The 284922-nt window shown below is 45.1% G+C and overlaps 4 protein-coding genes across 9 annotated transcripts; 2 read left to right on the forward strand and 2 right to left on the reverse strand.

Moving 5' to 3' along the window:
- Positions 1-27538: 27538 nt before the first annotated feature.
- On the reverse strand, positions 27539-34641 carry CCDC177 (coiled-coil domain containing 177). Its single transcript, XM_014602099.3, has one exon. The coding sequence runs from the start codon at positions 34634-34636 to the stop codon at positions 32645-32647; it is 1992 nt and encodes a 663-aa protein (XP_014457585.2). The 5' UTR covers positions 34637-34641; the 3' UTR covers positions 27539-32644.
- Positions 34642-69853: 35212 nt separating this feature from the next.
- SUSD6 (sushi domain containing 6) lies at positions 69854-193375 on the forward strand. 5 transcript variants are annotated; one of them, XM_059722903.1, is made up of 7 exons: positions 69854-70065; positions 128578-128759; positions 172065-172139; positions 178611-178808; positions 181573-181711; positions 183382-183818; positions 185316-193375. In XM_059722903.1, the coding sequence occupies exons 2-7, from the start codon at positions 128639-128641 to the stop codon at positions 185339-185341; spliced, it is 996 nt and encodes a 331-aa protein (XP_059578886.1). In that variant the 5' UTR covers positions 69854-70065; positions 128578-128638; the 3' UTR covers positions 185342-193375. The 5 variants fall into 5 exon arrangements, with proteins under 5 accessions (XP_059578886.1, XP_006277647.1, XP_059578887.1 ...); XM_059722904.1 differs by lacking the exon at positions 69854-70065 and adding an exon at positions 70137-70213; XM_006277585.4 differs by lacking the exon at positions 172065-172139 and having other exon boundaries at positions 69859-70065.
- A 47329-nt stretch (positions 193376-240704) lies between these two features.
- SRSF5 (serine and arginine rich splicing factor 5) lies at positions 240705-245321 on the forward strand. Of its 2 annotated transcripts, XM_006271604.4 has the most exons (8): positions 240708-240833; positions 241443-241588; positions 241985-242055; positions 242258-242353; positions 242648-242717; positions 243987-244060; positions 244319-244429; positions 244534-245321. In XM_006271604.4, the coding sequence occupies exons 2-8, from the start codon at positions 241463-241465 to the stop codon at positions 244778-244780; spliced, it is 795 nt and encodes a 264-aa protein (XP_006271666.1). In that variant the 5' UTR covers positions 240708-240833; positions 241443-241462; the 3' UTR covers positions 244781-245321. The 2 variants fall into 2 exon arrangements, with proteins under 2 accessions (XP_059578889.1, XP_006271666.1); XM_059722906.1 differs by lacking the exons at positions 244319-244429; positions 244534-245321 and having other exon boundaries at positions 240705-240833; positions 243001-244041.
- A 3707-nt stretch (positions 245322-249028) lies between these two features.
- Positions 249029-260636, reverse strand: SLC10A1 (solute carrier family 10 member 1). Its single transcript, XM_006271606.1, has 5 exons — positions 260236-260636; positions 258984-259194; positions 256462-256640; positions 254118-254314; positions 249029-249198 (listed from the first exon to the last, which is right to left on the reverse strand). The coding sequence occupies exons 1-5, from the start codon at positions 260634-260636 to the stop codon at positions 249029-249031; spliced, it is 1158 nt and encodes a 385-aa protein (XP_006271668.1).
- Positions 260637-284922: the final 24286 nt, after the last annotated feature.

Genomic DNA, 284922 nt, shown 5'->3' on the forward strand with positions numbered 1-284922 from the left:
TTTTTCATTTGCAGTTCCTTGTGTGCTGCGTCCAGGGCTTTACAGGTAGTATTGTGTTCTGCACTGGTTGTCCATTTCCCTGCCAGGATTGTGGCTGGATGTTCAGACTCTGTTCAGGGAGCTTCTGCACTTAGAGCTGTGCTGCTGCTACTCTCAGCATGTGTGAGTGGGTGCTATTGTTAGCTCCTCATTTGGCACATGCTGTTTAATTTTTAAACTGTATTACACAGTTAAACATAAAAACATTTTACATTAAAATGGAAAAACATGACCGTTTCTACTGCGAAACTGCCCAAGGAAGCAAAGACATGTAGGAAATTTGTTTAGGCAGCTCTGTGGTACTAAAGCAGTGGTTTTCAACCTTTTTTTCCATTTGCAGACCCCTAAAAATGTTGAATGGAGGTGAATTTGATGACTGTAATCACATGTCATCACATACTTGTGATTAATCATATTCATCTTTTGCGGACCTCTTAGACATAGTCTGTGGACCCCCAGTGATCTGCAGACCACAGGCTGAAAACCACTGTAATAGCCAGAGGAAGCAAAAAGGTGCAGTGACAAGGCCAGCACGAGGCAAAGGAGGAACAGGTAAATGTTAGTGAAGGTAGAAAGGGCAGGTGACCTTTCTGCCTGGACCTGCATGGGAAATGCCAGAAGCCAGAGGGAGTGAATGGAGACAGACCCTTGCAGTAGGTATTTCTGCTCTTTTCCCATATTAGCCCAATGGACAGCAAAGGACTCAGGGCTGCATGGGGCTCTGCTCAACCCTGCCCCTGTTTGTTCCAGGTACACAGAGCATCAAGCTGATGAGGAAAACTATTTTAAAGCCACAAACAAAACAGAACTATCTAGTTAAAACAAAACCAAAAGAACCCAAAGGGACTGGGGAAAACCAGAAATGCTTTTGCTATATGTGAGTAAACCTGACTAATTTTAAGCTGTTGATTTCCCTTTTAGAAAATTATGCTTCGTTTTGTAAGCACCAATATAAATGATACCCTGAGGGAGCTTGTGCTGAAGCTCTCTCCCTTGGAAAGATACAGCCACCTGCAGGCCAACATCTGTATTAACACATGCCAGAATGGATTAAGCAGAATTTTAACCAACATTCTCTGATGATGACAAGGTTTCCAGCTCCTTTGCTGAGTCCCATTAAATAGGTAAGGCTCCCTGATACTCTGTTTGTTATCATACCCAACCTTTTGGAAGCAATGCAAGGGGGTGAGGAGGATGGGAAAGCTACCATGAGGAAGGTGCCAACATCCAAAAGCCCAAGCCCATATGCAGTAAAGTTTTAGAGCAGGTGTATTTGAAGATGATATGCTGTATTTCCAATGTCAAATGAAAGTATCCAGTTCAAGAAAGCCATCAATCTCATTTGGCCGACAAATGCTACAGGAACAAAAGACACCTACTGATAAGTGGGAAGAAAACCCAATGAATGATTTCACTAGGAAAGCTAATGCAAAGTAGGAACAAATCAGAATTCAGTGACAGCCAAAGCACTCTTGATTGTGGGTCAGGAGGTGTACAAAAGGATTCTGTCTCCTCCCCTCAATCCCCATACACACAACATCCCATAGAATCATAGAGAAGAAAGGCTGGAAGGTACCTCGAGAGGTCATCTAGTCCAGCCTCTTGCCTGAGGCAGGATCATCCCTATCCAAACCATCTTATGCAAATCTATTGTCTAACTTGTTAACAAAACCACAGTCGACCCTAATACAATACAGAACAAGGTCTGCCACAGGTGAAACAGAAGAATAGGATCACCATGCACTGCTGCAAAGGTTATTAAAATACCCTCTAGAGATCCCAGGAAGAACACCACACCTCCGTTGCAGAGGAAGGCAAACCCTGCCACAAGCCATACTAATCTGACCATAGGATACAATTCCTTTCTGCTCTTGCTGCCAGCAGGTGAGTGTGATTCTTTGGCTGGCATTGTCTGAGTGTGCTAAGTTTCTCCGCTGTGAAACAAGAACATATCAGTTAACATCCCAGAGATCCTCTCACCCCTGATACCTTACAAAAGGCTGTGAAATTTTGCTACTTGTTCTCTCTCCTGCACCTTCTCTTGCTATTCAATAGCAGGCAGAGAAAGCATTTCCCAACTCCAACTAGTTCAAGCCCCGACATGTGAGGATAGGTTGAGGAATGCTGCTGCTGCACTCCCCTCCAGCCTAGCCAGCGTTTCTGTAGTGACTGAAATAACTGCTAAAAAGGGAGAATGCAAATTATGAGGTATTATATATTATATTCAGAGGATGATCATCTGTAACTCCCAAGAAAATGGTAATCAGAGCTTGTAGAAAAATACGACAACAGCTTGAAAAGTACTGCTAGTTCTTCCAGTTGACTTCTACTGCAGTCTCAGTGTTATACTTGCCCAGTCCCTGGAGTTGGAGCCTGGCTCTGGGTGGCTTCAAAGCCTGTGGATTCTAGCTGTTCTGTGGATACAGAATTCAGAGCCCTTGGGGATCCACAGACTGTCTGTTGTTACTCAGAGGGGCTATGGGAAAGGAGTGTTAAAGAGCAATAACAACAACCAGGGTTTTAAAAAAATGTTTTAAAAGCTATTCCCAAACATTTTTAGATCACCTTCAACCATCTATGTTTCTCACAGACCATCGTGCCCCACTTCTCACAGACTTTGAAGTGAAAAGCGTGGGGCCCAGTATTCTGCTGCAACCACTTACCCTGGATTTGTAGACCATGCAATGGTGTGTAGACCATAGGATAGGAGCCATTGGTTTAAAATTTTCTACCAAACAGTTTGACTTCAAAGCAAGGTGAGAGCACACGAAGCCATGTGGTTGTATGGAACATGCTGATTTTTCTCTCAAGCGGTTGGAAGCGCTAGGGCCTTTGACCTTTTTCCATGCTTTCAGCCAGGGCCTGGGATTGACTCAGCTCCATAGCTTCTCTAGGAGCACACATGAAGATGATTCTGTGCCAATTGCTTGAGTTATTCCCTATACCACAGCCCTAACACTGCCAAGTGACAGAGGCACTGCGCACCTTGGAACTATCATGCAGCTGAGGGGTTGAGTCAGGAGCCTAAGCAACCCTTTAGAAAGGGCCTAGGTAAGTAAGGAACAAAAATAATTGCCAGTGGATAGACAAGCATCCGTGTCATACAATCACTTATCACAGCTGAGTACTTCATTAGCCATCTCAGGGGAAGAGTCTGAGAGAGGCATGACCAAACTGAGTAGACTGAAGGCAAGAATGAGCAAATGGCAGCATGGGAAGGACTTGTCTCATTCAGCTTTTATGCAGGTCAAGTAATCCTTCCTGTGCTATGCACTGGAGTGAGTGGAAACTCAACTCCTCCCTCTGTCATTCACCCTGCTCAACTCTTGGATACAGAGAAGAAACATAACATAGTGAGCATAGCACCCTCAGTAAGCTTGCCTCTGGGCTATTGTTCTCATGCTCAGGCCAGGGCATGGGAAAAGGAGGAGAGAAAACTTCTGGTTTGTCTTGCTTCCATGCTGGCAGGAGGAAGGGAAATTAAAACAGACCAGCTAGTTTCTTCTCTTACTGCCATAATGCATGGAGGAAGGCACCAGGGCGCATGGAAAAGTGATCAGGGGAGTCGGGATGCATGGGAAGCTTGTCTAGAGTTCCTAAGTAGGTCCTCAGGGATTGTGGCCAGTACACATTCAAAAGGGGTGGCTGTAGGGAAGGAACAGAAACCAGGTAGCAGAAGAAAGACTCATGTCAGTGTGGTCAGGACCAGAATTCCAGAGCACAATGTGAACAGGCTCATCCCTCAAACCAGGGCTGTCCAACTGGTTGCCCACAGGCCACATCCAGCCTGCAAGAGGTTAATGCGTAGCCTCTGGGCTCCTTCCTGGCAGCTGCAGTCCCATTGCTCTAATTGTTCTACTGTGGTAGCGGCTAGGGTCTCTGGGGCAGAACAGCAAGGCAGGAGACCAAGTGAGCTTGCATCCTGCACAACAGTGCCAGCAGGAGGGCTTACATGGGGGGCGGGGGGGAGTGCACTGCTCCCACAGTGGCAGCAAGGAGAGAAGGGGGATTTACCTGCATGGTGTCAGTGAGGAAACTTGTGCTGTTTGCATGTTGGGAATCCCTTTCCACCCCCACAGCATGTAGCCTGCACACACAGTATGCAGCCTGGGGCCTACAACCTGTGTGGAATGAGGCTCCTGGTTGCTCTGAACTTGGGCAGCCTTCCAAAAAACCATCAGGAAGTTCCTACAAAGGAGAGGGAGGGGAAGTGACTATCATTCAGACTGGTTAAAACTCTTTCGTTTAGTTTTTTGGCAACACCTACTTACCTAGAGCAATTGGGAAAGAGGCTATTTGCTAAGGGCCCTCCATCCACACGCCATCCAGTAAGAGCTGCCAAGAATATTCAGGATGCCTATGAATCACCCAGCCAGACCTCCTGGACTGCTCAGTGCACCACTTTCTTATATCTGTGCCTACAGTACTGTGAGTCGTGACCCAGAACCATCCCTTGGTGCTTATTTGAGAAGCCCAAAAGCACTGCTCCAGTGTATAGAGATGTTCAATGAATGCCTGTGGCACCTAGTGATTTTCATACACTGTCTGCATTATCTGCCTGTCTGGTTTTCTCATTTTCAGTGATGCACAATTGGCTTGCTGTGGTATTCATGGAAGTTCCACAAACCTAGAAGAATCCAGTGCCCAGTCTTGAAAAGAGACGCAAAAACTCTGCTGGTGTGTTTCATTTGCACATTTCTGATTGTGAGGCAGCAGAGGTATTTCTGAAAGCTAGATCAAGAAAGAAACTATGGGACAGAAGAAAAGAATTGAGAGAATTGTAAATAGCAGCAGCCGGTAGTGTAGCAAGGTGGGTGGGGAAATGGGGCGAACACCCCAGGTGACAAAGCAAAGGGACACAACAGGTGCTGCCCAGCTGGGCAGGGCACAGGATGGAGCTGCAAGCCACTCGTTTGGCAGGGTACTGGGATGGGGGGAGGGTGGCTTCTGCCACTGCATGCACTCCCAGGCAAGCATGGGGGGTTTGTGCCCCCCAGATCTGTGCACGGGGTGAGGGCAGGCTGCTGCTGCAGGCTTGTCCCAGGCACCAAACTTCCTTGCTACAGTACTGACAGTAGCACAAAAGGAAAGGACAGCAAGATGGAATGGAGGGAAGTGGACCTAAAGCTCCTAGGATTCTCTGACAGTCATTCTCATATCCCGCAATACATTTTAGAAAAGGTCCTACAAGGTAGTGAGCTAAGTGGCACAGGAGACATTGGGCTATATCCTGACCATTCAGTGCAGGTGTTGCCAATACAGCTTCTGACTTTGAGGGAGTGATTCCCTTGTGTGATTCTGTAGGAGCAAGTGCAACGTCAGCAGTTGTATCCACACAACTTCTATCAGTAACTTTCTAGTATAGACATGGTAAGCAGTTGATTTTTTTTTTTTTAGTTCTTAAATGGTTAAAGTAATTCAGCCTTTAGTGTGGATGTCTTACACAATATAGTTTGTTCTCCTATACATATAGTAATAGTGGTCCTGGTGTAAGCAGCTTGCCACGTGAAGGGGGTTGTGCTGCTTTAACAGTAGTGGCATCATTGAACTGGCACAGCTTTTCTTTTTAGATGAGCCCTACATAATGAAGGCAGGACTTGACAGTGCTGGGATTTATGAAACAAGACACCAAGAAACAGATTTTAAACACAAAGACTTGCAGGAGAGAAAAACTGGCACAAGCTCATTTTTCCCTTCCTATAAGAAGTTTAACTCCAGTTTCTAAAACAGCAAAGGAACCAGTAGGCGTTTGTCTACTGGTGAAAGCTAACTGCGTTCAGTACTCATACATGTGTCCAGTTACTGGTATTTAAGTTAGTTTTCTAGAGTCTGCAGTAGTCTGTACAAATGAGGAGCTTGCCATGGTTTCTTCGAGGCATCATCCTGGTGAACACACTGTTGATTTGCTCAAGAGAATAGCAGCTGAGAAGTTAGGAATGATCTTGTGCATAAGTGAACACACCAATGTGAAAACGGATAAATCGTTTCATTGTTATGGCTATAGATGAATCATAGCAGCCCACACCTATTGTGCTCATTGCTGGATATGTCTTTGCTGCAGGTGAATGAGGACAGCTGCTGCAAAATAAAGATGTTCACTGGTGAATGTCAGGCACAAAAAGTTCCTTGTTTAACAGCTCCTTGAGAGCCCATGATTATTCTTTTACTTACTCTGGTGCCCACATTTCTAGATGAAAAGGAGAAGGGAGCTTTAATTTCTAGCTGGGAGCATGGGTGGAAAATGAAGGAATTACCAGTATTGTGCTAAGAAATACAGCTTTCTTTTTCCCCCAGTGAACTGAAATATTGATGAGTAACATATTGATTGTTCCAGCTGAACCCACACAGCATAGGAATTATCTATACACACCATTCTTTGCACTTCAGCATTTATCTATGATGCCTCTTGCCATTTGAGTTCTGGTCCTCTACTGCCCTATGTCAGACCTGTAGCATTCCCTTCTATTCCAGTTTTGACTTGCTCCCTCCATACAGTTTGGCCAAGGCTCATAAGTGTGTCTGTCCTCTAGCACTCTGTGCTATGCCAGTTGTTTGATCCCATGGGGCGTGTCTACAGGTGCACTTTAATGCACATTAGCCTATTTTAATGCTCATTAAAGCATCACTAAAAAAACCATGCTATTTAATGTAAATTAAAATAGGCAAATGCATATTTAGCATCACTTAAAAACTGTGCTTTTTAGTTAATGTGCATTAAGACAGGCTAATGTGTGTTTTCCTAGTACCTCACAATGGAGGTACTAGATTTAGTGCACTTTAACTAAGCATATTAATGCACAAGTAGATGCACTGATACAGTTTTACCTCACCTGACCTCTAGTACCACTTGCTGTTCCAATCCACACATTGTCAAGGCCAGAGGGTATGATAGGTCAGCCTCAAATGTCTCCAAGCCTCTTGTTTAGCTTTTTGCCTTTCTTCGCCTCAAGCATTCTCTTTGTCTGAAAGGTTATTTCTATTATTTTAAAGGGAGGTGTGTGATATTCAGTGTGAAGAGGAAAAAAGCATCAAGGGGGAGCCAATCCACAACAGAAAACTGGATACTCTAATCACATCATTTCAGATCCTTTTTCCTGGGAATTTGTTTAAATTGCCTTAAACTCATCCCATTTTTAATTTAGCTGATGGTGCTTTGCAAATCATTTAGCATAATACCCTGAGTATGCAAGCACATGGCAATCCCTGGGGAGGCCAGTTACATCAAAGGACTAGTCATAATTTACTTATTGCACTCTACAGACAATTTTCTTTCCCAGCCTGTTTCAAGCCCTGGTGGGATCCTGCTCCAGAGGACTGGTATAAAGATTTCACTTACATAGCAACCCCAGGTCTATAGGCAGGGGTAGGTTCCCTTCTGCAGATGCCTGCCCAAATATGATTGTTCCTTTCCTTTCTTATGTGCTCTGATTAGATTATTGTATCATCACTGAGCATCTGAGAAACCACTACATTGGGGCAGTTCACTTATCTCAGAAGTATTGCTTCAAGCTGTCCACAGACTCAGGCATACTCATACTTGGGTCAAATTTGAAAGATGTTCTTCTTGTTAGTAAGGGCTAGGGACCCTTTTATTGTAATGAAATCTTAGCTTCTGGACAAGAAAATGGCAACCAGTACATGGGACCCTAATTGCAGTCTGATACCTTTTGGTTAATCCGGTCCTGTTTTACAGGGTATGTTTGCCTAGCAAGCTCAGAGTAGAAAATACTGGAAGTCACTGCATCTGTACATACGGGGGCATAGAAATACAGCTCATACGGTATTGCATTGTTTATAAAATGTTATGTGCTTCTGATAGTCCCCTGGCTTTTTATAGTGCTTAAGCACAAGGAGGAAAAGATAAGGCACATATTCTACTTAATTTGTTTTTGTTTGTTTTGACTTTTGAACACTCATTTGTGTAACATTAATGCTCTTGAAGTGTAGCATTTTTTTAAAAGAATTTCATAGCTTTCTTTGAAAAAATAAATAGAGAAGAATGAAGTCATAATATGGCAAATACTTGGCTGGGCACTGAAGTATATTTAGCAACATATCTGAAAGATAATTTGTTGTCTGTGTATCAAACTAATAGAGAAATGGCTTTCAATCCAAAGTATTTAAAAATCATGAGTCAAGCCACCAAATTAAGAGGCTTTAAAAATGTTTTGGATTCTTTATATTTGGGTCATGTTTTCAAGCTGCCTTTTGCACCCACAAAGGCTAGATTTTTTTTTAATGAGCTTTTCCCCCTTCTTAATCGTGTGCTGTTTTATGTTTCAGCTTCAGAGATCAATCTAATGGAAAGGGCCAGGGGATGCAGCTGTGTCTGGAGTATGCTGTGCCTTTCAGGTTCTCTTTCCTGGTTGGCTGGTGTGGTGGGAGTTGCTCCTGTTTTCAATTTGTTCTCACCTTAGCTGCCTATATAGATTTTTATACAACATCCAATGTATTTCAGCCATAGGCTGCAGTAGAGTGAGTTGTTTCTCCTTCTCCCTCAGCTTTACACTTGTTCTTTGCCTCAATGTTAGTGTTTTCCTTAGGCTGGGGTAAATACCACTTTACCATGCTTTGCTTTTATTGCTGTGTATCTGAAAATATAACAGGCACAAGGTGAATGTCCTGTCCCTAGGTGTGAGGGGTGAGACTCTCCTGTGGATCATGGAAAGCTTCACATCTTCTATGAGAGTGGTTCCCAACCTTTTTTAGACTCAAGGCACCCCGCATTGGATTCAAGGCACCTGTCATAACTTTTGTGAATTGAGCAGTACCCCATTTCAAAAACTAATTTATTAATTACAGTGCATACCTCCTTGCAATGGGGCAGGGCAGTAGTCAGACAAGGATGAGCCTGAGCCTGTGCTTACTCCCCCATGCATTGTGGCACCCTTCACAAGATCTCGAGTCACCCCAGGGTGCCCTGGCACCCAGGTTGAGAATCACTGCTCTAAGATATAAAGGGAAAGGGCCTGAAGAAAACTGTATACAGCTGCTCATGCATTTTAATAGGTCATATTTCTGCTTAAAAGATGTTACACACTTGATGCACAAAGCTTTCAAAATTAAACAGTATTTTATTATCCCCTTCCCATGGGACAGTTTGCTGAGCACCTTAACTAATACATCCACCAACCATCCCACATTTGGGAACAATCCTGTGAGATGCTGAGCAATGCCTGGAGCTGATGTGGCCTGCACCTTCACAGGTTGTTCAGTACTTTACAGAACTAGGACTTTTATGAGCTCAGTGAGAAAATTCAGGGCAGATTATAATGCATGTGTGTGGAAAGTGAATTTTTAAACCTTCATTACTCTGTCAAATCAACCCCAATTTCCACTACAGTGCTCTAAGGGACTGTACTTCAGTGAGTCATCTTAACCTCATCTGGGTCAGGTTGAATACAAGCATTACTTAAAAAAATCACACAAATTATTTCTTCGCTAGGAAAATGCATATTTTTGTTCTTATTTTTAAAAACGGCCAGACCATTTTCAATCTTTCTGAATGAATTTCCTTCAGCCAGAGACCAGACTTGGAGTATTTTATTGTGAAAAATGGGAATGATTTAGAATGGAAATCATGGAGTTGTAACTGCAATAGTTACTCCTGTTCCCTGCCTATTAAAGAAAAGATCAATGTCAGTGAAAAGGCAAGATTTAAGGAAACAGCCCTCTAAAAGCAACAGTTAATTCTGTATTCATGGTAACTCCTGTTCTTCATCCCAATGAGTGACTTCTGGTTGGCAGCGGCTTAAAGTTATCACTGTTTTTTCAACGGCCCTTGTGAAATGCATCAACATTTATCACTTCAACAGCTGACACTGTATAGTAGTGATCAGGTTTTTGTATGCGTGCTTTTTGTGTAGGGATAGATTGGTGCGGGGTTTGATTTAGGGAAGGCTGCAATAGCTGGTGTTAGTAAAGGCTGAAAGAAAAGAAAACAGCTGTTTAGGCTGTGGGAGTGGTAGTAGAGGGCAGGGTCTTAGTATGCAATAGGCCTCCTTACAGGGTGATCCACCCATCTGTATCTTCAAATGGAACTCATTAACAAGGTAGCTCCTGAACCTCATATGTATGCTCCAAGCCTGTTGGCATTTTGCCTGAATCTGTTTGGTGAGATCTTCTTCAGGAGGCTGGCGTTTACCAGAGGTGTTCATAAAATCCAAAGACAAAACATTCTTTTCTTCCAGTAAAGCTGAGAAATATACTAGGACAGGCTTGTTTTTCTAGGATATGTGGTCACCCTACTTGTGGTAGCCTTGGCACTAGAAGGCATGGGTTATGATGACTTACTGACTCATACACATGTAGACCTCAATGCTGTAGTTCAGAGTTAAGACATGTTGGTGGGCCACAGGCCAGCATAGAAGTTGGAATTCTGTGGATAAATGAAACTTGAAACTCAAGGGCTGTCAAGCCAACACCTTTTTATAGCAGAAAAGTTATGTCAATGAACCAAATCAGGTAGACTTTAGTAGCAGAATTTCCCCTTCCTGAAACCAATTACTTTTTCATATGTACATGGGGTTAAAAAACAAACAAACAAGCAAAAAACCTTCTTCATACTGAGAACAATGAAAGAATATCCTCATATGTCTATCTAGAGTATTTTGACATTTCTGAATGTTATTTCAACCAAAACACAAAATGTTGGGTTCCCCTCAGAGTGTGTGCACGTAAGGGACAAAAGATCATATGTGTACGTGTACACAATGTGGGGAAACTTTTTGGTTTCTATTGTGACAGTGCCTAGGCAAAAAATGTTGGATTATGAAAGGATGATTTTGAGATGCTGAATAGGCTGAGGTTGTTTTGCAAAAGCATTTGGTTTTGACCTGTTTTGGTTGCAGTGTATCACCCAATGAAGCAGAAACAATGGCTTTGTTATGTGACTGTGCTAAATATTGAGGGGAGAAGGGGCCAGGAGAGGAGAGGATCTGTAGGACCATATACTAGTTTTTGCAACCTGCCCCCAAAATATTTGCAAGTAGCAAATCAGTTCCATTCCCAATCAGCCATGGGCCCCCAGGGAATAATAAAATGAATCCTGTCTCTTTTCTACAGGAAAGTGGGTCAGTGTTTGCCATCCTTATAGTCCTGTTTCATTGCCCTTCACTGTGATAGACACTAAACACAGAGGCAGAGCTGATATCTTGGCCTCACTTCTCCAGAATATAGTGTACAATTCATATCTTTATGCAGGAGCTCTTCCTTTAGTTGTAGGATCCAAGTAGGAACCACAGAAAGAAAGTAGGAAGTGAGTTGTCTTTTAGTGGAATGCTAGATCTGAAGGCAACTCAGATTCAGCTTTTGTTTCTGGACATCTATCTTTCATCTTCATAGGTTGTTCATAGAATTGAAGGCTAGTGTCACAGAATGTTAGTGCTTAGGTGTGCGAACATGATTCAGAAGATAAACCCATAGATTTCAAATATGGAACCATAGTGTTAAAAAACATTCTGACCTGAGTTCTTTGCAACATAAAAATTGCTCTATTACCAGTATTTTTCCATAGTTAAAAATGAGAGAAAACTAAGAGCTGGCATTTTCTGAGGGGTGCCTTGAGCCTAAAAAGGTTGACAATCACTGGTCTAGACTGATCTCCTGTCTACCACTGCCATGAGATTTCACTCAGTTACCCTTGTATTGAAGGGGTGTGGGGATTAACGTGTCTTGCTATGAATCCAGTAGTACAAATCTGAGCCTTACTCCAGATGTGTGCCAAAGACAGTCTCTAGTTGACTCATCTGTAAATAGGTACTTAGTTGTTTGGGTTGAAAATGTGGCTAGTCACAATGCCAGTCAAATCACTTCCTTGTGTGCTACTGGCTAAAGAAACTGGTATCCTTTAACCATACTAGAATTCAAAAAGCCTGAGCCTGAATTGATTCAACCTTTGCAGGTTAATCTAACCTGGCTAGGCTGAACTGGTTTCCAACCATACAGACAATCCCTCTGGACTGAGGAAATTCAGGCACATGCCTGCAGTAGCGCAGGCTGGAAGCTGGAGGGCACTAGAGCAGCCCTCCCTTTTCTTGCAGAGCTGAGCTGAGGGGGGTGTAACCAGGCCCCAGCAAGAGGCTCTGATTAGGGAGGGGTTGTAAACCCTCAGCCTGCCTGCAGTCCCAGGCTTTTTCCAACTGGCTGCTCAAGGGGTGGGAGTGTTGCCAGTCCCCAGCCAGCACTGACGCAAAGGGGGTTCATGCAGTACACATATCTGTTGATGATACAGAGCTTTTCAATTTCTCTCCCTGCTTCTGTACTGTATGCTGTCTGCAGCAAACTAACAGGCCACCAAGCAGGGGTGGGAGGGCTGATAAGTATAAATTGGTCTAATAAAAGATATCAGAGTCACCCAAAGAACCTTGTCTGCCTATGTCCTTAGACCAACATAGCTATAACCTACACTCTTATCTCAGTGTTTATCACCCCATTAAGAAAACAGAGGGACATTACCAGCTACCTGTTGATTCCACCTGTTGATTCAGCATGGACCCAGCATGTGGGCTGCTTGCTAATACACAGATACCTTCTCTGAAAGGCAGAGGGGAATTCCTGCTTAGCAGGGAGTGGTGAGGGGGAGGGAAGGAGCAAACAGCTCTTAAACAGCTTTTCCAAGGAAGGACATTAACTACTTGTTGAATAGCGGGGCTGTGTGGGACTCCTTCCAGGGGTGCAGGCCCCCAGATCTGTGCTGGATGACAGGAAACTGCCACTGCCACCTGGGACTGGTGCTGGGTGCAGCCTTTGCACAGCACCAGGGAAAACTGATGCTGCCACTGGACCCAGGCAGCAGTGGCAGCCTCTTGTTGTCTGGCCTACTGGTAGGAGCCAGGGGAGAGCCAGGGCGATGCTCTGAGCGGTTCCACAGCCCCATGGAGCTCAGCCTGGCAGTGGGAGGCAGGGAGAGCCAGGACTACGCTCTGCCTCCCACCGCTGGACTGAGCTCCATGGGCCTGCGGAGTTGCGTGGAGAGCAGCCCTGACTCCCCCCCGCCTCCCACCACCAGGCTGCTTCAAAATTCTAAACGTTTTGAAACTTTCGAAATGTTTCAAGTGCCCTCATTTCGTTTCAAAGCTGTTTCAGAACTTTTTGTTTCATTTCGATTTTGTTGTTTTGAGCTCGAAATGCATTGAAACATATTTGAAATGAAATACTCAGCGAAATTTCGCACAGCCCTACTAGCTAATGCTGAGGTTTCTATGAGGGATGGGGGAATACCTACTTAGCACAGGGTAGGGAGCTGAGCAGAAGCCAGGCAGATGCCTGCAGAGACTGCTGAGCTCCAGCAAGGCAGCAGAGGGGAGGGGCCAGCCCTGCTGTAGAGCAGACAGCCCTGCCCAGTCAGAGAGCGTGCCAGGATGCTGCGGGACTGATTTATCTTAAGCCAGTAAGGGGTCTGTGACAGACATTGCATAAACCAGTTTGAGCCAAATCAGTTAAGCCTCATACTACATTCAACCAGGTTTATCTCAAACCAGTTTCAGCCATTTTCAAACTGGTTTATGTGCACTGAACAAGTGAACATCTGTTCTGTTACAGGTTTAAACCAGTTTCTGATCACTTACACCACTTTATGTGTAATGTCTGTCCCTAGCCTATAAGGTAGAGAGAGACTAATTGTTAATTAGACTTGGGCTAATCTATTGGAGAGATGGGTCTTGAGATAGGAAAGCTGCCCAGAGAAATATTGGCTGGATTCCTCCTTAGGAGAAGCAGGACAGGATCATACAAAGTTTTGCATAAATAAGCATAGCTGAAATAGATGAGATCTGCTGGAAGGGGTGGAGCCACAAAGGGGCAAACCAAAGCTGTTCGCAAGGGGAGGACCTACACTGGGCACTACCCAGGCTTCACAGAGAAGAGAAGCTAACTGGGGTGGCTTAACCCCTGTGTGGAGGAGCGACTGGCAGGGTAACTGAGTTATGTAGGCAAACCCAATCAGATACCTTTTGTCAAAGGGGAAGGGGAAATGGATTATGCAGAGTGTAAAGTAGCTTGAGTGTAAAGTAGCATTGGAGGCTTGACCTCTCTTTCATTTCTATCCTTAATGCCACAGGTGTGCCTCAAAGATGACAGCCGTTTAATGCTAATGATTTCACATGGCTTCTGCAGTAGGTGTTGTGAATATACTCATGTTTTGCTGGAAGTCACTTGGGATGGAGTCTGGGAGTGGTTTTGGAGTAAGTGTTACTGCATATAGTGAGAGAGTGCCTAGGTCTTGAGGTCAGGATTGTTTTATTGTGTAAGCATGTGCATAATAGAGTTACTGTGTGTATACACTGGTCAGACCATGTTTTGGCTCAAAGCATCCTTAACTCATCCACTAGCCCAAGACAGCACTTCAAGCTGGGGCTATGCCCTAAGCAGGTTGCCCCTGTTTGTTTTAAGTGGAGACTGCTGGAATTTGCTCCTCTGTATACACCATGCAAAATTTTAATCACTAACTAGTCCTGGGTTCAGTGAAGTGTAGGCAGTCATCTACAGGAAATCTTCAGCATCTTTTTGGAAAGGGGACTAAATATGAACTGCAGAGTAGTGTATGATTTCACTATGCTGCACACAATAATTTGGATATTTCTTTTCCCTTGGGCTTTAGGCCTGATCATCATGTTTCTGCAAGTTTTATTAAGCCCTCTGGCTGAGAACACAGTCTTGGGATTTTGGACTGTACAGTGGCTGGAGGTGATACAGATGCTGTGGCCATAGGTGCAGTAACTGTGAAGGTGACATTGAATGGGACAGTCATAAAAAAAACAAACCCCAGGCAGGTTATGAGGAATCGAATTCTTGAAGATGAGGTTTCCCCATCTCCCCTATCCAGTTTCACTTAGAGATTTTTTTTCTTAATTAAGACCACTATTGAAATTTATTTGATGTCACTTTTCCCCAGAGTACAGAGAGAAACGCAGGTGGGGAAGGGAGAGGGAGCCAGGTGATGAGTAACCAAGTGGAAAATCTGAAGTGTTCAATCTTCCATGCAGGGAGCTTTAGCTCTTCATCGTCCCCATAAGAAATCAGGCACAAGAGAAAAGACCTTTGTTTGCGGCTAGCACCTTCATCTCATTCAGAGCTCCTGCAGCCCGGCAGTACATCCTCTTATTCTGTGTAAATACCTCAGTCATATTCCTGTCACCTACACTGGGCTGTCAGCCTGCCAGCTTTTCTCAGGCCAAAGAGGACCAACACTACCTGCTCCCTCCCCACAGTCTCTTCAGGCCCTAGGTTTCAGGGGGTATTTTTTTCTTAAGGCATGATAAAGCGGTTTAATAAATACCCTATACATCCCACCCTTTTCTCAGCTTCTTCAGGAGCCCAGAGACCTTCTCCTGTGCATTTACCTCCCCTGCTCTAGAACTTGCCATTGGATCCTACTGGGCTCCCAGCCCCTTGATTGGACCCACCTAGCCTATTTTGACTTGGGGTTAATCATTCATGACACACAGCTGGCTGACCTGCTTTATCATACCTCATGCCTTTTTGCTCTGAGAGCATCCAAGCTTATTATTACAGCAGCCTAAACTTCCTTATCTCATACAAAGTACCCCAATATGCCAGCCAAAGGACCAGCCTTAGCTTTCCATTTGCAATCCTGCCTTCTATAGACAAGACTAAATTACTCAACTGTCTTCCAGTTGAAGATGTTTGTCTTGGAAAGCTGTGCTTTGAGTCTTCTTCATGGAGGCCTGGAAAATGTGGGCATGTGTGTTTTTGTGTGTGGAAAGGAAAGGGGAGAGATGGTGGCATCAACAGCAGCTGCTGAAACATGGGGTGAAAAAGGAGAGTAGTTGCATTCAGGAGGTGTTTGGAGGGAGATGTCTTGAGTAAGAAGCAATAGGGAAGGGATACATATTTCATATATATTCCCACATTAGCAACTGGCTCTGAAAAGCACAGGAACAGGATGAAATTAAAGAACAGTAGAAGGGAGATATACGTAACAGTGTTTATGATTAAACCTCTGCCCAGGGGAAACCTGAAGAGAACAGCTGAAACATCTATTTAAAAAGATAAGTGTAGCTCCTCTTGTATCTCAGTTATTTGGTATTACTTAGTGGAGTTGTATCAGGAGACTGGAGGGGATACCTCTGGTGGTAGCTCCTTTGCTACAGCTGAACTGACTTTGCACCTAACCCAGGGACTAGACATCTTCTCATGTATGAATGATGCTGTACACATTACTCAGAATTGCAGCACTTACTCTTTGTGAGCAACAGGACTCTTCTGAGAATTTGAAAATGCATCTGTGACTTGAAACTAATTTTAAAAAGGCCCTTTGAGAAATAGTTCTATGATTCTAGCATCAGCTTGTGTGAGATGTTGCAGGCATGTTGGAATGGGAGTGAAGGAGACTGCACTTTCTCTGCAAGGTTGGTTGCCTTACAAGTAGCATGTCTGATATAACTTAGTTCTGATTCTTGGTTACATTTGGGTTGGGGGCTGTTGTCCCAGAACAGCCATAATTATTGCAGGTCTAGGGTGTGATGTTCAGTTGATGTAGCTGACTTTAGTTAGTACACCAGCTGGGAATTTGGCCCTCTGTGTGGCCGAGTTGAATACATTAAAACCTTTATATTACTATTTAAAGCATATCACAGAAGCGGAATTTGCTGTACAGGCACTTTGCACATCTCAGGCTTTTAAATAAATGCTGCTTCTCTTGTGTTGCATCTCTCCGTCTCATTTGCCTGACTTTTTTTTGCTGGGCAGCATTAAACCAGTGATGGCTCTCCCTGCATGGCAATTTCTGGCATTCATGGTTAGGGGAACGGTGAAGCAGAGTCGGGTCCTTTTGAAATGTTGGTTTTGAATATTGGTTATTAACATTGATATTCTTCGGGGGAAGAAAAGCTAAACTGTATCCTGCCTGCCAAGTTGTGTGGAAACACTGTTTCTGACTTCAGCTGATTTCAATGGAAGTTGCATAGAGGCTTCAGTAGTAGTTAACACTGCATAACTGTAGACATAATTTGGACTGCAGAGACATGGGAGATTATGACAGGGTGGTTGTCTGCCTAGCACAGGGGAGATGGAGAAGTAGAATGATCTGGGTTCTGGTCCCAGCTCTGCTGTTGCTTGTGTGTGTTGTGACCTTCAGGAAGGTCATTTACTAGCTCCATGCCTCAATTTTCATCGTCTGTAAAATGGGGTGAAGGATACAACGCCACTGTTTCACTGGGAGGATGTGACGACTTCATGGAGGTTTCAAAAATGGTGTCAGCTGGAAGATGTACTGTGTTATTGTTATTTAAGAAGTGCTCAGATTTTTAATAAGAGTCTGGAATGCTCAGTCTTCTCTGGGTAGCAACTGCAGAGCTCAGTTCTATGTATTTAAAACTCTGAGGAACAGTATTGTCACTATTCACTGTACAGTCTCTTTAAGAATCCAGTTCTACTTTCCAGGTGAGCCCTACACTCTAATTGATGTCAAGGAATATAACATTAAGGCCTAATAGCTAGCTGATGTGTGACCATGAGCTTCTCCTGCCTATAGAAGATACACACCAGACCTTTGCCTTCTAAAATCTTGTTTCTAGACTTGTGTTTCCTTTGTCTTTTAATATTCTCTTCTCTGGTTACAGTTTGGTGCATGGTTAATTCCTCACTGCCTATTAAAAGCTTTATCTGTATAATGTTACCCCTTAGAACACATTGCCAATGCCAAATATGCTTGGATGCCAAAGCCTGGTACTCCCTGGGGGGAGGGGGAGGAAGGAGAAGAGAGAGAGACATTCATTTTCTATTTGAGGAAGCTGAGGGTAGTGAGGGCAGGTGAGGAAAGCCAAACTGAATTTTTAATGGCAAATTGCTATGCATTGTGCTTCCAGAGACAGTGATAAGCCTATAGATTGGTGGATGACACTGACAGCCTTACCCTTTCATGTACATTCCAAACCCTGGCTGCTTGATCTGGCAGGAAGATAAATTCTTGACCTCTAGGTCGAGGGATGAGCGCTTTGCTGAGTGATTAAGCCCCTGCCCTGGATAACCACATCCCTCTGGTATGTGATTTCCAGGGGCTGCTGAAACCAGAGGATCAGATTCTATATTCACCCTTTGGAAGCTGTTATTGTATATGCCCATCCGCCTAAGTTAATTTAGTGGCTGCCTGGAAAAATATCCAGGGCATAAGTTGGGTATGCTTTTATTGAGTGGAGGCAACCATATGGTCTAACAGCCACAGTTATTTTGAAGGTTTTAAGATACCAGGAATCAAATAGTCCCTCTGCACACTTATCCTCCATGCTAGCTAGCATACATAAAGACCATATTATGGTTCTATTTCCACCCTTCCCCTTTTTACCTGTGAATGTATTGTTCTTGAAAGTCAACGGGAGATTGTGTTGACTTGAGCAAGGGATAATGAAGGCAGTTGCAGGACGAACTTTCAAGATTGCTGTTGGTCCACATTGGTCTTGACTTGGTTCTTTTGTTACCCTAGGTTGTCAACACAGCTCTCTTAGGTTCCAGGAATCACCTGAGCTCTCTGACTTGGCCTATCCCTAAGACTTTGTCCTGTGTGCCAGACGGTGTTCATGCATGCAGATGTGTTCTGTTCTTTGAGTCCTTCTACTCGGATGTAGAGATGAAGAGGCTTGAATTTGGTCTTGATGCCTTCTAACTAGAGGCTAACCTCTTGGCCAGACAGAAGGGGGAATATATTGGGCATAAAATATGCTCCTTAATTTTCATTCCAAGAGGGAGTGGGGGGAAACAGTGGTATTGGAACAGGGCAGCCTTCTGACTCTTGAACCCAAGACCTCCACCTTGGCAGGCTGACACTCTTGCCACTGAACAGCTGTGCAGTGTCTGCTTGTCCCGTGCTCTGCCCTTTGGGCCAGAACAGTTCCCAGGGAAGTAGATCAGGGCCCAGCTCTGGTTAGGGTGTCCTTGAAGAACTCGGTTTCACCTGCCAGCCCAGTCTGTGGACCCGTGGGTACTTGGCTGCTAATGGCCTGGGACTTGAGTCTCCTTTTTACTCCTTTACTTTTTACTTTTCGAGCAGACATGGGAAGTTGGGTATCCCTCAGTCCTCTCCCAAGAGTAGAGGACAAGCAACTATGCTCAAGACCTGCTCTTTTTGCAAGACCCTGCTATAGAGAGGGATTTTGTAGTTTGCCAAACTAGTGCCAAGCAGAGCTTCTCCTGGGATTGTAGGTCTGCTGTCCACTGAAGCTGGAAGCTTGAAGGGAAAATGGAGGATGTAAAGTCAGGCCTTGGCCCCTAGTGTAAAGTCAGGCCTTGGCCCATGGTGATTCAGACCAACATGCTCTAGTGTCCTTCCTGCCAAAAGAAGGAAGAGCTACAATTCCTGTCAAACAGGCTCTTGTACCATAGAGCAAGATATGAACCCTGATCTTTTCAAGACTGATGATCTGTTTGAATTGTTGTGCACTTTGTAGTAAGGAACCAGTATCACTAGATAAGTCAAGCCAATTCAGGCTTCCTCTTCTCCTTTCATTAACCACTCAGTCCTCACCAATTGCTACTGCAGTCCTACCCTTCTATACAACTCTGCCCATGTCCCACCACCCCGACCTCAGAATCACAGAGTTGGAAGGGACCCCTTCATTCGAGCCTACCATGCTCCAGGTATTTCAGAGCTGTGGTCAATACAGAGATGTTAATCATACATAGTGGCTAGTGATTATTTTGTGACCAATATGAACTATTAAACACTGGGGTGGTGTATAAGGAACTCACTTTGTTTGTAACTAGAATGTAGATTCAGATCTAGATTTCTCTAGGAAAAGGCATAAAGAGCCCAAGCCCATACCCAGCCTTCATGTATTTCCAGTTGAGTGACCACTATACCCAGTAGCTCAAATGATGGACCAAACACCTGAACATGTACACAAAAGTTCAACATGAAATTTAATTAGAAAGGGTTTTTATATATATATATATATATATATATATATATATATATATATATATATATATATATATAAAAACAATTTAATTTCATGTTGAACTTTAAGGCATAATATAATTGCTGTGTGTGTGTGTGTGTGTGTGTGTGTGTATATATATATATATATATATATATATATATATATATATAGGGTTATATATATATACAGCAATTACATTATGCCTTTATGTACAGCATAAGGATCTTATTACAGATTTGATATGATCAGACTGGATGTAACCTTAGGCTGGTGAGATGCTAGAGATGTTGGTTCTATAACAGTTGTCCTTTCAAAATGTTACCGGTGTACTAAAATTTGTTGACATCTCTGCAAAATGGTAAGGTAAAGGTGCTATGGATGGTTCTTTCTTTCCTAAAAATGGTTTCCATGAACACTAATCTTATCAGCTGTTATATAATGGAGGTATCTTGAATGTATGACCACTTCACGGGGCTTTCACTTTGGGACCACAAAGCATATCTGTCACTAGTGATGCTTACTCATCGGGTGATCGTGTTTTTGAGTGGTTTGTTTCCTACTTATCTGGATTTAAAATACCAGTATTTATTAGTATTACCCTCCTCTCCTTCCCTGCCCCCTGAATCTTTTCCTATTTAGCTCCCTGGTATTCATGGAAATAATGACAGCTGCAGGGTCCTGTATAGCTGTGGCACCACTTCAGGTTTTGAAGAGCAACATGGCAGTTGTCACCCTGCTTACCTGAAGCATCTCTGCGTGTGGCCATAGCTAAACTTACACCTAGCTAAATGACCTGGTCACTGAATCTGAGTTATGCTATAGACTTGTTTGGGCCTGAGAGACTCCCATATCTCACACCAAAGTAATAAGAATAAATTAATTGGACATTTGACTAGGATGATTAGTCAGGTATGATCCTGGCTTGAGTAGGGGGCCGGAGTAGATGACCACATGAGGTCTCTTCCTGCCCTGCTTTCCTGAGATCTTGTGTGCAAGTCATGGGTTTCCAACCCCAGTGCAAAATCAGTAGCAGCAGGAGAAAGACCAGTAAGACAAATCCCAAAATATGTATTCCTTTTCACCATCTCACTAAAATTAGCCTTCTCAATAAATATGGATAAGATGGCCCTGTGATTACCTATTATAATCAGCTTCCACATGCCTTATACAGCACATATATCAATGAGATTAGCAATCTTATTTCTAAGGTGCCTGAGTGAGCACCAGGACAGCAGGGTCATATGCCTTGTATGCTCTCAGGCAGGAGTTTGCTCACTTGCAGAGACTGGAGGCAGTGCAGGGCCTTAATGCACACCATCCCTACTGGAGATGGAAGGACTGCAGACAACCAGTGTGACTCCCATTACCTCTTCTGGCTGACATTGGCTATTTTAAGGTGTCTGGAAAGTGGCTCCTGTTAGGAAGCTTGGAAAGTCTGGCAGAGGCATGGAAATGAGAAGTGCAAAAGAAGTTCCAAGGAAGACTGAAAAGGATAGGTTTCACCTGGAAGAGCCAAAGCCTTTACTCTGGGCCAGGTTTGACTTTGCTCATTCATCCCATAAGAGTCTATGCAGTTTCCATCTAACCTCTAGCCTGGTCTTCATAAAAGATGCAAGGTTAGAACAGGGCCTTTGGCCTCAGCAGGCATGTGGCTTGTACAAAAGTAGCACACTGCTTGTGCAGAACAGTATTGCACATGCAGATCAGTGGTCCTGAAGGCCCCTTTCTAAATTCCTTAGGCATTTTACTTTTCTGAAAATTAATTAAAAATTACAGATCATCATTTTGCTCAAGACCTGAGAGATGCTTATAGATGGCCTCCTTTTGGGGTGCAGAGGCTTTTATAGGGTGACTTGTAACTAGAAATGGGCCCAACCCAAAGTTCCAGATTACTTCAAATTACTAGTCAGTTGCAGACTCTGGATTTGATTTCTGTAATAGGTCTAGATGCAAATTCCATTGAAACTTAGGAAATTCAGGTCCAAAGTCTTACAGGCTGGAGTGAACCCACTGTCTTCATAGCCACCTGCAGTTGTCTTAAGGAAAGGCTCATATAGAGTTTTCTCTCCTCATCTGTCAGTGGCAAATGAACAAGAGCGTTGCGCTGGTATTTCACATTTTAGAGGTAAACAACAAAAGGCTTGTGAAGAGGAGTTGAAAGGAAGCAGATTAATGGGAGTTAAAACTTGGTTTAAAACAGACTTGAATAAGGAGGAGCAGGAGGGCGAGTCTGTCATGGGGTGCTATACATCTGAGAGGTCTTACACTGGGAAGGGAACAGGAAGGGTGGTAGAAATGCTCTGGTTATGAAGCTGAGAGGTCCCCAGGGCAGTCTGCTAACACCGCAAGGCTGGGAATGAAACATAACCCCTCACTTCAAAAAGAATATATCAACCAGTCACCTAAACCCCCAAGGGAGCAACTGCAATCCTGTGCTGCTTAACTAGCATTCCAGTCTTGTGCAGACCCGGTAGCAAGTTTTACTTAAAGTTCAAAATCACCCTAAGTCCTCCACGGGCTTGTTCCAACCTGCCTAATGGATCTTGCCTCTACCTATCCCTTCCTGCTCTCACCACTTATCTAGAGCAAGGGTGGCCAATCTGCAGCATGCATGGGCAGCCTTTGTGTGGGACATGTGGCAGATAGGACAGAAAGCAGAGCAGGCAGGAATCCATAGGTCAGGGAGCAAAAAGCATAATAGCTGAAAGGCAGAGCAGCAAGCTGGGTAGGGGAAGGAGATCCAAGTGGCACTTGCGGGTGGTGAGGCACTTATTTGTGGCACATCCACCAAAAAGATTGCCCCCCTGCCCTCCCCTCATTGTTCTGGAGCATTGTTCTTCTCAATGTTGGTATAAGATGCTTGGCACTCTTGTCTCTCTCCACCTAATCAGCTCTCCATCAATGATGTCACAGATCCCTTGAGAAAATAGTTCTCCTTTCTCAGTTGTGATTCTTAAAATCTCCTTAACTCTTCATTAATTTTGTGATATGTTATGGAATGGAACTATGTGTAAGATAATGTGAAGGAGCTTCTGTGTACAGTATGTTTCTGGTCCTTGGCTAAAAACTGCAACATGCATCCAGTGTAATTTAAATCCCTCACTTTGGCTTATTTTTCTCTCTATCATGAAGTAATCCTTTTTATTTCTGTTGGAATGCACTTCACCACTTTCTACTACAGCTCTCTAGTGAAAAGAGTTAGGCTATTAAATATGCCCTTACATCCAATGTACTGCTTTTCCAACAAGGCTTCTTTGCATGCAGCAGGCAGCAAAATGCCTTATACTTGGAACATCACAATGTGTTGTCATGGAGAGGATTCAGAGAAGTACTGATAGGTCACAGGATACCTTATATAACAGGTACTGAGAAAACATGGAAAGCTGCTATCTAAATAAGGGGAGGTGGAGGAGCCTAAAGATTCAGTGAGATCCTGTAGGAGTGTCTTAGTCTCTACATTAAAGTCCAGTTTCTCTAAAGACAAGAACCTGCAGATTTTTGTCAGATCCTGGATGAATTGCATGGCACTTCCATTATGTCTTTACAGAGAGAGACTTGCCAATTTAATAAGACCATGCAGTGATTGCAAGAAATCTGTAGTTCAGCACAATGTTTCTTTAAGAGACAGGTTTGCAGATTCCATCAGGTCCTGAAAGATGTTTCCCTGCACAGGAGTGGCTTCAGAGTCCAGGAAACTGTGGCAGAACCTCAGGGAACCTGCTATGCTCTTCTGAGGGGTGAAGCATGTGCAGGTTCTGTGCAGACCACAGAAAGCCTAAGTAACAAGATATTGCCTCATTTGCCCAGAACCCATCCTAGAATTTGCAGCATCCAAGAAGCAACGTGACCCACAGAGTGGCACTTCCTGCACATAGTCATGCAGAACGCAGACTTTACTTGACAGCAAACACAGGTAAATATCAGCCACTCAAGCAAGTGCTGCATAAAGCATTGAATTTAATACCAGGACTTAATCATATCATAGCATGTGTCCATCCCCTTTAGGGTTGGAAAGGTCATTTCTCCAAGTCTACTGCAGGATTCTTTGTGGGCTTGAATCCTACATGTGCAGCACTAGACATCCATGTGCTGTAAAGCCATTCTTTTCCATAATAAAGCATACAGACTCTGCTGGCCTGGACACAAATCAGGCCACAGGAATTTTTTGTCCCTGAACTGAAGCTCTCAGGTCTGCCATTCCCATAGTTTCCCACTGACTTCAGAGAGCTTTTATCAGGCCTCCTTTTAGGGCCAAGTTATCCTAAAGAGTTAACATTGTAGGAGTTGTGTTCCTCCCTTGCTTAGCACCACAGACAAGTTCTTATCATTTGTACTCTTGAGGGAATAAAATTACGCATCTCCTGGTGTGATGGCTGGAACACATCCATTATATACTTCCTGGGAATGCGGGTAAATGCTAGGTAATAATGCCAACACATTGTGCTGCTATTTTAAAAAACAAACCCAAACAACAATGTTGCTTCAGTACCCTACCAGGCTCTAATTCATCTGTAGACTTTTAACCTGCTTCAGTCAAAGGACTAAAGTGCTGACTTGATCATAGTTGTGATGGATTTTTCACAGTGAATTGTGCATTAAGCATTCATGAAGATGAAGACAAAGTGGCTGTCACAGGGGAAGCAGTGATTGGGGATCAAGTGCACAGTGTTCAGTTTGGCCCACCTCTCCAGGTGCAAGAAATGAGTCCTGGGGTCAGACACTAAAAGTTTGATTCTGAATCAGGTGTGCTGGGACATAAAAGCAGCCTGGGCTCAGGGAGCATTAAAGAGGAGTAGAAAGGCTCTTGCAGTGGGTGCCTGGGAAAAGGATGTAGTTTATAGAGTGAACCGATTTAATCTGGAGAAACAAAATTTGCTCCTGATTAAAAGGGAGAGGAATGCTGATACTGTTGGGAATGGGTTTTGGGTACATTGGCCATACCACTGGCTCATCCATTAATACTGAGCTTCCTGTCAAATGGCAGACTTGGTTTGAGAACAGGAATCTTTAAGGGACTTTTTTTTTTAGTTCAAATCCCCCCCCAAAAAGCTCTAATCAACAGTAGTTTTTGTTATGAGTGATCTTGTTTGTCACATCATTAATCTCACTTTGAGGAAATGGTTGGTTTTTGCAGTGTAATTATGCAAGAATTCAAATTGAGAAGCTGCATTCATTCAGAATGGGTGTTTCTGAGCAGAAAGCCTGTAAATCATAGTGATAGTTTCAAATAAAGCGGATTGAGGAAAGTTAAGCACAGGGAATGGCACACTAGGGAAAATGTAGACTTTCCTTCTCCAGGGTCGGGTTTAAGAACAGGCAAGGCAAATACTGGTGAGGATGGCCTGGGCACATTTATCCTGACTCGGGGCAGAGGGTTGGACGAGAGTTGGTTTCACAAGGATGTCCAGCCCTATGGTTCTATGGTCCCTGCTGAAGCTGACATCAGAAATTCAAGCGCCTCCTCTCCTTCCCAAATACATAATTTAAGCCCATTCTAACAAGTGAGGCCTCCCTTGGTATTGATTAAGGATGAAGAGAAACAAACCCCCATCCCAGCCCTCTCTTCCTCTCATCTCCAAAAAAGGATATAATGTTCCCACCTTTTCCACTAGCATCAAATGTCTTCACTCCCCCGCTAGCTCCTCCTGCCCCTCTTTGCATTTTGGCTCAATGCTATAGAAAGCAGCTATATGGTGCTCTCCCCTCCCCATCTCAGATGAGCTGAAACTGTTCAAGCAGAAGCACTTTTCTTTTGTTTTTCTTTTGTAAACATTCAGGGAAATTGTGCACAGCACACAATATTGACAAACCCATGGCCGTGGCTGTACCTAAAAATACAAGCAATTACGTGATCCCCCCATCCCACTGTATGGATAGGTCTCCAGGATTAGAAAATGAGGCATCCTAAGGCTCCTGGGGATTTTGTCCATCAGATAAGAGATCTAAGTCAGTGATTCAAAAGGATTATCAGGAACACAGCAGAGGTTAGACAGTGTAAACTAGTGACACCTAAACTTCCAATCCTTCAGGCTAAATGAGTGACCAGATTTCACACAGGATCAGCACATGGGGTTGTTCCATAGGTACAATCCTGCATGGCAGCCTGATCCCATGCATTGGATCTGGCTGTATACCAGTCAATCCCATGCGCCTGGATCCAGCCTCACACACTGGACCAACCCCATGCACCCACATCCAGCTATATACTGGCCCAACTGCATGCACCTGGATCCAGCTGCATGCCAGATTGATCCCACTGGATCTGGCATGGAGCAAGCCTATGCATTGGGGCAGGGCCATCATATCCAGCCTGCCAAGCTCTGCATGCATCTGGAAATCTGGTAGCAAGGGAATGGTAATTAATGTTGCTACTGCTCCCCCACTACCCAGCAGACTGGATGACACAGCTCCATGGACCACATTTGACCGATGGGCAGGAGGTTGTGCACTACTGGTGTAAACCACATTAATTCCTGGTTTAACTCCAGTGACTTCTGTACAGTTACTTCTAGGATGAATTGAACCCTATTTTTGTTATTTTGGTTCATAGCTCCCCAATGATTTTGCCAATGTATTTCACTCCTGACAGGCAGCTACCCATAAAGGCAGCTGCCCATGGAGCCTTGCCAGTGCAACTGCATCTTAAGGTCCTCTACACAACAAAGGTGAAAATTTACAGGCCCAAAGGTCCTGAGCATAGTGCAGGAGAGTGAATGGTGGCGTTTTGCTCTAAACATGTGATTCTCCACATCAGAACCCCCTGGAAAGCAAAGCTTAGAACTGCTGCTGAAATGACCTCCTTTACAATTAAGAGGCATGAGTCAGAGTATGCCCAACTGGTGATCTCAGCTCTACCACTGATTCCTGACATAACCTTGGGCAAGTCATTTAATTTCTCTCTGCTTCAGTTTCCACATCTTAAAATGGGGAAAATAATGCTCCCCTACCATACAGATAGGTTGTGAGACTTATTGTGGGCAGATTTGTGAAGCACTGTAAGACTAGAATGGCATTGTTAGTATTATTCTCTCAGACACTGATGATTGCTACAGAGTATATAAATAGAGCGGAGGCAGGAGATGTATGCAAAATTACGTGACAATTGGTAGCTCCTTCTGGCCTAGAATTTGCCATAAACCCATTCACATTTTGCAGAACAGCAGCTGTTAGGAATGGACTCAAGATGCCAAACTCTAACCCAGACCTGGAGTTATCCCAGAGTTACAGAGCAGTTAGGACTTGAGGTTTATTGTATTACTAATGATCAAACTGGAAGTCCTTCCCCAGGCAAAATGCCACAGAAGTCAGTAAGTCAGAAATGAGTGATTGTAGTGGCTTGATACAAAGGAGACAACTGTGAGATTCACTTCTAGATTTGGATTTTGAACACATTCATAACTGAGGCATGTTTGGGCCTGAGGTTTAGTTTCAGAGCCTTACTACATAAAGCTGGGTGAACTGGTCCAAATAAAATATGGGGTTGGTTTTTCAGAGGGTAAACAGGAACTGGGGCATCTCACTGCCCTTTGTATTTATGATAATCTTCCCCGATCTAAGCTTTTTTCCAGCAAACTAGCTCCCAAAGGACCCACTTCAGCAAATCCTTAAAACACTTAGCAGTTTTATTATAGTAAACTTGAGCCACAGCTGATAACAGCATGCAGAGGTGAACCTGAGCACTTCTGCACCCTGGGTGGTGGCAGTGGCACATGGGGCCACATCAGTGGCTAGGCCACTGGTGGCAGCAGCTGGGCCGGTAGTACAGTAGCTGCTTTTTTTGCATCACTGTCCTGCAACTTAATGCCTGGGACTGATGCCCTGGTTGCCCCCCCTTAACTACATTACTCATGGCACGCAGTCCTTTTCAGAGCCCATCCATGTGGCTTCTAGGAACAAGGGCTGTGGAGCCAGCTGAGGTGCTCCTGCTGTCTGCAAACAATTCTGGCCTGTATTAACTACTGAAATGAGAGTAAAAGTGTGTGGGGGACTCTGATGCTCATCTTGTTATTTAGGCATATTCTCTCCCCATCATAGATTGGCATCTTTTTTTTTTAAGTAAAACTATTGCATGCACCACCATAAAATCCTAGTATGACAATTCTGTTCTTATTCAGCAACAATTAATTAACAGGCAAGCAGAACCTCTGGAAATCAAATTAATGTTCTGATGTGATCAGGGGGTCAGGAAGAAAGGTCTTCCCCTATGTACAGCACTGCTCAGCCACCTGGGCTCATTAGTATGTCTGTATGGTCAAATACAATGCTGTGCAGAGATACTTCAGCTAGCTCAGGTGTCGGATCAACAGGGGAGATGACATATTATTTCTCTTAAGCGTTACATAAAGACTGCTATCATAGGTGTGTAGACAGGACTTAACAAACCTGTGCCCAGATCCTGGAAAGCAAGCTATGTATTTCCCTAAATTCCCCAATCCAGTCCAGACCTTGAAGCATACCCAATGAACAATTCCTCCTCTTGGATCTGTCACGCAGATATCTTTGTTGCAGACTCTGCTTTCATTCTATGGTATAATCTCCAAGTTGTCCCATAAGGAATAACTTCCCGTGGAGTAAATGCAGAGGTGAACTGTGGAATAAAAGAACTGTACTACAGAACCAAACAGAGAATTCTGGCTAACAATATGGCTTGTTCTAATAGCCTTGCAATAGAAAAGCATGTAAGTGTGTGAACCTTAATTTTTATAATGTCTTTTTTATCTCATACACAATGTGGGCGGGGAAGGGCAGGGGCAGGGGCGGAATCTCTTCTTCCATTGTTATGGTCTTGATCAGAGCTGCTCAGTGTTTTGGCCCTATGGGCCAGGTGAACGGATCAGACTCTACATGCCGAGACCAGGGCTGCAAGGCGTTATGTCACATCTGCTTGGCCTCATGTTCCAGGATCAGGGCCATGCACTGCCACCCAGTCTAGCATGCAGGGCCACGGCTTATGGAGTTCCCCGCATACCCATAGGGAGTCCCGTGGGCTGGATGACCTGGTACAGGGAGGCCAGATCCAGTACACAGGCCAGGGTTTGAGCGCTCTTAGTCTTGATCATTTTGTCTTAATCAAGCAAAACTCCAGCTTAGATCAATGAGAGTTTTACCTGAGAAAGACCAGTAGGATAGGGTCGTAGAATTCTGCTTTGTACATCCAAAGGATACCGTAGTCTTTTATCATAGTATTGACATCTAATGTTCAGATAACTTTTCAGGCAGTCACAGTTGGCAAATTCTAACCAGATCAAGCAAGAATAGTAACCATCAATGAAGTGGTCATCAGCTGAAGTCTCGAAGATTGAATCTGGATTTGAACCTTAGCATAGTTGAAGGGTATTTAGATCTGGGTGTAGAGTTGGCCCAACAGATACAGAGGTCAATATGAAGCGTAGATCTGACTACAGACCTGGACAGATACATCCTGATGGTGTTTTAAGTGCAACTTTTTAAATTCTGCAGTGGTCCTTACACAGCATATAAGTGTTAGTCTAATGACAAAATATTTGGATTAATGAAAATAATGAATAGCTCAAGATGCAGTTATGCTTAACTGTCCTTCTGAAGAACCAGCAGAGATTACCTTCTTTCTTGGTATGGCTAAAGTGTTATCTGCATTTTGCTTCGTAAGAAGGAAAAATGTGTGCTCTATTAAAAAATAAAAAATTACAGCTCCTGGTTTTCAGGTTTTCAAACTTATTCTGAGCAGCCAGATGGAGCGTTGCATTTGGGGGCTTTTGGTTCTCTGATAACTGCACTTCAGTACTGAAAATACAATAACAAATATAAATATATGTTACACACATTCAGGAGTCTAATTCTAGTCCCAATTAAGTCAGCTGTAAAATTCTCATCGAAATCAACAGAAGCGGGAGCAGACCTGAGGAGTAGCTCTCAGGCCTCTGCCCAAATTGTCAATGTGTCTTTTAGTGTCATCAGCATGTCTTAACATTTGCTTTTCTGGGCTTGATGTAAAGCATATGAAATCAATTAAAAGATTCCACAGATTCCCCCATATAGACTCTGGTCAGACCCACTACATTTACAATATTATATGGTCTATGTTTGATATATATTGTATGTGATATATGGTATGTGTGTGTACTTACATATACATATAGTAAATGTAGTGTGTATATGTACAGAGAGAGAGAGAAATATCATTTGGAAAACATTTTTTACATTGTATGTTTAGTTTAAAAAATGAGAAAGCAGTTCCCTATATAGTAAAGCAAGTGGTGCTGAATATAACAATTAAGTGGACAAATGGCAGAAAGGGGAATTATTCCATGAAAGTGGCCTTAAATTAAAGCCCATTAGCCATTCAGATCATTGGGAATATTCAAAGGCAAATGGATTCTATCTGAGGGCAGGGATCCAGCACTGTTCCTCCTCCCATCCCCCAACAATGGTTTTGAATATTCTTGCCATTTGATGTAACCTGGTGTACTTTCTAAAAGTGAACACAGTCCCTAAAAGGTATGTTTTCCTGTACTGCCTAACTAAATACAGACAAAATAAATAGGCTCATAAATAATATTTAATACTCTGCACTTCTTTAGCACCTTTTGTCTGAAGATCTCAGCGGCCTTTAAAAAGTGTGGTATCATTAGCCTCCATTTACCCCAGAGGGTAAATGAGGCATAGCAAGGCTATGAACCCAATTCTGCTTCTCTTGGGAGTTTTGCTACTCATTTCAGTGGGAGAAGGATCAGCTCAAAATGACCTGCTCAGTGTCAAGTCACTGGCAGAGCTGGGAACAAAATCCAAGCCTTCTGACTCTTAGTCCCCTGCTGTTCACACTAGCCCAAACTCGTTTATTAGTCACCAAGCTAAATAAATTAAATCAAAGTCGGGAAAACTGACTTTTTTTGCTTCCAGCACTGGTTGTATCCTGTTTCCAGGGTCTGAATGCTTTTGAGCTACTGCTAGTGTTGCTATGAACATTACATCCTCCTTCAAAAACGTTTTAAGATTGCCTGCCACCTCAAGCAAAATGTTGAAAAGTATTCCATATAGAATCTCTCACATACTATTTCCCATCTTTCTTCCCCTGGCTTTGTGTATAGTCATTTGCATGAACACAGGATCTTTGTTGCTCCCACTGCCTCACCTCATCTGAGCTGAGCATGTTCTATTTGTGACCTTTCTATCAGCACCTTTTCCACAGCAGCCCAGCATGATGTCACAGGTGGTGAAGTGTAGGGAAGAAGCAGCTAGTTATACCATAAACTTAGAAGAAACCTAGCAAAGATTTCTGTTTTCATACAGATGTGTTCTGATAACAATAATCCAGGAGAAAAATACATACGGCAAAGCTCAGCAGAATGTTCTCTAGATTGAATGTTTTCCATGAGTTTGGGGCAGGCTTTTAATAGTCCTCCTTCATTAATAACAGAAGGATTAATTCCATGCTATCCAGTAACTGGTTAGAGCTGTAAGAATGCCATGGTCCCCTCCTGAGTAAATTAATAACAAGTCTTAATTTGTTCCAAAATGTACATCTATTGTCTTATGTGCCATAAAGAACATAGTAGTCATTAGCACCAATGTCCTGTGTAGCAGGCCATGATTAGAGCTCAGTAAGTATTCACTGCAAATAATTTACTTGTTAATTTTTTTGTTAGAAATGATCTGTGAGCAGGCAGTGTTTCAAAAGCTGGGTCCCGATCTGAAATTGTTCAACAAATGATCTGCACAAAGGTAACTCAAATGTGTGAATTACTTCAGAACATTTCACCAATTTACTTCTAGTAGTTGTTCATAATCTGCTCTTAAAACTGTGTGATTGGGCACCTGTCACATGGTGCTATTTCTGATCCGTGATTGGTTAGGTGCACAACACAGACAGACCTCTCCAGAAATCCAGACAATCACTTCCAGTGCAAATACTCCTGGGAATACAACTGTATATATGACATTCCCTTTTCTGTAACAACGGTTTTGTCTGAATGTCTGTGCAAGGTGAATGAAAGGGGTTGTCAAGACGATAAAAGCAAAGTTTAGTGTTATAGTTAGTGGTTGTGAATTGTAGTTTGCAGTATCTGCCCAGCTCTGATCATGGCATCTACTTGCATGGTGTTAAAAAAAATCTTATTATAGGCACCTTCTTTCTGCATTTTATATCAGAAGTGGATAAAGTGCAACCCAGGAACCAGATGCACCCCATGGAGTTCTATAAAGGAGCCATTCTCATCATTAGTGTGGAGGAGACAACAGATTCAAGCAAGCAGGACTTGTTTCAAGTTGAAAAGCCACTCAAATCAAAATGAGGTGCCTTACGCTTAGCCCTATAATCTTGACTCTGTGCATTTCCATATTAAAGATGAGGATGACTGCAATCAGTTCTATTTTTAGGCAAATTAGAAGAAACCTACAGGTTTCTGGCAAGTTGCCACTGCAGCCCTCATTCAGTAAATGTGTGCGCTCTTGCTTTAATTTGTGTACATGGCTTTGTGTCAGGTGGAGATGGGATAGTTTCTCTTCTGGTAGAGAGAACTGAGGTCCGTCTCCTAGAACAACCCCCAAAATAAAATTGTATTTATAAAGGTATGTGAAATAGCTGCCATGGTTTTTGTGCGGTACCCTGGTTCCCACAAACAGTAACTCAGGATTTAAAAAAAAATGAAATCGTGTTCCCACATGAAAGAGCTTTCTACTGCGTTATGGTGGGTGCCAGGTGATGCATTTCCCATCATCCACAGAAAGACCTCTCATTTTTTATCCAGGCTGGCATGCAACTCTGCCTCAAAGGCCATCTTGTCAAAGGTACGTGTGTTCGTCTCCTCCCGTACCTTTTCCCGGACGTGGAAGGATGCCCGGGCAATAGACCTGGCATTTTCCAGGACAGTTTTTTTATCCCTGAAGAACTGTTCACTCCTTTCCAGCTTCTTCTCAATGGAAAGGAGGATCTCCCTGCGCCGCAAGTCCTCGCACTGCTCCACTTTCTGCTTGTTCATCTTCTGCACCTTTTCCTTCTCCAGTCGGCTCTGGACTACCTTGCGGGCTTTCTGCTGGACTACCTCCTCAGCCACCTGGGCAGCATGCTGGAGCTTCCTCTCTGTGGCTCTGGCCAGGGCCTCTAAGTGCTCTTTCTGCTCCTTTTCTTTCCTCTCTGCTGATAATTTGGCTCTCTGGAACTGCATCTCCCCTCGCTTGGCCTTCTCCTTCATGTCCTGGTTCCTCTTCTCTACCAGCTGCTCATAGTTTTCCTGGGCTTTGTTCAGGTTCATCTCCAGGGAGGCCTTTAGCATCTCCTTTTCCTCTGCCTCATGCCAGGACAACTCCTTGAGCAAGGCGTCATGCTTCAGCTTCTCTGCTTGATGGAGCAGCTTCTTCTCCTTCTGCAGCTGCAGCTCCTTCCTCAGCTTCTTTTGTGCAGCACTGGACAGCTTCTCCTGCAGGAGCTGTTCCTCACGCTCCAGGTGCTCTTTCTTGTCCTCCTCCTTAGACTTGAGGTTGTGCTCCTGATGGAACTTCTTCTGCTTGTCTTCTCGGCTGGCCCTCTCCAGCTTCTCCCTCTTCATCTTCTCCTGCTTCTCCGCCTGCTCTTTCCACCTCTCTTCATATATCAGGCACTGCCGCTGCTTCAGTAGGGTTGCCTCCTGCTGCTCTTGGTTCAGCTTCCCCCGGCGCTTCTCCACCCGGGACTCCCACATCTTGTGGCACTGCAGCAGCGCCCTCTGCTTCTCCTTCTCTTCCTCCTCCTTGCGTTGCTCCGCCTGCCGCCGCTGGCTGTCCCACTGGAGATGTGCCGTGTACCTCTGCTCGTTCAGGAGACTGGCTTCCTGGTGCCTGGCAATCATCAGAGCCGCAATCTTCCTGTCCCTCTCTGACACCTCCTTGAGACCCTTCTTCCTCTTCACCTCCTTGACGATCTTCTCCACCTTCTTGGTGGTCTGCGGGGAGTGGCTCAGATCCCCCAGGCTGAAGCTCCGGCCCACGAGGGAGTTCATGGCAGCCACCGTCCTAGTCCTGGGGATGCTTTTGGCCCATTTGTCCCGAGGGCTCTCCCCGCTGTAGGAGGAGGATGCCCCTGAATCGGAGGAAGTTTTGGCTGAGAAACCCTCTCTCCTCTTTTGCAGGGAATCCAGGGAGTGGCTCTTGGTCTTGGTCCCTGTAGGGGTGGTCCCGGCGCTGGCCCCCGCCTCTACCCCTGCCCCTGCCTGTGCGGCTGGTGAGCAGGTGCCATCCGAGGCAGCTTTGAAGGCCAGGCGGGAGGCAGGGGAGGAGGGCAGGCTGCCGCTGGCCAGGGGGGTGAAAATTCTGCGCTTCTCCTCGCGGATAATCCTTTCTCTTTCCTCCCGGCACTGCCGCAGCTTCCTCTGCCGCTCCAGCTCGTAGGCCTCGTACAGGCCGGCGGCCACCCGCATGGAGCGACCCGGGGCCTCCCGCACCAGCTCGCCCAGGGGCCGGAGCAGGAGCTCCACGGGCTTGACGGCGCAGCGGGCGCAGGCCTCCAGCGAGCGCGGGCTGGTCAGCACGTAGCGGCTGCCCTCCGCCGCCGGGCAGTCGAAGTTGTACAGGTCCAGGTGCAGCAGTGGCGACTGCTCGCGGGGCCGGCCCGGCTCCCCCGGCCCCGGCGGCTGTGGCTGTGGCTGTGGCTGCGGTGCGGCTCCCGCGGCGGCGCCGGCCGCCCCATCTCCCGCCGCGCCGCCCGGCGCCGCGCGCTGCTCCTCGCCCGGCTCCGCCACCGGGTCCACCATGGCCGCTGGCCTGCAAGGACACGGGCCGGTCAGCGGGGCGGGGGGCAACGCCCGGGGGGGGGGGTCCTGGGGAATAGTGTGTGTGTGTGACAGAGAGATCCCGCGAGTAACACGTGTGTGTATTAGGAGGGGGGTAGCAACAGGCAAACACCCCCTTGGTTTTCTCAGTGCAGAACTGTGGGGTGTGCGCGTGTAACATGTCTGTGTATGGGGGCAGTGAGGAGTGTGTGTGTGATCCTGGGGAATAATGTGCGTGAGAGATCCCGGGAATAACACGTGTGGGGGAGGGGAAGGGTGTGTGTGTGTGTGTGTGTGTGAGAGAGAGAGAGAGAGAGAGAGAGAGAGAGAGAGCGAGATCCCGGGAACAACACGTGTGTCTGTGCGTGGCAAAGGGGCTGTCAGGCGCTCCGGGCTGGGCTGCAAAGTGTGTGTGTGTGTGTGTGTGTGTGTGTATGTGTGTGTGTGTGTGTGTGTGTGTGTGTGTAAAGAGGGAGGACTGTGTGTGTTTGTGTGTGTGTTGGGAGGAAGCGGGGTAGGAACAGGCAAACACCCTCTGGTGTGCTGTGTGTGTGCTCGCCGCAGCGCAGTGGCCCCTGCTTCCCCCCACATCCACACGCCCTGCCCCCCCCACCCCGTCCCTTTGCCCCCGGCAGTGGCCGCTTCCCCTCCGTCTGCCCCTGAGCCGGACTCGCGCCCCCCGGGCTCCCCCCTCCCCACCCGCGGGCTTTGTCCCTCGGCTGCCGCCTGCTCGGCCCCTCCAGGGCTCCCCGCACACCTCACCTGGCGGCTGTAGCCGGCTCTGCGCTACTTCCCCCGAGCCCCGAGCATCGCCTTGCCCCTCCCGGCCTCGCATCCCTCTCCCCTGCAGCGCTCGCAACTTACCACCGCCTCCCACCAGAGCTGCTCCTGGGAGGCTGGGATTTGATGAGCAACCGGGTTTCTCTAGGAAGCCGGGGGGGGGGGGGGGGCTCCAGTTTGCGCGACAGAAGGAGAGGCAGGAAGGAGGGAGCTATGAATAAATGATGAGCTTCTCTCCAAGGAGCAGGCTGGGGTTGGGAGGCTTGCAGCCCTGTCTGGCAGCTTGAGGAGGGGCTGGTGCATGGGGGAGAGAAAGGACTCATTCCCCCCGCAGCCTATCTTTCTTTTCTCTCCCCCCGCCCCCTTTAAAAAGAAAGAAAGATGCTCCAGAATAACAGAGCCAGGTGCACCTTCCTGGAGAGGAGCCACTGCTGTGGAAAGCAACAGCTGCTGCAGCTACAGGGCCTGTGTGGGCTGGTGTGAAGGCTGGCACCTAGGACTGGTAGGACATACCCTAGGGCAGTGGCCTTCAACCTTTTTTGTACCAGGACTCATTTGTAAACAATGACCTGTCCAGTGCCCCTCATTCCCAATCCACTGCCCCCCACTCCTCAGTGTTTGGGGCAGGAACTGGGTGTTTGGGTCGGGGGGGGGGGGTGCTAGCAGTCTGGATCTCTGCCAGCCTGCAAGGGAAAAGCCACAGTTTCCCACATTTTTCTGCTTTAGGGGAGTATCCATTTTTAAAGTTTGTTCACAACTCTTTCATATATTCTTGCAGCCTACTTTTGGGTCACAAACCCCGGGTTGAGAAACACTGACCTAAGGGAGGTGTAGGATCTCCTTCATTGCAGGCTCTCAAGCTGAGCTTGCATAGGCATCAGTGGAACTCCTTGCCACCAGGTGTGGTGGAAGCTGGAGGCTTAGCCAGATTCAAAAAGGGATGGCACATGTTCTTGGAGGAAAGGAGCATCAGTAGATACTGAGCGTGGGAGTTAGGGCCATAGCCTCTGAATCAGAGCTTCCTGGACTTTAAATGCTGGAGGCTGCAAGTGGAAGAGGAACAATGGAGGAAAACAGGGTCATACCCAGTTCACTTTCCCTTGCAGCATCCACTCTGCCACTGTGGGACACAGGCCTATTTGATATGCCATTTGGTCATGGGACTGGCCCCATCACAGGGAACTGTAAGCCTCCCTTAAGAGAGGCCAGTGAAGATGTATCAACTAAATGTGTGGGACAACAAAAAAGAAAACAGGAACGAGAGTGAGGTCGTAGGCTAATAACTAGGGTATCAGAAGTAGACACCGAACTGTGTGACACAGGAAACTGGGCAAGATGAACCGATGGTCTGCCCCATTCAATGGCAAGTCTTATGTTCTTAGTCTAGGATACTTTAGGAAAGGGATGGCCAACCTGTGGCACAGGTACTGTAAGTGGCATGGGCAGCCTCTGTGGGTGACATGTGGGAGATCAGGGAGGAACAAGAAGCACAGACAGAGGAGGGAGCAGAAAGCAAAGCAGTAGATTGGGCAGGGAGCACAGGGCTGGGAGCAAAGCAGAGCAGGCAGAGAGCAAAGGGCTGGTAGCAGAGAGCAGAGCAACAGATCAGGCTGGGGAAAGGGAGCAGGGTAGCACTTGCAGAGTATACAGGGGTAAATTTTGGTGTATCTGTCAAAAAGGTTGGCCCCCACTGCTCTAGGAATAACAATGGGATTGGATTTGATGACCCTTCTGACCCTATTTTTCCATTTTAGCAGTGCCTAGAAACCCCAAGGGTGATCACGGCTCCATTGTGATATGTACTGTACATCTGTGTGAAAGGAGAGAGTCTACTTTGCAAGAGTTTACAGTCTGTATAGACAAGACAGAAGTAGTTGGGGGAGGAGGGGGGAGAATTATAACCCCATTTCCCAGATGGAGATTTGAGGCACAGAGAGATTAAGCAATTTGTTCAAATCCATGTAAGAAATCTATGGCAGAGCTGGAAACTAAAGCCCAATCTCCTGAATTCTAATTCAGAACCTGAACACAAGCCTTCTGCTGCCAGTAGCTGATCTATTATCACTCTTGTGTTTTCTGCTTGCTGAGTAGAACATAGAAGACAGAAGAATACATGCATATGCAAATATATTGTAATAAATTAACAGCCCCCTGGAGTTTAACAATCAGCACCATTATCCTTCCCTGGGCATTCCACACTTTACAGCCTTTACCTCCAGAATAAAGTGCTCCTTGCTGCAGAAGTTCTTTGGGTAGATGTAATATCTTTTATTAGGCCAACTAAATAGTTGGAAAAATTGTTCTTTGCAAGCTTTCGGGCACAAACACCCTTCCACTGTTGATTTTAAGGGAAATTTCTGCTACTTTTCTGCAATATCATTTCTAGATAACAAACCTAAGCAGTTTTTTTTTTCCAGTAGCCAGTTCAAGGCAACATTCCTGGTGTTAATACACTTCATTGATACAGTTGCAGTTTAATCCATCTGATTTGAATACAATCACATGGCCAGTCAAATGATGGCTTCAGCTCTTGGGTACAGCACAGTCTGGGGCACAGACGTGGTTCAAAAAAGCCTAAAATGGGGCCTGAGAAGGCTAAGCCGGTGAATAGGCTGCTGTGCTTCAGTGACAATGGACTGAGCTAACAGAACTTTTATCCCTGTCTGATCTGTTTCCTTGCATACTTCTAATGCATCCATGCCAATCCACCAAGTATTTACATGGCACTCTTCCAACACAGTATTTATTTAGCCAGTCTAGTAGATTCCCACAACATATAGATGACAATTATTAAAGATCAGTAAATTAGATCAGTGTTTCCCAAACTGGGGTGAACTATTTTTCTGGATTAAAATTGGTGGCACACTGTACTGTTACACCCAAAAAGGGTTGGGGGTGTGTGTGAGTATATACCCATACACAGGTGTGTGTGCATTACTCAGTGATGCCCAATCTTTTGTCTCCATGGCCAGATAAGCAGTGCTGGGTTGGTCTGCAGACCAGCTCCTGTCTATGATCCCAGTCCTGCTGTATGGGGCTGGAGCAACCAGCATCTGATCCCACCACTTGGGGTTTGGAAATTTGGTGGTGGGGGAGGGGTGGCAATATTAATTGCCACTGCTCCCCCACCACTGGATTTCCAAACCCATGGGGAGCGCCACAGGCAAGATAATATGTCTCTATGGGCCAGATCTGATACCAATAGATAATATATTATTTTTCATGGCACACTTCTGCCACTTCCACAGAACACTAGTGTACTACAGCACACCCTTTGGCAATCACTGGGTTTAGATGCATGTAAAATCTTCAGAAGAGGGAATGTCTTTCCCACACCCCAACAATGACAGACTGCAGCTTCCAAGCCACAAGCACCTTTTCAATTTACCATCATCAGCTCTTTGCAGAAAATGTGATTGAAGTATTTTGTTTCAGCTGCATGCATGGAGTGTGTCCTCGCTACAGTCCTGAGTAATGCAACATACTATGCAAATTGCTAGTTTTTGCTTCTGAACTGGCATGTGTTTGTCCCAGTTCACCTGGGGGGAGTCCACATTGTTGTGGTTCTGTCAGAAAGATTGACAGTTCAAGTGGCTTCTGAGTCAGTCACGACTGAGATTCACTGCTCTGGGTGCTATGGTTGCACCATAATGCAACAACAAATGCACATAATAGAAGCATCACTGATAACTGGAAAAATGGTCTCTCCTCACAGGAAAGTAATGCCAGAGTTGTGTTATTTCATTTCTTGATATACAATTATGTAAATGTGTATGTGAAATGAAGCTTCTCTTGCAACCCTGTGTTGCCAAGCTTGAATCTTCTTCCTTCTGGTTTATTTATGGGCCTTTACTAGGCTCGTTGGGGGGAGGGGAAGATGAGGGCAGGGAAAGCGGGGAAAGCTGTGGACCACCAAACCATGTGGCACCCACAAGGACAGCCCAGCCTGAAGAAAGAGAGCATTGGGAACATGAAAGCCATGGGGAGGCCAGCACTACGGCACAGGTAAGAAACGAGAAGGTAAGAAACAAAGGGCCCCTTGGGACTCGGAGCGGGGGGGGCAGCAAAGGCACCAGTCGCAGGGCTCAAGTGCCTATATACTAATGCTAGGAGAATGGAAAAAAACAAGCAGGATGAACTAGTGCTCCTGCTTGCACTAAACACCTATGACTTAGTGGGGCTAACAGAAACCTGGTGGGATTCGTCCCACGACTGGGCAGTACATATTGAGGGCTATAGATTGTACAGAAAGGACAGGGTGAGGAAGAAAGGGGGAAGGATTGCGCTCTATGTCAATGAGCAATATACACCAACCCTCATCAAGATGGAATCCAAGGATGAGAAAGTAGAAGGATTGTGGGTTAGGCTACATGGGGGGCAAGGAGAAAGGGATTTGGTGGTAGGGGTCTGCTACAGACCCCCACATCAAGGGGAAGAAAGAGATTCGGGGCTCCTGAGGCAACTCTCAGAGACCATAAAAGCTAAAGAGGCGGTAGTCATGGGGGACCTAAACTACCTGGACATCTGCTGGGAGTCACAGACGGCAAAGTCCCACCGCTCACGTAGGTTTCTAACCTGTGTGCAGGACCTCCACCTGACACAGGAGGTACATGGTCCCACTAGGGGGAATGCCATACTGGATCTGATATTGGCAACGGGGGATGACATGATAGGGGACCTCCAGATCGGTAGCCATCTGGGGGACAGTGATCACCTAATAATAGAATTCACCATAAGACGTCGAGTGGGTAAGGTAACTAGTAGGGTGAAAGTGCTAGACTTTAGGAAAGCTGATCTCAATGAACTCAGGCGATTAGTCAAGGACGCACTGCAGAGTAGGAATTTTGAAGTGATGGGAGCCCAAGAAGGGTGGCTGTGCCTTAAGGAAACGATCCTTCGGGCACAAAGCAAGACGATCCCCGAGCGAGGCAAAAGAGGGAAAGGGGCCAGGAGACTTCCCTGGCTGACCACAGAAATCCAGGGCAGCCTAAGGGCCAAAAGGGGAGCACATAAAAAGTGGAAACAGGGAGAGATCACCAAAGACGAATATACCTCCTCTGCTCGTGCTTGTACGGAGGCAGTTAGACGGGCCAAAGCTACCATGGGGCTGAGGATGGCAACCCAAGTAAAGGACAACAAGAAATTGTTTTTTAGATATATAGGGAGTAAAAGGAAGGCCCAGGGAGGAATAGGACCCCTGCTAAATGGGCAGAAACAATTGGTGACAGACAGGGGGGACAAGGCTGAACTCCTCAACGAGTTCTTTGCCTCAGTGTTCCTAAGTGAGGGGCACGACAAGTTTCTCACTGGGGTTGTAGAGAGGCAGCAGCAAGGCGTCAGACTACCATGCGTAGACCCTGAGATGGTGCAGAGTAACTTGGAAGAACTGGATGCCTTTGAGTCGGCAGGCCCGGATGAACTCCATCCGAGGGTGCTGAAGGCACTGGCTGACATCATTGCAGAGCCACTGGTGGGAATATTTGAAAGCTCGTGGTGCACAGGCCAAGTCCCGGAGGACTGGAAAAGGGCCAATGTGGTCCCCATTTTCAAAAAGGGGAGGAAGGAGGACCCGGGCAACTATAGGCCAGATCGTGCCTGACCAATCTAGTCTCTTTTTATGACCAGGTTACGAAACGCCTGGACACAGGAGGAGGGGTGGATGTCATATACTTAGACTTCAGGAAGGCCTTCGATACGGTATCCTCCCCCATACTGGTGAACAAGTTAAGAGGCTGTGACTTGGATGACTACACAGTCCGGTGGGTGGCGAATTGGCTGGAGGGTCGCACCCAGAGAGTCATGGTGGATGGGTCGGTTTCGACCTGGAAGGGTGTGAGCAGTGGGTTCCCGCAGGGCTCGGTCCTTGGACCGATACTCTTTAATGTCTTCATCAGTGACTTGGACGAGGGAGTGAAATGTACTCTGTCCAAGTGTGCAGATGACACAAAGCTATGGGGAGATGTGGACACGACGGAGGGCAGGGAACAGCTGCAAGCAGACCTGGACAGGTTGGACAAGTGGGCAGAAAACAACAGAATGCAGTTCAACAAGGAGAAACGCAAAGTGCTGCACCTAGGGAGGAAAAATGTCCAGCACACCTACAGCCTAGAGAATGACCTGCTGGGTGGCACGGAAGTGGAAAAGGATCTTGGAGTCCTAGTAGACTCCAAGATGAACACGAGTCGGCAGTGTGACAAAGCCATCAAAAAAGCCAATGGCACTTTATCGTGCATCAGCAGATGCATGACAAATAGGTCAATGGAGGTGATACTTCCCCTCTATTGGGCGCTGGTCAGACCGCAGTTGGAGTACTGCGTGCAATTCTGGGCGCCACACTTCAAGAAGGATGTGGATAACCTGGAGAGGGTCCAGAGAAGGGCCACTCATAGGGCAGACAAAGCCCTACGAGGAGAGACTAGAGAAACTGGACCTTTTCAGCCTCCGCAAGAGAAGGTTGAGAGGCGACCTTGTGGCTGCCTATAAGTTCATCACGGGGGCACAGAAGGGAATTGGCGAGTATTTATTCACCAAGGCGCCCCCGGGGGTTACAAGAAATAATGGCCACAAGCTAGCAGAGAGCAGATTTAGATTGGACATTAGGAGGAACTTCTACACAGTTAGAGTGGCCAAGGTCTGGAACGGGCTCCCAAGGGAGGTGGTGCTCTCCCCTACCCTGGGGGTCTTCAAGAGGAGGTTAGATGAGTATCTAGCTGGGGTCATCTAGACCCAGCACTCTTTCCTGCTTATGCAGGGGGTCAGACTCGATGATCTATTGAGGTCCCTTCCGACCCTAACATCTATGAATCTATGAATCTTTACTAAGTCAGATGTGAATTCTCCAATGCAACAGCAAGAATATTTACATCCAGAGTTTTAAAAACAGTTTCTTATGTTTTTAGGAGCCATTGGTGTGCAGTCAGGGAGATGCTTACATCTCTGCAAGGGGCAAGAAAAACAGTCCAGATGCTCAACGTACAAAGATACTGCGGAAGGGTTAAATGAGCATATTTCTGGTAGTGATCCTTTCCCCCATGGAATCTTTGGACTCATATCTGTTGCCCTGCACCTTGTGCTGCAATTCAAACACTCGAGCAAAGTGATATGTTACTACTAGTCTGCTTTGGTAGAATTATACACACCATTTACACTGGTGCAAATGACAGCTCATATGCAGGGCAATAGAGCATCAGGCCTATAGACTTTAGAGGTGCAAAAAGATGTATTAACCCAACCATTCTGTCTCCTTTCTCTTTATTGCACCTTTATTAGCACTTTATCTAATCCAGTTTAAAACTTCCCAATTTTACTTTCACTATTTCCCTCAGGAGACAATTTTATCGCCTGATGGATCTCTTCTGTCAGGAAGTTTATATTATATTCAGTTTATGTTTTCCCTTTCCTAATTCCTCTTGGATAAGGCACTTCTACTTTTTTCTTATGCTAAAGCATTCACCTTTCAAAAGTTTGCAAGCTGTTTTCACAATCCCTCTTAGTAGCCCCTTAGCCATCCTCCTGACCTAAGTCAATCTCTCGTCTCCAACCATGATCAGTTTTCCTCTAAACATTTTCCAAATTGTCAATATCTTTCTAATAATGAAGTACCTAGAACTGAACACAGGACTCCATATGCTATGGTACCAGAGCTCAGTGGAGGAGGCCAATTACCTCTGCCCTGTATCAGGATGCCTTTCTGTGGCATTGACATTTGTCAGTTTTGTATCTTGTTGCAAGCCACATCTTACTGGCTATTGTTCCTAAATTTTCATCAATATGAATCTGCCTAGGTGCCTCCTTCCCAGTGAATATTTGGCTGCTGGGTTATTTCCCCCTTAGTACAGCAGCTTGTGTTTTACAGGCTGAATCTCCTTTCACTCTGTGTTTTCTTCCTTGGGGCTGTGCTCACACAGAGATTCATAGATTCATAGATGTTAGGGTCAGAAGGGACCTCAGTAGGTCATTGAATCTGACCCCATGCCCTGGGGAGGAAAGAGCGCTGAGGTCAGACAACCCCAGCTAAGTGTTTGTCCAGTCTCCTCTTTAAGACTCCCAAGGTAGGGGAGAGCACCACCTCCCTTTGGAAGCCCATTCCAGATTCTGGCTAATGCACGATAAAGTGCGGTTAGTCTTGTCGATCATTTTGTGACGTTGATGATTCATGTTCATCTTGGAGTCCACTATGACTCCAAGATCCCTTTCCGCTGCTGTGCTGCTGAGAAGGTCACCCCCCAGCCTGTACGTGTGTTGGTGGTTCTTTTTGCCCAGGTGCAGCACTTTGCACTTGTCTTTGTTGAACTTCACAAGTTTCAATCACAAGCTGGCTTTAATTTACCGGTAGCTTGCTCATGCACCAAGAGTAGTGAAGCCAATGTGACAGCTCTCCAACTTTTCAAGTAAGTAGCAGCCTGAACAGTCCATGCTATAGTGGTTTAATTGTTACTATTGCCTAAATTCACTGGAGGAAAGCAAGCTCAGGTATATCAGCTTGTGCTGCAGTCACACCTCCTACTCAGTGCAGGCACACACTGGGTCTCTTTATACCAGCTTGTGTTCACCAGGCTTCTCTACCTTTGAGCCAGACTAGAATTTTCCCAATGAGTGATGCTGCTCCAGACCACTCTCAAGATTGTCAAGCACAATGGGGTCCTGTGTCTCAGCTGGAAGTCTGATGACAACACTGCTCATTCTCTTTCCTAAACCTTTAATGAAGATATTAAATACAGCAAGACCCTACACCTAGCCTTGGGCACCTCTTTCCAGCTTAGTCCTTTGCTGCAAGTTATCATCCATTGGTCACAGACCCTTCCCCAAATTTTGGTCTGTGGGTCTCATTTTAGTCAAGTTGCTTTGAGCAATAGTGAGTGCCAGGTTCTCAGGGCACTGTGCACTGTGACCCAAGTCCCAGCTGGAGGGGAATCTGGGCATTGTCTCCTTTTACCTACTTCTTTGGTGGAAATGAGCAGATCCTGTCTATCTTCTTCCCTTCCATCCCTTGGTTCTTTCCCCTTAGTCCTTTCACCAGATCCCCATGCCACTTTCCTCCCATTTAGTTTCTTTCATAAGAGCTGTTCTACACTGTTGTGTCTGCAGCCCTGGAGTCATTTACAGTGAAGCTGATCAGCAATAGAGACTGCTGTGCTCCTATACACGGCCAGCAGAGAAGCTCAGCATAGAGGTCAATTTAATGTTAAAGTCTGTGGCTGTGCTTCAAACACAGCACATCAGTCTACTGGAATGGATCTGGTCCATTAGGAATGAGAGCAAAGGACAGATAAGCAGGGAGTAGAACAGCTAGCAGAGGGCATCAGAAGCAAGCAGAAGATAATAAAAGGCTTACAGGGAGTAGGAGAAAATGTAAGCAACAACCACTGGAAGCTGGATATTTGAAAGCAAAATCTGGCCTGACACCCATCATTTGAAAAGACATTTTAAGAGTTTAGGCCCTGTCTACATAAAGGAAATTTGCCACTAATGTAATTGTATTGATGTTTGCTTTGATTACTGCTGTCCTTTGGCTATAAGATGGACTTTTAAAAATGAAATTTCTTCTAAAAATAGCCAGCATCTTATATTTGAGAAAGGAGAAAAAAAAGGCAAAATGGTTTTATATGCATCTTTATTTACAGCTTGTTTGTTTTCTTAAATTGACTCACAAAATTGGGGTATGTCTTAAATTCAAGAGTGTCACATATTTGAAGGACTATGATATGCTGAACTAACACAAGCCCTGCCTTGCACTGAGGAAGTGTACCAATGCTAGGGATTTGTACATAAGTAAAATTACAAGAGCTGGCTGAAAAGTAGGGGGGAACAGTTTTCTCAAAGGAAAACAAATTATGGAAATCAGGTGCACCGGTAAAGATTTTCTTGGCCGATACGAATAGCCAGTTATTCACCAGGCATATCGGTCAATACCCATCCAATAACCAATATACAGGAGAACAGCCGGGCAGTGTGGAGAGCAGCTCCCTGCAGGTAAGTCTGCGGAGAGGAAGGGGCATGGGGGAGGAAAGGGGTATGGGGGTTGCAGATTGAAGCCCCCATGGTGACAGAGGGAGTAGGCCAGGAACTGGGGCTGGGCACATTACCCAGCCAGGGCAGCCTTAAAAATGGCGGTGCAGGTGCTTGAACTAAAGTTTGTCACATGAGCTTAGTTCAAGCACTGCCAGCACCATTTTTAAGCATGGGGGATACTTTTAACCAGAACTGAGCTGAGCGAGGCAAGGCTGGATGTGGGCTGCCCACTGTGGGCTCAGGGCTCTCCACCCTGCTGCATTTGCCCCAGGAGCCACATGCTGGGTGCATGTCCCCTGCCTGCACCACAGTGGGAGGCACAACTCACCACCACCACTGCTGCTGGACAGGCAGGGCGTGTGTGGCCAGTGCACGGCTCCCAGGGAAAAGACAACAGGGCAGAGACCCCTGAGCCCACAGCGGGCAGCCTGCATCTGCCCCACACACAAATCCAGGAGAGCACATGCGTCCCCATGCCTCCCCTGTGGGTGCATGCAGCAGCCCACCCTACCTACCACCCTCCACACTCCCTGGATGAGCCACCCAAGGCTCTGTCCTGCTCCCCACCCCAGCCCTAGGTCCCATTCACTGCCCTGGCTGGGCAGCGCCCGCCCACTCCTGCCTCTGCCCCACTCCCTCATTGTGGGGGCCTCGTTCTGCACCCCCTACACCCCTTCCCTGGCCCACACCCCTTTCCCTCCGTAGACTTACCTGCAGGGCACTGCTCTCCACACTGCCTGGCTGTGATCTTGGCCGCATGCATACTGTGGCTGCATACATGCACTTGGTGTCTGGGGGCACCAGCCAGAATGCATATTATATTTATTGGTACATATTAGCCACACCAACCAAAAAAAGCTGATAGCCAATAATGTTATTTTTCCTTTAAGTGGTGCTAATCCCATATGGCACCAATATATTGGTGCACCTCTAATGAAAAAGGAAAAATAGTTTCTATTTCAATGTTCTATGAGAAAAGTTTACTTTTTTCAGCAGAAATCCAAATAGTGAAATATTTTGGTAAAAACCTGAAATATGTCAACCTGGAAACACTTCTGCAGTGCTTCATGCTCCTATTCTTTTCCACAGACAAGTCACTCTGGTGGGAATTTACTTCTAGCTCTTGGAGACGGGCAATGGGGAATGGTAACAGGAATTGCTAATCATGCTACATTATGGAACAGAGTTGGGCTGGAGAGCTGGAACTGTAGAGTAGGGTAAAGCCATGAGAAAGCCACATGCTCTGATTCTAACAGGAATTAATTCTAGCAAGTCCTATGTTCTGTGTCAGGGGTAGGCAACCTACAACCCCCATGAGCTGGATCCAGCTGGAAAAAAGGTCCAGTCCAGGGGTCCAGTCCAGCATAAGGGACTGGTGGCACAGAGCTGCTCCCCTCTACTGTGGAGCCTGCTCCTTCACAACACCTGAGCTTACTTTTTTTGCAGAGGGGTTGGGGGTCAGTGGTAAGGGTAGCCACAGGCAGCTGAGCCCTGGATGGAGGAGGGTGTCAACCCTCACCAAGAAATGAGGGGGGTCACAAGTGGCAGCCTGCACCAGCAAAAGGCTGCTAACCCGTGGTCTGTGTTATGAAGGACATAGGATTATCCCAATGGTCCTTTCTGGCCTTATAGTCTGTGAATGAAACTACAGCACACAGGAGGTACTCAAGCGGCCTATCTAGATAGGGATATTTTGTGGGGAGGTTGTGCCAAAACAGTTTGGTTTTGGGGAATTCCTTTTGTCAACAAAAAATTAAAAATTTCCACAGCAAGTAATAGAGACACTTTTTCTTAAAAACATGTTTAACTGAAAACCCAACTTTGTATTGAAAAAACATTTTGACAAGGTTTTTAGCCAAACTTAGTAATCACATGAGTGCCAGTTTCCTTGATGTAGCCAGGGCCTCATGTCCATGTTCTGGTCCTAACACAGCTGGGCCCCAATGCTTAATTGGGCCATTAACCACTATCACTGTACCATTCTGGTTGTTAAATAAGTGGCCTAACTCAATTATTTGCATAAACAAGTGCCAATAGCTAATAAAACCAATGGAAATCCATTATATCGTCTAACAGGAGTAGAAATGTTAAAATCCACTGAAAACTTGTTTCTCAACAAATGACTGTGCTTCCATAGCAATCACTATTCTAGAACTGCAGTACTGTATTATTGCATGAGCACCAGAAAAACAACAGAGAAAATGATAGGTTTGGTTGTCCTGCCCAAGGTGAATGATCAGCAAAATGTAACCATGCAGAATAATTGATAAAATGGAAGTAGATAGGTAACATTATTTTTGCTTTCAATAATCTAAGGGGTTATTTGTAAGATGGGAAAGGAATTATTTCTTCTTTCTGTGTAATTTTTAACCTGATTGCACCATGGATTTTTTTGTACTAAGGACACTGTGACATTGTAGTTTTTTTCAGATTTTCAGGGGAATTGTTTAAATCTTTCTGCCCTTCTCTGTTCTATACATATGAAAAATAACTCTAAAGCTATGCTTTCCAGGAATATAATCCAATGTTCCAGTGTAACTTAGTGTTCCTCTTGCATGCATGGCTTTTAATTGTTCTATCCCACTTATGACATCTCATGGGGCTCACAACCATGAGGAAGGGGTGAGATATATAGCTCTGTTCTTTTCTTTGGGTAAAGCATAGCACAGGGGACTAAGTGGCAGCAAGGGGTCACATTCTTCACTATTTTATTCCTTGTGTAGTCACTTGTACTGAGTACAATACATTAGAAATCATAAAAAATAATAGAAATAATAGAAATTAAGGTCTGGAAGGGACCTCAAAAGATCAAGTCCAACCCCTCTGGTCGGGGCAGGAATACTGCTGAGATCAAAGGATCCCAGCAAAGTGTCTGTCTAGTGTCCTCTTGAAGACTACCAAGGTCAGGGACTGCACCACCTTCTTGGGAAAGCTATTCCAGATTCTGGACACCCTTACCATAAAGAAATTCTTTCTTACATCCAACCTGAAATCATCCTCTAACTGTTTATGGCCATTGCTCCTTGTCCTCCCCTGGGGCACCCTAGTGAACAGTTTTTCTCTCAGCTCCTGATAGTCACCCTTTACATACTTATAGACAGCCACCAAGTCTCCCCTCAGTCTTCTCTTCCCCAGGCTGATAGTCCCAGATCCCTTAGTCTTTCCTCATAAGGTTTGTCATCCAAGCCCTTAGTCATTCTTGTCCCCCTTCTCTGGACCCTTTCAAGAATCTCCACAACTTTTTTGAAATGCGGCACCCAGAACTGGACATAGTACTCTAGCTGGGTCTCACCAGTGATAAGTAGAGAGGAAGTATCACTTCCTTAGCCCTGCTCGCGTTGCATCAGCTAATGCATCCCAGTATGCTGTTAGCTCTGGTGACTACAGCATTGCACTGGCGGCTCATGTTCATCCTGTGATCAACCGTAACACTGAGGTCCCTTTCAGCCATCATGGTGGCCAAGACATCTTGCCAGCCCCCCTGCTTTGGTCTCCGGGGGATGGAGACCAAAGCCCTGAGATAGGTGGGGAAGTGGGAGACCTGAAGGAAGAGCAAGCAGGAGCGGGCAACAGGGGAGTTGCTCTCATGCTTTCTGAGAAATCAGGGCAATCAGCTAGTTACTTCAGGTACCTATACACAAATGCATGGAGCCTGGGAAACAAGCAGGAAGAATTGAAAGTCCTTGCACAGTAACAGAACTATGACGTGACTGGAATAACAGGGACTTGGTGGGAGCTCGCATGAATGGAGCATGGTCATGGATGGCTATAAACTGTTCAGGAAGGACAGGCAGGGGAGAAGAGGAGGAGGGGGAGTCGCACTTTATGTAAAAGATCCATATGATTGCTCAGAGCTACAGTACGAAGCTGGAGATAGGTCTGTTAAGAGTCTCTGGGTTAGGGCCAGAGGGGAAAGCAACAAGGGTGATGTTTTGGTGGGGGTCTGCTATAGACCAGACCAGGAGGAAGTGGTGGATGAGGCTTTCTTCAAACAGCTAGCAGAAGTTTCCCAATTACAGCCCTCGTACTCATGGGGGACTTCAATCTCCCTGACACCTGCTGCGGGGGCAATACAGTGGCAATCTAGGAAGTTTTTGGAGAGTGTTGGGGACAACTTTATGGTGCAAGTTCTGGAGTGGCCAAGTAGGGATCATGTTCTTCTTGACCTGGTGCTCACAAACAGGGATGAATTGATGGGGAATGTAGTAATGGATGGCAACTTGGGCAGCAGTGACCACGAGATGAGCCCACCTGCTGGGCTCACTTCCTGCCCCAGGGCGATCTAGTGTGGGGGATGATAAGTCAACCCAGCTGGGCTGACTTTCCACCCCCGGCCCGATCTAGCTCAGGTGATGGGAAGTCAGCCCAGTTGGGTTGAATTCCTGCCCCCAGACCGATCTAGTGCAGGGGATGGGGAGTCAGTCCAGCTGGGCTGACTCCCTGCTGATCGTGCCAGGGATGGGAAGTCATCCTGGAGTGATCTAGTGTGGGGGATGGGGAGTCAACCCGTCTCCTGCCAATCTAGCAAAACACCAAAACATAGTCGAAACAGCCTTACTGTTTTGATGAAGCAAAATGGAACAGCTGTTTCAAATTGAAATTAAATTCGATATGAAACACTGTTCCGTCCAAACCTCAAAACTCAAGGCGAAATGGAACGGTGCTGTTTCGCACAGCCCTATTGGCTACCTGCCCACAGTATGCCGGTAACTGCTAGTCCATGGCTTGCCATTCCATGGTCACTTCTGGTCCACAGTTTACCAGTCCTCAGCCTAAAAAGATTGGGAACCCCTACATTAAAGAGTTTAGCTTTCTCCTGAATGTCTGTTATCAGCTGTCCTGTCCCATTCTTCAAGGGCCCCACATTTCCCTTGGTCTTCCTCCTGCTCCCTATATATCTAAAGAAGGACTTATCACTATCCTTGATTTTGGTCACCAACCTGATCTCAGTCACCACCCTTGCCTTCCTTATCCTCTCCCTACAAATTTGCGCTATAGTTATGTATTCCTTCTTCGTGAGTACCCCTTGTTTCCACTGTCCATAAGTCTCCTGTTTCTTTTTTAAGTGCTCCTTGACTCCCCTGGTAAGCCAAGAGGTCTTCCTGGCCCCTTTACCACCTTTCCTGCATATAGGAATGGACCTTTTCTGCGCTCTGAGGATTGCTCCTTTGAGGAACAACCACCCTTCCTAAATTCCCTTTCCCTCCTGTCCCTCTTCCCATAGGATCTCTCCCACTATTTTCCTAAGCTCGTTGAAGTCAGCCTTCCTGAAGTCAAGCACCTCTCCCCTACCATCTGACTTCCCTGCCCTATAGCAGATAGTAAATTCTATCATCTCATGGTCGCTATCTCCCAGATTACCTTCAATCCTCAGATCTCCAGCCAGGTCATCCCTTTTGGCTAGAACCAAATCAAACAAAGCCTTCCCCCTGGTCAGCCCATTCAACTCTTGTACTAAATAAAGTTCTTCCACGCAGATCAAAAACCTATGTGACCGATCAGATCTGGCTGAGTGCTCCTCCCAACAGATGTCATGGTAACTGAGGTCACCCATGACAACCATGTCCTTTGAACATGCAGCCTCCATCAGTTCTCTGGAAAATCCCATATCCAGCTCCTCCTGGTGTGGCAATCTGTAGTAGACCTCTACCATCAAGTCCCTTTCTCCTCGTCCTCCCATATCTTGACTCAAAGGATGTCAAGTCATCCTTCTCTCAAACCAATTTGGGTCTCCAAGGAGGCATACCACTCCTTTACATATGTCTCCTCCCTTCTTCCCTACCTGATCCCTTCTGTGCAGCTTGTAGCCCTCTATGCATACAGCCCAGTCACGCGTGGTATCCCACCAGGTCTCTGTTATTCCAATGAGAGCATATTCCCTATTTGCTAGAAAGAGTGCCAATTTTTCCTGCTTATTCCCCATACTCCTAGCATTTGTATATAGACACTTAGGTACTAGGGGCTTCGGACCATGCTTCAGATCTGGAGAAGTTTTGGATGGTTCGGTGTCCAAAGCAGCATGTCCAGATTGAAGCACTGGCTTTGTTAGGCTTTCCAAAGTGTTTCAGAGCTTCTGAAGAGCTTCGGAAAAGCTTTGGAGCCGCTTCAGAGATCCGGCCACAGTGTATAATGGGGAATCAATGAAAGATCTATAACTTTTTGGGTTTTTGTCTGATTTGGATGAAATTTGCAGGGGTGGTAGCCTCTGCTGAGGGCATGAACCCTGCCAAGTTTCAAGGAGGTGGTGCAGGGGTTCAGGGGGAACTGCACCCCAAATTCTTGAAAGGAAACTCATGTCACGTCTATGTGTTACAACACAGGGGCGAAAACTACAGGGATGGTGGCCACTGCTGAGGCCACAAAGCCTGTCAAGTTTCAAGGAGATAGGTGCAGGGGTTTGGGGGAACTGCACCTCAAGCTGCAGACAAACAAAACTCGTGACATGAGTGACACTGTATGTGTTAAGGCACAGCAGGGTGAAGGCTGCAGGTATGGTAGCCCCTGCTGCGGCCATGAAGCCTGCCAGCTGTCAAGAAGATAGGTGCAGGGCTTCTGAGGCCCTGCACCTCTAGCTGCTGACAGACAAAACTCATGACATGGGTGACATGGTGTGTGTTAAGGTGCAGCAGGGTGAAAGCTGCAGGGATGGTAGACCCTGCTACGGCCACAAAGCCTGCCAGGTGTCAAGGAGATAGGTGCAAGGGGGGGGGGGGGGGGCTCTGGGCCCTGCACCTCTGGCTGCTGACAGGCAAAACTCATGACATGGGTGCTTGTGCAACTGTGTCTGTCTTGGGGCAGAGGGGGTGGAGGGGCAACTACTGCAGGCCTGGCTGCTAAGCTACTGTGTTACCAATTACCAATCAATCATGATTCACTCAGGGACCAGCTCAATACACAGTTGCTAGCGAATGTAACCAATTAATTAGCAACAATTAACACCTACAAAACCAGAGACTAAGGAGAGGAAAGAATCAATACAGATAATCAACTACCTGAGGACAGACACAGTCAGTTGCATAAGCACCCATGTCACAAGTTTTGCCCGTCAGCAGCTAGAGTTGCAGGGCCCCAGAACCCAGAACCCCTACACCTATCTCCTTTGTATTTAATACAAAGTGATAAATTCTGTGCTTTGTCAGTTGTCAACTTGTCCTAACCAGGGAGGTTCTCCCAGCACGAACATCGTGTGGGTGCTATTCTCCCATTTTCCCCCAACTGCTTCAAGAAGAGGGAAGCAATTCTGAGTGATGAAACACTATGGCTGCAGGAGGTGCCAAACTAATGTTACTTTTCCTTTACATTGACAGCTGGGAATACTGCCAGGTCAAAGATTGCTGTGGGGAAAATCTTCCTAATTCTGATAATGTTTGGAATAAGCTTCTATGCCAGCTGTTGCCCCAGAAAGCATGAAAGCCTCTGGACAGGAGTTGTTATATGCTGCACTTGCAATTTGCTTGTTCTGAGGTTCTATTGGAGAAAAAAAAAAGTAACTCCATAAGGTTACCAGTGTCATTGTATGTAGCAATTTTATACCAAATAATCCAACTTCATGTGTACAGAACAAACTGGGTATCAAAAGGTTAATTGATATAACTTACAGGAAAACTGCTGCGTAATATAGAAGATTCTATAGTCATATGTAATTACAATGAAGAGTAAGTCTATAGGTAAGTGCCTTTCACATATAGAATTTCAGAATAGGAAGCTGATAGCTTATCATTGACAGTATAAAGGAGTACACAGGGCATGTAGCTCTCTTTTGGGAGAGAAGGTGGTTTATCTGTTAGGGCCCTTAACCTGAGACCTGGGAGTCTTGGATTCAGTTTTCAGCTCTACCCAGCCTTTCTGTATGATTGAGGGCAAGTAGCTTAGGCCCAGGGCCTCAAAAGTATTTCATCTCTCTCTTCCCCCTCTGTATATTATACACAGAGGAGAGTAGCATTTCCCTGTGAAGTGTTGGAGGCCATATGTAAGTACTTCAGCTAAATTTGAATGCATGAGAAAGCAGGAGACAGCAGCTCCCAAATCAGGGATTGCAACCCAACTTGGGGTCACAGCACTTGTGGGGTTTTGGTCCACAGGGAACTTCACTTATTGCAGATTGAGCTGAACCAGAAGTGAAGTTGCAGCCCAAGAAAAATTGGAAACTGCTGGCTTTGATTCAGCAGGTAACTTCTGCTGTTTATAGTTATTCAAACAAAAATAGAACTTGGCTTCCGAAAACTCTGATGCTCCTTTCATGCAAGCAAGAACTGTATTTATTATGCACCTTCATCCTAGAGGCCATGCCTGTCCATTGAAGGGCAGCCTTTATTGCAGGAGACACCAGCACTACTTATTGCCATAAATAGCGAAAAAGTGACAGGTGTTTCTAAAAACAGCTCTGCAGAATTCCTTTTTAAAATATAAAAGCATATATCAAGCCCAATTCTGCAGCCTTTACATTCTTACCTTGGACTCAGTAGCCACGAGTCTCAGTTTTGTTGCAGCTCCTTTCAGTAGTCCTGTCTGTTGAAATGCAGAAACAAAATGAGGTTATGACCTCAGGTGAAAGAATATTTAGAACATAGAAGGATGGACAGAAAGTAAGTACAGTACTAAGACTGATGAAAACAGTAGCTAGGTAGGTGATAGTTGGTGAAAGGACTGTAAGTAGGCTTCCTAGAAAACTGGGTGTGTTCACTAAAGAACAACTGTAATGTTTGTATTCTAACGCAAGAAGTCTAGGCAACAGAATAGAAGAACTAGAACTACCCGTGCAGGTATAGGGATAACATAAACACAGTGAAATAGCAATCATGACTGGAAATCATTATTGAAGGCTATGTGCTGTTCAGGAAAGAAAAATAAAGGAAAAGCTGGTGGGGTAGGTGATCCAATAGAGTTTAAAGAATAAGGAAGAGTATGGATAAAAATCAGTTTGGAAAACTGAAAAAGGTTCTACTAGGGTAGTGCTAAGATCCTGCAGAAGACCTTCAGGATTGGATTTGGATATGGATAGAGATCTTTGTAATGTTATTAGAGAGATAAACAATACTCTCTAATAACATTATGGAAAGCTTTACTTTCCTAGATATATACTAAAAGAACAAATGCCACTAATAACAGTGGGTCCAAGTTGTTCCTGGATGTGTTAGCTAAGTGATTTATTCACTAAATAAATATTAACCCAGAAAGAAAATAATACTATTTTTTATTTGTTTTTTCAGAAACTGAGGGTGTTAGAGATGGTCATAGAAAATATATGGTCATCAAGCATAATCTTGGAATCGGTGATCGGGAGTTTATCCACTTTAAATTAAATTGAAGGATAGAAAATAGATCTATAAGTGTTTTAATTCAAAAAGGCAAACTTTGCTGAACTTGAAAAATAATTAATGAAGTCATCTGGACTGACAGACCCAGGGACTTGAATGTGGAGGAGGCCTGTTATTGTATTAAGTCAAATTTCCTAAACTATTTGCAACTTGTACCCAAGCAAGGAGACAAAACTTGTAGGGAAAGGTTCTTGACTTAACTAGATAAATAAATATAGGCTGGAAATTAAAGAAGATTGTGAACTGTGAGAGCAGAAAGGTGCAGTAAGAGTTTTCCCATTAAATTAGCGTAGCTTAAAGACCTAAATAATTTTAAGTTAGAGATATATCAGCCTATGAAAGGGATTCTGGGACATTTTGCCTGCGATATAGCAGGGAATTGGACTCCGTGACTTAGCCAGTCCCTTCCATTACATTTCTCAATCCTTTTTATTGGAGATTATTGATTCTGTTGATCATCCCAATCAGTGTAACTGAGATGAGAGAGCGGCCACTGTGAATTTCTTTGTTGCTATCCTTGGATTCAAGCCTTGATCCTGCATGCTGAGAAGCATGTCACGATTTGCTTAGCATGTTGCATGACTGAGCCTGTGATCAGTGAGCTAAGTCATGATACCTCTATGTCCTAGTTTTTGCTGTAAAATGTTACTTAAATTGTAAGCTTTCTGAGGTAGGGGCCATCCTTTTGTCTAGTATTTATACAGCATAAACACAGTAGGGTCTTGGTTCTAGACTGTGGCTTCTGGGTGCTATTACCATTATCAGGTAGTGCTTGTAGAGGATTGGAACCTGGAGAAGGAGCTCCCTCAGAAATGCTAGAGGTAGGCAGCTGAAGCAGCTGGACCCAAGTGGGAGAAGATGAAGGAATAATGTAGGCAGAAAGGGCACAAGCAGAAGTTACATTTGTCACATGATCAGCCCCCTGAAAGTCTTCTACAGCCATACCATGATACACATGCACAACTGCAGAGTGCTGTTAAAGTGACTGTTCATGCAACAAATTAAACCTCATCTAACAAGGGATCAGATGAAGGCACTCCACTTTGGAGCACCTTAGGGAACTTGTGTTCACTAGGCTTAATATGTCATGCAATCGAGGCTGGGCTGATGCAGCCCAGACCCACCCCTGGGACTGTCCACAGGAAGTGGGGGGGGATGAGGGAAGGAGAGTGAGCTGTGGCTGGGATTTGTCCAGACTGAACTGTGGGGGGAGGGGTGGAGCCCATCTGCCTTGCACACTTCCTCCCCCAGCTCAGGCCAGGGGAGTGAGCTGCAGCTGGGGTTTGCACATTCTGACCTGCAGGGGAAGGCAAGTGGACTAGAGCACCCCTCCTTCATCCCCTCCCCACTCTAGATCAGGTTAGGTAAACTGCAGGTGGCAGCTTGCTCCCCCTTCCCTATCTGCCTTCCTTTCCTGCAGACAGTCATAGAGCTGCAGTGGGGGCCAGGGCTAGGAAAGAGAGGCTGCAGACAGGCTTAATCCTCCTCCTCTCTTCCCTGACCCAACAGGTGAATGACTGCTGGTTCAGGGCAGAGGGGGGCACTCTAACTCATGGCACTTTATAGATTTCATAGACGTTAGGGCTAGAAGGGACCTTGGAAGATCATTGAGTCCAGCCCCCTGCCCCAGGGGCAGGAAGTCAGCTGAGGTCACAGGATCCCAGCAAGATAAACGTCAAATTGACTCTTAAGGGAATCTAGAGTAAGTTGCATCATTACAGTTAAATGAAAGCTGTTTCACCAGGGCTTTATAATCATGTTGCTAAAAAATCTTCTCTGGGTCCCAAATTAGTATACAAGGTCTAAGTCCAGAAAAGCTCTCTGAAAGTTTTAGAACGGGTTCATTCATTCAAGTTGTAGAGATGCTACGTCACCTCCTGCTATTATCACCATCCTTTTGTATATTTAAGCAGAGGAATCTAAAACTTAAGTTTGTTCTGTTTTCTAGTAGTCAGTCTCAACATCAATACAGAAAATTATGGAAGCCAGCTTAGTATGTGAAGCATGAGCTACATTTTCAAAAAGCACATGCAACAACTAACATCTGACAATTCCAACCCCGTAAGGGCCATTCAAATAGAAACACATACCCTATTGAGACATAGATACCCCAAGATATCTTGATCCTGGCAAGTAGAGCACTAGGTGCAAATACAATGTAAAGCACCATGAGTTAGAGAGTGAGGGCCTGCACACCTGTCAGCACCCAAAGTGGCTGCTACTCCATTGTGAAATAATTCTGCTCCTCCCCTCTGGGTAGGTTTCAGTCTATCTGCATGTTTTTTCATGAGGGTTGTTCTTTTTTTTTTTCGTGTTGTGAGTCCAGTCTTCTGAATAAGCAGCACAGAAAGGTGAGGATGGCTTTTTTTTTTTTTGTAAAGATATTTACTGGGTATTGGCTCTCTGAGACTAAATGGAAATTTTCCCAGTGATTTTTTTTGGTGAGGCTCTGAAATTGGGTCCTACTGCAGAAACCCATGCTGCCTGTAAAGTTTAGTGCCAATGAAGTCTTTGGAAATGGACAGCCTGTAAGCAACAATCTTTCTTTTCCATGGAGAAACAATAGATAGGTCAAGAAGAAGTAGGAAAGAGCTCTAGGCCAATCTTGAAGCTTCCAAGTAATTATCTCCTTATGTAGGAGGGGTCCAAAGCACAGTGGCAATTACATACTATAATCCAGTAGAAGCAAAGATCTCTAAGTGGATGGTGAGCCCTCCATGTTCACCTTTTTTTTGTGGCAAGGATCATTTAGGGGCTATGTCACTGTTGTCTGAACCCTCATGGTGAAGTAGCTGTGAAAGTGTCACTCCCAGTTCAGTTTCTACCTGGACTGTTGAGGGCCCAGTAAGGAGCAATTCTAGTTGCCTCTGATGGCATCATCACTGTATTATCTAAGTGCCTTGAAGTCACTAGCATAACTGAAAGGTGCACTGCCTAAGTTACAGGTATGTGCTATCATATAGGATATGTTTAATTCTTCTTTGGTGGCTGCCTAAGAAACTTGTTAGGAAACTTCCTATAAATTTTGCCTGATTTTGCTGTATTAACACGTTAACAGATATGCTGCATCATGCATACATTTTATACATACAGGATGCATCCAACATGCATGCACCTTTGGTTCCCTGGGGCCAACTAGCAGCGGTGCACCTTACGCCACAGCTATTTGTCCCCAGGGAATGCCCATGTCATGTGTGCTTTGGCATGCGGCAAGTTACCCCAGGGGTAGCATGGGAGGCTGGGGCCAGCACTGTGCTGGCCCCAGCAGCCTTACTTGGGGGCCTGGGGGCCTCCTGGGGCTGCAGCCATGGCGATCCTGCTGGGCAGAACTTGGCCAGCAGCCACAGCACAGCTCTTGGTGGCCCAGCTCTGTTTTTCAGCAGTGCATGCTGCTGAGCATGACCAGGTTTTTTTTCTGGGTTCTTTTTCCTTTTGACCCCTGGATATTCAGGGGTCGAAAAAACCTGCAGAAAAAAAAATGATGCAGTGCACAATCAGGCAGTGCTCCCTCGCAGGGCGGGGAACACCTCAGTGTGCAGCATGTGGCGCTGCAAACATGTTGCACGACTGCTCATCTAGACATACCCATTGGCAATGCATAGGGGTACACACAGGCGCACATGCACCCCCTGAGTGTGGCGATGCACTGCCTGCGAAAAGGCGCCGCTGACATTGTTGGTGATGCCTGTGGGCATTTGCCGCTCGCCACCCCCCCTGCCACCAACACCGCCAGTGGCATCTGCGGGTAGTCTGTGATTGCCACTGGCCACTTCCAGCAGCATCTACAGGTGGTCGCCAACCACTGGTCAGCACTCGCCACCCCCATCCCCGACAGCACTGTGGCTGCCTGCAGCAGTTCCCCACTTGCCTCTGCCACACTCCTACTGTTGACAGTGCCACTGCTGCCTACAGGATCTCACCATGCCCCCCCCAGACTCCAGGGACATGTGGCATTCATGGACTTGCCTACAAACTCTAATGAAGTTGCTGCCATTGAAGTCAATGGTAATTTTGTTATTGACTTCAAAAGGAGCTGGATATAAGTATTCGACTCTGTTTTCAACTCTGACCATTGTACAGTTTGGCCTTAAATTGAGGTCCAACTCATGCTGGTTAGGATTGAAAAATCTATTGACAAAAACTTTGTAGCCACTTGACTGCTTCTCTGTACAAGTAGGAAGGTATCACCTTCTTTATGGTTAGATGTTCCTGGGGCTATGTCCTGCCATAATGTGGAGATGAGACCAGTGTCCTTCCCTGAGGAAGGACCATAGGATCAGGCCACTTCCCTGTTGAAGTGCTGACTAGAATGAACCACTGGGAAGAGTCAAGGGAACTGGCTCTCTTAACTGAGGGGAATTAATTGTGAGGGGAGCCCTGGGAATCTCTCTGGTCAGTTCTGAGTTTTTGTCATCTTTATTGGGGAGGTAGTAAATGGAGCAGTGGCGTGTAAAAGAACCGCGTCAGACTAGAACAACCATCAGCATCAATAAACTAAACCAATGGGCCTGGAGAGGGAAATGATGTAACACTATACGGTGACATTGTTGGAGAATCAAGGGCAGGGACTGAGTTTTTTCCTCTCACTCAGTGGTTAGACTGCTGTGAGACCCCTCCCTGCTGAGCTTTCCAACCAGCATTCATGCATTATCTATTTGTCCTCTCTCAGGAAAAAGATTAACTTGAAATTAGTGTCATGATAGACACCAGGAGCTCAGACAGACATCCATAATTTGCACAGCTCATCTTGGGAAAGAAGAGGCAAGGATATGTCTTTACTGAGTCACTTGTTATTCCAAGGATGCAAAAGGATCTCACCACTTTGAAAAGGAAGAGAAGGTTCTTGTTACTGGTAATAAGGGTTGGAAAGGCTTCTTTCCCCCTAGTATAGCTTGTAGCAGATCTGGGGCTGGAAGGTGGCAGCTGCCTCTGTGGAGCTTATCAGACTACAGAATATTAGGCTTTAGCTCAGGGGCAGGCAATTATTTTGGGCAGAGGGCTGCTTACTGAATTTTGGCAAGCCATCAAGGGCCACATGACAGGCAGCCCAGGGCAGATTAATATTAATTTTCAAAATTTTTTAGGGGCCCCGCGGGCTGGATAGAACGTCCTGGCAGGCCGCATCCGGGCCCCAGGTCACATTTTGCCCACCCCTGCATCTAGCTGTATTGTGTTGTCAGAGCGGGGTCCTCGCGGAGGGCCGTGATCTCCTTGAGGCCCTCTCACCGCGCTACTCCGGCCTGAGGGCACCCTCCATTCTCGCCCACCACGTCTTGATGGAATATATAATAGGGAGGCTGCCTTGTGTTTCCTCGGGCCTGTCAGCTCCTGGACCCCTCGTGGGTCTCCCCGTACAATGGGTGCTACCCAAGTGCCCTAGCCTTATGGGCTATGCGTGGCTCCTACCAGCCCCTAGTACCATGCCCCAAGCCTCGCAGATGTAAAGGACATTGTCCGGTCTGTCTCTCTACTGTGGCCCACCCTGGGCTCCCTCTCTCATGCCCAGCCCCTTGCTGGGACTCTTGTCTGGCCCACTCTGGGCCTCCCCTGCCGGTGTGGTTCCGCTCCTTGACTCTCTAGCGGGCCTCCGGTCCTATGGACCAACCGCACGGATACCCTCCCTGACTGTGGCTCCCCGCGCTGCTACTCCCTGTCTTCTCAGGGGCAACCGCAGCGCCCTGCCTTGGTCTGGGGGGGATTGCCGCACTAGCCTGCGGCCGGGCTCGCTATGCCCGTGCGCCCACACTGGGCTACTCAACAAAGCACAATGGCGTTCCCCCTCTCTGGGGCTCGCCGCGCCCACGCTGGGCTACTCAATAATACCCAATGGCGTTCCCCCCTCTCTGGGGCTCGCCATGCCCGCATTGGGCTACTCAGTAATATCGCCCCTTTCCTGGGGCTGGGGGCTATGTTCCCCCACACGCAATCTGGGGTCTCGGTCCCCGTCCGCAACCTACGGGCTGCGCCCGCGACCTACTGGCCGCGCTCCTTGCCGCCAGCTGCTCGCACAGTGGCGTGCGAGCTGCGCCTTCCCTGACGCTATGACAATAATGCGCCCTCGTGGCGCTAGGGCACCCCACACTCTCTGGGGTCCCTGTAATTGAGGCCTCCTTCAACCCCTACAGCCTCGCCCAAACCTCCGGGTGTAATATACAAACACAAAGCAAAACCACAAGCCCCTAGGCTGTAACACAAATGCAAGCCACCTGGCCATAACTCCTCATCATAGCTCAAGCCTCCAGGGCTATCATGAGCTGTACTTGCAACTTAGGCTCCTTCCCATATCTCGGCCGAAGGAGCTTCTACCTCTCCAACTGCTGGCAGAGAGCTACCAGCCTGGCCTCAGCCCTGAGCTTTATAAGGGCCAGGCCCTGCCCCCTACAGGCAGCTGGCTCCGCTTAGTTGCTCTGGCAACCCACAGCTGTGTTCACTTGGTTCTGCCAGAGCTCTCTCCCTGGCAGTTTCTCCTCTCTTAGGAGCAGGCACTAAGGTGCTCTGCGACATGTGTATTTTGCGCTTAGTTGGACCAGGGTAGATACCCTGCACCATTGGGAGCCCAATGGTAGGTAAGGCTCTGGCTTCTAGCATTCTGCCAGTTGGTTTAACTGATGTGGTAGCAAAGCTATTGTCATTTCTGGTGTGTACCTGGGCTCCTACTGCTGCAACTAATGTAACTAGTCACAATTCTCCTTAAAATTCCCCCCTGAAATGAATACAAGGCTTCCCTGTTAAGAGTTTAACAAGCAGGTAAAGAGTGGGCAGGGAAAAGCCCAGAAAGCCAGTATTTTGAATGGATATTATGTTAGATTTTCAGGCGGTGACTTACTGAAAGGAAAGGGGAATTGCAGTTAGTGGAGCCAGTGGGAAACAGCCTCTGCCATGTGATAGCGTATTCAATATTGTAATCCTGGTAGAACTCAGTAACTGAAAGTAGGAAACAAAGCTGAGTGTCAGGAAGAAACTTTTGTGTGAGTGACACCTTTATTTCATGCTGCGGCACACTGGCAGCTTTCAGGTCTCCTTCCATGGAAATGTAAAAACATTAAGACAGAGGCCTGAGCCAAACCTTTTATACTGAAAGCCCTGCAATGTTAGCAGTGTTCGACTCCAAGTGGGTCCAAGCCACAAAATTCCTAACCCGAACAAAGACAAACAAGAATTAGTTACATGTATAGGACAACTTTTATTTTGCACGTGTTGGCAACACCCAGATGTGGATTTTATATACCTGCTTAGGTCCTTACATCCCTTCTGCATGCATACAAAATGGAGGGGAGTTGTTTTGCCTTTATCAAGCCAAGTCACTGATCTTGATATGATTTTTGGTTTTTTCCACCAGAGGGCACTCGCTGTTCAGCTAATGTAACTCAAAGGGTGCCTCTGTGGTAAAAAGCCCAGATCTCTGTCTCAGTCCTAGGGTGTAGGTAATTGGGGAAAAGGGGGTGTGTTAAGTAAGAAAAAGGCTTGGAGTTATGTAGCTAAAACCAAGTTGGAAGCTGTCCAGTTCTGTTAAATAAAGTAGCAGTTCAGTCTCTGCCTCTCACTCACTGAGCACAGGGAAGCCTCTTATCTGCTGCTTTCCATCTTGGCCTCCCTTTTTCTGAGCTTGTGGTCCTCACTCAGGCAGAAGTCTTAACGATTTCAAGGAGCCCACTGATCATATTCCCTGAATGAAAGAGCCAAAGCTTTGTTCCTCAGGGTAGGTGGGAAGTAAGAGCTGGACTCGATCCATTCCCGTGCTTCAGAATGCAAATATAGTATAGATCCCCAGAGAAAGTTGGTTTGATTCTAGTTTCTAATGGACTTTTGTTTCTCTTACTTGCAGGTACATGTGAACACCCATACCCACAACCTACTACCAAACTAATTAGTACAATTGGCAGCCTCTTCTCAGGAGAGAATTGTGTGCCAGGAGAAAAGTGGTTCTCCAAAACACTGCCTGAACTCCATGTGCCATGTAGCATGAGTCCCTCATGCCTAGAGGTTGTACCAAGAAGTTGACAATGTGGAAAGAAAGAGTATGTACCTGAAAGTACAAAGGTTTTTGGTTTTGACACTGATAAGGCAACTGTGACTGTGAGGCGCCGGAGGTGTTCAGCCCTGTGCTGGTGGTTTGGCTTCCCTTTTTGAAAAAGGGTGTATTAAGCTCTTAAATGGGTTTATAGGAAGATAACTCCCTGAAGTGCACTTGTGTCAGACCCCTTGTGACATGACAGCTCACTCCTTTCTAGCTGTGCTTCTGCATCTCTGATTCAGTTAATGAACAAAGTGCATCTCTACCCCACCTTCTAACTGTGTTTCTGAGATTTTTAGGGCGTGCAGCAGATTCAGGAAAGCAGTACTTCCCTCCCTAGTGTGTCTTATGCCAACTGGCTACAGTATAAGATGCCCATAAAAGTCATTGCCAAGCCATAATTCATTGACAAAGTGGAACTGGTGTGATACAGTACCACGCCTGCTGAGTAAAAGCAAAATCTACAACCACTGGATTAGGAATTAATTTATGAATCAAATGGAACTGCAACAATAAGCATGCTTTGACCTTTGTGTGACATTTGATTGACAACCAGATCAGGATGGTAATCCCAATCCCCATTCAAATGCAATGCACAATTTGCCAGTGGTCTTGTGGGGAAGGTCTGTGGTACAGCAATCCTACGTAAAAGCATTCATTGATGTCTGTACTGTACCTGGAACGTGGCAAGTTTTATATAAATGCCAACTATCATTACTCCACAAAAAATAAAACACAGGAGTAGTTAAATGTTAGTATCTAAGGAAAACCTTAAGGGAAAACTGCTGTGTTTTTATTACTGTCTTTGATGACTATAGAACAAAAACAGAAACAAAATCCTGTAATCAGAACACATAGGTTAAAGGACGGAAAGTGCAATGCAGCAATTAAAGAATTCCTCCAAAATACTTTAGAATCTGATGTGATTGAATTGGGGCCTTTACCTGCAGAGAGATGCCATTTTAATGAGGATTACAACAGACAAAGAACATCTTTAAGGTCATGACAATCAACAATCAAAGCAGTGGTCAAAGATACCAGAAACAGTAGGAGACTTTTCAGAGCTCCCTTCAGATGTCTGGAGGTTTTTTTCCCCTCCCTGACCTTTTTCTTTCTGTTTGAGCACAGATAGAATCATTAAACCAAGAAGAAAAAGTTGATGGTAGAGGAGCCAAAGTAAAAATAATATAAAATAGAGAATTTATCAAACAGCAGCTGTGGAAACTCCTGGAGCCTTCTGTTTCTGGTTCTAGCTTCTGTCTTCCTCTCTTGGTTCATGTTTTTCAGCTGACATGTGGCTTCTTTCTGCATCTTTATTTCAGTGTGTTTACACAGAGGGCATTATTAATAAAGAGTTATTTGTCACATAAACTAATCATGTCTTCCATTGGATCAAACCAAATGATTGAAAATTGTTGCTACAGCTTATCATGGTTTTCCTGTAGTTTGTGATCCTTTTACTGCTATTATCAGAAGCAAAAATGAAGCTAGATGAGGCTGTTTTGCTTGAATAGTCTCTGCCCTCCCATATCTTAATTGTGGCTAATGATCTCTTATTTTGCATATGGGGAAGAACCCAATAGGAACATATGAAATAGGAGATCTACAGTTATATGTTAATTTGAGGAAGAACAAAAGAATATAAAAGAACTCCAGTGGTCCATAGTCAATAGTGGCATAGGCAATAACAGATCTATATGTTAAGTGTTAATTTGAGGAAGGAGAGAGAACCCCCCCCCCCCAAAAAAAAAAAAAAAAAAAAAAGCCCTTCTTAATTCCATGCTGGAATTGATGGGTAATTGATGTTATGCATATGTGATTCTGTCGTTGTACAATTTCGCCCCAGGATGAAGTAGGATTAAAGTTGGGGCATGAGCCTATAGTACAGTTTTGCTGTACTATAGGCTCATGCACACCTAACAATTACAGCATAACAGCTGCTGCATCTGGAGCAGCAGCTCCTCCTCCTTCCCTTTAGAAGCTATTATAAGTGCATGTTTATCCATGTCCTCAGTTGGGCCAGTTTGGTAAGTATGTCTATTACATCCACAGTGGCATACAGTCAGTAGCCTAAGACAGCTCATACTGCTCTGAACAAGTTAATCTACTAAGTGCCACAGTCACAGTGCAATAAATACTACCTAAAATATAGACAAGCTGGATACTATTTCTGACATGATAAACAATGTTGGCATTTAAGCTGTTGCCATAAAGCTATGGTAAGCATTTTATTAAGATGAAAGCACAGTTCACACCTACCTACAAGTCATTACTTTGAGGTTTTGAGTTTTATACCAGCAGAAGTTTACTGGTATAAATATGGCTGTCGGGGTGTAAAGAGGTGTAATCCTCAATTAACACAGTTGTGCTACCAGAAGCCCCAAGCATGTTCACTGGAATAGCTTGTTTTACTTGTATGGGCACAGGAAAATAAACCTTGCAAAGTGCAGCTATGCCATTCTATCTGATGTGGCATGGCAATATTGCTCTAGTAGTCTTAATATAGATATGACCCTGGGAACATGGGCAAAAGTCTTCCAAACAATACCAGCTGCAGCCTCTTGGAAGTTCTGCACTAGATCCTCAGCAGCTGGCATAAATCATAGAATATAATGAGCTGAACCAGTTTATATGGAGTGAGGATCTGCATCTTTAAAAACAAAAAAAGGAAAAACAGGTATTAATTTATCCAGAAATGGATGGGTCACCAGCAAAGTGCTGCCATGACATTCCACTGTTCGCCATATTGATCTTCTCCTTGTCTAAAATGCTGTTTTTATCATTGGATGAAAAAAAAATTTATGATTTTTGAAGTAGTGGATCATTATTTATAATACCAGACCGAGTATGGACTTTTGCTCTAGTAGAGAGCAAAAAAGCATGCCTGTGGGTATGGGATTTGACTCCACCCAGCATACAGGCAAGAGCTCCTGCCTATATTCATGAAAATAATGCGTATTTAAAAGAAAAACAAACTTGGGGGTAGATGTGTGCAGTGCTGATAGGCTCACAGCTGAAGACACCCTTTTGTTTCTAAACTTCTTTTTTTACTTGTGCATATTTAAGGTTTTGAACTCCTGAGTATCAGAACAATTAAGGTGTGTAAATTTATGACCTATTGCTGCCATCTGACTAATTCAGTCCATTTTTGGTAGAATCTTACATTAACTTTCTTTTCCTGCTCTTTGATTACAGGCATTTTATTTTAATGCCACGACATACACCAACAGTGGTCACTTCAAATTCACCACCATTTAATTTGTTCAGAAAGGCACAATCTTTTGTGGGCGACATCCTATTTCATCAGATGCTTAAAAGTTAATCTCTAAGCCTGCAGACTGGATTGGGCCTGCAGTGTACCATTTCCCAGCAGCCCCTGCCCGTGTTGCTGTGGCTGTTTTCCATGGAGACCCCAGTAGAGGTGGTGCCATGACAGCATGGAAGCAAAGATGCGCTGCTGGGTGGGGAACCAGGGACACGTGGGCAAAGGATTGCAGCTCTGCCCCAGCTCCAGACCACACTGTCACTTCTGCAGGATCCCAATCCCAGCCCTGGAACAGCTCCTTGCCCAGCCACGAGCCCCGCCAGTGTTGCTGGGGCTGGTTTCCACTGAAACCCTGGCCTCCTGCTGTCACAGTGCCACCGCTACTGGGGTCTCCATGGAAACCAGCCGCAGAGACGCTGAGCAAAGGCTGCTGGGAAATAGAGTCGGGCTGCTGGCTGGATCTGCCATTTTGCCCACCCCTGCTGTACGGTGTGACTCTGCCCTACCTCCAGCCTGACATTAAACTAACAGGGTAATGACCTCTCTCATCTTTTCTGTGTTTCTGTTCATCTCCCTGTTTTCTTACCTTGCCCAGTTCTTTTCTCTTCTGCACCCTTTGTGCATCTCCAGATGAGTATGCACATGCAGTTTGTGGCACCACAAAGCAGTCTGAGATGCCAGAAACTGCATGTGGTACATACTCACCCATTCACATAGTGTCAAAAAAAACCAAACCACCCACTAAAAAAGTAGTGTGGTGCACACGGCAGTAGCATACGTCACCAGAAAGGGAGCCTGGTCAGGCAGAGCCATGCTCTTGCTGCCAGCCAGGCTCCAAGCAGCTGGTTCAGCACTGCTGCTGCCCTGGGAGGTCCCCAGGTAAGGCTGCTGGGGCCAGCACAGGTGCTGGTCCTAGCCTCCCCTACCCCACCCAGGTCACTTTGCCGTGCACTGGAGCACAAGTGCAGAGGCATGCCTGGAGACAAATAGCACTGGCACAGATGTGTGTCACTATTTGTCCCATGGGAAACGCATGCCCCTGCACATGTGTGCTCATTGAGATATGCCCTTTGGGTCTTCAGGTTTTTAGTTCCTAACCATCCTCCACTTCCCTGTCTGACATCCCTCCTAAGTTACCGTATCACCGTTTTACTATCTCGACCTTTTCTTCAGCATTATATTTTGACAAAAACACCAAAATGAAATAGAACCATGACGTTTTCTTCTAAAAATCAACTTATTATTAAGAGACATGAACAAATGAAAACCCTAAAACCAATAAAATTAATAGTAGTGTTGATGCTGTTACCAGGATGGCCAAGGAAATATGTGAGAGGCAAGAATTCTTGTGGGGGAATCTTTTATTGGACCAACTGAACCACTGGGATATACACAGGCAGGGTATCAGACATCACAAGCTTGTCTGTGTCTATCCCAACCATGGAGGTGGTTCACCTGTGACAATTCTTGCTTCTTGCAAAAAAGTTGATGACATGATTACAGATTATGACCTTTCACTGACCTCCCACTTCCATTTCCTGCTACCTCTTCTTGTATAATGCTGAACTGTTTGTTAAGTTTTTTGAGAGACTGACTCTGTTTTTATATGGCTTGAAAGGAGTCATAATTTTGATATGAGTGCCAACCCTCTAGAGGTGCAAGATGTAGGTAGTCCTCTACATAGGATGAGAGAACGGAAGGGCCTGTTTCCTGCCTTTGTCTGTCAGGGGAAATAAACTCTCTGTAATGAGGTCCTTATCAGTTGATGGGACTAGGTCTCTAAGTCAAATGTTCCTTGTAGAGAGGGGTAGTTAGCCTTACTAGTCTGTAGTAGGGCAGAGGGCAGGGTAGAGTGGCACCTTATAGACTAACTAAATACCTAAAAGGCAATTAGAGAGAGCATGGAGATGAGTTTATTTCTATGACCATGGAGGAAAGGAGCAATGGACTCAAACTTCTTAAAGATGAATTGTGGATTCTCCATCCCTGGAAATGTTTAAGAACAGGTTGGACAGACACTTGGCTGGGGTGATTTAGTCAGGGTTGATCCTGCCTTGAGCAGGGGGCTGGCCTAGGTAGCATCGTGAGGTCCCTTCCGGCCCAATGTTCCTACCATCCTAATGCACAGAGGCATGAGCCTTGATAAGGAACAACTTGCTTTGCCATACTAGCTGGTATCTGATGAAATAAGCTACTATGAATGAAAACTTATGCTTCTCTAAGTTAGTGCCCCTCTACCCCCCCCCCCCCCCCCGCGCCTTCTGCCAGTGTTCAGGGGTACTGGGAGTCTGAAGATGGAAACAGTGTTTGGAGAAGCAAGGATAGAGATACATTGTAGACCAGCAGTTCTCAGCTTTTTTAGACAAGGCACCTCTCAGAAAATGCCAGGTGTTAGTTTTCACTTCCTTTTTGACTTCTGTTTCAATTCTTCTGTTTCAAAGAACTCAGAAAGACTGCATCAGCACAAAGAGTTGCTAACAACTGGATTCCCATTTGAAATCTCCGGGTTTATCTTGTTGATCACATTTGCACACCTGTCAGTGCTAACACCCCAGGGAATGGATCTCAAGGTGCTGCAGAGTGCTGGGCCTTGTGGTTGTAATCACTGTTACAGACCAACAAATCGGAGATTTGGGGCTTTCTCCTGTTCATTTCCTTCTCTCCCCACCATGTATCATAGAATCATAGAGAAGTCGGGCTGGAAAGGACCTCCAGAGTCATCAAGACCAACCCCCTGCCTGAGGCCAGATCATCCCTATCCAAACCATAGGGATCAGGATTGTATTGGTTGCTTGGTTGACTAAGTGTGTTGGCTGCAACCAAGGCTGGGGATTGCAACTGGGCTCCTGCCAGGATCTAAACCAAGTGGTTCCTGGCTAGAGGTCTTGCCCCTCCACTTGTGGTCAACCGATCACTATACTTGGGGTCAGGAAGGAATTTTACCCCATGACCAGATAGATGTGGATCAGGGTGTTTGCCTTCCTCTGCAGTGGGGAACACAGCCCTCCTCGTGGCGTCTCTTTGCTGGTTGCTCCTGCCTCCTCCCCCCCTCCCCTTTTTGTGCTATATGTGTCAGGGTATTTTTAAGCCTCCCCAGAGGGCTCGCACGTTGGCTGCGGATAAGGCTGGGGACTTCAACTGGCCTGTGCCAATGTTTCTGCCTGGAGCCAAGCCAGAGGTCTCTGGCCAGAGGGTCTTGCCCTCTCCCCCGAGTGCCGTATTTGAGGTCAGGAGGGAATTGCATCCTCTGGTCAGCCGGGTCCAGACTGGGGGGGTTTGTCTGCCTCTGTGGCAGGGTGCGTGGCCTCCACCCCAGACCTCTGGAGCACGTAGACAGCAGTGTTGCCAACTCTGGATTTTTGGCATTGTTCTTAAAGATTTTTCCCCGAAGCTTTGCAGTGCCAGGGTGGGGGGCAGTCAGGTAGAGCGGGCTCGGGCTGGGGGTGAGTGGGACCAGAGCGGCCCGCGGGGCCCTGCACTGTGCCCTCTGGGGCGCCTTTGCAGCCCCACGTCTCTGCTGCTCTCGGCCCATCTGTGGTACGCAGACAACCTGCCAGTGGTAGGCACCAACAGGTTAATTATAATAACTTTGTATGACAGAAGTGTGCCCGTGGGACTCGAGGTGGCACGCTTTTAAGTGGGTGACGCGCAACGTGTCCGAGCTCGGCCACCGCCGCTGCCGCATCACCCGCGCCAGGCTGCCTCCGCCAAGGGGCGGGGCCACCCGCGCGGGCCCCGCCCCTGGGGGCAAGCCCCGCCCCCGCCGCGTGTCAGTGCCGCTGGCCCCGCCCCCGCGCCGCGGGCAGGGCTGGGAGCGCGCCGGGCGCGGTCCCTTTAAGGCTGAGCCCCGCCCCCCACCCCGCTGTCCGCTGCTCCCCGGCCGGGCGAGGTGAGGGGAGGTAGCGCGAGAGCGGCCGGGGCCGGGGCGGGGAAGGGGCCGGAGCCGGAGCCTGGCGCGCGCCACCTCGCGCGGAAGGAGAGACGTCCTGCCGCCCGCGCCCGCTCCCGGGCCTCGCGCCGCCGGGTGAGTCCCCTCGGGGCGGGGCGGGGCGGGGCGGGGGCCTGGCGCGGCTGTCACGGCCCTGGGGCGGGGGGAGGGGGCCAGCTTCGCGGAGCCAGAAGCGTCTGGTGCTCGCAGCCTGCAAGCGCCCCTGCCCGGCGCCGCCCGCTCGGTAGGTGCTGGCAGGCTCCGTCCTTTGTGTCTCCTGCGGGGGCGGGGGGCTTCTCGGGGAAAGTTGCCGTGTGTGCGCGCGCGCGCGTGTCCCGGCCGGCATGCTCCTGCTTGCTTCTCTCCTCTTCCTCACGCGTGTTGCCTTACGTGGGGCACTCAGCAACGGGCGACTGCCTCGGAGAGACGGGCTCATCAGTGCCGGGGTGCGCAACCATCCCGGCCCGTGAGCCGCTTCCGGCCCCCGAGCCTCGTCGTCCGGCCTGTGGGGCTCCCCATGGGTCCTGAAATTGGGGAGAAGGGTCGTGGTGGTACCTTCCCCCGAGCAACCTGGACTCTGGGGAGGAGCCCCACAGGCCAGGTGCCTGGCTCTGAGCGGGGTCAGACAGGACAGGGCTCCAGGGTCTGCTCCTGGTGCACAGGGGCTCAGACCAGCCTGAGCCCCACTCACTTGCCCCATAGGGCCAAAACATATCACCACTGATCTGCGCTTATTTATTTTTTTTAATTGATGCCTGGTGTTTTTACGCCCTTCTGCCTACTGCTTCTTATGGAGCTGCATTAAAAAAAAAAATGGCTTGCAAATTGAATAAAGCGGGGGGGGGCAAGCGAGATCTGAAGCTCCTTAGTGGAGGAGAGAACTTCAAGAAGCACCTTCTTCCAGGAGACTTTGACATATGAAGAGTTAATCATGCGATGTTAGCAGTCAAGAGCAACAGGGTTATATGCACAAGTTGGCTTGCTAGAGGCCAGAGTGTATGTTCTATAACTAACAGGCAAAAAAACCCAAAAAGGGGGTGGGGGTGGGAAGCCACACTTCTTGTGCCTGATGTGAGAAATACAGTTTGTTCTGTTTCCACTAAAATACGTATGAACACATTTTAAATGAAAATCTCCTCTTCATCAAGTAGTAAGTAATAAAGAAGAAAATAACATGGCAGTTGATGTAATGGAATTTGTTTACAAGTCATCAAGTCTTCTATATGTTAGAATAGATACAAGCTGAGCAGCATAGTTTCTTAGTATGCAGTATACATGCTCAGTAACTGGCAGCTGAATTTTCTTATCTTCTGTCTCTAAAATTACCTTAAGTCATTTGGAGTCCTCTTTTCTGCAGCAGAGGCTTCCACACCATGGATCGTAGCAGATGTACGTGTGTACACTAATTTAGATTGGATTATTTTAAGCTGGCTCTTGCTCTCCTCTCTCAAATTCATGCAGGTGTGTAGGGAAGAGGCATCTTTCAGGAGCAGATGTTAGGTGAGGTGGTGTACCAGGTGATTTTAGCATGTGACATTTTTATTTGTTGAGGGTGTGGTGTCATTGCTCTTCTCTCTGTGCAGTGTGGTAGAGTGTATGTTAGGGCCTTTGCTTGTAAAGTGCCTAACACAGCAAACACACTGTCACCCAAGGAACCTTGTCTGCCTGTCACACTTGAGGCATTTATAACCTATGCATCAAAACAAGTTCTTGTTAGATATCCCCAAATATTTGTAATGCAAATATTGTAACATGGGGCTTGAGTTTATAGCAGGGAGGTGAAAATGGCTGTAAGCAAAAGTGAAACTATCTGTAAATTGTCAATAAGCACACGGAAATGGAGAAAAATACAATATATATAAAAACCGCAGTTTACTTGCTATTATGCACACCACAAATAAGAACTTTCCTTTTTAAAGTTCCTTTTTAATCTGGTAGTGGTCCTTGAAAAAGGCTGCTGCAAGCATATTGTTTTGAATGGGTTTATTCTTTGATAAAACCCATCCGCTCCCAGTAATTTAAACTTATTTGGTGGAGGGAGGAGGCAAAAACATAAAATAAAAGGTTGTGAAGTGTTTGGGATTGCGGAGAGCTGACAAAACTGTGAGGATTTAGCACTTGGCTTGTTGTCTGTCCTGGTGGCTTTTTGTGTGTGTTCCCATAAATGCCATTATGTAATAGAGCTTCTCTTGGCAGGAGTCTGTCACAGTAATTCCTGAGGTTTCTTGAGATGCAGTTTGTTTAGGAGAGTAACAGGAAGAACAATAGGGGAAAGTTCTTTATAACTAATTAAGAAGGGGTTTTAACCTTTATTTCTCATGCTGTAGGGATAAGCTCTACATTTCTGGATCTCTTCCAAAGTATCTTTACTGTCCTCTGTTGTTCAGCCTGTTTCTTTTTTTCTTTTGCTTTTTCTTCCCCCTTGCTGGCTGCACTCAAGACATGAGCTACCGGCTTGCTGCCTGCAGCCTGCGTCAGTATTGGGAAGCTGATTGCTTTGTCTCCTCTTCCTTTGAATGGTTTACTACTAATCACTTCCCTGTTTCCAGTATTAAAGCAGAAGTGAAATGGTCTGTTTTCAGACACCTGAAGCATAGTTCAGGCCACATGCAGACTGAAAGCAGAAGCCCTCTCTCCTGTCTGCATCTGTTACTGGAATTTGTGCATTAAAGGATGCAAAATGCCAATGTAGAGGGCGATTTGTATATTAAACTTGCAAGCCCTGGTGATTACTGAACAGTATAATTGTGGTAGCAATTTATGGCTGATATTTCTATCAGGTGCTTAGTAGAGAGACAGTTGCAAAGAGGCCTTTGCCTGTCTTTTTTTCTTCCTTCTTCTATGCAGTGGTAATAATTATTTGTGGCATCATAATCTCTAGCTATTTATGAGATTAAAGGAACACTGGGAGAGAATAGCATATTTTTAAAAATGGAAAAACACAATTTGTAAAACCACAAAAAATTGGCAGAGGTACTCTATAGAAAGTGTGCCTGTAACCTCTTTAAAAATAGGTTAAAATTGGCTATAATTCAAGGTAACTGTTTAATTCTAGTATTTCTTCTGAGTGAAGAGTGAGCAACTGGTCAGGACCAGGAAAATGAGATTTCTAGCTGAAAGGCCATTTAACCTACCTTAGAAGTAGTCTTTTTAGATAGGAATATATTAGTGAATCCAGTACTGGTAAAAGGTACTGGACAGGAGCCTGAAGTAGTTGTAACTGCTGTGTGGTTAAGGGTGAATTTCCATTGCAGCTCTTTACCCTGTTGATCTGTTGGAGTCCTGACTTGGAGTGACTTTCTCTAGGGGACTTAGAAGAGTTCAGTCTCGGAAGCTGTTTGCTGCTTTACCTTCTTGCACAGACCGAGACACAATAATCGTTAATGCCAATAATGGGCTGAGACTGCTGCTTTATTTCACACAGGCTGTTGAAGAACCAGCCAGGACTAATTATTTTGGGTGCAAGCAGCTTGTCCCAGATTCAGTGTGGCGACCCAGAAGTGAAAGAGACTGTGTCTCAGGAGTAGGCTAGTCCCAATGCTTAACTCTTTCCTTAATACAGAGAGGCTCTTTCAAGCTCTGTGAAATGTGAGCTGCAAAGCCATTAATAATCTGTTTCTTGGCTGTGCAGCCTGCCAGCAACATGCGTCAAGGTTCTGCGTTTGTAGTTGGTTGTGTTGCGTCATTTCTTTTATCTGTCTTTTCCTTTTCACCACATCTATCACTGCAGCATCTCAGCACCTGTGTAGCATGCCTTAGTTCTGTGAGGGAGGAAATGTAGGCTGCTCACTTTTCCTTGCTAGCTTCGGAAGCAGTGATGCTGTATCTACAGCCTAGTGAACCCCTTTTTGGAGGATTCCAGCTTTAATTCTTCTGTTAAAGTGGTGCAGTCATCTCTTCCTCTTAACTTCATGTTTTCTGCAGGGGTCTGCCTGATCCCTACAGATTCTTCCCCTCAACTGGGTGCTTGATGGAGACTTTTCTCCTGCCCCAGGAACTAACCTGTTTCTTGCATCTTTCTCTGTGATGGGCCACTTAGAGGCTTTTCTAGGTAGCTGATCTTTGACTGATAATGGTAGATGAAGCTGGACTCAATTCTCCTTGAAGGGTCAGCCGCTCTGAGCTAGCAGGGTATCTAACTTTTTTCCAGGAGTAGATTCACAGAAACATGTGCATGCGTTTTTCAGTGTACAGACCAGAGAAGACTAAAAACAAGCAGAGAACAATCATGAAAAAGCCATATGTAATTTTCCTCCCCCAAATCTCTAGTATACTGCTATCAGTAAATTATTTAGTGCATTTCCAGAGAGCGCTTCTGCACTTTGAAATTTTGTGGGAAAAAAACCTCCATTTTTCATTTGTTCACTTAGCCTTGACTAAGGACCTTTAAACATGCAACTAAATTCTAGTTTTGCTTATACAGGCATAAATTGGAATTAATTCCAGCTAAACCCCAAATTAATGTGGATTCAAACTGATGATACATGTAGCTGTATTGGAAGGTCTTGTGGTACATGAGTAACTTAAATAGTGCCATGTATTTTTGTTTTTTTAGTGTGTTTGTTTAGCAGGCCTGCAGTATGGTTCTAATTCTAGAAGTGGAATTTCTTTTGATTTCAGTGGGGTTCTTGTGGGTAAGAACAGCTGCAAAATCAGTCTTGAGTTTAGAATGGTGGGAACAGGTTTACAGAGTTTACTTATGCAAGAAGCAGACTTGCATCTACAACAAGAAAGGGAACCTGATATTTGGTTTCTGTTGGTTGCAATATGGAAAAAGTGTGCAAAAACAGGAAGTGACTAGTATTTTCATTTAGCTAGCTTCCCCTAGGACACAGACAGCTGGGTAGTTTTCAGAATTAATCTAATAATAACAATGTGCTTTGCAATAACGTGTCTAATAGGCTTTTTTCTGCTCGGTTTTGGTTCCTCACTCCATACCAATCAATGGCCGTGTTGTCTGACACCCCTTCCCCCAACTACCACCTTTCCTTCCCCCCCCCCCCAAAAAAAACAAACAAACAAAAAACCTTTCCTTTCCTTTCTGATAACAGTGGAAGACCATCCTGTAATCTATAGGTTTTGTTGTGGCAGTGTGATTATTTGTGAAGGGGAGATTTCTCTGGTGACAAATTAGAGAAGTGAAGTGACCCCACTCAGTTGCCCCCAGACCTTTCTGAACCCAAATGTAAAAGGTGGTCAGGTTCTGGAAGCTGAGCCTGCACTGAGAACATTTTTTCACAGTGAAAAGGATCAGGGCATCTCATGTAATTTGGCTAATTTCCAACGGGGATTTCTCTCCTGGAAACCAGCCCACCCAGCAGTAAATCTGCTTCCCTGATGTAAATGTGCATACACGGAATGTGATGGTATTAGTTAGCCATCACCTCTTTGACCATAACCTTGTCTACCAGGCAAAGTCAGAATTTCATAGTTGACAAGGCATAGTGAAGTGCATTTGATTCTGAAAGAACCTGTACGTAGATAGCAAATGCTGTTTGCTCTGCTATGCAGTCTATTCCTGTTCAGGCTCTCTTAAACTAACTGGGTATGTGAAAGACTACACTTTTGTTTTTTTGTTTTTAAAGAGACAGTTGGATATATTAAATACTCGCTTTGCATGAATGTTTAAAGGAATGAGAGACTAACTAGCATTAACTACTGTTCTTGACCTTCTTAGACTTTATAAAATCTTACTGTGACTTTTTTTTGAGCTTCTAAATGTTTTAATTATTATTTTTAAGTGAGATTTAAACTTCTCCAGCTTTTCTTGTTGGACTTCTGTGATCTGTGCACCTTAAACCAATGAAGGAGCATGAAGAAATGAACAATATGAACAGAAAGTAACAGTGACCAGACTAATTTCACTGTTTGCATCTCATCTCAGAAACAAGGAAGATCATATTTTAGTTTAGCATTTTTCTGCAGGGCGTGAAGATAGTATTGAGTCCTCTTAATTTGTTAAAGAGGTAGGTTTCCCCATATGTGAGGGCTTACATCTCTTTCAACAGAATAAATGGTGCTTTGTGACTTGACTTAGAAGGGTTCTGGGCAGTATGTTTCTTGCTGGCTTGCCATGAAAGCATATACACTGTTTTAAATGCATGGATGAATGAAGTGCCTGAACATCTCTGACTTGAAAAAGCAGAGTTTCTGAAATGTGGTTCTTCTCCTCTAGTTTAGTAACTTGCACTATTGAATAGCAGATATTAAAACAACTTGTTACTAATGCAGTGATACTGAGGGGTCTATCAGCATTTCCATTGTACAGCAGAACCCACTTACACAAAATGTCTATTAAGAGTCATTGCTTTGTCATGCTACAAAACACAGCAATAATCTGCAGGTCATTAAAATGGAAGACCTGGATAAAGATGCACACAGAACTACAGTGCTAAAAAGCACTAACAAATTGACCTGCAGTGAGAGCTGCTGAATAAATGGCAAAATGATCAGGATCTACTGTCGGGGCCTCTTGACCGAACAAGAAAAAAACTGCCCCACATGTTACTTGTGCAAATTTTCCTTCAATGTTGTTATATTACTTCAGCAGTTAACCTAAGTAAAGTATGTTGTCTCTGCTTTTAAAAGCAAAAATGCCAAAGAAATACTAAAGCAGGGCTTTGATAGATGGAACACTGCAGAGCTTAGACACCACTGCTTTGTAGGTCAGGGTTGAAAAAAATGGTGCTTTTTTAATTGGGGGTTTTAGTTTTGATTAACTTGTTTTTTAAAAATAAAAACACTTGTTATAATTTGAAGTTGAAATTATGATTTTAATACAAAATATGTTAACATATACATTTACAACCTCTTATCCTGGATACTGTTGCAATCTGGGAACCTCTAGCTAAATTTTTTTAGTTTCAACCATTCGTATTTCTATGTGAAAAAGGAATTGAGAGAAAAAGATATCTAACTTTTGAGGTCAGCCTATATAAAGATGACACAACTGGCTGTGTATCATTAAAAGCTTGACCTTGTGGGGGACCCAGGGACTGTGTTACTGGGTGCAAGAAACTGGTAATATCACAGGTCTTGGGACTTGGCCACCATCCAGTACCTTATTATCAGGACCATCCATTGAGTAGCCTGGAGCAAAAACGATAGACCAAATCTAGTGTAAAAACTCTTCAGTTGTCAAATCTACATATTTTACAGCCAATAAGAGCATACTTTTCTTTAGATGTGAACTGAAGTATAAATGGATAAAAATCACTTTTCTAAATCACCTTGATATAACATTTCTCATTTGTGTTAAATTTAATCAGGGGAAACAATCTGCTGTATATAGTACCTTCATAAAAAGACTGAAACCAAATGCTCCTCTTGGAGTTCTTTCTTTCAGTAAAGAATGGTACAGGGCAAACTGCAGGGGACAAAAGCAAAGCTAAGTATTTTATACGAAACTGTAGCACTGTCTTTCACCACAGCTGCATTGCTGAAAATCTGTGCATTTCCACCTTGCCAACATTTAGTTCTTAAGTAAAGTGCAAAATAGCTATACTGGAAACTTCACGGGTATTGTAGTAGTTTTTGTTGGTCAATTGAAGATGAAGGGTCATGAATTCATTGATGCCAACTGGGCATCCCTACATCCAAGTAACAATTTTGGTTTTGATAGCAAAACCAATGCCATAGATATGTTTAGGCTTTTCCTTTCCAAAAATAGGTATAGCCGCCAGTAGGTCCTGTGAGCTGCCTGTCCTGTGTGTCGGGTCTCACTAAATGCAGCAGTGTCAATATTAAATTGTGCAAGTTTTTGGCCACTAGTGCTGTCCTTTGTTCTGGCCATAATTAGTTTTCCCTCAGGGTGTGGATGTTCCATGTCACAAACTTCATTACTTGATTTGAACTGCAGATAGTCATCCCACTAGACATGGTTTTCCAGTTGGGTGAAATAAGGCAGATTGTGTGGTGCACCTTTTCTAGCCCCGTTCCCATACAAGGTGAGGAGAATGGATCTTAAATAGGCCTGCCCAGTTTTCATTACAGCTGCCAAACTGCACATCTGTCTTGATTCCAAGAACAAAACAAACATCATACAATTGTTGCTGCCATATGGGTCTATGACTAAGGGCTTCTGCTAATTGTGAGCACCTGCCCCTGTGGCCACTTGTCCATCACTGTAGGACTTTTTATTGAAATAAGACACTTGCGCATGTTTTTTATATGTGGATGCTGTTGCACTTCAGCAACCACACAATACGATACTTCACTGGAAGGAAACCGACTACTGGAAGTTTTTATTTTGCTGCAGCCTTTGTTTGCCTTTGCAGACATCCTGAAGTATGCTTTCTTCATCTACCTGCCCTGCTGTTGAGGACTTAGTGGTTTGTTGTGTTTTTGGATTGTTACTTGTCTAGAAACCTAACTCTTGACCTTGCCACTGTGGGTGACCCTGTCAGAGGCACAAAACTCCAGATGGAAATGCTCTTGAGGTCACTGGTAGTGCACAAGCCTTCCCACTACGTCAAGGTTGCAATCCTTGGGATGTAGTTGTGTTCTGGCTCAAGCAAACACCACCAACATCCAAGCCATGTTTTTGCAGCACCATCCTTGCTGGACAGGACATGTCATAAAGATGCCTGGCAACCAGCTCCCAAAACAGATCCTATACTTCCGACTCCCTGGTCTCCAGTCTAGAGGTGGGCAAAAGAAGAGATTCAAGGGTACCTTGAAGGCCAGTCGGAAGAAATGTGATATTGACATCAATACCTGGGAGGCTCATGGCACCATTATCTACAATAAGGCATTGATCGTTGTGAGGAAACTCACTTCTCTATGGAGCTGGAAGACTAGAGAGAAAAAGGAAAAGAGCTGTGACATGACATTGCCAGGAACTACTCCTTCCTACCACCGTTTGCCACATCTGCAGTCAAACATGAGAATCTTAGATTCGCCTCCTCAGTCATCTGTGGGCTCACAAATGACTTCTTTACTTGCTGGAAGGCTGTTCTCCTTGTATCAAGGGGCTGATGACAACTAGCTTCATTTTAGCAGAGTGCATGTAAAAAAAACAAAACAAAACAAACCCCCCCCCCCCTCCCCCAAAAACCAAAAAAACCCCCACACAACCTTCTAACCATGATCTGCAAGAACCTTTCAGGGATGGGGAAGAGAAGGGCCTTCTCTGCTTTTGTTGTTGCTTAGGTTGAACAAAGGAGACCAAGGAAGGACTTATTCTTTTCTTTAGCTTTAGAAATCTCAGGCATGCTTAGTTCTAGCATTCACTAATTTTGCTAGGGACTAGCTCCCAGCCACTCCAAAGTCACTGGAGTTGTATGTTAACAAAATAAGCATTTATTTGAGCAGCATTGGTAAAAATTCCTTCTTTCAGTTGCTCAACTACCAGTGTTTCTTTTTATGGCAACATATTGCTAGTATCTCTGTTTGTTATGATATCCTTCAAAGTAGAGAAGAGAGACATTTTGAATGTGCAGATTTTGTTTTTAGCCTCCTTTTATTACACAGAATCAAAAAAAAAAAATATGCACCCAGTTTTATTTGTGTTTCACCTTCGTCCAAATACTTTGTCTCTTGCACTTGTTTTTAAATGATTTCTGACAGGTTGTTTTTAAATGGCTGGAATTACTGCCAGTATAGTCCAGCAGATTCAAGGTGATATTTTTCAGTAGGGCTGAATCTACATTGAAATTTCCATGGGATTTAAATGCTCTTGAAAATTGTAACTTGTCTGCGCTCTGGAGGAAGATGGCAGCAGTATGAGAGTCTGGGGGACGCTTTGCAAATGGTTAACCTATAATCTTTTCTGTTTGCTGTTTCTAATTCGCTCAAATACCTTGCGCCTCTGCATCTACCCTTGCCCCTTCAGTGAAAGTTCTGGGATTATCTGGAACCAGTCTGTATCCTGTGGAGTGGCCTGTATCTGAAACACCTCTTGTGTGTGTCTCAGTGGCTTTTAAAGAGCAACCTCTACTACTTATTCAGCTTCATGGTTCTATTCTATGCATATGTGCTCTGTACCTTATGTATTTATTCATAGTTGACCTTGCTTTTCTTCACACATCTCCCAGGCATACAGATCTGTCACCCCTGAATCATCACTTCCATTGCGCTGTCCTGATTGCTGCTGTGTCCAAAATTATTAATGTCAGTGGCAGAGAAGATAAGGAATGTTGTAATTAACCTGTTTTCTTTGTACCCTAGCTCTTAAGCTTAATTTTGTCCAAATGCAGTGGCTTTTTCTTGCTTGTTTGCTTCTTTGCTTTTCTCTTTTGTTGTTGTTGCTTGGGATGACAAATCTGTCTTCCTTATTCTTCTGGACCCTTGACTGATCATCTGGCAGTTTTCATGTTTTGCCTGACTAGGAAACCAGTATTAAAATGTTTCTCTTGGTCTCCGAGGTTCTCTCTCGATTTCATTGCCTCATCCAGTTCTGCAACTCACTCCTAGTTCTGTTCGAATACTAGGCTTCGCTCTTGCTCTCCAACTCCCGTGACCCACCAGAGCTGAGCCAGCGATACAAAGTGCCTCTCCTAGCTCGTGCGCTCTCTCTCCTTCCCTCTAGGACTCTTTCTTGTCTCATTCCCACATTCTTCATCTGAAAACATTTTATAGAAGTGTCTCCCTTTATGGAGACATGGGTGCTTCCTGTATATTAAAGAACTAAAAACTGTGAGCTGCCCCAGGACATTTCTTCTTTTGTATTTACAGCATAGTGTTTATCCAACAAACATCCTAGGATGCTTCCATGGTTTTGGCCACATCACTGTAGCACAGCTGGGAGCCCTACTGTAGACAAAGCTGGCATTAAATAGTTGGTTTTTCTCTTCAAGTTCTACTAACGCTGACTCAGGCCTCTGAGTTTCTTACAGCCACCTACCTGAATTGTGTCACAACCCAAGGGTGTGATTTTTTTTTTTTTGTTTGTGCGCGCTTCGGCACTGCTGAATTATTTCCCGCCACTCGTAGCTTTCATTGCAGGGTGCATTTCTTCGTTGCAACACAGAAATGCACGGTGCAAGGAGTTCCCGCCATTTGTATTCAGATATGTGCCCCACTATTGGTCAGGTCTAAATTATTCCTACGTGGCGGCTAGCGATTGGCTTGCTAGCCATATAAGAGGCTTGAGTGGTTTACGCCCAAGTTGGAGGACTCCACGAACATCAGGAGGAGGAGACTTCACGTCTCGTGAAGATCTCTGAGTGCTGTGGAGCCTATTGGACCCAGCGTGTATATCAAGAAGGCTACAGGGGTCTGATCAGCCTCTCGCCTCTCCCCGTCGCCGAACGATCCCTCGACGTACCCTTCCCTGCGCGCAAAAGTTCCACGGAGCCTAGCAAACTTCGTGTGAGTGAATCCAGAGCTCTGTCCGAGTCCTTAAACTGGGACTTAAGTGAAGTTTTCCTGGAAGTTTTCCAGCCTGCACTGCAACCATCTACGGTGTAAGTAAATAATTTTAAATCAACCACTAAGCGTCCGTGCCTAATTCTAGCGTGCTGCCTGCCTTCCCCGACCCGGCGTGTCCGGGCTGCTGGCTGCAGCCCACCGCACGAAAAAAGGGCCTCGGACTGCTCCCGGCCCGCACAAATTGCAGTGCCTCAGAACTTACTTGCTTAACATGCAGCCTGGTCCATTGTTAACTTTCAGGCCTGCCTTCAAGTCTTTGCCCCATGTCCTTTGAGCTCTTCAGAAGCTCCTGTGTGACTTGTAAGAACTTTTCTTTCCATGGGATTTGTGCTCTTAGATGCTCGGGAACTTCTTTTGTAGTTCTGAAAATATTTTGGAGACCACTGGCTCTGGGAAAAAAAATGTATCAGGCTTAAATCAGTTTTGTTGCCTCTCTTGCAACATGTCAGAATGTGTGCCTAAAAAATGCAGATATGCAAATAGATGAAACCTTGAACAAAAATAGCTTCACTCCTCTGCTTCCTGCCTGTACACTTTTCTTTAGCTTGAGTGAACAACAAATGTGGTGGCTCTGAACTGTAAGTGTCCTAAAACTATGCCTGACGAAGGGTGTTTGTGTCCAAAAGCTTGCAAAGAACTAGAGGTGCACCCATAATATTGGTCCAAAGGAATATTGAAATTATTGGCAATTGGCTTTTTTTGGTTTGTGACTGATAATTAGGGCTGTGCAAAATTTCTCTGGCAGTTTCGTTTTGACTCATTTTGAGCTCGAAACAGCAAAATCAAAATAAAACCGAGAGCTTCGAAACAGCCTCGAAACAAAATGAGGCAAGTCAAAACGTTTCGAAGCTCAAGCTGGGCTTGCCTGCAGGGAAACGGAAACAAAAGTAAGGAGAGGGAGGGCGAAGAGGAGAGGGAAGGGGTGTGGGGAAGGAGTGCTCTCACTGTTGACTGTGTAGCTGGCCAGGGACTGTCACCCTTCCCTGAGGTCCCTTCCAATCCCAGTGCTCTGGGGGAGGGATGGAAAAACTGCATAAAAGGCAGCATTGTTTGAACTGGCCTGCTTTCTGCCTTGGTGTCAGTTTAATGAGGGTGCACCTTATCATGAACACTTAGTGTCACCCACCCCTGTCATGAGTTTTGCCTGTCAGCACCAGCTAGAGGTGCAGGACCCCAGAACCCAGACTCCCCCTGCACCTATCGCCTTGACAGCTGGCAGGCTTTGTGGCCTCAGCAGGGGCTAGCAGGCCTGCAGCTTTCACCCTGCTGCACCTTAACACCCACAGTGTCACCCATGTCACAAGTTTTGCTTGTCTGCAGCTTGTGGTGCAGTTTCCCCCAAACCCCTGCACCTGTCTCCTTGAAACTTGGCAGGCTTTGTTGCCTCAGTAGGGGCTAGGATGCCTACAGTTTTGACCCTGCTGTGGCTTAACACATACAGGTGAAATTAGGTTTTTTTTTGCTTTCAAGACTCTTGAGATGTAGTTTCCCTGAAACCCCTGCACCTATCTCCTTGAAACTTGGCAGGCTTCATGTCCTATGAAGGGGCATTCCTGCATGTTTCATCCAAATCAGGCCAGAAACGATAGTTATTGGCTGTTCCAAGCTTCCCCATTATGGCCGGTGGGTGAAACAGCAAAACCGTTTCGATTCGAAACAAAACGCTGTTCTGTCAAAACGCAAGTCGAAATGGAACGATGCTGTTTTGCACAGCCCTACTGATAATGTCACTGATAAATGCCAGGTGAATGCACACAGTCGCAGAATGCATGCAGCAAGGAATGCAACCCAGCAGCTTTGAGAGCAGCTGGGTTGCATTTCTTGCTGCATGCATGCTGTGGGGGAGGGGAGGGGGCTGGGGGGGTTGCAGATCAGGGGCCCTACAGTGGGTGAGGCAGTGGGGCAGGGATAGGTGCTTCGCAGCCAGGGTGGATCGTGGGATGGGGGGGAGCGGGGGACAGACTGCAGCTCCCCGCTGTGTGCATGCCCTTGCAGGGTGGCATAGGGGGAACTGTGCTCCACAGATTTTGTGCCATGGGGGTAGGGCGAGCTGCCCACCTGCCTGCCAGGGGCTTACCAGGCCTCTTCAAGCAGTTGGGGGCGGCCAGCTGGGATGGGGCGGCATGTATATTCGGACCCCTCCCCAATGCTGCTGCCTGCCCCAAGCACAGCCCTGGCTCAGCCCTCCCACCATGAAGAAGCTGGTACAGCCCCTGGCTCCAGGCCCAGAGTGGGCAGCCTGCCCTCACCATGTGCACAAATCTGTGGAGCACAGTTCCCCTATGCCTCCTGCAAGGGTGCACACAGTGGTGGGAGCTGCACTGTCTGTCCCCCGCTCCCCCCTCCCCCCCGTTCCCTGGATGAGCTGCAACGGTTCTGTCCTGTGCCCCATCCCAGCTGGGCAGCCCCTGCCCCAGCCCCACTCCCTCCCTCACCAAGGGTACCTCTATTTGCCTCCTTTCCCCCCACAGACTTACCAGCCGGATGCTGTTCTCCAAGCCGCTGAGCTGCATATCAGCAATTGGATCAGGATCGGCTGATATGGCTGACTTATTAATCAGCCATCAGTATCGGCTAAAAAAGTCTTTATTGATGCACCCCTGCAAAAACATTTTTTTTTCCAACTGTTTAGTTGGTCTAATAAAAGAGATCTCATCTACTCAAAGAACCTTGCCTGCCTAAAAAGGTCAGGAGGCCTGAGAACACTCTGAAAGTTCTTGGTAGTAGTTCTTGATTTTGCAGGATGAATATCCAGAAATGTGATAGGACATGAGTATCTTTTAATTTCTTGCTGTGCTCATTGCTCCCTTCCCCAGACTTCCAAGAAGAAATGTGTTGCAGTGAGGAGGAGAACCCAGGGCATTAAGCATGCAATGAGGAGCAACTTTGAACAGAGATGAAGAATTAAGATGAATCACTTGCTAAACCATTCCTGTCCTTAAGCCACATTTCTGGTTGGGGAGGAAGAGAGAAGGCAGAAAGGCATATTTATAAATCTGAGATCAATTGAAATGTATTAAGTTATAAAGTAGAAAAAATATTTTCTTCCAAGCAAAACTGCAGAAGGCATTGATTCTGCAGATGAGCCCATCAGGAAAGAGTGTGGGTTGTATTCTCCTGCTTCATGGCTGTCCTAGTGATGTGGTAGCCACCAGAGAGGTGACAAGAATCTCACCCCTACCCTGCTTCTAAAGGCAGGTAGCTCTGTGTTTGATCTGTTTCTCTGGGACTGAGTTGGTGTCCTCAAATGGATAAGCCATCCTGAGCCAGAAAGAGCTGTTCTACTAATACATTTGTAGGGTAGACTTCTGTTTACCACTAGGTGAATGTATTCCCCGGAGGGTCCTTTTCAAGGAGTTTAAACAAAGGACAGAGATCCTTTGATGCCCTGGAGGGATCCAGACCTTGTTAAAATCTTTAGAAAATAGTGAGATTCTAATAGTAACCAGATTATGACAAGGGAAAGCCGGATACAGTACATCCTCAGCTGTGGCTGTTAAATCTCAGCTGGCTTCCAACTGCACAATGTTATGCCCTCTAATAGTGCGCCTTTTAGATGGATAGTATATCTTTCTAAAATGAGACTGTGAAGACCAAGCACTTGGTGGGGGGCCGGGGGGACGCTATGGAAAACTGATGTTCTTTTGTAGTCCATGCAGTTCTATCTATTCAAAGCCTGGTGAATTTGATCAGCTCAGGTAAGTATGAAAGAAACAAACAAGTACACTTTAGCTGGCTATTTAAAGAGAGTTCTGGATTTCTCATTATCCTGATTTTAAATGTTCCTTAGAGAAGGCAAAGTCTAGGATTTCTATCTTGTTGCTTCTGATTGAATACAATTATGGGAGTATTTTTTGCTTTTATGTATTACAGTGAGTGAGTGTGTAAATTCAGGTGCACTGTGGCATGGCTTTGTGGTATAGAAGTGACAAGGACAGGACTGAGCTGATAATGGGATATTTGGGAGCAGCTCTGAACTGAAGGAGTCACTTTTTGGTGCATTTGATTTGACTGACATTTTGTAGAAAACTTTTGGAAAGCACTGCTAATAATTGAGGAGCACAGCACTTAGCATGGATAAAATTAGGGGCTGGGGATAACCGCTTTCATCTCCTGCCATTTATCCAGCAGTCATTAAACCCCAGAAAATGTTCTTCTACAAGGTGATCATTATTTTGAGAACCTTGAAAATAGAAAACAGTAGGCGTCGATGTGTGGCGCGTATGTGCGGGTCTTTTCTAGAGCATGAATACTCTGTATTTCAGCTATTCGTATTTTGTCATTCCTCAGCTTTCCATTCGTCATGTATAATTAAAAACAATTATTCTAAAAGGCTACTGCCTTTTACCTGTTTCACTTCCTGTCGTGTGTGCTAATTATGAGAGACTGGAATTGAGGACAAACTTTTTGTGTGGAAGAGCACACCTCTCAGTTGCCCTACCTGACATTATAGTCTTTGATTGAAGAGATTATATACATTTGACCTCTCAAAGGGAGGCCCATGATTTTAAGTGGTGGGAGCAGTGGAATTCTTAAGAAGTGAAATATCCTTTGGGTAATAAGGAGCAAGAGAGATGGGAGGGGTATAGGAAAATACAGTATGTATGCAGATGCGTTTCTGAGAATGTTCTGTTTAAAGTTTCCTGTAAGGCCTCGCATGCTCTCTAAAATCCAGCTTGCATCAGTAAATGTTTGGCTGTTTCCCAGCAATCAGCTGTAATTATCAGTTTAAATTGGGAAACTAAGCCTTGGCCCCAGCATCCATGACAAACTGTATTTTTGAGGTATTTCTTAAAAAAAAACCAAAAAAACAACAAACCCAAACCAGCCCAGTTCTTATTACTTTCAGCTAACCTGTTACCAAGTGCACATTTCTCTGAATTTTTACATTTATATTGCCAGTTTAACTGAGTCCAAGTTTTACTAACATCTTAACCCCATTACAAATGTTTATATAACCATTTTACCATTTTTAACAATAAAATGGCTTATAAACTTTTTAAAGGGTACTGGACCTCCTTTATCATGACAGAAAACTGGATAATAGACATTATGTTCCAGGACCTTTTGTGTCTGTGTCTGTGAGATACAAATGACCAGATTCAGTTATACTCTCTAAATCTTCTGACCTGGAATTGTTCTGGGGAAGGGATTGACCAAGGCAGTGGGACTAATGGAATATAATGTTTAATCTTTAGATTCTACCCTGTAACCTGTCTTTAATAGTAACAAAGCTGTTGCTGTCTGATTTTTTGGCAAGATGCTTGGATTTGTGGTGGAAAGTTGGAATTCATTTTCCTTTTTGCAGATTCATCAGCGTTGGTACATGTGTCCCTGCATTGCCCATGCTCTCTCTGTTGATTTTACAAAGCTGGTATAATACTGCCAATCCAACACTTTTGTAGTTGGTGACTAAATTCACTCGGGTCTCCCCAGTTGTGCTCTGTAGAAAGACTGTTCCTATAATTATGGGAAACCAGATAGAGGATTGTCATATCTTCTGTTCTCCACTTAAGCAATGTTAGCTTTTAGCAACTCCAGAAACTAAAACTGTTTACATTAATCCAGGGGCATTATGGGCATTTGTACACGTTTGCACTGCATCAAAGGTGTTTTAGTTCAAAAGCTCACTGCTGCCATTTTCTCAGTGTTGATGTGCATTTCGCTGTTTATACAAATGCTTGCTGCACAGCGCTGGGTGCATCAGCTTGCATGCAGAGCAGACTCGATTAATTGAGTCTGCTGTGACGCGCTGGATTTCTGGTGCATCTGAGCAGACAGATGTATGTGTATAAATGCCATATGGCCAGGGCCACCCCTGGGGAAGGGGAGCAAATCGGGGCGATTGCCTGGGGCCCTATGGACAGTGCCATACAGGCTGCACCACGGCTGCCGGCTCTGCTCTGTCCGCTCACCACCAGCCCCCAGTCGTACACAGGCTGATATGCCCCTAGCCCTGCACACCCCTAGGACAGCGCTGTCGATGGCTGCTGCTACTTGCTATAACTATATAAAAATGGTAAATTCTTTGGGGCAGAAGCTGTTTCTTGTGTGTTGGTAGAATGGGGCTATGATAACAGTATAAATATTTAACGGTACCATTAGCAATGTTTTCTTTTAAATTGAGCCTTCAAATCTACCTCAGCAATTGCCAAGTTTGCTAGAATGTGCTATAGAGGTAAACTTAAGATGCTTGTGTGTTGTTGCTGAGGAATATGAGAGGAAACTGCTGACTCCCCAAAACAAGAGAGCTTGTTTCTTGAAAACAGACTGCCTTACTTGTGCTGCGTAGTGAGAAGATGCAGCATGCTTTGTATTACCAACACTTCTGAGTAAAACCAAAGGCTCCAGTGCCTAATAGAAACTGGAGCATGAACTGAGAGTGGGTGCAGTTACTTCTGGTGTTTTTCATATCGTTTTGCAAAGGCATTACCAACAAGGTCAGCACCGCCAAGTACTGTGCCATGGCACTGATTATCTGAAGAATGTGTATCCTCATCTTGAATCATAAGCTTGCTACAGTGCATGTGTCCATGAGGTAAAATTTCCATCCACAGCAGCAGCCTAGCTCAGCATTTTTTTTTTTTATCTTGAGATTTGTGATTGTCATAGGCCTAGTCTTCACTACATGGTTTTCCAAGTACATGAGAATATAGCATCCCTTAACCAATGTTAAAGCAAGCTGATGTTTTATGATCCTCATGTATTCCTGTAACCAAATAGACAAGGTAGACATAAGCAGTCTAAAGCATTCTTGTTAACAGTCAGTGTCTCGTTAACGAGGACCACCCAATGGACTTCCTAGCAGTCCATCTGGTTAAAGTGGAAATCTACATGGTTTCAGAGGTTGGATGTGAGGCTTAGATGTTCAGCTTGTATAGTAGCAAGATCACCTGCATGCTTACTCATGTTGCAATACTGAATTTTGGACAGCATTGCTGGCCACTTGTCTAGATATCCAAAGCAACTGTGTGCTTGAAGCACCAACACTTGATTTTTTTCATTTATTATTGGGAACTCAGTTCTTGTGTGTTCTTTTTTTTCAGAAGCCGGGGGGGGGGAGGGTTGAAGCTGTCAGCATGGAGATTGTAAGGAAATAAGAATGTTTTCCCCGCAGACGTGAAGCTTAAAGTTAGTAACCACTGAAGTCTGTGCATCTATTCTCTTAAGCTCGTGACATCAATATGCTGCTTTAGCTCTAAGCTCCTTGCTCCTTCATCCAGTGACTCTTATACTTTGAGTGAGTTCCTGGCTCTGTTTTTCCTAGTCTCTTTAAGCAGTGAGCCAAAGGTGTTGCATTGAATAACCATGAATTAATTATAACTGTGGCAAGGCAGGTGCATTTCCAAAATGAAGTGGCTTTTTTATGGTGATGAGAGGTTAACATTAAAATTTTAAACAGGCCCAGGTTCTTAGATCAACTTCTAAATTGTAGTGGTGGGAGCTTACTGACTTCAGCGGAGTCCACATTTGCATGTGAAACTAACCTAAATTTAGCCCTGTGTCTAGCCTGTGGAGAATTGGTGCTGTGCTGCCTTTAGAAAGGAGAAGAATGTCCTGTGGAGTAGCTTAGAACAGGGCAGCCGTGACCAAGTCCTGCTCCCACAAGAATTTCTTACTAATGAAGGCATTTTAGATTGTGAATTTTAGTGCTCAAGATGTTGCCATACAAGTGAGTTTTGCACAAATAGGAGCTTGATTCAGGAATAAATATCATAGTCATAGAAAATTATGGTAGGAGGGGACCTCAGGAGGTTATCCAGTCTAACCCTTTGCTCAAAGCAGGACCATCCCCAGCTAGATCATCCCAGCCAAAACTTTTTCTAGCTGGGTTTTAAAAATCTCCAAGGATGGAGATTCCACCACCTCTCTGGGTAACCTGTTCCAGTGTTTTACTGCTCTCCCTAGTGAGGAAAGTTTTTCCTAATACCTAACCTAAACTTCCCTCACTGCAACTGGAAACGGTTGCTCCTTGTTCTGTCATCTGCCACTACTTCAGAACAGTCTAGCTCCATCCTCTTTTGAACTCCCCTTCAAGTAGTGGAAGGCTGCTATTAAATCCCCCATCAGTCTTCTCTTCTGTAGACTAAATAAGCCCAGTTCCCTCAGCCTTTCCTCATCAGTCATTTGCCCCAGCTCCCTCACCATTTTTGTTGCCCTCCCTGGACTCTATCCAGCTAATATGTTTTAAATAACTGCTTTATGCGGCATTTCTTGCACTTTCCTGAAGCACCCACTGTCTTATTGAAGAGATGAGACACTGGACTAGATAGATCTTTGGCCTGATCAGATGCTGTAATTCCTGTGTTTTGAGCACATAACTGCACATGCTCAAACGGTAGTTCTGTTTCTGTGGCATTCTGCTGTTGATTGTTACAGTATTGCTTATTGTCAGGTTGACAGCCTGATGGGTGGTAAGGTTGTTAATGTTTCAATTTGTTAGAAATTGAGACCATGTATTTCTGCTAGGTCTGTTTATTCCTGGAGTATTGAGGTAAACAGCACCAAGAAACCAAAAATCAACCAGTTTATGAAAAGAAGTGGCATTTAGTTGTGAAATTCAGTCACAGTTTAAGCAGGTATTTTAGCAAGGCTCACCTGGGTGCGAAAGAGCAGTCAAAGTCTTGCAGAATTCCTATAGATTCATAGTAGGTAGGGTCGGAAGGGACCTGAGCAGATCATCAAGTCCAACCCCCTGCTATGGGCAAGAAAGAGTACTGGGGTCAGATGACCCCAGCTAGGTGATTATCTAGCTTCCTTTTGATGAAGACCCCCAGGGTAGGAGCAAGTACCACTGCCCTTGGAAATTGGTTCCAGATCCTAGCTGCCCTGGCTGTGAAACGGTGCTTCCTGAGGTCCAGCCTGAATCTAATCCATGATCCATGTTGGTATCTAGAGTAGATTTAAATGTAGGCCTCCTTAAGGATTCAGATCAGCCAGCTGGGAACTGAGTTTGCAAACTAGTTTTACTTACCTTGAGTTATGTTGGAAGGCAGTGGGAGGCTCAGAGAATCAATGCTCTTGTTTCTTTTACTGTGTTGGATTCAAATCTTAGGAGGCTTTTTTTAAAGATATCCAAATGCATCCACATCACAACAGATACTAGCCTCACAAGTATTCATGGCTCAGATCTGATTCTAGGTCCCTTCTGTAGGAGCTGGAGGAGGCAGACTCACCCCTTGAGGTAAAAGAAAAACGCATGTGGTTAATAGTAGGAATTGAATATTTTGTCAGTTAGAGATCTTTTCAAGATGTTTCTGCCCTTCTCTGTAGCTGACTATTGCTCCCTTCAGCCATACAGATGAAAGCAAATCTTCCAGGACTCAAATATCCTACAGTAGATAAACATTTTCCATTCACATGAACGTGATGTTCTCAAATGCTGCTTCTAGGTCCGTCTTTCCATTGCAAACGCTGGAGTAACTGGGGTTATTACTGTGTGGGCCGGGGGCGATCCGGGCCCGTCTTTGCACACGCGGGCTGTGGCCAGCAGCCCGGGCACGTGGGGTCGGAGAAGACCGGGGGGCGAGCTAGAATTAGTCACGGATGCGTAGTGGTTGATTTAAAGATTGTTTACTTACACCAAAGATGGTCGTGGTGTAGGCTGGACAGTTTCCATGTACAGCTCCGCTTAAATCTTTGTTAGAGGACTACGACAAATTCGTTCTTTTCCCCGGAGTTGTTGAAGCTCTGTGGGTTCGGTTCTTTTCCCCCGAGTTGTTGAAGCTCCGTGGGTTCGGTAGTTTCTCGTACAGGAAGGGATATGTCTAGGAATCTATCGGCGACGGGGCTGTTCAGGCCTCTGTTGCCTATGTGAAATGCGTTGGGTCCGTAAGGATCCACAGCGCTTGGAGATCTTCACGCAAGGTGAAGGTTTTCTTTCTCTCTCTCACTCCGACTTGCTTGGAAACCACCCAAGCTCTTTATACGGCTAGCAAGCCAATCGCTAGCCGCCACGTGTGCATATTTTAGAACTGGCCAGCAATGTGGCACGAATTCTCACACAAATGGCGGGAACTCCTTGCACCATGCATTTCTTAGGTGCAAAAGAAATGCACCATACAAAGAAAGCTTCAAATTGGCGGGAAATTCTCCGTTGCACCGGGGTTCTCTTCTGCAGCAGAAAACTCCACCGTGCAAGGAAGCTGCAATTTAGCGGGAAAATAATTTAGCAGTGCCGAAGCGCACACAAACAAAAAATCACAACTTTGGGTTGTGACAATTACATGACCATAAATTTCACCTCTGGGCTGTAACTTGGCATACAGAATTCTAAGTGGGGTCAGTTCTGTTTAGTTTTTGCTAGGGTTGGAAGAGAAACTGCTTTAGTTTTCCCTCCCTTCTCCCCTCATTTCCCTATCATGTTTATAAGAAGCAGAAATTGCTGGTTTAAGATCCTGTACTCTGATAACTCTCTTTCTTTAAGAGATGAATGGGATGTCTCTAGTATTTTCCAAAATTAAATTTCCTAAACTAAGGAAACTAAAATTTATCTGGATTTTATGTGGATTAACTTCTCTCACTTCTAGTGCCCCTATCCAGCATAATGCTCAACTAACCAGCCAAGTGGCATGTCAAACCATGTTTCACTTTTTGGATCATGTAACTCCACTTTGGGTTGGCAAGTATCAGCTGTAGAGGTAGGACAGAAAATTGTCCTGTGTACCAGTCCCTCATGTCTAGCAATCTCAAATATGTGGCACAAGCATGGCTCAGGTGAGACTGAGGACTCAGATCAAAGGTTGTTGCTTTGTAGTGGGGCCAGAGAAAGTCACTGGGAGGACAGGGGTTTGTGTACCATATGTGAAATGTTGCTTTGTTTTTGTCACAGGTGGACTACACTGTAGCTAGATGCAGAATACTTTATGCTTTGTTGTTCAAATATCTGTCCAAAAATGCTAGGAAAGGAGTGCAGTGCTGATGTCTGGCTCTTTTTTTTTTTTAACTTTAATCCCATGCTGTTTTTGCCTTCAGTTTGGGAGACATCAGGGTTAAGGAGAAATGCCTCTTTATCTGTCTGCCCACGTTTAATTAGCAGATCTGCTCTGTCAGTGAAGGCTTCTGGGATGCAGTATTTCACTTTGTGATGTCCCAGGTTGCTCAGGTACACACTTATGCCTATGCCAAACATAATATAAACAGTTTGCATTACCCAAGTGAACAAGCAGGATACAAAGACTTCCCCAGAGCAAAACTTGCAGGAAGAAAGGCCTTTTGTTAGACATGGGTTCCTTTATATTCAGGTCAGAGAAACAAAGATGTGAGATGCTGAATAACTAACTTCAGATTCAAGGGTAGATCTCTGTTTTCCTGATAGCCAGATTTAAATGCCTATTGTTTTGAAATTAGTGAACTAACCACATCTAAGCCAGAGGTGGACAATCTATGGTACATGTGCCAGAAGTGTTATGAGTATCCTGTGAGTGTGGGATGCAGTGGATTAGGGAGGGGGCAGGCAGCACAGTGGCAGATAGGGCAGGAAGCAGAAACCAAAGCAGCAGACTGAGCAGGGAACATGAGGCAAAAAGTGGGGCAAGGGCAGGCTGAACTTTGTGAGGGTGTGGGGCTAATTTGTGACACACTTGCTAGAAAAGTTGCCCCCCACTGCTCCAAGGTCTTGAGTACACCAAGCAGAATGGCTTCCTCGCAGATAAATATAATTAAAGGTTAACCCTATGCTAATAGAGTACCTGTCATCCTAAAAATTCAGCCTGCTTTAGAAGCACAAACTACTTAAAGGACCTTAGTCAGTTTAACCATTCCACTTCTGTCTGAAACCTTTTTATCTCCTATTGTAATGAAAGAGTACGGGATAAACTACATTTTCTCTGGTTTCAGTGTTGTTGTACTATCTGATGGTTAGGGCCTAGTTTAAATCACATTTTTGCATTTTTTTGTGAAAATCATGAAATTAAGTGATTTTCCTGAAAAATGTGATTTGCCATAACATGCCAAATATGATCATTTGCTGGGGAGTTCCCCAGCAAGTGACTATATCATGGCATTTTGTTGCAACAAGATAGTTGCTGCAGGCTGGGGAAAGCCTTCCCCAGCCAGCAGCAAAAGTCTAGTAGCCCAAGGGAGGGAGGAAGGGTTGCAAAAGGGATAGGGGGAGGAGAGAGCTTGGAGATGGGTAGGGAGGAGTTACAAAGCTCTGGGTCTTTGGTCTGTGTAAATTGTGATTAGGCAAAAAAGTGACAGTGCGGGTGCATATTCTGGTATTCCATATTTAGTTTTCCTTAGCGGCTTTCAGCTCGAAGGTTTTCAATTAAAGTCAAGCTATGACCTTTCTGACTGCCAGTACTATAAACTCTTCTCCCAGGGATCTGAAAATACAACTCATTTTGACTCCACCACCAGTAATAAATACTTACTTACCTTGCATGTGAGAAATCTGTATTTCCTGAGACTTGTGCTCTAGAGAGTAAATCTTAACTTTTTTTGTGTGTGCATCATGAAAGCTTCTGTATAAGAATGACTGACAGCTGTGTGTGAATAAGAGCTGAAGTAGGCAGAAGGACTTTGTATGTGAGCTCTGAACCAATTTTCAGCCTACATATTAGACTGCTTAGTTTAGGTACCGTGTACAAAAGTCCACCCTCTGCTTTTTGTTTGGCCGGGGGTGGGGTTGGGTCAGGTTTTCTCTCTCTCTCTCTCTCTCTCTCTCTCTCTCTCTCTCTCTCTCTTTGCACCTCTCTGGATTAGTTTGTCTGATTTAGCAAGGTTTGTATAGGTTGGAAGTAGTGATAGGTAGTGTTAAAAACAAAATGGACATCTGGAAGAAAACCAGCATTTTTTTTTCTGCCTTCAGGCAATAAATCATAAACCTAGTTTGTCATCAAAAGCTGGTTTCTGTAAAACCTGTTGATGAAGTTTCTGGTTTTAAAATGAATACACTGACCCCACCTTCCTCAGTAATTACTTTGGCAGGCATTGAAGTTCTCATGTAAAATCTCCTTGTTTTTCATTAGAAGTTTTTGACTGTGATGCTCCTTAGCCCTACACAATTGTTGTCAACAATCTTCTCTGGTACCATCTTCCCTTGACTTGCTTATAAGCACAGAAGCAGGAATAATTTTGGCTGTGTGACAGAACTGAGCTTTCATATGGTAGATCTGAGGTGGTTTGGATTAAAGTTTTACTCATGGTATCTTCTAAATCCTTGCTTCATTCCTTCTCTAAGCATATGCCAGGTACTGATAAGCCAGGCATACTTTGTATAGGAGTAGAGAGGGTGATGGATCTGTGGACTGTGAAGCCTTTAGGCTTCTCACCTGAGATCTATTCCTCTGGAAAAGATGGCATGTGTAAAGGAAGAGAATTACAGGTACTTTGTACCTGTCTTGTCTTGAAAGAAAACAGTCTATTTGTTCATTTGACTATTTGTTAGTTAGTGTAGACTAGAGCAGTGTTTCTCAACCTTTTAAGTAGCAAGTACCCCCTAACTTCTGAAGATTCTAATAAGTACCCCAACACTCAATTTTCCAGGGGATTTTATATTTACATACTGTGTGCCATATGTTGGAAGAAGGCCTGTGTATATAAGGCTGTGATATGACAGATGTCTGATCTGGTGTGGGTACGGTTGCCACCTTTTTACACCAGGGTGCTCAACTCAAGTATGTACCTGGGCTAGAGGTGATATTGGCCAAAGCTAGGAGGGCTAAACACAGCACTCCAAATTATTACTGGGGGATTTAAAGCGCACCAATTTTTTTGCCATAGTTTTGAGAGGAGGAAGGGGTGAGAGAAAAAGGAAGAGCGGGCAAGAGGGAGTGTAGTGTGTTGGGGTACCCGCATACCCCCTGCCTGTGTCTCGCGTAGCACAGGTTGAGAAACTGTGGACTAGAGGTTCCCAAACTTTTTTTTATTCCGTGCCCCCTTCCAGATTTACCAGCTGCCTGCATACCCCTACCAGCATACGGCTTATATTTTAATCCCTTAAATGCCTATTATAATGAAAATAAATCTGGCATTACAAAATTTCTCCCATATACTCCTCAGAGATGTCTTGTGTATCCCCAGGGTTGTGTGTACCAGAACCCCTGGTGTAGACTTCGACTGACTGAAAGAATGATTCCAATTTTTTTACTAGAGCTATATTTTAAAGAGGCTGTGGTATGGGAGCAAATTGGGGGTTACAATGCTGATGCCAGTTCATTGGATCAGTTCTCTTCTATTTATTCTGTAAATTCAGATAGTATAGCTGCTTCTGAACAGAAATCTCCCTCTCCCCTGAGCTTGCACTGCTCAGTGCCACTGTATAATTCTCCTGGTTTCTTTTTGCTTTCAGTCCCCTGTCATGGAAACGATATTCAGAAATAAGAGCAATTAATTTCACACAGTGGATAGGATTTAATTTCACACAGTGGATAGGATTTAGGTTGGCAAAATGAAAAAAATTGACAAATGTTGCAGGAAATGATTGAGTTGAATGCATTTGTTGTGCCTCATGAGTCTGAGGAGGCCACAGTTAGTGGTTGGTGACATTTTCCCCCACTCTCTGAGCAAGCTGGATCCATTGTACATCTGTTTTTAAGTGCATGTCAAACTTCAAGGCAACAGGAAGGTGGGACCACTGAGATTATCCAGCCTGACCAGTCCAGAGAGTGTTCCCTGCATCAAGCCCCTGCCAAGTAGGGCTTCAGAAATGGATTCATGATCTAAAACTGTACTAGGGTTCAAGGTTTTGATAAGTCATTGGGATTGATGCTTCTGGCTTCTGTTTAATTGTATAAAGCCTGTATGTACTTGAACAGCTTTCATGTCTGAACCTGCTGCATTCTTCCAAATTCTGTGGTGGGGATTTTTTTTTTCTTTTTCTTAAAGGATTTGAAGGCTAGTAGGGTGGGAGGTAACAGCTTGGGACTTGCTGTACCTGCCATGCAGCTTGTGCCAAACTCCTTCTTAGTTGTTGAATGGTTCCACTGCATTGCTGTAATCGGCTAGTGACAAAACTGGTCTTCTGGCCCAATGCCACTGAATGTACTGTGGGTAAAACAGCCTTGAGTTAGAGCTAAAGAAAACTCCAGAAAGAGTATTCTAATCCGCCTTATTCTGGCATCATCTCATGAAAAGGCCTCTTGGCCTCACTGTGCCCAGTCTAGAGTGCTGGCAAGTTGGGTCCTTCATCAAGCCAAATACTAATTTGAATTGGTGGGGTGCTGGGGTCGGAAGAAAGAAGATTGATGTTTTCTCTTAGCTTTGGAGAAATGACCTAGTACTCTAGCTTTAAATATGAATTAAGTCATTCTCTGTCAGATACAGACCATATGGCGTTTCTGGTAAAAGTAGCAGATGTTTGTCACACTGTGTGGCTTTTTTTTGTTTTTGTTGAGTCATTTTTGTTCTTTGTTTCCCTACATCCTGTCTGTAGAGAGCTGCTGGCAGCAATGGCTCTGGTATTGTGGGTTATTGGCATGAATTTCTGAATGTATGTTAAAATTCATAACCAACTGGACAAAAGAGCTATTTGGGATGCGGCTGTGAGACCTTCTTTTCAGGGTGCAGTAACCTGATTCCGGATTCTGAGTCTATGCTCTGTGGAATTGTTTCTCCTTGTGTGTCACTTCTGCTCTTGCCCTCTTTCATCGTCTTTTCTTTTATATAAAACTAAATCTTCCGTCCCTGCTCCTACCCTTTTATGGTGAACCTAGCCTCTTTACAAATCTGTGTCAATTTATATCCCAAAGTGGTGGTGGTGTTTGTGGAGGAGGTAGGGAGAGTATTGTACATAATCATTATTTTTCTTTTTTGTATTCACTCTGTTAGTCCTAATTGTTTGTTCTCACATACCCATGAGCTGCTGTTCTAGTTTAACATGGAATAGCAGGCATATGGTGATAGACTGCTTCAGACAGGCTTTCTCCCCAAGTGCCAGATACAGGCTGCAGCATCACCCAGCCGTCTGGTGTGCAGGAGACAAATGACTGCACCCAGAAAGAATACAAAAAAGAAAGTTGGTGCAGTATGTAGGACTGAGGATAGGTTTGCTGGTATGAATGACTTGACTTCATCTTTCTGAGGTACATAAACTGAATTCTTGGTTTTCTTAGAAAAGCTAGTGCTCAATGATTTATTTTTCTTTAAGTGTTTGCCTGAGTTGCAGATATGCAACCCTAATGCATTTTTAAATTGGGGATTCTTTGAGCATGCTTCACACCAGTAACTTGTGGATTGGGTATGCTATGCATGCCAGTCGGACATCTACACTTCATAAAATAGTGTGGGTCTGAGCGCTCATTGGCTGTGCGCAAATACTCAGGAACCTTAGCTCTTCTTACAAGTACCAGCCTTTGGCTGGCATCCTGAGACAAAACTTCCCTGCTTTCTGTGCAGTTATGCTGCTTACTAGTTGCAGCCTTATTCCACAACACAGTAGTGGGATTTCAGTGGTGTATCTGTAGGGGAAAATGTGCTTTTTCAGTACTTCATATCCACCAACTTCAGTGAAGCTGCTCTGGTTTAACAGCAAAACTTGGCATGTAATTTTGCAAAGTGAAGCATATTGAGGTTCTCTGAGAAGAAATATTAAGGTGGGTACTGGCTTGATCCTGTCCAAGAATGCAGATAATACTTTATTATATGAATGATACCGGAGGAATACAGGAATTGCCCTGAGCTCTTGCTAAAACAGCATGACCTTTTTTTTAAGGGAAGGCTTATAGGGAGGATTGATTTGATGGTAAATTTTCTTGGTAAATACTGTTGTAAGGAGGTGTCCAGTAACCTGCTTAGTTGAGAATTGTTTTTATTTGGCTGGCAGCTGATGACAGAAATAACCTTATTCATAAGCCAGGATTTCCTGTTCCTGAGTTGGAAACTGAGTTTCAGGCATTTTGCTAGCTTCTGGGTTGCTAGGAAGGAAAGGCGTTTATGAATCCTAACTGGTGGGGTCGCACAATACAGTACTGTGATGACCTACAGCCTTAATGGAGGAGCACAGCTCAGACTATTCGCTGTCATTCTATCTGTGCATGGCTTTTTCTCATTGTCTAAATTAGGGTTGTCAGTCCTTATGGAATGAGCTAACATTTAATCCTAAATATTTTAAATCTTGTTTTGGGATACTGTGATCTGTACCTCCTTAAGCAGAAACTCTGCCTTTGTTCTGTGGAAGAGGTGTAGAAGACTTAGTAAAGAAGAAAATTTGGAAAAATTTGTACAACGGAGTCTTCAAACTACAGGATTCCATCCAAAACTGATGCCAGGGCATTTCTAATAGTGAAATCTTCTAGTGTCTTACTTCCCTACAGACTCTTTACCCTTCTCTCAAAGTGTTTTGATATCCATTCTAGAAAAAAAATGATGTATAGCATGACCTATTTGGAACAGTGTCTGGGAATCTGATCTGAAGTTCTAGATCAGTTTATTTTGTCTGGACTGAAGATGATATTAGATGCAAGCCTCAAAGGCTTACTTCACTGGGTAATTAAGCTTCCACTGTGGAAATAGAAAGAGACATTCCCCCTCCCCAGTGGATTATTGCAGTGGTGCTCATGGTTTTGGCCCCATGGGCCAGATGAATGGTGCAGGCTGGAACAAGCCCCACGGTGGGATCTGGCTCTGGGGACCATTGTGCCCAATCTAGTGCCAAGGCCTCAGCCAGAGGTTGAGCACCTCTGGATTATTTTATTGTGTCCTCCTCCCCCTTCCCCCTGCTTTACCATTTTTGTTTTTCCTTTTTTACCTAATTATGTTTTCACTACATCCTCTCACACTTTTTGAGCTGCTCTCATTCCTGTTTTCCTGATCTCCAACTATTTCCTTTTTCACTGATGGCCTCTCTTCTACCTTGTATTCTATCACTGTAATGTCTCCCTTTAGCTCTCCCCCGACCTGTTTTATGCCTGAAGAAGGGTGACTGTGCCTGAAAGCTTGCTAAGAACTTTTTTCTAACTACTCTGTTGGTCTCACATCTACCCAAAGAACCTTGCCTGTTTGTTCTTAAGCCAACATGGCTACAACCAGAAACCCACCTATATTGCCCTACATCATTTTAGCATAGCACTCATCTCCTTATACACTTCTGAATCAGTACTTCAGCATTTATAGAAATTTTAAGGCTAATCAGTTCAGTGTCTTAATTTTTTATCTTTCATCTGTTTAGATCAGGCGTGGGCAAAATGCAGCCCGTGGGCCAGATGCAGCCTGCCAGGCTATTCTATCCGGCCCACGGGGCCCCTAAAAACTTAGAAAAGTAATATTTATCTGCCCTTGGCTGCCTGTCATGTGGCCCCCGATGGCTTGCCAAAACTCAGTAATCAGCTGTCTGCCTGAAATAATTCATAGTTTCATAGTAGCTAGGGTCAGGAGGGACCTGAACAGATCATCTAGCCTGACCCCCTGCCACAGGCAGGAATGAATGACATGATAGGGGACCTCCAAATCGGTAGCTATCTGGGAGACAGTGATCACCTTATGATAAAATTCAACATAAGACGGCGAGTGGGTAAGGTAACTAGTAGGGTGAAAGTGCTAGACTTTAGGAAAGCTGATCTCATTGCACTCAGGCGATTAGTCAAGGAAGCACTGCAGAGTAGGAGTTTTGATGGGATGGGTGCCCAAGAAGGGTGGCTGTGCCTAAAGGAAACGATCCTTTGGGCACAAAGCAAGACGATCCCCGAGCGAGGCAAAAGAGGGAAAGGGGCCAGGAGGCTTCCGTGGCTGACCAGAGAAATCCAGGGCAGCCTAAGGGCCAAAAGGGGAGCACATAAAAAGTGGAAACAGGGTGAGATCACTAAAGATGAATATACCTCCTCTGCTCGTGCTTGTAGGGAGGCAGTTAGGCGGGCCAAAGCTACCATGGAGCTGAGGATGGCAACCCAAGTAAAGGACAAAAAGAAATTGTTTTTTAGATACATAGGGAGTAAAAGGAAGGCCCAGGGAGGAATAGGACCCCTGCTAAATGGGCAGAAGCAATTGGTGACAGATAGAGGGGACAAGGCTGAACTCCTCAACGAGTTCTTTGCCTCAGTGTTCCTAAGCGAGGGGCACGACAAGTCTCTCACTGGGGTTGTAGAGAGGCAGCAGCAAGGCGCCAGACTTCCATGCGTAGATCCTGAGGTGGTGCAGAGTCACTTGGAAGAACTGGATGCCTTTAAGTCGGCAGGCCCGGATGGGCTCCATCCCAGGGTGCTGAAGGCACTGGCCGACGTCATTGCAGAGCCACTGGCAGGAATATTCGAATGCTCGTGGCGCACGGGCCAAGTCCCGGAGGACTGGAAAAGGGCTAACGTGGTCCCCATTTTCAAAAAGGGGAGGAAGGAGGACCCGGGCAACTATAGGCCGGTCAGTCTCGCCTCCATCCTTGGTAAAGTATTTGAAAAAATTATCAAGGCTCACATTTGTGAGAGCCCGGCAGGACAAATTATGCTGAGGGGAAACCAGCATGGGTTTGTGGCGGGCAGATCGTGTCTGACCAACCTAGTCTCTTTCTATGACCAGGTTACGAAACGCCCGGACACAGGAGGAGGGGTGGATGTCGTATACCTGGACTTCAGGAAGGCCTTCGATACGGTATCCCACCCCATACTGGTGAACAAATTAAGAGGCTGTGATGTGGATGACTGCACAGTCCGGTGGGTGGCGAATTGGCTAGAGGGTCGCACCCAAAGAGTCATGGTAGATGGGTCGGTCTCGACCTGGAAGGGTGTGGGCAGTGGGGTCCCGCAGGGTTCGGTCCTTGGACCGATACTCTTTAATGTCTTCATCAGCGACTTGGACGTGGGAGTGAAATGTACTCTGTCCAAGTTTGCAGATGACACAAAGCTATGGGGAGAAGTGGACACGCCGGAGGGCAGGGAACAGCTATAAGCAGACCTGGATAGGCTGGACAAGTGGGCAGAAAACAACAGGATGCAGTTCAACAAGGAGAAATGCAAAGTGCTGCACCTAGGGAGGAAAAATGTCCAGCACACCTACAGCCTAGGGAATGACCTGCTGGGTGGCACGGAGGTGGAAAGGGATCTTGGAGTCCTAGTGGACTCCAAGTTGAACATGAGCCGGCAGTGTGACGAAGCCATCAGAAAAGCCAATGGCACTTTATCGTGCATCAGCAGATGCATGACAAATAGGTCCAGGGAGGTGATACTTCCCCTCTATAGGGCGTTGGTCAGACCGCAGTTGGAGTACTGCGTGCAATTCTGGGCGCCACACTTCAAGAAGGATGCGGGTAACCTGGAGAGGGTACAGCGAAGGGCAACTCGTATGGTCAAGGGCCTGCAGACCGAGCCCTACGAGGAGAGACTAGAGAAACTGGACCTTTTCAGCCTCCGCAAGAGAAGGTTGAGAGGTGACCTTGTGGCTGCCTATAAGTTCATCACGGGGGCACAGAAGGGAATTGGTGAGGATTTATTCACCAAGGCGCCCCCGGGGGTTACAAGAAACAATGGCCACAAGCTAGCAGAGAGCAGATTTAGACTGGACATTAGGAAGAACTTCTTCACAGTTCGAGTGGTCAAGGTCTGGAACGGGCTCCCAAGGGAGGTGGTGCTCTCCCCTACCCTGGGGGTCTTCAAGAGGAGGTTAGACGAGTATCTAGCTGGGGTCATTTAGACCCAGCACTCTTTCCTGCTTATGCAGGGTGTCGGACTTGATGATCTATTGAGATCCCTTCCGACCCTAACATCTATGAATCTATGAATGCTGGGTTTGCAAGACCCCAGACAGGTGATCATCCAACTTCCTCTTGAATTTGCCCAAGGTAGGGGCAAGGACCACTTCCCTAGGAAGTTGGTTCCTGATTCTGGCCACCCTAACGGTAAAATATTGCCTTCTGATCTCTAACCTAAACCTGTCCTCCATCAGTTTATTACCATTGTTCCTCGTCACCCCAGGTGGTGCTGGGGAGAAAAGGGCTCTGCCTGTTTGCTGTTGATCTCCCCTGATGAGCTTGTAGGCAGCCACTAGGTCTCCCCTCAGCCTCCTCTTGCTGAGGCTGAACAGGCCCAGGTCCCTCAGTCTCTCCTTGTAGGGCCTGTCCTGCTGCTCTCTCACCAAGCAGGTGGCCCTCATCTGAACCCTTTCCAGGCTGGCCACATCCCTTTTGAAGTACCCGCCCCGGTTTAGATTGTGTCCAGGATCATCCTTCTCCAGCTTGTACAGTCTGTAGGGCTTCTAGATACTGCCATAATAAAAGTAATAATCTTGAGTGCTACCTCTTGTGGATGTTTAATCAAACTTGTGTTATTTGCAGACTATTTCCAACTTGGGTAGACGAGACGGACATTTTTGTCTGATTATGCCATTTTATATGGTGGTTTAAACAAGCAAATGAGGACCCACAGGAGTTTGCAAAAAATGAGAGGATGTGTCTGGATTAACATCACAGGGGAGATTCAGTTGAAGACGGAGCTAAAATTAAATATTGTCCTCTGGAGAAGAGGCAAAACCACACAACTGAAAAATGCAAACAACAGTGGTTAAGTACAGGAGCACTCAGCTCTCAGGTTTCCCCTGGGACCAGCTATTAAAATGCAGGGAAGTGGCAATCTCATCCTTGTATTGTCTTAACAAACAAGGGAAAAGCCCTACATAGGAGTGTTTGGACATGAGGAACCTCCAGGCCAGTATTGCAAGTTTAAGATATTATATAATCGCCCTCTACAGTTGTTTATTTTGTAGAATTTCCGATGATGTACTAAGTGCTTTCCAAAGATACGTGGAGCAGAAACACTTTTCTCACTGCAAACTTTTGCTTGCCTGTTCTATGGCTTGTAGGTGACTTCAGGTACTTGGAGAATGCTACTTACCTCTCATCCTGTATCCTCCTGCCCCCCAGCTGTTTGATTTTTATCATTGCTGTTCCAGTGTTCCCATCTACCCTGACTGGTGGATGGCAGACTTGGACATGGAATGACATCTTGAGAAATGTCTCCAGCAGCCCTGGCCAAGATTCTACCCGGTGAGGGGTTCTGTGGCAATAATCCAGTCAACCCCCTCTTCCTCACACCTGAGATTTGGTGGATGTTCCTGGTGTTTTTCTAGAACTAGTTTTCAAATGTATTCTAAATGCTGCAGGCATAGGCTAAGTTCTCTGCATGGCCAGCTGCTATTGCTGGGTCATAGTCCTGCCTTAAGCATACCTCCTACGCTGGGCCAAGGAGTTCCCATGTGGTCACGTGTCTTGTTTTAGAAAACACAGTAAAATGCTACTTTATAAATAACATGAAATGGGGAATGCCGCTGCATTTAGGTCATTTTTTGATGCTCTAAGCTAAGGACCAGTTGGTCCAAATTAAATCTGTTAAGAATTCTCAGTATAAAAATTAAGTGGATGGTGCCTGTGAGAGAGAATAACTATGTATATTTTTTGGTGCTGTATATGGGCAGAATCATGTAAAATGCACAAGGTAGTTGTCCTCAAAACCATATTAAGTCCAACGTGTCTGAGCCTTGGGACAATTTTTCGGCTTTGGGAAGCACAGAAGACTTTGTTAAGCTTAGTTCAGGAAATGTCTCAAAGTGTGGGTCTTTGTTAAAGGAATCGAGGGGGAAATGGAAGCCTTTTTCTCACATCCTAGATGGGAGCATGCAGAGATGGAATATTAAGGAACTAAGATAAGGAGGGGTATCAGTAGTTCAGGAGACGGCTGAACCAGGGTGAGACAAATCTGTAGAATCTTGGGAAGAAGGACAAACACCTGAAAACTAAAGGTGAGGTGAAGACAGCAAAACAGTTCAAAGAGTAAAGTAATAGGGACATGGTCTCTTTTTGTTGTCTTTATACATATAACTAATACTCATTCAATGATGGTCACAGATTCTAGTTTAAAAAATGAAAACCGAGTCAAAGGATGCATCTACACATGCATTTGAGCATGACTGAATTTAATGCACATTAAGCAATTTTGGCAGGTGTCTACCTGTGCAGGGACTTTGGTACTAAAGATAATTCCAAGTTCCTGCAGCCCTGCCTTGTGCCCCTGTGGCCATTGTGGGGAGCTCCAACCTCCGGCCATATGGCTGCCAACACTTGGCAGCTATGTTAAAGCCAGAGTGAGCCACCAGCACTTGGCAGCCATCTGGAAAATTCTGATCCCTGGCCAGCCCCTTCCCTGCCCAGGAGCCATGTGCCCAACACAGGGGCAGTACGCAACAGCTCCCTCCTTGGCCCCCCTGCCTCTCCGCATGATGGGTGCCCCTGCCAGTAATGCCCAGTACTCTGCTGTTCCAATCCAGCCTCTGCCAGTGACAACCAGCTCCCTATGCTTCTGCTGGCCCCAGCAGGCCTCTCTCTTCCCCCTGTCTGTCCAGGCCCCAGAACAACCACATACCTGCCAGCAGGGGCCAGGGCAAAGGCTACAGGAGGTGTGCTGTGCACCCCCCCCCCCCCCCCCCCCCCCCAGCACACTCCCTGCTCCAGCCTACCCCCAGCACCATTCTCAGGACATGCACACAGATGAAACAGAAAAACTTCACCCTCACAACACCTATCACCACCCTCCTCCTCCCCCTTCAACCAATAGAACCCTTCCAGCACCCTCCCCACCCACCAACAATAAATAACTCGCTTACAAATGGAAAGCTATATACAGGAGGAAAACTATATATTATAGTTTGGGTCTTCAAGCCTGGGGGGGGGATGGCAGCACTAGGGAACAGGGCCTTGGGGCAGGTGCCCAGCACAACAGCCCCTGAATGTTCCCTGGGGCTGGACTCAGGCTGGCCCCCTAGTGGTGGACAGACCTGGCACTAAAGTTAGTGCCAGGTCAAATATATATGTGTATTAACTAATCACACCTAAATTTGATACCTGCATTTGCAGGTATAAAGTGTAGGCACCATCCTAAGTTAATACACACTAAAAGCATGCATGTGTAGATGTGCACCCATAATGCGCATTAACTTAGGCTAATGTGCATTAATGCGTCTCATGTAGATGTGCCTAAAGTCTGCATTCTATAACTTGTTTCCAAACAATTTTGTTCAATAATTACCTTCATGCCAAATTCTGTGTATGCTTTACAGCAGGATCTGAGCCCTCTTTCATTTTTATTCATCAGTTTTCTGAATCCACATATCTAAAACACAATATGCAGCTTTTTGTCCTACTTCCCAGATTGTATTGCATACTAGTTTTCCATTGACCTGAACAGTTCCCAGCCTGAGAGCGCACTCAACGGCAAGAACCTGATGGAAGTAGTATCAGAGGACTGCTGGTTAGTTATAAATCAGCTTACTCACTGCTTGCTTACTTGTATTCAGTCTGTTTGTCTCCTTTCTCTTGTCAGCTTGGATTGCAGGCTCTCCAAGGCAGGAGCCATCTTTTTGGTTTCTGTACAGCACCGAACACAGTTGTGGCATTGTCCATGCCTAGAGCTCCCATATACTATGGTTATACAAATATGCCCAAGAAAAAGGTTGTTTTTATTTATTTTCTTTAGTGCTCTCACGTCTGCAGCAAGAATTCATCATCTGGCACAAACCCAGGGTTTTCCATATGCATCTCTTCCATTGCACAGATTTGCCTAGTGAGTCAGAACAACTAGTCATAGATGCATTGACAAGAATATTATAATACGTGTGCCAGGCATAGAAAATGTGATAAAAAGTGACATTTTAATTGAGTGGCTTTCATTGGGGTGTGTGTGTGTGTGTGTGTGTGTGTGTGTGGAGGAGGAGGAGGAGGAGGAGGAGAAGGCAGCATGTGAAATCTGTAGGGGTTTTATTACACAGCATGAAAAAGGTTCTGCAGCTAAAATGCCATCTAATCCTCCCCCCTCTTCCCCTGCCCCCCGCCACTTACATTTGATAGCATGTCTTGCATTCAGCTTCTTCCATCAAATGCAGACAGGGAGATCTTGCATTTAAAGCGGTGTAGGACTTTCATTCCTTCTGGTTTTGCTCATAAGCTAATCAAGGTATGATCACTTCCACCTTTTTCCCACCAATATTCTACTTTCAATAAACAAATAGTCTAAAACCTGATAACAGTGAAAGTGCCGATTTAACTAAATCCTGTTCAGCATTTATGGGGAAGGATGGAAAAAGTGGAATCTTTGTAAACTGTAGTGCCTTCAGCTTAAAGAAAATAATTAAACTTCTTTAAAGGCTGCTACTCTGGAAATCTGTAGTGACCTGTGTAGCAAGTACTACACACTTTGTTTTTACATGACATAGCACCCTGTGTTAATAAAGTACTTTTCAAACTACATCTTAATTATATCAATAACTCTTCCTTTTGAAATTAGTAATTTGTTGGATTAGATCAGTGGCTCTCAACATGAGTGTGGGGTGCAAAGAGATGAGCCAACCCCCCCCCCCCCCCCCCCCCCCCCCCCCCCCCGCCTAGCTCCTGGGCAAAGAAGTAAGTGCACCTTTGTCTCTGCCTGACTCCAATGCAAGAGGAGGTAAGCTCATGGAGTTAAGTTCTTGCTCTGCTCCTTCTCTCCCCCTTCCCTGTGTGAGGAGCTAAACACAGACAGGCTCATCTGTGCATCCAGTGCAACAAGGTATGTATTTTCAGTGGTTGCCTCCTGCAAAGCAGTAGAGCTGCAGCAAAGGGATCACTTCTCTCTCCTGCCAGGAGTTAAGAGCTGCAATAAATAAATTACTGAATTGGGGTGCCATTCAACTGGCAATAATTATGGAAGGCTGCTGGAGCCTAAAGAAGTTGAGAACCCCTGGACCAGATCAGTGGCACCCAGTCTTGTGACCTTGTGGGCTGGATGAGTGGCTCAGTGTTGGTCCACAGGCTGGATCTTATGTGGGGTTGAAGGGCGGGGTTGGACCATGGGCCCGACCCTGTGTGCCTGGATCTAGCTGTGTCCCAGTCCAAGAAATTTGGCAGCAGTTAACAATGTCTCCACTCCCCCACCATCATGTTTCTGGACCCTAGGGAACCCCCAAGCTGGATGATGTGGCTCTGCCAGCTAGAGTTGTCTTGTGGGCTTCAGGTTGAGCACCACTGGGCTACATATACCTATCTGTGCAAGAAAGGTATTGGATCAGAATGTTATTTATTTAGACTAGGGGTTGGCAACATCTGTCCTTTGGAGCCACTGGATTCAGCCCATAAAATTGCAGGGCTTTGTCTGTACCTGAAACCTACCTGTGCCCTTGCTGGGGTTAGGCAGCAAAGACCTGTGCCTGTGCTGCTGCCACCACTTCACCCAGATCCCCTGCTCCCTGGCTGCAGCTGGGAGATGGGATGGGGAGTGGTGTGAAGAAGTCAGGAGCAAGGATACAGCTTCCAGTTGCCTGACTTTAGTACAGCTGTGCTGCAGCCAAAGAGTAGGGTTGGGGGTGGAGGGGAGAAGGGTGGCTGGGGGGAAGCAGTGGTGGCATAGGCACAGCTCTGAGTTCCCTAGCCCTGATGTAGTCCCAGGCAAAACCCCCTGCTGCTGATGCTACGTGGCCTGCATTGAACCAGATTTAGACTTGATTTAGAGTGACTATCAGGCCCATTTTGAAAAGGAGCCCATTCCAAACTGTTCCTATTTTGTGCATCTTAATCAGTTATTTCTTCCTTTTGAGGCTTCAGGCTGCTTTGTCCAGCAGAATTGTTGTCATTCCCTAAGAGTGCAGCCTGTGATCTTGAGAACACATCCTTGATTCCTGCGGTGGTGTCCTGTGTTTTGCGTCACTGGCATGAATCTGGAAGCAGGGGGATTACCTTTTTCCTTTTAGAAAATGATTCTTATTTTGCAGTGCTGCAGACAGCAGCCTGTTCTTTACTGCTTCTATCAGTATGAAGAAGCTGTAGGTCTCATTTTTAATCTCTTCATTAGTATCTGGGAATAATGCCATCTCTTAACACTGACTGTCTTCAGATGCCATGAACTTCATGATGATGATGATGTCCACAGACTGTGCTTTCTGTTTCAGTGGCAGCCTCAGCACTGAAATGTTAGCATGCACCTCATTCTCTGCCATCTTGACCTTGGGAACATCTGAGTTTTATTGAATATTCTCTACAGTCTTTGTTCCTCTCCTTTCTTCATCTCTTGGAACAGAGCTTGTTTTGGGAGCTTTGACCTTTTGTGCAATTCCATTCATTCTTTTCTCTAGCTTCTTTATTTTGGGTGAAGTCCTGAATGAATGCGTTTTTTCAGAGCGGAGTTGGGACTATCCTGCTTTGTCAGCTGTAACATTCAAGGTACAGATGAGCTTAATGTGAGCTAGCTGCAGTGTGCTATGGTTAAGAAGGACACGCAGAGCTCTCTGCAGGTGGAAAGATAGACATTATTGATAAAATACATAGAAAGCCTTGAGCTTTGGGGATGGTTGGGCAACTGATTCCCATGTTGCTGTGGACCTCCATCCTCTTCTTTCAGCCTGGAATACAGGTACTCCTCACTTAACGACCTACCTGTCTAACGACCGCGCGGACTTACGACCAGCTCTCCGAGCAGTCGGTATTGTACGAAACGTATTGTGGAAATGGCAGCGTGGTGTCTCAAGCCAAGGCACACAGTATCAAGGGGCGGCTCCTCGCTTATCGACCAATTCGCTTAACAACCTAGTCGCAGGAACGGAACTCGGTCGTTAAGTGAGGAGTGCCTGTATCTGCTCAGTGAAGCGTGCGCTCTCTTATTGCTGCTGGAATTAAAAGCACATCCTCTTATTTCAGAGGCCTGCATCTTGATAGTTTTGGCTTTGTTAAAGGGAAGTCAGATCCCTTTAGAACGATACAGGATGCTACCTTAGTTTATTTTTGAGATTTGACAGACTTAATTTTGCTCTTTATTAAGCAACACAAGCCAAGCTTTTTGCAGCTCTGCTAGTCGATTGTGTTACAACCTACACTACAGTATCACTACTTCACTGTAGGTAAATGTGTAGGAGTGCTTTTTGTTGAATTACTGGCCTCTGATACTGGCAGTGTTGTTAAACTGTACCTTACCATACCAATCAAAAAGACTAGCCATAGCGTGTATATCTGATTATAACAGTTTGTTTCCATCCACACAGGTATGATGAACTTGCTTTTTGATGGGGCAAAGTAGTTCCCGAAAGGGTTTAAACGTAATCAGTTTCTTGGAGTGCATCTTCACTACACACAGTACCTAGAGACCCTGTTTAAAAAAAAAAAAAAAAATCCTGTTGGCCCTTGACATAGTTAGAGCATGGTTCTGTATTACTGTATTATAGCTGAAATTTTAAATTGCCCAAATGTATTTCTAAGCACCCATCTTCATTGCCAGGTGTACCTCTGCAAGCATAGGAGCTACAACATGCAAGAGTCCAAAGTTAGAGGGTTAACTGACTATAGTGTAGAGAATATTGAATCTAATGCATTGAGAGTTTTCTTTAGACACTTACTGAACTTGCAAACTTCCCAGCAAAAAGTTGTTCAGTATATCCAATTCTTCTTGAATTCTAGACTCTGGACTTCTGTATGATTTTTCCTATGCTGGTAGCTGGGGAGGTTTTTGAGACAAGGGTTGTAGAATTGTGTTATTAAAGGCCATGCAAAAGAAGTGGGTGTTTGAGACGGTCTGTATTAGCAGCTATTTTTAAAAGAATAATGTTGAAAGCGCTACTGAACATCCTTTTGTTCATATGCGTTATATTTAACTAGTGGCATGAGCTGCTGTTCTGTGATGTCAGAAATGTGGGGGGGTTGTTTTGTTTTGGGGGGTCTTTGGGGTTTTTTTTTGTTGTCTGTCTGTGTTCCTCCTTTCCCCCTCCCATCCTTCCATAAGGCAGTCCTACAAGCCAAATGTGGAATGAATACTTTGGAAGAAAAGTAGGCCTTAAGAGTGGGAGAAAAGGAATAAGGAAAACATCTTATCTGAAAATTTGTACTGGGTACACAGGTTAAACAGTAATGTGTTGTCACGGATAAGCAGTTTTAGGTGTCATAAAGGAGGCTAAAGTTCATATGTAAGTGTTGGCTGTGCAGTGAAATGAAACGTGTTGAAAATCCTGGGCAACTTTTAAAGGACTTATTCATTCTTAAAATGTAGGTAGTGGCAAACGGGCAGCTCTCACTCTTCTACATATTATAGTTGTGTTGACTGCTTTGAATAGGATCTTTCCAGATGTTGCCTAATTTCTCTATATTTAGAGTTACAGATGACAGGGATTCTTCTTTGGTGTCTGGGGGCAGGGTGCGGGTGTTAACTCTTAAGCAAATGTAACAAGCCAGTAATGTCTTGAAAAAGGAGTTGTATGGTATTCTTTTGTAAGAGTTCTGCATAATATTGCCTTCACATGGGAAGGGTGAGAGGCCAAGTTAGTTCTGCATGTAAGAAAAGCCTGTTTGTAACTATTCCTTTCCACAACAAGAGAAACTGTTTTTTTGCTTTGTCTAAGAAAAAGCATCAATTGAGTGGCTGTCATTTCTGTTAAGCACTTGATCAAATATTGCTTTAGTGCCATTACTTTAATATTGGGTAAGTAACTTAGAAGCTGCTTTTTCTTTCTTCCCATCCCAAACATCTGTTACACTGGGTTTATTTTAGGACTTAAGGCTTGAGAGGTTAGCCTTGTGAATGTGTTTAACATATTAGTTCCAGGTCAGTGGTATTTTTCAGTGTATGTAGGAAATAAAGACTTCTATTTGATTCATTTTAAGTGTGTGGCCTTGGATGAAATGCAAATATGAGATGGTGGAGAATTGAAGGGAGTTTAACAAATGGATTTAACCTGTTGTTTTCTTGTACCCAGCTTAGAGTTCAAATGCTTTGGCTGCTCTGGGGAAAGATGGAAGATTCCTTCCTTTCTGTTTTGAAAAAATAGTTGCATGTCAAATTCATAAAACAGAGAAAGCAAATATACACTTATGGTTCTGCTGTCATAAAGGGATTGGGGAAGCCTCTTTGAGGAACAGAAGTGGGTGTGGATGAATATTCTTTTGTCTTTTGGACAGAGTATTTCACAAAGCACTCCTCACATTGTTCTGATTGCAAGCCAATCTTGCATAAAAGTTGATTCCATATTTTCAGGACTAATTTTAGGAGCGCCCTCCACCTTCCCTGATGTAAATGTTGATGTAACTCTGAGGGTTGGTCAAATTTAGGTGTTGGAGTATGATTATAGCCTGATTTTCTTTCTTTTTTTTTTTTTTTTTTAGGGGTCTGAATATAGTTCTGTCCTGTGTATGTTGCATATACTGTGCATTCTTTAATGGCCCTTGCTTGAGGGAGGAAGAAAAGTTGTCTCCATAGCCTGTTATTACATGTTGTGTATTTCATGTTTCACCATGTATACCTTTTAAAGCAAGCATAAGCTTCACTAGAAGGTTCCCCTCTTATTTTATGGTGGTCTTTCACAGTTCATCAGGACAAAAATTTGGACAGTGTGTTGCCAATATAATTCCCTGTTTTTGAAAAAGTGTTTTTCATGAGTGTAAACTTTTTACATGGTGTCACCAGCCAGTTTATGTACAAATTCTAATCCTCTGATCTGAATAGCGTTAGCAGTGGTCTTCAGCCCTTTTAGACTCAAGTCACCCCTTGTTATACTCAGGGTACCTACCGCTTAGAAAATGCTAGCTCTTAGCTTTCACTCTTTCGACTACAAAAAAATAGAGCAATTCTTTTGTTGCAAAGAACTCCTATGACAACAAGTTAAAATATTTCTGACACTATAGTTTCCTCCTTGAAATCTCTGGGTGCATCTAGGCAAGTGGGTGTGTGTGGGGTTTTTTGTTTGTTTTTGTTCTTTGTTTTTTTCCCCTGGGGACAAGTAGCAGCAGCACACCTCCCCTTGTGTTACTGATGCTTGTCCCCAGGGAATGCCCGTATCATGTGCTCTGTGACGTGCAGCAGGTTACCCTGGGTGGGGTAGGGGAGGTTGGGGCCAGCAACTGTGCTGGCCCCAGCAGCCTTACCTGGAGTAATAGGGGTCTCCAGGAGATCCAGCCATGGCACTTCAGCAGAAAGCCTGGCTAGCAGCTGGAGTGTGGCTCTGACCAGCCTGCATGTATGGTGCTGGAAACAGGTCTGCAGTGCCACGTACTGCACATCCACACTTGTCTGAATGCACCCTCTGAGTTTTATCTTGTGAATCACATGTCTATGTTGTTATCCCTAACAGTGCCAATATTATGGGGCACTTGTAAAAGGATCTTACAGGGGTGCTGTGGCACCCTTTTTGAGAATCACTACTATATCAAAGTGGTCATTGCATGGTGACAAACCCCAATTCTGGATGTACAGGATTAGTGGCAGGATGCACAGATTTCATTAGTTCTTTCTGTCTCTATGTGAAGTTGAAGGCATTACTTTCTTCCTATTATATTAAAAATAGCAGGTTGGGATTTTTTTGCTGAACCATTGGAAAATAGATATGCTGTACAAAAACTTCTCAACAGGCATGTGCCAGCTTCAGCAGAAGTCTGATAGTGTCTCCAGGTCAGAACCAGACAGGGAGCAAGAGCCACTCCCATCCCAGAACAACCAGCTGCCTGGTAAACAGGGCAGTCATTGGGGATGTGTACGGTCCAGGTTTGAGTCCCTTGCCTGAAATGAGGCCAAGCTGGGATTTGAACCTATCCCACATTCCAGGTGAGTGCTGTAACTGCCAAGATATTTGGGGGATGGGAAAATTGTTTCCTGTCCAGCTCAACTAAGATGCATCAGACTTGTGCTGCTGCTGCTCTTTGTTTTGCGCACGTGCACACACGTGCATGTGGTATCATCTTTTGTATGCACATACATTTGGTTTATACAGAAAATATGGGTAAGAGCTAAGGAGATAACGAAAATATTCAATGAGTTCCTTCATCACCAGCCACATGAAGTGCATACACTGAATGAGGCCACACTGTTCACCCTGTTTGCCAGTACATGTACTGTATATGTGGAGAGTGCTCTGAGTGCCTACCAGCCATCACATTAAGGGAGCAAGACCGTACTGAAGAAATGCATGCTTTCTATTCATATTTGGGGCTTACCCACAGTTACAGGAATGCTGCCATGCTTTGTTGCTGTCAAAGGCAGCACTAGAGAAACGTGGGGAGTACCAGATGCATTGGGAAGTACAAGGGGCAAGTTTTGTCCAAGTATCATAGCAAAATGAAGCAGTTAAATTAGCTGTCCACATGAGCAGCATGGTCTGCTGAAAGACAATGGACAATAACCTCTTTGCTGCTGAGCCAGATGCCTAGTGTCTGAGGGTGGCGGGAAGCCCCACTTTGAGCTGCTGGTCACAGCATTCAAGAGGCTTTGCCTTCTATGTTTTCTTATATATTGTGTGTCTGTGTGCTTTGGCATTGAAAGGGGATTTAATCTTGTGTAATGTTTCCCTGGAGAATCGAGATGGTCTGCACCAACCTGGCAATCCTCTTGTGTGCTCCTAAGCGCTCTAATGAGATGGCAGAGGAGAGAAGTAAAGTATGAGCTTAAAAAACCTTTGCTTTCTGAACTTCACTGTCTCTTCCTGACCAAGAACTGGATAGCTCCAAATTCTTGGCCTACATGCAAAGTAGCCTCTTATGCCCTGTTTCATATAACCTCAATATACCCTGGGGGACTTTACATAGCTCTTGGTAACCCACTCCTGAGAGATGGCAATTTAAAAATATTCCTGTTTTGTGTTGCTTTATTACTACTTTTGATTTATCCTGGTTTGTAGCTACTATGCAAATCTTTGCCTTTGCTGGCTAGCCTGGGGCATACAGGAATAAAAATAAATAAATAAATACTACATGCATCTCATTCAGCAGTCTCACCATTCACATGCATGGGGAATGAATGGGCAGCTCTAATGCCTGGCTTCCTCACAACAGTGTTTACATTGGATTGGGCATGGGGTGGCTCCTGTGGCATATACTGTGCTCATCATTGGTTGTGGGCAGCAGTCATGTGTCAGGCTTAAGACAGAGGCTCATCCATTAAGGTAGAGAGTACCAGTCACCAGTGCCTGAAGTACCAGTACTGCTATGCGAACAGGAGGCTGAGAACCACCAGAGTAACAAACATTACTAGCTAGTGCACTGCTAGACTTCTGGTGACTCAATCTTTTTTTTTAATTGTAGTTTTTAGTTTCCTCAAAAGCCTGACAGCTGGGAGTTCGAGAACAATTTCCCCGTGACTCTCCCTTTATTGCTGCTGTGTAGCACACAACTTTTGCTTCCCCTCTTAAGTTGGGTATCTTTTTTTTTTTTTTTAATCACTGAGCCACTTGATGCTGTAACTCAGTCTCCTAAATTCATTCTTATGCCCTTTCCACCTACCTGAATAATAGTTACATTGCCAACAGAACGCTGTCTATACTGGGATTTTCTTTTGTGTGTTAAGGAAGAGGGGATGATGAGCTCTACATTCAGATGCAAGTTGAATGTTTATTATGTGTGTTTACCTTTGCTACTCTGCTATTGATCACAGTTCTGTGTCCAGTGAAGATGATTTGGGACTGTATTAAAAATGGCTTCATGGTGGATGATCTGCTTTTAACACTGGCCTTAAACGGAGAGTGGCAGGTTGTGACAGTGGCACATAGCAGTAATTGTTGGATATGAAGTGTCTTGCTTTGCCACAGTTCTTGAAGTTTTGTCCTAACCTATTCAGAATGCAATACCAACAGAATTGCAAATCATCACCTCTTAAATTTCTAACTAGTAAAGCCTAGTGGGGCAGCTACCACAGGGATTATAAAATATAGTGCATAACTAATACGGGTACAACATTGGTAACTACAAAACAATGGGAAGGCATAGACGGATATTAGCTGGGAAGGGGAGGGGAAGAAGAAATTCCAAGCCCTGTCGCAATTAAACTGAGATTGCTTAGTGATCCGAGATTAAACGAGGCGAGTTGATTCTTTCGGTTCAAGTCTAGTGGAGGACACTAACTCAGGAGTTTTATTTTCTTCAGGTGTGAAATCCATGCCTGTCTCAGCTTGGGTCAGCAGGATACTATTGATTGAAGATCTATGGGTTTTTGGAGTTCTCTTAAACTTTTTATGGTCTTGATTACAAATGCTTTGAATAACGGTGAAGAATTACATTTTCTCTTCTAAATATTGCACTGACAAATGAGAAAATTGGTTAGGACCTACAAAGGAAGACACAACAGATGCTGCTATATAAACACTTTTACTGCTGTGTATAGTTTACTAATCCAGTATCCTGGGTCTACATAATATTACATAGATCCTAAAACTAAAATTAAGTTGTTGAACAAGAATAGGTTTTAGCAGCACCAAAGGTACTGCAAAAAGGCATTGCCAGGTATAGACATTGCCAGTTGCAAAGTATAGGGTTCATATTAAATTCTGTGGTTGTGAGTTTTTACTTTTAATAGTTCTTTAGTGTTAGAATCCTGAAATAAGATAAATTAATATAATGTTAAGTATCTGAAACTGAAATTCCTTTTAAATTGTTTAGTTTTTGTCAGTAAAGCTAGATGGTAAAAAATAATTTAGAAATTTGAAAGCATCCTGTGCTGTGTTGCAGGGGTTTAGGTTGTAGCTGTGTTGGTCTAAGGACATGGGCAGACAAGGTTCCTTGGAACAAGATTACAACTCAGAATACAGGCCCAAAGATATTACTGACCTTATACACTTCATCCTCACACATAACAATTTCACTTTTAATAATCAACACTTCCTCCAGATGATGGGAACAGCTATGGGCACTAAAATGGCCCCACAGTATGCCAAGCTTTTTATGAGCCACCTGCAAGAAGACTTCCTCAAGAACTGCACCATCAAACCCTGCTGTACTTAAGATACATCAATGACATCTTCATCATTTGGAGTGAGAACCTGCAATCTCTGATGGAGTTCCATCAGAAATTCAACAATCACCATCCCTCCATCCAACTTTCTTTAGAATACTCCAGCACCAACATCTCCTTTTTAGACGCAATGATCAGTATCCAGAAGGGTAAAATACAGACCACAGTATACAAGAAACCCAGAGACCAACATACATATCTGCACAGAACCAGCAATCACCCTAAACACACCAAAACAGCTACGATATACAGCCAAGCCCTCAGATACCACCATATTTGTACTGAAGAGAACACCTGGGATTGCCACCTCACCAATCTTAAAAAGGCTTTCACCCAACAAGGACACTCCAGAGAGGTAGATCGCATGTTTGAAAGAGCCACCTGGATACCACGTGAAGAACTGCTGCAGTACAGAAGAAAAACCCCCACAAATCGCACACCGCTGGTTATGATGCATCACCCCTCCCTTGAACCTGTACGGAAAATCCTCCAAAAATTGTAACCCATGCTAGGCAGAGACCCTGTTCTTAAAAAGATCTTCCCAGAGCCACCCATCCTAGCCTTTAAACAAGCACCGAACCTCGCCAACCTCATCACCAGAAGCAAACTTCCTCAAGCCCAGAACACACCAAAAGGATCCAGACCGTGCCATGACAAGAAGTGCAAAACCTGCCCCCACATCTCCACCACCCCCACTATTACTACACCCCACAACAGAGCCATCAGCATCCCAGGATCTTACAGCTGCACCTCCAGAAATGTAATATACCTCATCCAATGCACCAAATGCCCTGATGGAGAATACGTAGGAGAGACCAAACAACAACTGTGCACCAGAATAAATGCACACCGGAAATCCATCAGACAGAAATACCCAATTACCGGCGGGGGCACATTTCTCACAGGAGGGCCACTCTCTCTCCAATCTCTCAGTCCTGATCCTCAAGGGAAATTTACACAACACTTCCCATAGACGAGCCTATGAGCTCCATTTCATCAACCTCCTGGAAACTAGAGATCATGGACTAAACATAGACATTGGATTTTTGATACATTATAATCTGCCTGACAACTGACTGCCCAGCCCAGCCCAGCCCCTGGCTTCTTTACTTTTCATTCCATCCAGGAAGAGCACACATCAACTGCTGAAACTTCCTCAGCCTGACGAAGGGTTTTTGAACCCGAAAGCTTGCTTAAAAACTATTCTCCAACTATTTGGGTTGGTCTAATAAAAGATATCAAATTCACCCAAGGAACCTTGTCTTCCTGTGCTGTGTAGCATTCTTTAAAAAAAAATAAAATCAAGTAAAGTGACGTGCTGAAAATTCTCCTTTTTATTTGGGTTTGAAAATACCAGGTACAGAGGTTTTGTTAACCTTGGAAATGCCTGATTATTAAAACACAAATGATATGGAAGGCTCTTGCATACTATGAATTATTTGAAAATATTTTCTTGCCCTTGTAATGGTGAGAGCATTGTTTTCATAAGTAGAAGTTGAAACGGCAGTCCTTAAATCACTTGATCTAAAGTGGATATCAATAGTTTTATTTCCTATATGTTGTAGTAAAGAAGACAGGAGTGCCATATTTCTTCTAGGTATAACTCCTTAGTGAAATGGCAGACAATTTTTTGTGGGGAATAATATAGGAAACATTTTTGATAGCGAAAGGAATTCTTGATTGGATAATCTCTTGTAGAGGTTGGTACATTATTGGGCAACCATGCATAGGAAGTTGATGCTTTTATCCATTATTGTTGAAAGGGGAGTACAACAACTGTTTAGGCTGTGGGGAAGAGCATTTTTTAATGGTGAGCTCTGTAAAGCCAGCCTTCATTACTTAGGAAACCTTGTGGTTTCTTTCTTGAAACAGATCAACGCAGCTGTATAAACTGGAAGGGAGGTCTTGTTAGGTGTATGCAAATGAATTTGCCAATCCAACATTGCTTTGAGAATCCCTTTCTTGTTATGGGTACCATCTTAAACCTGTCTGTGAATTGGCTTCTTTTTCCTTCCCTGTAGCCCTCCCAGTTATTCTGCTTTTTGTTTCAAGTCTTATTATTTTTGGAAAGTTCTCTGGAACATTTTGTGCATGTGGCTCTCTACACATGCTGTTGGATTCAGTTAAAGTTGAAATATAAAACTTAGCTTCTGTGATGCAGCATGATGGGGAGGGAGGAGGAAGTGTTGATACAATACTTTCCAAAAGAAATCTTTCAAATAACAGTATGTTTTAAAACAGGTCTGCGGGAGCATTAGTGAATATTATTCTCCTCTTAGTTTCCTAGCTAATGCTCCATGGGATTATATAACTTATTTGCTGCCAAAGTATAAAAGAGGTAAATTTTGGAATGTTTTTATTGGGCTCTGGAGCAGTGTCCTGCCCTGCATACTGGATACTAGCATACAGGGCCACAGTCCATGGGGCTCCCTGCAGAGCGTCGGGGAGCCCCACAGGCTGGATGACATGTTGCTACTGGCCAGATCTGGCCTGGGGGCTGAGCACTCTGGTTTAGATGACTTCATAGATGCGTGTAGTGTTCTTTCTAAAAAAGGAAATGCACAGAGTGAACATTATTTGTGGTCTGTCAAAAAATGGAATTTTGTGGCATTGACAAATGTCACTACTTTTGGCCAGTACTATTCAGTCGTTTGGGAGACGAGAGCTTGGTGGGGACAGCCACCTGAATGAAGCAGCATTGTAATTGCTGTCAGGAGATCATTTCTTGAGTTAGCTTTGGGACTGCAAATGTCCTAAGAATCTTTTACTATCTAGTGAGAAACTCAGCTATTTGAAAGCTGTCTGAAGGTAATTGCTGTTTTAACTTTTGTCAGTGGTTGCGTGAACAATTTAAACCTACTGCTAAATGATCCAAAAACTTCTTCTTTAAAATGTAATTTTATTTCTGAAAGCTTTTAGCTAAATTGGTGTAAGTTAGTTTACTTTTTTTAAGTTAACTTATCTTAGAGCAGCTTTGAAATATGGTGGGGATTTTTCTGCTGACTTTGTGAGACTTGAATTTTCTTTCAGTCCTCATTTACCTCCATTGATGCTAAGGAACCTTTCCTGTTCAAACTCTTTTTTCAGGACTATGCAAAGAGGATTCAGGATATCTTTTTTTTAGGGTACCCTAGGTATAATGGCACTTAATTCTCTTGAACTGTGTTTGCAGTTTACCTTAGGCTCCACCTGCAGTGTGGCCATAAAACCAGAAGAGCCTTTGTTCTGCCTTTGGTCAGGAATGTAGAGCACACCCGGATTCCAGACTTCAGCAACAAGGGCCACTGTGTGCCTTCAAGAGCTAATAAATAATACTCGGGGGCCAAGTGGCTAAAAAGAAAAATAGATGTGCGTGAAGACCTTGTTCATTTTATCCAGGAAGTCTTGTGTGATATTTAAAGGCAAACCATTGGGCACTGCAAGCATACCAGCTGTTTCTGAAACAATTGCTAAAAAAAACAAGGTTAAGGGCTCAACTTGTTTTCCACTAATATGTGCCTGTTAGGACAGCCAAAACAATTGGGAAATGTCCAGCAACCTTTCCTGTTACATCCTTGGAGCATCAGAACTGCTGTGATCTTTTCTAACTCTTGTTTTCATGCCAAAATACAGGAGCAGCCAACCTTCACCATAAGTATTGGAAGTGGCATGGGCAGCCTCTGTCCTGTGGCAGATTAGGGAATGGATGGTCAGCACAGCAGCAGAAGGCAGAGCAGGGGATAAGGCAGGGAGCATAGGGCAGAAAGCAGAGCAGCAGATTGAACAAAGGAAGAGAATCCGAGTGGTACTTGGAGAGGGTGTGTGGTTTAGTAGTGACATGCTTGCTAAAAAGGTTGTTCTCCTCTCCTTCCCACTGCTTTTAAGATTGTAGGTAATTCAGAGACCACTGCTCCAAAACACCTGGGGCCAGGGGTTGGCAATATTTTTTTTGGCAGACTGCCAAGATTACCTGCAGTCTCCACTTGTAAGATGTTGGCATGCCAGGAGTGGACAACCAGGGGAGCCATAAGAGGCCTGATCCTTGTTGTGGCAACACAGCCCCACAAATTGAAATTTTAGGCTCATTGTATATTTATACAATGGAAAAGAACAAGTAGCAACTTGTCGGGAGCTCTGGTTAACCAGGAAGTGGTAAAAGGCAGGTATTGTTAATAAGTCTTGAGGAAGAGTTACCTTATTATACATTTCAAATGTGCAAATTAGAGGTGCAGTGATGCATTGTTCTGATATCACATCAGCACTGATGTAAAGAAAATTGACTATATCAGAAATCGGCTTTTTTTGCCTGATGTGGCCGATGCATGCCGCATGCATACATGCAGTCACACCATGCCCGAGGCCAGCAGCGGAGCCTGGCAGCTTGGAGAGCTGTGTCCAGCTGGTAAGTCTGTTGTGGTAGAAGGGAAGAGGGGAGGGAATTTGCCTTAGCACCCCCTGACCCCTCCTCCCAGCGCCACCCCCACCTGCCCTGAGCACAGCCTGGGGCAGCCCTAGTTGGCAGTGGCAGCCCACCCCACCCTATGCAGATCTGGGGGAACACGCCCCCACCATCCCTCCCAGAGTACACAGTGGCAGTATCTGCCTCCCTCTCTTTGTGCCTCCTGGATGAGCTGCGTCTCTGTCCCATGGCCTGCCCTGCACCGGCTGGGCAGGGCCTGCCCCACTCCCTCCCTCACCACAGGGGCCTTGGTATACCCCCTCGCACTCCTTCCCTTCCCCCTCACCTTCCACAACAACAGACTTACCAGCCAGATGTTGCTCTCCAAGCTGCTGGGCTGCGAATTGGAAATTGAATCCGTATCGGCTGATATGCCTCCTTTAAAAATCGGCCTGAAAATCTCTTATCGGTGCAGCCCTAGTACATATCTTTCAGAAGAGTCCAGTTCAGTGCAAGTATGTCTTATGCTTACTGTTTTTCCATGAAGTGTGCTCTGTACTGTGTGACATTTGCAAACATATGTTTTAAATTTCATCTTCCTATAACTCTCTAACCTGCCATTGTGTGCATCTTGGTTGGCCCAGCACACCACTCAGTTCTCTATGTGGGTAGCTGTGGCTAGAACCAAGTGTCCTTTGCAGGATCTCCTAACTACAGCAAGTTTATGATGTGTGGCAGCTGTTAAAAGAGATGCCAGATTGCATTTTGGGTTCTACAAAAATGTGGAAGAGAGCTGGATATGGAGGAAGCATACAAGAAGCATCTGGGAGACCTGGTGAATGTTGTCATTGCCACCGTGTATTCCCAGGCATACACCTGTCTTTCTGGAGCAGGAGAGCTAGTATAGTATGATGCTCATGCTTTGGACTTGTCCCAGTGCCACCAGAAGCTGAGGGCTTGATGGTCCATATTAGGAATGAGAGCAGAAGTAGCCTCAAGGTGAATTTCCAGTTCTGGAATGTATTTGCAGACGTGGGTTGGTGGACATTAGAGCTGAGCACAGCCTGCCTATTCTTCCCGAGACTCTCTGCAGATGGAATATAGAGTATAATCCTTTTGCACATGTAGGCTGATTGACAGACTCAGACTCCACAACTAAGGACCCAAGGTTAAAGGAGGCTAGGGAAATTGGGGGCTCCACAGGTAGTCACCTTCATGCTACGTGTGGCAACTCAATGAGTAACTTATTGCTTATGCATGTGTTGTTTTGCAGTGAAATATGCTGGGACATGTGATCCTTGTACATACCAGGGATTTGAAGCATTTGTTGTACTGATTTCTTAAGTTTTTGTTGCAAGTGTGCTGCATGAATTTGAGGGTGGGGGGGATCTATTTTTCTGGATTGTTTTGGGTAAAGGTTGATCCTCTTCGTACCCATTTTAATGACATCTTGGTTTGCTAGTCTGGGAATAATGTGGTGTCACTTGATTGGCTTGTGTAGATTGCTTTTTGGGGTGTTCTTTTTTTTTGTATGCTTCAGTAAAAGTTTTTGACACAGTGACAGTTTTTCATCTTGACTTACAGTGGAATAGACAACAAATGCTGAACTTGATTAATCTTGTATGCATGGACTGGCAGAAACCTCAGAACAGTGCAATCAGACCTGCTGACCATTTACATTAAGCCAATCCATGTGTGAACTTTCAAACAGCGTGCTGCCTGGAGAACCAAAATGTAAACTCAACTGTAACCAAAGTGCAAAATAGACGTGCGGCCGTTTCAGTGGTAGCGTCATCTGCTGCCTGCAGTGCCCTTCTTGGTTTTCCTTTTCCTTCCTGTCTCTTTATCAAGTGTGTGCATGTTTCTTTGTTTCCTCAACATATAAGCTTCCAGAGTTTCAGGGAACAATAATCAGTTCTGCCTCCTGAACAGTCTGCAGGTGATGGTGATGCTCTGGGAGGGAAAGAGCAAAGACCTGTAAAGCTGTGTTGCAAGAGAGACCAGCATTTGTGCTTGCATTGGAGACTGCATGGAAGCTTGGCCTTGATTTGGGATCATAACGGGTACCAGACACTTCATGGAAAGTTGCAGGTGCTTGGACTGATTCATTACTGATCTGAGCAGACACTCCTTGAGTTCCCAGTCCCATTCTGTACTCTTGGTTCTTCTGTGACAGTGCAATTCCTTGCCTCCTTTGCACTTCCAAAGCAGACTCATCCTTAATCTCCTTGCATCAGAATCTGCATGCTTGGGTTTTGTGGGCTGACTGGGTCTTTGGATCCGAGTGCTTGTATATAGGATGGATATATGACTGCACATGGTGAGAACATTTCCACTGGTGGACTTGGTGGTTTTTATCACAATGGAAATAGTAGATTTTCAGTAGATCATTCAGGGATGGGAGTAGAGGGGGATCACACGGGACACCCTCAGTCTCCCGCCTCCCTATCCCACCTATCCTGTACATGGGACAGTCTTCATGGAAACAGACTTGTGAGGACAGAGCTGACTTTTAGTGACTTAACACTGCTACACTTCCTCCACTGAAGAGACTGAATAGTTTGCAGGCAAAGACAAAGATCAGCTTTGAGTTTTTCCTTCAAATAGTAATCCATGAGCAATGCTTTTATACAACCTGTAACAATGTATTAGGAAAAACATCTTTAATCTGGCATAATAGCTGCAATTAATAAGATAGTGCTAGTGGGCATTTAGTGTCTGGCTTATATTTCAAATTTTGCCCTGTTTTGGCGCCTCTTTTTGGGCACAGGATGTTTTAAAAAATGAGATCAAGCCACTGTGTAAACTTCTACATAACTTCCTCCCTTGATTTAAAGCCACTTGCTCCCTGGGGAACCCCAGATCCTCCCTACCTGTAAAATCATTGGCCAACTACCATGAAATCATTCCTTTTTTTTAAACTAGAATTTTTCTCAGAATAGGAACAAAGATGGCAGGCAGCTCTTACCGGGTTGCATATCTAATGTGTCTACATACACCTCTGTGAGGAAGAGCTGGGGGAACATTCCTGACCTCCAGTTGGCATTTTTTGGTCTCTTGGATACAGCTGCTTCACATGCTTCTGGCAACTGTGGTGCTGTCCCATGAATGCCTGGCTGAGCAAGCTGCCTCACAATGCAGTGGTCGTGCTGAATGTTCCTGCTGCTGTTGCTGAAATTGAGGTGCATGTCTGTGCATTCAAGCTTCTCCCAGGATCCTTGGCTTGGTAGAGAAGGGGTTAATTGGCAACTTGGAGCCTGCACAGGGCCCAGGGTAATACTTGGGAGTGGTCTGCAAGAAAAACGGGAGGTTACATTCCAGACAGAAACTGGATGACACTTTATAAAATTGTACTGGGGAAGAAAGTATGGCATGAGGAAGGTGGGGAATGCCAGGAGATGGTTGACTGTCTGAATGCTGTAAGTGTGCTGCAAATTGGCTGAGTAAAGGGGTAAGTAGTGGCTAAGGCAGGTACCAGCTAAGGACAGAACTTTTATGGGGCAGGGAGAGAGACTGTGAGGAGTGTTCAGACATTAGATGGAGGGGGGAGAGTGAGGGCACCACACTATGAATTAAGGTAAAGGAAAATGCAATAGCCTCCAAAGCAGACAATGAGGCAACATACATTCTGGTTTGTCTATTTGAGATTGGAATTTGGACCTAAACTCCCACAAATCTGCAGCGAGTAGCTTAAACTTAAAAAAAAAAAAAAAAAAAAAAAAAAAATACAGGAACCAGTCTGACTTGTTTTCTTGAAATCTGATGGAATTGTAACCTAATAGCATGCCACATGATTTCTAGGTTTTTGCTGCCTCATGACTTTTGAGCGTGAGATTGGCAATATTGCTCTTGCTCTCTCAATGCCCTGTCATGTGAAATTGGATTTTCCTCACCTTAACAGTAGCATTTACAGGTATTCACAGTTGCTCACAGTCATCCAGTCCCATAAAGGAAAAAACCTTGTAAATGTGTCCTGCAGAACTGCCTCTGTAATATGATTGCCTACTGCATGACTTTCTCAATGCGATATATTATACGGCGTTTGGTCCTTAAAGTCCTATCAGTAGCACTTTTGGCAGGATGCTGCATAGTGAAGAAATACTGAGTTGATAGAAGAGTAGTTTAACATCTGGCAAATACAGTGATCTCTTTAGCTGTACACCTTTTTAAAATGGCAGCCTGGCAAATAGCTGAGAGACTGGGAACACTCTTCTGATTAGGCACGTTTCCCAAACCCTCTTAAAGTAGAAGATGTATGATTAACATGTTCCAACATCATGGACTATAAATGTCAGGACTTCCTAGGGTGTGGCTTTCTGGGCGGGTGTGGAAAATCCTGTTGACCTCAGAGGGTGCCTAGACTTCAGTCGGCGCTAGACTGTGGTTTGCAAAGTTCGCCATAGCAGGAGACCAGCGAATTGCACTTGCCCTTTTCTCTGTGTGAGACGTGTTATGTGGACTCAACAGGTCCTGAACCCTGCAAGCTGAACTGCTGTAGATCTCTGCATGCAGCTGTCATGACAAGACTTACCCCAGTGAACTGTGCAGAAAACTAAGGCAGGCTCTTGCCAAATAGAGGGGGGGATAATGAGTGCTTTACATCCCGAGATGAGCTTGCTTTGCAGTTAGTGTAATGAGAGAGATTTGAGAGACTGACTTTGAGAATGTCCAAAGAACAAGAGATCCTTTAAAGGGCAAAGAGGTCAGATATAATGCTGTCCCTGGTTTTCTTGCCTGTACCTCCTCACATATAGCAGGCCTTGTGCTATTTCCTTTTCGTGGGTGGGTGCAGTTCTCCCGCTGTGGTTGGGTTGAGCCCTGACCTACAGTACTATGATCAACTATGCTTACCCAGCAGGTTTGACTAGGCCGGGGGCTGACAGTTATTTTGGGCGGAAGGCCACTTACTGAGTTTTGTCAAGCTGTGGAGGGTCACATGACAAGCAACCAGGGGCAGATAAATATTAAGTTTCTTAGTTTTTTTAGGGGCTCCACAGGCCAGATAGAATGGCCTAGTGGGCCACATTTTGCCTACCCCTGGACTAGGCTCAACATCTATGGTCTCCTCCATTTGATAGTCTGATGAGTAGTAAATACAGTGATTGGGAGGCTTTCTTAAACGAAAATAGGAACAAAATATTTGGAATATAGGATTTTAAGTCTGAGCAGGCCTGACAGTTTGTTACCCCAGTGGGTTTCTATGTCAATCTAAATAGCTCCCTGGGTTTTCCTCTGGGAAGAGAGTATCCCTTTTCTTATCCTTTGATCATCTAGCTTTGCCACCAAGAGCCAAAGCTGGAAACACATCTTGTAACTTGATTGAATACAGATGTTGAATCTTCATAAGTCATTCAGACGCTCATAGCCCTGAAATGTTTATTGTAGAAGGGGGGTGGGGGGATGCTATCCTGAGTCATTGCCGGGCTTCCTGCTTGTCTTGCCTTTTAGATCTCTGTCAAGTTAAAGGGGCTAATTTGGATGTTTACTGTGAGTTGGGGTCAGCATTCAGCATGCAAAAACTAGTACCAAGCGTTGTAGATAAAGCTTTCAATTTTCAGGGATCGTAAGAGACTTCTTTATCAAAAAACGACGAGGAAACACTGCCTGATCTTGGGAGAAGAGAGACAATTTTGTGCTATGTAGCAGCTCATCATCAGATCAGAAACCAGGCTGTTGTCAGTGCCCAAGATTTGATTCTCCTGTGTTCTGTATTGTAGAGAATAGTTTTCTGGCAGGTCCCTGAAGGGCATATGGGGGAGTGTCTATACTTTTGTGACACTTGGGTGTAATTTGTTATGCCAAGAAGGTTTCATTTGAAACAGGGGGGGGGGGGATTTGCAATGCCTGATATTGATACAAGCAGAAAGGACGCCCAAAATAAAATGAAGTAGTGTGTGCTGGCATGAGTTCCACGAGTTTAGTCATTGTTCTGACTCATGGAAGGATGAGGTTGACCATGTAGTAGAGTAGTTTGCATTTATGCCCCTGCATTTTAAAACAAAACTAAAGTCCTGTGCAATAGATATGACTGTTCTGGGGGTGAGTGCATTTGCTGGCTGTTTGGGGTCTCACACTCTCTGCTTATTGAGTATCTTGGCTTTCTCCCCAAGTTAAGGATTTTTTTTTCGTTCTAAATACAGTATAATCTTCCCTGAAAGAATTTAAACAGGTAACTGGCAGCAGCCCTCTTAATCCTTTTGGCACTGTGGAAGGAGAGAGCAGAGTGAAAAACATCAAGCTCTGATCCCTGAAACATGTCATAAATCCATTCTCACGCCACATCTGTGACATGGTGGCTTCACACCCTCCCTCCCCCGGCTTATTGTCATGAGTTCTGGGGGTGCAGACAAAGAAGTGTCATGCTAGCAGCCTGCACTCGTGGGACGATTCAGGCCTTTTAATGTGGTGGCTTAAATCTTGTCTTAAACCTGTACTTTGAGATACCTTTGCCTGCCTTAAAACCTCAACTGCTGTTCTTACAGATTTATCAAGCATTGTGTAATTTTCTTAGCCCCTTATTTAATTTTCAGTCATTAAGCTGTCTCCAAGATTAAACCAGCCTGTTCAGTTTCTGGCGATTACTCATTTGCTTCGATTTTAACAGGGCACCCTAGTTAATAAGCTTTGCTGTCTTTCACATCTGTTACCAAATGTGCTTAAAACCAGTTTCACAATCTTATTATTCACTTGCTTCCCGTTTCCTTCACTGTCAGTTGCATGGAAAGGACTGTTACTCAACTAATCAACATGAAAAATCCAAATGAATCACTCAGAAAAGAACCAAAGCGAAAAGAAACCCATTCTGGTACAGTGACCACATTCACTAAAATGAACTCCTAGCTAAAAGCATTTTTCTTAAACTTAAATATTGTTTAAATAAATATAAATCTAAAAAATATAATAGATCAAATAAATATAATATCCTCTGGACTGAGAAACGGGCATGGAAGAAGATCTTGTTCCCTAAAGAGAATCATTCTCTGAAAAATTTCAGTATGTGTGGGAGAACGTGTTGGAAAGGGCATGGAAGCAGGGAAGTCATTGTCTGCATAACCTTGCCTATTGTACCAGTTAAACTGTAAAAGATACATTTTAGTGAGCAGGGGGTGCTGAGGACTACAGTTCTGAATTTCTCAAGGGTTTTTGGAGACTCTTTGAGCAGTGTAGCAGTATCTTTGGATTTACACAAAATATGGCAAATGTTGTGATATGAAGCCCTTGCGTATAGAGTGGAGTCATACTGTATGTAGCCTTTTTCCTTTACATAAAATGGGGCTTCAACTTTGTATTTTCCTTGATTTCCTAACAGCTCTTTGGCATTACAGCAGACTTTTGCATGCTTATCTGGTTTAAGTGTTGCAACAGGTGGCAGGCTATTGGCTGCATCTCCCAATTCACAAGCACAAGTGATGTCATATCCTTGAATTTAATTGGCTGGGCTCTGTAACATGAAAACATTGCATCCAAGCATTGCAATCTACTTTACATTCACTCCTTAGGAGCATGTGAGTATGTTCATGTTTGTTGGGCTTGCCTTGTCTCCTCCAGAGGTTAAAGTTTTTACTTACCAGAGCTGAAAGTGTTTGAATGTATTTATCGTAGGCATATAGTCAAGTTTCACTGCTGTTTTTCTGAGACTTCTAAAAGCAGTGGTTGTCTAGCAAAACTTGTGTATTTGAAATCCTATTTTGGGAAAGATCTCCAGATGGAGTCTTTGGGATTGCCTTAAAACAGGGGTAAGGAGTAGGGTGCATATAATTTTAAATGTAAGCCATACTTCTCTGTTACTTGTAGCTGAAAAATATTAGTAGATTTGAACCAGAGGAAAGATCTAGACTTTAATATTCCAGTTCCCATTCAGGTCTCTTTGCAAACTCCCCTTGTGTAAAATATGGGTGCACTCATTTAGTTGAGCTCTTGTACATGAGACACAGTTAGGCGTAGTAGTCTGAATTCAAGTCAAGACTTTCTGTGTGTCATTTCGCAGCATCTGATAAAATGAACCTCAGCTCACAAAATTTGTGCCATGTGTATATATAGGTGCGCATGCACGCTTTGGTTAGTCCGTAATGTGCAAATCTACCTTGCTCTTGCATGAGAACAAGCATTACCTTTTTTTTTTTTTTTCCTTATTCCTCTTGCGTCCTCCCTGCACTCCCCAGCTTCAGGTGCATAAGTCTTCCACAGCTAAGTAATGGTTCCATATTTTTTTGTTTGTTTGTTTTGTAGACTGAATCGCTCCCAACCAAAAAGAACTCCTGAATTTTTCTAAGTCTTTGGAGGATAAAAGATGTGCCATGGAATGATAGCACCAAAGAGCAGCCCAGGAGTGCCGCTTGCTTTGACCAGTCATGGATTATTTCTTCCACTAGTTATCTTCAGTACATTCATCTTAGAGAGCCAGGCCTCAGGTAAGCAAAACTTTTACACTGCCTTTTTATTTTACACTACCTTCCTCTGTGCAGGAAGGGGCAGAGAGAAATCATGTGTTCACACGCGTACTCTATGAGAATGGCAAATGGTAAGCAAAACACCTTATATGAACTTAGCCCTCTTTTGTGTGTATTTGGTCACAACAGCACATATCTTCCTATTTCTGTCCTGCCTCTTTTAACCTTCCTCTTGCCCTTTCACTTGTATCAAGGGCAGCCAGGTATTTTAATAGTGTGGAGTACAACCTTTGTAGATAAGTCCTACGTAAGAATCTATCTTCATTCATCGTGTCAGCTAAAGCAATTGCTTGTGTAGAAAAGTAGTAGTAGAAGTATTTAATGTATTCTGAGCACTTAGCCTGCTTGGCTGTCGGGTCCAATATCCTGCTCCCAGGTCTCATTGAATGTCTCTGTAGTCCAGCACCAGCTCCTTATATATTTAGTCACCTCTCCTGTTTTTCTCCACCAGGTAAGGAACTGGTGCTGGACTACAGGGACATTCAATGAGATCGATAGATGTGAGGACAGACTGCAGTTGTTCAAAATATTTTATATTTATATTTTATATTATATTATTTTATATTATATTTTATAGGGAGAGGGATATTATTTTTTTTTTTGTTTTTGTTTTTGAACAACTGCAGTCTGTCCCTGTCTCTCGCCTTGCTACCCTCAGTGAAAATGTAACACTGTCCATAGCCTCAAGCTGTCCAATGTTCCCTGTTATTTGGATCTGAAAGATACCATCCTTGAAACTGCAATTAGATATTGAAAAATCTTAATTTGAGAGAGTAATTTGTTTGCAAATAACCAACAGACCTATACAGAGCTGTTGAACAGGAATAGTAGTAATCTGTGCCACTGTTTACATTTTTTCGGTGCTATTGTTCAGCAACATCCAGTTTCCTTATAAGAAGGAGCACTACTAAGCATTCAGTCTGCCATGGCAGAAAGCTCTGGAGCTGCACTGAACTGTTTCTTTTCCTTTGCATCTTTTACTGTAAGGCTTGAAACCAATTGCTGTAGACCAGGATATGATCTGCAAGCTGTATACGGCTCATGGGGCTGCATCATCTGGTCTGGATGCTGCAGCATTTAACAATGCCACTGCTCATCTTTCCACCAGATTTCTGGTTTGTGGAGAGCCCTATGGCCATCTCCGTTTTCTGGATCAGGCCTGTGGGCCTGGACGAGTTGGGCACCACTAATGTAGACCTATTGATCTAACATGATCATGAGGTTGGAAGTATTTTTGCCCAGGTATGAAGGGTTTTTTTCCTTCTAGGGAGGAGGGAGAGAATAGGAGTAGAGCAGGGGCAGGCAATGATTTTGGGCAGAGGACCGCTTACTGAGTTTTGGCAAGCCATCGAGGGCCGCATCATAGGGAGCCGGGGCAGATAAATATTAATTTTCCAATTTTTTAGGGGCCCCGTGGGCTGGATAGAATGGCCTGGTGGGCCACATCCAGCCCCCAGGCTGCGTTTTGCTCACCCCTGGAGTAGAGCCTTGGTCGGCATTGGAACCTATAGAAAAAAAATGTTGTTTTGGGGGGAGTGTGGGTAGTTAGGGGTGTGTGTGTTGAGATCCTGGTGTAGGAATTAAGAGAATTGCGGAGAAGAAAAGGAGGAGACAGTAGGCTTTGTGGTGCATAAGCAAGGAGGTGCACCTGCATCAGCCTGTCAGTCACAAGTAACACGAATGAGCAAGTGTGTCAAGGAGCTGAGATCCAGATGAATAAACAAGGAATACAGGCAACTCACTTGGAAAAATGGTAGTCTTCTCTCCCCTCCTCCCGCCTCAGCATCCTCATTTTGTTTGCTTTGTTTAATGTTTGGGGAAGGAGCTTGGGGACCAGGGGTATTAAGATACAAGCTCTGTCTTCATAAAGACACTAATAACACTGCCTTGAAAGCTAGGGCAACTATAACATGATTGGTAATTGCCACAAATGTGAAATGAATAGTTTTGTTTTCATTGATAGAAACCTAGATGCAACAGGCTCTCTTCCACACACAAAGAGCTAAGGCAGAGGCTGTGGCTACTAGAGCAATGCATGCAATGTGTATATAATAGGCCATCATAAGTTGCCTAGTAGCATGGTCATTTCCTGTTTATCATCTATAAACTCTTGCTTTAGTCCTTGGTAGCTAAGAATCTAGGTCTAGACAAGAACACGTTCTTCCTGCTATGTGGGTGTATGCAGAGGAGAGAGATTTGTTTCCACTCATCTAGTGTCTGGTCCCTGCTTTGGTTTTAAATGGATTATATTCACACATGGATTTAAAATTTTATATAAAAAGATATAGGAAATGTACAAAATCTTAAATCCATGTATATAGAATATGCTGTTTGTCTTGGGCATTTCTCCAAATCCCAATGGGATAAATTGCTTAGTCAAAGCAGGCTGTGGAGTGTGGAAAAGGGGGCTTTGAACTTGCAGGGCTCTCATTCAAGCAAACTTTACCTACTGTGGTATCTTGAAAATATCAGACAAATTACAGCTGTGATGGGCAGAGGATCCTTCCTTTTTGTGTCTTTGACAAAGCATATAGCAGAATTTGCAGATTTGTTGGAATCTGATAGGGCTGCGCCATGAGTGCATCTGCTGTGGGCTAGGGATGAACTTGGAGAAGCATTCTTGTCCAGCCTGTTGCAAGGGGGATGTGTGGTTTGTTTTCTAATCTTTTGGACCTATTCTACGTCCCCTAGGTGGTTGGGTAGAAGGTGTTTTTAGAGCTAAACTGTGGACTCTTAAAGGTACTCTTAGGACTTACCATGGAAGAATTTTCTTTCTCCTCTCCTGTGTCCCTCCACATAATTTTTGGGGTTGGGGAATTGGGCAAAGGTTAGAGAATTTTTTATATATGGACCAAAAATACGATTGTTTAGATTTTGTTCTGCCTATTCCATTTCCTGGTAGGGCTCATCTAGTTTGTGGCCAGAGTATGGACCACGGACTGGAGGAGGAGGAAGACTACCTTTTAGTCTTCTCAGCAGGAGGAGAGACTTGCTCTTTTTATGAAGTGTTTCTTCACCCTTTTTTAAAGGCCCTTGCTTTGGGAATAGCATCCAAATTGGAGGGCCTTGTGTTCATATCCCATTCACAGCAATCTTTTGTCTGACCGTTTTTTATTTTTGGAAAGGCAACAATGGGTTTGTTAAATTAAGGTGTAGTTCCTGAAACGTTCTGAAAGCTTCATATTCGAATGTGATTTGAATGGTGCAGTCTCTAAGATTGTCTCTCCAAAAACCTAGGGAATTTTGATGGAAGGAGGTAGTTAGCTCTGTTAGTCTGAAGTCAAGCAAAGGTAAAAACAGGCCAAGATTTCCCCAGACAATTTTTTGTTCTGGGATCCCACGTTCTCCTGTTCATGAACTACTGAGAACTTGAACTAATTTGGTGGTGGGGGAATGAAGAGGAGGGAGAAAGTTAACTGCCATTCAAAGGGCAAGTGTAAAGGACTGCCCTCCCTCCTTTTTTGATGCCAGCTAATAATAAGGGTGCAGATAAACATGACAATTTTTGCCTGATCCGGCCACAGCAAGCAGTTCATAGCTGTAACTAAACAAGTGCACAGCTGGCAGCTTCAAAAATGGCTGATTGGGTGAAAATCTGACCCCTCATTGCATGTGGTATCAGGATAAAGAGGTTTCAAAATGTGTCTTTTGTAACTAGTCTGCAGAGCTTCCAAGTCTGTCCTTGTTTTCAGAATGGGAGGGGAGGGGGAAAGGGAGTGAAGGGAGTTCAGTCTGGGTGCTTTTCAGCCCACCCCAGAGGATGGGGCAGGTGTATTGGTGTCCTCCCCAAGGTAGGAGGGCTCCAAATCACCCACACCCCACCCTTCAGCACCAACTGGGGAGCCCTAAGAACAAGCTCCCTGTGCCGCCCCCCCCCCCCCCCCCCTGAAAACAGCTGGCACTGGCAGAGAGCCTAGCCTTGGCTGTGGGAACCTGACTGCAGGCTCTGGCCCGGCCTCCATTCCTCTCTTCCCTGGAACCAACAGTGAACTTCTGTTTGGTCTGAGGTAACTTGGTAACTCTGAACACTTACCAGAAAGTTCTGAGTTACACCTGTCTGCACCCCAATAAACTTGTTGTTTGCTTTTAGCTTAAGGTGCAAATCTACCCTGGCTTCTGCCTGGTTTTTTTTTTTGTTTTTTTTGTTTTTTTTTTGATGGGTTACTCCTTGTGGGTGATGCCACTTGCTTTTCTCAGAAAACATGTTGAAGGGTTCTAGGGCAATTGAATTGCTGTTTCAAAAGTTCTCCATTGAGTAAATGTCAGTATCCATAAAGCAAGGAGCTTATTGCTCAGGCTTAAAGATGCATTAAGAGAGGAAGTCCAAATGCATTTTTCATTTCATTTAAAGCCACTTTACTTTGATCGCAAGTGAAATATTGTGCAACTGGCTACCTATTCTTTTTTTTTTTTAAATTAGGATCATCATTTAAGATGATAAACTGAGCCTGAATAAACTGAGGCAGTTCCACACCTGTGTATTGTCCCTGATGCAGATGCAGCAAATGTGGTGCTGTTCCAAGCTCAGTTCAATGCCAAGGTTATATAATGCACCAAAGGTCTTAGATACTGTTGAGTGATGTTTGCATCCCACTGAACAGCCAGTACACTATTCCTGCTTTGTCTTGTAAGCACAAATCCAGGGCATGAAGGGTTTCTGTTGCCTTAATGTTCTTTTGGAATATATACAAAGCAGAGATTGGCCTTGCCTTTATAATGATGAAAATGAAGTTGAAGGTGAATGTAGTGGATATGGAAACAAGGACATGATAATACTGGCTAGACGGGTAGAAAAATATGGGCCTGTTCAACATATAAGTAAATCCCCCTATTCCTAACTTGCATGTGTTATCTCAAGGCTAGAGATTGGAGAGTGTACAGATTGGTGACGTGCAACAGGTGTAACTTATTCTAAGAGAGGTAGTTAGCTGTGTTAGTCTGAAGTCGGGCAGAAGGCAGGGTAGAGATTCAAATAACTAGATAGCCTGCTTTGTGTGTGTCCCTTCATAGCATCTAATGGAGTGAACTCTGGCTTACAAAAGCTTATGCATCTCTGATTTAATTAGTCTCCAAGGTGCACCTTCACCTTGTATTCCAGGAGATCACTGATCAAATGCATGAATGCAAAAGATGCTAGTACTTGTGGTAGTTGCTTTCATGTGGGAACAGGTCCAAAAGACCCAAATTAGATTGCTCAGACATGCTCTTGCTGATGCTCCTAGCAAGATAGAAAATCATTTAATAAAGTTCTGTTAATCAGTTTGCATGGTTCTAGGGGAAAAGTTAATGCTTTGATAGCAGTCCTGGATTTATATCCTTGTACCCACTTGAAGTGGAGGGAATATGTGTGAACTGAATTATCATATTGCTGCATTCTGATGAGAAATGGGGAATTATTAGTAGTTGTAGAGTCTGGCTCCTGGACACCTAATTGTGGTTCAACCTTGGGCTACCTTTTGTCTGTCATCATGTAAAACAGGGAAACAAATTCCTGTGGCTCCTTAATGGAGGGGAGTAAGACCAGCTTCATTTGTTCTGAGGCATGTGCAGAGTTTTTTGTTTGTTTGTTTTGTTTTTTAAATATTTTTGTAGTGCTGTAGTATTTAATTCAGAAAGATTCAAAGTAAACCGAAGAAAGCTCACAGAGGAAGACATGATCCTGTTTATTTTGCACCCAGTGTTCTCAGTAGACCTCTGGTAGATCACAACTCAAACTGGACCAGCAACTTGAATTCCTCCCTTTTTTTTTTTTTTTCTAGCAGGGTTGTCCCTCATTCCTCACTTTTAAAGTTCACTGAAGAGACTAGGTGATGGTGCCTTCTGGAGGCTTTCAGTCTTGGCTTTCTGAAAATACCACCTCTAGCAGTAAAGTTCTCCATTTGTATAAAAAAAAAACAAAAAAAAAAACACCCCCCAAAACCAAAAAACCTGTATTGGGTTTTTTCCTTTTTTAGGGAAAAAGAGAACTCTTGAAGAAGCAGGCAAGAAATTTAAAGTTGTAAAACCTGAACTGCATGGCATCCAAAGTGTGACATGACCATGTCAATTAGGAAACCTAGCTTAGATGTAAAGAGAATTGAAGGATGATAAACCATAACTAAAAATTAGCCTTTAGGGCTAATTATACAGTTCTGACTCTTGGAGGACCTGCTGTCTCAAGGGGAGTCTTCCTCTTGTCTCATCACGCTTGAGTTTTACTGCCTGGTAATTGTTAGCCTATTACAAACGAAAATCCTAAATGCAGAGGAAACAGTTGGACAAGGTTCTTTGGGTAGACCTGATATCTTTTATTAGACCAACTAAATAGTTGGAAAAATTGTTCTTTGCAAGCTTTTGGGCACCAGCAACCTTCTTCAGGCATGGGAGAGTTTGCTGATGTTTTGTGTGCTCTCCTGTGTGCTTGTATGTATTAGCTTCTATTCTATTCAATGTGTTGGTCTATGTCCTTAGACCAACACGGCTACAACCAACAACCCTTGAGGAAACTCTTAAGTAATTTCAATGGCAGTAAGTACGCTTTGTATTGTGAGCCATGTTCACCCAGCACAGGAGGAGGTGATCTGCATTGACTTGTGTAGCTACTCCTTAAAGAATGTATTCAGTTTCTTCCATTTGAGAAAAGAGGCAAAACATTCAGGGAGGATTCTCATAAGGGACACATGGCTGGTGGGGACAAACTAAGGCAAAAAAAAATCCCCTTTCATTTCCTCTTACCAAAGCAAGAGGGTGTGGGGATTTGTTGCATGATTGCGGGTTTATAATATTTGCTGCTCTTCATTTCCTGTGTTCAGAACCGGTATTTCTTCTTGAACCCTTTTCTCATGCAAATAACATAAGGTTTGCATGGGAAGTTGAGAGATGTGGCTGTTTCCTCTGTACTGGTAGGGAACAGATTTTTTTTTGTTGTTTTTTTTAAATGGAGTCTCTTTCCTTACCAAACTTGACTAAAACATGAGCCATTCTACTTGTCCTTTCATCAGAGATATGCCATATTTTATCACATGATACAAACTTCTCCTCAGAATTGGGGTGCTTCTATTATGCAGGGAAGTTTGTTTTCACTGAAAAAAGAAGCATACTTGGGTACACTGAGCATGCCATGCAGCTGCCAAGGTAGCTGCTGCTTGTCTGGCTCAGCAAGCTAAAGGGCAGAGTCCTGTGCTAACCCTTGCACAGTCATAGCTATTGAATAAGCACTGTGGCTTGTGCCTAAAGCAGCTCGTAGTATCCTGATGAGACTTATGATGTGGAGCTTCATGGAGCTTATATATAAAGAGCTACTTACAGCAGAGCTGTCCAGCTGGTGGCCTGTGGGGATCACACTCACACAGGAAGTTTCTGCTGCCTGCTGCCTCACCCATACTGTCTCCTGGGATGCCATGCTTCCTGGACTCTTGGTTTCCAGGTGGGCTTACCCTGTTGTTGGCTATGACTGGGGGAAATATCATCCTCCCCCCCCCCCCCCAACCTCTACATTCTGCCTTCCAAAAACAAGATGCATATTTTATTTGGGGGTATGTGGTATATAAGAAAACACGGCGTTCTGTGTGTATGGGGGGGGAGCTATGGGTATATAGCTATGACTGTAGATATTACTGTAAATATAACATGTCCCCAAAAAAGGGGATCTTACTGATTTTTCCTTCTTGTGGTCCATAGGGAATAGGAGTGAGAGGGAAGAGAGGCGATGAACACTTTAGACCCTTCATTTTAACTTCTAAATCGTGTCTGCAGTTGTGCTTGAGCCATTGGCATACTGAATGTGAACAGAGTTTAACTTCCGGTAACACTGTGCTGGCTGGCCTAGGAACCTGTCTTTTTAGACTCTAACTCAAGGAATGATCAGGACCACCTGGATTAGCTTGTTGGGAAGTTAGGGAGTTTTTAGTCTCCAAGGGATCCCAAACCTTTTGGACCAACAGGTAACTATTGTCCCTTAATTCTTTGTAGACAGACCTGCATTTCTGTTGTCAAACTTCTGTGGAAGAAGGCAGCATGGTAATATGTAATATGAACTGTGGGCTGCTTGACATGGCCTGCTGGGCCCCCTGTCAATCCACTGATCATTGTTGTAGAGGAAGGTATGTAAGCACTGAGTACTGTGGCTCGCACCTCTTTCAAAGAGTGCAAGGGCACCTCTGTTGGCTACAAATGTCCAACTCAGGATCCTTAAAATTCTGGTTTATTAGGCGGATTGAAACACTGTAATGAAGTTAAATCATAAACCTTGGGGCTGGTCCCCACACATGTACGCACAGTAGCAAGCTACAAGAGTCAGGTATACCTATCCCACAGGTGTTGGAGTCTGTTGTCAAGGCTTCTTTCAGCATGGTGTTATCTTCCAGAAGGGGGTCACTGGCTGGTCCTTCTGGCTGGATAGGTCAGTTGCTGGTCAAGTTGGAGATCAAGAGGGTGCTCTTGAGGGTCACTTTTCACTGCTTTTTATCTGTCCTTGGCAGACTTTGGTGACTCCCCAGTTTTCAGGTTTGCCCAATCCAGGGGTTGTTGACCCTTGTGGGACTTCCCCCTCAGTGGCTACTGGATGGCATCTGTCAGCCCCAGGGGTCGTCCGCATGTATGTGCAGGTTTGGGAGTCCGTTGATGAATTTTGAATAGGGCTCTGGGAGTGGTCGATCTGGAGATATTCAGCCCAGAAGTTGGTCCCTGGCGTTGATTAACTCAGGCCAGGGCTTCTACCCCTTGATCAGTGACGTTTAGAGATGTTCGGGTTGGTACATTGTCTTCTATTGAGCTCTTCTGTTGATTGATCTGCAGTTTCCTTAGGTGTTAATTGCTGTCTGCTGCTACTGTGTTACACATTCAATCACTGATTCACTTGCTCTTTCAGGGGCCAGCCTGATACAGGGAAGCAGCAGTTTGACTCCTGCCCTTGTTAACATTGTTACTAAACACATTTATAGTTGAAAGGTGAGGAATATAAAATATAAGCTACAAATGTAATGCCATGGCGCACAAATAAATAAAAATACCAAAATACAAGGGGAGATACAAAATGCACACATACAAATTTTAAAACACAATTCCTTATCTTAAAGTGAAAGAAAGAGGAAGGAAGAAAAGGTAGAAGAAGAAAAACATATCCAAGGAGGGGAGAGGAACTGCAGGCAAGAGGAAAAGGGGGCTTTCTGCTACACCTCCAGTCCTGGTTCTCTCTGCGAGGGCACCAGAACAAGCGCACTGGTGCTTTCTTTGTCCGCTGAAAGCCAGGCTGGCAAAGCAAACTTGTGTCACTAGTAAACTTTTTTGCACATTCTAATCCTGGTACTTGCTCTTTTGTTTGAAAATCTTCCCAAGTTCAGGCTTGTTTCTGAAACTCATGAAAACACATTCTGGCAGTGAAACTTGAGAAAAGCTGCCTTAGCTGGGTAACCCTGTTACCTGTCTTTGGATGCTGTCTCATGATTTTGGCTGCCTAGATCGCTTATCTAGGCAGCTGAGTCATTCCTGTTAGGTAGTGGTAGATAGGATCATTTCACCCACTATCACTTTTTTTGGCTTTCTATCTTCTCTGCCTCTCCCTCTCACCCTCCCCCCCCCCACCCTTTCCATAGGCAGCTTGTGGGGGGGGCATAGCTTACTGCTGCCACCAGCTTCTGCGGGTGGTAGCCGCTCGCCGCTTGCAAACCCCCCACCCCCTTGCGCTGACGTTAACATCAACTTCTGCGGGTGGTCACCGCTCACCACCCCACCACTGACACTGCCCCCCCCAGTCTTGGGAGGCACCAGTTGTTCATGCCCCTTTTCCCCACTGATTCTTTCTCCTCCCAACTTCCCATTCACAAGTCAGCCTTAGTCTCTCTGAGGCCAAGTTTAACACAGAGGCGAGGAGCAATTTTAGTGTCAAAGTTACAGGTGCTACAGGTGACCCCCTCCCTGCCCCATTTAAATAGTGTGCACTTGGCTGCCCTGAGGTGGTAGGCTGTGGAGGTGAGGGGGAGACATTTGGGTGACCAGATTGGGACTGTACTTACAGACTGTCTACAGGAAAAATAGAACCCAGTGATGGAGACTGGATAACAGAGTCTCATGGTACAAACATTTTTGCCATGTCAGTCTCTAAAAAACCAGCAAAACCCCTAGAGTCCTTTTTGGACTTATTTTTAACTTTGTAACCAGCTTTTCCCCTCAGGCCCATGAGCTTCTGATTCTACAGGGAGCTGGGTTGGATCAGGAGAATAAGCAAATTATATACTTCCAGCCTTGAAAGGAGTGGTGTGGAAGCTTTTGAAAGGAGAATGAGTCATCCCTGTAGGTGGAGTGCTGGGTTAGATTTAATTGCAGGCTAGATCACATGAAAATCTGTTGTTTCTGAGCCGAGGGGGAATAAATGAGCTATGCAGCCCCCATTTATTAAAATGATTCTCTGTGAGAGAGGAGAGAGTGCCAGAGGCGCACAGGCTGAGGAAAAGGGCAAGGAAAAGAGACTGCTTAGTCACAGAGGTAATTCCACATATGTTGTAAGCTTCATTTGCATCCTCATGTGTTTTTCTGTGTATGGAAGCTACTAAAAAGAAGTGCCTTGGTGCATGACTTCCTTCTCTGCAGTCCTAGTGTTTGTAATTCTGTGTCCATTTGTTTATACGAGAGGAGCGTAGGGCAGAAGATCTCCAGTGGGAGCAGATGCCAGAGTTAAGCAGGGTGGTTACAAAAGAGGCTGCTTAAGTCTTTTATGCTCTGTTTACTCCCTATTTAAGAGCAGAATGGAGAATTGATCTCTGCAGTATATCTGTTACTTCTGGAAGATAGTGTGTTTTGGGGTTTTTGTCCTCTCTTTTCAGCATCTGACATTCCCCTTTTTGTTTAGCTTTTAATGAAGAAAGCAGTTGTCAGCCTAGTTTAGGCCTGAGCACTCTTGCCTTGTTAGAAGTACCTATAAATGCCACTGCTGGAAGATGCCTTTTTGCCTCTTCAGCAACCAAACAAACAGGCAGGGAGCGTGGTAGTACTGTTATGTGTAAGAGAAGCTAGCAATGAGAAAACTGAGGTGCTTGCTGTCTCAATATGAAGCTGCGTTGGCAGTATCCTCTAAAAGGATGTCTTGTTCTCATTGGGGCTACTCATCTCTTTTTGATGAGCACTGCTTTCACTCTACCCTGTCCCACTTAAGCACCTTTTGCTACTACCCATGTGCCAGAAACAAAGATTATAGAAGGTGCCTGTTGCTTTAGCTATAGGGTCAAGGTTGTCTGCTTTTAGAAAAAAGAATATTGTTTATAAAGGAATCAACGGCAGGATCAAGAATATGGAGCTTTTTGCAGTTAGCAGAGGTACAGCAATGTGATAAAACAGGACTTGACCAATTTGGAGTTATAGGAAGGAGATGGAATGGAAGTCGAAAGAAAGAAACTGGAAAGATGAGCTACTGGGATGGGTGAAGGAGGGGGCTTGTTTTTGAGAGTGTTTGGGTGGGGGGGGAGGGAGGATAGAAGAAGAGAGTGAATGATTGGGTTCACGCATGGAGATGCAAAAAAGATCCCAGTAGCTTAAAAAGCCAATTAGTGGCTCAAACTGTAAGCAGTTATACAGAAATACAGGAGATGTTTAATTTTAGTTATTCAAGTAGAGAATTAGAGTAGAAGGGATGAGAATTATTCATCCTAAGGGCATACAATTCTAACATTTAGTTTTTTAATGATTAGTTAAGGTTGCATTAATACAGAAGGATGCATGATTATTCCTTTATAACAGTGATGCTTAGCTCTGGCCCTGTGTGCCAGATGCATGTGGCACAGGGCTGGTCCACAGGCCAGATTGGGTCCTGCATGGCTTTGGCTGGCTCCTGCATGCCAGGATTGGGCCCCAGGCCGCCTCTGCCCTGCCCAGCCTTGCATACCGGGATTGGGCTCTGGGGTCCCATGCTGCCTCCCAGTCTTGCACTCCAGGATCAGGCTATAGGGTCCCAAATAACAAGACCAGGAATTGGATCTAGCCCACAGACTGGGGGTTGAATACTCCTGCTTTATAGCCACCTTCTTGGGAGACTCCCTGTTCTATGACTGTGCTAGCAGAGATTTGCAGGGATTGTAAAACTGAATTTGATGCATCCAGTTCCAAAGTTCAAAGCATGTGCTGGGAAATTAAGGGGGACTCATGAAAGGCTGAAGCCTTTTTATTGGGGTTAGAAACAAGGGCAGGGTATGGCAAGGCAACCAATAACTGGAGATCTGCCATCTGCTATCTTAAGTGCCCAGAAATCATTACCATAGATAAGTCAGGGAGTGAGTTTGAATGGCATTATGATGACAGCTGAATGTGAAATGAGGAGTGAGAAGCAACTGGAAGGAGAAGCTGGGGCTCTGTTTAAATGGATGTCTTGTGCTTTTTCAAAAGGTTCTGCTAACTTTGTTTGCTTCCCATAAAACTCATTGTGGCATGTTTTTTACATGGTCTCTTGTCCATTTTCCATTGGCCACCTTAGTCACTTTTTCTACACTAGGGTTTTTTCCCCTGAAACTACAAAAATCCCAGGCATCTAGACGGGGCCCTATTGTAGATATGTTAACAGATTTAATGCAATTAAAAAGCCCCTGGAACTTGTCATCGCAAACAAAATCCTAGAATAGAAAATAACTTGTCTGTAGGGTGAAGGAAGTTACTTCCTATTGGCGTAGGAGATTTAAAAAAACTGCAGCTGACTGTCTTCGTGTATCAGCACAAGTAAGGGGTCCAGCCAAGAGAATTTTTATATACTGTTGAAGAATCAACAGACAAATTCCTGCTTAGGACTGGCTCTGCTATTGTGCATCACAAAGATGGATACTACTTTTTCCTTCAGAGCAGGTCATCTTAAAAACTGGAGTTCTGGGGTTACTACCCACTAGCTCATGTATTTCAAATGGTTCATATTTTAGGCCCAGCACAGACTGAGAAGGGAGCTGTTTTCTTAAAAATTGCTGACGCTGTTCAGTCATGTCTTCTGTTGAATTGCGGGCTTGATGTCCTTGCAACGCAGCTCGTTATTTAGAGTGAGTAAGAGGACATGGGCCTGACATTTGGCAGTATCACAATGAATAGTTTAATATTTCCTTCTCTTTCTGTTGTTGTTTTGACTTCCCTACAGAAAGTACCTACACACTTCTCGCTAAGCTATAAAATATACTTTTAATGTCAGTCAGTCTGGTTTCAGGAGGCTGGCCTGGGCCATAGATGAGCTGTTTTAGAGCAAGTTTCATGTTTCAGGATTGGCAATTCGAAACATTTAAAAAAAAAAAAAATTGGCATAAATCATAGGACTCAAATAATTTTTTAAGTCTTTTTCTTAATAGCCTGTTGTTGTTGGAGTCTCTTTCACACTGTCAAGTTTTATGCCATGTGATTTTTACCAATGTCTGGAAATGTCAGGGGGAAAAAATTAAACTGAAAGCTGAGACTCACGTGATAATAACATTCTACGGGCTTGGACTGTAAGAACACCAGATACTCGATGAGAACTGGCAATGTTGAGGTTCTCTTCATGTTCCCCCTGTCCTCTTCCATCTTCTGGGTGGAGGTTTAATCACATGGCAGATGCAGCTTACGTGTTCTCTGGGATAATGGCAACTCTGTGCTGTAGAAAATCAGTATGAGCATGCTAGCTAAATCCAAAATTGTCCATTAATCTTCAGCCAGGCTTGCATGCTTTTGATCTCCTTTTTCTTGCATGTGGCCCACTGACAGATGTTCAGTTAGAGCTGTGATGGGATATGATCTGCAGTCCCAACAGTTGTGCTTCCTGTCATGCCATATGTGCACAGCAGGAGGCACAATTGTGTGATCAGGTCAAATCCCAATCATGCCTTATTTCTGGTGCAGGGGGAGCCTGGGGTCATGATTTTGTAAGCAGCAAGCCTGGTGCCTGGTGCTCCCATGGTTGGGAGTGCCGATTGGCTGACTGGCGCGCTCAGCTGTGAGTGTTCATGGGAGCCCTTCAAGACTCCAGTACCTTCCCATGACTGGGAAGGCTGTCAGCTGGTCAGTACTGGCTACGTATTCAATTTAAGGCACAATGGGAACCAGCCACAAAGTTATCAAGTATTTTGTGTAATAATTGTATGGCTTAATCCCTGTTTTATCACACCATGAATTGGATGAACATTTGGCTGGGTTACAATTTAAAACATGATTAATTGGTTAATTGTATTTTAAGTAGAATGTCTGCCAAGGACCAAGGTTACTTCTCTGGTGCTTACTCATACTTCTTGCCTTGAAGTCAAGGGATGCTTCTTAGGGCTGTGCAAAGCTTAGGTTGCTGATTCGACTTGAAGGAGATTCGGCAGCCGAATCTCCGAATGCAAATTGAATCGGGAGACCCATTAATCTCTCCAAATTGAATCGGAAGCCTCTGATTCAGTTTGGAGAGATTTGACGCTTTGGCCATAGACACAGCTTTATATACTTTTTTTCTACATGTCTCAAGGTACCAGGCGCGACTCATGAATGCTGAGATAGTGGGACAGATGCAGTGTCACACTGGAGTGCAGGGAGATCCTCTGTGCACTTGGTGGCGGATCTGGAAGTGGATCAGAAGTACTTCCAGGTCTGCCATGGAGCGTGCTGGGGACCCCCTTGCCCCCCAGCTCAGTGACTAGTGCCTCCTGGGTCTGGGCGGGGGGGACCCAGGGTCCCCCTGCAGCTGATCGCAGAGCCAGGGAGGGTGGGGGGCTTCCTGTGCGCTCAGTGGCAGACCCAAAAGTGGACCGGAAGCACGTCCAGGTCCACTGCTGAGCACACCCCATGGGATGTTCCATCCACCCCAGCATTGCAGTGTTCACGAGCTGTGCCTGGTACCTTGAGGTACGTAGAAAAAATATAAAACTGTGTCTATGACCAACTCACTGATTCTCTGAATTGGCATCAAATCTTCAGATTTGGATTCGGCTGAATCGAGTCAGGACAGTGATCTAAATCAGCTAATTGAATCACTGTCCCCCAAATCTGGCTGAATCCAAATCAAATATGGCTCTCTTTGCACACCCCTAATGCTTCTATACTTTGAAACTGCAACAGAGAAGTGGACCCATCCTCCTTTTATCCAGCAGCAAGGAGAGCCCAAGTTCTCTGTAAGGTGGCTAAGCTCTTGGACCAGACCATTAAGTTTTGCACCACTATAATGCTGTTGGAGTGAACCGTCAGCATGGCTGATCTGAGGCTAAGCAATACCACCTGAATAAATTAATTTCTATTGCAGCGGTTCCCAAACTCTGACACATTGCGCGCCACCAATTTAAAACAATACACCCTTATCACCAGCAAATTTTTGTCATATAAAGTAATTATAATAAATCTGTTAATGCATACCACTGACCAGTTGTCTGTGTACCACTGGTGGTACCTGTACCACAGATTGGCAGCTGCTGCTCAAGAGTTGGCTACTAAACAGTATTGCTGTTCTTAACATGTACAGTTTCTTGCCCCTTATCCTTGTAAAAAAGGTGCACTTCCCTGGAGGTTTACCTGCTGGTCCTTTTGGATGTGCTCTTACCTCACTGGTTTAATTCTTTTTAAGAAGTTTTGACTTATTTTTTTTCCAAATGGCTTTTGTCTTTCGAGGACAAATGAATATACCTACGAGTACCTGTACAGAATTTACAATCCATTTGCTGTAAGTTTCCAACCATGTTTATCACCAAGGTAGTAGTGCATTACATGGAAAATGTTAGTATTGCATTCTTTATGATTCTTTAAAGGCAGATTGAAGAAGCATCCTTTGTGCTTGGAGTGGCAGGTAATGAGGTTTGGGAAGGTCCCTAGTTCTGTGGTCTCACACTGCCCCCCCATGCTTGTAGTTGTCTGCACTGCTGAGGAGGTAATCTGCTGCATTCTTCACTAATTAGAGTTTCCCAAGGGCTGAAGGCTTTGTTCCTGTGCAGCTGTATTGTCCAAATGGAAGGTGACAGTTGTGCAGTACTGTGGTCCAGTCATTGTCTGGTGTTCCCTAGCAACTGAGAGATGCTGGAGTGTGCTACTCGGGCTTCTCCTGTACAACCTTAATGTGGGAAAGAAAACCAGAAACTCCTGAGTTAGATTGACCTGACTGCATCCAGGTGTGCACCTACAGCCAGAGAAGATAGCCTTGTGTTTGCAACTCTCAGCATAACTTGCATTTTGCTAGGGTTCACTTTTAATTGGCTCTTGCTCAACCTCATCTCATCCAAGTGCTGGGCTTACTGAGCAGTGTTTTTGTTTGGGGGGGATTGTACACCCAGATCTGATGAAGGATGAGTAGAGTTGCATGTCATCAGCAGGTTGATGGCATTTGAGTCTGTTAGCTGACCCACTTGCCTTGGTTGCTTGTTGATGGTCAGCAGGATAAAAAGATCCTTGTAGACCCTGTTGATGGAGGTACAACATCCTTGTCATACTTTGAGTGAGCAAAGACTTAGAAATTTTGCTGCCTTCTAGCAAAGACTCAACATTCAATGTATACCTCTGACCACCTGCCACCTCTTATCAGGCAGCTCATCATTATTTCATGGTTGACTTGGATATTGCAGAGAGGTCTGAGAAGAAGAGAATATAGGTCTGCTATGTATCTATTAACAGCTTGCAATCATCCATCAGAGCCATTAATTATTTCTGTCCTCTGAACTCCTAGCTTCTTAATTAGCTGTTCTTATAGGTAGAAGGGGTTTTTTTTGTTAACTTTTTTTTTTTTTAGTGAATAGTGTTAATGAAAGGTGCCTGGAGAGTGTAGGTCTGCTGCTTTGTTAAAATAGAGTAAATGACAGCAGTTCTAAGTTCCTCACCAGCATTGGTCTCACTTATGTCCAGACTGCAGTTCTGTTCTCTCTGGGGCAATGACAGATTTAAATCAGTGATCAAACAACCTCCTTAAAGTACTTTTATTTAGAACAATAAGTATTTCGGAGAAAACAGAGCTACGTGTATTTTGACTTCTTCCCTGAGACGACGTCATTCCTGGGATGCGGGACAGCCCAGTTCCTTCAGACTCTTCCTCAGTTTCCTTTCAAACATCAGGCTCCTAGGTCTGGCAAATCAAGGCTTGCAGCCTGCTAGAGAGAGAATTTATTAAACCAAAAGCCTGCCCACTCATTCTATCTAGTAAGTGCCTGCAAGTCATTGTATTAGTTCTCTGCACTGACACCCTTCCCCCCACACCCCCACCGCTGCAGCACTCAGTCACATCAAGATTTTTGCAAGATTCTCTTTATTCCCTGCATAAAGAAACAAGGTAAAACCTTAGGGCCTTGTTACACCTTGCACTGTGAGCTGCACGAATGCCAATTGTTGTTAGTGGGGTGTAGGTTGGTGTTAGTACTAGCTCAGAGTTTGGAGCAGTCATGCCCTTAATTGAGAAACCTTCCCCCACCTGCACAGCTGTAACTTGCCACTAGTGGCCTGGTGAGCAGGGACAGGGCTAAGAGCTCCAGCTGTGAGTTACTACTAGAGGGCTGGTGAGCCAGGACAGGCTTCTATCACTGCTCTACAGGCAGTGGTATGAGAGATCCTGGGATACTGGAGGACTTCAACTTGGGTGGCACATCTGTGAGGAGTGGCCACACCTTAATGAGGAGCGAGGTAGCAGGGATCAGAGATGATCCTTTCCTGGAGTAGTGTAACTTTGAGCTGCATAGCAGGTGCTTAAAACAATTTTAATGTTCAGATAACTCAGGGGTTAAGAGCTCTAGGAGCCACCCAAACTTACTGTGCAACAAGGAACTCAGTTGCTTACAAAGAGTTAGACCTACAGGCATACCTTGACCTAAGTTGTTTTTGGGGGGGGGGGATTTTTTTTTTTAACTAGGATTTCCCCTCATTGCTTCCTTCAATTCAGATCCTGCTTTGGGTTTCAGGCAGTCACCAGCCATTTACAGGCCAGGCCAAATACAGAGGACAGGGTAGTCAGGAGTCCAACAGTGATTTTAGAACCCTCTTTGCCCGAGATCTACAAATTGTGAAGCTGGAGTGACTGTAGCAACAGTGGGAAATTTTGGACACACCAGGTATTCACAAGGCTCCAGTGTAAGGCAGGGTTAAGGAAATCAGAAATGGAAAATAAATTACTTTATTTCCTCATCACAGTCATTGGTAAGATATGGACCAGAGTAATGGGAGATGATTGGATCATTATAGAACCAAAAGGTGCACTACCTTTTTAAAGGAAGATTTTTACTGGGCCTTGTATAAAGACAGAAATATTCCTAATAATTTCTTGTGAAAACAATACCCTTGGATGCAAACAGCTTTTTGCTAGTGCACAGCAACTAGGAAGACGGACCCTAAAACAGAGCTACAAGGCCAGTGAAAAGCACAAGAAACTAATATAAATCATTCACCTGAAATTAGCTCTAGAGTTCATTTGCATGATTTTGAGGAGGCATCCCCAGAATGTGATTATTTATTTATTTATTTTTTGTCTTGACATCATCCTTTTACTTGAATTTTTCCAGAAAGAAATTCTTAACCACTTTAAAATTAGTGCAATAAAAGTGGAGTCCTCTGTGCCTTTTTGACAGCTTTAATCCTATAAATAACTTTCTTTAAAAACAAAACAAAAGGACACACTCTTAACACACTGTGGCCTCCTCCATCAACCCTTCAGAACAGCTAGGTATGTAAATCAGCAATACTGATAGCCACAAAGCAGCTTTTCAATTAGCAGCCAAAGTATCTACCTCTAAGAACTTGGGGGCCTTGGTAATCCCCCTTTTGAAATGCTAATGTCATTACAACCATAGCACCAGAAGACAAGTGGCCAGGCCTGGATGACAGAAGCTCTGGCTGCCCTTACACAGATGATTTACGCAGGGGCTTTTGTAGCTGTCTTTTCCCTAGGCTGTCATGCTTGACAGGATCTGCAGCTACTGCCCCATTCTCCTGATAAATAAGGAAGGAGGGGGGTGGGGTTTCCCATGTGATGAATATGTGTATGTGGTGAGGGTCTGGGGAAAGGCAGGGTTGTACATGGGAATTGTTCTAAAAATACACTTGGACAACACTTGAAGACAAAGCAAATTTCCCTGGACTCCTCTAAGATCATGCCCAAGTCTCATACCACAATAGTAGTGGTGGCTGAAGTCCAGATAAGAGAAGGCCAGATTGAGATTAGCTGAGCGTAATTTGAAGAAGTGGAATGCTCTGGAAGAGAAGCCAAACTTCAACTTGGTGATTTTTCAACCAGGGTGCCACAGCCCCTGGCAGTGCCATGAAATCCTTTCAAGGGTGTCACAGGGTGCTATGCTGTGTTAGTGCTGTTGGGAGTGCAGACATGATAGACTTAAAGATTTCACAAGATAAACTTGAAGATTTCCAATAGGAATCCAGTGTTTAAAATAATTCTGAGCTATCGTAGCTTTTCTGAGTTCTTTGCGACAGAAAAATTTTTCTGTTACTTTTCTGTTGTCAAAAAAACAAGTGAAAACTAAGAGCTGGCATTTTCTGAGGAGTGTCTCAAAACAGTTGAGAAACACTGCCCTAATTGATAGGGCTTAGGAAGAATCTCATCCACAGAGAAAGTTATTTCATAACTAATGGGTCTTGATGCTTTCTAATGAGCAGCTGACACCTGGTCACTGTGGAGTCAGGACACTGGCTTATATGAACCACTGGTCTGTTCTACCATGTCAGTCCTGTCCCTGCATAGTATTTACAGATAGCAGAAAGGAGCCATAAGTGGTGGTGATAGAGGTGGTTTGTCTTTAGTTTTTCAGTACAAAAAGAAATTGGCTTCTCCATAGCACCATCATTCAGAGTTTGACTAGTATTAACGTTGTGTTCTCAGCCACTTACCACTTTTTAATTATTTTGAGAACTTGCCTATGAATAAACATTTACGGAATGAAATGAGACTGCACATGATGGCTCAGTTAGTTCAGGCCTCATGCAGATGTAAACCAGGCTAAGGTTCTTAATCATCATTTAAGCAGGTGGAAAAAACCAGATTAATCCGTGAAGTACATGCCAAGTCAAGCTGCTACTGTATCTAGTACACAAATGCTGCTTTATTGAAGGTAGTCTCCAATTCACTGTTACAATTGGTTTAAGTATTACAGGGATTTTTTTGTTTGTTTTTAAAATATTTTGATACAGTTGAAGTTATTCACACAGAGGATTCACAAAACAGGGACATTTAACATTAACATTTGGCTGCCACAACTGCTCCATCTCCTACTTGCAAGGTGCATACAATGATAAATTAGGCACATCTTCATTCCCACTGAAAAGAGAGGAGGCTTTCAGCTCTTACAAAGCCAAGTGTATTGCACTTCAGGGCTTGTTCTAAGCCTGGGAGTATTGCTGGATAGTACCTTGAAGGGGTGGGACTAGAGTTACAGGTTTGAGATCCACAAGGGCCTTGCCTGGGGAGACCATGAAGAGTGAGAGAGGCAGTTTGCCCTGTAGCTGTGACACCTAGGGCTTGGATTGCAAAGGCAGGGAGGTGGCTTTTAAATTTTCCACTGTGTGAATGTATGAATGAAGTGGAAGGTGATATGGTTTCAGGAAGCGTGGTGTTTCATAGATATTTGTGCTTATCCAGCTGGTAATATCAGACCTTGGTAGAAAGAAGTTGTGAGAGGCCTTTACTTAAAACAAACACAACAACAAAAGAAAACCTCACTTGCTTAAAGCAGGAATCTAATGCTGTGACTAGTTAATGTTGGTGACCTGTAAAATATGGTAACAGGGTCAGGGATAGTCTCAGCCTCATAGATGTACACACCCTTGCACATGTCCATCTACATCAAAGACAAGGAAAAAACAAGCACTTCTGAATTTCCTGAACCTCTGATTTCTACAGAGCAGGAATGGATGAGGGAATACAACATGCAAAACCTGCAGTCTCTGCTTCCCCCCCCCCCCCTGCTTCCCCTCCTCATCATGCACACACATGCCTACAACCATCTTTCAGCAGCACCTACAATGCAGATTTAGCTGCTGAAGGCTGAAATAGTCAGTCAGTGTGCCTTTTAGCCTTCTGAAAACCAAATGCAGATCAGAGTCATCCTTTTTTTTTCCCACCCCACCACGACAGATAGACACACGCAAGCACTTTACTGTGTTGGGTAACACAGGTTGAATGGGAAAAAATGTTATGATTTGCTATTGTGGAAGGCAGCTAGGGAAAGGTCAAAACTATAGAGAGCAACAGGTTACAATTCCAGAAAGTGAAAAATGCCAGAAATGTGAAGAAACCAGTGTAGCTTCTTGGCGATTTTGTTCATGTTTTGAGGTTTAAAAAAAATTGTTAGGTTGCTTCTGTTACTATGTTGAGGGCAATAATGAGCATTTAAGGTGGGTAGATTAAAGATACTGGCAGCAAAAAATGGAATGAATCATCCATTTATCAATCATTATTCAAATCATGAATTTATCCTGGTCAGAAGGACCAGGGGAATTTAAAGGCTTCTATAAATATGTTGGGATGAGAGGGAAGAAAAACTAGTGAGAGAGTCTGTGCATCTGTCTATGCAAATGAGCTAATGTAATTACATAAAAATAGGTGATAAAGATTTTTCACTTCTAAGACAAAGATGTTTATACATGTAGGAAATAAGTGAATTGTTTTAAAAAAAATTTGAAAATGGTTAAGGGTAAGCACTTGGTTCCGTATAAGGTAGCTGCATCAAAGTATATTAAGGGAATTGAATTATGATACTGCTAATGTTTGGGGAGGGGGAGAACATGGCAAGCAGCTGCTGACTAAATCATCAGGAAACTTGTTTCCTGGTGATTTTTAGTAATTGTGGGACTAACTTTCAGACATAAGTAATTTTTTATTTCATGGATCATTTTCTCTAGCTTTTTTCTTCATGGCACAATAAGAAGATAAAAAGTTAAGGTGGCAGTAGAGATGTGCAATAAGTAGCAAGTGTGGTTTTTTTAGAAAATAAATCTTCAAAACTAAAGTAAAACTTGTCAGTTGACAGACTCCTCATTTTGGTATTGTGCTTAGTTCCATAAAGCATTTGTTTTGTCAAGTTAAATTGGCTCAGATATAATGATCTGGACTGAAAGCTATGTGGACTGAAAGCTATCCAACTAAACCTATACCATGCCATTTATCGTTACTTTCTTATTTTAAGGCAGGAAAAATGTCTAGTTGAGATAGCTGCAATGTCTGGACACCAGTTGTGTTGAAAGTCACTGGGGCATAAGGTTCTATGTCATTTAAGGGCTTTTGAAAACCATCATCTCTAATGATCTGAGAGGCATAAATAAGCATCATGTCAGTGACATTTGCAAGGGGATACAGGATTAGAATGAGTTTCAAATGCCAGCCAGGACAGAGCAATATAAAGTGATCTACAGAGTTTTGAAAAATGATCCAAAAAATCAAATGAAATTCAATTTGGTAAACAGATGTGATAATGTTAGAGGAAAAATTAATCCACAAAAACAGCAGGTACCTCATAAGAAGAAAGCCATAGTATGGAAAGAGTCTTGAGGGCTGTAATGGGCTGCAAATGAATGCAGTGCACTAAAGCAGTAGAAAAAACAGCTGTGGTTTTGACCCATGTTTAGGCACATCCTATCATAAGAAACACCAAAGTGATCAATAATTCCTCTCATTGTGGCTTTAATTTATAGAGTTAGCTCTTCACATAAGAATTAATTTTCATGAGAAGAATCTAGGTGCCCTTAAATTACTGTATATAGCTATTGTGCCCTTAATTCAGAAAACTTCCTACCTTTCTCCTTTGCAAAAGCACAATAAAATAGAAGTGGATGATTTGTTTAAGTGGCTGACTGGGAATGGCCAGGAGAAGTGGTGGCTGGTCCAGGTTGCTGGCAACTCAAGGAGTGCAGCAATTTCTTTTCTTCTGACTGGAATCCTGCCTGGAGAAGCAAGTGTCCCTGCTCCTAAGCATGCAGCTGTCCAGAATTATTCACACAGACCCAGTTCTGAAAGTACTTGGCTACTCTTGGAGCAGACTTACAAGACATGCTATGGAAGCCTGCAGGATTCCCAAGCTGCTGACAAAAGGCTCAGCCTGATCGTTAAACATTGTCAAGGGGTTCATTCTGTTTACTATTCACAAAAGGAAAGGAATGAGGAAAAGCCTATTTCTGTCTGCTTTAGTCCTGGAGCTTACAGTTCAGAGACAGTAACATGACTGCCATATTTCCAAACAGTGGAATAGGGCAGAACTCCATGATCGTGGTACAGGTGTCTTTCATTCTCTATTATCTAATTAAGTAACTGTTGGAAGGAGATAGAAGCAGGATTTTTTTTGAAGGGTTATGCATAAAATAAGTGTCACATGCCTTTGTGCTAGTAACATGATTAAGGTCCTGAGGGGCACTTCCATTATTGAACCTTTGTTTATCTCCTAATCAAGATAACCAGTATGAGGTTGACTGTTCTTTCCCAATGCTCAGCAGTGGGATGGCTCTCACCTAGTTAAAACAACTCTAGGTAGGGGCATTAATAATGTTTCTTATGAAACTTGTTGCATGGCAGCTGTTAATTCTTGTCTATGCCACCCCTTTGGTATGACAAGGTTCTCTGGGTAAATGTGGAATCTTTTATTAGACCAACTAAATAGTTGGAAAATTGTTCTTTGCAGGCTTTTGGGTGCAAACACCCTTCTTCAGGCATAGAGAGAGAGTCTGCTGTTTTTTTGTGCTCTCCTGGATGGGATAGAAGTCAGTATGTTTAGGAACTAAGTATGTCTGACTTCTGCCCAATCCAGGAGAGCACAGAACAACAGCAGACTCTCTTCTTATGCCTGAAGAAGGGTGTTTGCACCCAAAAGCTTGCAAAGAACAATTTTCCAACTATTTAGTTGGTCTAATAATAGATTCCACATTTACCCAAATACTTTTTGTCTGCCTATGTCCTTAGACCAACATGGCTACAACCAACACCTCTTTGGTATGTTATTTTCTGTTTCTTTGGAAATCTGGGCTGCTGGAAGTCATTTTTCACTACCCCAGAGCTTTGTCTGTGCAGATATTTGGCACTGAAGCTCACTCTGCACTAATTTCTAGACAGGAACTTAGCTGGATCTAGCCTTTATTACTCATGAGAATTTCCAGTTAACGTTTCTCTTGCTACAAGGCCTTGCTGGTAGACTGTCTTTATTCTCCTTGGCAGCTAGACTGTAGCAAGGATTAATATGTCCCTGTTCCCCTGCTATATGTTTGGGATTGTCCCTCAAAATGGATCACTATGGAAAACAGCTTTCCTGTTTTTCTTCAGTGTCTAGAGCAGGGTCAGGCAAATATTTTGGGCAGAGGGCTGCTTACTGAATTTTGGCAAGCCAGTGAGGGCCACATGACAAGCAGCCCAGGGCAAATAAATATTAATTTTCTAATTTTTTTTAGGGGCCCCATGGGCCAAATAGAATGGCCTGTTGGGCCGCATCCGGCCCACCCTGGTCTACAGTGTAAATTTTCATTGGTGACTTGTTGGCAGCATGTTAGGATTATAGCTATACTGCATAGGTTCGCAGCTAGTGGTCTGGTTTTCTTGGATTTAAAACTCCCCCAATTTTCAGTTTAAAAAAAAAAAAAAAAAAGTACCCCAAATCCACATTTTTTCCATGATTAAAATGAAACGCACGCATGTATTACAGATGGCAAAGGAGAATTGGCTTGTGTTCTTGAAAGGGCATGTGATCCATGCACCGCCTTTTGAAGCGAGTGGAACCTTCAGGTATTCCAAACGCCAGTAAATCAGCCCTATGACATTTGGAAGTCTTGGCCAGGGGTAAAAAATAAAATAAAATAAATTTAAACTTCCAAGGGAGTGACCACAAAAGGATTGAATTTGTGACTTGGAATGTGCTGTGTAGGGCAGTGTTTCTCACATTGATATGCATGTAACCTTTCAGGACATGGGAATTCAGGACTGTTCTAGAGTAGGTGAAAGGAGAGGGCATGTGAAAGGAAGGAGTGGGAAAGCAGGAGGGGAAATAGAGAAGGAAGGAAAAAAATAAATTAAGAACATCTCTACAATATCTCTTTGGATTTGTTGGAGGGGTTACATTGTGGTAGTAGTAACAAAGTGTTAGTTATCTATAAAACAGAATCAGTAGGGATGCACCACAGCATAACAATCATGAAAAGGAGTATTCAAACCCCCCCCGCCCCCCAAATTGTGAGAACTATTGCAATAGGTGGTGGAGTTATTTGAGGTCCTTGGTCCTAGTGGCTGCCGCAGCACTCTGCTGTTGGATGGGGAGTCTAAAACTTGCTGTTCATCAGCCATGCCTGCAACATCTTCCTGAACTGGTCTGAGGGACATAGTAAAGGATGAAGAGTTGTGAACTGTATCTACTTTAGTGAAATTGATCAATTGCTCTTTTTCAGTCCAAGCACAAGAATTTCAGTGGCAGCTTTGTGATGGTGAGTAGTTGGAGTGACCATTGGTTAAGACTTTAGGGATGGTAGGAAAGCAGCTCATCTATTTTATAGACGTTTATATAGAACAAACTTACCCCCCAGCCCTAGAAAAAGATCCCTTTGGATGTACTGACTTTAACTGTGGACACATCCAGTATCCTAAACCTAGTGGTCTTTTCCACTTCTCTAGAGGCCTTTGTCTTCTGTTTTCAAGAAAAATGGCAACAAAAGGGCCAGGAGGAGAGTGATACAGTAGCTGTCAGTCCGTTATGTTAAAAAACAGAAGGGTCTGTTGTCCAAATACTCTTTTGTTTAAATGCTTAAATAAAGCCCATCTCTGAGAGTAAGCAGCCTTTTTATTTGGTGGTAGATAGGAAGGGCTTGCCTGAGTCAACTGCTCACTGCTTTCAATATCACTTGTACACAAGAATGAAAGCTTTTTTTTTTTTTGGGGGGGGGGGTGGAGTCACCCTAAACCTCTTTTGAACTAGAGATCTTCTAGCACAAGGTTATTAGATAGTGTGGCACAGATGGTGGTAGTTGCACTGTACTGTTGTAGGGGGCATGGGATGTTAGAGAAGCCAAACACTCACTCTCCACTTCAGATTTCTATGGCTCAGCCTTAAAAGGGAATTCCTGAGGACACAGTATAAGAAGTGTATTAATTTTGACTGTCAGCTAGGCTTTTTTTTACCTCTTCCTATACGAATACTGATGTTTGTTTGAATTTCCCCTCATGGGGGTAAAAATGTATACTTTAAAGTTATTTAAATAGAAATTTAATTTGTGCTTCCTTTTTAAACATCGTGTTGAGGATGTCCATATTATTTTCAGACGAAGGGGGTGGAGCTGCACGTTATGATGCTGTGTATAATCAAAGAAAAGGTGTTCTTGTGGGTAAAACAGGTTTTGGAATTGAAAATCTGGTTTAAAGTCTGACAGATTCTGACAACAGGCAAGACCCCTCAATAAAAGGGGGATAATCTCCTTTACAGTGGTAGTAAGACCTTAAAAACCTTTAAAAATAAATAAATAGACCCTGAATAGGGGGTGAAAAGACTTTTACACTGAGGTGTCCAGGGAGCAGTTTTTTGCACATGGATTTCTGAGATGAAGATCAGAATATTAGAGGCTGAGATCCTGTGTTTTTCTTATATTGGGAATGCTATCTTAGGCTGTGGGATGAATTTCACTGTCATGCTCCAGTCAGTGGACAGTGTTGGAGGATAAGCGTGTTGAGTTAGATCAAGCCCCTGGCATTCCACTGATGCTCTTATCTTTTTCTCTCTCATCAGAGGTCCTCAATTTGCTCTGGAGGCAGACTTTTAGTATGCTTCCCTTCTTCCTTCCACCTCCTTACGCACTCTGAACTGGGAAGCAGGTTAAGTGACATGCCTCAAGTTGTTCTTCTGGGAATAGCCCCCAAGAATCCTGATACCTTATTTTATGCATCAACTACAGGAATACAGCTTTATCTTTTAAACATGGAGCTGGAATTGGTGCTAAGCTAAGTTCATGTCCTGTTTTACAAGAGTGTTTGCTATTACAGAGCCTGGATGCAGTCACTTTTTCTGTGAGTGCCTGGGAACTGCAGGAAAGGGACAGAGTAAAAGATGGCCAAAGGATTTCTTATGATCTACGCTGTAAAATGGACCATAGTATTCTTTTAATGCTGACACTGACTGGATACTTTCTGGTAATGACCTAGCCAGGTGTTGTGGGGCGGGGATCTGAACTATTTCAGAAGTTACATTTTCTCATGAGCCAGCAGCAGTAAAGAAACTGTTGCCAAAAGCTGCAAGGAAAGGGCTGAGGCATAATTACCACTCTTTTTTTTTCTTTTTATGTTTGCCTAAGAAAGTTCTGCACATTCTGTTGTTGCTTCTCGGAAAGCCTGCTTAAGTACCTGTTACTACTGCTTCCCATAAAGACCTTCAAGTCAGACTCTTACCAGACAGGAACTATAGGGACAAGAGGTTGAGAGAAGCCACGGGAATGGCTTACTGGCAAAAAGACGCTGCACATTGCAGTGACTTTGTGACCAGTTGAATTATCTGCCACTGATCTGCAAGTTTTCTAGAAATTGCTAATTTTTGAGAAGCATGACACTCTTGGTACAAATGGCCTTTTGTTACAAATGAAGTAGCTGTTAACCTTTGGGTAGGGTGACCATACGGTTTGGTTGGGACAGTCATGGATTCTGTAGGCCGTCCCGGCTGGTTAGTGAAAATGGAAACAAAAGTCCCGAATTGGCACCACCCCACCTGTGCTGCCCAGCCTGGCTCCTCCTAAGCAGTGGCTGGAGAGGGGGGCTGGGCTGGGCACTGCTCCTCTTGCCCGGGGTGACGAGTGGCAGGGGAGGGGAGGGACAGTATCCCAGATTTCCTTAAAAATATGGTCACCCTACCTTTGGGTCTTTTGAGTTTTCTGTCTCTGCATAGCCATTCCAGTAAAAAAAAAAAACTTTTGCTCTATTTGTGTATACATTTATTGTTCTGGGGCTGGGTTTTTTGGCATGGAAAATGAATCGGTTGCATAGAGTGGTGTGAATAGGCTTAATAAATGTTCTTTTGAGTTTTCTCTGAACATGTATTGTTTTCATAATGTCGGGAGGTTAACTTCACTGGGGAGAGTTCATGACACTATCCCTCTTTCCAATATTTTTCTCTGTTTTCCAACATAAGAGCTCTTTATCACACTTAAATGCTAGTCCCAACCTCTCCCTCTCTGGAAAAAATAAACTGGATAAACATTCTCTGATATTCCCAAGTGAATTTTCTCGGAGAGCAGCCACTCCACTATTTTTTTTATCCTGATTCCCTTGGGGCTTGCACTTTTTGTGTGAGAAGTTGTAACTGGAATGAGCTTCTGAAATGTGCAGCAGGGCTAATGGGTGTGGAAAGCTCTAATGAAACCTTCATTCTGTTGCCAGAAGAGGGACTTAAGGCAAGTCATGGTGGTGGTGCTGAATCTGTTTAGTGGGCATTGCTCAAACAGGAGATAGAGCCTGAAGAAATATCACAGTTTAACCAGGCATGTGTGGCACCTCTGGTTCTAGGCAACTGTACCAATTTAGGGATCTGTCCATGTACAGCTCATGATATTTGTTTCCTGCTGGGGTCCCTGTCATATTCCCAATGGAGTTTGCAATTGAGGCTTGGCTGGTGTTTTAGCTGTCTTTTGCTTCTCTATTGAGCTAATAACCCCAAGAGGTGATGTGAGAATTTCTTGCAGATAGCACAGACTAGGTATGGAAGTTCATTGTTTTTCTGTCATCCATTTAAATAACATAGCTTTGGACAAGGGTGCTGCCCAAGGTGCATCTGTTTCATAGATTCATAAATGTTAGGGTCGGAAGGGACCTCAATAGATCGAGTCCGACCCCCTGCATAAGCAGGAAAGAGTGCTGGGTCTAGATGACCCCAGCTAGATACTCATCTAACCTCCTCTTGAAGACCCCCAGGGTAGGGGAGAGCACCACCTCCCTTGGGAGCCCGTTCCAGACCTTGACCACTCGAACTGTGAAGAAGTTCTTCCTAATGTCCAGTCTAAATCTGCTCTCTGCTAGCTTGTGGCCATTGTTTCTTGTAACCCCCGGGGGCGCCTTGGTGAATAAATACTCACCAATTCCCTTCTGTGCCCCCGTGATGAACTTATAGGCAGCCACAAAGTCGCCTCTCAACCTTCTCTTGCGGAGGCTGAAAAGGTCCAGTTTCTCTAGTCTCTCCTCGTAGGGCTTGGTCTGCAGGCCCTTGACCATACGAGTTGCCCTTCTCTGGACCCTCTCCAGGTTATCCGCATCCTTCTTGAAGTGTGGCGCCCAGAATTGCATGCAGTACTCCAACTGCGGTCTGACCAGCGCCCGATAGAGGGGAAGTATCACCTCCCTGGACCTATTCGTCATGCATCTGCTGATGCACGATAAAGTGCCATTGGCTTTTCTGATGGCTTCGTCACACTGCCGGCTCATGTTCATCTTGGAGTCCACTAGGACTCCAAGATCCCTTTCCACCTCCGTGCCACCCAGCAGGTCATTCCCTAGGCTGTAGGTGTGCTGGACATTCTTCCTCCCTAGGTGCAGCACTTTGCATTTCTCCTTGTTGAACTGCATCCTGTTGTTTTCTGCCCACTTGTCCAACCTATCCAGGTCTGCCTGCAGCTGTTCCCTGCCCTCCGGCGTGTCCACTTCTCCCCATAGCTTTGTGTCATCTGCAAACTTGGACAGAGTACATTTGACTCCCTCGTCCAAGTCACTGATGAAGACATTAAAGAGTATTGGTCCAAGGACCGAGCCCTGCGGGACCCCACTGCCCACACCCTTCCAGGTCGAGACCGACCCATCCACCACGACTCTCTGGGTGCGACCCTCTAGCCAATTTGCCACCCACCGGACTGTGTAGTCATCCACATCACAGCCTCTTAACTTGTTCACCAGTATGGGGTGGGATACCGTATCGAAGGCCTTCCTGAAGTCTAAGTATACGACATCCACCCTTCCTCCTGTGTCCAGGTGTTTCGTAACCTGGTCATAGAAAGAGACTAGATTGGTCAGGCACGATCTGCCTGCCACAAACCCGTGCTGTTTTCCCCTCAGCATAATTTGCCCTGCCGGGCTCTCACAAATGTGAGCCTTGATAATTTTTTCAAAGACTTTACCAAGGATGGAGGTGAGAAGGGAAAGGAGTATGGAAGGGAGAAAACATTAGCTGTGTGTCAACTTGTGGGGGACTCTGATCAACCAAGAAGATTAATTAAGGAGACCCCTGACAGAGTGGGCTCGGAATTTTAAGGAAAAGTGTCTCAGCGGGCATTTTCTTAAAAGAAGGCTTAGACGAGGGAGAAATACATGCTTTATTAACAGGGAGGTCCTGTTTAGCTATAGGAGTAGGTGAGGAAAAAGAAAACATACACTTAGACAAAGTGAAGATTGACTGTTTCTTGGAATCGTTACGTATTTTCTGTCCCTGTTGGTTTTTGAGTTACTTTGTCAGAGGCACACATCAATCCACAGCATCTACAGAGCTGGAGGCCTTAGAAAGGGTGTGCTTTATGTGATTGAGGAGCTTGTGTGCAGCCAGGGGTAGGCAACCTCTAGCACATGGGCCACTATGTGCCACACAGGCATTTTGCTTGGCACTTGCACCTCAGGGAAGGGGCCAGGCCTGTGTTGTCACAAGGAACAGGCCCCTTGTGGCTCCCCAACCATCCTCCCCTGGCATGCCAGCATCTTACAAGTAGAGGTTGCAGGTGTTTTTGGCACTCGTCCCAAAAATGTTGCTGACCCCTGGGTTCAGCATTGACCCTGGAGATGAGGTTCTACTTCTGTGGAGAGATAGCAGGGAGACAGCCTAGACTCAGGAGTTGGCCAGAAGGCTTGGAGGGTACTAAGATCAAGGGGAGCTTGGTCCAGCCTCTTGAAACCCAAATAGAGCAACTTGTGGAGAATCCATCAGAGCTGTGATAGCAACCTGTAGCTCTGACTGCAGTTCAGGCAAGGGTACATGGCTGTGGTGATGTGCTACTGGGTTTGGTGGTGACTAGAGAATGGGGCGGGAACATCATGTGTCATTCCCCTTCCTTAAGCCATCTTTGCTATAGGCAGTTTTACAAATTAGACTTCCTTTAGTTCCAATATCATTTCATCAGATCTGATGTTAGCAGGTGAAAATGCTGCCCTTACACAAAGCTCCATCTGTTAACCTGCTTTTACCATCTTGTTAATGAAGATTCCTTAAGAATTAGGACTCCCTTTTTAGCCAACTTAATTGCACATAGAGGTCAGAAAACAGGCCCAGCTTGCCCTCAGCTCTGATCACACAAGGGTGTGAGTGGTGTAGTCAGCCATTCAGCTGAGCTGGTGATAGAACTAGGGACTTTGGTAGTAAATGTCCCTGATGCGCGCACAGCCGCATGCGTGAAGGAATACTTCATTTGACATTCCAGCAAACTAATACGGACGATTTCCTTTCCTGTGTCCTTCTGCAGGAATCATCGCCAATGTTCTCTTTGTGTGAAAGTAGCTTTTCTGAATCATTTTCTGCTTTGCATATTTTTCAAAATTTAGCCAAAGCAGCTGTCATTTCCCTTCAATTGGTGGCTGCTGTTGCTAAATGTTTGCCTTTGATTTTTGAGTTAGGAGGAGGTTCTGAAATCTTCAGTGAGCACTGGTGTCAGCAGACACTGAGATTTGTTAGTGTCTGCGCTGACCAGGTCAGTAGGAGGGGGTTGCTGTGTTGTAGGAAATGGCCAAGCTGGAAAAACAGTCATTTCCTTTTTAAAATAACAGCATTGTGTCTTGAACTTGCCTGGCTCTCCTGCCCCATTCCACTTCTCAGAATACCATAGAATCAAGTTCACATAATGTTACTCTTCATGCTCTGAGTCCTTTTTAAAGAAAACAAGTAGTACTGGTTGCCAGCAAGTCCGGTTGAAGGGATTCAGCTTCTCTCAGCATCAGGCCCTAAATGAACTTCATGCTGTTGCTGTTTGTGGTGTGACTGGTCAAACGGTAAACTGTAGAACTCGTAATAGGTTGGATTAATCCTTATTGGAACTGAGCGTGATGTTTGCACTTCAATTGAGACGGTAGTAAAAAATGCAGTGAGGTTCCTGTACAGAACCAGATAGCTGAAACAATAGGAGTCTCCACCCCCCAAAAAAACAAACCTGTATGGGACCGCTTGGGAATCTAAGCAATGTGGGCAGAGGGTTTTCACTATGTATTGTTTGGAGCTCTCTGAGAAGGTGAGTAGAAACATCAGAGCAACAGAAATTGAAGCAGCAGGAAGTCAGAGACAGCCAGACCAGGTACTTTGAACAAGGTGTTGAGGAAAGTCTAGCCCAGTGCTGTCTGCAGAGGGCTTGGAACTGTGAGCAAAGAAGTTCTTTGTTTCTTGCTGTGCTAGGGATAACAGGACTTTGTACAGTCTGTGGAGATGAACAGTTGCCTCAAAGAATGTGCAACTCCAGTGTTAATTTCTTTCCCTAACTGAAGCAATTTGCTAACCTGGAATCTTAACTAATCTCTTGGATCAAAAAAGGGGGGGTAACATTATTGTATAACCTGGGGCATCAAAATCTCTTCTTATAAAGATAACACTGCAGATGTTGGGCATAATCCCATGTGCCTTATGCATCCAAATCCTCCTTGGAGCATTACTATATTGTCCGTAAGTTAATCGCACATTGCCCTGAGTATCTGCTGCTCCCTTCTAGGTATTATATCGACATGACTAATGTATTGTTTTTATCTGTTCACCAACAAAGCAAGTCGCATGGGATAACCTAGTAGAGAAAGCAATGAGTGAAACTATTACAAATATTATATAAGCATTGTCAGGTGGCAACTTAACCATGCCCACAACTACCTGTGATAAACTTCTAATTATGGAAATTAAACTGAAGCCATCCCCAAAATAGGAGGAGCCTACACAAAAGGAAAAATGAAGTAGCAATAGCATTTCATAACTTGGCTTTCCATTTCGTAGAAGAGAAGAATCCCATTTACTTGGTCAAATTCCTTTCCAGTAGTAAATCTGTTGCTAGCAAAATTGGTTGCAATCCATAGTTCATGTGGCATTTTTATTAGAACTTAAAATACTTCACCAGGGGACTAGCATTGTTATCAGCGTTCTACAAATTGGGAAACAGGCCTGGAGGTGAAGTGACATGCCTAGCACCACTCAGTAAGCCAGTGACTGAACCAGGGATAGAACTCCAGAATCATGAATTCTGGTCCTGTTCTCTCCATTAAGCTGTCACTTCCCCTGTTGTGAGTTTAGTCTTTGTGTACATTGTACAGTAAAAGTCTGGACCCTTGAAACAACCTACAACCATCCTCAGCTGGAGCAAATTGTCATGGGTTCCTGGGGTTCTTTCTCATAAGGCAGCCCAGGATGAACAGTCCACTCGCATTGCAAAAGCTGCAGGGAAAGAGCAGAAATGGGGGGGGGGGGGGAGGGGTGCCAAGAACCCTTGTACAAGGCCTTATTTTCTTCTCTGAAACAATGTTTGTATTTCACTTGGTTCAGAATTAAGTGCTGAAGAATTTTAAACTAATACAAAAGAACATTTTCATGTGTGTATTTCTTATTGTCCCAAGGCGCTATTATGTGAGACACAGAACTGAAGTTTTTAACGTTCTTGAGGGCTTCTGGTCTTTTCCTGTGGATTTTATTTTGAAAACAGATTATATTGTTTAAAAAAATAAAATCTTCCTGATGAATAAGAGGAATGATAATCCACCCCTTTTATCTTGCCCTCTGGAGATTTACATGCAATTGCAAGCAGGTCACGTCTTGCAGATCATATCCCCACTAACCGTTGTTTCTATACTTTTTCCAACAAGGTATTTTCACTTTTTCCTGTGTTTGAGTCTAGTAGGGGCACAGGGGAAATGATGCCACTAGGCAAGCAATATTTTTTCCTCACCACTTATACTGTCATCCAGGTTTTAATAAGTTGTGACACCATGATAATTAACAGCCAGCAGAGCCCAGAGACTTAATAAAATTTGACTCTTCCCACTTGTACACTTCAAAGACAGCAATGTAGCATGATCACATAGAGTTGGTTCCAGGCTCACTAGCAGGGATCCTGGTTTTCTCTGTCTTTAAAAATCCAAAATTCTCTGAGAAAATCCAAGCTGCTGTGATTAAACCCCCCAAACTCTGTTTTTCCACGAGTGAAATGAAAGGCCACTATATATATAATGTAACAGATGGAGAGTGTTTTATTGACATTTACAATTTTAAAGTAATTTGGAAGCCTACCAGTGCCTCAGTCCATTATAATAAAATACATTCTAAATACGTATATATTTTGGTGTTTAGTTTTGGGTTTTTTATCATAGACAATCAGAGCACTGCCCCCCCCCCCCCCTCCAATTGACCGCTCACCAGGACACTGGTTCAGCTGCAGCTGTTCCCACAGCTGCTTTGTGGTGCTGTGCAGCATGGGTAGGCTGGTGCCCTGCCCATCCCCTTGCTGCAGCACCCCCAGCCCTTCCAAATCCCAAAGTGATAAAGCTAAATACACTGTATGTTTATAATCCCCTGTCCTTCTCTGCCCAATGTAAAGGGAGTGGGATTGGATCTTGGCTGTGTTTCTTCATACCATCATACCATTGTTCACTTTCAAAGCTTAAATTTCAACAAAAGTACAGCAAAATGATGCAAGTTTTTGAATTTCAAGCAGAAATGACTGAAGACTGTTTTCACTTTAATGCAGAGACAGACGATATAAATACTTACTTTTTATGAAACATATTAGAAGTTTTCAGTCTTTAAAAAAAAATAAAAATTAATCTAATCCTCTAGATGCACAAAAAAACTAAGTAAATTAACAGGTTAGGTGTAGGCATGGGGCCGCTCTGAAATATTTTGTCCTCCATGAAAGCTGTGGTACAAAATACCATACTGTGCACTTTATACCTCTGAGACAAGTTTGGGACTCTGTCCTTGTGGGCACTGTTCTGAGGATGACTCAAGATGGAAAACTTGATGCTGGAGAATGGAACTTGATTAGCACTAATAGTGACCTAATGTCAAGTAGAACGAGTGGCCAAGTCTTTTGTTAAATTAGCATGAAGGTATCAATCCAGACAAGACTGAGGTTCATAATGGCTAGATGGGGAAAACTACAAAAAAAAAAATAAAATCTGCAGTGATGTGCATACCCTTAAATAAGAGGGGCAAGCTTTTGCATAGGCTTGCAGTTTGGAGGTACCAGACGCAAGATTGCTTCTAGATGCTCTGACAGTAGCTGGTTGCCTCTTTATCTACCCTTGCAGGAGAGTGCAGTTGTTTTCCTACCAATATGAACCTTGCTGTTTCCGTTGTCATTGCAAGATTAGATTGCTGTAATGGGATCTACGTGGCACTGTGCACTGAGATCATTTGGAAACTGAAGCCAGTATAAAAAGTGGTTTCTCTCTTAATGAGCAGACGGTGTTATAAAATACCAGTGCTCTGTAACCTGAACTGATGACCTCCAGTTTCCAGATGGAGTTGAAGGTGTTGGTTGTAACCTCTGAGGCCCTTAAATGATTTGAGAACCTCATTATCCTTTGGGACTGCATGTCATTCAGTGTGGTAATACCTTGGTCTTGATACAGCTGTGTTGTTTAAATCAGAAACCCCTTGATTGAAAAAGCAGGGGATGTGAATGGCTTCAGTGGCAGAACTTAATTTTAGAAATCTCTCCCTCCTTTGGCCTGCCACAGTATGGATTTATTAGCCATTTGTATTCAGGAAGGCTGAAACAATACAGTGTGTTTCATACTTTCTTAGGTGGTGGTCAACATTGTGCTTTGCATGAAGTACTGCTAGTTATTCCAGGTGTTAGAGCCATGGACAAGCTGTGGAAAAACAGAAATAAAATACCATAAAGTACAGTGCTCACACTTTCTTAAAGTTTTTGCCTGTCTACAATGATATAGCTTTTTTTTTTTTTTTTGGAAAAAAAGGAGCTAGAAATGTGGATCTTTGTATATACTGTATATTTAAGGATTAATAAAAGGTATTGCATTCCAGGTGTATGTACTTTTTGGTCCAACAGCAGACTGTCCCACAGCTCTGGTGTGGGGCTGGAGGAGAATACTGTCTTACTAGCAGTGCTGAGTGGAGTGTCTACTGCAGTGGTGCTCAACTTTTTTTAGACTTGAGTCACGCTTTGGAAAATGCCAGCTCTTCATTTTCACTTTTTTGTGAAAGTTATCATACAGTTCTCATATTACAAAGAACTCAAAAAGACCATGACTATGGGTTTCTATTTGAAATCTCTGGTTTTATCCTGTAAATTAAGTGCTAATATTGTGTGGGATTCTGTGCCATCCTTGAAAGGATCTCGAAGCACCCTGGTAGAAAATCACTGTGCATGTGCACACAAAGTTTGTGAAAGTAGTGCAGTAGCTCTTCCTTACTTTCTTAAATCCTTCTGTTTAGTTGCTTCTCAGCAACATGCTCACCACTCAACTGCCTTAATTGAAAGAGAATTCTTTGGCTGACCTTGTTGTCTTGTTCAGGAATACCCTCTGGTTTCTTAGCCCCTGGGGTGTTAAAATAGCTGAAATCCTCTTTTATTTAAGTACCCATTTAATTTCAACTTTGGTTTGAAGTAAACCACAGGCAGGACCATCCTGGGGGTGGGTGCCAATCAGGGCGACTGCCCCAGGCCCTGCACTTTGGGTGGGCCCTGCGGAGCCGGGCAGAGCAGCACAGCAACTCTGCGCTGCTGCTGGCTTCATGCCTGGTTGCTTGGTACCCCTCCCCCTCTCCGCCACCGAATCTGCCGCTGGCTTTCTTGCATTCGGGGGTGGGACCCCACACAGGCTGATTTGTCCCAGGCTCTGCACCCTGCTCAGGTCATCTCTGGCCACGCGTACTCTTTGCACTGTCTTTCCCATCACCCATAAACTAAAGGACAAGCATACAGTAACACTGTTATAGTGCTGGACAGTTTAGAAAGGCATGCAAGTTCTGACCTTGAACAGCTCTCCAACCTCTCCTCTTGAATTGTGACTACAGACTTGAGAAGCCAAGTCCAAGCAGACTGGACACATTGGTTTGCCCATTTGTTAGGAAAACACCTGGTTGAAGATCTACACCTGCCCCACCTCCAACTCTTGTCACCATATTCAGGTTGTCTTGGAGTAATCTCTGAGAGGAGTAAGTGTTCTGGCTTTTATGCCTGCCACTCCTCAGACTGAGCTCTGTGGGTGGTTCCTCACCTCTTGCAGATGAAACCAGCAGACTGAATACTGCTTTTGAATTGGGCACAGTCTGAAATGGAGGAAACTATTACCCTTAGGTTAGGGACAGAAATTGCACATAAACTGGTACAAGTGATTGGAAACCAGTTCACATCTGTAACACAACAAGTTCAGTGCACATAAACCATTTTCAAAGTCGCCAAAACCAGTTCAAGATAAACCTGGATGGATATAGTATCAGACTTAACTGATTTGGGTTAAACTAGTTTCTTGAACTTCTGTCCCAGATCTTGGGAAACAGCAGCTATGCTAAATGTTGTATCTTTATTCTAAAGATCCTTGATTTGTTCAACAAAACATGTTCAAGTGTGTTTTAAGAAGTTATTAATCTTGTCCCTGATTGACTAGTTAGTAAACAACTGAATGCTTACATTGACACGTCTCCTGGTTGGGGGAGGCTTTTTAAGTGTTGGGGGGTGGCTAGATGAAAAGAAAATCCCACTATTAAGCCCTCGGTCTTGAAATTTGCAAGGGGTTAAAATAAGTCATACTGAAAACAGCTTGTAAGAATAAGCAAAATTTCTCCAGTATTGGGAAATTCCTACTAGGTAGCATCAAGTAAACTAGCCTTACTCAGCATGACTTGTACCTTTCATGCAACCACTTGCAGAGACATTTCTGTAGTCTGGGACTTTTAACTTTTTTTAGTTGTGTTTCAATGTAAATGAAAAAATGATTTTTGACCACACAGCAAACTCCATGTAAATGCCATTCTTGGGACAGGCTCAGACAGCTTCCAAGCTCAATACTTTCCAGACAGCTTGAGTCAGAACAGGCAACAGCAGTTGTTGCAGAAGGGCTAAAAAATGAATTGATTTTAAACTCCACAAAAAAAGCTGTTGGTGGTTGAGAAAAGGCTACAGTGATAGGTTGTAAAGTGACATGGCTAGTAAGAGAATCTTCCTATTCACAAATGTGAAGATTTAATTAATTGTTTCCTTGAATTTTAAAATGTGCAATGCCCTGTGTAAGTTACTAATTCTCATAACCCCTTCTTGAGCTAGGTTCTTCAGGTACCTAGGCATCTGTCTCAGCTCCTCATTCTAAGGCTATCAAGTTATTTTGACAGATTGTTGCTATCATTTTGAATCACTTTCTTTCCTTTGTGAGAAAAAAAGATTTAGAAGTTACTACTGGAGCTATCAGTGGAAGGAAAAGAAGTACTTGATGTGCACAGGCTGGCTGTGCAGAATACAATGAAAATGCTATGAGAGAGTCCATGCTATGTGGGCTTTTGCTTGGTTTTTTTTGTTTAATGAAGGCTGAAACCAAAGGCAGTGAGCTTGCTAGGGAAACTATCTCAATCTGTTTGGTTTTTGTGGTGTTGTTGAAGGAACAAGGTAGAACTCATATTTCAAAAGCAGCATCTGGACATTGCAAATTGTATAGGGTGTTAGTAAAGCCCCTGTTTAATTTTCCTTCACTGATGCATGGAAGTAATTTTGGGGATGCAAAGGATGGAGAGGATGGGAAGATGATCTAGTAAAATAATGAGACAGATGTGTTTTGAAGTCTCCACTTTGTCAAAAGGACAGGATCCTGCACTGAAGCAAAGCTAACCATTTTTGGAACCTCTGCATCCTGGGTTTCCAACACAGCCCAAATGAACCCTTTTTATTCTGCTCTTGTGCTGCAGGAGACTGGGAGCCTCCCTTCTCACTGACGAGGTATAGGTTGTAGCCATGTTGGTCTAAGGATGCAGGCAGGCAAGGTTATTTGAGTAAATCTGATTATTTTTTATTGGACTAAAATAGTTGGGAAAAATTATTTGCAAGCTTTTGGGTATAAATGCCTTGCATCAGGCTGAGGAAGCAACTGCAGTTGGCCTGTGCACATGGGGCGTTTGGCTTTCAGCTCTCTGTCAGGGACACCATTTATCTGGAGAGCTCAAAGCACTTTATAGATATTACGTTGACTAAGAACAGCACATGAAATGACTGTCACTAAGATGGATTACCAGCTCAGCCCTGCTGAAAGGCCCTGTACTTGTATTGATTTATAGTAGTGTCTAGAAGTCCCAGATACAACAAGGGGACCTTGATTCTAGATGCTTAAGTGTCTAGATTGTAGATACTTAAGGACCAGGCTTAAAAATCAAAGCCATGTTCAAATTTTAGGGCCTGTCAACAAAAATTTTAACAAGTTTGAGGGAATTGGGTTAGCCCTGTAGTTCCTAATCGCATTGGAACATGGCTTTGTTCATTTAGTAATACAATTATCCTACTGATTGTTCTTCTTTGAACAGGCAAAGTCAGCCTAGTGCTGTTGCTGGAGCACTGCTGGATTAAAATAACAGTCCAGCTTTCCTTATGTAGATTAGTTTATTTCAGACCTGAAAACTCTGCTTCACTATGCTCATTTGTGTGCAGCCCTCTATGGGGTGTCAACATCTTTGTTGTTCCCGTGTCCCTCCTTCCCTGATTATTCCTTCCCATCCTAATGCTTAGAGTGGAAGGAGGAAATGGTTCAAAAGGGGCAAAAGCAATTAGATACCTAATCCCTCATTGGTAGTCCATTGATAAGTCTAACTCAGGGACATTTTCAACTGCACAAGTCTAAAACTTCATTTTAAATAAATTTATAGAGGTCCCAAACACTACTAGCAACTGACTAGAACTTTACTTTTTACAAGTATAGAAATTCAGATTTAGGAGCATGATGTGATATCTTTCTTTTCCCTTTAGTTTTATTACCAGAGAGGAAAAAGGCATAGGAAAAAAAAATAATATTTTAATCACAAGGAAGACAATATCCTTAATTATAGTGCCATTAGCAGACTGCCTCCATGGTTGGCTAATCATGGCAGAGCATTAATAAGCATACAGATTTTTTTTGCTACTGTATAACATGTTAATTGAGATAATTCAACTCTGTGCTTCTCCTGAGTCACCAGCTGGGTGACTGTATTGGTGGAAGACTGCAATTAGAGTCTTTTTTTTTTCTTCCCCTTTTTTTTGTCTTTTTAAAAATGCATTGGCATGTATGGAACTTCTATGAATGGGCCCTTTACTGTACACAGTGTAAGCACTTGTGTCTAATTATATAAATGCCCAGCTATATGATTATATATACAAATCTACTTTCTTCAGTTTCATCTCATTTACTCGCTTAGTACATGAAAAATTAAGCCTCCTCTTTGAAATGCTTCTTTGCTAGGGAAACTGTAATTTCTCAATAAAGGTCTTAGTCCTTCTCAGTTTGAAATGTTGTCATTGACTTCAATGGGAGCAGCATCAGGCTCAGATGAGGCTAGAGAGCTGGTTTCTGTTGGATTTTGTCTGCTTCAATTAACTACCAGCCAAAGAAAGTTATGTTTTGGGATGTTTCTAGGAAGGCCTGAAATGTTTCCTGGGCAGGGTGTTTGGAAGTGTGTATTCACTTACAATAGAGGCCTTTTATTACATTCTGCTGTGAATAGAGTATAAAGAGGTTCTTTAACCCCAATGGTTATGTCTGGGATCTGGCAGCTGATGCCATTTCTGATTTGTGCCTCAGGAGATGAGCCATCTGCTCATGTGCTAGAGAAACCCAGACTACTTGAGAGAAGATATCTAGGGAAGGCCCCTCACTATAAGACTACCAGTTCCCCCCAAACCTTCCTTTTGCTAGAAACCTGCAAAAAATGTGGGCATCTGATATAACTGCATTGTTATCCTGTGAAGTCTGGCTCTAAAAAGTCTGTTAAAGTCTGAACATTATACAAGATTCTTGGGCAGCTTGCTGCAGTTATAAATACTGTGTTTGCTCAAATACAAGATGAGTTTTTCCCCCAATCAGCATGGGGAAAAAATTCCCTTGTTTTATATTCACATACAAGGAAACCTCAATAAATACACTGTCTATCATAAAACTGCTGCCAAAAGCAGCACGTGCTCAGTAATGGGCACCAACTGTGAAATTAAATGTAGCCAGCACCGAGCATGATTATAAAACATACTGCTACAACAAGGATAGGTTAGTGCAGCTCATCTGAAGAAGACATATGGTAGTGCCCATTAAGTGCAGTCCCCTTCATTGCTGACTTTTTCAAGTCATGGTGAGCCACTACATTGTATGCATTTCACATTCCTTTTCACTCCCACAGCTAAGCTGCACCTTCAGCTTTCCTATTTCCAGTGATTTTTGTTTCTTCATCGGCATTAAAAGTCTGGCAAGCATCACCAAATGGGGCCCCACACTGCTCATCCAGAATCTCTCTATTGCCCCCTCTCTTGGCCTGTTGTAAATGATTAGTATGGTTCTGCCCTCCATGAGGTGGAGTTGAACCAGGCTGACCTGTGCTTCGTCTTTGTATACATTTTTAAAGGATGCCAGGACTCGTGACAAAAACACCCGGTTCCAGTCATGAGCTGAGGGGGGAGGGGTGCAGGAAGAGCACTAATGAGCACATGGCTCCTGTATTCTGGGGATCTGGATCTCTCACACTTATTGAGCAGTGCTGAGTTTTTGAGTAATCATGGTTTGTAATGTTGTTGACTCTGGTAGGGCCCAGGCAAATGAAGTATATGGTAAATTGAGCCATTTGACTTTAAAGTCAAATGGCTTTAGTTTAATATCATGCATAATTTGTTATGTATGTATGTATGGATATAAAAGTGCTGCTTAAAAATGTTTATGGGGTACCTGTGCTAAAAGTTCCAGCAGTTTCAAAACAGGTAAATGCATCAGTTCTGGATGAGCTTAAGTCTATGGTTACCTAAAGTAATTTTCCTATATACAAATTACTACAAGTATGTTTACTTCAAGGTCAAGCTTACTTCCAAGTGCTCGGGAAGACCAAGGTCTGAAAGTAAAGTAGGGGAGGATTGTTTCTACTTACAAGCAGTAGATACAGTAAGTGGGTGAAAGAAGGGCCAGAAGTCACGAACAGGGTATTGTGAGATTGTGCCTGCTTGGGTGAGTTACAAGTATACTGTTTAGTAGGGAACACCAGGAGGTCAGCACAGCTTTTCAGGATTTGGCTCAATCACTATTGGGGTTTACAGCGTAGTTGTAGTGATGGGCTTGAGGGTGATTTTAAAGTCAACCCTAACAATCAGCATAGATTGGCCCCAGTGCAGCTTGCCATCAGCTAGAAACTGCACCCACACCCCAGTCAGGAACTGGAGACCTGGGACAAGTAGTGGTGGTGTGAACCCAGCTCTCAGATGCCTGACCCCAGCACAGGTGCAGGGAGAGCCTCTGGCCACTCATGTACTGCAGAAGCCATGTGGTCTACATCTGACGGGAGCAAAGTTGTTCCAACCTGCAGCTTGAAAAGGTTGCCAGCTGCTGGCATTGAATCCTGTGTGTGTGGCTACAATTGTGGGTTGAGGGTGTAGGGACATTAAAATTTGCTGCCACTGTGTAAAAGCTTACATATCTGAGCTGCCCCTTCTAGTGACCTGGGTGCACGTTTTTGAATGTTGCTACTGGAGAAGAATCATCTCTAAGACTGCCAGTACCTCTGTTAGCCAAGAACATGGCTTTAAAATATTGGGTATAGGGAGGAGGCAGGCTCTCAAATGGTCTCCCCAGAAGTCCCAGTCCCAGTCTGGTAAATGCTGCCTGACTCATACCCAACAACTCAGAGAAACTCATAAGCCTAAAGCATGTGAGCCTGCCCATTAGTAACATGAGCTATCTCATTTATATTTAGAATACTTGAGGAGCCATCTCCTAATCAGATGTTAGCTATGAAGCTAGGTATTCATAATGGTGAGAACAATGGAGTCAGCTTGCCCAAAAATAAACCAGTGGTGGGATACTACTATACTAAAGGCTTTAGTGTGCAGGAAGGCAAACACTGATTGCTGCTTATGTCAAGATATTAAAATCCTGAAAAATCGGGTTGGGTCTCTATATGGCTTGCTCCAATAACCATTTCCATGCCTAGCAGTTTGTGGCCTGCTAGTCCATCCCTTCATATAACTGCTTTCTGAACCAGAGGGGCGGGCGGGCAGGCAGGCAGGCAGAAAGATGATGGGAGCCCATATTACGTGGTCCCCATTTTCAAAAAGGGGAGGAAGGAGGACCCGGGCAACTATAGGCCAGTCAGTCTCACCTCCATCCTTGGTAAAGTATTTGAAAAAATTATCAAGGCTCACATTTGTGAGAGCCCGGCAGGGCAAATTATGCTGAGGGGAAACCAGCATGGGTTTGTGGCGGGCAGATCGTGCCTGACCAACCTAGTCTCTTTCTATGACCAGGTTACGAAACGCCTGGACACAGGAGGAGGAGGAGTGGATGTCGTATACCTGGACTTCAGGAAGGCCTTCGATACGGTATCCCACCCCATTCTGGTGAACAAATTAAGAGGCTGTGATGTGGATGACTGCACAGTTCGGTGGGTGGCGAATTGGCTAGAGGGTCGCACCCAAAGAGTCGTGGTAGATGGGTCGGTCTCGACCTGGAAGGGTGTGGGTAGTGGGGTCCCGCAGGGTTCGGTCCTTGGACCGATACTCTTTAATGTCTTCATCAGCGACTTGGACGTGGGAGTGAAATGTACTCTGTCCAAGTTTGCAGATGACACAAAGCTATGGGGAGAAGTGGACACGCTGGAGGGCAGGGAACAGCTGCAGGCAGACCTGGATAGGCTGGACAAGTGGGCAGAAAACAACAGGATGCAGTTCAACAAGGAGAAATGCAAAGTGCTGCACCTAGGGAGGAAAAATGTCCAGCACACCTACAGCCTAGGGAATGACCTGCTGGGTGGCACGGAGGTGGAAAGGGATCTTGGAGTCCTAGTGGACTCCAAGATGAACATGAGCCGGCAGTGTGACGAAGCCATCAGAAAAGCCAATGGCACTTTATCGTGCATCAGCAGATGCATGACAAATAGGTCCAGGGAGGTGATACTTCCCCTCTATCGGGCGCTGGTCAGACCGCAGTTGGAGTACTGCGTGCAATTCTGGGCGCCGCACTTCAAGAAGGATGCGGATAACCTGGAGAGGGTACAGCGAAGGGCAACTCGTATGGTCAAGGGCCTGCAGACCAAGCCCTACGAGGAGAGACTAGTGAAACTGGACCATTTCAGCCTCCGCAAGAGAAGGTTGAGAGGCGACCTAGTGGCTGCCTATAAGTTCATCACGGGGGCACAGAAGGGAATTGGTGAGGATTTATTCACCAAGGCGCCCCCGGGAGTTACAAGAAACAATGGCCACAAGCTAGCAGAGAGCAGATTTAGACTGGACATTAGGAAGAACTTCTTCACAGTTCGAGTGGCCAAGGTCTGGAACGGGCTCCCAAGGGAGGTGGTGCTCTCCCCTACCCTGGGGGTCTTCAAGAGGAGGTTAGACGAGTATCTAGCTGGGGTCATTTAGACCCAACACTCTTTCCTGCTTATGCAGGGGGTCGAACTTGATGATCTATTGAGGTCCCTTCCGACCCTAACATCTATGAATCTATTAGTGACATTTCTGTACAACCTAGGAATTAGTTTCACCTTGGAAAAGAGGAGAGTGGTTTTGCTATAGCTGATGCAGAGGGGTGTAAAATAAACACATCTATTCCCTACTCCAAGTCATACTGCTTCTTAGAGAAGAGTTCCTGAGCTGTCAGGTCAGGTTTTGCAGGTTGCTGGTGGCATACAGGGGAGGAGGAAGGGCCATGACCTGTGTTGGTTTTAACTCTCAGGACAGGTGATAGCTGGTCCCCTTCACTAGCCATCTCTTGTAATCAAACATAAGTGTTGCTTTATGAAGGAAGGAAATGTGTGCATGATTGGCCTTTTTACTTAGAGTCTGAACGCTCTATGTTTAAGATGAGATCTTGAGAATCTCTGTTCTGTAGTCATGGTGTTTCAGATGACAAAATTGGTGATAGCAGAAGTGCTGGCCTCTCTACGAACCAGCTCCCAGGCAGTGGTGGAGCAAGAGGTTTTGACTGGAGGAACCCTTTAAAGCAGTATTGGCAGGAATATTTCTTTTCCCAGGACAGCAAACAGCTGACTAGCCGAACCCTTTTGGGGGCAGGAGGATGAAGTTCTCGTGAGAAAAGGAGCTAGCCTGGACAATGAGTTTCCTGTCTGCCAGCTGGGAAGATTTATATAATAAAAGCTTTCAATGTTGAAAATGGCATTGCATGCATTCTTTCTTTCTGTATCACTTTTTCTGGTTCCCTTTGTTGTGTACACAAGTGGCTTCTTAGTGCTGAGTGGGGAGATTTTCCTTGTTGAGTGTAGGGGCTTTAAGCCATCAATTTCTGTGGACTTTCAACTTGAAAAGAATCCTATCTCTCACAAGACACTTCCCAATGTGTTCTGGTATAAATCCATGCCGTGTTGTCTCTCAGAGTCTGCAGACAGTCATGTTGGTGCCTTTCCTTCTGCTCATACCTTGGACAAGCAGACAAAAAGGGAAATTTCTCAGGCCAATTCCCTGCTCATCAGAACCTGAAGGGCAGCAGTAGTGCTGTTTTGGATGGTCAGGTTGTATCTTGCAGTTCTGCATGAGCAGTCTGAGCACCAGAGACCCACTCTAGTTTATATTCAGGAAAAGTAAGGGACCCAGAAGAAAGGCCGAGATTGAGGAGTAAATTAGCAGAGACCTCCTGGCTCTTTATCTGCCCTCAGGTCCATTCTCAAAACAGCCGTGGAGGATAATGGAAGGGTGAAGTAATGGAGACGTGTCCCACTTCTTGTATGAGAAGCTGTAGACAGGGGAGAAGACACAAATACTTCTCTTGCCAAGAAGAGTGTAGAGCAGGTGAAGTGTGGATGGTACACTCAAAAGGATCAGTAGCCTGCTAACCAGAGGCTAAGGTGGAACTTGTTACCCCAGGGATGGCACTTCATTAGATCCCTGGGTGGGGGAACAGTAGAGAGGGACATGCTTCCTATCTCTGAGTAGCAACACTTGTCTTGCCTCTGGCTGGTAAGGACCAGTAAATCTTCCAGAACCTGATCTCATTTCTACTGTTCAGAGTATTCAAGAGAATACAAGTTGTAGGCATATTATATATAAAAGGGCTTAGTCAGTTTGCCTGTGTCTGTCCATCCTTAATGCTCTTGTGGGGCATGGCTCCAGCCAGTGCTGGGTCAAGAATGACCCGGGGGGGGTTGGAGCTACCCACCTCCCCGTGCCACTGGTTCTGCCGCTGCCTCCCAGGAGTAAGGGGGGGGGAAGCTTGCACACGGCCACCGCCACCCAACACTGTGCTGCTGCCACTCTGCATCCAGCCACATGCCATACCCCTACCCCCCCCCCCCCACTGCATCTGGCACCATGCCACATGTTCAATATATATTGAACATGTGGCAAGGTAGCCATGCCATTGCAGCATGCCAGGCACATGATGGGGCTTGGTTGACAGCCCCCCAGTGCAGTCCTGAATGGGGCAACACCGGATTGGAAGGGGTCAGCGCTAAATCACTGTTTAGTGTCAGGTGTGTCTCTGTTTCCCCAAGTATAAAAAGAGATGAAAACACCCTTTCCTGCCAGTGGAGGTGACATCAGTAATACTTGTGACTTTCTCAAATGTGTCCATGACAAATGCACCAGGAAAAACATGAGGGAATGACTTATTCCATCATCGTCTGGCCTGAAGAAAATAAGGCAGGGGCCGCCTACCTTGTGAGGGGGGTGAAAACACTAAGCAGCTGCCTCATTCTCTTGTGTATCGTCCATCCTGGGCACTGAATGAGGCAGGGATCTGTGGAGGAGGGAAAAACAGTATGCATGCATGTAATTGAAGGCTGCATTCCAAAGTTTTTGCACAAGGAAGCCAATTTAAGGTTGCACAGGGAGAACTTGAATTCTGATCTTGCCAAGCTTTTAAGTGCTTGGCTGTAACTTAATTTTTTTTTTATTTTTTAAGGATAGCTTTTTGTGCATGTAACTTGCAGAGAATCACCAGCGTAGGTGGCCCTTTACAGCGGAGTGAAGCAAACAAAGAAGGGGAACACCGCCCAAGAGGGCTTCTGATCTAAAAGGCTTGTGTGGGTGTAGTGCAAAAGAGCAGAGAACAGAAGAAACACTGTTGGCCATTAATCTAGTGAGGGGTGAGAATCAATAGGAAAGCTGTATGAGAATCCCACATCCCTGCCCTCAGGAACGGGACCAAGCTGGCTGGTTCTCCACAGTATGTTCTATAATAGCACCCATTCAGATTTTCCTGAAATAAAACATACTATTCTAGAGGGACTTGTTCAGTAGGTGACTGAGCATAATACCCTGGTGCTCAGTTTATGGGCTAGGCCCAATGCCATGATAACTCTGAGCTAGATGTTTAAACCTTCCCTTCCCCATCTGGGTGAAGATGCAGCAGAGGTGCTAGAAATGTACCACGTAGGGAGGCACAAACTTCTGCATGGGAGACGCCATCTGGAAGAACTCGGCAAAAACCATACAGAAGAGCAGCTGGTCAATCAACCTTCCTATAAAGTGCTCCAGACATAGTGGGCATGCAAGTGGTGTTCAGCCTCTTCCTCAGTGCTAAGGCTTTATAGTAGTGTCTGTGGAGCAGGCTGTTGGACAGTGGGGGTATACAAGGTGAGAGTTTCTTCTCCCTCTGTACTTCATAACTTCTCTGTGAAATTTCCACGTGCTTCAGCTTTGGACTGTTAGGATTTGGTGTTGACTTCTGTTCTCTGAGATGTAAACTCCCCCTTCCTTCCCCCCCCCCCCTTCTCAATCTGGAATCAAAGAAAATTAGGGTTGGAAGGGACCTCAGGAGGTTATCTAGTCCAACCCCCTGCTCAAAGCAAGACAATCCCTGACATATCATCCCAGCCAAGGCTTTTTCTACCCAGGTCTTAAAAACCTCTAGGACAGAGAGTTTACAGTCTCTCTAGGCAGCCTGTTCCAGTTCTTTACTACCATCCTTGTGAGTTTTACCTCATCTAACCTAAACTTCCCTTGCTGCAATTTGAGTCCATTGCTCCTTATTCTGTCATCTGCCACCAGTAAGAACAATCTAGCTCCAGGTCTTCACTCTGAAGTAATTAGTACCTACCTTCAATTCTCACTGTTGCTGATGATCATTTTAGCAGAGGTACCTGGTTCTCCTGGGATTTGGGGTGAAACTGTAGTACCATCACTCTTTTTTTTTTTTCTGACTGCTACCAAGTGCTGCAGAAAAGAGGCATGTTCCGGAGGTAAGGAGAAGGCATGGGTTACCACATGGTGGTTAACTAGAAAAATGTGAATTTATTCAGACCCCAACGTCTCTCCTTCTGAAATATGGATACATTTTTTTTCTTCCTGCAGTTTTACTGGAGTGATTTAAAGGGGGGAAGTGTTGGATTCTTCTTTGCATTATTTCATAGACATTAGGGCTGGAAGGGACCTTGCGAGATCATCGAGTCCAGCCCCCTGCCCATGGGGCAGGAAGTCAGCTGTGGTCAGATCACCCCAGCAAGATAAGCATCCAAGTGTTTCTGAAAAGTATCCAGAGTAGGTGCTTGCACCACTTCTGGGGGAGTCTATTCCAGACTCTGGAGACTCAGACAGTAAAGAAGTTTTTCTTTATATCCAGTCTAAAACAGTCTTCCAGCAGTTCGTGACTGTTAGACCTTGTCTTCCTTTGGGGTGCCCTGGTGAACAGATGTTCTCCCAGTTCCTGATGCACACCCCTTATAGGCTGCCACCAAGTCACCCCTGAGCCTTTGCATCTCCAGGCTAAAGAGTCCCATGCCTCTGAGCATCTCCTCATAAGGCCTGTTCTCTTGACGTCTAAACACATTCAGTGTTTGAATAATATAAATATATTCGTTTTGCTGTTTGCACTGTCCAAATTCTTGGAGGAGGAACACCCACCTTCAGAAGAGGCGGAAGAGGTTCCATGGGAAAGGTAGGCTGATGCAGTGCATATCAAAGGCTCTGTCCTGCCAGTAATAACAGTGAACTGCCAGCATAGACAAAATCAGAAGTAATGAAGATCCTGTTTTTTACACCAACTTCCTTGTTCTCTGGGATTTTGTTTTGTTCATGGAATGGTTATTTACTACGTACTGGCAGAAATGTGTGGAAATAAACAATTTTTTTGGTTTTTTGTAAGGCCTCATCTGCAGGTCACATTTGGCCTGAAATTTGCTGCTCCTTTTAAAAAAGAAAAGGAAAAGGAAAAAAAAACAACTCTCTACAGGAGTAATCCTACACAATGTGTCTATAAAGTGTTTGGTAGAAGCTAATGCTGCTCATTAATATTTTGCAAACCAAACTTTGTGACCCAGTGCCTCTGACAGAGACATTGTCTAGAAACAAATGAAGTTCAGTAGTCTATTTCCATTGGCTGTGATGGGAGAAATGTAAAGAGCATGTAGGGAAATATAAGCAAGACTTTCAGCCCTTTCAATCTTTGTTGAAGTTGATGATAACAATGTAGATAAGAAATGTTTATATTCAAAAGTGATTTTTTTTCCCCCATCTGATGTATCTTTAAAAAATACGAAGGCAAGGATATTGGGTCTTGTCACTGGAAATGTTTGCCCTCTCCTGTCTAGTGGCCGCATGATCAAGGAAATATTTAAATTGAGTAGCCTGGGTGATTATATTTTTAAACTTCCTCCACTTAGTAACTAAATAATAATAATGGAATAAAAGTTGGCATTCAACAAATGGGACTATAACCTATGAAGCAAACCTTTTGTCCTCATGTTGCCACTTTTCTTCCCACTTCTAGTAATAAGTGTTTTGCAGAAGTTGGTAGTGGAAGTGTGCATCATGTTTCTGAGAATACTTTTGCAACAGTTGCATAACTGAGGTCTTCTGTGGCATTTTAATGATGGCGTCTCACCTTTCTTCTTTTCCTTTTAGTTTGTCCCCGGCCACCAGAGCCTGAGAATGGAGGCTACAAATGCCACCCAACTCCGTGCAGAGAGCCTCTGATAACTGACAGTGTCATAGAGTATTTCTGTGATGAAGGCTACATGCTGAAGGGAGGTTACAACTTCCTGACCTGTGAGAATGGAGAGTGGAATCCAACCATGGAAGTTAGCTGTAGGCTCAGTGAAGGTAAGTAATGTGTTCCACCATCTGAGGTGCTGAATGTCCTAGTTGCCATTTGACTATCTTCTCTGATGGCAATTCTAAAGTTTATACCAAGTTAGTGCCCAGAAAACTGCATTTGGGCCAGGCTCCATTGCACTGGGTACTGAGTAAATGTAAGTGGCAGTCCCAGCCCCCTAGATTTCTCTTACTACTTCTTCCTGGTTGGAGCCCAACCCCTAGCCTTTGACACAGAAATGTGTCCTGTGGATCTGTGCTTTAGGATGTTCTTCTCCACCCTGACTCAAGGGGAGATTTATGCTGCAACCTATTATCTCAGCAGGTTATTATACAAGAAGGGGGGCAGAAGTAAGTTGCTCAATAGCATACAGTTTAGATGCTGCTACTTTGCCTCTAACAGAATCTATGCTATCCTTCCAGCAGTAGCACATCCCTCCAAATGGGCATACCCTTGACCTAGTGTATGGCTGTCCTCCTTGGTCAGCACTTTGACACTTGCTTGTATAAGGCCATGTTTACCTGATTGGCAGTTTGTGACCTGCTTCAGCACAGGGCTCTGTGATGCTTGTTCTGTCTTTGGCCTGGAAGTAATGGGTGTTGCTGACAAATGTTTTCTGTTTTGTTTCTTTCCAAATGGAAATCCACAGCTTTGTTCTGTGGGGTCTCCCCAGCTGCACAGGAATTCCTCTCCCATGACTGGAAAGTAAAGCACTCTGCAGGAAAATGTTTATCGTGCTGCTGCGTTTCATTGTCCATGGGTTTTCTGGTTCAAAAAAAATATACAGGATAAAAACCTGTGAAAAACAAGAATCCCTCCTGGCCCTCTAGTCTTTCTGTTGAGTCATCCTGCCAGTTTATAGACCTCTAAAATTAGTGAAGAAAAAAGCAAAGTAACTTGTTTGGAAAGGAGTAGAAGAGCTCCCCCCTCTCCCCACCTTCCCTCGCCTCTCCCTCCTCCCCACTTCTACCACCACTTTCCCTTGCCCTTCTTGGAGTTCACCCCAGTTCTATGATTGCTCCCATGCTGTCCCAGAGCAGTAGTTTGCCCAGTGTCCCTGCCAAGTCTGTTCTTACAAGCTTTGCTCTGAGCTCCTGTGCAAGAGAAAATGAAATTCACCTGGCACCAGATAGACCCTGCATGGGCTCTTTGAATTCATTAAAATTTCTGTTGGTCATCACAGTTCCTCTTCTATCCCCAATCCTTGCCAGAAAGCTGTACCACAACAGTTAGCCTGTCTTGGATACCATCCCCAAAAGGTAGCGTTTTCCCCACATTAGGACTGGAAGTAGCAAGTGACAAGTAGTGATCATGCAGCTCCTCTGTAGTGTCTTGAGGGATGGAACGTGACCTGGGCTGGCCAGAAATATAGGGCCTCAAAATGCTGTTAAGACTTGGGGTATACCTCCGATGCCCATGGTTGATGAGCAGTGCTGCTGGGCAGTGGTGAACACTGCTTGCCCTCAGCCCTACTTATATTCAAGATTAGTGCAAATTCATTCAGCTGCAGTAGTTACTGGACATCCATTGTCATCAGCTGTGTATAGTTGGAAGCGCAAATGAGTTTTAATGATTTAGTGGCATCTTCAGAGTGAGGAAATCAAACTTAGAAAAAGAGCAGCTCTAACAATTACTTAAAGTATGAGTAAAATCCCACCTGCCCCAAACAAATTAAATGAAGGCCTGGCAGACCTGGCAGTGGGGAAAAAGCACCCTGTATTACTGACGCTAGCCCCTTGGCTATCCCACATTAATACTGGGCTTTAACAGTCTCACCAGTTGACTAATAGCTATGCTCCAGTTCCTGGAAGCTTCACTTGGGAAAGTTAGCAGCTTTTACAGCATTGCATACTGGTGCTCAAAAATTAACACTGACGTCTGCTTACCCCTCCTGGTAAGTTTTTCACCCCTCCACCCCTCCTGAAAAATAATCTCCCAAAATGCAAAGCCTAGTTCAATCTCCCTTTAGGGTACAAAAGCAGAATGTAGTATGGCGTGCTTTTCTGAAGCTTCTACCTGCCACTGAAACATTTTAGCTATGTGAGGACAAAAGTAGCCACCCAGCAGGCCAACACTAAAGCATGAAGTGAATGCAAGGTTGGGTTTTCAGGCCACCTGGCTGCGTTTTGAGGAGACTCTTGGTTGTGGCCCTAAGGAATACATTGAATTCTAGCAAACTGGAAGTTGTGCTATACTGGAGTGAGTTACATGAGAATGCCCTGTATATGAAGCACATAGGAACTAAAGATCACTGGCAAAAAGGTTTGTACAGAAATTGCTGTTCATCACATACACAGTGTAGGGAATAGCAGCAGTGCCCAGGCAGATATATAAAGCAGAGAAGGGAAGGACTGGCTGGGGCATCTTGGTCCTGCTCTCTAGTTCATAGGATGGTTCTTACTGTCTGGTTACTAGCAACTTGTTTACATTTTAAATATGCCAAGAAAGGTGATTTCCATCTCTTCCATGGGAGCCCATTCCATGGGCTAAGAAATCCCATTATCAGGAAGCCTTCCTGTTGTTCAGCCTAAATTCCCTTTTATGAAGCTGAACAATTCTTCTCCCTCTGATACTGGGTTCCTTTTTTAGTTGTCCCTTATCCAAGCTGTGCATAGATCTCTTAAATCAGCCCCTCCAGCCTCTATTCACTTTTGTCTGTCTTTTCCCTGAGCTGCCCCAAGTCTTTTCAGAGGAGCCTAGCATGCACTTTATTTGTACAGTTGCTTTTTCAGGACATATATGATTTAATTTCTGTTGCTTTTGGTTTTTTAGACAAAGATTCTCCCCCAACAATTGGGGTGCCCACCTTGTCCATCGTGGCCTCCACAGCGAGTTCAGTAGCTCTGATCCTTCTCCTCGTGGTGTTGTTTGTTTTGCTGCAACCAAAGCTGAAGTCCTTCCATCACAGCAGGTGAGCTAAGTTGGGGGCTGCTTTCAGCTTTGGGGAGTGATTGCCACGCAGGCCTGTTTACTTCCAGGAGCAGTCCAGGAAGGTACTGGATTTGTACTTTTACTTAGCTCCTTGTTCTTCTTTTTCTGCTCTGGGGTTTTTCACTTCTTTCACCCATTTCTGCTTCTCTCCATCGCTGCTGATCGGAGTTGCTGACTTCCAAAAAATGGCTGCACATCCTGCTGTACAAGGGCTGTTTTTTAGTGCTGTAACTCCTCTTCCCTGTTTAAACCTAATGTTAGCAGAAGTTGCCATCAGATTGATCCAGAGGGGGACCGTGTTCTTTTCATCTGCAAACGGATCCAGCTTTGGCCATATTAGTATCAGCTTTCCTTCCACGAGTGCGTATGGGCCAAAAGCCCAGGTGGACATGGCTTAGTTTCCAGTCCCTTTGGTCTTTGGTCTCTCTATTGCAGATTGACAGCAAAGGTAACAGTTAGCACTAAGGTAGAGATGGTGGGTTTTGTCAGATGAGTGTGGTCTATTAGAAGCTGGACCAGAACTCCCAATTAACTGCATTGTGCCATATTCTCTCTAGAGAAGAAGAGGAGTTCTCTGTTATGTTTGAAACCTAAGGCTTAACAAACTTCCAAAGTCCTGGAGCTGTGATGATTTTTTTTCCCCTTACACCTATTGGTTTCTGCTGTCCAGCACAGTGATGAAGCAAAGGCGGTATTGTGGGTGGAGAAAGCTTGGCAGCTGCAGAACGAGTGGGTGACACATGGTCTCAGGAGTGCAGTGCTTAGGTTTTGTGAGGTAGCTTGCCTGGAGCTTGTGCAGCCCTGCTCCTCCTGGAAGTTTCCTTAACCCTGTGGTACAACAGGCATGATAATGCCATGGCTTGTCTGCTGAGCTACTGCTCTCCTGTATTTTAAACAAAACAAGCTATTCCTATTCCTGACCATCCCGTCCTTCAACCTTTTTCCTTTCTCAGCCTTGGATATATTACCAAGGGAAGAGCCCAGGGTGTGTACATCTGTTGTGCTTTGCAGTTCGTTGTCTCTTCCTGGCCTGGTTTGCTGGTGAGATCCCTCAATCACTACTATCATTGTAGCTTGTGCTGGTATCATCCAATGGGTACAATTGGACAGGGAGAGGAACATGGCTGTTCAAGAGCTTCTGGTGAATGTTCACTTCTCCAGCTTATCCCCGCTGGGGGGAAATCACAGAATACATGTTTCCCTTCTCCCTTGCGTATGGAAGTGCTGATGGTCCCATGCTTTAGCTGCTGTTGCCACCAGAGGTCTGCACTACACTGTGCCACCCTTCCTCCAGGTGGACACAGTTATCTCCTGAACTAATTACTGCTGCTCCCTGTGCAGCTGCAGATGTGGTTACCAATTAGAGGTGCCTCACCTGAGAGCAGAGATCCAGGCGCTCTCTCCAGCTGTCCCAGTCATCGTAAGGAAAGAAAATCTGAGCTGTGGTCATTTGCATGGCAGGGCACAGGAGAGCTGCAAGGAAATGACTGCATTTAAGGAGATCTTGGTAAAATTTGACATACATACATCCTGAATGATGGGGATTGGGAGCATTGACTTTGTGGCTTACTGGCTTGCTGGGGGTCTCTTGCAGACCCAGTGGGCTGTCGGTCTCCATATTCGCTCTAACTTTATTTTTTCTCTTTAAAGACGAGACCAAGGTGTGTCTGGGGACCAGGTTTCTATCATGGTGGATGGTGTCCAAGTGGCTTTGCCGTCCTACGAAGAAGCAGTCTATGGCAGCGCAGGGAACTGTATTCCACCCTCGGATTCACGGGTGCAGATCGTGCTGTCAGAGGGAGCTGGGCAGAGTGGAGCAAGAGAGATGCAACAGCAGCATCACCAGCTGCAGGACCAGGGAGCTCATAATGGCTTCACAGGGGAGGATGAGGCCCCAGGACGCTCTGGACTGTATGAAGCCAGTGGCTCTCAGCGCTCTGAGACTGTTCTTGTGCACCAGGCCACCACCTCTTCCTGGGTAGCTGGTGTGGCTAGCAGCAGGCCTGTGCACCAAGAGGCTCAAGACTCAGAAAACAGTGACATACAAAGCCTTTTATCACTTACTTCCTCTGAGGAATATACAGATGGTACGTGGTCTGACATAGGACTTTTGAACTGGAGGCTTATGTGGACAGGACTAGCCTTGGCAGGGCAGCTAGCTAGGATAAAAATTACAAGGGCCGCATGCTTTTGTTATACTTCAGGACCCAAACTGGTCATCAGCTGAGTTGTTTGAAAGGAGTCTCCTTGTCTTCTTGTTGCAGCATTGCATAGTGTGAATGCACTGACAGTTTCATTTTCTTCCACAGTATCCCACACTGGCCAGCATTAAGGCCATTTTCTGGAGTGCCTTCATTTTGGGCACTATTACCAGTTTTATCAAGGTGCTGGCTAGCTTAGTGCACAAAGCGCTTATAGACCACAGCCCAAGACCAGGTGGAAGTCTTCAGAGGAGTGACCTTTGATTGTCTTGCACCTCAGCCCAGTAGAAGTCCCTATAAACAGAAGTCACCCTGCTGAGTTCTCTGGACTCTGTGACGGGAAAGGCCGTACAAGGACAGAGCCTATATGGAGACCAAGCAGTGGTTGGCTTCTGAAGAGGGTCCTGCTAAGTCAGGAAGAAAGTAGGGCAAGGAGTGTAACTGACTTGTAGATAGCAGAAAACATGACCTTTCCTTTTCCCATGAATGATGTGTGCCCCCAGAGGCTGTTGGGGGGCATGGCAACTGCCCGCAGGCAGCCATGAGTGAGGAGCTCCCTCAGGTGGCCGCAGTGGTGTTGGGGGTGGGGGGGTGAGTGCCAACTGGTGGTCAGCAACCACCCACAGATGCTGCTGGCAGCAACGGCCAGTGGCGATCGGGGACTGCCCGCTGGTGGTGTTGGTGGCGAGGGTGGGGTGGCAAGTGGTGACCGCACACAAGCACTGCTGGCAGCATCGGCAGCGCTTCTGTCAGGGGGGTGCATGTGCACCCCCTACGTGTTCAGTGTCTTTACCCCTTATGAGCTTTATAATCTTCAGTAATATAAATCAGAAGCTTCCTCAGCAGTAATAACCAGATTACCCTAGAGGGAAATACCTACCAGAATTCCCAGATATGAGACTAAAACCTCAAATATGTGACTAGCCGAGCAGGGAAGGATGTGGGAGAGGGTGCCAGAAGCTCATCCAAAAGATTCTCAGACTGCAGAAATTGGATGCCACTCCCACAGAGCTGCAGGGTCTGTCTGTGCTTGGCAATCTGTGCTTCTAAGGCTTTAGCTCTGGCAGTATGACCCCCATGGCTACATGGGAGCCTACATTGCTCCTAGTCAGATGCAGGTTATATTGAAATAAGTCCTTTCCATGATTGGTAGATCAAGTAATAAGAAACTCTTGATTTCAAACCTTCAGAAAAACCAGGCTATTGGAGACAGATACTGGATGTTTGTATGTTGAGAGAGTGAGAATGGTTCTTTTTCACCATATTGAGTGTCTGCGTTGAGTTAAAATTTAAGGCTCTTACATGTACATTGCTGCTATCTGTTAGAAACACTATGTTGCCTTATGCTGACTTCTCTCTCTTTTTTTTTTTTTTTCCTCCCAGATATTCCATTGTTGAAGGAAGCATGAGGCCTGCTGCACTTGTTTAGCCTTCTTCCTCTTGGTTTCTCCTTTCTTCCTTGGGATGCAAGCACTCTGTGCAACCTTCCCCACCCTTGCGAGCTGTGCCCTGGATACCTCCAAGCAGAGACCCCTCAGCTCATGATCCAAAGGATGTTGCCAGGTTGCCTCTTCAATGCGCAACTGGGGTTGGTGCAGTTCTGGCCTCCCCATTCCATCTGCATTAGGGGCTCAAGTAATGTAATGAAGTTGAGCTCTTCCCTCTTCTTCCTTCCCCCAGCCAGTTGTTTGACAGCAGTCTCTGCAGAGCTGCTATTTACTTGTGCCTTTCTCCTTCTCACACCGGCTTGTTGCAGCTTCTCACAGGCCTCGCAAGCTCTTCTGCTGCACAGAATGCAGGAGCCAAGAACTACTTGCTCACTGAGTGCAGACATGGTTTATATATAGGCTCTTCTTTCAGCATCCCCCTTGCATCTAGGACAGGACAGGATTCCCCCGGAGTGCTGAGCCTGGGCTTGACTGAAGTTCCAGAATGGGTAATCTACACTATCCAACAGTGTTCAGCATTGTTAAGATGAAGTGGTGCCCTCTGTTAGTTAGCTGCCCAATAACAAGTTACTGGGTATTGCTAGCGATGGTAAAAACAGAAATCTGCTGTTTCTTTACAGGTTTCTGGGGATGCCTTCTGTCCCTTACAAAATCCTGCTGAAATAGCAGCATGATTGTAAATCTGCAGGATTCCACTCCAGAGTCCCAATATCACTCCGTAATCCACTTGGTATTTTTTGTGTCTAGAAGTCTGGGGCTGTGTTTTCACTAAAAACCATTAGCAGTTCTTCCAGGGTTGGGCTAGTGTAGGGACAGCTTCAGGGGTTAAATCTGAGAGAATTTCTGAGCATGGCCAGCTCTCAACAAGGCCAAAAGCAAGCAGACTGATAGTACCACTTGGATCCTCTGATCTGCATTTTAACCAAGCCTATGCTAACTGGAGGTTAGCCGCATTCATTTGACACCAGCGTGTGCTAGGATTGAGCCTTGACGTCTCCAAAGCCCTGCTCTTGAGGGCTTCAAGTGGCTTTGGCTAGGTTTACATAGTACATTTTCCATCCCGAGTAGCAGCCCTCATTCACATTGTGCTACTCTGGATGGGCTGCTTCCCAAACAAAGTAGTACAAGGGCAAGTTAAATAGCACTGCTGAGTGATGGGGCCAGTTAGCTCACCCATGGAGCCATGCATATGGGACTACATTGCTTCTGGTTTTAAAGAGGTAGCCTACTTGGACCATTGTGTCAGAAGGTGCTGCCACGGGGTGGGGTGGGGGAGCACTAAGGGGCCACAAGTTTGCCCTTTAGTTTACAGCCCTTGAAACTTTAAACAAATAACAAGGACTTGTTTCTGCTTCAGCTTGTTAGCCACCACTCCCTAGAACTTTACATGACTTTAAAACAAAAAAATATGTCAGGAATACTTTCCCCTCCCTTCATTCTGCTCCCCTTTCCACCAAGCAGCATAAGGGCTTTTCATATGCCCCCTGACCTCACAAACCCTCCTAATGTTTGAAAAATGTGGTCAGTGGGGGAGAAAAAAACCTAGCCAGGAAATGTTTTGGCTTTGGAGTTGGGATCCCTGCTGACCTTGTCAGCAGTAGTGCAGTGCTGAGCAGTGTAAGGCTGGGTCATCGCTTTCTAAATGGTTCAAACATCTCTTCCTGACTTCCTGCCATCAGAGTCATGCGGCTGTTTTATCCCAACAGATCTCTGAGCATGTGTTATAGTCCCCATCCCACAGGCATCTTCATGTGTGGGAGAACAATGTATTTGCTAAACATCTTTTTAAAAGCATGAGTGAATGCAGTGTGGTTTCCTTGCCTGGTGTTTGGGGAGAGGGCATGGCAGGTATTTAAACAGTGGGCTAGAGTATATAAGTTAGGAGTCCACCCACAAAGGTGGAGAAGGTAGGAACTTGTCAGTACATGCTGAGGGTTGTTCTAGGTGGGGTTCCCTACAGGAAACATACTCGCTGTGCTCAGATTCAATTTCAGTTCAGTGGGAGCAATGAGAGAGATGGCCTTACACAGCAAGTTGTAACTTATGGGGAGACGCTACTTTTCCCAATCATGGGTGGACTCCACTTCTATTTATAATTTCCCCCCCAGTTCTCCCTCCCACACGTGCACACAATTAGTTCTGTGGTATTAAGTCAGTGCTTTATGTACCTCTTAAAAAAAAAAAAAAAAAATTATGACTGTAGCAGCTGAGGTTTAGCTCACTCTCCAGCAGGCAGCAATTGGCTACAGTATTTGTCACAAGAATGGCTTAAGAGATGCAATCAAGTTCAAAATAGTATGTTTTTAACCAACCTTCTTTACCTGTGCTATTCACAGCACCCTAGCTTACTGCAGAAATTTGGCAATCCAACTTTCCTTGTCCTGAATGGCTTTTGTCTGTCTTTCAGTTTGATCAGTAGAAATTCCACTTGTCTACTCAGTTTCATTTCCCACTTATCTCTACTGCAGTGCTTGCATTCCAAACAGTGCAGGGGTAAGATTTTTCATTTGTGCGTCGTTTGCACTGGAATTTTAAAGTGAAATAGGACAAAAAAAGTAGGTTTTTAAAAATCTTTCCTTACCAAAATTGCCTTTGATCCAAGTTGAGCTGAGTATGCCTGTGCACTGATCTCACATTTCTTAGCAAAGTGCTTGGGCATGGCAGGAGTACAATGCCATTGTTTTCTGCTCTTGCAAGGCATACAAAATAGAATGAGTTGTTTTAATTAATTGATTGATTGGTTAATTAATTGATTGATTGTGGTGCCTATCTTCAAGAAAGGGAGGAAAGTGGATCTGGCTAACTATAGGCCCATCAGCCTGACTTCTATCCCGGGGAAGATCTTAGAAACGTTTATTAAAGAGGCCATCCTTAATGGACTGGCCAACGCCAACATCCTGAGGGATAGCCAGCACGGGTTTGTCGCGGGTAGGTCTTGCTTGACCAATCTCATTTCCTTCTACGACCAGGTGACCTATCACCTGGACAAGGGAGAAGAGATTGATGTCATATATCTTGACTTCAAAAAAGCCTTCAATCTGGTATCCCATGATCACCTCTTGGTGAAACTGGCCAATTGTCACCTTGGGTCCTCCACGATCCACTGGCTGGAAAATTGGCTCCGTGGTCGGACCCAGAGGGTAGTAATTGATGGAAGTCACTCATCGTGGTGTCCTGTGACCAGTGGGGTCCCCCAAGGCTCTGTCCTTGGACCCATACTGTTCAACATCTTCATTAATGATGTGGACACTGGAGTCAGAAGCGGACTGGCCAAGTTCGCCGATGACACCAAACTTTGGGGCAAAGCATCCACACCAGAAGACAGGCGGATGATCCAGGCTGACCTGGACAGGCTCAGCAAGCGGGCGGACGAGAATCTGATGGTGTTCAACGCCGATAAATGCAAAGTTCTCCACCTTGGGAAGAAAAACCCGCAGCATCCTTATAGGCTCGGCAGTGCTACGCCGGCTAGCACTATGGAAGAAAGAGACTTTGGGGTCATCATTGACCACAAGATGAACATGAGCCTGCAATGCGATGCTGCAGCTAGTAAAGTGACCAAAACACTGGCTTGCATCCATAGATGCTTCTCAAGCAAATCCCGGGCCGTCATTCTCCTCTTGTACTCGGCCTTGGTGAGGCCGCAGCTGGAGTACTGCATCCAGTTTTGGGCTTCACAATTCGAAAAGGATGTGGAGAAGCTTGAGAGAGTCCAGAGAAGAGCCACGCGCATGATCAGAGGTCAGGGAAGCAGACCCTACAATGACAGGCTGAGAGCCCTGGGGCTCTTTAGCCTGGAAAAGCGCAGGCTCAGGGGTGATCTGATGGCCACCTACAAGTTTATCAGGGGTGACCACCAGGATCTGGGGGCAAGTTTGTTCATCAGAGCGCCCCAAGGGATGATGACTAGGTCAAACGGTCATAAACTACTACAAGACTGTTTCAGGCTGGACATAAGGAAGAATTTCTTTACTGTCCAAGCCCTCAAGGTCTGGAACAGCCTGCCACCAGAGGTGGTTCAAGTGCCTACATGGAACACCTTCAAGAGCAAACTGGATGCTTATCTTGCTGGGATCCTATGACCCCAGCTGAGTTCCTGCCCTTTGGGCAGGGGGCTGGACTCGATGATCTTCCGAGGTCCCTTCCAGCCCTAATGTCTATGAAATCTATGAAATTAGCTTATGGTCCCTAATAATTGAGCTGATGGAGGCCAATTGCACTAACATCCTCCCTTGGAGGATCTGTACCCTAAACTCAGTTCAACGCTGAAGGGACAGAAAAGTACGTTCTCTTAATGCCACGTGAAATTGGTACTGAGGCCTGACTTTGCACTGCACTGCACGTTAAAACCAGCAGGCACTCACCCAGCAAAAAACGCACAAAATGTCCCTGCTCACTCACCACTATTCTTACAGTGTGACTAGCCTTCAACTGAAAGGAAGTATTATCAATTGGAAAAAGACAAGCACTGGAAAAAAGGGGTGTCTTAAGTTTGTTTCTCTCATAGTAGTTTCGTGTGTGTGTGTGTGTGTGTGTGTGTGTATGTGAGTGAATTTTCATAATCAACACAAAACCAATCGGCACCTCTTTGATTCTTAAGAGGATGAAACATCAGCTGCTGACACTGAAACACTGCTTTGGGTGAGGATAGTCTAGTCACAGATAGCACACCGGTTGGTAACCTCAGATGACTCCAGCTGTCTTGACACTTGTAGAAGACCGGAGCACAGTGTTCCTCTATAGGAAAAGCCATGGGAAGTAGAGATGTTAGATCCCATGCGAGACAAAACAAGTGGGAACAGCTCTTGGATTAACCTGTTCTTCTACGCCAAGCCCTCAGTTTTAGAGGTTTTGTACATATAAAATGAAAGAGAATAAGGGGGAGGGGAGAAAGGACTAAACTATTTGTTGGAGTTTTTAAAATGGGGGAAAAAGTTCCTGCTTTTTTACAGAGCAGCAAGTGGGCTGTTTCCAGGGGGCATCACTAGGGGAAATGGGGCCCTAGAAGGAATATGGCACGCTTGAACTCCCATTTTAGTCCATAGGAATGAGGATTGAAGGGCTGAGCCTTAAGTAACCCATGCTCATGAGGTCTGCTGTGGTTGTGTCTTGCTAGTGTTAAGTTTGAGTGAAAAATACATTCCTCCTCGCTGCTGTCATAGGCCACCATATTCAGGAAGAAGCTGCCTTCCCAGAGCCCCCCACAGGATGGCTTTTGTTCTGTTAGCATGCCATATCCTGAAATACTTACCAAGAGCATGACAGTGATTTTAATTGCACATGATCATTCAAAATAAATAGCACTTATTTTTTTTTATCCTGATATTTTCATTAAATAAATGAAAGGACACTATCAGAAGAAACTTACAAAAAGTACTATGTGCAATAGGAACATTTCCAGGATTCCCTCTGCATTACAGTAGAAAGTGTTTTTTAAATGTATTCTTCTAGGGAGTTTGCAACCCAAACAGTACAATTTCATACCAGTGTGGGAGAATCCAAAAGTAAAACTGATAGTAAACCAAAGGGGGAGCAGATTAGTCTTTCTGTACTCAAATAAAATTTGGAAGGTAACTTTAATCACAGGGGTGTTTTAACACAGTGAAGGGTGTTAATAGCACAGGTTAGGGGAACTTCTTTGTAGGCTTACGGACTTCTTAATAAATAAGAGCTTTGCCTCACCCTGTATGGTGAGGTGTCAAGTAAAAAAAAAAACAAAGCAACAACCCTTCAAAGCTCCACTTGGCTAATAGTCCCACAGGCAAGTGTGGTTAAGGCACTCCAGTGTTTGTAGCTGTAGCACACAAGGGAGTGATGTAGCTGGCGTAGCAACTGGCTGCACATTTGACTCCCTGTTGCTGTTGACCAGGTGCCCATTCAGAGTTGGGTCAACTCCGGACAGTCTGGCTTGAATCACAAGCAAAGTGCAAGTCCGTGCCTCTGGAGCTGTAGCAAGATGCCTTAACTGCTCTTTCACTGTTGCCCATCCTACCAACTTCCCATGCCTCCACTACTTAATGGGAGAATGCTGCAAAGCAGGCTTGTCCAACATATGGCCCGCGGGCCACCATGCGGCCCTCCAAGCTGTTTCCTGAGGCCTGAGGTGCTGCGACAGGAAACTAAAGTAAACACTGTACTTTTGTTTTTGGGGGGGGGGGGGGATACCGCTTCCTGTGAGGTCTTTGAATATGGCTCGCCAGCCCACTGGGTGATAAAAAGTTCATGATTCGGCCCCACGTTCAAAAAGGTTGGACACCCCTGCTGCAAAGGATTCAGTCTTCAGGGTTTATGCCCTTTCCAATGAGGTGCACAGGACAAGAAGAAATACAAACCGAAGGAGTGGTGTTCTTCCTTTGTGTGGGGTTGTTGCTCGGGTAGGGCCCTGCAGATCTGAGAGGAAGTAGCGTTCCCCAATGGGAAGCCTGCAGTGTAGAAGATGGTTGACTTCGTGAGAATCCTCTCGCACTTCTCCCTTGGGCATCCGCCTGGGTTTTCCTCATAAAAAATTCCCTGGCTTAGTGCGACTTTTAGGCCCCTGGAGCTGTGATTTGGCCTAATGGTGCTGGGAGCAATCAAAGAGTAAAGGTTATATATGTTTTACCATTTTAGCAGGAGATAAAGCAAGTTGTCCCCAGCAGGGGGGGAATTTGTGTCAATTTGAGGTGGGAGTGGATGAGGACAACAAGATCAGTTATAGGAAATAAGCTAGGCTGTAAGTACAAAAGAGACCACACCTAAGAAAATGGTGGGGAGGGTCAGGAGTTGACGCAGTTTGGTGCTGTACACGATGCTGCAGGTGACTCATGCTTTCCCATGCAAATGCCTACAGTGGTTAGTAGTTTGATCCAATTCTCACAGAAGCTTTAGCTCTGCAATAGAAGGACATGGTCACACAGCAAAGTAAAAGCAAAGTTCAGATTGTCTTGCCAATCTGTTTTTGACAGCACCTGGGACCACTAAACTAATCTTTTAAGTCTCTTTGGCTTTTTGATGGCAGTGATGTGTATTTACACTTTTACTGCCCTGTACTGTCTGGCCAGTGGAACCAGTCTTCCATTTCACTTCCTGGTTCTCAGTATGTGATGCAATAAATTCTATTCCCCCACAAAAGGGAACTGCGGGTTTAAATTAGTTCGATGAAAGCATTTGTTTGCCTGGGACCTTGCCATTAGAATCTTTCAGCTTACTTTGAAATGTGTATGATGTACAGAAAGACTTCGTAGGGCTGGCTTCATTTTAGGGAGTATACTTATATAGGAAGTGAGGCACCTTCCTACCTGTCAGAACCTCCATTGATTATCCTGCTCATCTCTGACCAGAGCGTGGTAGTCTCCCAGATGTCTCTTCGGGGAGCTCTGTCCTACAGTGCTTCTAACTTGGCTTTCTGCATCATTTTTAAGAGGTTACCTATGGTGTTTGCATGGAGTGGGCGTGTCTTGAATTAAACTGACGCCCCTCTATTTATCACACGCTTTAAGCCGTGCTTATGCTTCTGTCTGAGGGTGAGCCAGGAGAGGGGCAATCTTATTCTGCTGAAAATGTTTTGGGGTTTTTTTTTTCCAACTTTATATGTAAGAGTTTGAACAAAACACAAGGTGGAACTGTCTGTGGAGCAGACACCTTATGATGCAGTGGGTAGACTGCAAGTAGTTGCAGATGCAAACCCAAGGGGAGCTTGGTTGCCTTCAATACATTAATCTTTTTTGTTTCTCTCCTGTTCTTTTTTCCTCTGTGTTGCACCACTATGGAATTATTTGCAGAATGGTACTCATGTGGGATTGACAAACAAATAAAAAACTGTAATTGATACTGTGCAGGATGTCACTTCAATCAGTTTTATTTTGCTTTATATATATATATATTTTTCCTGGTATCCTGTACATTGCAGTGGGTGTGAAGATAGTATTTTAATATTTGTACAAAGTTTAATTTAATTTTAATTGTTCTATGTATATAACTGCATTTCTAAATTAAAAAAAGTTCTTTTGAAGTGAATCTGTGACTTGTGTGGGGTTTTTTAAACAAAAACAAAAAAAAAAGTGTCCCTTGTTCTGGTGCTACTTTTCTGGAGGGGAGACACCAGCAAGTGAAAGATACTGGAAAGAGATTCAGAAATGCAGGACAGAATACCAGGGGACAGACGGGCAGGTCTGAGTCCCGGACAGGGCGTGCTGAAATCCTCCTGTGAAATATATAGGATTCAAGTCCAGCTCTGCCCTGTTCTGGTTTTTTTTCTGGGCAGAGCGGGTGTTCTGGGGTGTGAACATGTGCAAATTTTCAAGCTACCACTCTGTTGGAACTCATGTGTCCTTCGTCCTCCTCTCTTGATCGCCCTCCGTGTCTTGATGTTCAGGTTCTCTTGGGGAGGTTTGATGACCCCTCACGGCAAAAGCCTATTTACTGGACCACCTGTTCTTTTGCATAGCTCCACCTCCTTTGCACCCTGCTCCTTTCCCCTTGAGTCTGTGGTGGATGATTCGCACCGGTCTCACGTTCGCGTTTCTACTTTAAGCCTCTGTGGGCCTCCTTTGTATTTCTCGAGTTATTTGACCTCCCTCGTTCCTTATTTCACAACACAAATATCCCCACATTGTCATTCCTTATCTCTCAGAGCATTCACAAGCATAATATGAATTCACTTCTTATTTCTTAAGCAGTTATATAAACTCATCTGGAATATCTATAAATCAGTGAAGTTCTTATTCTTTAATTAATCCTGTAAATTCATTCAAGATGTCCATAAATCAATTCAACTCATTTCTTAATTAATTCTGTAAATTCATTTGAGGTGTCCATAAATTAATTAATTCCTTATTTCTTACCTAATTCTATGAATTCATTCAAGATGTCCATAAATCAATGTACTTCTTATTCCTTATTTAATCCTATAAAGTCATTTGCAGTGTCCATGAATTAATTCTTTTCTCATTTCTCAACATATATCCACAAGTACACCCACTTCCTATCTCTTGATCAGCGCCCATAAATTAAGTCTTTCCTGAATATCCCCAAATCCATCCCCTGATGAACTCACACCCTTCCCACTCAGGAATGTGGTTCCACCTTATATCTATGACTGCAGGGCCTTCACTCGTCACATCTGGGGCACAGCCCTTATCTCTGCCTTTCCCCAGTGCTCTTGGCCCAGCCCTAGTCCGGCAGCCCACTTTACTCAGCTCTCTTCCCTTGCCTCCAGTTGGGTTCTCTAAGTCCCGGTTGTGCTCCTCCAGAGCTCTTTGGTTTGGCCATCTGGACCCTGTTTATCCATGTGGTTCGTACAGTTCCCTGGCTCCACTGTACTTTCTCCTCTCCAGGGGAAGGCTGAATGCCTGTTCACCTTCTAGCTCTGCCTTTTGCCATGTAGCTGGCACTCTAGGCCAATGAGGGTGGACTCCCTCTGGCATGTGACCATGTGCCCTTGAAGATTTATTCCCACTCTGGGGCTTGTTCATGGACCCTTTTCCCTGGTACACTGGCAACCATGTGGTTCTCCCAGACTTGCTTAGGTAAGTTCCCTCCTGGTGTGGCTGGCTTCTATTGTCTGTAATAGGGGCTGGTGACAAGCCCCTGCTATGTGGGGTTTGTGGTCCAGGGAGACCATAGGAATTAGAGATTGGCAAGGAATGCTGGGAAGGGGACTGGTGGTATATAAGCCTCTAGTTTCTGGTTGGCAGTGACTTTAGAGAAGAAATAATGGTTCTCTGTCTTTGAGTGAACTGCACTGAAAGCCAGGAGTACAGAGAATGGAAGGTTGGAAAGGGAAAGGGATTTGCATTTTGAAACTGCTGTTGGGATCCCCTTGGGCAAGGCACCTTGGGGATCTGGAGCAGACACTTGCTGCAGTTTTTTTTTGTTTTTGGGGTTTTTGGGGTGGGGGGGTTGGGTTTTTTTGTGGGTGTTTTTTTGTTTTTCTGGAGAGCCAGGACCACAAGTCCCAGCAGAAAGCTCTTTGTTGTGTATTAAATAGTGAAATCACCTGGTCTCGGCCAAAGTGAAACCAAATGTTTAGGAGCTTTTGTTGGAGTCTTTCTACTTGCTTGTCTTGACTTCCTCTTATCCCAAAAAGGGAGAAGAGACATTTTGGTTTAGGTGGAAGGGCAAAACTACTGACCAGTCATTGGCAGTGCAATCCCTTGATTCAAGGATGATCTCTACCACAGCTCATTGATGGGTCTTGAGGTGGCTTAAGAGTTCAATTCTTGAGCCATAGATCCATCTGCAGAAGATGAAGTTCTTTCTGCCAGGGGGAGTAGGCTGCAGGCTGGGAGTCCTCTCCTTTTCCTTCCTCCACTCTTTCTTCTCTGCTTCAAGGGCAAGATGCTTTACCTTAAAATGGGCTGCTACTTGGTTGAGGTTGTGGTGCTATTAGAATCAGTTGATAGCCATGCCTTCCAACTCTTGATGTCAACTTCAGTTCTCTTGAGGTATGCCTTCAATGTGTCTGTGTAACATTTCCTCTAGCCACTGCAAGATTTCAGGCCATTACTAAACTAGGAGTAGGGCACTTTTTTGGGGAGTTAAGAGTCGAGCATCCAACCACAATGTCTGGTCCAGCAAAGTTTGTGTTCAAGGATCACTTGACTCAATGCTGGTAAATACTCACTTCAGCAAGGATGCTGTTTGTGCAGGAATCTTCTTAATGATGTAGGGTATTTTCTGGAGGCATTGTTGGTGATACCTCTCCAGGCTGTTTAGATGTTGATGGTAGGTCACCCACATTTCACATCCATGGAGGAGAGTGGCAACTGATAACTATGTAGACCTGAATCTTAGCATCTTCCCAGACTTTGCAATGAGTAAAGACACACCAATGCATTTCCAAAAGGAGGCACTTGCACAGCTTGCTCTCTTCCTCAAAGTTCACTCTGAGAGAGGTGGCTACTGAAGTAGGGGAAGTGCTTGATTGACTACCTCCACCCATGATGGTAATATGAGGAGGAGGTTCACATTCATGGCACAGGGCAGGCTGATTAGAGCACTTTAGCCTTAATGTTGAGAGAGAGGTCCAAAATTCAGTAGGTTCCTCCAGAGAGATCCAGCAGAGTCTGGAGGTTTTCCTCACTTTGCGCAAGGATGGCTAAGTCAGCGTATTGAAGGTCAGGGATAGTTGTTTTGAGTACTTGGGTCTTTGAGTGAAAATGTCTCAGATTGACGACCCCTCCATCCATTCGGTATTTGATGTGAATTCCAGAAGGAAGGCAGTCTTTAATGCGAACCAGGATGACTGTCAAATAGAGACCAGAGTTGGGGCAATGACGCATCCTTGCTTGACCCCAGTTCAGATGACAAACAGATCTGTCTCTGATCTGCTACATAGAATAGTCATAGTCATCTGGTCATGGAGAAGCCTTAGGACTGTGGTGTATACTTTTCAGAACATCTAAATTTGGCCAGTACTTTCTGCAGAGCTTTGCAGTTGATGGAAACAAAGGCTTTAGTAAGGTCAATGTAGGTCCTGTGTTCCCAACACTTTTCTTGCATCTGGCAGGCTACAAAGTTCATGTCAGTTGCCTCAAAGGGTGGTCTGAAACCATGGTGAGATTCTAGCAGGACTTCCTCAGCAAGAGGAAGCTAGGAGCATGGGGAACAAGCAGGATGAACTAGCGCTCCTGCTTGCACTAAACACCTATGACTTAGTGGGGCTAACAGAGACCTGGTGGGATTCATCCCATGACTGGGCGGTACATATTGAGGGCTATAGATTGTATAGAAAGGACAGGTCGGGGAAGAAAGGGGGGGGGGTTGCACTTTGTCAGTGAGCAATACACATCAACCCTCATCAAGACAGAATCCGATGTTGAGGAAGTAGAAGGATTGTGGGTTAGGCTACATGGGGGGCAAGGAGAAAGGGATTTGGTGGTAGGGGTCTGTTACAGACCCCCACACCAAGGGGAAGAAATAGATGTGGGGCTCCCGAGACAACTCTCGGAGACCATAAAAGCTAAAGAGGCGGTAGTCATGGGGGACCTAAACTACCCGGACATCTGCTGGGAGACGCAGACAGCAAGGTCCCATCGCTCACGCAGGTTTCTAACTTGTGTACAGGACCTCCACCTGACACAGGAGGTGCATGGTCCCACTAGGGGGAATGCCATACTGGATCTGGTATTGGCAACGGGAGATGACATGATAGGGGACCTCCAGATCGGTAGCTATCTGGGAGACAGTGATCACCTTATAATAGAATTCAACATAAGACGGCGAGTGGGTAAGGTAACTAGTAGGGTGAAAGTGCTAGACTTTAGGAAAGCTGATCTCATTGCACTCAGGCGATTAGTCAAGGAAGCACTGCAGAGTAGGAGTTTTGATGGGATGGGTGCCCAAGAAGGGTGGCTGTGCCTAAAGGAAACGATCCTTTGGGCACAAAGCAAGACGATCCCCGAGCGAGGCAAAAGAGGGAAAGGGGCCAGGAGGCTTCCATGGCTGACCAGAGAAATCCAGGGCAGCCTAAGGGCCAAAAGGGGAGCACATAAAAAGTGGAAACAGGGTGAGATCACTAAAGATGAATATACCTCCTCTGCTCGTGCTTGTAGGGAGGCAGTTAGGCGGGCCAAAGCTACCATGGAGCTGAGGATGGCAACCCAAGTAAAGGACAACAAGAAATTGTTTTTTAGATATATTGGGAGTAAAAGGAAGGCCCAGGGAGGAATAGGACCCCTGCTAAATGGGCAGAAACAATTGGTGACAGATAGAGGGGACAAGGCTGAACTCCTCAACGAGTTCTTTGCCTCAGTGTTCCTAAGCGAGGGGCATGACAAGTCTCTCACTGGGGTTATAGAGAGGCAGCAGCAAGGCGCCAGACTTCCATACGTAGATCCTGAGGTGGTGCAGAGTCACTTGGAAGAACTGGATGCCTTTAAGTCGGCAGGCCCGGATGGGCTCCATCCGAGGGTGCTGAAGGCACTGGCCGACGTCATTGCAGAGCCACTGGCGGGAATATTCGAATGCTCGTGGCACACGGGCCAAGTCCCGGAGGACTGGAAAAGGGCTAACGTGGTCCCCATTTTCAAAAAGGGGAGGAAGGAGGACCCGGGCAACTATAGGCCGGTCAGTCTCACCTCCATCCTTGGTAAAGTATTTGAAAAAATTATCAAGGCTCACATTTGTGAGAGCCCGGCAGGACAAATTATGCTGAGGGGAAACCAGCATGGGTTTGTGGCGGGCAGATCGTGCCTGACCAACCTAGTCTCTTTCTATGACCAGGCTACGAAACGCCTGGACACAGGAGGAGGGGTGGATGTCGTATACTTAGACTTCAGGAAGGCCTTCGATACGGTATCCCACCCCATACTGGTGAACAAGTTAAGAGACTGTGACGTGGATGACTGCACAGTCCGGTGGGTGGCGAATTGGCTAGAGGGTCGCACCCAAAGAGTCGTGGTAGATGGGTCGGTCTCGACCTGGAAGGGTGTGGGCAGTGGGGTCCCGCAGGGTTCGGTCCTTGGACCGATACTCTTTAATGTCTTCATCAGCGACTTGGACGAGGGAGTCAAATGTACTCTGTCCAAGTTTGCAGATGACACAAAGCTATGGGGAGAAGTGGACACGCCGGAGGGCAGGGAACAGCTGCAGGCAGACCTGGATAGGTTGGACAAGTGGGCAGAAAACAACAGGATGCAGTTCAACAAGGAGAAATGCAAAGTGCTGCACCTAGGGAGGAAAAATGTCCAGCACACCTACAGCCTAGGGAATGACCTGCTGGGTGGCACAGAGGTGGAAAGGGATCTTGGGGTCCTAGTGGACTCCAAAATGAACATGAGCCGGCAGTGTGACGAAGCCATCAGAAAAGCCAATGGCACTTTATCGTGCATCAGCAGATGCATGACGAATAGGTCCAGGGAGGTGATACTTCCCCTCTATAGGGCGTTGGTCAGACCGCAGTTGGAGTACTGCATGCAATTCTGGGCGCCACACTTCAAGAAGGATGCGGATAACCTGGAGAGGGTACAGCGAAGGGCAACTCATATGGTCAAGGGCCTGCAGACCAAGCCCTACGAGGAGAGACTAGAGAAACTGGACCTTTTCAGCCTCCGCAAGAGAAGGTTGAGAGGCGACCTTGTAGCTGCCTATAAGTTCATCACGGGGGCACAGAAGGGAATTGGTGAGGATTTATTCACCAAGGCACCCCCGGGGGTTACAAGAAACAATGGCCACAAGCTAGTAGAGAGCAGATTTAGACTGGACATAAGGAAGAACTTCTTCACAGTTCGAGTGGCCAAGGTCTGGAACGGGCTCCCAAGGGAGGTGGTGCTCTCCCCTACCCTGGGGGTCTTCAAGAGGAGGTTAGACGAGTATCTAGCTGGGGTCATCTAGACCCAGCACTCTTTCCTGCTTATGCAGGGGGTCGGACTCGATGATCTATTGAGGTCCCTTCCGACCCTAACATCTATGAATCTATAAGAGGGAGAAGATGGGTCAAAAGAATGCGGATGAAGATTTTCCCTGCTGCGGAAAGGAGGGCAATACCTTTAGTTTCCACACACAGACGCATCTCCTCTCTTGAAGATAGTCATGATGTTGACATTCCTCAGGTCCCCTAGCAATATCTCCATTATCCCAAATTCAGATAAATTTGTGGAGTCTCAGTACCAGTTCCTCACCACCGGTCAGCAAATTCACCAATCACAGCAGGTATGCCATCTAGTCCAGTAGCCTTGTTGTTTTTTCTTTGATGACATGCTGGACTTCTTCTAGAGTAGGAGGGTTGACAGGTAATCCACTTTTAGAGCGGCATCTTTCACAGCTGACTTAGTTCAGGAGTGCCTCAAAGTATCTTTACTAATCAGCAAGAGGAAGCTGCAGCAGTGAGCATATTCTAATGCTGAGATGTTTTCACAGGTTTTTCCTGAACTTCCCTGATCCTGAGAAGAAACAATCACAGATGAAAATGCAACTCAAAACCAAACTGAATATATATGCAAGCTAACTTTGGGCAGCTGCTGCTTCAGACCACTGAGGTGTCTGTTAGTCTGGGAACGAATTGAGACGCTTCAAATCTGCAAATATTAATAGAGTTAACAGGAATCATCAACTTTCCTCCAAAAATCTTGTTAGGGTAGGTTGAGTTCCTGCACCCTCTATTCAAAGCTAAATAAGAGACAAACATGAGTGTCACAACCCAATGATTTTAGTGCCCTCGGCACGGTGGAATTTTCCCGCCACATGAGAGTCTCTGTGCATAGCAAAGGTTTTCTGTTGCAATAGAAAACTCCGGTGCAGGAGAGTTCTCGCCATTCGTATGCAAATTTGTGTCCCACTATTGGCCAGTTCTGAATTATTCCTACATGGCGGCTAGCGATTGGCTTGTTAGCCGTATAAAATTCTGTGCGACTTCCGCCCAAGTCGGAGAACTTTGAGCACGCTGCAGAGTGACTTTGAAGATTCCTGACTCGTGGCTGAGCTGATCGATAGCCTGATCAACTATCGATTTTTCTCCCCATTGCCGAGCGCCATCCCTCGACGTAACCTTTTTCCTGCATGCCTAGTTCATTTACGGATTCACTGGCCTGAGTCTTGCCAGCTGGAGCAACTCGTGTAATTATTTAAGCGACCTTACCACCTGCGTTGCGGCTACTAGCGGCGTAAGTAAAGCTTTTTTGTAACCAATACGTTTTGTCTGCCTCTCCATTCCCCAGCCCGCCCAAAAACCGAGCAATTTCTAGATCACCTCAAGTCGTCTCCGGCTGTCTGAGACATGGTGATGAGGATGGGATTTAAGGGCACGGTGATGGAGACGAACCTAATTGGGTGCTGCCCTTGGCGCACCGGGATCCGCCGCGTGGAAAATGCAAACGATCTATGGGCGCATATCGCCTACCACCAGGCGGTAGAAGGGGATGAACGAAATATTGACGGCTACTTCTCCGTAAAGAAAGAAGAAGCGGTCAAAAGAGTGGAGAACAAAGCTATCCCTTGGGGAGTTCAGGTGTATAATGGGGAGCGACCGGGTCTACTATCGACCCTTGGAGAAAACATCGACCATATCCCTAGCCGGGGTGAAGGCGCGGAAGGCAGAAAAGCTGACCCCCGCTCAGGAGTTTGCTCAATGTACCCGATACCTGAGGGAAGGAGGGGAACCCACCCCAACGGACTGGTTCAACTGTCCGGATTTGGTGCCTGGGTCACGGGGTCATGAGCTTCTCGTTCAGGTCTGCGAGGACCTGGAGACCAAGGGCCGTCACGTGCTCAGATGGGGTTTAACCAAGTGGGAAAAGGGAAAAATGATGAATGTGTCGTTCCGTTCAGTAGCGGGTCTACTAAGGGAATATGCAAATTTAGAGGTTCAACTGCATATGGTTGTCGCTGGAGCGGATGGCAGAGAACTCCAGAGTGACGCTTATCAATAGTGCTGGCCGCATGATGCCACTGATAGAAAATGGCGCCAAAAGAAACGCGAGCCATCCGGAGAACCCGGAAAAGAGGGGTGGGGCTTCGGAAGAACTGGCGGGGATCCGCCTAGCGACCCCGCCCCCTGAGGTGACATCGTTCCCAACGGCCCCGCCTTCTTGCCACTGGGGGGGGGCAATGGGAGGAGGGATGTATCCAATGCTCCCACCTGATGAATTTAACTCTCTCTCTGCCGCAGCTCACCCAATAGCTGTGATGAAGCGTGTTGCGGATGAAGAAGGTACCACGCGTACCACTGTTACCTCTCGCACATGCACCCGACCAGAAATACAGGAACTTTGCAGAGAATCTAAAATAAAACCAGAAGAGACTTTGGCCATGTGGTTGGGGCGACTAATAGTAGAATTCAGATCTGACATCTTAGACAAGGAAGAAGCGAGTGCCCTGACCTGACAAGCGGCGTGGAGCGGAGGGCGTGCTACTGATCTGAACGTGGTCACAGACAGTGCACACTGGCCCATCCCACTCCCGGCACTTGTAGTGGGACAGGTAACCCACAAATCCCACGCCTGGCATGAGGGTCGCCCGCAGAAGGCCACTGCGGACCACCTGCATGGAACAACTTCTCTTGGCCATAATTGGAGTGTCATACCTTTCACGGAGCCCAAGAGCGAATCCCATGGGGCTAACGGCAGCCCAGCGCAAGGAAAGATGGGCTCATCGTCACTTATCAGATCCCGGAGCGATTCCAACGCCTCTGGAAGCTATAGACGCCTGTGTAGAGGTATATTGAAGGACAAATGCTGTTACGCTCCGACTCTTTCTGAACCCGATGGCGGGTCAGCCGGTAGGAAATCTCTTAGGCCATCTCCCACGACTGCAGGCGCTCATGAGACAAAGTGAAGGAACTCCTACTGATGTAAAAGACCAATCTTCGGCATATCCAGTCGAAGCACCGAGACCAAGACGCCAAGAACTTAATCCCTGGCGAGAGCTATGGTGGTCACCTCAAAGAACATTGGAGGAGAGGAATATGTTCGGATTCCTCCTCGGCCACTCCCGACTTACAAAGCAGCAGTTGCGTATTTTGGGAGAAAAGAGCCAACGTCATCTAGCCAACGCACTGGGATTCAAAGTTGGGGACCAACCAAAAAACGAGTAATGGCCGTTGGCTCTGCCGGCAGCCTTCTCCAACTCAAACCTGACCCCACTGACCCTTGTCCTTATGCCGAACTTACTATCTATGACCCTGCTGATCCAGCTGACCAACAACGAGTACTCTTCCTCCTTGATACTGGAGCTCAGGTTAATGTAATTACCTCAACGATACCCCACCAGAAAACCACCAAAATGATTAAGGTACAAGGACTTAACGCTATGGCAGTCACAACAAAAGTCAAATTCTTAGTCCAAGGTCATCGATACGCTCTAGAGGCCGTGCTAGGGGGCATCAATATTCTAGGAATCCCGGGGATTAAAGCGCTTGACCTTAAAGAACAAGTGCTACAAGCATTACCCATTATTATCCCAGAACAGGATTGGCATCGACCAACGTTTCGTAATACCTCTACCTGGCGGTATCGACCAATCCCAACCAAGGGTCCCCTAAAAAAGTCCCTTACTGACCTCCTGCGGTGACTCGAGCAACGAGGTTGTATTAAAACCATAACTGCTAGCACCTACCTGTCACCAGGATGGGGAGTCGCGAAACCTGGAAAACCCAACGAAGCCCGGTTAGTCGTCGATTATAGGGAGGTCAACAAAAGATGTCAAGTACTTCAACAACCTAATCCTTCTACTCTACCACAATGTATGTTCGAGATGGCACAATTCCAGCGAAGTAAGTGGGTCGGGGTCACACTGGACTGTTCTTTTCAATTCCGATAATTGACCCTGAAGGAGTACTAAATATGTATATTGATGGCACTATGTACAGATGGACGGTTTGCCCGCAGGGGTATCGCAACGCTCCGTCGCTGGCTACTGGTGCCATGAACAATACCCTGAAGAATTTTCAAGCCTCGCATTCTCTTCCCCCAGAGGAAGAATTAAGAATCTGGAGTTATGTCGATGACATTGCTGTCATGGGTCGTGATAGTTCCGTAGTTGCTAGTATAGTCAACCAACTAGTCGCTCACCTTCGAAGTGAGGGATGGACAATCAATGAGGAAAAGTCATGCCTACATCCTGTAGATGACATCACGTTCCTCGGCACCCGATATATTGGTTCCATCCACTACGGAATCTCACATGATGGTCCCAACATCGATCCGTTAAAGACATTCCTCCCTGTTACTAAGAGACACTTCCAACAGCTTTTAGGTCATTTAAACTGGTACCGGCACTATGTTGAACCCAGTCATTTGGCGCTCCTCACTAAGTTGCAGTGACAGATCCGTGACAAATCCCGAAAATCCACGCCTTGGACGGAAGGAAATCAGCAGAACCTGCTTTGCCTGCTAGCCACGGTTAAAAACACACAGCTCCATGCCATCAATCTGGGTGAGCCATTAACCATAACCCTTGGGTTCACCACAAACCACGTGTGGGCTGTTGTGCACAACCCTCGCGATGAGCTAGTATACACTGCCCATAAGACGCTTCAGGCGGCACAACATCAGTATGGGGCTATAAGGAAAATCCTCCTAGCTGGACAACTAGTGGAGCCACTAGCAAGGGGGCATGGGACATTACGTGCTCCCAGTGCCACATTGTTACCCTTGCTGGATGCAGAAAAAGTCGACCCGCATTTTCAGGGGGAGCCTAAAACGTGGAATATGTTGGTGCTTACTCACCATTACAACTGGCACTGCTGGAATTTTGAAGATACGATGCCTAATCCTAGCCCAGGAGATGAGGAAAAGGTCCCTACACTGTATGGAACCTCTGCCCCGGCATGGGTGGCTTCAGATGGAACCTCCCGACATGGCGGAGGCTATGGGTACTATTGCAAGGCTTGTCACGATAAGGAAATATTTCAAGCCTACCCGGATGACAACTCGGCCCAAAAATGTGAATTGTTAGGATACCTCAAGGTACTGGAGCATTGTCTGACACGTCATAACAATACGCTCCCAGTTCCAATTATCGCAATTGACTCGCAGTACATTTACAAGATTCTTACTGGTACAGCCCTTCCTATCGAAAATTTGAATGATTGGCAAGACATCTGGAAAACGTTAACTAAGTTTGCACGGCTCCCGTTGGTTAGGCACACTAAGTCACACCGTCCGGATACTGATCCAGTACATGAGGTCATCAATAAACTCTTAGAAGACCCACTCAGGACCGACATGGTTTTGCCTATCACATCTACCTCCGGTCCTGAAGTAAACCCATTCCTTACGTGGCTTCATGAAAATTGGGGCCACCCAGGACCGCGAGCTTGCCATCAACGTTGGCGCCAAACCATTACGGAGCCGGCCTCGTATGGAGGTCGGTGCGATTGGGAAAAGGTAGCTCAGGCCTGTGAGAGATGTGCTAAGGAGAAGTGTCATCGAACCAAACATCAGCTCGGAGCTTTCGATTCTTCACAGTTCCAGGCAGGAAAAGTCTGGCAGGTAGATCTGCTAGGACCCCTCCCAGGGTCTAAGCCACCAAATAAAGGATTAGTCGTTGTCGACTTGGGAACAAGACAGTTACAAGTCATTCCCTTATGGAAAAGCAGTGCCACTGCTGTTGTTTCTGCTTTAACTGCTGTATTTGCCACCTGGCAACCTCCTCATGAGATTGTCTGATGGGGGACCCCCATTTAACTCTAACGCTCTAGACAAATTTGCTCGTCTTCACAATGTAGCATGGCATCTCCATCTGCCGTACCACCCGCAGTCCAATGGCGTTGTAGAAAGACATATAGGCCTGTACAAAGAACAACTTCATCTCAGAGGAGGAGGGATGTTTAAAAACTGGACTAAATTTAATCATGATGTTCTCATCTCACTGAACACCGCAAAACCGTTATGGGACGAAGCTAATGTCAAGAAACCTCTACCTTGGGAACCTAAGTTCCAACCAGATGAGTTAGTATGGGTTTCAATACCGCACCCCCGCCAAGCTCACCCGCAAGTTCACAAGGGAACAGTTCAATGGTCGGGACGGTACCCTAATACCTATTCTGTCCTATTAGAGGAGAAGCCCGATCGTCCCCCTATTATCGTTCATCACAACTGGATGACTCGTCATTCCGACGTTCACCTAGTATCTTCGTAGTAAATTCAATTACGATTCTCTTTTTGTTTTGTTTTGTTGTTGTTTTCTTTCTTCACAGGCCTAACCTCAACAAAGCAGTAATCTACAACCGCTCGATTGTGAGATCCACCGAGCACCCAACTGTGGTTCCTTCGAGTCAACGAAGTGACGGCCATGGAGGGGGCACCGAGGCAACATGTCCACTGGGTCAGAACTCTCTCTGGCGCTGCTTCTCTCTCATTTCTGCTGCAGTGTATTAGTTAGACCTGTTGTTGATCCGTACGTAACAGCAGTTTGGGGGAAGAATGTCACATTAAAGTGTATAATTGACATGAATGAAACCATAATACAAGTTTCATGGGAAAAGATATATGATAAAAGTGCACAAACTATTGTTGTGCATCATCCCGAATATGGGGTCTCTATTCAAAGAAAATACCACGGGAGGGTGTTATCTAGAAGTTCTTTGCCCATTGATACGACGATCAGCCTGCATAATGTGAGTTTCTATGATGAAGGAAAGTATATATGCAAAGTAACTACATTCCCATTGGGAAATACACAATCGTTAACAATTGTAACTGTACTGGTTGAGCGAGCCCACTGTAAGTTTTACCAAGGGGCCAAATTCTCTAATAGATGATGGAAAGTGGGCAGTGGCAGCCATTTGTACAGCAGCCACTGGGAAACCTGCTGCAAATATAAGTTGGGAAGGAGACTTTGGTAAAATGGAGTGTAGTTCAATTTTCTTTCCAAATAGAACGGTAACAGTTATAAGCCGATATAAGGTCATTCCCACTAAATTTGCGAGGGGAAGGCGTATAACTTGTATTGTGAAACACTCAGCTTTAAACCAGGAAATAAGATACTCTCATGTACTAGACATCCAATATGCCCCTGAAGTATCAATAACTGGTTATGATGGAAATTGGGTTTTCGGCGGAAAAACTGTTCAGCTTAAGTGCAATGTTAATTCCAATCCGCCACCTATAAAAGTCACCTGGACCAGGCTAGATGAACAGTGGCCTACGGGTTTAGTATCTGTGAGCGATACGCTATATTTCAGTGGCCCATTAGCCTATGAATACATTGGAACCTATATTTGTAGGGTAACAAATTCCATTGGTCAAAGAAGCGATCAACAAACTATCCATATATTAGACCCTTCAATTATTACTACACAATCATCCACAGTTCCATGGTATCCTTTGACTGATAACATTGCGGGTTTGGCATCGGCCTTAACCTTAACAGTGATGCAGGAAAGCAATTGGGGTACCATAATTGGTAGTGTAACGGGTGGAGCTTTCTTTCTAATACTTGTAAGCATTTTAGTTGGAGTTATCTGTTATGGAAGAAGGCGAACGTTCCGTGGCAACTATGTCATTGAGGACCACACTCTGTCAACTGACATAGAGGAAGTGTCTCAAGTAGATGTTTCCCAGTCAACTGATAATTAATAATTATTGTTATAAGTTTAAGTTGTTATATTTTATAGTTTGTTAAAGACCAGTCTGTAGAAATTGTTTGTTTTTATATATATATATTTGTTGGTTGCTTGAGCTTTGTAAGGCCAATGAGTCCTTAAACGAAAATCCCTTATAACATGCTCATGTGTCTAAAATTCCGGTTGTGCCATCGGCAAGGGGGCATGTCACAACCCAATGATTTTAGTGCCTCGGCACGGTGGAATTTTCCCGCCACATGAGAGTCTCTGTGCACAGCAAAGGTTTTCTGTTGCAATAGAAAACTCCGGTGCAGGAGAGTTCCCGCCATTCGTATGCAAATTTGTGTCCCACTATTGGCCAGTTCTAAATTATTCCTACATGGCGGCTAGCGATTGGCTTGTTAGCCGTATAAAATTCTGTGCGACTTCCGCCCAAGTCGGAGAACTTTGAGCACGCTGCAGAGTGACTTTGAAGATTCCTGACTCGTGACTGAGCTGATCAATAGCCTGATCAACTATCGATTTTTCTCCCCATTGCCAAGCGCCATCCCTCGACGTAACCTTTTTCCTGCATGCCTGGTTCGTTTACGGATTCGCTGGCCTGAGTCTTGCCAGCTGGAGCAACTCGTGTAATTATTTAAGCGACCGGACCACCTGCGTCGCGGCTACTAGCAGCGTAAGTAAAGCCTTTTTGTAACCAATACGTTTTGTCTGCCTCTCCATTCACCAGCCCGCCCAATAACCGAGCAATTTCTAGATCATCTCAAGTCGGCTCCGGCCGTCTGAGACGATGAGGAGAGAGACAAATTCAGAAACCATAGGGAAATGGAAACCCTAGAAACTCAACCCAGTCAACACCACTGCATAAGCACCCTGTTTGTCTTCCCTTCTGTCAACAGGGAAGTGACTCACTAATTTGTTGCTTTGTGCTGGCCCAGTGTAGGACACAATAACTCCTGTCCTGGATCTTCTGAAGAAGCTCTGAACATGGAAAAATCCCTCACTGGGGTGTTACAGATACTCTCGCTGTGGTGCTCTGTCAGAGCAGAAGGCTCTCGCCAGCCCAGATGTTGCTGTCTGGTCCTACCCCTATGGTGGCATGGTACAAGGACATTGCTTTTAAAAAGGAAATGAAATAGTAGCACAACACGCAGGAATTATTCTAGCTATATTGTTTTGTTCAATCCAGTCACTTGAATTTGGCTTTCTGGCAACTTTCCCTCCAGGTGATAATTTGGGAAGGATTAAGTGGAAAGCAGAAATGGCATCTCTGCCTTTCTTGATGAAATGCATTTCCCATTTTTATGTAAACATGATTTCCAGACACCAGGCTAGACTTGGAAGACTGCTGCTCTGAGAGCTCAGGCTCCTACTTCCAGTTGCCTGGCATGTGTGGGCACTCTGATGGCAGACAGGTGGTGTGGGGGTCGATGGCTTCTGGGAACAGATATATTTTTATAGCCTTTTGTTTTGCACCGGGCTTCAATTTCCTGCAGCTAGCAGCAGCCCTGGCAGCCAGGGGTATGTATTTTTCTTCTGCAGCTTTTATCTGTTAAATGTATCGGAAACAATTTGTCATTCTGGGTTTGTGCCTATAGTGAGCAATGACCGGGTCTGTGCAAAAGGAGCACAGAGCTGCTCTGCAGTGGGAGGGGAGAGGCCTCAAACACCAAGGCTCCTCAGTCCAAAGGGAGAAGCCAATTCATGAAAGAAGAGTTCAGTTCTCAGAGATGCAGAGGGACAGCTAGACATCAAACCAACCTGCCAGGCAGCTGGTTTGGCTGCCAAGCAGCTGGTTTGGGGACAGGCCCTTGTAAGAGAGAACAGAAAATCCCTGTCCTCCCCCAGGCACCCAGCAAAGGGTTGCAGTGTGCAACCCAAATCTTGAACAGGATGTTCTGGTGTGTGTGTGGAATATAAAACCCTTGGCATGCCAGCTCCACTATAAACCACATGCTTTAATCCTGTCACAGTGCACATCTAACAGCCTTCCTTCACTAGCCTGGTTGAGCACAGCCACTGTGGAGTTACAGCCCTCCACCAGGATTTCAGCTCCTTTCAGATTATTTTCCAGTGAGCCACTGCTTTCCCACTGCCTGGAATCTCCCCAAGATGCTCAGTTCCCTCCTACTATGCGACCTACCTTGGGGCTGTCACAAGACATGGAGCCCACACACATGCTCTCCTACACACCTAGCTGGGGCTAGTGGTTTGGTGTGTTAAGGAGGGAGTTTAGCACAGGATTTGCTTTGTTAGGAGGACTGCCTGATAATGGAAGCCTTCCAGTGCAATGCCCAGGGGAGCAGCATGAGGGTTTTATCACTGGAGAGCAGGGGATGAATCTGTCACTGGAATTCACCATCGCCAACCATGCCTAGCTGGGAACTGTGTTCAGCAAAAGTCGCTGTCACACGTTAATGTGATTTCTGTCAGTGCTGAACCAATGTGCCTAGAGGGGACCACACAGGCCTCTTTATCTTCCATTTCCTTTCATTTTGGAATGACATTTACTATCATTCCTGACTGTTAAAATGTACAAGCTTACCAACAAACTGTAAAACCAAAGCAGGGGATGCAGAGCCCAGGCAGCATCCACCTGTACACAGGAGCTCAGCACCAGGCTCTGAGGCATGAAAGACCAGGATTTCACCTACTATGACAAACCAAAGTGACCTGGTCTATGCAAGGTTCAGACTGTGCTTTGTCAAAACAGGCAGTCTCCATGCAGGTGGCCTGGAGCTCCATATCTAACAAACCCTGGGATATTTAATTAGAGCACAAAGGGCAACGAGTTGTTCCACAAGGACAGTGTTCAGGGGCTTAAGATGCTCAGGTTCATTGTCTCCTTGTACCCTCCCCTCCAAACCCCCTTGGGAGTTTTCAGTTCACTTATCTCATCTTGCACGTGCATTATAACCTGTCTGGGGAGCACAATGAAAGCTCCTAGGTATAATAATGATAATAATAACAACAACAACGATAAAGGACTGTGGCTATGTCTATACACAGCAGCCTCTGCTGATGACAAAGTACACCCTGGGAAGGCATCTGGTGCCAAAGTGATAACAGAAACTGGCAGAAGGTACGGAAGTGCTTGTCAGATGCCAGGCAATGGCAGAAACCTTAGTCCACTTGGCAGACTTTGGTCCCACAAAGGGGCTTTGAGTGTGTGCTCAACATTTGGCAGCAATCCGCAGTGTAGACCTGGCCTGTGACTCCATCCATGGTACCGGAGCTGGATTCTGGGTGTGGGATTCCATTTGCCATGACAAGGCCTCGGTCCAGTGTGAAACTCCTTAGCACCTTGGGGCGCATTTATATACTTAGGCACACATGTGCTTGCAGCAGCTCAGATAGGAGTGGCACAAATTTGAGCCAGGGATTTTTGCCTCAGTGCACTTTGGTGTGGGGCAAATTGTGCTACTTTGGGCAAAATAACCCTGGCCAACTCCTCTTGCATCTTCAGCCATGGGGAGCTAGAGCTTGGGGCCAGCACCTGTGCTGGCCCCAGCAGTATAAAAAGCTGCCCTGGCAAGCAGCTCAGGGCTACTTGCTCTCAGGAGCTTCTGGGGCCCACCCAATTGGTACCTGGGGACACCCAATTGGTATCTTTGTGCCAGCTGGACTGCTGAACCAGCCCTGAGAGTTCCCTGCACCCTCAACCCACTGCAGCAGTCTGGCAGTGGAGGCTGCTGCCTGGCTGTGACCTGCTGCCACCTGTGATTGCATGTGGCCCCAAGGCTGCACACCTGTCAGACCCGGATGGGGATGCCACGGCCACAGCAGAGGCATCTGCACCTCTGGGCCAGCTGCCAGTGGGCTACGGCTGCACAGCTAGCCTTTGTGTGGCACTACTGCCATGTGTGCCACCACCCTGCCATCTGGGCAGCTATCGCCCAGAAGATGTTCTCAGTGTGGTGGCCTGCTATGAACTGTCAAAGCATGTCCTCCTGGCTCCAAATGGCCAGGAGGTCAAACACCTCCAGTTGGGTCCCAGGTGCCAGCTCTAAGCAGGCTCCTCTGCTTGGGTCCTGCCACATGCCTCACTAGCAGGAATTCTGGTGTTCCTGGTTTAAAAACTACAAAATCTCTGATAGAAAAATCCCAAATTCATTCTTTAAGATACCCCAAAATCCATGTTCTTCCACAATTAGAACAAAAGACCAATATATATCTATATCTATATGAGTATATAGATATATATATAGAGAGAGAGAGATCCATTGGGCAATGTTTTATTGCTATATTTACAATGTTAAGTAATTTAGCAGCCTACCAGCATCTCTATCTTCAGAATAAAATGAATTCTAAATATATGTTTTGATGTTTGCTTTTGGTTTTCTTATCACACAATGGGTGTGTGATGGGGGGATGTGGGGTTTGCAGGAGGGGTGTGGGTCGGTGTGGGAGAATTGTGGGGGGACTGTGTGTGGTGGCTGCTCAGGAGGGGTGGGTCCTCTGCCCCGCACAGGGCACAGCCCCTCCACACAGCACTTGGACTGTTACCCTTGTAGAGCCCCAGCACCCCCACAGGACCCCAGCTTACCCCACAGGGCCCACAGCTCAACCCTGCAGCAGTGGCCATGGGGCGCTCAGAGCTCGCTGTTGTCAGAGCTCCCCCATGGTGCAGCGTGGCCCCAGTCACCTCAGAGCTGGTACTGCCTGTGCAGCCTGGCTTGGTGCAGTGCCATGCGAGGTCATGCACCTTTCTGCAGCCCCAGACCGCTCGTGCTGTAACCTGGGGACCAGCACCGCTCGCGGGGACTGTGTCATGTCATGTTGTGGCGAGCCAGGGCCTGCCTCCACAGAACCAGCCTGGCCTGGCAGTGCACGGGGTCTGTGCATGTAGGACCTGGCCCGACACAAGACATGGTCCCTGCAAGTGGCGCCAGCCCCCAGTTAACAGTGCAAGTGGCCCAGGGTTGCAGAAAGACGCACAGTGCCATGTTGAGCCAGGCTGCACCTGTGACAAACGGCACAGGTGGTGCTGGCTCTGAGACAATTGGGGCCGCGCCATGCCACGGGGGGCTCCAACAGCAGTGGACCCACTTCCCCTGACCAGGCCCCCCCATCCACACACAACCCAACCCCACAGTCCCCCCACACAAGCAGAGCCCTCCCCCACACCCATAGCCCCACTCCAGTGCCTGAGTCCCAATGCTTGCTGCACTTCTGCTTTCCCCAGCACACTAAGGGTGTGTGCTCCACGTGCTGGGGCAGCAGAAGCACATAGGGACCCTCTGGCCAGAAACCAGAGCATCTCTCTGAAGGACCAGCTTCCCGGTTCCTGGACCATGCCCTGGCCCACTTTTTTCCCCTGAGTTTTTTTTTGTTACCTGGATATCCAGGTATCAAGTTTTGAGCTCACACTGCAAATATGCAGCAAAAGGAACATTTTTTTGTTCACAGTGTCCCTCTTGCAACATCTCAAACTGGTCTGGGATGCTGCAAGAGGCACGTGCACATTTGTCTGGATGCGCCCTTTGAGTTCTCTTCTCACCATTCCTCTGACCTGAAGCCACCCTTTAGAAAATGCCAGCTCTGAGGTTTCACTCATTTCTTGACTGTGGAAAAAAAACCCTCAACAGAGCTATTTTTCTGTTGCAAAGAATTCAAAAAGACCACAACAGGTCAGAATATTTTTGGCACTATGCAGTCCTATTAGAAAATGCAGGGTTTATGTTGTGAATCCTGTGTAGGTATTTGCACACCTATAAATGATAATCATGTGTGGCATCCTTAAAAGGATCTCATGATATCCAAGTACTGAATCACTAGTCTCTGGTAATCTCTCTCACACCCATGCACACACCACACACCCTGATGACAGGGGAAGGTACTAAGTCTAAGGTGAAGTAGGGATGGTGTAGTTCCTCCACACTACTGGGGGCTTATCAGCTCTGCTTGGCAAGCTTTGTTTCCATAGTAACAAGCAGGACAAGGTTCCCAGCCCATGGATCTGATTCTGAAGTGCTGTGTGGGTGACCACCTTCGCATGAGAAAAGCAGATCAGAGATGGGGTGACTATGCAAAAGGAAGGGTGACATGCTGTGTAGGCCATGAGTCAAGAGGCTTAGAGAGAGGCCATCAATTCACCCACTGCTAGAAAGCCAGACAGAGCCAGCCAGTCTAGAAGAAGCATCCAAGGGCCCTGGTGCTGCCTAAAAATACCAGTAGGCAAGCAGTCTTAGGAGCAAAATGCTGCTGGGAGAAGGGTATGGAGTAGGGCTGTGCAAAACACCATCATTTTGTTTTGATGTCCGGTTCGCCATTTCAAAGGGACAGTGTTTCATTTCATCGTTTTGTTTCATTTCAAAGCGCTGTCTCATTTCATTTAATCGAAACTGTTTCTCTGCTTCGACATTTCACCCATAGGCTATAATGGGGAATCATGAAAATGCCTTAAATTTTGCCATTTTTTGCCTGATTCAGATACAAATTGCAGGGATGGTAGTTCCTTCTGAGGGCATGCCAAGTTTAAGGAGATATGTGCAGAGGTTTCTAGGAAACTGCACCTCAAAATTTTGAAAGCAAAACTTGTCGGCAGTGGCAGCCTTCTGGCATCCGACACACAGAGGGCTGTGGGGCTGTGCTTGGACTTCTCCCAGGGATGCGGACCCCCAGATCTGCACCAGATGACGAGGCTGAGGCTGCTGCTGCTGCTGCCTGAAACCAGTGCTGGGCACAGCCCGCACCCAGCTCCGGGAAAGACAGATGCTGCTGCTGGCCTCATGTGACAGCAACAGCCTCCTGTCATCCAGGTGCCTGCAGATCCAGGTGCCTGCACACCTGGGAGGAGTCCCACACAGGCCAGCAGCCCTCCCGGAGGTGCAGGCCCCCAAATCTGCGCCAGATGACAGGAAGCTGCTGTCTGGGACCGGTGCTGGACACAGCCTGCGCTCAGCACGGCTCCATGGAGCTCAGCCCCAGCTCTGCCTGCCTCCCACCACCGAGCTGAGCTCCACGGGGCTGTGAGGTGCTAGCTCTGAGCTGACTCCTCTGCCTGGGTCTTTCAAAATGTTTTGAATGCCATCATTTCATTTCAAAGCTGTTTCAGTGCTTTTTGTTTCATTTCGATTTCACTGTTTCGAGCTCAAAACATGTCGAAACATCTTCGAAATGAAACACGTGGCAAAATTTCGCACAGTCCTAGTATGGAGCCACCTAACATGCTCCATAGATCAGAGGTAGCCAATCTGTGGCATGTTTGCCACAAGTGGCATGGGCAGCCTCTGCGTGAGGCACATAGAATACAGGGAAGGACCAGGAAGCAGACAGCAGAGCAGCAGATTGGGCAGGGAGTACAGGTCAGGTGGGGAGCAGAAAGCAGAGCAGCAGACTGGGCAGGGGGGATTGGAGTGACACTTGGGGGTGGGGGTGCAGGGCTAATTTGTGGCACCCTTACCACAAAAGCTGGCCCCAGCTGCCATAGCTTATTGGAAACCGAGTGGAGCTTGATGAAACTGTGGGCAGCAAAGGAGCTCTGAGCTCTTTCCCCACTGCCATCAGTTAAGATTTCTAGGCCATAAATATAGGCAAATCTACTTCTCTTGCACTGAAGTCAGTTGCCCAACACCCTCCCCCTGAGCAGTTATCTACAACTGAATCCCTTAATGTCTGTGTGGACAACAAAAGGCTCAAAAGGGAGGGCTGGTTTCAGGGCAAGCCTTTCTTTTAAGTGCAAATTGGAGTCTGTGAAACTTGCCCTCCAGGAATGAGCTGGGTTGAGAAAAAGCTGTTGTTTCCAGCAGAAACAGGGTCAGTCAGTCGGGCACAGCCAGTGTTTCTAGTTCCCCTGTGTGATGAAGGCTGCATGCACAGCCTGGGCCTGAAAGGTAGGACTTTCCCTTAAAGGCACTCAGTTCACTGCTCAGTTTTTGGAGCCAAATATTAATGCAGGTAAACCTAAATCATGGAAACAGCTTGGAGGTGAGGGATGAACGCTGTAAATCCAGGAAAGCAAAACTGATTTCAGAGAGTTCAGAGTGGCACTCAGCCTATCCTAACTGATGACTTGATATGAGCCAAAAGTGGAACCCTTGAATTTGAGGAACAAGAATAGAAGGGGTAGGTTGGCAGGTTCACTTCTTATCATGCCCCTGCAGTTTGGGTTCCATGTTTGATCTCAGACGGGAAGAGATGCATTTCCCTATTGTGGTTTGGATGTGACAGTGTATTTGCAAAAACAACTGTTCTCTGTTCCCCTGAGTTGGCTGCCCAGGATGGCAGGCACTTCACAATAACAGCTGCTCTCAAGAGATTTACAACAACCGGAGCTGAGATCTCAGAAGGATGATTTCAGAGATTTCAGCCTCTTCCTGTATTCCTGCCTAAACCTCTGTATCCAAATAATTGCTTCCTCAGGCAAACTGTAAAAGGAATCATTCTCCTTATTAATAAAGAACACTTTGCATTTCTCTAGTGCCTTCCACTCCAGTGTCTTCAAGAGCTTTACAAATAGTCATGAATTAATCTTTGCAACATCCCATTGGGAAAACCAGGACTATCTCTGTTTTACAGATGGAAAAGCAAGGGCCAGAAAGGTTAACTGCCTTGCTCCATCACACAAGAAGTCTGTGGCATAGCCAAAAACAAAATCCAATTCTTCTGATTCCTGGCCTACAGCTGTATTCATTTTCCTCGTTCTGCCTTTACCTGTGACATCATCCGCTACATAACACACATATGACAAATCAGCATTATAATGTACAAGTGGAGTTCCTATACATTTAATGAAGGCCTAACTCCAAGCACATCCAGAGATGGCAATTGGATATATTGACTCCTACTCACAGTGGAAGTGGGATAACGAATGCCACATCTAGCCCAGAACAGCTGCCAATTCAGTACTGTGCAATCCTGCCTCTTAGCTTGAATGAGCCTCTCCCAGGCTATTGTGAGGCCATTTACAGTCTCCTGAGCAGAAAAGAAAAAATATCCTTCTGATCCTTTTACCATTTGTGACAGGAAGATGGATGCTGTCAGTGAACCTTCTGCAAGAATTGTACAAAGCAAGCTGGAGCTTCCCATTTCCAACATTTCACCGGCAAAATTAGGAGGTCTAATGTAATTTTTGTAGAATGGGTGCATGTAGGGTGCTATCTCACAGCTCAGGAAAAGGCAGGTAGATTTCTTGCTCTCAAAAGGGCTTTATTGCAACAACTCTCTCTCTCTCTCTCTTTCTCACACACACACACACCCACACACACACTGAAAGCTTCCTGTTGCTGTCATCATGTCAGCCCTCACAAAGGGAGTTAACCCTTACTACTGTATACCCCTTTCTCAGGAGAAACTTGAAGGATTTCCGAAGAACTGCAAAATCATTTTGAGAGGAGAGGTTGTAACACATCACTCTCTTCCCTACAAAAAAACAAACATAAATAAGCCTTTTCATTTAAAGTGGATAGATTCACAACTCTAGTCTATTTGGTGGAACTGATGCACGTCCTGATCTAGTATAGTAAACAGATGGAATATGATGGAGATGCTCTTGATTCCTATGGAGAAGACCTCTAGGGCTGCATCCAAATGTGAGTGGATGTTTGATTCCCCAGGGACAACTAGCGGCAGTGCATCTTATGCCTTTGCTAATTGTCCCGGGGGAACACCTATGCCATGTGCGCTCTGGTGACGCATAGAGGGTATGTGCGGGTGCACGTGCACCCCCTGAGATTGGTGGCTCACCCCCTGTGAAAAGTGCCACCGGCGCTGCCTAGGGATGGCCACCACTCACCACCACCCCCCCTCACCGCCGACACTGCTGGCAGCGTGTGCAGTCAGTCCCCGACCACCAGTCAGCGCTAACTCCTTTTTTTCCACAGGTTTTTTTTGAACCCTGGATATCCCTCCCCAGCATGGAGAACAACTGAATGTGCAGTATGTGGCGCCACAAATGTGTATGTATGTCACATACTGCATGGCCGTGCATGTGTCCTAGGTGTCTCCACCCAATATGAATGAGGGGTATCTGCCCTAGGCTGGACAGTGCTTTGGTGGTCCCAAAATGTCATTAGCATGACAAAGAACACCTTCTAGGCCATCCAGTATCTGTGATATCTGAAGTTGAAAGAATTCAGGAGCTGATGAGGTCCCAAAAGATGACTGTTTAAATTAGTATTATCCAAATGGAGTAATAAAAGTTGTTAGCTTGAATGATTCAATAGCTAGAGGAATTTGCCCTGAGATGGACTCAGCTGCTGCAGGAGCTTGGTCTGTCATTGGGTAATCACTTGATTCCTGACACATTGATATTCCTGTTGGTGGCAGAATTCAGCCACTCCTGACACCATGTGCTATCTCATAGCTCAGGAAAAAGCAAAGAGACTTTTGCTCTCAAAGGGGCTTTTTTATAACAACTAAAATACACGCAGACAACTGACAACTTCCTGTTGATATTATCGTGCTAGACTTCAGGAAGGGTGTTAAACCTTAGTACTACATATGCGGGGGTGGGGCCAACAGCATAGAGGCTTGGTGCTGTGATATCTCCGGGACAGCAGAATGATTTTTTGTCGCTTCCTTTCTCAAGAGGGCACAAAAATAATGATCACCTGTTGGCCATTTGTTTTGTGACCTGATAGTTTTGGTCCTAATCCATAAGGATTGCATCCCATATTAAAGAACCCACTATAAATTAACTAGCCACAGAACCAAATTGTTTTAACCCTTCACACAATACTTATTTTTTCCTGGTTTTTACTTCAGTTTCCTGGTGCTAATGCAGTTATATTACCAGGCCCTAGTGTTCTTGTTTTATAAGCATAAGTGTCTGTTTCTTCTTTGCCCTGCTAATTTTTCTTATTTGTACCCCTCGCCATCATGGTGGTACAGAAGATCCATAAAAACTGCTATGAGAAAACAAACATACACAATTTTCTGAACTCCAGTTTACAGTGTGATAGCTGGAGACAATGATGCAGGGAGAGGGGGAGGATGCACTGTTGTACATGAAGCCACTACTGTACATGAATCCACTTTCCATGATGACCCAGGAGAGGGCATTGATGCAGTGGACACCCAGATGAGCACCAACACCTTGAAATACTTGCATAGTGACAGAAAACCTGAGGTGACCAGAGGGGAACTCAGGTGCCTTTATGGGAACGCTAGAAGCATGGGCAACAAACAGGAGGAACTGGGTGTCCTTCTGATAGACAAGGAATTTGACCTCATAGGGTTGACCAAGACCTGGTGGGATGACACGCATGATTGGGCAGTGGATATCGATGGCTATAGGCTCTACAGGAAGGATCACATTCGGGAGAAGGGATGGCCCTCTATGTGAAAGAGTGGTACCCCTTCCTGCAGGTCAGGTTTGATAGCGAAGATGTCCTTTGAGACCCTCTGGGTCAGGATACAAGGGGGTTCATGAGAGGGAGACCTGATGGTGGGAGTCTACTACAAGCCTCCCTCCCAAGGAGAGGAGAATGATCAGGCATTCTCCAGGGAACTGGTTGATGCAGCCAGCACTAAAGACCTGATTATCATGGGTGACTTCAAGTACCCTGACATCTGTTGGGGGGACCATTCAATCAGTTCCAGCAGGTCAGCCAATTTCTTGGCAACTGTTGATGACCTATTTCTGTCACAGGTTGTTGAAGAACTGACTAGGGGGTAAGCCACTCTGGACTTAGTGCTTACCAAAGGGGAGGACATGGCAGGGGACCTGAGGATTGGTGGTACCCTGGGTGACAGTGACCATGATCTGATTAGGTTTGTCATCCACTGGAAGGCTAGGATTTCAACTAGTAGAACAGAGGTCCTTGATTTCAGAGGAGGGCAGACTTTAACAAACTCAAGAGTCTACTTAGAAAGGCCCTCTGTGACCACCAACTGGAGGATTTGGGGTTCAGGAGTGATGGCACCTCCTCAAGGGAGCAATCCTCTCTGCTCGAAAAGAGGCCATTCCCATGAGATCAAAAAGGGGGAAAGGAGCCAAGAGACCCACTCGGCTCAACAGGGATATAAGAGAAAAAGGACACGTATAGACAATGGAAAAAAGGATCAGCAACCAGAGAAGAGTTCACTCATATAACCCGGGTCTGTAGGTATGAGATACGGAAAGCCAAAGTAGGCATGGAGATCAAGCTAGCATCCGAAATTAAGGGCAACAAAAAGTCCTCCTCCAGGTACAGGGGGAGCAAGAAAAAATCGAGCTCCACTGTGGGACCCCTACTGAATATGGAGGGGCAGCCCACAGTAGATCCCCACAAAAATGTGGAGCTCCTAAATGGTTACTTTACACTGAGCTGTGCACCTGTCCAGAGGCCCAGGAAATACAGGGAAGTCAACAGACAACATGAAATCAGCCCTGACCAGGTGAGGGTCCTCTTAGAACAAATGGATATTTTCAAGACAGCTGGGTCAGATGACTTACATCTAAGAGTCCTAAAAGAACTGGCTCATATCAGGACCTTTGGCGAAGATATTTGAAAAGTCATGGGACTCAGGAGTGGTCCTGGATGACTGTAAGAGGGCCAACATAGTACCCATCTTTAAGAAAGGGAGGAGGGATGACCCTGCAAACTATAGACTGGTCACTTTGGCTTCAGTCCTAGGAAAAACTTTAGAAAAAATTGTTAAGGAGGCCATCAACCACAAGCTTGTAACTGACATGATATTAAGAAACAACCAGCACAGCTTTGTGGAGAGTAGCTCATGCCTAACAAACCTGGTGTCCTTTAACAACCAGGTAACTAACCAGTTGGACAAGGGACATGAGGTAGACATCATTTACCTAGACTTCAGTAAGGCCTTTAACTCTGTCTCCAATTAAATTCTCTCATTTAAACTGGAGGGTACTGACCTGAGCCAGCCTACAGTGAGGTGGATGGATCACTGGCTTAGAGGCCGGTCCCAGAGTAGTCAATAGGACGGCCTCACCCTAGAGAGCTGATTCCAGTGGTGTCCCATAGGGATTGGTGCTTGGACCCATGCTTTTTAACATATTTATTAATGACTTGGATGAGGGGGTGGAATGCTCTATGATTAAGTATGCCAATGATACCAAGCTGTGGGATACCATACCAGAGGATAGGGTAAGGATCCAGGATGACCTAGACAGACAGGTTCTATGGGCTGATCAGAATCAGATGAGGTTCAACAGGGAAAAGTGCTAGGTCCTTCATCTGGATAGGAAGAACCTTCACCACAACTATAGGATAGGGTGGTAGCCCACTGGCTGGCACAGCACCTGGGGGTCACAATCAACCAGAAGATGAATATGAATATGAGCCAACAGTGCAATGAAGTCAGCAGCAGGGTGAATCAAACTATGACGTGCATCAGCCGCTGTGTTGCCAACAGATCCAGGGAGGTGCTTCTCCCTCTCTACTCAGCATTCATGAGGTCACATCTGGAGTACTGTGTCCAGTTTTGGGTACCACACTTCAAGAATGATGCGGATAAGCTTGAGAGGGTGCAGAGAAGGGCCACCCACATGAGTAGGGGCCTGGAAGATAGGCCACATGAGGAGAGACTCCAGAAATTAGGCTTGCTTAGTTTGAGTAAGAGGAGGCTGGGAGGTGACTTGATAGCTACCTACAAGTATGTCAGGGGGAAGCACCAAGATCTGGGGGAGCAACTCTCCAGGAAGGCACCCCTTGGGAAGACAAGGACCAATGGTCACAAATTAACACAGGGAAGATTTAGATTGGATGTAAGGAAGAACTTTTTCTCTGTATGGGTAACTAGAACCTGGAATACAGTCCCGGCAGAGGTGGTATGGTCATCATCCTTGGAAGTGTTCAGGAGGAGGCTAGATAAGCACCTCATTGAACTAGTTTGAGCTCATTAACATCCTGCCTATGGCAGGGGACTGGGCTTGATGACCTTCCAGGTCCCTTCCAGTCCATTGATTCTATGATGCTATGATTCTAATGGCAATACCATGTTGTCAATTTCTGACATGAAATCACTCATAAACTGTGTATGTCCCATGTGCTCAACGGCCAGGCTATGAAGGGATACTTTCCTATTGGATAATATTACATAGGTCCAGGGTTACCTCAAAGGGAGAGGAGGTTGGTAATTGTTGATCCTTTTCTCAGTTTCTAATGCTGGTTAAAAACTGGTATAATAAACATCTTAGTTACTGTATGGAGAATCGGCTTATGCAATGTTGTTCACTACCTTGCTGAGGTCTGGTTTGCTGGACCAGCCTGAAGAATAGCTACCACCCTGTTTAGTCTTTAACATCTTTCCTGAGAAATGATCCATGACCCTTCTTCCTGACTCATCCACTGATAGATGGTGACTACTGACGTGGGTTGGGTTTAGACTGTTGACCTAGGGTAAAGAGCTCTCTGTTTCATTAACTTTCACTTACACCATTCAGCCCCTTTACCACACCATAATTTCAGGCTGGAAAACACATTATCTGTTACCTTGTGATATCTACTGTACCTGGTGCTGATTAGGAATATCTGATTGTCAGATGACAGATTTACATTAGCCATAATGTCTTCTGACCTTTGTCATCATTACTGTAGAGCACAGAAGGTGGAAATATTATTAAACAGGGGGGAGGTTCAGAAAAAAAAAAGAGAAAATTATTACCCAGAAGGTGCTGACTTGGAAATTGTTACAAGGAAGTCAACAGCTGGATGCACAGCACAAGCAGTTGGCAAACGGTACTCTTACAAGAAGGATTTTAATTAAGAATGGCTTAATGACTCTTACTTCAGTGCCATTCTAATCAGGACACTGGAGTTAGCAGGAGACCCTTCTAAATTTCTCCTGATCTTAAGGAGGTTAGTAATCCCTCTATTTAATTATTCTATTTATATTTGGTTGAGATTAGTAAAAAACCTCTGTTGGTGATAATATAGTAATTAAATAGCACCATCTAGTGTTAAAAGGGAACATTGCCCATGGAAAGGGTAAAGACTGGGGGGCATTTCAATACAATTTTATTTGATTGGTTAACCAGGTAACCAGTGAGTACTTTATTTCATAGCTCAGCGATATAGATGTTTGACATTGGGAGGCTCAAGTGAAGCTTAGGCAAAAGCATGTCCATTCCTCAGCTTCTTTTTTATGTATGGAGGTAAGGATCAGTCCCAGCTACAGGTTCCAGACTGCAGTTTTTGAGGTTGATCTAAAGTAGGGCATTGTAAACAGGGATTGGCACTGTATTGAGTTTTTTCTCAGTATCATGAAAGATGAAGGTGGTTGAAAATTGCTCCATAGGTCAGTTAAGGGACAAATGAGTTCAGCTTCTCCTGGCGACTTGCTACTTAAGCTATCCCTGCTTAAGACAACTTAAGCTATCCTTGCTTTTAAAGGAGTGAGACTGCTTTGCCCTAAGAGGGCTGCCCTTTATTAGCAATGATGGCTGTAAAGCAAGCAAAAAATTCCTATCTGTGCTACCTGTACATATGAAAGGTCAAACGTAGGAATGGACCATCAAAAGGAAGACTGGAATATCCTACAGAAAGAACTGGATGACCTTGAGGACTGATGTAAAAGAAGTAGAATGACATTCAATAGTACTAAGTGCAAGATGCAAGGTCTTAACAGTAAAAAAGTATGATGCGATTGGGGGTGATCACTGAAAATAACAGAGGAAAAAGACCTGGATGATTACAGGCTGATTATGTGTTGCCATTGTGATAGGGCCATGAAAAAGGCAAATCTGATCCCAGGATATATCAGGTGAAGTATTTCCATGAGGGAGGTATTCATGCCATTGTACAAGGCATTGGTGAGATGCCATCTGAAGTGTTGTGTGTAATCTTGATGCCCATGTTCAAGAAAAATTTAAGGAATTTAAGGAATCCCTAGATAAGTTTGGCTGAGAAGAGAATATGATTTTTGTGTAAGAATACATCAAAGAGGTGAACACCAAAGAGGGAAATGAGTTACTGAAGCTTAAGGACAACGTTTACACAACAACAAATGGGTATAAACTGGCCACAAATAAATTTAAACTGGAAATTTGAGGGAAGTTTCTAATGATCAGGAGAGTAAGGTTCTGGAACAGCCTTATGATAGGAGTGATGGAAGAGATAAAAATGATTTATTATAAGATGGAGTTTGATAAGTTTATGAAAGGAATTGTGTGCTGTTGGTATGTGTAATACCAAGGGATGGGGCTAGAGGAGCCAGGAGAATCCTTTCAGTGCAATGCCCTGTCTCAAAATCACAATTTATTGGCAGAAGGACACATTAGGTGTAATAGAAACTAAAGGCCTAGGCTAGGGACAGAAGCATAGGTGGGGGAAGGCCAGGGCTAATGGGGCTCAGCCCTCTCAAATGCGGGCAGTGGTGGCAATGCAGAGGACTGCAGGGCATCCCAGGCATGGGTTCCAGGCAACTGCAGTGGCAGGTAGGGGCACGCACAGACACAGACACAGAGCTGCAGCCTGCTGCAGGCAGCCAGGAATGCAGCCCAGTGGTGTATGGAGCAGCATCCAGCAGCTAAGTGTGGGGGTGGGGAAGGGGAAGGGGCATGAAAGAGGAAACGGGTGGGGGGGTGCAGATTGAGGCCCCCATGGTGAGGGACGGAGTGGGGCAGGGGTGAATGGGGCCCCAGGGTGGGTCATGGGATGGTTGGAGCCCCAGGTGGCTCATCCAGGGGAGGCTCCTGCTACTGTGCACACCCCAGGGAAGGCATGGGGGCATGTGCCCCCCAGATTTGTGTGTGGAGTGGAATGGAGGTGGGCTGCTGCTGCGGGCTGGGGCTCTGCGCCCTGCTGCCATTGCCCCGGGAGCCACGCAACATCATGTGCCTCCTGCTGCTCTGTAGGCAGGGGATGTGGCATAGCCAATGCACAGCTCTCAGAGCAAAAGCAATGGGGTGCAGAGCCCCAGCACGCAGCAGCAGCCAGCTTCCACATATGCACAAATCCAGGGGGCATGTGCCCCCATGCCTCCTCTGGGGTATGGACAGCAGTGGGGACCCCCCCAGCGCTCCTGGACAAGCTGCCCATGGCTCGGACCATCCCATGACCCACCCCGGGGCCCCATTCACCTCAGCCCCAGCCCCTGCTTCTGCTCCACTCCCTCCCTACCTTGATCTGGCCCCCCCCATTCCCCTTCCCTCCCCCATGCCCTTTACCCCCACACACACTTACCTGTTGGGCAGTGTCTGTGTAGCAGCACAGTAAAAGTATCTTTTAAGTTTTATTTATCCCCTCCAAATAATATTTTCTTGCCCCACCTATGGACAGAAGTTACACATAAACTGGTAGAAGTGATCAGAAACTGGTTGAAATCTGTAACACAACAGAAGTTCAGTGCACATAAACCACTCTCAAAGTGGCCAAAACCGGTTTAAGATATACCTGGATGGATATAGTATCAGAAGACTTAACTGATTTAGGTTAAATTGATTTATTGAACTTCTGTCCCAGATCCCCTCTAGATTCAAGTTAATTCGCAGTCCTCCAGCATCCGAGGATGTTTTGCACCTCCCCACACACCCTGCCTTGCAGGGTGGGCATGCTAGCCTTGGCCCAAGCTATCTGCTCCAGCCAAGCAGGGAGGCATGCTCTACACTCCCTCAACTTCTGGCCTGGGCATATGGCTCCATTTCCAGAATCAAAAGTGAGTGTCTGTTCACTTGCTTATTCATTCAATCTGTGCAGCTTAGACTTACCCTGTGAAGACTGAATTGATTCAGCCTTGGGCTTTTTGACTGTCTGTACTTAGCTCTCATGTTTGTCAGGAAGGTACATCAAGCACCTGCCCAGAACAGGGTTTTACCAGGGTTGCATTTAAACTAGACTTTCTTAACATTAAAATATCCCTCCATTTCTACTGTACTTTGGTTTTGCTGGTCAATAAATTATGAAAGCAACCAAATTACCAGTATTTAAACTACTGTGACCTGTAGCCCAGTTTAAAAAATCTCCAAATAACTTAGTGGCTAAAATATCTTTACCTATGGATTGAACTACAGCTGCTTCTACTGCAGCTATGTTTGGCAGAGTTACAGCAGTGATACAGAAAGGAATTCTAAAAAAAAAATGAATTGGGGCCAAGGCCTGTCAGATCACATCTCCCCTTACATTTTAACTTAGCACTTGAGATCAGTGGGGACACTTGAGCCAGGGCCTAAAGCTTGTTTATCTGTAGTTGGAGTCAGGATTTCTTAACAGGAGACCCTAGATTCTAGAACATGCTTCCTTGCCTAGCATGACAAGGGGGTGCCTTAGTATTGTTGATTTTTGTCAATTTATGTGGTGTATAGTTTGTGCCTGCTGTTTAATGCATGCCATTTAGGGCTTTATGCATTGAGGAAATGAACTTATTTTGGTATGACAGAACCAGCCCTTTTTTTTTTACTGTGCCAAAAATCATGCTGACAACAAGAAGAAACAAACTCATCAGGCAGGATGTGGGAAGCTATTTGGAGCAAACTTTGCTATTGCCCCTTCATGCTGCAAAACCCAAAATCTGATTTTCCTTCCTTTCCTTCTTTCTTTCTAAATGTACATGTAATTTACTGATAAAAATACGAGAAAATGTTGCTGTTCAGATACATAACCCTTAATAATCCTTCTGGGTGACTGGATGACCTGAAGAAAGTTTGGGTAAAAAACTTTGGCTTGTGCTTTTTAAATTTTTTTTTTGTTTAAGGTATTGGTGGGTTTTGGGAGGAGTGGGTCAGGTTTGCTTCATGTTGCATGAAAGAAACAGAAAATCTCCATTTTCTGTAGTATTTTCTTTCTGCTTGTTTTCTATATTAGAGATATTGGAAATGTAAGGTACTGTCTGATCTTTGTCTTGCAACAGACTAATTGTATGTTTTAGCAGGGTAGTCTTATGAAGTCTTACATAGGGAGAGGAAATCTCTCTTTCCTTCTGATTAGTGCAGTTTTGACTATCTTGGCAGTTGTGATGTCACATCTTCATTTCACTAGTTCTCCAGATAACTTTTCCAGACTACACCTGATCTTGCATTTATGTATCGTCTCATATATTATATATTGTAGTACCTGAGAACAGAGCACTCATGGATTAACTTTATTCTCACAACACTCATGTTTTATGAGTTCCAGTTCAAGGATTTAATCCCAAAGCCATCCTTTCGTAACCAAATGTAAAAATAAGCAAGAAAAAAGCTTTTAATCAAAACTTGTTTCAGGCTCATTTGCAAATGAGAAAAAAAAAAGACAAAGAAAGAAATCCTTGTTTTTTTTGTCACCTTTTAAAATAATACAGCATTTGGCAGTAACACTCAACATTTCTTTAGTTTGCCCTAGTTTATAGCAATATGTTAAATCATTAATGTGGAACCCTGTAGTATCTTAGTAGGGGAAGGTATCATGTCACATGTTAAGTAGTGACAGTCAGTAATGTAGTGTGTGTATTTTTATCTGACAGACATTCAAGGGTAAGATTCATGGATATCCCTTTAACCAGATAGGGAGTCCATTTTCATGCCTATGTCCAGAGCACAGCTACAGACAGGCAGAATGATGTCAGATCTGCCTGGTAACACGTATTCAGTTCTGCCTCAAGAAGAGCTCTCAAAGCTGATAGGCAGTTTACCCAGCGAGACAGATGGTAGAAAAGGGTGGGAGGCAGCAGGGGAAGGCATCCATACATTCAAAGCAAACCAATACTTATTTTTTCATATCAGCAGCACTGTATTTAAGTCTAAAACCTAGACAAACTGAGGGGAGATCATATAAGAGCAATAAAGTGAGCAGAGACTGGAAGGATTTGCGAGGAAAGATTAAAAGGGCAAAACATGTATAACTCAGCTGAGCAGTGATGACTAAGGCAGGCTTATATAACCTTCCAGGGGGAATATACTCGGCAGGAAGAGGAATTCTTTCCTCTGGTTCAAAGGTCTAGAACAAAAAGTAACAGTGTGGACTTCGAAAAAAAAAAAAGGGAAATTTAGGTTAAACACTAGGAAAAATTCCTGGCAGTGCACTCTGTTGGACTGAAATAACCTCCCACCAAGAGTCGTGGAAGCCCCATCACTTTAGGCTTTTAAAAAAGGAGTGGGGAAAGTACTGAGGAAATGGTACAGAATGAAAGGTTTTCTTGGGCTTTTCAATCTCTGTTGTCTGAGATCAGCAGGAAGATATTTAGTAAAAACATGCAGTCATCTTTGCTTGTTTATCAGACGTTCACCTTTGTGTTTAGCTCATTAAAGATCATAATAACTGTAGTGCTGGGAAAATGCCAGCCCCTGGGAACTGGTGGGACACGCAGAGAGAATGAATGGCAGAAGAACTTGGTGTGTCATGCAGTGAAATCAGACGATTTGCAAAGCTGTTACCAATGTCTAACGACATTGTTCTGTTTATCACATTATTATGTGCTGTGCTCTCTCTCCCAAGGGGCTCGTGTGTGAGCCCTGTGACTATTTCTAGGCAGAGGAAATGATGATAAAGGGCTAAGCAGAAAGTACATCTGATTAATTTTCTCTTGTGCCAGCATCGTTCCACCACGGGTGAGCTCTGAACTCTGAAGAAATATCTGTAATAAGAAATATAGGTTTGAAAACAGTTCAGTGCAGAGAATGAGCAGAAGGTACATTTTAAGGGACTTTCAAAATGATTGTCTAAACAACTGTTTTAAAAAGAGCCTTAACATAAAAACTCTTCAATTGTAGCATTCCCACAGAATTGACTATACTTCTAGGGCACTGACAAGCCCAAACTGTCTGACTAATGAACACACTTCTGTAACAGAGAGCCTGGGGCTCTCTCTTCCTTTAAGGGTGAAGCAGCCCCGCCAGAGAGCACTGCAGGCTAGGCAGGATGCACCAGCTGCAGGCTGCTGGGGCAACAGGACAAAGAGGCTAATTAACAGGTTCCTGCAGGCAGCCCAGGCAGCCTGCTGACTCAAAGCAGGCAGGACCCTGGGAAGCTTGAGCTGGCAAGGGTCCTGGCAAGCCCTGCCAGCTGCAGGGTTAGGAGCTTCTGCCCAAGAGAGCTACCCAGGGACGCTAGACTGTTTGCTTTGCTGCCTGCTGTAACAATGAGGCTCGGGGAGCTCACAAGGAGCCCAAGTTGGCTGGTAAGCCAGCACACGGGGTGAGGGAAGGTTTTCCCTCTTAATATAACCTGTTTCCCCTTTTATATTTATGTTATAGCCTCGGGACTTAGGGTTTATGTTGCATTTTATACCAGTGACTTGGGTTGGGACTTTAAGGGGCGGTATATGGAGATCCCATTAGTGCCTGAGGAACATGTGATCACCTTGAGCCCTGACAGGGGCAGGCTCATGGCCCAAGTGACGATTGAGCCCAGAGCGAGGATAGTGCAAGGCCATAGAGCCAGACAGGGGCCAGCGGTACTTAATGGTGTCTGATGGTATCAGACACCTGGCACATTGCATTGGCCAGACATAGCCATAGGGAGCAGACAGAAGTGCAGCACTCCCTGTAATGGAGAACACTTTGCAGGAAGCGATCTGAGTTACAATGATCCCCTAGACCGAACAGAAGTTCACTGTTGGTGCCAGGGAGGAGGGGAATCAAGCTGCTGACTGCCAACCTGCAGCCCTTTTCCCCTAGCAATGGCTCATCCTCCCTGCCGGCCCACAGTGTTTTCAGAATGGGAGGGAGGAGGGGAGCAGAGGGAGCTTGTTCTAGGGATTCTCCCGCTGGCATTGGAGGGTGGGGTGGGTGAATTGGAGCCCCCCTCACCTGACAGGGGCCCCAATACACCCATTCCACCCTCCAGCAGAAGCTGAAAAAAACAAAGACCAACCCACCCCCCAGCCCCCCCCCCAGCTCCCTTTTCCCCCTTCTCATTCTGAAAACAGTGACAGGCTGGGAGGCAGTGCGGATACAAGTTACAGAAGACGCTTTTTGAAACATCTTCATCTGAACCCTCATGCAATGAAGGTTCAGACTTTCGCATAATCCACCACTTTTGAGTGGTCTGCACCTGTGCATTTATGTTTGGTCATGGCTATAGGCCACTTGCTGTGGCCAAATTGGGCAAAAATTGTCACTTCTGTCTGCACCCTTAATGTATTTGTGAGGCCCGCTTGATGCATTCATGCTGCAGAGTCTTGTTTTTTATTTTTTAAAAAATGAAGCTGCTAGCCCTTATAGTTGCAAGGAAATACCTTCTTCCTGAAGCTAAAGAATTGGTCTGAGAGGCGTAAACGCCAAAGTCTCTCACACCACATTAAGTAGCAATTACAGTTCAGGGCCCCATTGTTTTATATCTGTACAGGGCTTAGCACAAAAGGACAACCCGTGCCTCATGGTGCTAACTGCACAAACTAACCAGCTGGTCAAGGCTTTCTTAGGTGCTAAAGGAGGGCAGAAAGGTACATTTGTAGTTCTTTAAGAGGAGCTCCTCCCAGGCCTGGTGATAATGTGGGAGGAAGCATGAGGGTGCTTACTGAAAAACTCTATAAATGGATAGTCAAGGATAGCTTCTTATGCTTCAACCTCTTGAAGCTTCGTCAGAGGCTCTGTAACAGGCCTTGAATGTGAAGACAGGTGCTTATGTGTGGGGAGAAGGGAGCTAGTGTCAGGACAGAAAAGGGGTGATGTGATTGCATTATGGCACTTTAAATATGACCACTAACTATCACTGCTTATCTTTTTAGCAGACTGAATGGGGACTGTGGTGGGAGTGAAGCTCAAAGGGAAATAACTTACCGAAGGGAATAAAAAAGGGTAAAAGGGAAGATAAATGCAAAGACCAAGGAAGAAGAAAGATTTTGCAAACCTCCAGGTTACATTACTGGCAGTTTCACTGTGGATATGAGGACAAGATGAGGTCTTAAATCATATTCTAGGCCACACACCATTATACAGGCTTGGAATTAGCCCGTTCGACAAAATAAGCTTGACAGCAATCATGGTCTAAAGACACAGGCCAATGCTCTTTCAAACTCTGACCCCTCTTTGTCACTTTGGGAGATTAAATGGCCCTATGTAGAAAGGCATGCTCTATACTTGTTCTGCAACCAGACCTTTGGGGAAAGGGAGTATGACGGAAGTAAAATGTGTTCTGGCTCTTCTGTGCTCTCCACTGCCTAAAATAGTTAAGGGAACCAGAGTGTACATTATTAGAACAGTTCCAAGCTTGCTGTAACTTCCATGAGGAAAGATTGGACCCCTGAGTTGCCACAGAATACCTGTAGTATTTTCCTACCTCCCTTACTGGCCCACAGACCCTCTGAATTAGAGGTCCAGGGTAGAGCTAGGGCAAACAGAATTCCTGAGTTCCATTCCATATTCTGAAAGCTCCTTAAAATGTCTGTGTCCCAGTTCCCCATCTATACATGAAGATAATTTACTACCATCTAGGGTATTATGAAACTAGAGTTAATGTTTGCTGATATTGTTATCCTTCTTTGACCTGAGTGCCTAGCCAAAAATTTTAATTATTTTATTTAAGTGGATAAGCTGATGATGGAGTCAGGTATCTGTAATGCAGTTTTTATTTGCAAGAATATAAAAAGTCCTGCTTCTCCGAAGGCAAGAGAACAAAGGCATCGGAAGCAGTTTCCTTGATCACTGCACCCAGGCCTTTTCAGTTGGCACCTCCCAGATGTTCTGTCCCTAGGCTTTGTGTCAGAGCCACATGCTGGGTGGTTAAGGCTGTGCTGGAGCTTCCTTTTGTGGCTTTTTCTAGCTAATGTCTCTTTCATCCTCAGTGCTTGCCCCTGAGCTCATCACAATGCTTAGGAAAACTCTTCTGCTCAGATAGTTCACATTTCCAAGCAACCTGCATTTCTTTTTGTTTTGGGGGATACATATGCTTGTGCTTGGGCTTATGGATGACTTATTTCAGCTCTCTGCCACCATAAAGGAGCTTAGTGACTTCTTACACCCATGTTAAACAAAGAGTAAGGGATTATTAACATGCATTTGCTACTGTGCATTAAGTTTAGTACCTCGAATATGAGGTACTACATAAAGGCTCATTAGGCTGCCCTAAGGCACAGGAGCAAAAGAGAAAGCTTTTTTAGTGATGCTTAATGCACAGTAGACTAATTCTACTACACATTAACGTACTGGCACTGTTTTCGCCATGACACTTTAATGCACAGTAGAATAGGATACTGTGCATTAAAGCACACATGTAGATGCGCCCCATGTCAATGAAATTGAACCCACTTTGAAATATGTAAGTGCCATTCATCCCAACCACATGTCTTGGTTTTGCCTGTGACCAATAAAACCCAGATACAGAAACTTAGGTAGTAGCTTCTGAATCTAGAATGGGCAGAACCTGGTCCTGGCATCCCTTATACCAAGGAGCCATTATGCCATTATATGATTACATAACATCCATTAAGGCTACAGCACTGTCCACCTCACATTTGAGATTGTACAAAGAATGTATTTTTCAGCATTTGGGTGCACTGCTAGTGTGTTAGTGACCCTTTACACTGCTCTGGATGGATTCAACATCCATTATTTTATCTGTATGATCACAGTGTTAATACTTTGCAATTCTACAAAAAATCATGGACTAAATATAGACATTGGATTTAGGACACATTATAACCTGCCTGACAGCTGACTCCCCAGGTAAACCCTATACTTTTTACCAGCTATTCTCATTCCCTTCCCCCTGCTCCTGTCTCCTATCCTGAACTACAGCTACATTCATTCCCCCCACCTCCCTGTCTCTCACCTACTGACCACCTCAATTTACATTTTAAATGACTGGCTTTCTTGCCTAAGTACTAGCCTCTGACTGCTTTACCACTCCATCCAGGAAAAGCATAGACCATCTGTAGATGCTTCCTCAGCCTGAGGAAGGGTGTTTGTACCCGAAAGCTTGCTAAGAAGAATTTTTCCAACTATTTTAGTCTAATAAAAGATATGGGATTTACCCAAAGAACTTTGTCTGCCGAAGTCCTTGGACCAACATGGCTACAACCAACACCCTTGCACTTCTGCAGACCTTTCCTCTCTAGGGGCTTTGCAAATACTAATTAATTACATTTTTTAACAGCCTTGTGTTTGATTATACTGCTCTATAACAGAACTGGAAACAGAACCCAGACATTGTGTTCCCAGTTTTCTGCTTTATCCTATAAGTCCATCCTCTCTCTGCCCCTCTTCTGAACACATCTGTACATCCTAATGGACACTTACACTTCCCACTGTGTTCCTAATTCACTGTTTCATTTATATGACTAGGTTTCATAGTTTGTGTATAAGTTTCTGAATGTATAATGACTTCCAGTGTAATTTACCTTTGCTCCTCAGTGTAAGCTGACTAGGCTTGTGAAGGTTTGCTTTATGTGAATCCCCTTTATACCTCCAGTCATAAGGGGCATGTTGCAGGGAGAGGTGGTGGATGGACGAGGAGTAAATCCCTCTGGTTGCTCTAACCTGCATCCAGACCTGGGCAGGATGATTCAAGGTTGATATTGCTTGATATCAGTGTCACAACCCAAGGGTGTGATTTTTTGTTTGTGTGCGCTTCGGCACTGCTGAATTATTTCCCGCCACTTGTAGCTTTCTTTGCAGGGTGCATTTCTTCGTTGCAACACAGAAATGCACGTTGCAAGGAGTTCCCGCCATTTGTATTCAAATTTGTGCCCCACTATTGGCCAGTTCTAAATTATTCCTATGTGGCGGCTAGCGATTGGTTTGCTAGCAGTATAAAAGGCTTGAGTGGTTTCCACCCAAGTTGGAGGACTCCATGAACATCAGGAGGAGGAGACTTCATGTCTCGTGAAGATCTCTAAGCGCTGCGGAGCCTATTGGGCCCAGCGTGTATTTCAAGAAGGCTACAGGGGTCTGATCAGCCTTTCGCCTCTCCCTGTCACCACCTAATCCCTCGACGTACTCTTCCCTGCGCGCAAGTTCCACGGAGCCTAGCAAACTTCGTGTGAGTGAATCCAGAGCTCTGTCCGAGTCCTTAAACTGGGACTTAAGCGAAGTTTTCTTGGAAGTTTTCCAGCCTGCACCGCGACCATCTACGGTGTAAGTAAATAATCTTAAATCAACCACTAAGCGTCCGTGCCTAATTCTAGCGTGCTGCCTGCCTTCCCACAGCCCGCCGCGCGAAAAAAGGGCCTCGGACCGCTCCTGGCCCGCACAATCAGTATCATGAAATAATGAGTGGCTGTCAGACTCTAATGCTAGCATCCCCTGTACAGTAAAGTGAAGGAATCATTTAAAAAAAAGTTCCACCATACCCTCAGTGAAATTTATACAAATGCTGTAGCCCATGAAAACAAACTCTATGCTAGGCGGAACTTCTTGCAACACGAGAAGGAAAAAGAACTGGAGACACCTCGGGGTTCGCAAGGCGCTTTGTTATATTCACCCAGACAAGAACTGACAGCTACAGGTATAGGAAAGCAATACAGAACTCTAAAGGCCGTTTTCCGTGTTATTTTGGTGCTGCTGTAAGCATTAAATTTGTTACAATTCCCTAGTGTGAATATAGCAGTATGTGTACAGCTTATCCCAAAATAAGCTGTGCTGATTTAAACACCTACATACTGGCACAACAACTGCCATGCTAACTGCATGATACTGTTTTAATCATAGCTATTTCTAAGTCAGTGTAATTGTAGTGGTGTGAAACCTGTGTGTAGCTGGAATTTCATGCTGCTCAGACACTGTGAAACTGAGGCTTGAATATTTTTGCAACACAAGGTCTTGGGTGCTGGGTGCCAAGAAGAATAAACACCACCTGTGCATGTGAAAATCTTCTTCCCTGGTATGCAAATAATTCTGTTCCTTTTACCCATGCAGTGTAACAGTATTAACACAACTGGTTTAAAACAGTTCTTGTAATCAGAATTTAAGTGCAGTTTGCCTGGATTGTGTAGGTGAGCTATGCCTCTTTATGAGTGTATTTTAAGCTCATGTCTATTTAAAATTAACAAACAAAACCTTCAGTTAATGGCAGTTCAGATTGCAGCATTATACAATCTATCCACTGCCTTCTGAAGGCAACTGAAGATACTGTAGTCCTAGTTGTGTCAGCAGATGGTACTACTGAGGCAGCTTATGTTTTCATTAGTTTTCAGTTAACTGAAGAAGAGGAAGCCAATTACACAACAGCATGACAGATATTGAGGTGCACTGCTTTCTATATGAAAAAAAATAAATATATGAGTTTTACTTTTTTAAGCAAAGAGTGCAAAAGGAAGAAGCCATAGAAGAGATTGGGACTGATCTGAAGCTGAAAAGCAAGCGGTGAAAAATTGGAATCTGAAAAAACAGCCCCCAAACTCAGTAAGAAATGGAACTTTTATTAAGTGAGACGGGTGAACAAGCCAAAGTGGTGCCAGCAGTAACAAGCAGAAGAAGCAAACGGATAAAACTTTGGTCTTGCAGTAGTTTGTGAACTACTTCTGTACTACAAGGAGCATGTGAATAACAAACTGAAAAAGATCCAATTTGCAGTGAAGAGGGGTAAAAAGTACCCGTTAGTGAGTTAAAAATATGCCGAGCCCCGGTCTCATTAATAGGGTGAATTAATTAGAGAAGCAGGGGTTCAAAGCAATTGACCATGTGCTTGAAGATATCTTGGAAAGTATAGGAAACCTCAACAGAGTAGTGAATAGAACTGAAAGATCCCATCCCCTCCTAAGATTCATGCCCCAGGGTAGTATAGTTGCTTTGCAGAAAGGCAAGTAGAACTAACAGAGTAGGTATAACTATACTCGCTGGTCATTGTAGTGAAAAAAAGGAACCCTTCACTCATGATAGACCTCCAAAAATGAAATCAGTCAGTATAAAGCTTACATTTCCCACTCTACACACAGAGAACGCTTTTCAAGGGATGCCTGATGGCAATTTTTTTTTTCCGCAGTGGATGCAGCAGCAAGATTGTGGCCGGTGCAAGATTGTGGACAGTGCATTGCATTGTGGCCGGTGCATTGTGGCTGAGGCTGCTTGGGCCCCACACGATGTGCAGATAGGCACACGGAGAATCCACCCTGGGAGCAGCTTGTGGCTGTTCGGGCCTCACCTGGTGCACGGGTCTGCGCATGCAGGACCCACCTGGGAGCATCTCATGGCTGCTCAAGTTAAGCCTGGCCCTAGGCCGAGTAACTGGAGCCCCACAGTGTGGCTCCCCCTTTAACTAAAAGAGCCCCGGGACCTAGAGCAGAGCCTGGGAAAGGAGGACCCACGGTGGGAGACTGGGGAGCTGGAGTCTGTAAGGGTTCAGCTCCCGGGAGACAGAGAGCGAGAGCCCTGGCCGAGGGCCGAAGGTGCCACTGAAGAGAGGCTCTGGCGGGATTGGCCACCAAGGGATGAGCCTTGGCTGCTTCAGAGAGGAAGCGTGAGTTGCTGGGGAAGCAAGTCCTGCAGGGGAGGTGGGCACAGGACAGGAGGGTCTGCCGCCTCCAATCCCCATTGTGGGAAGGGGGTGTCCACGTCCCAGGGCCCTAAAGCGGAGGGGCTTCAGGGACACCCCTTGGGGACCTACTGAGTGCATTCCCTATTTTGGATGATTGTTGTGTCAAGGTCTATATGACCGGCTAGCTAGCAGTGATTTAGCCCAGGGGTTTTGAAAGGGTAAAATATGATTGGACGGCTTGGGATTCCCTTTCCTCACCAATCAGGCCCCAGAAACTCACCCCTCACGTCCCCTGATTGGCCCCTCGGGTCACCTGGAGGGGGATAAAAGGGGCAGCGCAGCTGACTCAGAGGAGACCTGTGAGGGACCACGAGGAAAGAGCGTCAAAGAGCTGGCAAGAGCTGAGCCAGCGCGGCGGAGCAGTTGCCCCAGAAGAGCCTAAATGAGCAGGACCCGCAGGCAGCGCAGCATGGCTGGCAGAAGAGGCTCCCTGCTGGTCTCCAGGATCCCCAGCAAGAGGCTGCAGCCAGCAGGAGAGGTTCCCTGCCTGGTTCCAGCAGAAAGCTTTGCAGTGACCTGAGAGGCTTCCAGCTCTGCTTCCAGTTTCTCCAGCAAGAGGCAGGGCAGGTCAGTGTGAGGGAGGGGCTTCTGGAAGGTGGTGACTGTGTGGTAGAGTTTCTACCTGCCATGTGGGAGATCTGTGTTCAAGATTGGGCTGGGTCAGGTAGGGATGAGTGGAGTAACAGGGAAGAAACTCTTGTTGGAGTGGAAAGGGTCACTGTGCTTTCCCCCTCCAGGTACCTATGCCCTATATCTCTTGTTATTTGGTGTTTTGTATTTCGTGCATTTTATATTTTGTCAATCAGTATTGTTTATTGTATTTTTTGCGTTTTATATTTTGTTAAGCCTGTCTTTGGTTAAGTAGATGAATATGTCTATGAATGTGAATGCCTAACCTTTATTGAATCCCATCCCCTCGGAGTATTGTAGCGTCCCCTATACTCCCTGGTTTATACATGTTATGCTCCCACCACGGTTTCTCTCATTAAAAGGTGTATGTTTCAGTTCCTGTTGGTGATCTGGCTCTGCTCAATAGGGAAGGAGGGTACCTACACTTCCCACAGCACTCGTGCACCTGCTCTGATCCCTTCAATTGGAGAGGGGGTACATCTTGGAATACCACTCGGGTTACATCTATATAGCTATGAGTATTCTTTAAGGAAGTTTATATGGTTTATATGTTCTTAATGTATTAATATGTAGGTCTAGGAAATATTAACTTATTTGGGTTATATAAGTTGAGTCCCCATATGTGTTCATCGTGTTGTAACCTTAACTACCTTGTTCAATGTATTATTTTACATGTTGTAAGTTTTATATGGTTTATGTGAATTGTGGAATATTATGTAGTGATATATGCTAAGCTTTATTGTAAATATTTCATGTTTTAACTTAAGTATTTATTATAGTAATAAATTGTATATAGTTAAGCACTCGGTCTCGGCCTGGCTCTGTAGAGAGGAGGGGGAACTGATCTAATAGTCGGCTCCTCCATCAGCACCCTACCTGGCCCCCACCACTGTCATTGGAGGACAGGGTACACCCCTTGGGTGTACCCAGGCTACACTTGTTTAGGGACTGAGCTTGGTGCTGGCCTTCAAGTGAACAGCAATAGCCACAAAGCTGGTAAAGCTTGTCACACACACCAAAAACACAGGAGTCAGGCCAAAAGAAAAAGTCTATGTTGTCAGCACAGGAAAAACTGGGCCTCTGGATTAAAGTAAGCATCCATTAGTTTACAAGGGGTATAAAAACAATGTACTTTTCTTGGACTGTTATTATTACTTTGCTGAAATAATTGTAGTAACATTTACTGCCACTAAGCAGGAGATTATGCACACCCAGTAACATGTTGCTAAACATGCTATATCTAATAATATCTAAAAACAGGCCTCAGTTTAGTAGGCATAAATTACAGCAGTTTGCAGTGACATTGCTTTAGAATGTCACTTGAAATCCCCAATTACTTCAATCCACTGGATTGGTAGAAAACAGCATCAAAATGAATCAAAACAGAATGATAAAAATGAAGCAGGGGTTTGTCACATGCTGGCATTTTGTTCAACAGCAAACTGAAAAATAAAAATGCCTGCACTTCCAAAGTTGCTGGGGTACTTAGCCACAGAGGAATATGATACTGCTTTCTCTGGAACCTAAAAAGGAAGGAGGTAAGGGACACTGCCTCATTTGTTTTGCTTAGGAAAGTCTGACAGGCAACAGCCACAGAAGATGGAAATGGCTGGATCCCAGGACACAGGCCCATCAGTGCAGTTATTTTGTTTGATAACAGCGGTGCCGATGTCACACAGGAGTCCACATGATAGCACTGGGCATCCCGATGGCTAGTCGAACATCAATAGTTTTAGTAAATAGATTGATGATAAATATTAGAAATTGTGTATTATGTTAATGCTTTTAATTGTTAAAATTGTTGTGTCTGGCTAGGAAAGGAATCTGTAGGGAACCGTATTTTTATGAGGCTTATGCACGAGTAAGCTGGAACAAATTGTGTTGAGCAGAGGCTCTGATTGATCATTTAGAACTAGATACTGAATGCAGTACACTGCTGTCATGCTCACTGGCTCCAAGCATTTTTTGGAGAACAGCCATGTTGCAGCATATATCTCATTAAATTAAAATATGGAAGGTTCAGCTGAGTGAACCTATTTGCCATAATGGCTAAAAAGTTGTAATAGGCTGCATACAGAAGCCCAACCAATGTGCACTGATGTTCTAGAAACCTTCACATGAGAAGCAACCTGAGGGCTTTAGACTTGTAAAATGGGCATAAAGAAAATAGGGAAAATCCAGTGAAAATTGCTAGAAGTGTGATTTTTTTTTAAACTTGGCCTGTTCTTTCTGTATCAATTTTTTTCATCAAACACCAGAAAAAAATCAAATGGTGCTCAAAGATTAGATCCCATATTCTAGCTTTTGCCATTTCAATGTGATTTTTACAACCTGTCATTATAGCTATCATGACTGGAGCTAAGCCAACAGTAGCAATAAGGGGACATGTGTGTGTGGGAAGTGAAGTGCACAGAGCCTAGGAAAAAGGCACAGTTCATGAATAAGCAGAGGCAGAAGTGCAGAGAAGAAAATAAAGGAGAAAGGAGAGGAACAAGGAGAAACAAAACAAAAATGGAGTAACAAAGAAAAAAATGAGTAATTCTAACACACATTTTTGCTTCTATTTACATTCAGCGTGTCCAAAAGGCAAAATGAGTACTGCCTAACGTATCTATGTAGACTTAGTATTTCTAGGCCTGTCTTTCAGGGTTTATTCAAAGTGGTAATGGATTTGTCTTGTCACAGCATTGCTCTGCTCTAGCCTCTTACGTGCTCTTCTCTGAAAAGCCAACTGCACAGTAACTGCGGCCAAACAGAAACAACTGCATTGTATAGTTTTTAATTTACAGATTTCTTCCGCTTCAGGATATCGCTAGCTATCTTTTCTGCAGTCTTCCTTTAAAACCGAGCTGTGAGAAAAATGGGCCAAGTTATTCTCTAAAATCAGTCGTGGTAGATAAGAGAGAAGACAGGTCTGTCATTACTAAAACTCGGTTGATTTTCTCTTTCCTAACAACGTGTTTGATCTGTTTTTCCCTCCTTATTTTAACAAAGCACTGACAAGCACAATTCTTCTGCTCTTGCAAGCCTTTTCTCACTCGCTGCCCAAACATGCAATCACAGAATCAGAGAAAGAAGTCAGGCCGGGAGGTACGTCCCGAGGTCATTTACGCCAATCCCCTGCCTGAGCACAGAATCATCTCCACATTCAACAGAGGTGCAGTTCTTAATTTGTTACAAACCCTAAAAGGACGGTACAGGAAGAAGGCTTAGCTTCAGTTATGACTGTGTGCTATGTCGGAGGACGATAGCAGGCCTGCGCGCTGCTGCAGTGGAGGCTGCCTTTAGGCTGAAGCAGCTCTTTCAGATGTTTACCACAGAATCAATGGCAGAATCACAGAGCAGTCGGGCAGGAAAGGACATCCCGAGGTCATCGGGTCCACAGCCGTGCCTGAGGCAGGATCGTCCCTATCCAAACCATCCTCTAGCCACAAGCTAACCTCTTGGTAAAACCACTGTCAGTCCTGAAACAACGCAGGACCCTAACCTGCCCCAGGAAAAGCAGCAGCCAACATCCTTCTATAACAGGTGGTTAATAATAATACACTGAAGAGATGCCAGGAGGGCCACGTGACAGCCTACGGAGGACGGCAACCCTCACACTCCAGGCCGCGCCAATCTGGCCACGGGGTAAAACTCCTTCCTGACCCCAATATAGCGCTCAGCCCGGCCCCGAGCGCAGGGGCAAGACCCTTCGGCCAGAAATCTCCGGCTTGAGAAGCCAGCAAGAGCCCAGTCAGTCTCTGGCCCCAAGTAGTTCCTGCCGCTGCTTTGTTTCTCCAGCCGTCTCAACCCAGCGCTTCAAGCTGCCTGGACTCGCGCCAGTCAAGAGCCGAGGCGGGGGGGGGGGGGCGCAAAGCGCTGTTTTAAAATGGCTTGCGTTCCTTCTCCGGCACCTCAGTGAAAAGCGACCGCAAAGTGAAAGGCGCTTGGAAAGGAGGAAGGTGGCAGGGGGAGGCCAGGCCCGAAGCCTCGCCGGCCATGCCTGTGTCTCTCCAGGCTGGGCGCAGAGGCGGTGCGGCGGGCGGGCGGGCAGCGGGCTGACTAGATGTGGTGTCTGCTGTTAGACCGACTGAGCGGTCGGAACAGCTCTTTGCAAGCTCTCGAGCACAGGGAGACGGAGGGGGACAGGCCAAGGCTGGCCTCTGTCTGACAGGCTGCAGCTAAAGGGCTGTGGATGCAGCCGGGATGCACCAGTGTCCCTGGGCCCAGTGCTCCCGGGTGACACAGCAGCGCCGGCACCCGGCACACAGGCCCTTACCCCCCCCAACGCGTGACTCAGGAGCTGTTGTGGCCCCGCCCCCTCACGGCCTAGACTCTGGCAGGAGGGGGAGGGGCAGCCCCGCCTCTGCCTCCCGCCAATGGGCGGGCCAAGCCGCGGCACGTGGTGCGGGAGGTGTCACGTGACTCGCCGCCTCCATTTTGTGGCGCAGTCGCTCAGCTCGTTTGTCAGTTGGGAGCCAGACGTCGACGAGGAAGGTTCGAGGGTTGCTTTGGGCTCGCTCGTAGCGCTTGCCTCGCCCGTCTGGCCTCGGCCCGCACGCACACCGGTGCAGCCCAGGTTCGTGAGGGGCGGCGGGGGCCGGGCGAGCTCCGGGGTGCCTCTGGGTGCGGCGGGGAACTGCTGCTGCGGCTGCTTTGTCTCTGGGTGGTTTGCGGTGGGGCAGGTGTTGGCCCCGGGCCTCCTCTGCGGGATGGGGGGGCGCGATGGCCGCTGCCGCCGTCCTGATTACTTCGGGCGCGGCTTCCGCCGCCATTTTGTTTGAGCGAGATGGCCGCTGCTGCTGCTTCTTCTCGGCTCGGGGCGCACGCGCAGGCAGTTGCCGAGCGCTGGGGGCCTCTGGTGACGTGTGAGCTACGTCGGCCCGCGTCCAAGGGGCGGGGCCCGAATGCGCTGGTCGCTTCGCATTGGCTCAGCGCGGGGCGTTCTTGGCTTGGCTCGGCTCGAGGCCATTGGGCGGACCTGCGGGGGGGGGCCGCTGACGTGAGAGATTCCAGACTGCGGCACAGGCGTGGCGTTGTGCGCCTGCGCAGCCGGGGGTAGAGTGGGCGTTGCGGTTTTGTTGCCTGGGCGGGGCTGGCGCAGTGCTGCTGCTGGGGCTTGATCAGGCTCTTGGCTTGCCTTACCTGAGGCTTCCTGCCCAATGCTCTCCCCTTCCCTCCTTTATAGCTGATTTGACTTAAGCAGACATGAGTGGCTGCCGCGTATTCATTGGGAGGCTGAACCCTGCTGCCAGGGAGAAGGATGTGGAGAGATTTTTCAAGGGATATGGCCGCATCCGAGACATCGATCTGAAAAGGGGCTTTGGATTTGTGGTAAGGATGGTTACCAGATTGCTGGCTTGCCAAAGGCCTCCCACGTTGTAGTAGCTCAGCTTTGGCTTACTAGTCTCTCCTACCAAGATAACAAGAAATAATACTTTACAACTGACTTGACTAATTTCCCTCTATGTTCACTACTTTGCATCAAGCCATTCAGCATGCAGTGGGGCATAGGACCCCCCCCTCCCAATTCTGTAAATATCAAATCTTGCCAAACTTGTTTGCCCTTAGAAACTACCTTGCCTAGAAACCAGAGTAATTGAGACTTTTTTTTTCCAAACTGGGATTTCTTTCAATGTTGAAATGCTGATGTGAGCTGTACAGATAAGCCGTATGCAGATGTCACTTCCAGATTAATGTTGATGATGCTGTTTTCTTTTTGTAAAATAGGAGTTTGAAGATCCAAGGGATGCAGATGATGCAGTCTATGAACTGGATGGGAAGGAGCTCTGTAGTGAGAGGTAAAAATACTTTGATTTAGTGTGCTGCTTTTAAAAGTAGATAACACCTGTTTGTCTGCTAAAGCAAAGAATACAAGCAAATCTCAGTCTAAAACTAGACTAGTTCATACATTTGTGCATGTGGTTTTGTTTTTTTTTCCGTTAAGTCTTCTGACTTTAGAAGGGTGTACAGACACAGTGGAGTCTTGTTTCTTTCTTTCAGGGTTACAATTGAACACGCACGGGCCCGTTCCAGAGGTAGAGGCAGAGGGCGATACTCTGACCGCTTTAGTAGCCGCCGTCCACGTAGTGACAGGAGGTATATGTAGCAGACTAGGCTAATCTCTTAAGTATGTCATGGCATCATTTCCCTAATTTAATTTTAATTTTAAATAAGATCTTGGATTAGCAAAAATATGCTGAAGAATATACATGTAATTAAGAGATGTAATGTTTCTGCTTATTTTCTGAAAGGTAGTGTTAACTTGCCATGTTAATTAATGGTAGTTATTCTTTAACATTTAAAGGCTGTATATGCCCCGACAACTGATAATTCTGCTCCTTTTTAAACCTTGGGATATTGCAACTTTTTTTTTTTTTCCCCCTCACACAGAAATGCTCCCCCTGTTCGAACAGAAAATCGTCTCATAGTAGAAAATCTGTCTTCCCGAGTCAGCTGGCAGGTTTGTTAAAAACAATTAACTCTTTTGACTTCATTTAATGGGTATGTAATGATGATTGATAATACCCAAGTACATTTTAACTAAAACGATTTTATTATATTAAATTGAAATAATATTTATGCAACTTTTATCGTTAATGTAATTTTAAATAATATAATTACAGTATTTTAAAATAGTCTTTAATATTATGTAAATTGTAAATTTAAATATTTGAGGAATTTTTTTATTTTTTTCTTGTTTTTTAAATCAATTTTAACCACATATTAAACCCTTTATTTGCCAGCCTATCTGTGTCGTTGGCCTTATGACGAGGAGTGCCTGTGGGTTATCCTAATCGTTCTGTCTTGGTCACTCTTGGTTGGGCCTGGTTGACTTTCCAGTCAGCTCCTACAATGTCAGTTGGCCACCTCTAGATCTGTGTTTGCCGGTCTAGACGTAATCGATGCACTTCCTTAAAGTGCCACATTGCAGCGATCCCAGAGAGTTAACGAGATCTGATCCCTAAGTTGAGAGCTGTTCCTCCTGTAACGCTTCCGAATAAGAGGTCCTGGTCGAAAAGAGTTGAAAGATGCGCGTTTAGGTGGTCGTTGGAATCCTGATCGCAGTAAAGTGGTCCTTGGTAACTTCAAGAGTAGAAAATGTCTGCATCCATCAGTAGTCTGCTAATAGGGAGGGCTGTGCGATTTAAAGGCTTCCATCGACTGGGTAGTGTTCTTCAAGTGGGTGGCGAAGAGCCAGTCGGGCATATGTCATGACGGTATCTCCGATCGCTTAATGCAGTTTGCTGCTTGGCTAGCCTAGGGAAATATTAATGAAGGTAAAGTAAACTATATTTTTAATGACATATGGGGCACAAAATTACTGGTGTCTTGTATATGTTCTGTATAAGCATAAGACTTGTTCTTCAGTCTTTCATTTTTTATGCTACAAAAATGTATGGGAAGTAGCTTGCACTCAACTCAGTACATAGACTAATATCTTCTTTTTAATGTTAAATCTGACTTTTCATGAGCATCTTGCTTTAAAGGCAAATGCTGTGGCTTTTTTGTTTTTTGGTTTTTATTTCATACCCTGATCTACATATCCTTTTTTGTGTAGAATACAAGTGTGGCATTGCCATGTTTGTAATTTATCTAACATTTTCTCTTTCAGTAGTCGTTTTTGTTTTTGTTTTTGTATGGGGTTTTTGTTTGGTTTTTAAACTTTATATACGCATAATTAAATTAAATGCTATAATTTCTTTGAATAATGTAATTGGTCTTATGTTAGGATCTCAAAGACTTCATGAGACAAGCTGGGGAAGTAACCTTTGCGGATGCACATAGACCTAAGCTAAATGAAGGGTAAGTGTCTAACCCAGTATCCTACTAAATCTTGTAGTATTACAAAGCACTTCTAAATAGGAACTAGACTCGGTATTTTGGAATGAGTAGTTACAACTTGTCTTCTTTCAGGCTGCCTTACAATGACAGTACTAGTCCAAAAAGCAAAAACAGTCATCCTAAAAATGTCAAGTGCTTTAATGCTACTGGATTTAGAATTGCATAATCATATCATGAATTATCTAACAACTTTTGTGGTGTGTTTTTTTTTTTTGGTAGGGTGGTTGAGTTTGCCTCTTACAGTGATTTAAAAAATGCTATTGAAAAGCTCTCTGGCAAAGAAATCAATGGAAGAAAAATTAAATTAATTGAAGGCAGCAAAAGACACAGGTATATACTTTTCCCCTTCATTCCAAATGAATCTACATCTAAGCATAATTTTCATTTCAGTATGAACATGACACTAATGCCGATTTTGTTTATGATTTTTCCAGTAGGTCCAGAAGCCGGTCTCGTTCCCGTAGCAGAAGTTCATCTAGATCTCGTAGCCGGTCTCGCTCCCGAAGCCGCAAGTCGTACACCAGGTCAAGGAGTAGGAGCCGTAGCAAGTCTCGTTCAGTTAGTAGGTCTCCTATGCCAGAAAAGAGCCAGAAACGTAGCTCTTCAAGTAGATCTAAATCTCCAGCATCTGACCGGCAGAGGTCTCGGTCAAGGTCCAGATCTGTTGACAGTGGCAATTGAACTAAAATTAACTTGCTGGGGGGGGGGCCCTTTTTTTTTTTTTTTTTTTTTTTTTTAAACCATACTTGCTAAAACTTGTGGTAAGTATGTGATTTTTCTGTGGGGAGGGGTTTGGATTGGGTGGGTGGGGCCAGGACAACTTTGTAGATGTGGACCACAATGGAGGGGTCACCGAATTAATTGTATTAAATGTCTTTTGATAATCCCTTTTGCTCACATTTTTGTGAATGTCTGAAGTGTATAGTTTCTGTATATGGACAGAGCTCTTTATAACTAAAGCAGACAATTTAATTTTTTTTTGTACTTCAAAAAAAACCCCGAACACATCAATTCCCAGTATATTGAACTGTGAATAGTAGTTCAGGATATTTAGTTTTAATGTCTCAAATTTAAACTGATAGCATTGGACAGCTAAGAGCTCTCCCCCTGCTGTATATAAAGCTTTATTTTAGATTTTTTTTTGTGCTTCCGACAACTTTCGGTTATGAGTCAGCAAAACAAAAGCTGGTTAACATTACCAATAAACGTTATTTTTTTTGAAGATTTACTCTGTTCCTTTAAAACACTTTGCACTATAAACACAGAACATACACCCATGAATGAAGAAGTGACATAATGTCAAGTACTTAACGCTCCTGCTCGTAGTGGTTCTATAAATATCTGCTCTTCTTGTTCAAGAAATAAAAACCAGTCTAAAGGCACCATAACTGCGTTGTTTTCTTCGTTTTGCTTCTTAATGTGGCTGATCAGAAATGGGCATGGTCCTTTCAAGGGTCTTCAAAGATGTGAAAGATGACTTCAGTTACTGTGAATCACAGAAACACCCTGTATTAGTCCAGATAAGAGGTAATAAGTGCCCCTCCCCAGCCACCCTACTCATTAAATGTGGGAAAGAGAATGAGAAACTTATAGCAGAGAAGGAAAATACAACGTGGTAATGCCAGTTGTTAAGCCTCTTGGAGTTGCAGTACTTAACTGTTTTTAATCGAGGTTGGCAGAAAGTAGGGCGCTATAGTAATTCACAGTACAATCTGAATTATGGCTGTACATAACCAGGGGCAGCACCAAGGATCTTACCCATTTTTCCTCTGTGTGCTGCTGCCTCCCACTTTCCCAGCTGCAATCTGGTACTGGGCAGGGAGCTGTATTGGGTAGTTATGTCTCCATCCTCTCCCCTTTCACAACAGGCAACCACAGTCTTGCTCTTAGAATGCTACAGAAGCTGCCATCCACTTTTCCCACCCCCAGATACCTGGCTCAGATTTCCTACCATTGCACACTTTGTCCTTCCTCTGTTGCTGGTAGATGTGTTAGATGCCAACCAGGTGAGAATCCACATGGAAGCATTCTGGACACATTACTGCTGCTAGTTTGTTAACCTTTAGCCCTTTAGGTTGGAACCCAAATGGCAACTACAAAGGGTTTAAAAGGAAAGAGAGCTCCATTCTAGAAAAAGAGAGCACAGCAGACTCGGGTAGCTGTTCTTTGTTTAGATAGGTATTCTTAATTCCAAGGAAGGTGGTGTGGAGTTCACTGACGGTGCTGCAAATTACTTGTGCTCTCGTGTTCTGGAGACTGTCAGAAGTCTTAGCCTACCAAGGTTTTCATTCAGTTGTGAATGTCTCAGTTGTGTGCAACTTACCCAGAATTCTTACGTGGGGGGTAATACAGTTTTCTAGAGGCCAGAAATGTGACTTGAGCAGCCCTCTTCTTCACAGCTGCCTGTTCTGGAGGTTTCATCAATGTGAACATGCAGGAACAGTAGCTGAACTTTATTATTGCTGAGGGATGATTAACCTCATTCCTTTGTTACAGACACCTGTGTGGAGTGGGCAGCCCACTCTACTGCTGCCCAACAGAACTAGAACTTCCTGAGTACCCTACATAGGGGTGACACTGCTGCAGGTGAAAAGTTCAGGGAACAGGAGGAGGGAGTGCCTGCCTTCCTGCTACCTGTAGCAGTGCCTGGGCCCTGCTTGCATCTGTGTGTTCTTAGGGTACAGCAATCTTCAGTAATTTGAGAGGGTTGCATTGAGTTGGCAGTAAAGTCTACACTTGGAAGCTATACAAATCTGCAGTGGTTTGACTGGAAAGGCTAGTTGCTTACGTGGACACTGGCTGTGGCCCCAAGAGCTAGGCTAGATATAGGGTAACTTGCATGCAAAATCTTAACTATAGCAATCTTTTTAAAATCAACAATAGTCAAACCTTGCTTTTGGGATGTTCCCTAGACAGCTAGGGTGCACATCTGAAACAGCTGCTCTGTGGTGTGAGATGCTTGGTAGTGATATAGGGACAAAATAATACCCCTGCTCAAGTCTTGTGATGCGCTTGAACCAGTAGTTGTGCTCAGAACTTGTCTAATTTGCACTGACAGGTTCCAGCTCCCTATAAATTTAATGGTTATAGTTGCACATAATAGTTTAGCACGAGAGTTTAGATTACTATGCAGCAAGAAACAAAACTTTTCTGGACTAGGCAGCTGTAAGATGGAGCGGGGCTGTAGCCTAATGGATTATTAGGCTGCTTTCCAAGAGGGAGAAGAAAAACCTACACTCTTGTCCCTGTTTCCCTATGTGTTTTCATGTTTTATCCAGTGACTGCAAATTGCACTCACCAATTTTAGGGAAAACCCTGAAATCAGGGCTCCTCTTGTCAAGTAAATTCCTTTACCGATAGGTTACAGGATTGTTTTTGGCCTAGTCTGTCTTGAATTTTTTTTGTGGCACAGTACAGTTTCAGACAGATGGGTAGTAAGTATTAACCTACCCAGTATAGCTTAAAGTCCAGTGGTTCAGTTACTTGTGAGATGTAAGTGAGCCCCCTTGGGATGAAAAGAGGGAATTCAACTCAGGTGGCCTACTTACTGGGTGAGTGCTCAAATCACTGTTGTATAAAAGGAGAAAGTGATGCTGGAAGCTGTCTTCAGCTTTGTTTTAAAAGGGAAGTGATTTCTTCTCAGTTCTAAGAAGACTTGCTAGTGTCTGCATTCAGGAACAGTATCTGGGTTGGGGACCTCAAGCAAGTAAGTACCGTGTAAGGGAGCTTGGGAACCTAGGCCACTAATGGAATTCTTGGTTATACCCCCAACTCCCCATGTCAAGTCCTTAAAAGTTGGTGGCAGCTCTTATCTGGGAAGGATGCAGGCCAGAGAAATAATCATGGGAACTCATTCATGCCCTTAACCTAGTCTGGGCAGTCCATCCAGCCCACGCAGAAAGACCTGGACCTGGGACACCTATAGAGTGGGACCTATAGAGTAGGAGCTTTATAGAGAAGGGGGCACTGTCAGGATTTGTAACAGATGGGCCTACCTGGACTGACTGGCCGGTTGGGGTGTGTCAGCTGGCTGCACTGTCTCTCAATTGTTTGGGAGGAGTAGCAGTGCCCCTACTTAAAGCAATTTGAAGTAATGGACTCCAGATTGTTCAAGAGAGGCATTTCAGAGTACTAGCTGTCCTGCTCCAAGAGCCCCTTCTAGTGACTAGGCTTCCTGATTCTGGATAGTTTTCTGGTGTTACATTGCTGGGATATAGGCAGGCAGACTCAATGGCAACAGGTGACATTTGGAAAAGGAGTCAACAGCAAGAAACTATGGTACAGTATCATATATAATGTTTGAAAACTACAGCAGTGATTGCAAAAATCAGAAAGTATGTTTGTTGCTTTTATTCAGGATGGATTTTCAATACAACCAACATGTGCTCTTTGTTAAAATACATTACTTTGGGTAAGTTGGCTATTGTGGATACAGTGCAGTGGGCCTGGAGCATCTCTTTCAATAGTAACTGTGCCACTAAGCAGTTACTGTATGATGCTCCCAAGCGTTCAGTATTAGTTCCTGGGCCTGGGTGTTCCTACAAAGCCAAGGTGCTTTGGACCACTTAGTCTTTCATTTGTTTATTCATCATTATATTAAAATTGCAACTCCCTCAAATTGCTTGTCAGAAAGACCAAGTTCATAGGTGAACAGAACTGGTCTGATTCAGGTGATGCTAATAAGAATTAGCTGTGGGTTCTGACACAACTCAGTGATGGAGCATATGAGACCCTGGGAGAGTTTTCATTGAGGTAAACTCCATCTTTTCATCACCACTAGCAAGCAATACTTTGTAGATTGCCAAGAATTAGCTAGTCCATTAAGTCTCTCAAATAGAGTCTGTGGACCCTGTTTGGGAGTCATCTACAGAATGAAACCTTTGAGAGCTTTCCAGTGAAGGTCTAGGCTGGCCTGGACATTATGCAAAACTACTGGAGTTCAGCAAACCATGGGTGGAGAACATTACTTGAAGCTTTGGTGGAGATGCCTGTTGCATAGTCCTCCTGCCTTTTCCTTGATTTGCTCTTGTTTCTTGGTGGTGACTTTATTTCCTGTGCAGTGTTGCCATCCACAGCTGTATAGATAATTTTTGCTGTACCTAAAGAACAGGGAAAAAAATCAAATGAGGCCCCCTTGGTCTTAACCCATGTCAAAGAAAGGTCATATTGCAGGAAAATTTCAGCTGTTCTTGTATTGCATTGACTCCTAAATTCCACTGGGGGTTGCTTGAATGTGTTTAGATTTTACAGGAGAGTAGGGTTTGAAGGGCCCTTATGAGGTCATCTAGTCCAGCCCCCTACTAAAGGCAGGATAGGCCCTGACTGAGCCATCTCAGCCAACTGTCTGCCTAACCTGCTCCTGAAAATTTCCAAGGCTGGAGATCATACAGTTTCTCTAGGAAGCCTATTTCAGTGCTTAACCACACTCATAGGAAGCTCTTCCTAATCTTCAAGTTACATTTCTTTTTCTGTAGTTTGAGGCCATTACTCCAAGTTTTGTCCTCTACTGCCCATCTATAATCACTCTTCAGGTATTTGAAGACTGTTATCAAATCCCCCCTCAATCTTCTCCAGAGTAAACAATCCTAGTTCAGCCTTTCCTCATAAATCACATTTTCCAGGCCTCTGATAATCTGTATCGCTCTCCTCTGAACTTCTTCCAATCTGCCTGCATTTTTCATTAAGTGTAGGGCCCAAAACTGGCCACAGTACTCCAGGAGAAGCCTCACCACTGCCTTATGCAACAGCAAAGAGTAAATGCAGTCTCTCCATCTGGCCTTATTCAGCCATGACTCTGGAAAAAACATCTTTCCACCCCTTTGCCCCCCGCTGCTCATTCTGTCATCCCAAAGCAAGGAGTCTGTTTTATTTGGGCACAAATGGTATCTAAGAAAATATGGTATTATTTTTCCCTTTAAATAAGTACAGCTGCTAGGCCTTTTTATGCTCTTCTCAACAAATGACCTAGATAGTCTACTCCTCCAGCTCCAACGTTTGCCTCATAAAAAGTAAGTCTGCCCATATGGACTTGTAGACCTAAATTACCAATATGTTGGTTTTGATCTAGGATAGCACCATTTGGAAGAAGTGGGTGAGGTGCTCTTCATTAAACTTGAATCAGCCTAGTGTACAACTTAACACATATACTTACATATCACCCACACACCTTTTCCCCCCAAAAATCATCCCCCCCAAAATTGGGGTGCATGTTTTAAGCAGGAAAACTGATTTTTATTTACTAAAATAGAAGCAAGCATAGTGAGACTGCTGCAAGATGGCTGCTGTGTCTCAGGGAAGGAGGGGACAGAGTTCACCCTTCAGGGTCAGAGGGCTACAGTGTTAACCTCACAGCAATAGCCACCCACTGCAATCAGGATCTCCTCCAGACAGCATTTAGGCATAACTGGACAAATCTTTTTTTCTTCTTTCTGCCTTCCCAAAACAAGGTGCATGTCTTACTTGGGGGGCATGTGATATACATGAAAATACATTTGAGTAACTCAGTCAATTGGTAAGAAATATGTAGCACTAGTCAGGGCTGGGTTACAAAACTAATTGCTAGAGTTTTTTGCATGTCTTTTTCAGTAACCCCACTTAGGAAATGTCATTTTAGAAGTTTTGCTTCTTCCAGCATTTATGTTCTAGTGCAGTGGGGGCAAACCTTTCTGGCAGATGTGCCACAATTAAACCCCTGTGCTCTTCCTGACCATGCCACATCCATACGAGCGTGAACTTTTGGTTCCCTGGGGACAACTAACAGCAGGACACCATATGCCGCCACTAGTCCACAGGGAATACCTGTGCCATGTGCCCTCTGGCATGTGACAAGTCACCCTGAGTGGGGTAGAGGAGGCTAGGGCCAGCCTGGCCCCAGCAGCCTCACGTGGAGCCCTGGGGGCCTCTTGGAGCTACAGCAGTGGTGATTCTGCTGCTTGGAGCCTGGTTGGCAACTGAAGCATGGCTCTGGCTGGCCAGGCTCTGGTTTTGAGTGGTGCATGCTGCCCCCATGTGTGCCAGTCTGCTTTTTTTTTCGTGCAGGGTTTTTTGACCCCTGGATATCCAGGAGGCAATCCCCACCCCAGCTGCTCCCTTGCAGTGCAGAGAACAGCTGAACATGCAGTATGTGGTGCTGCAGACATGTGCGCTCGTCTGGACCTGGTTCCTGAGTGCCACTCTGATCCCCTTCCACTGCCTGATTTACTGCCCTGCTCTGTGCTCCCTGCTTGATCTGCTGCTCTTCTTTCTGCTCCCTGCCCAATCTAAGTTAATAATAAAAACTTTTTAGAATGCATAAGAAGCAGGAAGCCAGCTAAAGAATTGCTGGGATCATTAGATGACAATGATACAAAAAGTGTACTCTGGGCTGATTACAGCATAGCAAAGAAGCTAAACAAATTGCTTGCATCATTGTTTAATGCAGAAGAAACGGGGGAAATTTCCAAGCCAGATCAGTCTTTCCTAGTAGATAGGTCTGAAGAGTTGGACCACATTGCAGTGAGAACCAAAGAAGTTTTAGATAGATAAGATATTAATAAGCCACCAGGACTGGATGGCATTCATCCAAGAATTCTGAAGGAACTCTTGAGGTGAAATTGCAGAACTGTCGGCAATCGTATGTAACTTATCATTGCAAAAAACCTCTGTGCCAGAGGACTGGTGGGTTGCCAACATAATGTCCATTTTCAAAAAGGGTTCCAGAGGTGAATCTCACTTCCATCCATGGCAAGTTGGTAGAATCTACTGTATAATAATGAATAAAACTCATAGTCGTGTGGACAAGCATGATCTGCTGGGTAAGAATCAGCATGGCTTTTTGTAAAAGGAAATCCTGCCTCATCAATCTGCTGGAGTTCTTTGAAGGTGTCCACAAGCACATGGAGAAGGGGGATCCAGTTGACATATCTGAACTTCCAAAACGCTTTTGACGAAGTCCCGCACCAAAGGTTTTTAAAAAAACTGCATTGTCATGGGTTTGGGAGGAAGGCTTTCTGGTGACTGAGACCTGGTTAAAAGATAGGAAACAAAGGGTAGGGCTAAGTGATCCTTTTCAGGATGGAGGGAGGTCGAAATAGAGCCCCATAGGTATCTGTGTTGGGCCCAATTTTTGTTCAATGTTTTTATCAATAACCTGGAAATGGGAATGCACAGTGAAATCACTGTTTGCACATAATGCCAGATTATTCTGGTTAGTCAAGTCCCAAGCTGATGGAAAGGAGATGCAGACATATTTCACCAAGCTGAGTGAATGAACAAAGAAATGACCAACAAGGTTTTTTGGGTGAATCTGATATCTTTTATTAGACCAACTTAAATAGTTGGAAAAAAAATTCTTAGCAAGCTTTTGGGTTTAAAAACCTTTTGATAGGCTAAGGAAGCATCTGCAGTTGGTGTGTGTTCTTCCTGGATGGAATGAATAGTAAAGAAGCCAGAGGCTGGCCTGGTATGCATGTGAGACAGGCAGTCAGTGAAGATGTACCAGGTATCCCTCCACTATTTACCTGCTACATTCATCCCTCTTCTCTCTCCCACATCCCACCCAGTCTGTCTCTCACCCACTGACTCCTCAATTCACATCTTCATTGACTGCCTATCTTGCATGCAGCCCAGCCTCTGGCTTCTTTACTATTTGTTCCATCCAGGAAGAGCACACACCAACTGCAGAGACTTCCTCAGCCTGACAAAGGGTTTTTAAACCCGAAAGCTTGCTAAGAAAATTTTTTTTCCTACTATTTAAGTTGGTCTAATAAAAGATATTAGATTCACCCAAAGAACCTTGTCCGTCTATGCCCTTAGACCAATACAGCTACAACCTATACCCCTGGGCAAAGAAATGGAAGATAAACAAATTAATGCACCTGGAGAAAAATAGTAGTAGTTGAATCAGAAAAGGTACAAAGAAGGGCAATCAAAATGATCAGGGGTATAGAGCAGTTGCCATACCAGGAGGAACTAAAAAAAGGCTAGGACTCTTCAGTTTGGAAAGAAGGCTTAGGTGGGGTATGATAGAGGTTTATAAAATCATGAAGGGTGTGGACCAGGGAACAGGGATCAATTGTTCACCACGTTCCAAAATACTAGAACTAGGGGGCACCCACTGAAATTAGTAGGTGATAGTTTTAAAACGAACAAGAGAATACACTTTTTTACACAATGCCTGTTAACTTGTATAATTCATTACCACAGGAGGTGGTAGAGGCAGATAGCATAGCCAGATCCCAAAAGGAGCTAGACAAATTTATGGATGATAGAGCTATTAAGAGCTGTTAAACAGAATGGTTGGAGATGTTTCCTTTGACCATCTCTGAACCAGTAATGGCGGATGCCAGGAAGAATAACTCGAGCACTATTTGGTTCAGTGTTCTCCCTCTAGCGTCCCCTTCTGCCAGTGATGAAGACAGGGTGCTCGGGTAGATGGACCGTTAATTTGACCCAGTGTGACAAGGCACTTAGCACATTTCTGTCACTTTAAGAGGAGAGAAGGTCCAGAAACAGCTCAGGCAGCAATCAGGGAAGGCACCTGATGGGAAGGAGGGTGGGCTTGACATATATATCAGCCCAGGGCCTGAGGCAGGGAGGCAGTCTTACCCTGGCAGCTAACAGGGAAGGAGCTCCTGAGCAGGTTGCCAAAAGAGCGACTCTGGCTTCTGCCAAGTATGTCTGTGGGGAGGGACTGGCAGCCTTAGGAAGAGGAATTCAGCTATAGGGCCAATGATACTACTAAGCTATCTAATCAAGATGGTAAAAAAAATATGCTGCCCTAGTATTCACAGTTCCCTGTACAGCGGAGGCATAGCATGCTAATAATATGCCCAGAACAGCTCTCCCTCACCCTTCCCCATAAAGCAGCCTGCAAACTTCACTCCACTGGGAATCCAAAACTACACCTTGCACTTTATGAGTGCATGACAGCAGCAGTTAAGTGACCAGTGGATTAATACCTGTACATAGTCTTGATAAAATACACTGAGATCCTTTGAGAGGAGAAGTACCAAAGAAATGGGAGCACAAGTGCACTTGCCATTTGGTTTCTTTATCCTTTCATGTACCCTGAAGGTCAGTACCAAGAGAAGGCCCTCTCCGATCTGGAAAACCATGTACAGCAGTGGAAAGAAGTAGAGGGGTCCAATGACTTCAGGGTCAAAGGCCACTTTGAGGATAGCAGAGCAAAGCTGTATATTCTGGCAGCCAGTCTCCATGCACACTGTCCTCCTGCACCTGAACAGGTCAGAAGTAGACATACACAGGCATTAAAGATATGGTACATTTTTTATACTACTTAACATGGACATATTTAATTCTTGGTAACAATAGCTTCATTTTGCAAAGGTATAACTATGCATCAACTTTTTCTGTGGCTTGCATGAAACAATTTCATGAGTTTTAGTCTTGTTTGTAGTGGCCAGGTATGTGTTAATAGAAATTGCTACTAGAGTTGGTACCAGGGGTGGATCTAGAAAGGGATCTTGTGGTGCCATCACACCTCACCTCACCTCACCTTGCCCCCTGTCCTCCCCTCCCCTTCCCCCCCACTCTTAGACCACAATGAGAAAGCAGCTAGGGCCTTTTATAATTCCATGACGTAGGCAACAATTCCACCCCGTTCACTTGCACCTCCCCTCCCATTCCCCCATCTCGTCACCCATTGCTGCCACTCTCCCCACATTCCCTGGCTTATCCAAGGCAGCGGGGGGAGCTCCAGAGCCACTCCTCTGGTCCAGCTGGGGTACATAGGGGCTCAGCTGGAGACAGCAGCAGTGGGCAGGTTCTTCTTTTCCCAGTGCCCCTGGGTGTTCCCTGTCAGCCTGGGAACAGGCATAGGTGGTGGGAACCCACCCACCACTGTTACTGCTCTTGCCACGATCCCTGGCTGAGCCTGACTGCCTGCACAGCTTAGCTGGAGCAGCTCTGGAGCTTGCTTTGCCTCTGGGTCAGATGGGGACAATGACACCGGTGGGTGGCGGGTGAGATAGGGAGGAATGGGAGGGGAGGAGCTGATGAGCACAGAGGGGAAGGAATAGGTTGCCAAGAGTTGTGGGGAAGAAAGCAGGATTCTTACCTGATTTGGGGACATACAATGAATCCCTGGCTCCTGCAGTGCGATCTCCCCATCCCATGGGAATGCAGGGGGAGGAGGGGAAGGTTGTTAGTAAGGGGTGCACCCCACTCCTTTACAAAATCATCGATGTACCCATGGTTGATATTGCTTGTGGTGGACCAAGGAGAACAACCAACTCATTCTTTGTCCATGAGCTTGTGCTCATCTCAAATACCAATCAGCATTTAGGCACACTAGCTAGCAACAATGGAGGTGCAACTGAAACTACTACTGATCGTACTGCATTTGTCCTGAAGCTAAAGAGCAAGCTTCTGTCAGCACAATAATTAATGAAATACTTGTACAGGCAGCCTCTCTATTCTGTCCTCATGATTCCAAAACCAGCACTAGGAGACCATGATCAAAGTTTATGGTGAGAAGGATGAAAAAATTATTTCCATTTTAAATGATTCCAGTGTATCACAGTTCACACTAAACCAATATAACTGTTTTGCCTGTCCACTCCTCTCCTAATAGAATTGGATCTAAACTATTCTCATGTTGAACTTGTTAAAACTTTAGCTCAAGTATATTTTTACAGCAGCTCAGTCAGCTAACATGTAGTTTGGAATGGATAGACAAAACTGTTACATCAGTTCAGCTGACACATGTTCCCCAAGTCCTCTGCTCTGTTTAAAGATATAATGTTCCATATGTTCACACCCTACCTCCATTTAAAGTACCCTGGAACAAACTGTTTCAGTGCCTCCCAGCATACCAGGCATCCCAACGTTGAGAGTAGCCATCTCCAAACAAATAACAAATCAAAAACCCTTTAAATACAAACTTGAATGATAAATTGTGGGACAAGAACTCCTCCATGGAGTGGATTGTGTTAAAATGGTTTCAAAAGAGAGTGGGGGGTTTTATCCCATTATCTAGACTAGCTTTTAACTCCAGCCGTTTGTTCTTATGTCCCTGAATGTGTCAGCTGTCTTGTTTATCCCTACTGACTTTTCAACACACCTTTTGCCTCCCTCAGCCATGCCTCCTCCCTCTGTTCTTTTTTTTTGTATTTACATTTCTCTCTTTTTTTTAAAAACCCTTTCTTTCTCCGAGTCCATTCGTAGCATCTGACAAAGTGAATTGTCACCTACAAAAGATTGTGCCTCTCTGAACTAGTTAGTCTCTAAGGTGTCACCCTGCCCAGCCTTCAGCCCAACATTCATATGGCCTTCATTCTTTTGTATTCATACCCCTTGCCAAGAGCCCTCATTGGCAAGAGGAACTGAAGATGATTGAGGGATGGGGTGGTGAATGGACATACCGGTCATTGAGCTTGAAACACGCTGAAAGGACATAGCCCAGCAGGAAACCAATCAAAGGCATGGAGGCAGAAGTTCCCAATAGAGGTGGTGACAAGATGAGTAAGATACGGTTTCCAACACTGATCACAGACAGAGCGATTATTGCAACAGATGACACTAGGAAAATGATCATCCCTGCCTGAAATAAATGTGGGGCAGGTGGCAGGAAAAGACAAAACAAAAGTTTCCATCAGAAAAAATCTACATATTTGGAAGCAACTGTGCCATAGCCTGTTAAAATAGCATTCTGCATATATGCCAGTGCCCTCATACCAAAGCACTTTACTGGTGAAAAAGGAAGTTTCACTCAGAGTTAGAACACTGTGGGTGTGTCTACGCATGTGCACCACTGAGCAGTTGGTACTGCATAGTCATTTAGTACTTGGTTTAGTGCAGTCCCAGCACCGCACAGGTTGTTTCTGACCCTACTACACAATAGCTTGTTGCTACTGCACAGTAGCAGTGGTGTCATGGTTCATGCCTGCCAGTGCTTTGATGCTATAGTGATGAGCTATGTCTCCATAACTTGTCGCTACGGTGACATAGTGTCCTGTGTAGACGTGCACTGTTTTACCTAGATTACAGGTCACTTTGTGGGATTGCTGCTGATAAAAGAGGCAGAAACAGGTCTACAGCCCAACCTCTTATTTGCTTGTACTTCAAAACACAAAAACAAACAATTATCCCAAAGTTTATCTGGTTACCTGTGACAGCACAACATAGATTCTCATCTATTCTGGCTGGGGAGACTCAAGGGTGGCACACAAATTGGCAGCAGATCTTGAATTTACTGAGTTCTCCAAATTTCCTTCCAGCCTATACCCTATATTTATAGATGGTTGATTTAATAGTCTGATAAATGATCTCTGATTGTTTTTATTGACATTTCTCTGTTTCAGTGAAACTTTTGGAAGTGGACTGAGCCAGATCTCTTGTGGACTTGCAAGGTATCAGCAGGTGCAACTACACGTTCATTAATGTGCTTTTGCTACTGCATATTAAGTTTAGTACCTCTAATATGAGAAACCAGATAAAGACGCAGTAGCTGCACTAATGCACAGTAGCAAAGGTGAACTTTTTTGTACTGCTTAATGCATAGTAGACTAATTCTACTGCCCATTAGCACAGTAGTACAGTTTTTGCTGTGACACGCTAACGCTCAGTAGAATAGTTCACTGCGCATTAAGGAATCTCGTGTAGATGTACTCAGTTAGTTGGGATTTATATCCTTAGGAAAGTAAGTTATATCCTCCTTTCCTCCCCTATCGTGGAATGTTGTTCAACACTTCTGTTTCTTCTTTACCCTAGTTTATGGTATTCTCTGACAAGGTTGTTTTGTTTTTACAAATTATCTGAGAATCTTAACCTTAATATATCTATTATAGCAAAATAGCATCCAATACATTTGGTTACATCAATCACTACTACTAATATTTTAAGATAAAGCTATGATATAGTCTATTTGGATTATTTAATGTATGGTTTTCCCTTATAGTGTCTCCTTTCAGGCCTTGTGCTTTGTTTAATTGTCTCTTATTACTGGTTTAGTTAGACTTGTGGATGACTTCCTTGACTTTGCTGACCAAGCTAGTTGTCACACTTGCAAAGGTTGATGCTAGGGTTACTCAGAGACAGTCTTTGGAGTCTTCTGCTTAGCCACACTTCTGCAGCTTGGCCTAGACTCCTGGAAAATGGCCAAGGCTTGCGACAACTGCTACCTCTGGTGGCATGCAATGTAATAGCTATTTTATTTTTTCAGCCCACAGCAACAGCACCTAAAAGTTCAGCAGGACTAGAGAAAAGAAAATAAGCAGCAAAAGTGCCTTGAGAATTCTGGGTGTTCTAATTCTCATTTCTAAAACTCTGCTCCTTAGTTCAAGACTGACAACTTCTCTAGCTTTCAATGCTTTTTTCTGACCTCAAAGGTTACTGTTTGTCAGAAAGGAAGATAGGCTAGGTTCCCAGGCTGGATATTGTGTGTCACCTTCTCATATATACCCTGAAATGTTTATAGTTCTTTCTTGACCATTCTTGCAAAGGAGCCCCATATGAAAGAGTCCTCTCCATTAAGTGTTGTGGCTCATCTCTGGACTGACTCTTGTTGGATATCCATTTATAATGCCTTTTTCTTGGGATCAGTTTTGGGTTTCAGCATTTAAGCTGGTGGTACTGATCTCCAGCTGTTCAAAGAACCAGTTTTTGGAGTGGCAGAATGTAAGTATCTCTCAAATCTATTGCTAGAGAATCCCATGATTTCTGTACCTCCAGAACTCCCCTCCTTTGTATTTATGTCCTGGACATGCAGAAGCAGAGTGGTGATCCCCTACATAATTAAATGTCTGGTAATTTGCCCTGCTGCTTCTGGATGTCTGTCACGTCATGTATCCACTTTGCCCACTCTTAGCAGGTATCAGGGCTCTCAGCACAGTGAGTGCACTTTCTGTGCTGAAGGTAAATAACAAAGAGCACTCCGACATCTTACCTTGATGATGAGGCGAGCATACTGTGGCTTCTTCTCATTCAGGAAGATGCCAATGGCACAGGGGATGAGCATTGTAGCCAGGGAGAAAACTATTTCCTTGTAAGGCACTTTGCTTTCTAGATCACCCTCGTACAACCCTCTTGAGTAAATATATAGGAGAAGAGCCATCATGCCAAATGCCAGGAATGTTGAACATGTGGTCATCAAAATGCTGAGATGGAAAGAAAAAGTGTTAGCAGCAGGAACTTAAGTTCCTGTGTGGCCCATGCTCTTTTTTCACTTATGTGGACACATTTGCCATTTAAAATGTTATCTTGCTCTTCCTATTTCTTCCCATCCTATTGTAGATGCTTTCTCACCATTATTTTCAAGGGGTGAAAAGACCTCATGGAAGTGGAAGTAAGGAGATGGAAACAGTTAAAGACAGTTTTATTTCATGCTCAAAAAGTATTTGTGAATGTGCTGTTATTCAGACAAATTGGATCAGAGCTCTGATCCATCTACCGAAGTATCTGGTTCCCAGCAGTGGCTGGTATGAGTTGCTTTAAAAAAAGATGTAGAAAATTTACAGTAGGTCATCATAGAAGAACTTGCCCACAGGGAAAATTTCCTTCTACTTTCTGTTCGTTAAAGGTTGGGTAGTGTTCTGACATGTAAAGGTTTATATCCCTTCTAAAGCTCTTGGGTTCTCCTGCTAAGTCTTGATGTTTTTGTTATTCTTGAAATTACAGTTCAGAAACTCAGATGCTATGTAGAACCAACTAAGTTCTGCAATTTTTCTATGACTGTTTCCACTCTTCTCTCCTGTAGGGGAGCCACTGGAATGTGAGGCATTGCTAACCCTTTATTTTACCCTTTTCTTTTTGATGTGGTCCCCTAGCAAACTCTTGATTTATATGGAAGGCAAGAGGCCTCCAAGAATACCAGTGTCTAGGATAACAATTGTAACTTATATTCAAAGTGTAATTATTGAAGCACCAAATGGATAACCGTGTTGCTCAAAGCTATAATTTTGTTTGCAAGGAAACAAGGAAAGTATAAAATGCATTATGTACCTCTTTATGCAATTGGAACTAATCAGCACTTGTCACAAAGGTGGCAGGTTCTCTAAAAATACTTTGGATGCAATGCTATTTTTTTTCTTTCTAAAGCTTTGAGACTCATTGTGCCAGTAGGTTAACCTGGAAACCAGTTACGCAATTCATATGGCTTGGCGATTTATAATGGTGAGGCTGCACTCAGCTCTTCTTACCTGAGGTTCATATCTCCTTTGGATGCCAGACTAAAGATGTTTGAGAGGTTTCCACCTGGACAGCAGCCACAGATAAGGATAGCCAGAGATTCAATAGGGTCCAGGTGAAAGAGTTTACCCAGCAAAAATGCTGTCAGAGGCATTATGCCATACTGAGCAACCACAGCAATGGCTAGCCCTTTGGGCTTCCAGAAGTGAGTCTTGATCTTGGCAAGCTCCATGGTGCACCCCAGTGAGATCATGACAATGATGAGGACAGTAATAAGGCTTCCATTCAGAGCTTGTTCAATGGCCCTTTGATTAAATGCAAATGGCAGTGTGAAATTGGGCAAAGACGCCTTATCTGTAAGTGATATGTTCCAAGACTCTGGGTTCTCACAGGCCCCTCTGGTTTTGTTCATTGTGATGAGGAGCTTGTTCATTCAACCTTCCTGGTGTGACTGGCAGAGAGTAGAAGAAACCCAGTCCAAATCCTGAAAGCATTGCAAATCCTGTTCAAGTTAGTATTGCATTCAGCACTCTCCCTTCTGCAATCTGTACCTCATCTTTTTCAGCCCAGAGCTCTTATCATACAGCAAGGAGTACACCTGAGGACTATTTTTTTCTGAGATCAGCATATATAATGTAATATAGTAACTTTCTTCTACATAGGACATTCCTGCGTTCAATGTTAGAGCACCTTTCTTAATTAAAACAAACAAACAACCCCCCTCCCCCCCATATTCCCATTGGAGGCAACCAGTATTTCATGCAAAACAGTTTCAGCCTCTATCTCATGGCCATTGAATGTGAACACATTAACTGATGAAAAAAATGCCACTATTTTCCAACTTTGCAAATTGTCCAGCTGGATACCTCAACTCTTCCCTATAGTCTCCATATCCTTTCCCATAAAATGAGGACACAAGGGCAATAAATGAAGATGAAAAGCAGGTAAGTCAAAACCATCCAGAGATGAAAACTTTTTATATCAAGCAAAAGTAGCCTGTAGAATTTCAAGGGCACAAGAATTGACTGAGGCCAAGAGCTTAAGAGGATTCAACAATAGCATTTGGTATCTACATGCCTAATGGAAAGCATCCACTTACATGAGAAAGGATACCATTTTAAGGTGTTATAACTAGGAGCTTGGGGCTCCTATTACTTTAAGGGGAAAAAAGATAGCAGAAAGAGCCCTAGGCAGCTAAACAGGGATTAGTTGCAGGAGGAAAGGCAACAAAGAGAATGACTGTAGCCTAGGTAATCAGTTGCTCATTAATATAAAGGCCAAGGGAGCACCTGTGCAGAAGGGGGAGGAGCCCAGGGAATATAAACTTGGGTTCCTGAAGCAGAGGGGCAATATAGCCCTGAACTCTGCCAAGAGAGGAGCTCCTGGCAGTTCAGGCTGGTGAGAAGGGGGGAAACTGCAGGTATGCCAGGTAATCCCAGAACAGAGAGAGGGAGGGTGTCCTGGGGAACCTTGACTTAAAGCAATTGCTTATATGTTTTGTGTTCTAGTTAACTGGTGATTTGGATGTGGCTACAGGTGCATGTGAGGAGGCCTAAAGGGTGCATTCTGGTTAACTCATAGGGGAGTGCCAGGGGCACACTGGTGCTGTGCGCCCTGCCAGGTGCCTAGGCTCAGGACATAGAGTAGGTTTAAGCCAAAGGCCAGCAGAAATCTAGAGAGAAGTCAGATGGGGCCTGGGGGCCCAGTGCCTGAGAAGGCTGGACACCAGGGCCAGGGGCTGATGCTGGGGGACTCAGGACCTGAGAGGGGTGGACACTGGGGCTTGGGGGCCCAAGGCCCACCTAGAGGAAAGGGATGGAGGCCTGGTGAGTGTGATTGACTGATAACATCTGCAAGGTTTGGGTATACCTATGGGGGTGGTTGGAGGTCGTGAACAGCCCATAAGGCAACAGGTGGGCCAGAAAGACCCACTGAGAATGAAGGCAGGATTGGGACTAGCAAATTCTGGGAGGGATTGCTGGCAGAAAGAAGAACTAGGGCTTGTTCCTTCCTCTCCCTTTAAAAAAAATCAACTAAGTACATCAAGGTGTGGCAGGAAAAAGTGAAGGGAGGATACTCTAGGTCTAGAGCAGAGCAGGAGCCACATGGCTACCAGGCGGTGTCCTGGCCACTCAAACATGCTGCAGGAGTATATAAACCCTGAAGCATCTGAGCATAAGTCAACCCCTACTGAGGGAGGATCTGGAAGAAACTCTCCCAGTGTATACCTTATCCTACAGCTAGCCATTTAGGGGCTTTTTTGTACATTTGGTCTGAAGCTCTTGATTTTCAGACAGAGGAAGCTAGACTAAGCCACTTCCTACTCTTATCTGACACAGTGGCTTTCTGTAGCATGCTTAGCAACATTTAATTAAACCTCACAACACCCCAAAGTATTAACCTTATCTTGCAGATAGAGAAATAAAGATGCAGATTGGTTGCCTGACTTGTTTAAGAATGATCTGCAAATCAATGTAAAAGCCAGGAAAACAAACCAGCTGACTAAGGTTTTTTAGCTCTTTGCCCTTTGTTTTAATGACAAGGTTGTTGTCCCTGTGCTGTATGCGGCTATGAAAGACATGAGTCAATGGGGCTGCACTGGTAGAAAGGGAGGGAGGAGAAGGACAAGTAAGGGTCTTCAGAGACACTATTCTATAACTTTTAAATAACTCCTCTTGTTCCTCCTGTAGTTTTTCTACCATTTTAGCCATGTGTCAGGGAAAACATTTCCTTATTTATGCCTTACCCAGGCACCACATTTACTGACTTTCACCTCTCCACTCAACTCCTGTTTTATAGATACATTGTCTTTATTAAAGGCATCCTAGCTGCTGACTGCTGTTAGGATCAGATCCACATGTAAAGAGATAGTATCATTTCCAGACATGCTAAACTACAGAGGAGAGGAATTCATTTACCTTCACGCCTTAGAATGCTGCTTCTGAATTTGGATATTGTGTCTGTGCTTTTCCAGGGGTTTACATGCTGTTCCATCCATTCTCTGCTCAGTCCTGCAATCTGTATGACTCAGAAGGACTGTTAGTCATCATGATTCAAGAAAATCCTTCCTCCACCAGCAAAGCATGGTCTTTTGGTGGCAGATATCAATACCAACTCCTACAAAAGAAAGTCTTCAGTATGGGGGGGGGGGGGAGGGGGAGGGCATCCCTGAGCCATCTTTTGCTGGTTGGATACGTGTTTATTTTTCTCCTGGGTCCAGAGTACAGGAATTAATTTCATCCCATGGGTCTTATTGTGAACTAGTCCCTAGTAAAGCTGAACCAAAATTTATTTTTTTGGCTGAACAGCTCTACAGTCTTATTAGCTGCAGGAACCTATTCATTGCTCCTATTCATATTATTGCTCTTCAGCAAGCAGGCTTTCCAGTCCAATTGCTCTGGAAACTTGATTGAATGCAGGCAGGAATGTAGGAGCTTTTCTTTGCTGTTCTCCTCTTTCTCTAGTTTTTGTGTAGAAGTGCATTTACAAGGCTAGAGTAAAAGGAACAGTTGGAGCAATGACAGCTCTTGAGGATAACATAAGCATTCACAGTCCAGTTATGGGGAGGAACTGTAGCTAAATTTGTATTTGGTGAGAATATTGAATAGGTGCTGGACCCAGGACTCCAGGTTTCTTTCTCCATCCACTGACTCGTCACATAGTCTTGAGAAAGCTATTTAATAGTTTTGCATATCCCTTTTCACAGTTGAAAATAAGCCCCTACCCTGTAAAATAAAAATAATAATATTCATCTTACAGAGGACATGGCAAAGCTCCATTTCAATGAAGCACTTTGAGATCTTCAAGTGAATTAATTTATATGAATGTTAAAGTGTATCTTTGTCTTCTATTCTAATCCTGGCTATGTATGAAAGAAGAGTCAGTTGAAACATCTGTTAACTTATTAAATGTCATTGCCTTTGCAGCCCACCGAATCCCCCAAGCAAGGTCACAGAGGTTCAATATGGTAAAATTAACAGTAGTGTAACTCTTATAGAATCATAGAAAATGGGCCTGGAAGTAAGCTGGAAGGTCACCTTGTATACGCCCTTCTCCCTCCCCACCCACCAAATCAGACCCAGGTAAACCATTTGGGGACAGCTAGGGTGCATCTACATGAGGCGCTACTGCACAGTGGTTACTGTGCATTTATTTAGCACTTGATTATACATATATACATGATTATAGTACTTGATTATACTTATATATTTATATAATCAAGTGCTAAATAAATGCACAATAACTGGAATTACTGTGCAGTAGCATCAGCGAACACCTTTTTAGTGACACTACTGCATAGTAGCTTACTAATACTGCACAGTAAGATATTAGCACTGTTTGTGCTGTGACGTACTACTGCACAGTATTATTTGGCTACTCTGCAGTTAGCGTCTCTTTGATGCACCTCTAGTGAGCTCTTTAACCTGATCTTAAAAAATCTCAAATAACAGTGTTTCCACAAACTCCTTAGGTAATTTCCAGCGCTTGACAATCCCTGCAATTAGAAAAATGTGTTTAGTTTGTTTGGTCTCTTTGTTTTTCCTAAGGTCAAAGCTAAATTTCTCTTGCTGAAGTTCAGACCCATTACTTCTTGTCCCATCTTTCGTGGACATGGAGAACAGTTTATAACCTTCCTCTTCTCAATACTACTTTACATTTTTTTACTGTTCCATTACATTTAATCCTTTGCTTTATATGCCTTACCTGTATTGTCCTATCATTTGTATACTATCTGTATTTCAATATTAAAATTGATATTAAAGTCTTCTTAAATTTATACTATTATGCATTTGGTTTTACTAGGGTAGGCTTCTCATATCTTCCCTGGTTGCCAGAACACCTTGGGCGATCAACACTAGTTCATTGTAGTTAAACAGCTGGTTCCTGTTGGAGCAAGATTCCCTGTAGTTCAAGTGGACTATTGTTGGAACCAACCTTTCTCTAATTAGAATAACCTTCCCTAGTGCAGCCAGTGTAGTAGATGCTGGCCGTGACCCTGTGGGATTTGTTTCTAGTAAATGGAATGCCAACTCATGCTAGGGATGTCCAGCCATCTTACCTCAGACCTGGAGCTAGCTGAGGTGTGGAGAGATAAGCAGATAAGCCAGGCTCATGCTTGTCCCTGTCTGGATGATCCTTAAACCCTATTGTCCAGGCCCTGTGTAAAATAGTAAGCACTGTAATATATAAATTAGTTTTTGATATTGGGTGCCACTCAATTTTGCAAAAGTTATGGAGGGATTCCTTGAGTCCAAAAAAGGTTGAGAACCACTTGTAAACCAATGGTGGCCTGATGGCATTTTGACTTCTGTGATATCTAACTGCAAGTAGAACAGGCTTAGATGACATGATTGTTAAGTGCCAGCAGCTACTAGCATCTTGCCTTCTCTTGCACTCTCACTGGTGAAGTTGCAGTGTTGGTAGCAACAGTGGAAAATATTAAGAGAAAAAGGCTACTGTAGATAAAGCCTCTCCACCAAGCTGGACTAAGCTATAATAACATGAGTTATATTCAAACCAGTTCCTTCAACATAGTTTTCTAACAATTGACCATCATCTGCTGATCCCCTGTGCAACATTCTGCTTAGAAGTCAGTGGAGATAAGCAGTGGTGGATTAAAATTGTTGGGGCCCTGGGCAAACAGAAAATTGGAGGCCCACCCCCCACCAGGCAAGGGCAGGTTTCCTATTTGTCTGCCAGGGGGCTGCGCTGGGCCTGCCCGACCTCCTTGGCATGTCCAGGGTGAGTCCAGGGGTGCAAGTGCCACTGAAGTGAAGGTGGATCCAGCCCCTACACCCAGCGGGTGTTATGCAGCTGGAGCTGTGGTCCCCCAGCACCATGGGATGGGCCAAGGCTGGGGCTGGCTGCGGAGGCATAAGCTCCACCCCTGGCTGCCCGCCCACCCCTCTGCTGGCCTGGGTGGGGCAGGGCTGTCCCGTTCTGTCCCAGTGCTGCTGGTGCTGGTTGCTGCCCACAGATGTCAGGGAGCAGGAGCAGGGCTGCCCATGGGGCCTTCTGGCAGCACACAGCCCCAGGAAACCTCCTTGCCACCTGCAAGGAGCCCCATACCCACCCCTAACCCCTGGCCCTGGCCCAGCTGAAGGGGAGGAGGTGTGCACTGCCCACCCCAGATACCCGTGGCCAGGATGCCTGCCTAGGCTGTGCTGCCCCTGGTACCCCAGGAGACCCCGATTGGCAAGAGCCCCTGGGCCCAGGCCCCACAGGCCAGTGCATTAATCCACCCCCGGGGATAAGTAAGGTCATAGCTGATTATGCACTGATGGGCCATTGTGCATTAGCTAATAGTTTGTTCTCCAGTGCAAGCATTGCCTTGCATTAATAATTAATATAAATGTTTCTCTTCTTACTCTGAACTGAGTCATTGCAGCAATAAGCTATAAACTTTCTTTATATCTATTTTTTCCTTATAGAACAAATAAGCAAAAGTACATTATCCCTTGGAATAGCTTTTTTCTTACAGTAAAGAGCAGTGAGTCTCAACTAAGGTGCCACAGCACTCTGGGCTGCCTTGAGATCCTTTCAAGGGTAACGAAGAATACCACACAATGTTGACACTGTTAGATGTCCAAACATGAGTCATGTGTGTTACCAAATTTGCCCATTACTTTGGGGTGTGCTCATTTATTAGGGATAGTTTCTAGGGTCTTGGTGATTCTGTCAATGTGCTGCTTGTGTTACTATACGGAGCTGTATCTCTCCCTTCTGCAAGCCCCAGTGGAGCTATCTTGCAGGACTCAATCTCAATGGGACTGGGTTCCTCCAGTCACCAAATCAATCATACACACAAACACACACAAATTAACGTGACACGCCTGACCTGGCCGGGCTGATCAGCATGGACAGGCTGACACCCTCATATGCCAAGAATCAGTTCATAAGAGCAACAATAAAATGCAGTCAGACACAAGCACACAGGTAAACAGAATCCCTCTGAATCGGGCTGGGTGTCCAGCTGACACCCTCATGGGCCAGCATTCAGTTCATAAGGGCACGTCTGAGTCGAACTGGGTCAATCAGCCTGTACAAGCTGATCCCCTTATGTGTTTCAAACTCAGCACGTCCTAATCTTTGGCCTCTTGATGAGCAGACCCCACAATATTTTTGGGCTTCACAGGGATCTTTAGCATAGGTAAAAGAAGCGTTGCTGCAGAGCACGGGAGGAAAGAGAAGCAGAGAAGGAAAAATATACCCAATTACTACCAGTTTGACTATAAAAGTTATTTATTGCTAAGCATATGAAATATATAATAGTACTAGTAGTAATAGACATGCAAAAGAAAAACAAACACAAACAATGACAATACTACCCTGGTTTCACTAAGTATTTGGGGAAACTTAGCTCAAGCTTAACTGATACAGTTCAGGTTCAGAAGTTTATGCCTAGAAAGAAGAGAGAGAGCGCTGGGTTCTCACCTAGTCCAAGATACTCAGGCTGCAAAGCTGACAGGCACAGTCTGTAGCACAATCCTTGAAGAGAGAGACAATCTGTTCTTCCAGCGTCCCAAGAACGACAGGGGATGGTGTCAGCACAGGAGTTTTCTTCTTCTTTCCTTTTCCTCTCCTTCTCCTTTCCTTCTTCTTCTTCTTCTTGAAGCGCACACACTTTTTACAGATTTTTATACCCTCAGTTCAGCTGCTTCGAAGTACCCTCAGTAGTGTAAATCATTGTCTTTTCTATTGACAAGGGGTTATCTGGTTTGGAACATCTCAAGAAACTGATTGATAATCAGGAAACACTTAAGATTAGGGAGTAACCCAAATACTTGGGAGCCAGCTTGAGATTCCTATGGATGGCAGATATACTGATGGGATATCTCATGGTTTCTTCAGGAACAATAGATAGCTTGCAGCATCAGGATTTTGGATTTTTACTTGTTGTGCACAAGCCTCAGCTTAGCATGACTTTTCCAGATTTTACTATAGTCTTTCAACAGACTTAAGACAATTATTGGGGTGCTCATAACCTTTTGTGGAGAGGACTCCCACCAGTCGTCTCGGGAAAGATATGACAACACCTGGGATTAGGGCTCCAGCAGGCTGGATGCTGTGATGAACCCTTAACCATTGTTCAAATGTTGCCCATACTCCCTCTGACTCGGTCTCTTGCCTCAGCATTCCCTAACCCGGCAACCGAGTTTTAGTCAATCAAGTTTAAATAGGCCTCCCATAGTGGGACCGGGGAATGTACAGCCCGAGATGCCTATTAAACTTAGAGCTGTGTGTGTGTGTCTGGGGGGGGAAAAGTCCTTAGTAAATCCAGATTAGAACTGGTCTGATAAATGCTGAGCTGGGTGTGTGTGAACATGAGTTGATTAACATTTGAAGCACAGATTCCCCATCATGCAGTGCTCCCCTGCTTCTCTGGTCCCAGAATTCACTGCAGTCTCTGCTTCAGGCTTTCTGTTCTCCATCTCTCATGTAAATGAATGGTCATCTGATTCCATCTCGGATGTAAATGAGACCTAGGGCAGTTGGTTCACTCTTGTCACCCTTATCTGGAGAGTTTTAGGTGTGTCTCTCACTCTATCTTAATCAGTTTCGTTTAGGTAGAGGGGGGGGGGGGTGAGTCATTTGTGAGTCAGACAGACTGCATCCTGTGCCAGGGTTGCCCAAGAATACAGAGCTGAGGCGTAACATGTGATAAACCCAGAGGGCACATCCCTATAAGCACGCATGTGCAGAGTCTCACATTTCCCATGGGACAAGCAGCAGCAACATATATTTGTGCCACTGCTATTTATCCCTGGGCACACTCCTGCATGTGCACTCTGGTGCATGGCAAAGGAAACTGGGTGGGGTAGGGGAGGCTGAGGCCAGCACCTATGCTGGCCCTAGCTGCCTTACCTGGGGTCCCGGGGGTCTCCAGGGGCAACAGTGGTACTGAGCCAGCTGCTCAGAGCCTGGCCAGCAGCCAAAGTTTGGCTCTGACCAGCCAGACTCCAGTTTCTGGCAATGCACGCTGCTGGCACATGTGCTGCACTGCTTTAATAAGCGGCAGTTTTTCTGACACCAGGATATGCTTGGCACATGGGTGCACATGTGCCATGTGCAGTTTGTGGTGCCTCAAACCACACGTGCTCACTCATGGGGATGTACCAAGAGATTTCAAATAGGAATCCATAGTGTTAAAGATATTTTGGCTTGTTGTAGTCTTTTTGAGTTCTTTGTAATGGAAGAATTGCTTTTTTTTCTGTAGTCACAAAACAAGTGGAAATTAAGAGCATGCATATTCTGAGGGATGCATTGAGTTTAAAAAGGTTGAGAAACACTGACATAAAGCTGCATAACTAGGCAAGATGTAATGTATATTTAATACCACTATGGGACAGCAATAATGTACCAATAGCCAGCCCTAAAATTTGAAGCAAACAAGACCTTTTTTAATGTCCAATTTAAACAACAGTTGTTCAATTTGAGTGCCACACTTTTCATCTTAGTTACACAATTTGGGGTTCTAATATAAAAGCATCTTTTAGTATCATGGTCTGAATCGGTTTAGTAGGAAGTAACTAAAGAGGTGGTATTTTGCCCTCTTTTTTGAGACAGGAGAAGACAGGAGAACATAAGGGAGAGCATAGAACATATACATTTTTTTAAGTGGTTTTTTTTTTTTAAATGAGGGTGCAAATTTGTGGTTTCCTTGGCAGTTTAAATGCTGAAGAAGCCTCAAGCTGTAGTGTTCTGGACAACTGATGAAGTGGCACTTTCTTATCAAAGTACTTCAATTAACACTCATGGACTCCTGCCAGATGAGGGAAATACCTATTTTGCAGTGGAGGCAACTGAGGCAGCTAGCTATTTATGGCATGGGCTATCACTTACCTTGCTTGAACAGAATTCACGCAACAGGGCCCAGCCTGGTTATTATAATAAACATGACACAATGATACATATTAATTTGTTGATTTCATTAATGCATGCTAATATACAGTAATGTCATTATGTTTATTTAATGAAAATGGTAAATAACAAAAGGGGTTAGTTTTACCTAGGGCTTCACATGGAATATGCAGCATGGAGTTGCTCTTCTTTTTGTGTATTTACTATATTTGGAGGTTTTTCCTGATAATTCTAAGGTTTGAATTGGGTGATAGGATGGGCTGGGATTGGTGGCTTCAAGTGTCGGTGGTAATGAAAAACTTGGAGAGGAAATGGATTCTAGATGTATCAGTTCTTTTTTGGAACAAGACACCATCACAATGGGCTTCCAAGGGAGGTGGTGCTTTCCCCTACCTTGGAGGTGTTCAAGAAGAGATTAGACAGGCATCTGGCTGGGGTTATTTAACCCCAGCACTCTTTCCTGCCTGGAGCAGGGAGTTGGACCCGTTGATCTACGAGGTCCCTTCCAACCCTAGAAATCTGTGAAATCTATGAAGTCACCTCGTACTTCTCCAATGGCTACAGAAGTGAATCTCACACCCAAGGGGGCCATGGCACCCTGGGGTGCCTTGAAATCCTTTCAAGGATGCCACAGGGTACAATGTGATGTTAGCACTGTTAAGTGTACAAATGTGATTCAAAAGATAAACACAGAGATTTCATATAGGAATCCATAATGTATAAACTGACCTGCCATGGGTTTGTTTTTTTTTTCTTTTTGAGTTCTCTGCAACAGAAAAACTGTTCTATCTTTTGCAGTCAAATAATAAGTGAAAACTACAAAGGGTGCCTTGCTCTAATGAGGGGTGCCTCAAATCTATTGTGAGGGATGCTTTGAATCAAAAAAGGTTGAGAACCTCCGGGCTAGTGTTGAATGCCTGCCACTAATGAAACTGTTGTGTTCTGTGACCAGGCCCAGAGAAGGCCGTGATGAAAGTGCTGCCCTCGTTCTTTCTGGTAGTCACGCAAGGTGAGAACTCCTGGCGCTCTGGTGTAGTGCCCAAAGACAGGAAGAAGGCCAATATGGTGCCTATCTTCAAGAAAGGAAGGAAAGTGTATCCGGCAAACTATAGGTCCATCAGCCTGACTTCTATCCCGGGGAAGATCTTAGAAGTCTATTAAAGAGGCCATCCTTAATGGACTGGCCAACGCCAACATCCTGAGGGATAGCCAGCACGGGTTTGTAGTGGGTAGGTCTTGCTTGACCAACCTCATTTCCTTTTATGACCAGGTGACCTATCACCTGGACAAGGGAGAAGAGATTGATGTCATATATCGTGACTTCAAAAAAGCCTTCGATCTGGTATCCCATGATCACCTCTTGGCAAAACTGGCCAATTGTGGCCTTGGATCCACCACGATCCACTGACTGGGAAATTGGCTCCGTGGTCGGACCCAGAGGGTGGTAGTTGATGGAAGTCAATCGTCATGGTGCCCTGTGACCAGTGGGGTCCCCCAAGGCTCTGTCCTTGGACCCATATTGCTCAACATCTTCATTAATGATGTGGACATTGGAGTCAGAAGCGGACTGGCCAAGTTCGCCGATGACACCAAACTTTGGGGCAAAGCATCCACACCAGAAGACAGGAGAGCAATCCAGGCTGACCTGGATAGGCTCAGCAAATGGGCGGATGAGAACCTGATGGTGTTTAACACTGAAAATTGAAAGGTTCTCCACCTTGGGAGGAAAAACCTGCAGCATCCTTATAGGCTCGGCAGTGCTACGCTGGCTAGTACTACGGAAGAAAAGAGACTTGGGGGTCATCATTGACCACAAGATGAACATGAGCCTGCAATGCGATGCTGCGGCTAGTAAAGCGACCAAAATGCTGGCTTGCATCCATAGATGCTTCTCAAGCAAATCCCGGAACATCATTCTCCCCTTGTACTCGGCCTGCGTCCAGTTTTGGGCCCTACAATTCAAAAAGGATGTGGAAAAGAATCCAGAGAAGAACCACGCGCATGATCAGAGGTCAGGAAAACAGACCTTACGATGGCAGGCTGAGAGCTATGGGACTATTTAGCCTGGCAAAGCGCAGGCTCAGGGGTGATCTGATGGCCACCTATAAGTTTATCAGGGGTGGCCATCAGTATCTGGGGGAACATTTGTTCACCAGAGTGCCCCAAAGGATGATGAGGTCAAACGGTTATAAACTACTGCAAGACCGTTTCAGGCTGGACATAAGGAAGAATTTCTTTAGTGTCCGAGCCCCCAAGGTCTGGAATAGCCTGAAATTTCCATTTGGTACTTGAAGAAGGTGCAAGAAAAGTCAGAGCTAGAAATTAAACCTTCTTGGAAACAATAAACTAAATAATAATTACAGTCCCACAGCCCTTGTGTAACTAAAGCAGAAATCAATCTGGTTTCATGCTGCTTTATGAGCTTGAAACTCTATGTAGCTCCCTGGGTATATGAACCAGATCCTTAGCTTGGCTGTTTCTGGAGTTTATTTTTGGGGATATTAATTGGTTCCTGGGCTATGTTTATTTAATGTTGATGCCGAAGATGACCAAAGCACTGTGTGCAGTCCCAAGCCAACTGCAACTGTGCCACTTCAGCTGAGTTTTGCTTAAAACCCAGAACTCCAGGCTAGTGAATATATCTACAAACCAGAAGTTCAATGAAGTCCACAACAATCCCTGGAATCTGAAGCCGTTTCAATTTCATATTCTTTGGGAGGAGAACCTCTGCCTGGCCAGACTACTAGAGCCAGCAGATAGTGGAGGGGCAGAAGTAAAATTAACTAACATTTTTTTTTTTTTTTGGGGGGGGGGGGGGAGTGATTGGTGGTTGGGTTGTAAAATCTCTGCACTCCATTTATGTATCTGGGGCTAACTCTGGCATTTATATATACAAATGTGTCTTCAAACCACTGGACAAAGAACGAGGTACATAGGGTGTTTCTGAAGAAGTCAGAGAATTGCAGGCAGCATCTCTAGGTTAAGAGGGTAGAGAGTAAATGTAAGTACCAGTATGACTGCATAAATTGTTCTGTCCTATATAGGCTCTTACACTGCCTTTATCTCCATAGCATCTGAGTGTCTTAGTCATGAGTTTAAGCCAGGGGTGGGCAAAATATGGCCTTGGGGCCAGATGTGGCCCACCAAAGGATTTTACCCAGCCTGCAGCATGGGGGGCCCTGCCTAGTCCAGGCATGGGGGGCAGCCCAGGCTGTGACATGTGTGGCCAGTGCTGCCACTCCAGGGTGCCCAGTGGGCCTGGGGTAACATGAAGGCTGGGCTCTTCTTCCCAGCACTCCCTGCGGCAGCAACTCCTTCCAGCTGCTGCCACTAGTGGCACCACTGCTGCCAGACCCAGCCCTGCTTCCTGGGCACCCCAGACTATCTGCCCTACACCCTCTGCCTGGGGTGCTGGGCCGAGTGAGTGGGTGGGGTCTCCATGGAGACCAGCCCGGGGTCCCTGCAGGCAGGGTGTGCATGGTCAGGGGATAGGATTGGGCAACAGGTGAGTAGGGAGTGGCATCTGGGAGTGAGATGGGCACATGGGGCTGGAGCTGGGGCTGGGGTCAGGATGATGGGGTGGTCACAGCATGGGGCCAAGGCCAGGGTGGAGCCATGATCTACCCCGCTCATGATGGATCATGACCAGCCCAACCTGGGAGACGGGAAGATTGCATGTCTGTGACCTGGCTCCCACTGTCCCCACCCCAGCACAGGCATGTGCAGGCAGCTTCAGTACAGTGTGGCTGCAGAGTGGTGCAGCCCGGCAGCACAGGGTGACCCCAATGGATCAAGCCTGGATTAGCATCCATGAGGCTTAAAATGTCATGGCTAGCTGGCAATATATGTTTACTTGATAGTACCAGTAAAAGTAATACAAACTTGTAGCTGCTGGAGTTCAACATATTAGCAAAGGATAAAGAGGCAACATAGGCTGCTTCCAGCAGGAAGCAATTCAGGGCTACATACACAGCCTTTAGGTTTAAACCATTGTAGTGTCCAGCTGAGGATTATTGCATACTGACAGAGTATAAAGCTGGAGAAGCCAGGGGCTCCTGTTACTTAAAGAGAGAGACTGCAGCAGAAAGAGCCCAAGGTAGCTGAACAGAGGTAGCTGCAGGAGGGAAGGGAGCAGCTGCAGCCTGGGTGCAATAAGCTGCCCATTAAGATGAGGGGCTGCACCTGCAGCTGGTCAGGAGAACACTTGACTGGAAGGGGAGGAGCTCAGGAGATATAAGCCTGAGTCCCTGGGGCAAAGGGGGCAGTGCAGCCTTCAACTCTACAGAGAAAGGCTCTCCTGTCTGTTCAGGCTGGTGGGGAGTGGGAGCTGCAGGCCATGGCAGGTACTCCCAGGGCTGGGAGAGCCAGAGGATGGGAAGGTAGTCTTGCAGTGGTATGATGAGCCAGAGTTTAAAGTGAGTGCTTGAATTTTTGTTCTGGCCTATACCAGAGGACTGGGTGTGGCTGTAGGGGTGGAAAAGGAGACCACAAGGATGCCTGAAGAGCTTGAGCTCTGTCAGGGGTAGGGACTTGAGATTGGCCAAGAGGGCCAAAGCCAGAGCCCAGAGAGAGCAATAGGGGTAGCCTGAGGCTGAGACGGCCAGAGCTGGAGCAAAGAGTGGGCAATAGCGGTGGCCAGGGGCTGATGAGAGACTAAGACTGAAGTGCCAAGCCAGAGCCAGTGGACCTAGGCTGCCAGTCTAGTCAGAGTAACCTGTAGGATAAGGCTAAGAAGGTCAAAACTGACCCTGAGAGTAACTGTTGAGAGTGACATCTGCGAGCCATGGGTATGGCTATGGGAGTGGAAGAGGCCATAACAAGAACTCTAAGGCTTAAATGAGGGCCATTTAGGATGCAGGTGGTGGACACTGGCTCACGGTGCCGTCCAGGCACCAGTAGGGCTGCTGGGGTGTGAGAGACACCTGTGGAGAACTGTGTAACTTCAGTTTGGAGGTAGAATCACAAGAGATCAGTCAGGTTAGGCAAAACACTGCTGAGGGCAGCCTCCCAATTAATATCAAGGAAACATCAAGGTGTGGCAGGAGAAATAAACGGGAGGTTATATATAACAGCGGTTCTTAACCTTTTTCACCTTATGTTCCACCAACCATTTTGTCAAAAAACCCTGGTCCCGCCATAATAAAAAGAAAACCCCACTGTTCGAGATATCTGATTCATCTATTTGAAGTGCAAACAACTTTGATTTTTTTCAATCAGGCAATGAGTTGATGTCCTACCTACACGATCTTCAAGTCCCACTAGTGGGACGCATCCCACTGGTTGAGAAACACTGATATAGGTGACCCTGAGTGCAGGCAGGATTAGTATGGCCCTAGCTACCACAGCTGCCCCAGGACCCATCCTGTCACATATCCACATATTTGAAGATTCTGGGCTTGTTATGAATACCCCACAAGAAGGATCTCAGCATGTTGTTGATTGTTGGGTTTTTGGGGGGGGTGGGGAAGCTGGTAAAATTAGAAGGCATTAATATGGATAACAGAGGGAATGACAAATAAACAGGATTCTAAGAAGGATATTCATTTTTAATTATGTTTATCTTTCCCCAAAGGGAAAGAGGTAGTATGTGTCATCTATTTATTTTGCTTGCTAACTCTATAATTAATAGGGCCAGGTTAACCTTGGCTACATTTTACATTTCCTTAGGGAACTGGATGCCAAGGATATCGTTATAAGCGCCAACAGCACACATTGGTGGAAGTCTGAGTGGGCCATCAGAGCTGGGGACCCAGGCCAAGCGTATTTCTTTGGCCTAGATTACTTCCTCCAGTTGCAGGAGGAGACCAGCCAAGCCAGGTGCTCTTGTGAGATTTCTGGAAAACTGAGATTTTCAAAAAAGGAAAAATAAAAAGCTTCTCTGGGCCAGTTGGCAAATCATTGTAAATAGCCCTGTAGAATTTGGAAAATCAATCACTGATCTCTCTTTGGTATGCACTAACCTGTCTGTAACAGGGCAGTCTGGCCCATTTAAGTGAGGCTGCTAGCCCTGGGGTAGGAGCCCAGCTATGAGGAGTTAGCTGGAAGTTAAAAGCCCAAGTGTGGGAGAGAGCAAGCAGCTTAAGCTCTGCATGAGACTGCTGGGGGTACACTTATTAAAAAAGGTTGAAAAGTAGGGCTGTGTGAAGCTTTGGTCCTTGATTCGATTTGGCATAGATTCAGGCCAATTCCATGGCCGAATCACCGAATCTGAATTGATTTAGAGAGATTAAAGGGTCTCCTGATTCAAATCAGAACCCTCTGAATCGATTCGGCGATTTGGCTGTAGACACAGCTTTAAGTGTTTTTTCTACATACCTCAAGGTACCAGGCGCGACTCATGAGTGCTGTGATGCTGGGGCGCATGGAGCGTCCCATGGGGCACTAGGGGGGGCTCCCCAGTGCGCTCGGCAGCAGACTTGGAAGTGGACCAGAAGCACTTCCGGTCCACTTCCAGGTCTGCCAGGGAGCATACAGGGGGCCCCTGTGCACTCCTGGCTCAGCGACTGGTGCCTCCTGGATCTGGGGGGCACCTGGGGTCCCCCCATGGCTGATTGCCAAGCTGGGGGGGATATAGGAGGGGGATCGCCCTGCACACTTTGTGGTGGACCTAAAAGTGGCGCGGGGAGGGGTGGTGAGTGCCAAGCAGCGATCGGTGATTGCCCGCAGACACCGCCGGCTGCGGCCGTGGCCGCGGTGGCCAATCTCAGGGGGTGTTCATGCACCCCCTACATGTTGCCAGTGCTCAGCAGAACTTGCCTTAGGGAGAGCCAGAGCTAAAGGGAATGGGCTAGTATTTGGACTGGCTAAGAGGTTCCTGAGACGACAAAGCCCATCTGCCTGGGAGTTGGGACACCAACCTGCTTACACTGTCCTTGTTCTTTCACCTTCTCCCCATTCATCTGTATGTGCATTTCTTTGCAACTACCTAGTTGGTCTAATAAAAGATATCACTTCTACCACAAGAGTTCTGACTGTTTTTTGCCTTTAGACCAACACAGCTACAACCTATATCTGTACAGCTTCCCTAGTCTCTTGCCTGACTATCCAATATGCTTGAAGAGCAAATTCAGTTTAGGTTGAGGCAAGCCTACCTGAATCATATCAAGATGATTGAGCTCTTTTCTGGGCATCCAACCCCAAGAAGAGTATTATTATACATGCCCTACTAGTTGTGGGGGGAAGCTGGAACCTGGGCTGGGCTCCCCCATTTGGAAGTCTCCTTAAACTCTGTGAATCTCCCTACCTATCCCCTATCATGGGCTATGTCTGCTCTTGGGTGGCAGTGCCCAGCCTGTTGTCCTACTGCTGCTGCACCAGCTGTTGTTGCTTGATTTCCGGCCCCCCCGGGGCTGCCACCTGGCACTTATACAGGTTGTGGGAGACCCAGGTTCTAGCACCCCTGCCCCACATATAGGGTTTGCTAGGACTTCTTAACCATCAAAGTGCACTAATCACTAGGCCATGGATTAAGTAGGGCCAAGAGTGTCCTTTACCCCACCTGTTGAAGCTGGCCCACTTGGCAGCCGAGAGAGGAAGCATTAGAGGGTCTAGGGAGTCTCTTGGGAAGGAGAGGGCTCCAGTTCTGAATCCTGCTCTTGCCTCCAATGGTATTTCTGCATTTTGCATTGGAAAAAATGGCCAGACAGCAGTGGGATAGTTTCTGGGAAGTGAGAGATGTAGTCTCAAACCCTTTATGGGTAAAGGGTTTCCTGTTCCCTATTCAAGTACCCTAACCACTAAGCTATTAGGGTAAAAGTTGGGTAGATCCCTCCTGCTAGTTGTGATTTATCTGCGACTATAGTTTTAGGCCTTACCACTATGTTTATGCACCTACCCATGTGAAATAAGATTGTTATAGAACAGTGGTGCTTGTGGTTTTGTCCTTAAGCACCAGATGAAGGGTAAGGGGCTGGTCCATGGGAAAGATTGGGCCTCACATGCAAGGATTTAGTGCTAGGGCCCCACATGCTGGGATCAGGCTCTAGGGGTGGGGATCAGGTCCAGAAGTGCCCTGTGTACCTGTTCTAGTGCACACAGCCATGGCCATGCAGGGACCCCCAGAAATCAGATGACATGGTGCAGGAAAGCATACCTGGCCTGTGGGCCAGGGTTGATCATCTCTGCCATAGAGTGTAAGTAGCTAAAATGAGCCCTTCTGAGCATGCTAACTGAATGTTGGACTGAAAGTTCACTGGACAGGACAGGCTGGATTTCAGTTGTGCTTTTCAGCTTCGTGGCTTAGCCTGGAACCAGATGCCGTGGAGGCTGGAGGGCAGATTAGTACCTTTCTTTGCGCTTCTGCTGGTAGTCCCTATATTGGAGGTTGTCCTTGATCTGTGTGACTAAATAGCAAAGTGTCACTTTGGCATGTAAATAGGTACCTGGGACTAAATCCTATTGCAGCCTGCGATGCCAGTAGCTTCTAATACAGGCAAGTACAGTGAGGCTTATTGTTCTCTGCACGGGACTTATTTTCAGGGAGAGAAAGCTGGCTGATAAAGCAGTTGGGAGAGGAGAGGGAGCTGAGGTGTCAAGTTTGTCTGCCTGGGGTCTTGGCTGGGCTGTTGTAACAAAGATCTTCTAGATGCCAGGTGCATCTTTGTGCAGGGGGTTGTCTGTCATGCAGTCCTTGACATCTTTGTGTCCATTGGCCCTGTCTGAGGTGAAATGCAGGTTGATGCTGATGTCTTGTGCCAAAATCCTGTCCAATTCCTCATAATCTAGACTGCAGCTTGATGTCCAGTTTCTATCCTTTTCTGCCCTGTAAACCAGCTGCCTTAACATGGCACTGCCTAGCTTTCTGACTAGACCACTACTTGGCCATTGCCTTAGCAATTCCCTGAAAAATGTCTCTTACGGTGTTTGGATCCCAGAGATTTATGCACATTTGGCCTGTCAGGCACAGCTGTAGGAAAGCATAGTAAAGGACTATGGGGAAAAAATGACAGGTAGGGTTGCTAGATATGTTGACTGCTACAGCTTGCAAGCAAAAATGGTCAGAAGCAGGCTGCATTGCCAGCATTTAGGCAGGGAGGTGACATGTTGTCTCTGTGGCCCCCAGACACCACAGTTAAAAACAGACTGGCCACTGGGGATAGGGCACTAGGCAGTACGGGAATACAACTGGAGGGCTGCCAAAATAATCTTGAGCACAGAAATAGCCACCCAAATGTTACTGCAGTGTAAATTGTCACAACATGGAATTGCTGTTGATTTTAACAGGAATAAAAACACCACAGTCATTCACTAAGTACATGGCTGTACAGAATTGCACTGAACAGATGCAGATGTTTTTACTTCCACGTAACCTGGCTTATAACAATGTAAACCATGTGGGGAGACAAGCTCTAAGTAACCTTAGTCTGACATTTCTAAACTGCCTTGAAACAGGTTCTTGGCAGTGCTATCCTGTTAGACTTTCACCTATGGGGCCCTTTCCAGAGGACAGTGCAGACCCTACCATGACAGTGCAGCCCCATAATTGCATCAGCAGTTAGAACAATACACCTTTCAACCAATTTAATTTAATGAAAACCAAAACAGAAGAGAGAGATGCTGAACTGGTCTGGTTTTTTAAGAGAACTGAAAACCTCACAATAAAGTGTTCACAGTAAATTAGTGAATTCTAATGAGCAGTAGTAACTGTTCTCAAACAGGGTTTATCAGCTCAGATACCTGTATGGTAGGAAAATTGAATGGAGTCCAAACTAGTTGGAGTATTCAGCCCTGACTTCCCTCATAGGCATCCCTTTTGTGCAAGAAGCTTAGATGTTTCCAGGCTTACTGAAAAACCCAGTAGCAGGGAAATAAGATGGGGATGAAACAGTGGAGTTGCATGGCTGGAGCAGAAGTGAAAGAGAAATAAAGTAGGGGATGGAGGGAAATGTCAAAATTTAAACCTGTAAGAAGGTTTGCAAAGGGTACTGGGGGGGAGGGGGAGCGGTGCTAAGGCACAGTTTAATGTCATCAGAGAGAAGACAGTCATGCTTCTCTGCTGAAGCTTGTCAGCCTGTGGGTATGAACAGACCCCAGGTCCACTGGCATGTTTTTCTTGGAATCAGGATCTCGAAGATGGCTGTGCTGCCAGCAAACTGAAATTATGAGGAGAAAGAGGTAGCCTCGAGTGAACAGGTGTGTCAACACTGCAGGCACTCCAACCTGCCAACAGCAACTGCAGAGGCCAGTGACTGCATCCTGTGTCTGGGGAAGGGCAAAGATCAAAATTCAGCCAAAGATCAATTCCTTTTTCCTGCCTTTGTGCTCTCCAGCTGGCGCTCTCTGCTGGTAAAATTACAGAGGTGTGAAGAAAAGAAACTTAAGGGAAAGGATGAGACAAAATGGTGGGCTTGCCCGGCTCAGTGTAGAGAACTGAATGCCCCCATGCTCATGGTTGATCCATTCTAATGCTTCCAATGCCTCTGCTCTGCAGCCTCCACAGGGTCTTTTGCTGTAGTGTGATCATATACCGTAAAGCCACAAAACTGAGCATCTTGCCTTCCTTTTTAAGTTTAAAATATAGCAAGAAAGGCAATGCAGCAATTCAAGCTCCAGTCTTTGGCTAGGGCTCTTGATCCCTTTTCTGTACCATAACCAGAAGATCATCACCCTACGTTCCCTTCTCTCTCAGATTTTTCAGCTCCTGAGGTTTTTTTTTAATGATGAGCTACTTTAACAACATATCTTGCAGAAATGGTGGTAATGGCCTGAGGCTTTGTGGGGAAGGGGGGAGGTGTTTGGTGAACAGGGGGAATAAGATCTCAATGTCTGTTTGGTTGAAGGATGAGATACAGATACAGGGGCACCGAGATTGATCAAAGTCCACACCTCCATTTTTTCCAGTTTCTCTGGGACAGCCACTGTTTCCAGATTGATATCCTTTGTCATCGCTTGGGGTCAATGACCTTGTCCTACAAGCCTTTAATTTCCCTCTTCTGATCTTCTAGGGATGTGTTTGGGGTACTCATTGTTTTTTCTTCTGTTTTCAGTTTCTCCTGCTTGGAATACCAAACCTTGCCAGTTAGCTGGATGTGCATGAGTAATGCTTTGGATCTCTCCCATGTCCTCAGATAATTTTCTTAAAAGAATCACCTCTCCTGGTATTTTGTTCTGGCCAGGCTGTGATTTCTCTAATCCAGAGGGGTGCACTCTCCCTCCTTGGCTGGAGGAGGGGTGACCAACAGCTTCCCTTTTTTATACTTTTACAAAGACTGCAGGGAAAGAAGAGCTACCACAAGAATATATGGACAAAAGCAAAGAATATATGAGTTCTCTCTTGTGGGTGACAACTCAAGATAATGCTGTGCAAATGCTACAGATTTTAGTAAGTGGAAACAGCTGCTGTGAAGGTTGGCAGCTGCCATCTCCTTCTAGTGGCTCCTGAAAGTTGTGATTTCATTTTTAAAGTACACACAGGTCAGAAAATGTGTCCTGCTTGTAGAGAAGGAGGCAGTAGGATTTGTGATTGGCTGGGAGAGGGGATCTGAAGTCTTGGACTGGGCCCCTTCTCTCCCTCAGCCCATTTTATTTCCTGAACAGATTAGTCTGGCCTGTATACACCAATGGATTAGACTACAGTTAGATTCTATGGGAGAAACGTGGGGATTTACTAATATTGTGTTATAGGGATTCAGGTTTGTGTGCACCTCTTCCTTTTACTAAATTAAATCAGAACTACCCAACTGTGGGCATGTCTTTTACACTGCAGATGTACTATGCCAGGCAGCGGTGCATTCAGATTCGCCCCATAACTTTTACATGGGCTGCCTCCATGCACAGTAACTGTATCTGCCCAGTGTTTTGGGTGTGCTAATCTAGTCCTGCTCAGTGACAGTTCCAATTTCCGTGCTTGCAGGACTGTGGAGGTTCAGCTACCCTACTGGTTTAGGAAGTAGCTGGCCCTAACTCTAAGTGGTGGGACTTCTTATCCCTCGTGGAGGGTGGTGAGCCCCAGTGGGTCAGTCTCTATTCCACATTAGTCTCATGCTTTGCTTGGGGTCTAAGTTTGCAGCTCTTGCTAGAGCCATGAGCACAGACATGTTAATTCTGTTGGATTCTGCCAACACGTGCCCCTTTTCAGCAAGAGGGAGACCTTGATGCACATCTGTGTAGAGGTTCTGGCTGCGTTTTCCTCCTCGCATTCTCATGTCTTCACTCCCTAACTGAAGCTCTGCAAACTTATGAGACCTCCTCACCATCCTTCTGGTTCTCACCGTCTGTGATACTAGAAAGAGAAAGCTTAGTGGGTGGGAAAGTACACTGGGACTACCAGGCCAACTTCTGATCCTGTTTCATCATTGACAGAGTTCCTCTTGGCCATATACTTGCACAACTTTGAGAACTACTGGGTGCTGTTGCGGATCCTTCTGGATGTCTTATTTTGACCCTCTCATCCCATTCCTGTTGTTTTTTCATTCATCATCCTCTGTACTCCACTGGGGCCCTAAATCAATATCCTCTCGCCCAATGGGTTGGTCTGTCAGTTCTGGGTAGACTTATGCCAGCCCATATCAGAATATCCAACAAGCTATCCTCAGTCTTTGTGGCAAAGTGGTAGAGAACTATATCTGCTTGACTAGATCATGGCTGTTCTCTGAGGAAGTGTGCTGGCCATTGTTCACACATTCAGAAGTATATGCACCATACAGCAACACCACTTATTGAAGACATTTAGTCCAGTCATCAGTGAATAGGTTGGTACCACCCTATGTCAAGGACGTGTACCCCTTGTCCCTTTGGCTAGTGCATTACAGTTTTCATTTATTCATTTTAATGGACCTGCTGCATTCTTTCTGGACACATGTGCATCATATATTAAAAATAATACAAAACTAGTTGCCTGTCCAACTAAATCTGAAGAGACAACCTCAAAATTGGCTAAGGAGGGATATACTTTTTGGGCAAAATGGTTCATAAATGGAAAGACTTTACTTCATGCCTGGTAGGGCCAATCCAGTGGAGGAAGTGAACAGAGAGCCTCCACTTAACGTATTCTTCTAGCAGCCCCTAGTCAGATCTGTGGACTGTTAGTGAAAGTACATCAGCTTACAAAGAGGTACTGGAAGAAAAGTGGTTTTCACAGGTATCCAGGTTCAAAACCATGTGTTATCAATAGCTACCTTTTGAATTTCGCCCAGATGTAGGTCAGGAGCCAGCAGTCTTTGGAACAATGTGGCTAATAGAGATATGCATCAACTTAATTCTGTGAGAGCTTTCCTCTGAGTTTCTCCAGAGCAAAAGTCACAAAGACCTGAATAACTATGACAAGGGCCAAAGTGCAGATGAGCAGTAATCCTCAGCATATGGCAAGCAAATGCGAAAAGGTGTTTTTAAAGGAAGCCCAAGATTACATGGGGATCCAGAAATGCCTCTTAAACTCCACAGTAAATTGAGCCAGCACTGTTCCTGCCATTATCCTCTGCTTCCTCTAGCCGATGGTTATCACCTCTCTCATAAATACTTCTGTTTCAGCCAGTTCTTGTGCATCCAAATGCCTGTCTTGGCTAGATGCTGGAGAACCAAAGAGACTGCACCTTCTTAGTTGGTTAAAACTGAACATTATATCACTTGGAAAAGGATGGCACTGCTACCCACACAGTCTCTTTCCCTTCCTCTGCTTGTTCAAGTAAGCACTGAACAGGAGAAGGGGAAATAGAATTCTGTAGGGATCTATGTGAAGGAGTCTGCAGAGCAAGCAAGCACCTGACAGCTGGGATTTCTCTGAGAGGCAGAAATGGACCCCTCAGGTGGTATACTCAGACCAGTCTCATTTGTGCAGCTCAGGGCCCAAAGCAGGTCATCTCAGTGGAAGAACAGCACCAAAACCTTCTGGTTCTATTCCTGTTTGCCAACAACTTGGCAGGCAAGTGATTTAACCTACCTGTACCTCTGTAAAATTGGGCTAATTCTTCCTAGCCTGATGTGTGTTGAAATTTTCTTGCTTTCTGTGCAGCTTAAGATTCATAGAGCACTTAAAAGAATCACTGCAAAAGGACTAAGTACTAGCACAATCAAAGGAGATGCATTATTAACCCATGGAAACTGGGTGCAGTTTCCATTCACTGCTGCATAAGAGAGGAAACAGACATTTACCAAAAGAAGAAAAAAAGTGGGGCAAGATAGTGCAGAGTAGATTTTTTTTCAGGAGAGATTTTAATTTTCTGAGCAATTACACTGAATGAGAGCTTCACTAGATGGCAGCAGTGAACTTCTGACTGGAAGATTACCTACCTCCCACTGCTCTTTAAAGAAAACAGGAGTTGCTGTAATTAAGTAATGAGTATGGGCTGCAGGTCCTAGGCTGGGAGCATACCTGTTGTTGCAGCTTCCACCTATGGCTCTTCAGCTCAATCAGTAGTAACTCATGGTGTTAGCTCTGGAGGTCACTGGCTTTATTGCTAGTTTATTGGCTATGATGGCAGCTGTTACACCAGCATGCAAGTCTACTGTGTTTCTTGACATTTTGGAAATTATTGAAAATTCCCCCTTGCCTTTTTTGCACCTCTAATAAATAGCAAGACCCAAATTGAAACTGGAAGGGAAGCATGACCCAAGTCTTCTCTTTGTCAGGAGACCTGGACTCAGTCTCTTGCTGTTCCATGAACTCCCTGTGTAAACAGGAGCAAGGGCATTTTGCCTCTATTTGCCATCTTTAAAATAGAGATAATGGTGCTTTCCTACTTCCTACTGTTACTAGGACAAGTATGTTAAAGGTACTGAGGTACACAGCTCTAAAGTAATGAGAGGAGCTATTCAAATACCTCAGATGGGAAGCCTGGATATGGATCCAGAACTTTCTAGTTTGGGCCCATATAACAGTAAGATAACAAAAGTATGAGAGC

This window comes from Alligator mississippiensis, chromosome 2, assembly GCF_030867095.1.
Source record: "Alligator mississippiensis isolate rAllMis1 chromosome 2, rAllMis1, whole genome shotgun sequence".
Classification (NCBI taxonomy): domain Eukaryota; kingdom Metazoa; phylum Chordata; order Crocodylia; family Alligatoridae; genus Alligator; species Alligator mississippiensis.

Bases quoted from the DNA above. Each gene is read 5' to 3' on its own strand.
- CCDC177 (XM_014602099.3), bottom strand. From the start codon at position 34,636: ATGGTGGACCCGGTGGCGGAGCCGGGCGAGGAGCAGCGCGCGGCGCCG.
- SUSD6 (XM_059722903.1), top strand. From the start codon at position 128,639: ATGTGCCATGGAATGATAGCACCAAAGAGCAGCCCAGGAGTGCCGCTT. The intron at 128,760-172,064 runs GTAAGCAAAACT...TTCTATGACCAG, and splicing joins CTTAGAGAGCCAGGCCTCAG to GTTACGAAACGCCTGGACAC. The intron at 183,819-185,315 runs GTACGTGGTCTG...TTTTCCTCCCAG, and splicing joins CTCTGAGGAATATACAGATG to ATATTCCATTGTTGAAGGAA.
- SRSF5 (XM_006271604.4), top strand. From the start codon at position 241,463: ATGAGTGGCTGCCGCGTATTCATTGGGAGGCTGAACCCTGCTGCCAGG. The intron at 241,589-241,984 runs GTAAGGATGGTT...TTTGTAAAATAG, and splicing joins AAAGGGGCTTTGGATTTGTG to GAGTTTGAAGATCCAAGGGA. The intron at 242,056-242,257 runs GTAAAAATACTT...TCTTTCTTTCAG, and splicing joins AAGGAGCTCTGTAGTGAGAG to GGTTACAATTGAACACGCAC.
- SLC10A1 (XM_006271606.1), bottom strand. From the start codon at position 260,636: ATGAACAAAACCAGAGGGGCCTGTGAGAACCCAGAGTCTTGGAACATA. The intron at 256,641-258,983 runs GTAAGATGTCGG...CATTTATTTCAG, and splicing joins ATGCTCGCCTCATCATCAAG to GCAGGGATGATCATTTTCCT. The intron at 254,315-256,461 runs GTATGTCCATTC...TGACCTGTTCAG, and splicing joins TGTTTCAAGCTCAATGACCG to GTGCAGGAGGACAGTGTGCA.